This window comes from Cebidichthys violaceus, unplaced genomic scaffold (genome assembly GCF_023349555.1).
Source record: "Cebidichthys violaceus isolate CVI_PGR_0920_01 unplaced genomic scaffold, fCebVio1.0.p SCAF_12, whole genome shotgun sequence".
NCBI lineage: Eukaryota > Metazoa > Chordata > Actinopteri > Perciformes > Stichaeidae > Cebidichthys > Cebidichthys violaceus.
In genome coordinates this window covers 13,988,576-14,276,288 of record NW_027176285.1, presented here as the reverse complement: position 1 = coordinate 14,276,288, position 287,713 = coordinate 13,988,576, and the positions used below count along the sequence as shown (strand labels likewise).

Here is a 287,713-nt window from a genome sequence, read left to right as displayed (position 1 = left end):
TGCATACTACTCTAGGGATAGGTACCTCCCACTGAACAAGTGGCATACTACTCTAGGGATAGGTACCTACCACTGAACAAGTGGCATACTACTCTAGGGATAGGTACCTCCCACTGAACAAGTTGCATACTACTCTAGGGATAGGTACCTCCCACTGAACAAGTTGCATACTACTCTAGGGATAGGTACCTACCACTGAACAACTGTTGCATACTACTCTAGGGATAGGTACCTCCCACTGAACAAGTGGCATACTACTCTAGGGATAGGTACCGACCACTGAACATCAGTAGCATACCGTTTGAGGGATAGGTGCATACCGCTGAACAACTGTAGCATACTACTCTAGGGATAGGTACCTACCACTGAACTGTCTGAGGTTATCCTCATGAGTTCAGTTAAGCCGGTCATGAAAGATTTTATGATTTTATTTGTTTTCTTCTAAACATGCAGTACATTGTGAGTTATTTGACGTAATACAAATGCCCCTTTATTATTTGTCTTATTTGTCTTGTCTTAATTATATTGTGTCCAAAAAAGGTTATAGTATGGTATGTCGAAAGAGATCATAAGAAAGTCATTGTATAGCATGTCAAAAAAGTCATAGTATAGCATGTCAAAAAAGATCATAAAAAAGACATGGTATAGCATGTCGTAAAAGATCATAAAAACGTCATAGTATAGTATGTTGTAAAAGGTCAAAGTATGGTATGTTGAAAAATATGATAGAATATTGTGTCCAAAAAAAGTCATAGTATGGTATGTCGAAATAGATCATAAGAAAGTCAGTGTATTAGTATGTCAAAAAAGATCTTAAATTTATCTGAGAATATGTCCCATATGGTCTAGCGGTCAGGATTCCTGGTTTTCACCCAGGCGGCCTGGGTTCAACTCCCGGTATGGGAATGAGTTTTAATGTTTCAGTGATGCATGATGAAGGAGTCATGTCGAAACATAAAAAAAGTCATAGCATGTCGGAAAACATAAATAAGTCATGGTATAGCATGTCATTAAAAGTCATGGTATAGTATTTTGAAAAATATCATAAAAACGTCATAATATAGCATGTCAAAAAATATAAAAATGTCATAGTATAGTATGTCAAAAAAGTTCAAAAACGTAACGGTACAGTATGTCGAAAAAAATCCAAAATTTACAAAAAAATGTATGTCCCATATGGTCTAGCGGTCAGGATTCCTGGTTTTCACCCAGGCGGCCTGGGTTTGACTCCCAGTATGGGAATGAGTTTTAATGTTTCAGAGATGCATGATTAAAGAGTCATGTCGAAACATAAAAGTCATAGTATAGCATGTCGAAAAAGATTATAGTATTTAGAAAAATATCATAAAAACGTCATAGTATAGCATGTCGAAAAATAAAAAAAACGTCATAGTATAGCATGTTGAAAAATAAGGTCATAGTAAAGTATGTCTAAAAATATAAAAACATCATAGTATAGCATGTCAAAAAATAAGGTCATAGTATAGCATGTCAAAAAATATAAAAACGTCATAGTATAGCATGTCGCTAAAGGTCATGGTATAGTATTTTGAAAAATATCATAAAAACGTCATAATATAGCATGTCCAAAAATATAAAAACATCATAGTATAGCATGTCGAAAATAAAAAAACGTCATAGTATAGCATGTTGAAAAATAAGGTCATAGTAAAGTATGTCTAAAAATATAAAAACATCATAGTATAGCATGTCGAAAAAGGTCATAGTATAGTATGTCGAAAAATATAAAAACGTCATAGTATAGCATGTCGAAAAAGGTCATAGTATAGTATGTCGAAAAATATAAAAACGTCATAGTATAGCATGTCGAAAAATAAGGTCATAGTAAAGTATGTCTAAAAATATAAAAACATCATAGTATAGTATGTCGAAAAATAAAAAAGTCATAGTATAGCATGTCGAAAAATAAAAAAACGTCATAGTATAGCATGTCGAAAAATAAAAAAACGTCATAGTATAGCATGTCGCTAAAGGTCATAGTATAGTATGTCGAAAAACATAAAAACGTCATACTAGAGCATGTCGTTAAAGGTCATGGTATAGTATTTTGAAAAATATCATAAAAACGTCATAATATAGCATGTCAAAAAATATAAAAACGTCATAATATAGTATGTCGAAAAAAATCCAAAATGTACAGAAAAGTATATGTACCATATGGTCCAGTGGTCAGGATTCCTGGTTTTCACCCAGGCAACCCGGGTTCAACTCCTGGTATGGGAATGAGTTTTAATGTTTCAGTGATGCATGATGAAAAAGTCATGTCGAAAGTCATGTAAAACATAAAAAATTCATAGTATAGCATGTCGAAAAATAAAAAAAACATCATAATATAGCATGTCGAAAAAGGTCATAGTATTTTGAAAAAGGTCATAGTATAGCATGTCGAAAAGAATCCAAAATTTACAGAAAAGTACATGTCCCATATGGTCTAGCGGTCAGGATTCCTGGTTTTCACCCATGTGGCCTGGGTTCAACTCCCGGTATGGGAATGAGTTTTAATGTTTCAGTGATGCATGATGAAAAAGTCATGTTGAAACATAAAAAAAGTCATAGTATAGCATGTCGAAAAAGGTCATAGTATAGTACGTCGAAAAATAAGGTCATAGTATAGTATGTCGAAAAATAAAAAAAGTCATAGTATAGCATGTCGCTAAAGGTCATGGTATAGTATTTTGAAAAATATCATAAAAAGGTCATAGTATAGTATGTCGAAAAATATAAAAAAGGTCATAGTATAGCATGTCGAAAAATAAAAAAAGTCATAGTATAGCATGTCGAAAAATAAAAAAAGTCATAGTATAGCATGTCGAAAAATAAAAAAAGTCATAGTATAGCATGTCGAAAAATAAGGTCATAGTATAGTATGTCGAAAAATAAAAAAGTCATAGTATAGCATGTCGTTAAAGGTCATGGTATAGTATTTTGAAAAATATCATAAAAACGTCATAATATAGCATGTCGAAAAATATAAAAACGTCATAATATAGCATGTCGAAAAATATAAAAACGTCATAATATAGTATGTCGAAAAATATCATAAAAAACGTCATAGTATAATATGTCGAAAAATGTCCAAAATTTACAAAACAATATATGTCCCATATGGTCTAGCAGTCAGGATTCCTGGTTTTCACCCAGGTGGCCAGGGTTCGACTCCCAGTATGGGAATGAGTTTTAATGTTTCAGTGATGCGTGATGAAGGAGTCATGTCAAAACATAAAAAAAGTCATAGTATAGCATGTCGAAAAATAACAAAAACATCATAGTATAGCATATCAAAAAGGGTCATAGTATTTTGAAAAATATCATAAAAACATCATAGTATAGTATGTCGAAAAATATAAAAAGTCATAGTATAGCATGTCGAAAAATAAAAAAACGTCATAGTATAGCATGTCGCTAAAGGTCATAGTATAGTATGTCGAAAAACATAAAAACGTCATACTAGAGCATGTCGTTAAAGGTCATGGTATAGTATTTTGAAAAATATCATAAAAACGTCATAATATAGCATGTCAAAAAATATAAAAACGTCATAATATAGTATGTCGAAAAAAATCCAAAATGTACAAAAAAGTATATGTACCATATGGTCCAGCGGTCAGGATTCCTGGTTTTCACCCGGGTTCAACTCCTGGTATGGGAATGAGTTTTAATGTTTCAGTGATGCATGATGAAAAAGTCATGTCGAAAGTCATGTAAAACATAAAAAATTCATAGTATAGCATGTCGAAAAATAAAAAAAACATCATAATATAGCATGTCGAAAAAGGTCATAGTATTTTGAAAAAAGTCATAGTATAGCATGTCGAAAAGAATCCAAAATTTACAGAAAAGTACATGTCCCATATGGTCTAGCGGTCAGGATTCCTGGTTTTCACCCATGTGGCCCGGGTTCAACTCCCAGTATGGGAATGAGTTTTAATGTTTCAGTGATGCATGATGAAAAAGTCATGTCGAAACATAAAAAAAGTCATAGTATAGCGTGTCGAAAAAGGTCATAGTATAGTATGTCGAAAAATAAGGTCATAGTATAGTATGTCGAAAAATAAAAAAAGTCATAGTATAGCATGTCGCTAAAGGTCATGGTATAGTATTTTGAAAAATATCATAAAAAGGTCATAGTATAGTATGTCGAAAAATATAAAAAAGGTCATAGTATAGCATGTCGAAAAATAAAAAAAGTCATAGTATAGCATGTCGAAAAATAAGGTCATAGTATAGCATGTCGAAAAATAAGGTCATATTATAGTATGTCGAAAAATAAAAAGGTCATAGTATAGCATGTCGCTAAAGGTCATAGTATAGTATGTCGAAAAACATAAAAACGTCATACTAGAGCATGTCGTTAAAGGTCATGGTATAGTATTTTGAAAAATATCATAAAAACGTCATAATATAGCATGTCAAAAAATATAAAAACGTCATAATATAGTATGTCAAAAAAAATCCAAAATGTACAAAAAAGTATATGTACCATATGGTCCAGCGGTCAGGATTCCTGGTTTTCACCCAGGCAACCCGGGTTCAACTCCTGGTATGGGAATGAGTTTTAATGTTTCAGTGATGCATGATGAAAAAGTCATGTCGAAAAAGGTCATAGTATAGTATGTCGAAAAATAAGGTCATAGTATGGTATGTCGAAAAATAAAAAAAGTCATAGTATAGCATGTCGCTAAAGGTCATGGTATAGTATTTTGAAAAATATCATAAAAAGGTCATAGTATAGCATGTCGAAAAATAAAAAAAAGTCATAGTATAGCATGTCGAAAAATAAGGTCATAGTATAGTATGTCGAAAAATATCATAAAAAACGTCATAGTATAGTATGTCGAAAAATGTCCAAAATTTACAAAACAATATATGTCCCATATGGTCTAGCAGTCAGGATTCCTGGTTTTCACCCAGGTGGCCAGGGTTTGACTCCCAGTATGGGAATGAGTTTTAATGTTTCAGTGATGCGTGATGAAGGAGTCATGTCAAAACATAAAAAAGTCATAATATAGCATGTCGAAAAATAAAAAAAGTCATAGTATAGCATGTCGCTAAAGGTCATGGTATAGTATTTTGAAAAATATCATAAAAACGTCATAATATAGCATGTCCAAAAATATAAAAACATCATAGTATAGTATGTCGAAAAATAAAAAAACGTCATAGTATAGCATGTCGAAAAAGGTCATAGTATTTTGAAAAAAGTCATAGTATAGCATGTCGAAAAGAATCCAAAATTTACAGAAAAGTACATGTCCCATATGGTCTAGCGGTCAGGATTCCTGGTTTTCACCCAGGCGGCCCGGGTTCAACTCCCGGTATAGAAATGAGATATTAATGTTTCAGTGATGCATGATGAAGGAGTCATGTCGAAAGTAATGGCGAAACATAAAAAAAGTAATTGTATAGTAATTGTATAGAATGTCAAAAAAGTCATTTTATAGCGTTTTGAAAAAGGTCATAGTATAGTATGACGAAGAAAAAAAAGCTTGGGTTCGACTCCCTGTATGGGAATGAGATTTTATTATGTTTCAGAGATGCATGACAAAAAAGATCATGAGAAAGTCATAGTACGGTATGTCGAAAAAGAGTACATTGTGTCCTAAAAAGCCATTGTATAGAATGTCGAAAAAGATAATAATGTCATAGTATAGCATGTCGGAAAAAGATCTTAAATTTGTCAAAAAATATGTCCCATATGGCCTAGCGCAAAGGTCTTCAACAGGGTTTTTTTTTTTTTCACAAATTTAAATGTCTTTAAATAGACATTAACATGAATCCAACGAATAGATAAATGGAGGCAGAAGATTTTATCTTTCAGCCAGAAATGCACACATTCAGCGACACACAGGAGGTCTCTCAAACTGGGCACTGGTTCACTCACAACGCGAGACTAGTCTGGACCTGACCCTCCAAGCCTCCTGTACACAAAGAGGAGGACCCGCCCCTATCGCTGCTGTGCCAATCACGAGGCCGCATGTTACACGCTGGCTCTGTCAGGGTTCCCCGTGATTGACCGAGAGCCTATTCAGTCCCCAGCTGACTAAGATCCCAGACACAAGGACGCACGCTGCAATACTATTTGAAAAGAAGATACCTTACTCACTGCACCTTGCACATGTTTAAAATAAAAACATGAATATATGAACCCGTGTATTATTTGAATAGCTTAGTATTGAATGCATAATAACAAAGTATGTTTATACATGGCACTAGGCCCAGTTTAATATAAAACACCATTTTATAAAATATATATAGTAGGGGGTCCCTGCTCCATCTCTTTATCAGTTTGGGGGTCCTTGGCCTGTAAAACGTTGAAGACCCCTGATCTAGACTACTATGACATCTTCATGGCATGCTATATGCATGCACGATGAATGTAAACCTGAGGTGCTGGGCGACTTTTAGAAACATCTGACATCCAGCAATGCCACCTTCTTATGGCATAGATATCTTTTAATATTAGTACCAACTGCAGGAAAGAGGACAATACCAATTGGGAACCATGTTCTTAGCTGGATGGAAAATAAATTGTAACAACAAGAGACTCGCACCTAAAATGTCAACATTTTATTTATAATCAAACATTCATAAAAAACAATGAGTGCATTCATAAATTCAACAGCTTTATGACATTAGATGTGATCAAGAGTTGTGTCGAGCAGAATTTGAAAGAATGATGCGTCTAAGAGCATTAGTACAGTGACATTGCCACAAAGGCAGTTTGGCATTTGATTTCTCAGTTTAAAATACAAGCATTTGGTTGATTGTATATGAATTTGCTTCCCTTTCCCTTTTCTGTTCCCATAGCCAGCCTTTCAGTTGTTTTCAGATACCTTTGTACTCTTGGGGGCAGTAGCCGGTAAACAGTGGCTCAGCTGGGATCCCACGCCTTAGATAGGAAAAGATAGTTCAGATTATCAATACATTCATATTAAATTAGTAGCATTTAACAGGAGTGTGTCTGTTAGATGATCAGGCAGAGTCTGGTACTTATGGAATCAGATGGGTCTCCCTCGCAGAGACCAATTGCAGTCATCGATCCCCATGCTTTGGCGAGATGTTTTTTGTTTTTTTTCTTAAAGCAATTTTCATATGGAACCATTTTGTCTTTATTTCAGACACTTCCGGACATATAGGGCAGGACGCATAGCCAATATACTACTATTGGGGCGGGAAATATTCAAATTTACATTTTTCAGAAATGCACATTTAGCATTCGTCATGTTAACGCTGGTCAATTCACAGTTATCTGAAGTTAGTAGCGTTTGCTGAATCTGACGTGGCACACTCCAAAAAAGGAAGAGAAAGTTAAGATAACAATACGAAAATATTCTTGCATGAGGCCAAATGTGAGTTATGTTGATTTAACAGGTTACAACTCAAAGATGCGACAAGGTCTTTCAATGTATGGAAAAGGGCCTTAAAATGTATTAAGTTTAACCTCAGAATTCCTCCATATACCTCGTTGTCGTTCCTGGTAATTATTTTTCCGTCCCCAGTACAGCGTGACGCCCTTAAGTTAGAGTCCTGCAACCATATTGAGACCCACCTGAATCCATAGCTCCTGATGTAGATGTAAGTAGCACAGACAGACTATACTTACGCCACCATGCGACAGCGGTGCAAAGCCATTCTGTTGTAGGCATCATTGACGTCCGTCACATCCGCGGCGCTCCACAGACGCTCTGCCACAGCGCTGGCACGAGGCCTGGAAAGAACAGAAGACAAAAGATAATAAGTCATGGATCCCAATACATTTATTTTCTGAAAATATTTAATTACTAACACAACATACCAGAGTCTGGGTGTCAGGTTGGTGGCGTCCACATACTCCCCCCACAAACAAGCTTCTCCACCAATCACAAGCTTCTTTTGTTGTTCAGTTCCTGTTTTGAAACGTAATATTTAATGAGAACGGGCAGCCTGAGCAACATCCAGGGAATGTAAAACTCCACCGGACTAGAGAGTATAATTGTAATTAAATTAAGTATTTGATTTCATTTATCAGTGATGTTATTAATATTTTCCCTCTGTTCATTCAACAGGCTTACACATATTAGCACAGGAGTGACAAACAACTTCATGACATTTCAGATATGTGTCAAGAGTCCAAACAATACAAAATAATAAAATCTGAGTCAGACCAACAACAGAATAATAAAACAACCACGTGAGTATTAAAATACTGAAAGAAAAGCAATGTTGCATAAACAGCAAATTACCAGCCATAACGGGCGGGGGGGTAAAAGTCTTGCCAACTGAATCAACCATGCAGACACACACCCTTGAAATCCTGTGGGTCGGCCTTGTAATGGCCCTGCCAGTCTTGGCCGTAGGAGATACGGTTCAGGTACCAGGGAGTGGACAGCAGGGTCTGGAACCCTGATGATGTAACATTTGCCATCTCACTCTGGTATTGCTCCTTGTTTCCTTTCCAAACGTGGATAACTGTGTCTGGTTTCAGCTACAGAGCACACATGCATACAAGTATCAGTACCAGAAAGAAGATGAAGAAGAAAAACAGAGCGGAGGGACGAAGACGAAAATGTCCGAGCCTTGTATTATTTCAAGTCCATTTAAGACATTCTTGTCTTGGGATTTTACTTCCGTTTAAAGTATTTGCAGAACATGATGTCACATAATCTTTAAGTGTTTAGTTCAGTCCACTCTCGTCTTGGTCCCCGTCTGTTGGATTTGAACCCAGGACGCCGAAGACAAGGTGCGTACCTTCTCACCATGCCACATTGTTCACTCATTAGTTTACTGGGTCATCGTTCCAAATACATCAGGATTGTTCCTCCACAGCAGTGAACTACATCAACTAATGAAAGGAACAACATGTGAAACCGTCAACCACCTGCCCCATTATTCCCTTCATGTCTGTCTCTGACTCGCTCTCCTTGTCACAACTGTGCAGTTTTCAAGCGTAAGCCTGTTGAACGAAATCCACAATTCTTTTTTTTTTTTTTTTGCCTCAATTAACCATGTCAAAATGAAAGTCATCTTCGCAAAAGGAACTGACCGTTGAAGCTGAGCGGCTCAACCTTGTAGTACTTCTGCCAGTCCTGTCCGTAGCTAATGTAATCTAGGTACCACGGGGCGGAGAGGATGGTGGTGTACCCTGCTGCCGTGACCTTGCTCATCTCATCATTAACCCCGCGGCCGATCCACACATGCACAACCGTGTCTGGCTTTAACTGAAAATAGTTACAGACCAAGCTACCGTGATTAGGGTAGATAATACATGAATTGTTGGTTTTGGTTAAAGGAATAGTTTGACGTTTTTTGGAAATGCATTTATTCGCTTTTTTAGCTTAGTGTTCGATGATTAGATTGATGCCAGTCCCATGTCTGTATGCTAAATATGAAGCTACCATGAGAAGCTAGTTAGCTTAGCAATAAACAAATAAGCTTATTTCTCAAAATGAAAAAAACAAAAACACAAATGACCTACAAATGGTGATCAAGTATTTATCAGTCAAACCAAAATCTTGGTCTAGTCTGTAGAAACGCACTGATTCTTTTTTTTTTTTTCTTTTTTTTTTTTTAAAGTTGCCAATTCCATATTTTTTCCTTTCTAAGAACTATAATCGACAGGATGCAACATTTTTGGAATTTTTCTTTTGGGGGAAATTTAACCATGTGTTCATAAATATCAGCTAAGAACCAGATAACATGATTGTATACTGTGTATGTAGGCCTATAATAGAGAGTGAACTAGCCTATTTATAATCTAAAACATATATATATATATATATACACACACACACACACAAAACTATTCAGGAATCAGTCACCGGCCGATCGATCTGTGCGTCTCTACTAGATAGCATGTAAAAAGGCCTACATTATCATCTCCTTACCTTAACACCATTGTCAAACACCTCCTGCCAGATCATGTAGCCCTTCTTGGTAGTGCTGACGATATCCAAGAGTCTATGAGATCGAAAAAGGCACAAAATAAAGATTAAATGAAATTCTCTGTCATTTGAATAAGGAATGGAACTTTGCTAATGTGACATTCTCTGATAAGCAAAATGCTTCAGTATAAAAAGGAGCAACACACTTTTGAATATAGAACGATTCCAGTTTGCTGTAGTCTTGTCCGAAACCTTGCTGAACCATAAACTTCTGAATGTCCGGGTTGGACTTCCTGTACGACGATTAAAAAAAAAGAAAAAGAGCAGCCAAATATGAACTGCTGTCTAATCTTTGATGCTGACGAGAAGTTTTTTTTTGGCGTTGTACACTCAGTCTCACCAACAGCTGAAGTCCACCTCGTCTCCTCCCAGGTGGATGTAGGCGTCAGGGAACACGGTGCTGATCTCCTTGAAGAACTGGCTCATGAAGTCGTACGTGGTGTTCAGGATGGGGTTCACTGGTCCGAAGGTGCCAGTGGGTTTGGAGCCAGAGTAACAGGGTGTGAGCAGATCACTCTGGCCTGAGAGGAGAAAACAGTAGAGTTGATTTTTCAAGCTTTTAGATACATTTCTTTGCTGCTAGTTTTTTTTGATGAAAACATCCGACATCTTAAAAAGATGTAATAAAATGGTGGTGAACAGAACTCACCTTTTCCCCAAGAATGCGTGTGTCCTGGAGTGTCAAACTCCGGGACAACACGAATGCCTCGCAGACGGCCAAACTCAATCACCATCTTCACGTCAGCGGGTGTGTACACATGCGTGTACGAGTGGAAAGCTCCCTGTGAACATTTGTAATGAATTGTGAAAAATAGTATTTAAAAACTCGACTCGTCTTTGCTGAGATTTAACACCAATAAGCCGTCTTTCTGACCTGCTGGCTCAGCTGTGGGAACGTTCGGCTCAGGTACGGGAAGGATGGCTCATCCACGATGTGCCAGTGGAAAACATTGATTTTGTTCATTGCCATTGCTTCCTGTAAAAAAAAAAAAAAAAAAAGTATTTAAGCAGTGAATAAAATTCAAAAATGAGAAATAAAAATAAAAAGATCTTATCGACGTACCAGATTAGCCAAGAGGACTTTAATGGGCAGAAAATGCCGAGAGCTGTCCAGTAAGATGCCTCTGTGTGCAAATCTGGGGAAGTCACTGATTGTTGTTGAATTGATGCTTTTCTGAAAAAAAATGCAAAGTGGAAATCAGCCTTAAGAGTCCTAACCTGGCTCACATGCAGTTGACCCTTGATAGAAAATATTAAAAAAAAAAAAAAAAAAAAAAAAAAAAAAAAAAGGTGTATAACAGTCATATCGTCCTTCACTTACAGCTCCATATTCATCTTCATACACCAACTGGCTGAAAGTTTCCAGACCTAAAAGCAATGCCAAAAAAAACAAACACATTGTTTGTAATCATCAGTTTTTTTATGATACCATAAAATGTAGTTACTGTCATTTGATAACACACCTGTTACACACATGTGAGCAAACTTCCACAGTCACAAAAACACATCGTTATTTTATGTTGCAGGGAGTGACAGAATGTTGGAGATCCTGATACGCTGATTACTTGACACAGGAAATAGCTGTTGGTTTGCAGCCCTAATGCAGAGTTTGGTGCAATAACGGGCAAAAGAAATCCTACCGTGCAAAGCTCCCCAGACCTTCGGCGCTTTCAAGACAGCGTACGGCAGATCCACCGTCAGCTCATCTGTGGACGAAAACAGTTGTGTATTGCATTTGCATAGTCAGTGCCGTCAAAGCTGGGAAGGAGGTTATTGTGACGCTTACGTCAGGGTCTTAAATACTCAGGGGGGGGCTTTAAACATTTGGTCTACATTGACCGTGTTAATCCACTTACTCCACCGGTAAGTCATAAGTATACGCCCCGGTCTCTGGTTGTAAAATAGAGTACGAAGAATCAGACAGGCAAAGTATTCCGATCATTGACTTTAAGTAAAAGTACCAATACAAAAAAATACTCTGTTACAAGTAAAAGGTCTGCTTTCAATGAAGACTTAAACAGTTGTGAATTATTTTTGAGTTTAATCATTTATGAAGAACAGAAATGTGCAACAGATAAATATCATAATTCATTAGCGGAGGGCTGCAGATAACAGTATGCAACTTTCATTTCTGCAAAAGCATCGGTGGAGGAAGTATTCAGATCAAATAAAAAGTAGCAAAACTGGAATATAAAAATACTCCATCAAAAGTAAAACTACTGCTTTGAAAACAGCAGTTAAGTAAAAGTGTGTGAAGTATCAAACATTAAAGTACTTGTAAATGCAGAAGAATTGTCCGATGTGATATGTGATATCAATGAGGAAGAGAAGAGACTCACATGACTCGTCAGATGTCACACTGGGGTAACCGTCACATTCAGAGTCAGGTGACGTGATCCACACCTGCAGCTCCGGCAGCACAGCGGGGCCCGTTTGCCTGCTTTTACTCAGCTCCTGTCGTCTAGCGCTCCCAAACACATACTCGTAATACCTGTAGAGGGAGACGGCGAGTGGGGGGGACGGATTTTTTTTTAATTTTTTTTTTAAAATCATGTGGTTACGGGTCCCTGAACGCAACACGGCGCTTTATATACTTACTCACAGAGAAAGATAGAAATTGAAAACAGAGCTTGACGTAAACTTCTCACCTCCTGTACGCATTCTGCAGGAGCATGCAGCCCGGCCCGGCGGATGACCCTTTGGCGTCGGATATTCTGAAGCTGCCGCTGGATAACTTGAATGAAACATCTGAGACTTTCACTTTCTGCGGCAGGGGCCACAGGGACCCGTACTTTGACGCCCCAACAACGCGCTCGGTCTCGGCCTTGGGCTCTTCGTCGAATTCGTCAATGTAGTTGTGCTGCCGCCCCTGCGAGAAGCCAAGGGCCAGCAGCAACAGTGCAAGCTTCAGGGCAGCGCTCATGTTGGTAGTAGACAGCAGAGTCACGCGACTGACGATCACAACATTGTGGTATATGGAGGAGAGTGGGCGGGACTTATCGTGCGGAAGTACAGGATGTGCAAAGATTTAAAGGGGAAACACAAACCCCGACTGTCTTGGAAACTTTAAATATTTCCGCATTCATTATTGAAAATGAGGATGCAAGGCAACAACAAATACTACATCTTAAGTTATATATATATATATATATATATATATATATATATATATAGATATAGATATAGATATATATATATATATATATATATATATATATATATATATATATATATATATATAGATATATATATATATATATATATATGGAAGTAAAAAAATAAATGCTCTATTGGGCAATTCACGCATGAAATGCAACACAAAGGTGTGGAAGCCCATTTCTACCACTGTGATGAAAAAAATAAAGATCCTGTAAGTCATTATTATGAGAAACTTTTGTCAAAATAATGACAAAATAATCTATTTAGTATGAGATAGTAAGTCATAATTACTGACTATCTCATGATTATGACATGGTATCTCATAATAATGACTTACTATCTCATAATAATGACTGAGCATCTCATATGAGATAGTAAGTCATAATTATGAGAAAGTTTCTCATTATAATGACTTACAGGACTTTTATTTCTTTCATCACATTGACAGAAATGGGCTTTCGTACAAAGGGCTTTACATAAAAGCAAACATCAAAAAGGATACATAAATATATATATATATATATATATATATATATATATATATATATATATATATATATATATATATATATATATGTGGTAGATTAAAACATTGAAGACACAGAGAGAAAGCGACGTTGAACAGTTTAATGTCTTCCTTCTTCCGTACTCCAAAAAGTAGATTAGAATTCTGCTCGACCCGTTTCTCAAGGTGTAGAGAGGTATGTGGCTTACAGTATAAGCTCATGACAGCACAAACCAGAGAGAGAGAGAGAGAGAGAGAGAGAGGGAGAGAGAGAGAGAGAGAGAGAGAGAGAGAGAGAGAGAGAGAGAGAGGGAGCTGTTTGTGCCACCAGTAAACCTCAACCTTTACTTTAGTACAGCGTGTGTTTACTCACTCTTTATTGACTCACTCTTTATTGACTCATATTTGATTTGAGTTGACATGCGATGAATAAAAGCTGAAATAATAAACGGAGACAAACTTAACTTAACTTCAAACCTCAATACAATACATGCTAACGTACTCTCAATCTTACAAATACACATTCTCGTGATGCCTTTCCGGATCTGTTCACACTGTGACAATCAACTTCACTCCCAGGAATATTATTGTCCACTAGGTGTCGCTCGTGTCATATTTTTGGAGCATTTACTGCCCTAACCCTAAAGATGTTTTTCTGCACTCCACTATATCAATCATTTATCAACAGTCTGTAAAATAAATGTCGAATAAAAATAATTTCCCATCCCAAATGCAAAATGAGTCTATTTTAATTTATCTTATTAAAATTCTAAAAGTTTGTCCATAAGAGGTCTAACAGGGATTTAGACCAGAGGTCACATCTTTAGTCACACCACTATGTTGCATAACATACATTTCATTATATGTGAATTAACTTTTTATTTTATTAACGTAACATTGACAGAGTATGCTTTCAAGGCAATTGCTTTTTCACCATAGCAAGAGTGTTTGTTTGTGTTCCGGGTGATCTGCAGAAGAAGAACAGAACGTGCTGTTAGAGTGTCTTTAAAACACCCTTTGGTAGGCTGTGTCTTCGCTTACGGCCATACCACCCTGAACACGCCCGATCTCGTCTGATCTCGGAAGCTAAGCAGGGTCGGGCCTGGTCAGTACTTGGATGGGAGACCGCCTGGGAATACCAGGTGCTGTAAGCGTTTTTTTTCCACTCCTTTGTCACAAGCAGAGGGCGATGCTGCTTCTTCAGTGTATGGAGGACAGAATATGACTTAAGTATAAATACAAAAATAAATGTTTGAATACGGAAATAAATAAATACTGAAATAAATACATGCTGAAATGTATATTTAAAAAAACGTTTGATTACAGAAACAAATAAAATAATAATTAAATAAATAAATGCTGAAATAAATAAATAAATGAATGTATAGATAAATAAATAAAAGTTGATAATCAAACATGAATAAAGAAATACATATCATATATTTATTTCTACATTTCTGTTCACCTATATTTATTCATTTATGTGTATGTATGCTAATGAGGTGGGAGGTCCTAACCACACAGGACCACAGCGATCACACAGGAGTGTGATCGCTTCTGGTCTACTACTTCTGCCTTGCACAGTAATGTTGAAGTCGGCTAGCCCAGTGTTGCCAAATTGACGACTTTCTTGTTAAATCTGGCGACTTTCCAAATCCTCTTAGAAACGTTTTATTTTAAAAAAAAAAGCAGTTCTGGCTGCAGACTGTGGAAGCCATTAGTGCTGCTAGCTAGTTTTTTGACGTCATCTACAGGGATGATTTGCCAGGAATCGGTTGCTTCTGTCTTGCTCCCCTACTTGACCAATCCTGCTTAAGAATGAGGTTCGGACCGCCTCCCTCATTAACATACGGATACAGAAATACAGAAATAAATAAATGAAGGTGAACAGAAATGTAGAAATGGATTTATTTATTTATGTCCTGTTTATGTATCAACTTTTATTCATTCATTTCAGCATTTATTTATTCTTTTATTTATTTATTTCAGCATTTAAATATTTCTGTATTTATTTCAGCATTTATGTATTATTTTATTTAATCATTTCTGTATTTATACATTTATTTATGCATTTATTTATTTATTCCTGTATTTATTTATACATTTATTAATGCATTTATTTATTTATACTTAAGACATTTTTCGTCATACAAAATGGAAGTGGTCCTGGTCAATGGAATACAAATACTCTGTAAAGAGTACATCCTTACCTGGTACTTTTTGATATTGTTTATTTCAAAAATGACGATAAACTCACAAAAACAAGTTACACCTGTATTAAGGTTAGAAGAAGTATATATATATATATATATATATATAAAGCAAAGATTGATTTAGCAGATGTTATTTTTACACAGACTGGTCTGTGAGAGCCCAAACAACGAGGAAGTAAAGTCAATGTCAACCAGACATGACGGTTAATAATTTAATTAATTATTCACCCAGTTCCAGCTTTCAATCTTTAGAACTATTTGTCCCAGCACCATTGTGTCCACTAGATGTCTCTCCTGTCATATACCTAAACATTTGTTGCCACAATGAGTTTTTCTTCACAACTAAATACACTTAACACAATACACTCTAAGGAACAATGTGCTGTCATATATACTGAATATGAAGCAACAGTAATAGTGTAATTTCTGTCTTCATAAAAACATTTTATGGGAAAAGAAATCAGCTGTGAGTCTGTCACAGCTCTAATCACTGCAGCACAAACACATAAAAACAAACAAAATACTAACATCGCAGCCTCAAGGGTCCACTGAAAACTTTAGTCACAGCCAAAAGTCTCGTCAACAAGGACCGCAGATGTGACTCACACAAGATGTCCAGGGATATAATTGGACTTCCTGTTCCCAGCTACCCCAACCAAAAACCACAATGTCTTTATAATCCTATAGGATTTATACTGTGTGTATGGCATTCAGCGGTGAGTTTGATGTGACTCAGCCAAACTTTAGGGTCTTTTCTATACGGTATTGTTTTTAAATGTATCCCTGTAGTTAAAAATAAATAAATAAATCACAACACAAACAATGCATTTCATTTACTTCACAGTGACAGTGTAGTTTACCTTCAGCTCTTGTACAGTGGCAAAGAGTCCCTCCCATGTCTTTGCTTTAAAAAATCTACAAAACAATTTGAATTTAAAGTATCAAATGGAGCTTATACCTAAAGTTTCACTATGTTAGCTATACCCAGTACTATAGGTATTACTGTTATCCAAACTTAAACCATGGTATGATTGTGAACTGTAAACTGTATTAACTTACTCATCACTGTTTGTTACTGATTGTTACCGATACATGTGGATCCAATGAGTGTCGTATGAACATAGTTTTGTACAACGAACAATTAATCTGATCTCAAGGGGTTTTACAATCTGTGTAGCATATGGCAACCCTGTTGTCCTTTTAATCCTCGCTTAGGGAGAAGCTCTCCCCTCCCCGAAAAACTTTTAACGGGGAACGAAATGGAAGAGGGGCCCGAAACCGAACCACTACGGTAAACGCTTCTCACATCGTATCTGTCACATGTAGTGATATATCACTCACAAGGGGGACACTTCTCTGAGCAACAAGTACTTTTACTTTTGACAATTTTGTTGCCAATACTTCTAGGATTTTTGATGCAATGTAATGTTTTTTTTACATTGTTCTATTGGTACTTTTATTAGAAAGTACCATATCTCCCTCTGAAATATAGTGGAGTAGAAGTATGCAGTTAGTTTAAAATGGAAATACTAACAAAAATACCTCAGGATCTAAATCAGACAGTGATGCATTTGTACGTGTGTGTGGGAGGAAACTCCTGCCTTGGGAGACAAACTGTCCTCCACATCTTTTCGCATATTCCTCTCTCTCTCTCTCTCTCTCTCTCTCTCTCTCTCTCTCTCTCTCTCTCTCTCTCTCTCTCCCTCTCTCTATTCATTTCCTGCGCGCGGTGACGGTCCTCCCCCTCTCAGTGTAAACACACCCATTGATTTGAGTGAGAGAGAACTGGGAGCGCAAGAGGCGAACCGTCACACAGGAGCAGAGCAGGAGCGCATGAGCAACGCCTCCGAACAATCTCGTCCTTTTGTATCGAAGCCCGTTTATTTCGTGCGCGACTTTTACATACATGTGTTCAAATTTCCAGTTTGCAAACAACATAGTTTAGTGTTTAATCTGAAGAAGAAAAAAAACGGTCTCATCCTCACCGATTATCCGCCGGCATTTTCGGAAATATCCAAAGGAGAGTTGTTCCACTCCCCGAGCGCACAAGGCTTGCATCGTGGCTCTTTCAGAAGTGGCATGTTCGAGGGATACCGCGGACACCAATGAACTCCTGCTTTCACCCAAAGAGGTAAATTTCACAATACAATCACATCCATCCACTAAAGCGTATTAGCAGATCGTTATATTGTAACAGCATCCCATTCTGATCACCTGATGGCGAAGAACTCCAGTGTTGTGGCAGAGGAAGCGCAACGGATAACAGACTGATGGACAAAAGATGTGTTGTTGACATCCCTTGATTATGTCTATATAATGTTATTACCATCATTTACCGAGCGCATTGATGGCGCTCGCCTATATTTCTTTATTTCCACGAGATTCTCCTCTCAGTCCTTTGTGCTCTCCTCGGCGTCTTGTCCCTGCATACTCATGCATGCTCGAGATGTTGTTTTAAAAGGCGACATCAGGTGAGACACGCTATTCCTGGTGGTAAACACTATTTTGTGAAGTGGCAGGGATTTTTGTTTTAAACACACGTTGACCTCGCTCACATGTCTTTGGACGGTCTGGGGGTCAGACTATACATTTGAAATGAAGATTGATGCAGACGTGCAGATCAATAGGTGCTGGTGCATCCTCTTGTTTTGCATCTTGTTTCTATTTTCTTCTTCTTCTGTTCTCCCAAGTGGCAGATGTAAGGAACTGGCCCATATAAACCTGGAGTTTACTTTTGAAGTCTCTCCCACCAATCCCTCTTCCTGCGTCCATGGTTGACTGCGAACACCTGGCAATGATTTTAAACAGACTGCAGCCAGCCAGGCCTTAGATATGGTGTCCAGAGGCGGCGTGTGCATGCTTTTTTTACTATGTGCTTTGTGAGTGTGGCATGTATGCGCTTTCCTGCTTTGTGCCTGTGGGTCTGTTTTCTGTGAGGGGATGAGGATGACAACTCTCACAGCCATCCAGCCAAGCGCTCACTCTCACACTGCTGCCATATTTTTTTTTTTGCCCTCTCAGAGCACATTGGTGTTGAATGCACTGACTCTGTTACTGTGACAGAAAATAGCCCCGTGAGACCAAGGACAAGTTGCAATACCATGAGGATTAATTGTGGATAATAATGATAACAGTTAATGAATGGTGGTTGGTTTCCGGGTAGCAGCTCAATTTAATTAACAATTACAGTAGTGATTACTTTTGATTGTTAATTGTTTAGTCTAAAATGTCATGAAAAAAATGCCCAGTCGCCACTGCCCAGAGCGCCGATGACGTCTTCAAGCCTCCTGTTTTGTCTCACTGACGATCCAAAACCCTCAGTGCAGGCAGATTGCTATGATATGGGATAAAGAAAAGCAGCAAATCCTCATATTTGGGAAGCTGAGGTAGAAAATATGTAGTTTTGAAGGACTGAATAAGTTGTTGACTCGTTTTCTGTCGATCATCTACTTGATTAATGTTGGTTTATGCTGGAATATCTTTCCTCTGGCAAGATTACAAACTTCCAGTGGGGCTCAGGGACAACCTGATGATGACTTTTCAAAAGTTTCTTTAATGGTCCTCAAATATGTTCCACATTTTTTTGCATTTAATCACATTGTTTGATCTACAAAAAGCCAGAAAATATGTAAAAAAAAAAGTGTCCCTCACAATGTCCTCAAGTTGCTTGTTTTGTCCAAAATCCAAAAGATATTCGGTTTACATTCACAGACCAATACAAGCGGCAACGTTGAATGAACTCACAGTGTTGACTGTGAGCAACCAGATTAAGGTTATATGGGTTGCAGTAATCTGCTTTCCCAATAAGCCGTGTTTACGTGTGTCGGGTTAGTGTCCATAGGGATGTGTGGCAGTTTGCAGAAAACATGTTTACATTACGAGCAAATAGTCTAAATCAATGCTTGTGAATCAAGGAGAACTGGAATACGAAGTAAATACAATTAAAAAGTGAATGTGAGAATGTGAAACCGTCCACGTTCTTAATAGATTCTTTAGGTTTGGCGTACAATAATAAAATATCCTTCCTGGGTAGATGTTGAGGACAAGCAAACTCGTAACAAAGGACACATTTACATTTAAATTACAAATAGATGAACACAGGGTTTCCAGGACCTGCAGGTTTATCCAGGCTTTATCCTTAAATATGCAAATGGGATAAGTGTGTGGTTTACTGCTCTTCTTCTGTTTGTTCAACTCTAATGCACTCAACTGTATATATTAGTGAGCTTGTTCATCCGAGGACAACTTTGTGATGCAGAAGTGTTTTAAAATTCGTTTTTGATTATTGCATTTTCACTATTCCTAGTGTTCTTCTGCCTTCCAGCCATTGAGGGTTATTTACAAGTATTTGAATCAAATACTTGCTTCCAATTACAAAACATGAGCTGCAGTATCAGTCGTGTGCGTATTTGTTGGCGGTGTGCAGGTGTGGGAGCTAGGATAGGCAAGGATATTCTCATTATACCTGAGCCAGAGGCCACAAGATGACGGGTTGCCAGTTTTGTCAGTCCTGGAATGCAATAAATCCTGTTGAACCAAGGTTGCAGTTGGTTTTGTATTAAATCAAGTTGTGATTAGTATTCTTCCTGTTATTATTATTATTATGAAATATGAATGGTTCATATATAATCTAATACATAAGACTATGTAATACTAACGTCAGCATGCTAAAATGTTCCGAATGACAGTATTTTGTAACAGTGTTAAGTTTTCGATGTTTACCATCTTAGCTCAGCTCAGTTAGCATGCTAACTTTTTAAAATTAGCACTGAAGCAAAAGTACAACTGAGGGTGATGGGAATTGTGGTATTTGGTCATATACAAAAAAAAATGTAACAAATTGAAATTTTGACCCGATAAAGAAAATTCCGAGGATTATAATTGATCCCAAAGGGAACCAACAGTTGTCCTGACAGATCAGTCAAAACTACAAATGTGAACCTTGTGATGCCGCTGGAAAAGAAAGGCAGCGGATCACCAAAATGATGAGGGGTCGTCCTCTATGCACCATGAATGCCTGTACTAAAATTCATTATAATCCATGCAACATGTGTTGTGATATTTCCGTCTGGTGGGCCAAAGAGTTAAAGTGGCTAAAAACATGAAACTTGTGTTGTGATATTGGCTGCGCGGCACAAAGAACCTGCAAATAAATTTGTACACATTTCCTTTATGAATCAGTCACATATTTCATATCAATGCACCGCACATAGAATTGCAATAGGTTATCTTTTGGCTCCTGTTTTGAAGGCTTAGGTTGGAATGCAGTGAATGTAGTTTAAATACCTTATTGCTAACACAGGTTGTGTTTTCTCTATTGACAGCTGCACCTAAACACTAACCTGCGTGTCTGGGTTGCAGCTATTTTTGGAGTTAGTTTAACTGGAATTTAGTAATATCCCTGGAATTTGTAACATGGAACAATACAGTTCTGTTGAAGCCGAAGGTGTCAGTGACACCGCTCACGAGAAACGTGCAGGGTTCACACCCGATTGTCTATTCACGGGAACAGACTTCTAAGGTTTTTGGAGCACATGATGTCAACTTAAAGGTAAATGGAAACTGTCCTCTCATCTCCGCAGGCGGGTTGCAAAGGAATTTTCGTTTATGACACCTGGGAACTTTTGAGCGTTTGAAGTTCACCAAAACTCTTTCTTTCAAACGCGCAGCACATGTTTGTGAAACACGCTCTCGCTGACAGAGGAACAATGGCCACCGTGGTCAGCTGGACATTTACAGTGGATTTCAAATGTGACAAGATGTCATGATCTGTCATCTTATCCCTGCTAAAAGCTCTGAAGCTCTGCAGGAAGTCGGTTATTTTAGTTTTATGGAACTTTTCATAGTTGTTCTTGTCTTGAAGACATCATCACTGGAATCAAGTTTAACTGAGTTCAAGCTGATCACAGCTGTAGCTGTTTGCTGCCGGTATAATAACGAGCATGGTAAAGAGTATAATTGCGTATAATTGGTCTTGAGGTTTACTCTTAAGTTAAAGCAATCTCGATCGTTCCTTAAATCATTGGGAGAGACCTAGAAGAGAACTTGAAATGTCTGGAAGTCTGACAGCTGTGGATTTACTAGGTCAGACGGGGACTCTGGAAACAGTGTGCGGGAGGCACTTGATGTGTCTGGAAATTGGGTGGAATGAATGTGAGCTCTAAGCGAGGACAGGGCAAGGACAGTGATTATGGGAGCTGTGACTTTCTGGAGGGCAGAGTAAATTCTGCGCATTAGGCCTTATACTCAGAGGTTTAAAAGAGCTCTGCTGTCTTACTTGTAAATCATGGTCTCTCTAAAATAGGGGGATTAGTGCTGCTTTGGGTTTGAAATCAGAAAATCCTTGTGGTCTCTGCGAGAAGGCAATTGTTATCTACTTGACCTTCAGAACTCCCGAGCGTATGCTGTTTTGCAAGTTGTAATAACTGTATCTCCTGCTTAATGTCTTTATATCTCTGGGGACGGTTTGCCATATTCACCAAAAGTGCCCATCATTCATCCTGTTATGAATATTAGGGCTGAAACATTTGTTATTTCACCATCAATATCACTCTGTGCCTGTAAAGTAGACAGGCTGAGAATACAATTTAAAACTACAAACTCTAACACTTTATCTTCAGGGAATTTAGATTTATTGAATGATAGTAGATACATAGATATAGCACTCAAATGATCTAATTTATTACCCTTATTGTGTATTGACAGCAACAGACTCCCATATAATTAGTGAAAGCTCGCCTTCTCTTTACGGGAAACTCATTATTATGATGCGAAACTCTCGGACTCTTCTCTTGTTGTGCTACTGGCACATAAGAGTAAATTTAAAACATATTTTAAATTCTTTAGATGTTGAGGAAGGGGGGTGAGGCTGTTTGTTCGACTGTCTTTACTTTGAGTCATAGTGAGAGTGCCTCTTCCGACGGCTGTCTCAGCATTATTATGATAGCACCGTCAAGCAAAAAAGCTTTAAGATGATTGAGAATTCACGGACTGAAACACACCAAGAATCAAAAACCGCACACTAAAATCTACAACCTGCACTGCGACATCCATTTCCAAACATTCTAACACGTTGTGGAATGCACCTCAAATACGAAACGCATTAAAGAGAGATTTTTCTTGTCTTTTCTTTTTCAGGATTCAATGAAAATGTCCGTGTGCGTCCATGAGAACAGAAAATCCCGAGTCAGCACTGGCTCTATGAACATCTACCTGTTCCACAAGTCGTCCTACGCGGACAGTGTCCTCATGCACCTCAACTCGCTGCGGCAGCAACGGCTTTTCACAGACGTCCTGCTTCATGCAGGTAGCCGCTCCTTCCCCTGCCACCGCGCCGTGCTGGCCGCCTGCAGCCGCTACTTTGAGGCCATGTTCAGCGGTGGGCTGAGGGAGAGCCAGGCCAGCGAGGTCGACTTCCGTGGCTCCATCCACCCGGAGGTTTTAGAGCTCCTGCTTGATTACGCGTACTCGTCACGTGTGGTCATCAACGAGGAGAACGCAGAGTCACTATTGGAAGCTGGGGACATGCTAGAGTTTCAGGACATCCGGGATGCCTGTGCCGAATTCCTAGAGAGAAACCTTCACCCGTCTAATTGCCTTGGCATGCTCTTGCTGTCTGATGCCCACCAGTGCACCAAGCTGTCAGAGCTCTCCTGGGGCATGTGCCTCAGCAATTTCCCCGCCATTTGCAAGACAGAAGACTTCCTCCAACTGCCCAAAGATATGGTGGTGCAGCTTTTGTCACACGAGGAGCTAGAGACAGAAGATGAGAAACTGGTTTATGAAGCCGCCCTTAACTGGATCAACTATGACCTGGAAAAGAGGCACTGCCACCTTCCAGAGCTCCTGCGGACTGTCCGTCTGGCCCTGTTGCCTGCCATCTTTCTCATGGAGAATGTTTCGACAGAAGAGCTGATCAATTCCCAGCCCAAGAGCAAGGAGCTGGTGGATGAAGCTATCCGATGTAAGCTGAAGATCCTGCAGAATGATGGCGTCGTTAACAGCCCGTGTGCCCGACCAAGAAAGACCAGCCATGCCCTATTTCTTCTGGGAGGGCAGACTTTCATGTGTGACAAGTTGTACCTTGTGGACCAGAAAGCCAAAGAGATCATCCCCAAGGCTGACATTCCCAGCCCCAGGAAGGAGTTCAGTGCCTGCGCCATCGGCTGCAAGGTGTACATCACTGGTGGGAGAGGCTCAGAGAATGGTGTGTCCAAAGATGTGTGGGTCTACGACACCGTCCACGAGGAATGGTCGAAGGCGGCGCCCATGCTCATTGCCAGGTTTGGCCATGGCTCTGCAGAGCTGAAACACTGCCTCTACGTGGTAGGAGGTCACACGGCAGCAACTGGCTGCCTCCCAGCTTCCCCGTCTGTATCACTCAAACAGGTGGAGCAGTTTGACCCGGTGGCAAACAAGTGGACCATGGTGGCTCCTTTGAGAGAGGGTGTAAGCAATGCAGCAGTGGTCAGCGTCAAGCTCAAGCTCTTTGCCTTTGGAGGAACCAGCGTCACCCACGACAAGCTCCCCAAGGTGCAGTGCTACGATCCGCAGGAGAACCGATGGTCTGTGCCCGCGTCCTGCCCGCAGCCGTGGCGCTACACAGCCGCTGCCGTGCTGGGGAACCAGATCTTTGTCATGGGTGGGGACACAGAGTTCTCAGCATGCTCGGCTTATAAGTTCAGCAGTGAGAGCTACCAGTGGACTAAAGTGGGTGACGTGACGGCCAAGCGGATGAGCTGCCAGGCTGTGGCGTCGGGGAACAAACTGTATGTGGTGGGTGGGTACTTTGGCACACAGCGGTGTAAAACTCTGGACTGCTATGACCCCACGCTGGATGCTTGGAACAGCATCACCACTGTGCCATACTCGCTCATTCCCACTGCTTTCGTCAGCACCTGGAAACATCTGCCCGCATGAGCCCCAAACCATCTACCTACACTCCTTCCATGAGGTAAGTTTGACCCTTAGGGACTTAATTCATCAAAGCCCAATCAATGTGGTGGTTTTGAGGCAGAAACCAATATCAGTATTTTGACTGTAAAAAAAACAAAACTGTACATATATAGATATAGATATATATACAATAAATTGGCAGTTATTCCATTTCCCACTTCACATAAACAATCATTTTGGCAGTGATGCTTCCAATCTGGCAAAGATACAGAGATAAATAGGTCAAAGATATACAAAAATGGAACCCAGAAATGTACTGCAATTTCTATTTGCAAATCTGTTAATATATATATGTTCAATTCTGACAATCTGTGATACCCAGTATTGATCGGGTTCTGATATGCATTTGTCGGGTTGTTCAAGCGTTTGAAATTGTCTGAACTGCTGCCAGGATAAGTCGAGTCTTCTCAGAAGACGAGAGGACAGAGCACTAGAGGAGGGAGGAGGGGGGGGGGGGGGGGGGGGGGGTGGGGGGGGGGGGGGGGGGTGGACAGGGGCTTGTGTGCGTTAGTTAAGTGAGTTATGTGGCTGTGGGGACGGGCCGAAGGACAGAGAGGGTAATTGAAAGAGAATAGGATATTTTTATTGCTCCTGTGGGGGAAATCCCTCTAATAGGAAAAAGGGGGTCTGCCAATTAGACAAGCCACACACCAGCAGGCTACAACACCCCGGCGAGGCTAATCCACTATCGGTCGCCTTCCTTTGACGAGGTTATGGTCTTGACGCTGGGCGAGAGGGGAAGGCAGCCCGCGACTCACGCAGCGTCGGAAGCCATTTATCATGGGATGCAAGTGGAGGTGACTGAGAGAAGTGGCAGCAGGGAGAGTTATAGGGCTAGAGAGCAGTCGGGACACACGTCGTCCTTGATAGTCATGGTCTCACGCTTAAAAAGTCCTGCTGAACTCTACAGTCTCTTGTGACTCCACCTAAGTCTTCTTTACCGCATTCTAACCCTGCTCTCCATGCTCTGATGTTAAACAGGCCAGACGCATGTGTAACAAGGCTAGTCAGCTTAGCTGATCTCTCTCCATGCTGCAGGCTCACTATCGCATCACATCATACAATCGCTACGCCCTACACCGATGTCCCCACACATTCCCATGCAGGCAGTCTTTTTCATTTAGCTGTGCTTATTGAAAGGGCTGGGGGGGGGGGGGGGGGGGGGGCCTCGGCTCCTGAGAAAGCCAAGGAGAGAAGTAGAGTGACTCCCCAGCTGTCCAGCTCAGCACAGTTTCCCATTTGATAATGCCAGGAAGCAGCTCAGAGCAGCTTCACTGCTGCGATAATAGGATGTTCTTCCTCTCCACGGGATGAAATATTTGTTAAGACTTATTATTCCCTTTCTTTTCGGTGACTCATCTCTGAGAAGTAGAGACTAGACTGAAGGTTTTCACTATCTCTAAGCCAATGCAACACAGTGTTCAGCGAAGGATATAATCCTGCCACTAATTTGATACAGAATTTGGTTTTAGTGCGCCTGCCTGTCATGGCAACTGACAGTTTACTCACTGAACGCAGTGAAAAGACGAAATGTGCAGGAATGGAAAAGAAGACTGACTGTTTAGGAATGAAAGGGAAGGGAAGGAAGTATGTAAGACCTCACAGAAGGAGATTGTAGCTGTGAGAGAAAGAGGAAGTTCTCTCTCAGTTTTTCCCAGGGGAGCACTACAAAGTTTAACATTTAGATTCCCCCCCCCTAGAAAGCGTTCAGTAGGTACTGAGAAAATCAAATAACGCAGATATTTTTTACTGCCTTTCTTTATGCTGATATTGTAGCCATATTTCAGCATGACTGTTGATTTTAGATATTTAATAGTTACTTACACACAAAAAAAGGTAACCGAAACCAAAAGAATATATTCATATTAAATAACAAAATTGCCTAATAAATGACTAAAATAACTAATGTAACATCACAACAGACGAGTCACACTTTGGTCGAAAGTAACCCGATCAGCTTCATCTGGTTTCCAATTCCCACGGCGGTGTGGCAGTTTAAATGGGTTCCAGTTAAAAGACAGACGCGTATGGCATGTGCACAGCGTTACGGGAATCATTTGCCTTTTTGGGAAATACACATATTCAGTTTTTTTTTGCTGGAAAGATGGATAACACTCTTTTGTCTATATGCTAATTATGAAGCTACAGGCAACTGCACTCTGTAGCTTCATATTTCGTGTACTGACAGAGTGGTATAAATCTTCTCATCTAACTCTCAAGATAGAAAATAAGCACATGTCCCTGAATGTTTAACTATTCCTTGAAAATATATCTTTAGTTTTTGCATAGTGTAGGAGTGAGGGCATGGAGTTATGCACCAGTGGCGGTAAAGAATAATTGTGAGCCCGCCTCACCGTTAAAACTACTTTGATGAATAAATGTATTTCGCTAAATGCCAACTTGAAACAAACTAAATTCCAGTACAAGACATTTCTCTCCTACCCATATTGCTAGTGGGTAGAAAGCGCTCCTCAAGGTTTCAATATTCACTCATCACATGTACGTCCTCTGGCAACGACAGTAAGGGAAAGACCCGCGTCCAAACAGAGATAGCTGGTGCTATTAAATTCCCATCAGACACACAGAGGACTGCCAAGTCTGGTACCATCTGTGCCGTACAGATAAGTAGGCCTACATATCAAGTTAAAGCTTCAAAAATGGATAGGTCAAAGTGAAATTTTTTTCGTGAAAAACACACTCGGATGTGAAAAATGTAGAGATAAGAAGACGATGAAGGGCTGCGCTGAGGAAACAGAGTAGGTGGAGTCACTCGATCTAAGAGTCTAGCAGGAGATACAGAGCGGATACCTCAGCGATACTTTTACATTGTAACGTAAGAAAGCAGGAACTCAAATTTTGAGAAGGTTGTGAGGTGATCCAGGAGCTTTATGCCTGAGCCTGGTTTCCCAAGATGTGTATTGTTTTCTGTTTTTAGGCTTCCTTTGTACTTTGAATAATTAAAAATCCACCTTTAAACTGTTAAGCGTTGTTCGCTTTCTGGCATCTTATTTGCTCATTTAACAAGCTATTCTTTTTTTTTTTTTTTCCTCTCCTTCAGATTTCCCTTTTTTTTTTGCTTTATCTACTGGACTCCAACTGTGAAGAAGCACACGTCATCTTCCTCTGAGCAGTGATGTACAGACACCCGCATTCATCTCGACGTCGCAAAAGATGCAGAAACCGGACAGAAGCTGGACACTTTACTGGAATGATGTCGCCTCTCATTTCCGAGAAGGAAGCGGAGGCATACCGTGCAGTAGATCACGCAAAAAACAACAAAAAAATAAGATAAAAAATCAAACTGCTGCTTGTTATATGAGGCACAAACTCCAACCTTGTGTACATCTGGCGTATTAGGCTCGTGCTTTCATGCTGCCATATGAGGACTGCAAACGTATCACACAACCTGCATTTTTCCCAATTAGTCATGACAGGCTTGTGAGGATCTGTATTGATGTTTTTCTCTATGATAAAAAAAAAAAAAAAAAGAAGAAAAAAAAAAAATACTCTTTTTTTCATCGAGGCTGCAATGTATAGCATGATGGATGTTCTATTTAGCTTGATGGAGGGAGAATGCAATGATCGCTGTGCTAAAGAACAGAACTCAGTTTGACTGAATGTAGCTGATTTATAAAAGGACACAATGAAGGAGCAAATCTCCACCTTCTCTTCTCTAATAAGCTTTTTTTTTCGTTTGACCCCTCGTGACTATTTTCTTCTTCTTCTTTCAAAGACGTGCTTCTCACAGCTCTGACACGGAAACAAACATACGAGTGTTCCTCTTACGAAGGCTTTGGCAGTTTGCTGTCACCGCAAAGCCAACGAGATGTTGACGACCGACACCAGCTGAGGTTGGGGGGGGGGGGGGGGGGGTCACAACCTTACATGTTTGCTGTTTTGCAGCTATACGCATTAAACGCCCACCGAGCGCCGGTTAACTAACCCACTGTACACAGGGGCGGCTGTTCGGTGTTTGGATTCAGCGCTTCAGAAAGAACACATTCAGCTGTACACTTAATGCAGTAAAAGCCCGGCTGCGCTTCTGTTATTCTGATAAAAGCAGTCGCTCGCTCGCTGAGTCATAGCTGAACCCTTTCTAGAGCATGTCCACTCATCGTGATTCAGTAAAAACCGGCATGAACTCTTCTCTGTGGTCACAGAACTCTTGTCACCTTAATCTAAACTGAGAGCAAATCAGTTTCTTTTTAAACTTGCTGCAATGTAGTCTTAATTTATATGACAATGCTTACTCTGTTACGTTATTATGTTTAATCCTATTTATTTCTTCTCTGCCTGCATTCTTATGTGAGTGTATGTTTGGGTTATGTCATGCATGGCCAGGTGTTGTGCTTTATTTGATCTAAGTTGGGCTGCATTTTGCACAATTCAGTCTTTCCCAGGAGGAACTTTTAACTTCTTTCACAAGAGACGGAGGCCGACCTCTCGCAGAGTATGTATGAGAGAGGGAGAATTAATCGGATTACTGACGGTGTGAAGCAGTTTAGGCCACAGGGTCGCTGCCCAAGTGAGAAGGCTGAATGGGGTGAAAGACATTTTCATATTTTCTTCTTAAAGATACTCTTTAATCTCTATCCTGGGTCCAAACCTGTCTTAAATCCTCCCGTCGGGGCCCTAACTGTACCAACAAAACAAGAAGATTATCAACCATAAAACAAGATAACGCTGCTGGAACGGTGCAGTATGTGGCCCAGTAACTAACCCTGACATGGTTGAGAATGTGACGGTCTTTGCAGCTGTCCTTGGGACAGCTGGAGGACTTGTCACATGTGCAAACTTGGCTCTTCAGGGTGTTAACCCAGAGTCCTCTTCACCATTTGGTTGAGAAAGAGTTGAATCCAGTAAGCTGTGCATTGATAAGGGCAGACACCGCAGTGCTTTTCACCATAGTGTCAATGATGCACAAAAAAACTAAAAACAAAAACGTTGTGAGCTCCTAAAGACCAAAAAGAGAGATTGTCTTAAACACTTGCATATGAAATATTTGGTGAGTCTAATCAGTGTTTTGTCTCTATGTCTGTCTATGTGACCTGAACATTGACGTTTTACAATTGAATATTAATGAAACCATTGAATTTCAATGTAAGGGGTAATGTTTTAGTGGAATATGTATATATATATATATTTTTTCCCAAATGTCCTTCCCTGTGGATTCTTTAAACAAATACAATCTGTTGGGATAAACAGCTCTGTAAAGTCCTGCTCAGCTCCTTAAGCCACCCAAAGGTTCATCCTCTTATTGGCAATTTCAGGACCTCTGTGGAGACCCTTGGGGCGCCGTAATGTTGACCTCCTCCAACCACTGAACACAGACCCTTTGGCCCCACCAATCAGACAGGAGCATTTATTTCCCATAGAAAGCAAGTTTCCCCGGCAACAGCGAGCAATGAATGCCCCTTCAATTTGCACCTAATTGCCGAGTGGCATTTCCCACTTCTACTCTTGCCCTTTGCTTATCCTCCGTTTTATCTGGAAATCCAGCTGGCTCTGATTGGAGCGCAGTATCTTGCCTCGCATAATGATGTAAGTTAGACAGAAAACTGTCAATGTGCATCACTTTCATTTATCTTTTGTCATGTAAGAGTTTAATTTCTATTTTTTATGGCATTATTTTGTACATGTGATTTTTTTCACAATGTGAAATTCATGGCTAATAAACATAAGAGTTTTTTCCTCTTGACTGTAAAGCATTGCGTCTTTGTCTTCAGTGTGTGGCGATAACTTCAAGCTTCAGCACAGCACAGGGTTTCTTTCTCATTACGACATGTTTCGCATATTTTAGGCGGCTTTGGAGTGAACACAGGCAGCCAAAGTGTCCTGAGGTATTAAAGGCAGTATATCATGCGTACAGCTTTTGTTCTGTGGAGGAGGGACTGAAATCATCTTATCTGTGCCTCTGGCTTCTAAGCTTCCTGCAAAAGACACAGCCAGATACTTTCCCTTTCTCTGTCAAGTCACCTTGGCAACGGCAACCTTTATCTGCAAACTGTGGGGGCTGGAGGAGAACGTGAAATCTTAAAAAGCACCTCTCACTCTTCTCTCCCCCCCCCCTCCCTCCCTCCCTGACCTGCCTCCCCTCTCACTTCCTCTCACACTTTTTATCAGTGAAATGCATCGCAAAGTGGTTCGTTTGTCGCTCTCTGGCTTGTAACAAGTCTAACATCTCATTAGCGAGTGACTGCAGAGCACACGGCCACTTGCTGCATTCCTCCAGCTCTGAGGAGCCTGTTCAGTGTTTACATTCTTCGCCCTGACAAGACTGCTGACCGGCGTACTTGAGGTTGAGAAACACCAGTTTTACTGGATCCAGACCCCTCATGCATTCACAAACAAGATACACCCATACACAGCAGGAAGCTTGGGAAATAAGCAAAAATGAATTTCACTGTCACAACATTTGCTGACATGTTGTTATGAGCTGTATCTGTATCTGCATTATCTTAAGATAACTTAGTGACGAGATGAGTGTTCTCAAGCGTTCTCCTGCTGAGAACCAGGGTTGACGTGCAATGTGAAATGTGGGAGCTCTGTGTGTGGGAGGCCCCTCAGTGCCCCCTGTGTGATCCAACAGTCCCCCCCATTAATCAAGACAGGAAGTTGAATTTCCTGTCCGCCAGGAAGTAGGTCTTATCCACCCACCACCCCCCTCCCCGGAATATACACCAACGGCTCAACCCTTCAACACTGTGAATCCTTTGGGTGCTGTTAGCTTATGCAGAGCTTGGCTGAACAGACTAAAGTCTAGTATTTTGTGTGGGCAGTCTGTATGCGCGGCTGAGTGTGATGAAAAACAATGTACCTACATGTCACCGTCGCCTGGCAACACAGGCATTAGCCGCAACTCAGTCATGCAAGCGCACACACACTCACACACACACACACACACACACACACACACACACACACACACACACAAACACATACAGACAGAGACGATACATTTCAAATTAGTTGCAGATGTCCTTACACTACACCGTCAGCATGAGTATGGTTATCTATCATGTCTCGATGTAGGAGAAATAACAATATTCACTTAAAGAAAAGATACGATAAAAGCCGTCTAAGCATTACTCGCTATGTATGCTAAGATTTATCGTGTTATTCAACATATTTTATAATATTTATAACATATCCCTGAAAATTAGGATGAGTCTGGTGTAATGTTTTCACTTTAAAACGTAATGACATTCTTTCCCTGCCTGTGGCGCTCAGCACAGAGCCCATTGGTTCCTATGAGGATGTAAATCTTTAAAAACAACATACAGACTTTTTTTTAATAAAGATATTTGACTTTATTCTCAAAACCTGTGGCCATAATACTGTTTACTTGAACGATACACATACTTACTAGCAGGATCAGTTCATCTTTAGTTTTTGTCTTTTACGAGGTTTTGTTGACAAAAATATAGAACATCTTCAGACTGTTTCTTTAATAAATCAAAGTTATTATGTAGGCACTTGACGACTTTTGTTGAGCAAAAAGATTGCACAGTTTTTAAATGGTTTGTCATTAGATTGCATGTAAATACGATTACACAGATCCGGGAAGAAGAGACCATATCCCTGAGGATTTTCTGAGGATTTCATCAGCTGGGTGGAGGTGCAGGTACAAAGCTGAAGAAGCCTGGTGAGCTCCTGAGCTTTCGCCTGCCCACAAAATTTAAAAATAAAAAAAATCCTTCCATGCAGGGTGGAGCTGGTTTTCAACTGTTCCAGACACACACACACACACACACACACACACACACACACACACACACACACACGGACACCATGATCACGTCAGGGATGTTTTCGAAATGAGAGAGACGTCCAGTGGGCCGTGATCGCTCTGACCTCTGAGTTACATCAGCATTCAGGCGGGCAGCTGAGGACCACTCCGCCTCAGGCAAGGAGACCGAGTCAGGGGCCAGTGTGTCGCTGTCAGATGTCCTGAAATGGAAATTTAAAGTAAAGATCTTCTTCTTATGGCAAAGTTAACTTTACATTTTATTTCACTTGAAATGTCCCGTCCTGTTTTTGATGCTACCTCCACCTATCTCTATTTCTTCTCGGAGTAAATTTGAATGTTTTACCTGCTTTGAAATGCCTTATTTTAAAGACAGTTTCAAAAGCCCTACAGCCTGCTTATCTGGACCACAAGGCAGACTCAGGAGATAACACACTGAGGAAGAAATAGCATCTGCTGGACTGCTAAAGAAAGAGCCACATGAGGCACTGATACCTCCAGATTTTCAAAACCTTCCTTTATCGGAGCTACTTCTCTCCTGCAGTGGAATACAGAGATATGTCTGGCTGCAGAGACGTCCCTGAGGTTTGGAAGCTGGGATTCTTACTGTTGTTTCTTTCCAGTAGCTCAATATTCTGTTGTATCTCTTAGTGTTTTTAAATGTTTTGTTTTTTTTGTCCACGACTTCATTAGTCCTCTGTTTATCCTCCACAGCATGCGCCCTTCCCCCTGCGTTATCGTGAGAAGGCTGAAAGAAAATGGATGAGAGGTAATTAAGTCTAAGGAGGTCTGCTTGAGCGCACAATGGCTCCTCTCTTCTTTTTCCTTTCATTCTTTGCCCCCCTGCCTTTGTCTCTCACTTGTGTCATTACTTTAGCCTCCTCCCTGGATGATCCCGCTGACCCCATCCTTAAACTCCGTGGCCATCCCAGGAAAGATACCCTGCTGATTGGGTTGCTTTGCAGCCACAAGCTAATTTACTGCTTGAACATCACCTGAAGTGATTTCCCATCAGATGAGGACATTTAGAAAAGCTCTGTAATTAATTGAACACAAGGGAGCAACCAATACGTGACCGACCTTGACCGTTTTCCTCTTGACTACTTTGAGAAGAACTCCACAGACTTTTAAAGGCAACAAACTTAAACTTAAAGGAATAGTTTGATATTTTGGGAAACATGCTTATTAGCTTTCTCGCTCATAGAGTTAGATGAGAACATTATACACAGTATACATTCTCACTGTGAAGCTACAGACAACAGCTTAGCTTAGCATAAAGACTGGAGACAGAGGGAAACAGCTAACCTGACTCTGTTCGAAGTAACAAAATCGGCCTACAGCTCCTCTAAGGCACTAAAAAACAAATTATATCTTGTTTCTTGCAGGGCCAGGCTAGCTTTATCCCTCTGTTTCCAGTCTCTATGCTAAGCTAAACGGCTGCAGTTTGTTTAGCTTTATACTCATTATAAACTTCCTGTACTCTGTATGGTAGATATGAACTACAAACGTGTTAGACATGTGCTGGTAGGCGCCTTTTTCTACTGTTGGACAGAAAAGGCTAGGCTAACTGTTTCCCCTTGTTTTCAGTCTTTGTGCTCAGCTATGCTAACTGGCTGATGCTTAGTGTATTGTTCACCAACTTAGTTTAGCATGCTAGCATTTGCTAATTAGCACTAGACAAAGTTCCGGAGATTAGAATGTTGATGTGTTTTGTTAAACAGGTGGCTCAATACCTGCATGTTGCAACCATTCAGGAAACCTACTCTCATTTTTTTCTGACAGCTGCAGATTTATGAGTCTGTGAATCAAAACACCACTTCACCCTTTGGATATCCTGCAGCTTTATCAGGCTTTTATGTTGATAAGACGTGTTTGGGGGTCATTAGTACATACTTATTAACCGCTTAGGGATGCTTTTAAGGCCACTTAGCTTACCTCAGCGATCTCGAGCTTATCTCATTGCTGAAAACCGCAGGAAGATGAAACGCTGCGCGGCTGCATGAGGTAGATGTAATAACAGTTTGGAGTGAGTCACTGCAGGCGGTGTGCTCATAACATTGTTTACGTTCTCTTTGAAATGAGGTTGTTGGGTCTTTTAATCAGCGTGGCTCAAAGGCATTTGCCCTGCAATTTCTGCTGTTATATGGATTTTCACTCGGGTGTGGTTTGAGGTTGGGTAAGGAAAGGGGGGGAGGTGGGGGAGGGCTCCGCAGTTTAAGTGGAATGATGGGGTGAACTCACTTCACTTTAAAGAAGCATTGCTTCGAGTGAAGTCTGTTACACAGTGAACATTATTCACTCCTGACGCGAATGGGAAGCCAAAACAATCAATTAACTTCAGCCTTCTAATTATCTAAGGAAATCCACAGGAGAAGTGGCGAACGCAAGTGTGCATTGCTATCTTCTACCACTCCTTTTTCTTTCTTCAAGTAACAGTACAAATACAACAATCTAAGGTAGCATAATATTGCCAGCAAGTGTGTTTATAATCTAAAATATCAAAAAGTACTAAAGAATAGGGCCCCTGTGAGTGATGTGTCATTGAATACTACACTACGAGTCGTTTGGAGGAACTGCTAATAACTCATAGTTATCTGAAACATGACCCCCACTGCTTATTGTGTAACAGGTCACAAGCCAAAAAGGTTGAGAAACAATTAATGTTCTTTTGATGTAAAATATAATAACTGTAGTCTACTTCCCACCACTAAAAATAATAACTGTTGACCTCAAACTTTCCTGATGACCACAAAGACTGGAATGCTTCAATCTCCTCTGAGACCCTGCAGATAATGAGAATCTTTCAGGAGAGAGAGAGAGAGAGAGAGAGAGAGAGAGAGAGAGAGACCATCCTAACTCTTAATTACCCATCATACTCATCGGAGTCCTCCCCTGAAACTACCTGTCAGATAAAAGTCTGCCCTGCTTTCACTATGACAGGCATGTCTGTACAAACAACTCCAGGCTAAGACCTTAATCTGCAAACCAAAACATCACTGAGAAAACAATTTAGAAAAACCCCCCATAGCTGACGGTATGGAAAACCCGTGCTCACAATAAACCAACGTGTGCTGATGTGAGGTAGCCTAGCCGCGGCTAATGAATGAGCGCGAGAGGTGTGCAGAACTCCAATTTCTCAGGCATTTTTATGAGCACTTGTAGTCAGACTGCGGTTTGAAGTTGCATTTCTCGCTCCCTTTCATCAATTAGGAGAGCCTCCTTAAGTAAACGCCTGGCTTAAAGATGTAACAGAGTTGAGGCTGGGACAGCAGTAAGTGGAGGTGGGAGGGGGGGGGGGGGGGGGGGGGGGGGGGATCAGGAAGCCTACTGAGTTTGTAATTAGCAAAATAATGCAGGACGTCTGACAGCTGGTTAGGATTTTGACTGTTTTATCCTTTGCCTGCCTTCCCCCCGTGGCAGGTTGGTATCTGTGGCTTACAAAGATTTCATTGGTTTCCACTGACCCCCCCCCCCCCCCCCCCCAGTGGGGGCTCTGAAGCCACATCTCAGGCCCCGACAGCGGGGGACCCCTAAACTTTTAGTATTATTCACACAAAAGGATTCCTTGCCCGACTCCAATGCCAATGAGGCATGTGGTCCTCATTGGGGTCTCAGCAAGCATGAGTGAAGATGAAAGGCTGCCTCTCTTTCCTGCTCCCAATGTGTTGTGCACACGCCGACTCCGCTGATGAGTGTCCGCTTTTGTTCTGCAGCGGACCACACGCACACACACGAACATAAACACAGCAAACCACACATGAGCTTGAACACACTTCCAAAAAACGCCCACAGACACAGTCAGTTAGCCGCAGTCACTCAGACACCCCCGTCCTCAATGTGCTGTGAAGACTTTTCAAAAAAACACCCAAAGCGCTGCGTCAGAAATGATGAGAAGTGGCTGACATTTCAGAGGGAGCTTTATCACGCGGATTTGCTGATGGCTTTAGTGACCACATCAAACTCGGGTTCTCCTTACAGATGTTTTCCTCTCTCCTTTTTTTTTAGCTTCTTATGGACGAGTAAAGGAGATGGAGCTGGGGGGTTATAGCTGCGCTCTGAAAAAAAGGATTTACATGAAAGAGTCGTCTTTTCAAGTCGCTTTTAGATGCACGACACATTGCAGAAATTTAAACCATTCAAGTGATCCTGAGAGGATTTGAATTTTCCATTTTCATTACATTTCTTAATCTCACTTTTCAACACGACTGCTGGGAATATCCTAAAAATACATTACCGGTACTTTTAATGGCTCACACTGGGAAAGCAGATGTGATCCACATATGGTATATGTTGGAAGAAAATTACTGGTTAAGCACTGTAAACTACTCTTTGCAAACAACCTGCATCTGGAAGGACCACCACAACAATGCCAGAAGAGAGCGAACAGACCCACACTAAGGAAAACAATGTGAAATGTGCAACTTGATCAGTTAAAGCTGTTCTTTAACTTTTTCCTGAGGAAATATAACCCAGAGAAAAATCGCAGTCCAGTCAGGATCCTTAAATTGCACAGGGTTTGAATTACTGCTGCGTGTGCCTTTGCTGTCCATTTGGAATCAAAGTTATTCCCTATCTGCAAAGGTAGAACAAACGCAGCACTGCACCATGAGGTGTTAGCTAAATAACAGTCGGGGTAGCAGAGCAGATCCAAACACGAGCCCTCTAGCTTTAGCCACAGTCCACTTTTTTATTAGGGCAGTAATTATAATTGGCCTATGCCAGCTACCTCTCAATCCTCAGACCTTGTCATCCTAATCTCTGCTAATCCCCCTTTGTGTTTGCAGAAATTAGTTTGTGAAGTGGGCTCAAAATCTAGGTCAAGCCTTTGGGCACTTAGGAAAGAGCCTGATGGGGTGTGTGCATGTGTGTGCGTTTGAGTCCCCCCCCCCCCCCCCCCCCATGACAGATTTGATAGGAGGTTGCAGGGAGGAAGGACGAAGCAGGGGTGCAGTGGTGGGCACTGAGTTGGGCAAACACCTATTATCACCGTTTTAATTGGAGATTAGCAGGAGGATTTAGCTGCAGAGCCTGCAGGGACGCAGGCGGCAATGGGTGCTGGCACCGCTCTCCGTGGCCATGACTCTGCGTGCGCAAATATAAGGCTGCAAATCTTTCTATGCTCAACGCAGAGAAATAAAAGTCAAGAAAATAGTCTATTTCGGAGGGACTGCGGAGAAGGCTCTTCTTCTTCTTCTTTCTCCATCTCAAAATGTCGAAGATAAACTGAAATGACAGACAATTTGGTGCAAAATGAGTTTGCCCTTTGACAAAGTCACAGGCGATATTCTTTCAGTGGATTCCCGAGGCGGGTGACGGAAATGGGTCAGATCATGAGCAGGAAAATAAGACTGTATAAAAAAGCACGGCCAGAAGAGAGAGAGGTGAGAAGCATTTGTGACAATATCGGGGGGAGGGAGAGAGAAATACATCAATCTTTTGCATGATGCTCAGGTTTTTGACAGACCTGTCCAACGGCCAATGACACTGATTTAAGGAATAATCCGGCACATAACCACCCGTAATATCACAACATGTCACTTTTACACTAAAACCTTTTGTATGTATGAAACATGAGTAATATAATGTGTTATTATAGTGAATTTCAGAGGTGATGGCAGGCAGATTTTGCCATTTTAGCCAGGCTAGCTGTTTCCCTGTTTCCATGAATTTGTGCCAAGCTAACCGGCTGCTGGCAATATGTCATTTACAGTCAAGAGAGTATATCGATCAACTCATCTATCTATTAATAAGTATATAGTATTAATAATCTCAAGAATCATGCATGTGAGGTCAAACGTTTGTAAATTATAAAACTGCGCCGACAATCATTTCTCCAGTTTATATTCCGGCCAACAAACCAAAAATTAAGATTAAAGAAAAACTGAGCGGTTGATAGTGCGGCCTATCTGAGCTAAAGCACACACGGGCTGAATCAGCAGCCCCAGAGCAGGTGCTAATTGATAAGAGTTTTTTTTTTCTTCTTATTTCTGTTATCTCATAAGCACACCACCTTCGGGTGTTACCTTGTGACTACTGTCATATGGTTCCAAGGTGAAGAGTGGACTCTGTTTAATCTTGCGTGCTTAAATTGCTGGAAAGTGCACTGCCATAAAATGCAGAGATATAACCTTGGCCAGAGTGTGTTGGAGTGTGATAACACACATGCGCCTCAGTGCTAATGGCTAATAGGCATGAGAGCTGAGGGGGATTTAGCATGATATACGGTAGCTTAGCAGGGTTAATGTGCTCGAAAGAATGTCTTTTTATCTTGCTTATTTTGCTATTTTCCCACAACTGTCTCTTCTCCAGAGCTCTTTCCACCTCCCATGCTTCTCATTTCTCACTGTCCTCCCGACTTCCTGCTTCTCAACACTGTTACTTTCCCGATGGGAAGACATTGCTGGAAGGTAATCCAATGAATGCCCCCTCTGTTCAACAGATTTTCAACATTTCTTTAAATTTGTACAAGATGAGAAGATCAATAACACGCTCATATCTGTAATATAAAGCTACAGCCAGCAATCGATTAGCTTAGCTTAACTTAAAGATTGTAAATGAGGAAACAGCCCAGCTCTGTCCAAAGCTAACACAAGTGTGTGGATCTTCTTGTCTAACTCGTTAAGTAAGCAAATTTCCAAAAATGTCAAACTATTGCTTTAAATATTATGCTACCTGTGATGTTCCTTATAAGACAAAGCCTTAAAGGGACAGTTCACCCCAACATAAAACAATATATTTTCCCTCTTACCTGCTATTTATCACAAAACTATCTAGATTGATAAGTAGCTCTACAGGTAAGAGGGAAAATGTGTATATTTGATTTAGGGGTGAGCTGTCCCTTTAAGTTCACGGATTCCCTCTGGTAATAAAGGACATTGTCTTCACAGCCTCATGTGTAAATTGCAGAGGGAATGAGGCGAATGTAAGTATTTTATTGGCGGTATGAATAATCCCCAGGATAACACCTTACCCCCGCGGTTCTCCTTTTACCCAAAAAGCTTCACACCCATTAATCCACAGCAGTTAGAAACTAGAGCATCCTATATCACATGGTGAACAGCTGGGAGACAGCAGAATTTTAAAAAAAGCACAAGTGATCTCCTTAGTCGTTACTAAATACTCATTTGCAAATAATCTCGCTGACAATTTGCGGCTTGTTTTACATTTACATATAATTCTGCTGCACACTTCGCCTTCCTGCACTCACTGTTCAGCATTTCACGGATTGAACATAATAAGCATCCATTTTTACTCCGTTCATCTCGAACTCTGACATTTCTCTCTTTCTCGTTCTGACTTTCTGTCTATATTCCAAGGAATACTGACCCACTTTTCAACTTTCAACTCTTCTTGACTTTTGTGCGAGAGCAGCAGCTAGACATTCTCCATCCATCAGATCACATGCGGGGAGCACATACAACCCCACTCCTCCCTCATGACTAATCAGCTGGAACAGTTATTTCCTCGCAACAACTCTACTCTCCAGCCCCTCTCCCACAGACTGTGAACTCTTGACTTTACCTCACAGCAAGCCCACCATCTGGAATTGACCCGCGGAAATGTCCAATGTGCGAGAAGAACAAACTCTCACAACTGCGTCATCCAACTGTGAAAGAGTGCTCCACTGACATTAGCTTTACACTCCTACAACGCTGCCGGAGTCACGGGGGAATATGGAATCAAAAGGGTTCTGCTGCATTGGTTGCTTTATATTTGCGTTCTTCTTCCTTTTCAAATCCTGGCGCCTGCATTACCCACAATGCAACTCAACCGAGAAGAGTTCGGTCCGAGTTTCGAACATTTTAAGTCGGATATCTCTGGGTGTTGGGCAGACAAAACAAGCAATTCAAAGACATCACCTTGGAATTTATCAGCAAAACAGGAAGTTGTTTGTCTTTCCGATGAAGGCCGTAAGATGCGATTGACAGCTCCAGAAAAAGCTACTTCTGTAAGTAGACCTTGAGTTATGATTGTATATTGTTTTTGTGTGTCAAACTACTATTTCCATTTAGAATAATTAACTTTAATGCCGTCAAACTACTATTTCCATTTAGAATAATTAACTTTAATGCCAAAGGATTCATTAAGAAAGAGAGATCAAATAATCATCACAATACCTCTGTAGCAGTGTTTGTGACGACTCAGTTTAAGCTCTTCTCCTTGTTGACATTATTTTTCTTTCCCTTGTATATTTAGATATTTCCAAAAGATGATCTTCTTCCACAATACTTTAAGAGTCTTTCACTACACTCGATTGTTTTCCTCCTCTCCTCTACTCTCCATTAGCTTGCTCTCAGTAATGCTGACCTGCTGACAGAGTCACCGCTTTGGCTCCGGTCCAGTTCAAATGAGCCCACTTTGGCCCTCGTTCCGGCACACGGACGGCTCTGGCCCGGCGTCGGCCCATTTGAGATGCAGCGGGTTCACTACCTCGGAGATCCACTCAAGGTCACCGCTCAATACTCACATTTCTGTTTCCTGAGGCGGGTCATGTGGGTCTCTCTCTCTCTCTCTCTCTCTCTCTCTCTCTCTCTCTCTCTCTGTCTCTCTCTCTCTGACCATAAGGAGATATTTTACATCCTGGAGCTAAAGCCTGAAGGCTGACATTTCTTGTGGGTTTTATCTTCAGGTTGTGAAGTCAGTTTGATACGGTATATGGCTGTGTGTTGTGAGCATCTGTTATCCCAGAATGCCCCTGGGGCTCTCGGTCACTCTCTGTGAAATGACACTGGAATGTTAATTGACCTAGAAATCACTAGGTGTTTTTCTGTTCCGCTCCTGAGACTTACAGAGATATACAGACACACATACAGAATACTCCGTACCCAAACAATTGATTGCTTGCAGCTTTTTATCTACTAAAACATGGATCCAATAATTCAGTCATACAAACAACTGCACCTCCTCTTAATGTGGTAGTTTAACGTTTAGGCACAGGTATGTAAACATCTCACGCATATGTATTTAAATGAATTTGAGCTCAAATTGGGTTGATAAATGCCAGTTAAAAGATAAGTCTGGTCATATTCTATAATTTCGTTATTGTCAACAAATCCCATGAAAGGACCAAAACAAAGTCTGTCTCTTCATGATTTCCTGCTATAGCTTATCTGTGGCTCTCAGCCTTAAACACATTAATTGCTATTGTAAACGTACAGCTTTAAAAACGGGTCACAAATATATACTTTGTATCCTTTTTCACGTGGTGTCCATCTTATTTTGTCCACCCCTTTGCTTTGTTTGTTTGTTGGTCATTCCTGACACCATAAGACCTCTTACAGGAAGTGTGAGTCTTTTTTCTTCTTCTTGTGAATCCATCTTTGTGTCAAAGAGGTGTTTGATTCAATTGGTAGTCTTTGTTGCTGCAGTTTCTTCTAGCATTGATTGATTGTAGCGTGAGGAGTCAGACTGTATTTCCAACGAGGGATTCCTCCACAGCACACTTCACTCGTCTTCGTTAGCGCTCAACCACATCGGGTCTATTTGGTGAAACGCCTGAGAAATGCACCGCGGAGCACGGTGGATTCAAAGGACTGTTGGTGCATGACACTAGAATGGGAACTGACCCAAATATCAGTGGGTGTTCAGCGGTACTTACGTATGCGCACACCTGCCAATGTGCTCCAGACTACGGCGCCTCGTCCAATAGACGGAAAATCCAGCAGCCACTTCTCATGCAAATTCCGCCCGTGTAGCTGCTGCTGAGAGGGTCACAGCAGAACCACAGGTTACAGTTTAACCCCGCTTGTTAGAGCTGTCTCCCCCATCCACCCAGCCATCCACTCACCCACACACCCTGTGCTATATTTCAACACCAAAAGTCCTAACAAGCCTATTGTAATTCAGGAGAAGGCGTTTAATTTGCCCCGGAGCTAACATTTTTTTTTTTTTCCAGGATGTGTACGCCGTAATGAGATTTCCACTGCATTTCCCCGAGCTGTTAAACCATTCTCACCGCATTTGAATAGAGAGAAACTGCTGCAATTCCCCAGAAATAAAACTTTATGGTGAATAACAATAAGCACTGTTGGTTGTCTGTTAGTTTTGCATCATTCCACTGTGCCTGGGTCTGTAGCCTTCGAGAAAAAAGACTCGGTAACATAATGCCTTGTTTACTCATTACGGCTAGTCTTCCGCTGAGGAGAAATAATGGGATAAAATGACTCACACTGCAGCAGCACTGTGGGCAGGGCAGCTTATTGTCATTTGTTGTTTATTGGACTCTTTTGGTCTAGAAACTATTGCTAATTTCTGCTTGCAGTTAAAAGGGCATGTAAAATAAATGGAACAAATCAATCATCAGTCATGAAAGACAAACCAGACTGCAAAAAAACCCCATTAAATGGCATTATTATGAAAAGTGTGCAAATATACCTGAAGATAACGCAGCATCCGCCCATTCATCACACTGATGGCCAAAGGAAAGATGTGGCTGGTGGGTTAAAGCTCAGCATGAGAAGTGAAGACAAACACTCAATATTGCAGCAGAATGAGATCTAGAAGCTCATAGATGGTTATGGGATTGGTATTGCAAATATAAGAAAAGTCTATTTCTGTAGTTTACTTAACCTTTAAGCCACAATAGAACAAAAGTCAGAAATGATAACAGCTATTGAGCTTGCTTGTCAACAGATCTCCATTACATGCAAGCTGTGCTGAAGAAGACATTTGAAAACCCTGTAAAAAAACTAAAAAAACAAAGAATAACTTCAAAGTAGTATGAGCAATTCCCCAAAAACAAAACAATATCAGCATCTTACAAACTGCAAATTTGCACGGTTTCTTAAGATTTTGAATCGAGAATTGTTCCACACTGAAAGCAGTCAAATGACTGTGACCCCGTGGAGACGTAATAAAGCTCGAGTGTGGCCATTTAAACACGTTGGCCTTCAGCCTCGGTCACATTACAGCCAGTTCTCACTCCCACTGTGTCAAACACCGCAGCTTGGTCAGCGCTCCTCGGCGTACGACACAGATTTGTAATTTGTGGTAGTTGACGCATTGTGGTGAGAACGTGTTGAACATTATCATCACGAGTCACATGAATTCAAAATGTTGATTTTTAGTTAATTTTATCAAAGGAAGTAACCGTGTAACTTTTTATCTTTATATCAGCTGTAAGATTTGAATTCAAGTGTTTGAAAACCGTTGGATTTTACGGTTAATATTGAGACTACTTTAAAGACTCCCAGTCTCCTGCATGCATACCCAGATGAGTCAGAAAGCAAAGGATTGTATAGTGGGGGGGGGGGGGGGGGGGCAGCTGGAGAGAAAAGGTCTGATGTATTGTCAGAATAACCGACGCCCTGAGCTGGATTAGTCACACTAATACATCAATTAAAAAACATGGCCTCACATTAAAACCTGACGTTATGGCCCCCCCTTCCTCCAGCCCCTGTCCAGGGCCCCATCTGACAAAAATCACTCACATATGTTTTGGGAAAGAGCCTGGGGCCGTCCACTAAAAAAGGCACCCGAACGAGCCCTACCTCCCCTGATTAATCTTCCACAGAACACACTGCGCGATGCTCAACACACGCTCTGCCATTACACCCCTGATTGGCCTTAGACAGAGGCAAACAGACCCGCCACCCCCAGCCATATGGCTCATTCATAAAAAAAAAAAAAAATTAGCATGTGAGAAAATGCACTGTAATTGTGCAGACATATGTTGCTTTCTCAAAGGGATCATGTGTGAGAGGCTAAAAAGAACCGCTGACTTCCTACTTTGATGAGACTTTATCAATGAGAGGGACCTTCTGGCACCTATACTGCCTCTTAACCGGAAGAGGTTGAGTGTTTTGTTCACTGTGCTTTGTTGCTGCTGGTGTCACCCGCTGGGACAGACTGTCATCTACTTGTTAGCTCCCTACCGGGGCGTCCATTTGGGGGACTTGAGGGAACAGAACAGGGGGATGGTGTACTGGTATAGCTTTTCCAATTTAGGCTACACCCACACACACACACACACACACACACACACACACAATACGATTTCATTTTAAAACAGAGTTAAAACGAAAACGATCTCGGTGCACACGAGCGCTTTAGCACCGTAACTAATGTTATCCGTGTTGAATGATCCACTGGTAAGGTGTTGTTTAACGGTCACGTGATAGGGACGTGTGTGGCCAATTACTTTGTGACTAATAAGATCCAACAAGGATGCGAACGTTGGTGTCTGTGTTATCAGGTCTCCATTTCCACCGGTCCAGAAACAATCCCAAACTAAAAAGGGGCCAGCAGCATTTTAAAGACTCCGTCTTAAGGGTTTGAAAAGGCCGGGATAGTGTAGACACTAGGCGTAAACGCAGCAAAAGCAATGTAGCACAACGTGTCAGTGTGGATGTAGCCTTGGCAACCCTGTTGAGGTCGTTGAACACTTGTGTATTTAGACCACCTGTTTCTTCTTTCTCCGTTTGTGTCTGTAATGGGGTGGAACGTGGTGTAGGGCTATTGTTCTTCAATAGCTCTGTTAATCATCTTCATGCAGAAGAAGCCTTGGGTGAAATCCTGCCAGGCTGGTTTAATACAATGTCCACAGTGATTTCAAAAAGCCTTTTACGTATAGAAATTTTTCTATGCACCCCGGCTTTGGTTGCCAGAAGGTGCTAATCCTTATAAAAACAATCATTATTTATAGATTAACTGTTGTTTTAAGCTTGCCAACATTTTCTAGTTGGCACTAAACACAAATTACAGCTGACACTGATAGGAATGTCATTAGTTTCCAGATATGTTATTCATAATTAATTTGTATTTTAATTTTATCGCTCACTTCTGTTTTCTTTTTCAAATACGTTTGGCTGTAAAATGGTGGACAAAAAGGGTTTTTCTAGATAATTTGGATTAAAGTTATTATTACTGAGATAAATAATGGTTAAAATGACTTAAAACACCAGTTGTACTTAAATGATCAGTGGATCCACTACCCCATGGGTAGAAAGAAGCAGTTGTTCCTGACTTCTGCTCAGTGTTTTATCCCTTTTTACTGTATGTCATGATGGATTCTCAAGTGGAAGTGGGTGCAGAGTGAGACTACAGCTCTGATTAGCTAACCTGCCCATCCACCGCTGTGGGTGTGCATCAGCGGTTTTAAATGTATAGCCGCTGAAGAGTTTCAATTATTCACCAGACCGTACGTGTCAGAGTTCTGTTGTGCAGAAGGAGGAGTTGTGGGCGTTAATATTTGATGTCCTCCTTTCTCTCTCTGACCTGCTATGAAGCTGATGGATGACCCCCAATGTTTGTGTGTGTGTCAGTGTTATTGATCAAACTAATGTGGGAGAGAGAAAGAAAGAGACAGAGACTCATTCGGGCCATCTCGGGTCAGACAAGTTCTTCTTGCATTTTCTTCTACTTCGGCGGTCTGCCGAAGTAATCAATTGTTAACGGGCAGAGAAGTCATGAATAAGTTATTGTAAACCTTGCCTTTCACCTGTTAGGGTTTATCTGTCACTCAGAGCATGCAATCAGCTTGTAAGTGGAAACAATGAGACCAAAACAACAAATAATACATAAGATAAAACCTTAATGTTCCCATGGTGAAAGTGAGCGCGTAAACATTGTGAAGTTACCCTGCAGCAAATAAAGAATGTGTACGTTCAGGATCAGGGTTAATTTGGGCCCAGGATTTAATTTGCGCTATGAATCCACTGCATTAAGATGATCTACATTTGGTCCAACATTATAACGCAACAGCTCTGCTTAATTTACAAGCTCTGAATAATGTGTTCGTCCACACAGCTACAGGCCTGTAAAGTCTACCGTATCAGACGATATGAGGGTCGTATTTTTGTTCCGACTCGCATGAACTCCTGATATACTCTGTTGACCGAGGGCGGCTCTGGTCTATTAACCCAGTTTAGGTTTCCTCACATACGGTAATTTGTTCAGAATGTAGGGAAATCCTTTGTGGGACCTCTGCAGGAGAACTATTTTCTGGGAATAACAGCGTTGTACAAGATCTGTGTGAAATGAAATCATCATTTTCATGGCACCAGTAAAATTCCCAGTATGAAACGGTGTAAAAACACAGCAATTTGTCACATCACCTACACACAAGACATTTTCACACATTAGCTTGTGATCCACTGGTGTTGTAACACTGTCGAGTATCAATACATACCAGAGCTGAGGCTTATAAGGAAGTACAAAGCCCACAACACACACACAAACACACACACACACACACACACACACACACACATGTAAACAGTTGCTACCAGCTGTAAGCGCACACACCTTTTTCATTAAACTCTGGAGGCTGAAAAGTGTAGGTGACTGTTTCTACAAATACATATTGTTCATTCAGAGACTTTCTTCTGAATGGTGTCATGTCATACATTGGCCTTGAAGGTGCACAGGTAAAGCTGAATCAAACGAATCAAGGCAGCCCTGAAATAAGGTCACATACTTCTCCAAATAAGAGCGCTGCAAGCCAAAGTCATGAGGAAGCGGAGGAAGAAAGAAAAAAAAAATGCAGTTATGTGAGAGGTAACAGGCAAAACAGCCTGGGTGCAGCCATGGCCTGCTAATAATGCGAGTGTTAGACAAAGACTTCTGCTTCCTGCTTTGAGCTGGATGTGGTGTTTCTTGCAGAAAAGAAAATCTTCCCAGTTGGAGCCCAAAATCCCCCCCGACTGTCTGCCTGCCAAACAAATACATGAATGGAAAATCCTTATCACTCAGACCCCTGTGTTTCAGCTGTATACTGTCCGGCTGTGTGCCTGTGTACATATGATCCACAGTATGTTGTGTGCGCTTATATTTTACAGACTGTACAGCTGGTGATCTCACAGACCATGAACGATAACCGTGAAAATGTTCATTTTGTTTCATCCTGAAATGAAGGATGTGCACCAGGTGTGTCCTTTTGTCTTACGCAGCTCTTAGACAAATCCATCCGACGCTGTAGTGGCTGATCAAAACAAAGGCAAACATGAAATTATGACCCATTCGGTCTGTTGACAGCCATTACATTTTATACATTGACTTTCTTGCGCAGCAGAATTAGCATACTTGGACACGCCAGTCTTTCTTGTGCAAAGAGGGATTCTATTCTTGGATGTGCTCACTTTTGAATAAGTCGTTTAAATAATAAACCAAACTGGGCCGATTGTCTGCGCAGATCTCCATGAGGGAAATGTTAGTAAAAAAACAACAACATGACTGTCGCCAAAACAATGAAGACGGAGGTTTTAAAGTTATCACTTTCATTTAGTGCTCATGAAAATCCAAATCTCAAACCCACTACTGTCTGATTTACAGTACCTGCTGGAAGGCTCAGTTTGTCTCCAACATACTTGAAATAGAAAACAGCTTGCTGAGACTTACAGTACCGCTGCCTTGGCAAACGTAATCCATCATTGCAAATGAGACCATTATGGTAATTCTTCCAAACACAACACTATAACGCCACAATCACTGCAGTTGCAATCCTGACAACATCAGCTCTCCCAGAATTGAAGGAGAAGAGATTATAAATTATGTTAGCTTCTCCTGGGACCGAGCGTCCGCACCACCAGCAGGGTTGATATCGCATGATGATGGCAGATGTGAAAATATATTAATTAAATAAGGGGGAAATATTAGTATCATCTCTTTGAAATCATTGGATGACAGTAGTCCAATTGTTCTGTGAGCCTCTGCCTCTCAGTAGGTGAGGCCTATCTGCTGCACATCAGGCAGCAGGAGCCTCTGTCCGTGGTGAACACATCAGTGGGTTTGTGTTGTGCTACAGGGAAGTAATGTGACAGTTTTATCATTATTTACAAAGGCCTGCAGCAACGTTGAGCTTCCTACACCTTGTGTCTACTTTGTGTTGTTGTGTTCTCCCCAGGATTAGAGAATTAAAGCCTTGGAGGAAATTCTCTTTTGTTGCGGCTATTAAACAAAAGACAAAGAGCTACTTAAGTTGAACTATTTTATGGTAAGAAGAAACAAAGCAGCACTTATAAGATTTAGGGTTTCACAATTTGCATTCTTGTTGCTGACAACCACCCAACAGGCCTGTACAAATGGGAACAACATGCCAAGAAGAGTTAAACAGAGACAAAATTACAGAGTAAGCATTACGTCATAAAAAAAAAATAAAAAAAGGACAAAACTAAATAAAATTCTGACCCTTCGCAGTCAATGAGTTGGTTTTGTTTCAGAGAGAAAGAAAGAGAGAGAGCTCTTGCGTCTTGGCACTCTCATTTTCATGAAGCCCGTCTGAGATAGCGCATTCTAATTAAGCGCTGCTAATTCATCATCGGAGCCCAAACTCTCCCAGGATAAACAGTGGGATTCATTCTGGACTTGGAAGTTACGCTGCTCGAAAACCATTTATTTCCAAGCTGTTGTTGTGGTCCGTTAGATCAAAACCTCAGAAAGTTGATCACATCCGAGCAATTTGATTCCTAGATGTCCGTGACTCTACATGTTCCTAGATGCATGAGCAAACACACACGGCAACTAAAAGGTTTAACCTAAACCTTAAAAAGGTGCAAAGTGTAAGATCTAGCGCCAGTCTCCCCTCAGTGACGTACCTCCAGTTAGCAGTTAGCTCGAATTCAGCAGGTGCAAAGCCCCAGCACCGGAACCGCAAACTGTTCTGTTGCTGCCGTTACACAGCTTTAAACCCGGCAAAAAAAAAAAAAGAGGCTGCTGGGACTTTGGCCCTGTGGTTTGTGCCGGCTGAATTTGAGTGGCTGTGTGACCGCTCCACTCTCTGCGGGGTTGTCTCCGGGCTGCAAGGAGGACAAAATTAAGGTGCGGGTTTGTTCTCTAGTTTCAGCCACAAACAGCTCCTGGTTAGTGGCACAGTGTACACAGAGATGGCTAACAGAACCTATAGGCTGACGCGTTGGCTAAACGTTTCCGCATTAAAAGAAAAACATTGTGACAGAATATTACTAGGGAAAACAATTTAGTATGTAAAAAAAAGTGTATCTCAAAGAATATGTTTCACAGGAAAAAACTAACTCTGTGACGCAGTTCTTCTCATGAAAGATGAGATTCGACTGCCGTGCGGCTTGATCTTAATTCTGACTCATACAAGATTTCAGATATTATTTCAGTAGCCCGGGGTTTTTGTTGCCAAATGATGAATGCTGGAACACGGGAGCATTAAAACTGTATCAATCATCTGAATGCAATCAGTCACTGCAGATGAAGTCACCACTTACATGCAAAATTGTAAACTGGCGATGTTGGACTCATTTTGGTTGGTTCAAATGTTGATATGAAGCCAGACCACAGTCAAACCCCAGAGGGAAACGGCTCTCGGGGACCAGGAGTCCAGATGTTTCTCACTGTTTGATCAACCTGCAACATTAATCTGGCTTCCAAGGCTACATGGACGGTGACTATAGCAGCAAGCTCTGCAGCTGTATATGGCTTGACATATTGAGAGCAGCCCTCTCCAAGTGGCTCTCCCCTCATAACGTTCCCACCACCGCAACAAGCTCATCGAGGTCGGAGGTTGATCCATGCGCACGTGTACGCTGACGGCCTGCGTGTTTCTGGGTGAACTTCGCTGGTTTCTTTCATTGCATGTACAGGAAGGTGCAGAGGCTGGATCTGCCGCCGCCGCCGCCGCCGCCACTCTTTTGTTGGAGGACAGGGCAGCCCGGTGATTTAGTGGGCCCTTGCGGTGCTCGGGGGCTTTAGGGATTTGATTGGAGGGACCGAGGCCTCCTGGTGACACTTCATATATCAACCACATCCCCCTGACAGAAAATCACCTCGGTTTAGACTCTTCTCCAGACAAAAAGCTTAAAGGATGATCAACATTTTATGACGCTATGCGACGCTGTCCAGAGTATGAACCAAAGCTGAAAACTCTCCCATCAAGTGTCATCATTTGTTGCCATTCCCATTTAGATTATGCTTTATCGTTGTCCAGACATATTTATCTCAGATTTAAATATCAATAAAGAACATTAATACTGCAAGTCTATTATGAGATACTATGAGACGTGAGCTGCACGTTTTCAATAATTCACCATGGGTCTCTCATAGACAGCCTCAGTCAGAACCTGTTTATTGGTTACAGACAAGGGCTCTGAGCTCATATAGAAGGTGTTATGTCTCAGTGTTAACACATCCCAAGATTGAGAATGGAGAGGAGATAGAGGGAGAACACGTGATTTTTTTCAAACCACACAGGGATACATTACTGCCTCAGTGACTGTGTGCACATGAATTAAACACATCCAGTGCACCGACGAGAGAGAGAGAGAGAGAGAACATCCTCAAACAAATTCCTTTTCTACATTATGCATTTGAATTAAACAGATGGAAATCAAATACCTGCAGGTCTATGGAGCAAGGACAGCGACTCAAGATTGTGGCAGTTGAAAACACTTGCTAATACGTGTTAGCTAATGGTATGTTAACTTGCTATGACTGAACAGCATCAGTTAAAAGTTAACTTTAACCAAACCAAACTGACTTGCTCGCAGCCTGGGAGTTCCAGGTGAACTTGTGGAAGCCGCTGTCGTAGGTGTGTGGTCGCGCCAGAGGCTTCGGAGCAGATGGCGGTTCAGGAAGAGCGACATTCTCTCCTTAGAATGCAGATTATATGTAAATCAGGCTTTCCTTGCCCCCCTTCCTTCACACCTACCCCCCTCCACCTCACCGAATAAAGACTGACATGAGAAAAAGATATAAAAAATAAAGATACGATATGATAGTAAGTGCACGGTCAAAAAGTTAGATATTCATTCTTTTAAGCTTCGGTGGACAACTTTGGAGAAACCGGCTAGATTCTTAAAGTCAACCTAGTCTCACATCCAACTATCTGAGAAGCAAGTGCTTCAGAAAGCTTGAGTCTTGAGAAAAGAAGATCTGGCACCCTCGCTCACTTCTCAGCATCACAATATATTGATCATGCTAATGTTTCAGCACCTCTGGACCTTCATCAAGAGTATTTTAAATGAGTTTACGCACAAGAAGAAGAAGTTCCACGGGGACCAAACGTCAGTATGATCAACGAATTGCGACGCCGAGCAAGAGCAGTGTGCCGCATCTTCTTTTTCTCGAGACGAAAGTATCCCAGCCCCAAGCCGTTCTCCCAGCTGCTGCTGGAGGACGAATGCATCAAAATAAATTGCCCACCCAAGCTTTGCGTTTACAACGCCTAAAGTCACTTTCCTGGCTCCATACAAGCAGCGGACACCCAAATCTTGTCAATGGAACGCTTCCTAATCAAGCCCCTGAACGGCGATTGTCCAATCATAGCTCAGCAACTGTAACTACAGTCACTATCCAGTCTTTGGATTCTCCACATAAGCTACAAGAGAAAGACTTGGCACTTAAAGACTTTGAAGGGGTGTGTGTTTTTCTTTTGTATAGTGAAATGAAATAACTAAACTGTGGGGTTATCTTCTTTGTTTCACTCTTTGTATGTTTTTCTTGGATTTTATATTTCACTTATAGGTGACTTTTTTTTACACAGAAGATACTGTTACCCTCTCATTCTGAACAAAAGGGGTAAAATTAACTTCGAGAAGTGTAGCCTATTTGGTTGCACACTGCAGTGGCAGAAAAGAAAGTGACGTCTGGGGACCCTCCTCTCTTCCAATTAGCTCAGAGATCCCAAGACGTGCAGTCGACATTTGGAACCTTTTGGCTAATGAAAGACTATATGTTTGTGCATTCTTACCACACTGTCAGTGCTCCCTCTGTTTAAGCCCTGTGAGAGTACAGACATGGATGAGTGGATTACATGAGCTGAATCAAAGTGGAGGAGAGTGAGAGAGAGAGAGCGAGAGAGAGAGAGAGAGAGAGAGAAGACAAGGTGAGAGAGGAGGGATGGTGTGAAAAGTGGAGACTGGTGCGTGGTGACGGATAGAGAAGAGATGGAAATCTGGGGCGAGAGAGGGAGAAAGTGAGCCTACGTAATCCTTCAGCATGGGCGTTGCTGAGTTGTATTCTCCTTTGGCCGAGCGGTGGCATCCAAGAAGGATCGCGCCATAAAAATGATACAGAGTGGGGACTTTGGCCGCGGCCAGGGGAATATACATTATACATATCCCTGCTTTCATTAAGCCTCAGACTGCACCCTGCACACTGTCCTCTTCTCATTTACTTCTGCTTTATTGCCTCCGTTTCTCACACGGAGAATTCATTAGAAATTGACCGCGTGACAGAGCTTAAAGCGCTTAATGGATGCAGAGGATAATAGACGTCGCTCTTTCAGTGTGTGGAGACAGTTGGGAGTGTCCGTACATGCGTGCCCACAGCGCTGACTCTCTCCTATGGAACACTGATTATTCTAGTGTGTCTGACTTTTTTTTTCCATTAGCGTACATCAACATACACACCTGCCTGTAATGGAAATGTGGACAGATAAGAACTTTTTTCTCCCACACTCACAGACACAGTCTCCTTATCACGAAGCTGCCAGGCAACGGCGGCGTGTGTTTACCCGTCACACCAAATGCATGACACTCTCCTCGTGAGGTCTGCCGCTGTGGAAACACTGCTCTCTGGTTGCGGATTGCAAGCTTTGTTTGCGTTACACTTCCAGGTTTGAATGCAATGATTGCTGTGCGAGGGAAAAACTTTGCAGTCATGCACTGATTGCCATTAAAAGGGGCGGCGGCATTGGAAAGAACAGGATTACAACAGGAAACGAGGCAATGTGGAAAAAGGTTACAACTGAATGCTTTCCTGGCGGTAGACAGGGATCGTCTCACGAAACATTTCTTCTTATGAGAAACTGTGCGAAGTCGAGCGGGAAGATGACAATCAGATAGCTGGTGCTCGTACCTTTCACTGGAAAAAGCTCAAGATGAGTATCTCCTCACTTGAACAATGTCATGCTGCCGTGAGATAAAGTGTGAGACGGTTTTTCAAATGAACGCTATCGCTGGATGAAAATCAAGGCGATAGCGAAGGCGTTTGCGTGGTTTAAAGTACTGCAAACTGATTTCCACAGTGACACGCATTTACAAGATTCCTAGAAATTAATTAAGGGCGTGTTTTCAATTCATCCTCACCGATGCTCGGTTTCTGGATCGAAACTCTGCCCTTTTACAGACGCGCCCCTGTTAAATGCACATAATCAAAACACCAAGTTAAGTCAGACAACATATTTGCTCTTTGGCTGAAATAAAGAAAAAATGACAGAGCACAAATTTACCTTTGTTATTTGGTTTATGCTTCTATTAGTTTAACACTAACTAATCACACTAAGACATTTACACGAGAGTGTCTTAATCTTTATAGTCGAATTATGAGCGTGCGTGCAAACACGCTGAATACACTTTGTGCAAAAAAAACTTTATAGAAGTGTGTGTCGGGCTGGGAGGCTGAGACAAGCACCGTGAAAACAATGAGCCATCTGGAAGGTGAGATCACTCCTTAAAGACAGGGTGGAGCCGGCGATAGGGATTGCACATGGATTTAACCCAGACTGACACCGTTAGAACAATTTTGACACACTCTGGTAAGCCATAATTCACTCACACACACACACGCTCACTCACACACACACTCACACACACATAGAAGTGGTTAGCCAATCCTACTTGAATTGAGCGGGGGGCCTCTTTCAGAGATACTTATCTCTGAAAACTCCACATGCTAGTTAAACCTCCTCTCCCTGCAGTGCTCTTTCTTGTTAGAGTAACGGAGAGGAAGGGAGACGGTTGTGTTTTCGTAGGCAGGCCGCCCAGCCTGACCTCTGTTGGCATGCAGCCAGGGTGGAGACGCTTGACTTAATCCAACATGATGAAGCGCCGAGGCGACCCAGTCTTACTGGACCGCTACGCTGGGTGGTTCGCCAGGGACGACGGAACCAAAACAATCGCGAAACAATGATGTCTGCCTCTAAGGATCACCGGGGTCACCGACTCTTATTGGACAGGACGGGGGCGGGAGGGCGTGTCCACTCCTTGGCTTGACCTACAAAGTGACCACCGGAGAAAACAGATTGAGTCACTGTTTCTCATCCGTCATACCGCCTCCACATTCACACAGTTACAGATAGGAACTATATATCCTTGAGCTGCTATAGTGCCTTTCCATCTGGAATATCACAAATGTGCTCAGGGTTATAAGAGTTAATCACAACATCTCTGGATCAGATTTCACAAAGCATTTGTAGACAGTTGTAATAAGCTTTGGGAGAATAGAAACAGAGGGCCAAAATGGTAACAATACATTGATTAGATAGGACAAGCCCATGTTTGCAGGAGGGGAAGTAACTACAGTGTTATATAGAGGCTTTGCTACTACTAGATCTAAAGAAAAGCTTGACTCTTGCACACTAGCAACACGCAGACTTAAAGCAGAAACCCAGACTTTGCAATAAGCCATCAAGTCAGTTATGAATACGATAAGTAATGAATATTTCTCGTCTGGATGAAAGTGTTTTTCCAGATGGAAGGAGGTTCAAACAGTCCTGACTAATAACCAGCTGAAAAGACAAAGTAAGAGCAGAGCAGATCTGCCACCCAAACAGCTCCTTTACTAAAATAGATTATTACCGATTTAAAGCACTACTAAATGATTCATCAGCATTTATCGTTGGCCACTATTGACACTATTTAGAAGGCGAGCAGTGAGTCCAGTTTGAGTAACAGATTCATACGTTTGAAAGCTTATCGGATGCCAGATGACTAACACTCATACTACAAGATTCCACGTGTCCAACTGAGAAAAATGAGAAAAGTTATTTCTCATTTTTTTGTGTGTTCTCCTACGAATGTCCAGCAACGGGAGTGATCAGCGCGCCTGCAGTGCAGAGCCTGCAACAGGCAACAAAACCACTTGGTTTAAGATCCGGTTTGGGTTCAAATAAGTATGTTTGTTAAGTCAAATAATCACAGTAAGTTACGTTTGACTTCACACGCGACATGAGTCTCCCGTGTGAAAGTCCTTCTTACGCTGACTTTGTCGCTCTTCGTGCGACGTCACTCGACTTCCTTAGCGGCAGCCGATTTACGCGAGCTGTATAAGTATTACAATGCATTGCTTATGGTAAGAGTAAGTACGAGTATGAGAATTGCTTGTCGTGTTACAAAAATAAACTTACATGTATTTGATTGGCCACTGCAGTGTCTTGCCTTTTTTTTTTTTTTTTTGCCCGACGACCCTGGCATCACCAGACCGGCTTCATAAAAAAGAATAAGGGAGCTGAAGAAGGTCTGAACGTGGCCTTGGTATCAATTGCTCTCATGTTTTCAGAATGACATTTTGTGTTACAAATCTTTAGGCAAAGACAGAGATGAGTCAGCTCCCTCGGTGCTGGTTAGCTCATTTCCATTCCGGCCACGCTGTCGGCCCGTTCGACAATGTCTCCCTCTGTGTCCTATAGGGATTCTCATGGCCACACAAATGTTTTTTTTCCTCAGGAGAAATCTGCGATGATAGATGGTGAGACTTTCATCATGGTCATTATTAAAAGAGGTCAATTTTTTGTTTTTGTTTTAATTCCTCAGCAGCTTCCCGACAATGCGTGTCAGTGTGTGTTGCAGAGGTAATTACAGCTGTGAAGAAGAAAGCTGCGCGCTAAAAATCGATTTAACATCAACAAACGGCGTCACACGGTGTTTGTGATGAATCATCAAGCATACGAATGCAGGTGATCGCGCACCAAAACCTCCATTCCCATTCACCCACGCCACCACCAGCACACACAAACACATGGTCAACACTCTAGCACGAGCGCGATGTGATTTATGGGGCCGGTGATGGACGCTGCTCTGCAGGGTAATGCCGTAAGCTCTTATCTGCCTCTCCTGTAGAAGACGGGCCTCATATCATTCAGTCGACGCCCATAAACCATTGCCGCTAGAGATTCATACACCCACAGAGAGAGGAGAAGCACAACAAAAATACTCTTTTATTGATGGGAAGTCGGTTTGGCTGAGAACTGTAGGTGGGGATGTTTTTTGAAAAGTTTGTGAAATGTAGTGGGAGGTCAGGAAACAGAAGCTTAGCTGAAAAAACCCCAAAAACAATAGTTTTTGGAAGGAGATAAGATATGAAAGCTTATTGAAAATGAAAATGTAAAAACTGCCTTATCTGCACTGGGGAATCTTTAAAGGTTGTTTTTTGTGTCTTCAAAGGCCGCGGCAAAAACACAACCTGTTAAATCTGATTCAAACCAATGAGCTCGAACACAATCCTCTCAATTTGGTGTTCCCAGAGTGAGGTGTTGGCTGGATACTAAAGCACAGAGGTAGCTGAAAGGAGACACAATAATGTTCTCTGAAGCATTCTACAATCAGGGAACAAGCAGAGCTGTGCAGAGGACCTGGCATTTGGGTCAGGTGTTTGCAGGCTATATACAGAAAGTAAGAAGAGGTGTAGAGAAAAAGATGCACTTTCATGTCTGCAGCAGCTTCTTACAGTCTACACACTTGGGAGGAAACAAGAACACAGTTTGCTGCTGGTTCATTCACACCATTGAACCAACTGGTTCAATGAATTCATTTCCATGCCCTTCCTGACCATAGCAACATTACCAAGTAAAGGACAGGTTAACATTGTTTCAAGTCTATCTTAAGGTGGATCAGTAGCGATGAACCAACAGAGAATTACCACCTTAATCTGCAGCTCCTCTCAGCTTTGTGGCCAGTTCCAGCAGCTGGCACCTGTGTCCAATAAACCAGCTTTGATGAACCCACTGTGCACGATCTGACCAGCACCAAACCAGTTCACAGCTACTCGGTGAGCATGGCGAAGCATTTAGCGGCTGAAGAGGCAAATGTTTCCCTGAGAGTTGAGACCAGAAACAGAACTAAGAGAGAGTGAATATTGGATTTACATTCACCAGATGGCCAGAAATACAAGTCCAAATGAAGGACAATGTTCCTCTGTAACTGCTCGGTGTGTAAATTAGCAACTGTTTGCCAACAATATGTCAAATTTTGTGTTGTTTCCGCTGACACCAAGTGGCAAAAACACACTTCCATGCCCATTTATTTCATCATAAAGCAAGCTATAACCCCTCCACACAGCGGAGTATTACCATTTCTCATCAGTGTCAACATGTGTTTTCCAAAGTGATCCATATCCCTAAAATGATTCATGTGAATGCACTCACATGTGCCACCTCTATAGTGAAGGTTTGGTTAAGTTGAGGCAACTTGGTTAAGGTTAGGGATGGATCATGATCATGGTTTAACGAAAAACTCTTTGGTTAAGGTTATAAAAACATTGGGGTCATGAGAATAAGACACTAACGCTGACAGTTAGTAGAAGATTTTTCTTTATGTCAAAGTCACACGCTTTGTACATTTTAAGTGCTTGAACAAACAAATGCACACGCTGTCATCAAATAGCATATTGATCTCTTGATATCTGAAAATGTTTTAAATGTGGTGGTGTACGTACGTTTCCTCACCCAAAGTCAGGCGAATCAAATCTCCTCTTTTCCTCTCTCTCTCTCTCCGTCTTTGTGTGGCCGTGGTAAGTGAAGGGATCAGAGATAAATGGAGGCTTCCCACATTCATCTTTGTCAAGTTTATTCCCTCCTGCATTTCCTGCCTCACGTCTCCTCGACTCTCCCTCTCACCTCTTTTAGTGGTCACCAAAAAAAAGTATACGTATAGCAGCACACACACATTTCAGTTCATCCACATTCCACACAGAGATAAAATAAATATATGTATACCTCGAATTAGAGTCGTCTGAATTCCTGTGAATTCCTCTTATCTGTCCCTCAGGTAAGAGTATTGGTTGATATGGTTGATATGCTATTCGAGGGGCCCCGTAGGTTCGGACTCTCCTGACCCAATTGTGTTGGCTGGAAATGGAGCAGACGTCTCCAGATGGTTGACCGTATATATCTCCTCTCTAGCTGGGTAAACACAGAAAGAGCAGATGCACACTGGCCTCACGGAAGCAGTTCAAACACAAAATATAATTGAAGTGAATCCAGGCTGAGGCAATGCAGCCGACACATACGGAGTGGGCAAGATGGCACAGGAACTTATGTAGGTGGTGCAACATTTTACAAAAACGTTTTCCTTAATTCTAGAGAAATAAGCTGTCCTCTCTTTCTAGAGGTAAACCTGTCGAGGATTTTAAGACTGAATGAAGCAACACAAGGTAGTAATGTACTTTACCTGGACAAATGACAGAGACCAGGACATCACAGCGCAGGTAAACAAACAGCTTAAGGACAGCGAATGACCTCACAGGTTACTAATGGCAGAGCACACCATACTCTTCAGTCTGCAGATAGGTAATCTATCACTGTCAACAATTTGTTGTCCTTTTTTGTCCACAGTTGCAATCAGGCACCATTTAAAAAAAAAAAAAAAACCTCTCCTTGTTGGTGTGTTCAAGGACACTCCAACACCTGAGTTTTGCAATTCATGAGTTGTGTCCTCGAAAGCCCAGAAAAGAAACCCAGGATGCTGTGAAAAAGATAATTAGAAGTGGATAAAGTCACCTTATAGTAGAAGAGAAATTATCATACATATTTATATATACATCTTTGGTGTTTGACTTGGACTTATCTACGTATTTGGTCAAGCACCGTCTTGTTTGAATCAATGCTAACGTTAGCAAGCAATGCTAACTAAATATGTTTAAAAGAAGCTTTATCCTTTTTTTTTTTTTAAATGGAAAACAATACACAAAAGCGGTTTATATTTCCTTTCAAAAGGGAAAGATGATTGAAATGTCAGGTAGACTTTCAAGGTATAAATAAATAATATAAATAAAATAGTCGGTTGTACAGCTTTAACATGCAAATCCACCGGTACGGTCCTTAAAACGGCGCTTTGTTATCTAGTGTGTGCAGAGAAGCTTTCCCGTTAATGGCGGTATAGAATTAACTTTGAGCTAAAACCTCAACAGTGTCTCAATCAGGGAAATTCTTTAGGGCCCTACATTGTGATTTAAGCTGATGAGACACACATTATTCAGAATTAAGCACATTTCTTACACTGCGGCTTAAAGGCAGCATGCCCCCTTTTCTCTGCTAGCTCAGATGCCTAGAATGGCGTGCAGGGATTTAACCACCAGCCTTTAATGTCCGCATGCCCGTTGTGGTGACTCATGCTCACATGACTGAGCTATGCTCGGAATTTAGGTTTCATTTGTGTTTTTGTTTAGAGTCCCTTTCTTTCCCAGGTCCACCTGATTCACAGCTTGAGCGATTGAAGAAAGGCGTCTCACCATTCAGGAAAGAACACCTGCAGGCGTTTTTCCATCACTTGTGCCAAATATAATATTTTACACTCAGCACTACAGAGTCCTACTGACTTAAGTGTACATGCTCCATGTGGTTTAGCAGACTCACACCGTTGAAATTGGTGTGAGAACAGTTATTAAAGGGTCAGTTCACCTAAATCGCAAAAAGAAAATCACATAATCTAGGGGTATTTATCCAGGCTGGATTATCTAATGTCAACTATCATTTTTTAACACTTTGAGCCTGAATAGAGATTGACAACTTTAAAAATACACTACAAAGGTAAGACGGTAAGACGAATATTATGTCTTCTCGAAATTTAGGTCAACTGTCCTTCTAATAAAAGCATCACTACAGCCTACGACTGCACATGTCACACATGAGCGTAAACTGTATGTCTGTTAAACACCTAATTAATTCACAGTCGTGCACAACGCTGCGTGCCCACGTGCGTGTTCACACAAGGAAACACACAACAAAGCGAGTGTGTGTGACCCTTGCGCGGCGTCCTAGGAGCTCGGAGAGGTGATACTCCTGCAGCGCTAGAACTGATGAAATAAACATGAAGGACTCCCACAGGACACGCAAGGCAGTCTGAGGCAACAGCATCTGTTCTTCAGGCGAGCGCAGACACACACACACACACACACACACACACACACACACAGAAATGCATAAAAACAGACACACATATGAGACACCAACTTCTGTTTTTCACAATACTTCCCACGAATCTCTAACTCCAATATTGAGGGATTTCAGTAACTGTCACTGTGAATATCGCTCTCCGACCTCCTCTTCTATATAATAAGATGAGCTGCAGATGGGAGGAATGAGTGACACTGTTCCGCACAATACTTTAGAATAAGGAAAAGGAAAAGCACATGGCAAACTAATCAAATTCCTGTATATTTTGCCATGTTGAGGTTTTGTTGTGTCTGCTCGAGAGTTTAACGCTGTCGCTTCTAATGGGTCCCACGGGGAAACCGGAGAGACTCACTACTATCGCCTTACTATTGTCACACACTGGAATACAGTTTCAGACAGGCTGGTTTCAACAAAAGGTGTGCAGACGGATGCATTCGGCAAATGTTTAAATATTTAACCACAGACATTTACACATACAGATACAAACCTTCCACGACCCCGTTGCAGAGGGCAGGAGAAAAATACCATAACAACTCACGATAAAGGACACGGAGGTGCCTAAATCAGAGGCTGAAAGTCAATCTGGAGCATGTCAGCTAGAAAAGAAAACGTTTGGCAATCATTAGATTATCTGGCCTCTTCCAAAAAATAAAATTGCACATTTGCACCATTTACACATGAGTCTGAATGATATTTCATAGCAAGAGAAACCAATAGGTCCTCCAACATGTTCTAAAATGATTCATATGAGCGTCTCCTCACTTGCCACTGACCCTAAAACCACACAAGCCCCCTTGTCAGTGTTTCATTTAACAACCAATGTAGTTGTTTTTCTCCTTGAAACTTACAAAAGTAGAATTACTGCCTTGCGGTTGTACGTCCCTACAAACCAGGAAAGTTGCAGTTTACGTCCACATATGTCCAAAATGTCATCACTTCCTCATTTTAACCTGTTAGACATTTGTGGGAAAGCTTGAGTTATGGCCAAAATCGTGTTTTTCATGAAGTGTTCACTCTATTTTGTCCATCCCCTGTAGTTCTTTAATGAAGCCAGGCTCTCTTCTCCAATTGGTCACGTCTCACATTAATCAACTTTGTGTCTAGCTCATGACGCAGCCAACGTACATGACAGCCTCCAGAAGGTAATCGACAGCAGAGCGCTAACTGAGACGCCCTTCACAGCTGACGTGACAGGACCGTCTATGTGTGTGTTGCGCTCCTTCCCTGTGAACCGCTGAGCCTCGAGTGGGGGTCGCTCAGCTGGAATGGGGGTTTCGCCAGGACAAGGTTGCGAGTTCAAACGAGCACATCTCAAACGGTCGAGCGTTAAAGTGTTTCGGAGTGAAAGGCTGCACTGAAGACGGTGTTCAACGGAGGGGACTGCCTCCTTCAGCCTCTCTCAGTGGAAGAAGCACAAACCGCCTCGGCAGACGCACGACTCGAGCAGGTGGTCGAGGATGAAGAACCCCCAAAAAAACCCTGCAAGGACGAGGTGCAGGCCGCGCACGCCGCCGGCTGCCCTCACTGTAAACTCGCTCGGAGTGATACCGTCAATCTCTTGGTTTACTTTGTCGGCGAGGGGCGTCGGACCACTCTGTAGGCGGATTAGGCTGTGTTTGAACATAACTTGCCCTCGGGAGAACGGCAATGAAGTGGATTAGGTTAATGGGAATCTGTCCATCACCATATCTCAACTTGCTGTACATTCAATTACCGCGCTGTCTGCCTGGCTGCCTGTAATTATTTACTGATCTGGCCGACAGAGCTTTCAAGTTCAAATGTGTGTGTGTGTGTGTGTGTGTGTGTGTGTATGTGTGTGTGTAAGGGGGGTGGGGGGTAAGTATAGGGGTGGTGGTGGCGGTGGAGGTGGATGGGGGGGGGGGGCATCCCTAGAGTTTATTATTACAAGGGAGGACGGTCATGTGCCATTGGAGTTCGTCGTGCTGCAGTGCAGGCGTCTCTCTCCGACGACTTCGGCTCCGAGCGGCGAGAGGAACCGCGGTGATTAAGCAACGATGACGCGCCCGCAAATTGATTTGCCACAAAGAGAGTCATCGCCTTTGTTGGGCGAGGAAACACGCCGATGATTTAATTCCTCTTTGCTGGGTTTTTTTGGGGGGTTTTTTTTACGAGCGCTTCGCGTAAAACATCTGTCTCGGAAACCCTCAAGAAAATCCACAGTCATGTTTGTTTGCAGGACATTTGGCGGGTAGAAATGGGATTTAGAAGGCAGCGGGGCCTAAATGAAGACAGACACATTTGCCCACACAGTCACCACCCTCTAGTCAGGCTGTCCGCATCAATCAGTGTGCGTAATATTTTAATAGGCTGGGGTAATGTATAGCCACTAATCTAGAGGCCGCTGACATCCCGCTGGCGGGCGGCCAGGTGAGTTTCCCTCTCAAAGTCTGCCCCCTTTTTCTTTCGTCTCTCTCGCAGAGCGTCTCTTCTCCTTCTCCTGTATTCCGTCTCCCTCCCCCCCCTCTCCGTCTCTCATTTCAGCCTTATCGCAACTATTAATCTCACACAAGTACTTCACTCAGCAGGTCTTATTGTGAGAGCCACCTGTCCAGAAGTGGGGGGTAATGAATACTAAGATCGCTCCTTTCACATCGGCAACCACTGTTTTTCTACTTGTTGTTTTTTGTTTGCTATTTCCATCTCCTCTTGATTCATTTTGCTCTCGCATTTCTATAAAGCCTGCCGGGATCATTTTCACCCATTGACCCTAAAACCTGCGACATCGGAGCAGTTGATTGTGACGGCATGTCCGTGTTTCCATTAGAAGCACCATGATGGTATAGAGTTTGGACAGCTGACGTAACTCTACAATGTTTCTTGTCATAACAGTCCGTGCCCCGACAGCTGGGAGGGTGGCGAAACAGGATGCCTGCAGCCATTAAACATATATCCAAGACTTGCCCCCCCCCACCACCACCTCACATATCTGATTTCTGATAGTACTTTTGTAATCTGAACTCTGCATATTAGACAGAACTCCATGTTCCATCTCATTTCTCCGCACATGTCACGTCTACCTCTAAATTATGGTCTGACAATAACTCAGACAGAGCGGTGCCACTTGAATGTTGAGTGAGAACTCTCCAAAATTCTAACTTTTCAAGAGTAAAGAAAAGCTGTCTTGTTTTAAGCTTGACCACCGAGCATATTTTTTTGTAATTTCAACCAGTGGGATTTCAAAGGGTTTCATAAGAACCAAATGTGGTCGAGGTTTCTCAAGCCCCAGAGGAGCACTTAATTCTTCGATTGAAGTCAAAACATGAAAATCACCAAAATTGGAGTCCCATTTTCACTGGCACTCTTCATGTCTCTATCTGCAAATCGAATGCTTTTGTTGCAGAGAACAGCTTTTATTATTGCTCGCTGATGCTGGTACTGAATGCCCCTCTGCAGACCCGCTGATGCATACTGCATGTGATGCAGAGACAATCAGTAAGCAAAGTCCTGGTGGGTGTATGGATGAATCCAATACTAAGGAATGCAAAAACACGGTCCAGGAGAGCTTGTACGCGGACTGCACTCTGCACTCTCCAGGGGTAAAGCTTTTTTTGGGCATGAAGCGCTGACTGCTGACACAAAGAAAAAAAGCTCCTCTCCCACTCTTTGTTGCACTTTAGGGAGACGATATGGAGGCTGAAGGCACGTTAAAGCTGCATCAGTTCACTCTTGATAGTTTAGAAGGTGCTGTGTCAGATGAGGTCTGGATAACGCAACATCCCCTCCCTGTCGGAGGGCTATGAGCCAGCATGTTTCCCCGAATGTGTTCATATCGCCTGGATAACGCCGTTCACTCCCGTGCGCCTCAGAGATTCCACCAAGAACAGGTCTCTGCCCTCCTGCCAGTCCAGTGACCTCTCTCCAGTCTGTTGTTTAAAGTTCTTGTGAGGAACTTTGAACGGTTCATCAAACAGTCTCAATGCAACACTGATGCCTCTATATGATCGACACAAGTAAACAAGACCAGCGAGAAGATCGGCTATTTCTTCACAGTTTTTCTTATTGCTTGTCACTGGTGCCACCGGGTCGGAATCTACGCAAAATCAGACGAAGAAGAGAAGCTAACAGAAGGGACACCACACTGCTGGAGGTCCAGGCAGTGCAAGTGGGCCCCGCTGGAAGGAAGTGAGAACATGTGAGAACCACAACCAAGACCTGCACAGAGCAGACTGTCAGACCCCGCTGCAGTAAAATGAATGGTTTTCTAAAGGCACTCTGGTGCTCGTAAACAAATCCGCTTTTGTCCACAGGGACAAAATCAACAGCTTTAAGTTAGCACCCAGGTGAAATGGTGAACCCATTCACCTGCATCCTAAACGGTAAACCCATTTACCCATCACTAACTAATCATTCACACCCATTCGCACATCGATCGCAACAGCCTTCGGGAGCAATTTGGAGTTAAGCGTCTACCCCAAGGACACATCGACATGGACCGGAGGAAGCGAATCGAACCGCCGGCTCTTCCGATTGAGGGATGACCTCGCTCTGCCTTCTGAGCCACAGTCGCCCCACTTGCAAGACTGCACCAGCCCCAATTTCCTGCTCACTTGTAGTGACAGGAGTGAGCCACTTCCTGTGACACTTGCACCTTTGTCTCTATAACGTCGAGCAATACTCACCGTAATGGCTAATTATCAGACGTGTCACAATTCTGTGTGAGGTTGTGCTTCTGCTTGAAAGTCAGCTGAAGTCAGGATGTAAGTTGGAGCATCTGTTTGCGTCCAATAAACAGAAACACTGTAAAACTTGTTTATTAGCCTGACCTTTAAAAAAATGGCTTTGGGGAATGTTATCTGGAATCATTCATTTTTTTGTGAGTTTTTCAATATTTTCACCAGTTTTGATTACATCCCCCCCCCCCCCCCCCCCATCTTTGACATTTGCTCTTCGAATGCCATCCACTGACAACCTCCAGGGCAGAATGGAAACAAGATTTTATGCCTTATTGGAAAGTTTACTGCACTGAAACCAACCACCCTTTTAGTGATGTGTTTATTTCCCTGTGGAATAACATTTGCAGAACTTCATCTTAAACTTCAATTTGTCATTTTTCTGAAAAAAATAAATAAAAAAAAATGTATTGCCACCGCTGTGTGCCCACATATTGCACCTCCACATTTATCTGTGTTTGCACACTCATCCGCATGCTGTGCGCGTTTCTGCTTGTGTGACTTGAATCCAATGATAGACGTTTGAATCCGATCCTTGGACTGTTGTTGTCTGAACGCACTCCATGACCCCGTCCCCAGCCAGGCACCCCGTCGGTGGAACAAAGAGAGTGTTGTTTTATGAGGGGCTTTAGATGTGTAATTACCCCAATCTACTCTGCAGGGAGCTCCATAAACACACAACTACATACCTCCCTGCACCTGAGATTTACACTGACCAGGGGAACGGAGGAATTCTCCACACCAGGACATAAACAAGAGTGACAGCAAACACTAAGCAAACAATCTCTTTTCTTTCTGCTTCAGCTGCAGAGCGATAAAAATGAGTGAAATTAGATCTTAGCCGACAAAAACGGAGGATTTTTGTTTTACAGCTACATGAACATTATGCGCTTCATTAACTCTCAGCTTTGGTATATGAGAAGACCTGCTCTCATGAATCAAAAGAATTATCATCTGTTGGCACCACCACTCCCACTGAGGAATCTGACTCACTTAATTGCGTGCCAGCTGGCTGCAGGATCCTCACCTTGCACGCTAGCTGGATTCTCGCTGTGCATCAAGATCACGTGAGAATCGTGGGATAACGTGTCACACAGCCATCTTGTCAGGCTTCAAGTAGTGCGTTTGCGTCCGGTAAGCCAACGCTCGGACCAATCGGCATCCTCTGAGGAGCTACTGGCAGCTAGGGGCGTGGCTTCGGTGTGTGCCAGACGACGCGGAGATCAAGATTGACGGATGTTTCATCCAATCAGTATTTTTTTTTTGAGAGTGCCTGCCCTTTTCCAAAGAGTTTTGATTGACGCTTCTCAATTGGTTCTTTGTAACAAACCGTCCGCAGGGTCAGGTTAGCAGGATCCTGGTATTTGCCTTGAAATTTGCATATTGAGCATCGCATGAAAATGGGTGACCTTTTCCTTTTGAACCCCAGGGCGATCGCCTTACATTCCAAACTCGCATGCGAGAGGAAGGGGCATGCAGGTTGAGAGGGAGAAAGCGAGAGCAAGAAGGAAGATTAAGAAGCGGGGGATGTGCAGTTAAACTGTATAAATCACTGTCGTCCTGGAAATCATACTCGCAATTATGATGACCTGTGTGTTTTTTTGGGGTTTTTTTCTTCACACCGATGCAGAGGTTTATACATGAAGGTCGCAGTGCTCAAATGAAAGGAATAAGCCAGTTGTAAGTGTGGAAGAGGGTGAAACCAGCATTTACATAAAGACACTTCCTCTAAATGAGAGATTTGAAAAAGCCGGATCAACCAGTTGGTGCTGGCACCACATAAATCACCAAACTGCCGTACAACAAGAACAAAACAATAACCACAGTATCACACAGGTGTGCAGACACGGCCACACAGCCACACACACACACACACACACACACATATGAGGCATCTTAATTTGAAGGCATTCAAAGCCGGCAAAATTGAGGAAATGCGTGAAAGAGACACGACCTCCGGGGGGGATTTGCATTTTAAGAGAGATCAGGGTCTAAAGACACGGCCTGACATACAAGCATTGTCTAGGCTCTGAGCGCTCATCCTTCTCGAATCATTTCCTTCACACTCTGCTGTGTGTGTGGGCAGGTGCAATGTAAATTATGCGATGTGTTCTTTTACTGGTTTTAAAAACAGAGCTTAAGGAAGGAAGAGTACAGTTTTTGAGCTTATTATTGTTCAAGGGGGACAGCAGTGCCACTACTCCATGTATTTGATCATTTACCAATCAAGTATTCAGGAGCAGTACTACTGTGTTTAATTGCATGTTTAATTGCATTAAACACAGTAGGTTATTTTCAGAATTATTGTCTACAGGCATGCTGGCGGCTCTGAGAGGCTTTACATTGGCACAGTGGGGCTTTGAGCTGCATTCCAAAATGCTCACAATAACGACGACACGCTGATGTTTTGCAGGTATGTTCACCATCTTAGTTAAGTGCTTTAGCAGGCTAACATTTCCTAATTAGAGCTAAACACAAAGTACACATGTACACCATTGTGGCAAGGTCAGTGATTAAGCAAAAACAAGATTTTCAAGGGGGGGGGGGGGGGGGGGGGGGGGGGGGTTGAGTTACTCTTACCAGGAACCTCATCAAGAGTTTCCTTGAGAGTCACAGGACTACTTTTCGAGAAACTAAAAAGTTGCTTCAGCCCGTTGTTGCCAGCATTTCCATAGCAGTCTGAGGACCGATATGAAGATTATAGGCAAATTAGTCTGCTGATGAATGAAAAGGCAACGTGAGAGGAGAGCTGCTGGTGGTAGACACACTCGACAACAGGGGGCAGTTTAGTGTTCCCGCCATTTTCATCAAAAATAAATAATAAAATAAATAAAACAAAGCGAGTTTGTATCCGCAGTAAATCAATTTTTTATCATAAAAAAGTCATAATGGCACCCGAAAATAAAGAAAGGATATTTTAGTTTACAATTAACTTGATATGAATGGGTTTTTTTCCCCTTTTGTCACAGATTGTATTCACAAAAATGTAAAGTGCATTGAAAGCAGCATCGGAGTAGTCGTGCCAAAGTCTGCAGCTCTTGCTAGTTGAAGTAACATTCACATGATGAAATACATGCAGGTTTCAGGCAAGAATAATCACCGGGACTGGATGGAGAAATTGGATGTGTAAGCTTTTAATATGCACCTAACTGCAAAGTAAACCCGAGTGTAGGTTCGGTCTGCATTGCAGTTGGTGTTTTTTTTTTCGTTTTTTTTTCCATCGGTGAAATCAACCTAACAATCTGCGGTGAGACATTTCCCTGTGAACATTCCTGTGACACGCAATAATGAGAAGTTCAAAAAATAAAAATGAAAAGATGAAAGACATACTCATGCATAAAAAGGGAAGTATGTTTGGTATCGCATGTTTAATTGGATTACCGTGTGCGTCGTCTCACGGCAGCAAGTTACGCTGTGCCTAGAGACCAACGTCCCTTGAATTTCCTGTGATGATTGCCATTAAGAACATTATGAAGGTGTGTATTCATCAGTATAGATTAATTGATCAGCTGCCATAATTGAAAAAACACTTTGAGTGTGACGGGATTAATTTGTTCCTATTATGCCTGATTGATATTTCCATTTTCTTTCATCCCGTCTCTTTCCTTGTTCTATATATTAATTCTAACGGATAAATCACCACATCCCCCCCCCCCCCCCCCCCCCCCCCCCCCCCACACACACACACACACACACACACACACACACACACACACACACACACACTGCTGCATCGTTATTCCACTCGGCGCCTTTACAGCGCTGCCCTTTAACCTCTGAGAAGCCGTCATGTTGCAAGCGGAGTGTGACTGATCCTCCTGCAGCCTTTCCGTGCTGAAGACTGAAGCTGACAGGATCGGCCCGTCCTTCATGTCTTGATGCGGGAGCCTAACTTAGCGCCTCCTGTATTAGCATTCCTCCGGCCCGGACTTGACATGGCGTCACGCTTCCGAGCGCAAGTTCAACCGCGTCCACGGTGCTCGTTTTCACCCACAAGATAATTTTCCTTCATACGAAAAATACACACAGGCTGCATTCCTAAATATGAGGTTAGAATATGACACTCACTCAATACCACAAATGCTCTCACTGTATCAAATACTGTACAGTGTGTGCACCGAAATGATAGTGGCCGTAGGCTGTTTCTTCACTTATTTTAAATTAAGCGTTGCAAAACAGTTTGGTTGCTTTTGTTTTATTTAAAGAAGGATATTCTAGTTTGTACTAAAAAGTGATGAATTATGACTCATGTCTGTGGATGTGGGAATTTGCCAAGATGTTTACTATACAGCAAAGGTTCTCACTTCAGCGGGGGGGGGGGAGTTTATAACCTGCCAGCAGTCTCGCGGAAAGCGGAGACTCTGGGAAACGTAAACAAAGGAGAGGTGCAAATGTGCGACAGATAAACAGACGGGTCCTCTGGGAGAAAGAGAGGCGAGTGGGCAGAGCGGGTCGGCGAAGAGGAACGCACAGAGCCGGCGATTCCAGCGCGAGGTAGATACATGAGTGCTGACATTCAGGAGAGGTGGACGCCGCACAAGGCTCCACTGTTGGAGGGCAGGACGAGGGAAAGGAGCAGCTGTCTGGCCGGGGCGGGCAGCGATACGCCTGCCCCCCAGCTGTCAGGGCCTGGAGAGAGAGAAATGACCAATTCACATGCAGGGACATTGGGACAGTGTTCAAGGACTGATGGGACATCGAAACCCGCACCACATACACAGGAAGAGGCGTGTTCTTGACAACATGCAAACGCACACACACACACACACACACACACACACACACACAGGAACATTTAGGAGAAAACGTCTATACAAGCACGCTCATTATATCTAACACCTCAGGTTAAACAATTCATAAGCCAACGTGTTCGTGAACATCAAGCGTATCATGTGCCCTTATGAAAACAAAATACTGTTGGAAAAATATTTACACAGCAAGCATATATAACAGTATCAATAACCAACTCAAAGATAATTAAACTATCTCTCTCTACACACATATATATATATATATATATATATATATATATATGTAGAGAGAGAGAGAGAGAGAGAGAGAGAGAGAGAGAGATAATGACAAATAAAGAGAATAAATCAACATTAACAAGTGAAAGCTTAGTGAATTACACAGTATATGGCCAATATTTGGAAATGTTTTGGTTAAATTATGGATCTGTTATTGCAGGAATATCTAGACCATGGACTATGACAGATTGTTTTAATATATGTGAATGAAATCTACTGAGTAAGTTCACATGCACACGTGTCTCTTATCCTGGTTTTGATCATATTTGGTATTTTGGTGTTTACGTAGAACACAAGCAGCCGCCTTATTCATGTCCCTGAATACTTGGTTTTAAGACGTCCTTAATGGCTCATTCTTATATGTATTTACAACAGATTTCCACAATAGAAAGCGAGTGAAAGTAACTTAAGACCGTTTGACTGATGATCAATGGTCAAATACTGACCTACTTAATCCTACCAGAAACTCCTCAAACCTAATTTCTTGGTCCCTGACAGTTGTTAAGGCTCACACCCAGACATTTGTTCATCTTGACGGGAGGCATAGTGGGGATGTGAATGGTGACAGAGAGCAGAGGGCACGTTTGTCTACTGAGGAATTGCCGCTCAGTCCGGTCACGATTGAGCTCGATGTGGACGGCAGACATCCAGCAGAAGACGACGACCAGAAGCATGATATGCACTACAAGCGGTATTTTTTTTTTTTAAAAGAGGAGAAGATGGGTTGAGATGAGCGTCCTCGCCATTGCAATCATCACAGACGATGCTGAACGCAAACATGTGCACAGCGGAGGGAAATCAAATGGAACCCCGCGGAGAGAGCGCAGTGGTGAATGCAGAAATCTCCTCCACAGCCCTGACGCTGTTAAAGGGCCGTTTGATGATGAGGAGTTCAGGATGCAGAAACATACGGCTGAGATAGAACAGGAGGAAGCGGGGATTAAAAATGCCAGATAGCTTTTGATGAACCTCTGAAGAAAACCCTGTTCTGTTGATTTGCAAATCATTGAAAACAATCACATGGCAGCAGCCGAGGAATAAGGATTCGCACAGAAACCCTGAGCAAAAATTCTTAAAGACCGTAGTATCGAAAGGCTCCAACGTGACCAGTTCTTTTAACATTTTGGTGCAATTTATTATCACACTGCAGCATCTCCTCTGCTCTGTGTCTTGTTACTGTATGTGCAATAAAACCTCGGTGAGTAATAGGCCAATACTTTAGCAATAAACCTGTTCGCTAGCGTAAACATGTAGAAAAGCCATATTTCAATCGGATCCGTGCTCAGTCTCTCATCCACCGCTGCTGTGTTTCACACGACTAACAGAGAATTGTTACAAACAAGTCAAAACAACAGCTGTCTGTATGCAGTCCAACTGTTTGGCTTAGTTTGTGATGCATCTTCTAAATTCTTGAAAAGTGGATTTTTTTTTTCCACGTGGGTAAGGTCTGTTTTCAAAAAGCCAAGAATTTCTCAAATACAGAAGAAGATATGCAGGCAAAGCTGTTTATCGACTCAAAATATGTAGTTAATTTAAAACCATCTGAAATCACGCTAGAGTCAAATAAATGAATGAAAACCACACAATGTGCAGCATAAAGTATTATTTCCTCACTATAACTCAAAACAATCAGAAGCACATTCCTCCGCATGCAGCTACATCCCTCTTTTGTTCATCAATGCCCGCCACATGATGGACTTCTTCTATCCGCCACATTTGTCGTGTTTTATTTCGATTAAAGCGACATGTTATTTCCATCTTTAGCTATTGGTTATAAGAGGACGACTTGGCATCAACTTCACAATAATATCAACGACGTTAACGGTCCCCCCGCGTAATAGCAGATATGAAGATTAATGGCCGAGTGGCGATTGCGTAATGATTTTTCTGCAGTCATTCTTAGCTTTTTTCTGTTGTAAACAATACGACTGGGGGTCTGATCACTTTGAATGGAAAGCCGTGGGCAACCATGACGACAATAATGCAATATTTATTACATTAGATCTACGTATCTTCAATGTACAGAGTGAATATTGATTTGTTGAAAAGACATAACGCTGGTGTTTTGGGGTTGCTTTTTTCAGAATCAATTCGCTTTTTTAATAAGACTTCTGATCGGAACTGATGAGAAAAGAGGGTATAGTATGAAAAACATCTTAATTCAGTTGAGTAAATCCGAGCTACAGGTAAGAAACCACAGCTCACAGAATCCCCAGAAGAGGAAGCGAGTGAAACATCCAGCGTGGAGGAAAAAGAGAGGTCAGGCAAAGCATGGAAGGAAGAGCTCCGCTGGCAGGAACAAAAGAGATAAATGACTGTGGTTTGGGAGGAGAGAATGGAAATCGCCTGAACATTTTAAATGCCAGGCAAGCTTGGAAGGAACCGTGAAGCGGAGCACCGTGGAACATCTGTGCCTGCAGAGTACAAACGCTCGGCGAATAAAGTGGTATAGAGCTTCCTCCAAACCGAGACAACACACACAGACAGCAGGAGGAACTGGTGCAGAGGACAAGTAATGTCAAAAGGCTTTGGCACGAGGCGATAAAACTCTTCCTATCAAAGGAGTACGAGTTTGAAATAGAGACTGCATCTGGTCTGCTGCACATTAGACCTTTAATTGTGCACATAAAGTTGTTGTTTTTCTCCAGCCAATTCCACGTTTGAATTTTAATTCAAGGTCGGAAAGTAAAAAGACTCATCTGGGTAAATTAGGTGCAGACATGACGACATCTTAGTAGATCTGGAGATCACTGTTGACACCATTTTCTGTTTCTTGAGTCTCTGAAACATCCTAAAAAAGGTTTAGCGGAAAATCGAACGCTTTAGTGAATTAGAATCTCTCCGTTTAATGGGTTTGAAGTTGGATATGGAAGATGTTTTTATTTTCTTTGTAAATGCTTTTAAAGAGTTACATCAATCACATTTTTTTTTGTCAGAATATAATTGTGATTCTACATTTTTATCCAACGTTTTTTATTGATATTCCTCGATTGTAGCTCCTGCAGAGTGTTTATTTTACTGCATTATTGACTTACAGCCGTTTACTGCGGCATTTTAAAGTACACTTATGAAGTCCTCTCACCGCTTTTCAAACACTCAAACACTCAGTGAATAAGTCTGAGGTCATGCAAGTGGAAAAAAAAAAGTGTGTTTTTAAATGCCTGCCTAAAATGATGGTATGAGTGATTTAACACCTGTTTATGGGTGTGAGTCACAGACTGTTATCAAAACTGTGGAATTATCTCTTTCATAAGCTCTGCTGGACAATTTCCAGTGGCAAAAGCAGAACTTATTTCTGCGGGTTTCAAAACCAAAAACGTTTTAAAAGTTTTTGACAATCTTTGATCCTTATGGCAATAAATGACAGCACACCGCCAGTGTTTCTAGAGACTGAAAGTTGCCCAAACTGGTGGTTTCGGTTCTTGAGCTCTTTTTGGAGTACGCATTTGACTCCTGCATGCTCCTCTCCAGTGCACCGTGATGTGGTAAATAATGGACAACTGGAAGAGCCAACACTGACTGCCCAAGGCTGAATTCCAACATCAGGAGGTCTCAGGCTTGCAGGAGGCTCAAATCAGAGAGCATTTTATGCTTTCGGCTCCGACTCGCTGCTGATTCTGCTTTGTGGTTGTGATAAAACGCTTCCAGTCAGCCCGGCCCATAAAGGAACAGAACACTACAGTGATGTGAGCAGTCAAAGTTTTCCTTCCTTGAACTGTCCATCAACTTCACTGCATCGCTCATCACTTGCCTGCATTGCTGCACTATATAAATACTGCAGACTCTTTCTTTCAGTCGACTGTAGCTACACCCAGGACACCAAGCTGGAGACGTCTCCCTCGCAGCGGTGACAGGTCTTCCAAACTAAATTGGTACGTTGGTCTGAACCAGAGTCCTGATTTTCAAGACCTGAACAATCCGGCAATGCGAATGGTCGCCATCCCTGTAATCTCTGAGTTGCAGGCGATGTTGCAAATTATTAAAGGAAAAACTGCTTAATGGCAATATTGTATTTTCCAGAAGATTTAAAATATGCTAAATTTTAAAACAGCAAAATCCCATGATAGTTGGTCAAGTAATTAGCAAATAACACTGCTTTAATACTGCAAATAATGAAGTGAATATACATTGGTGTTGGTGTGTACAATGGTTGGACACGATGACATAGTGATGATTATAGTGGTCATTATAGGGCTGCATTACCGTCTATAGGTGCTCCTAAAATTCTATTAATTTCCCATGTGTGTGACGGTAGAAACTACTGTAAACACGACAACTGTATTGAGGGCTGCAGCGTTGGATTCCATAACGCATTGCAACGGGGGCCCATGCGATCGTGTCCACCCCCCTGCACTCTCTGTGCTGACATGTACACAGGTATTTGCAGCATACTTGCACACAGTTTGCATTATGGACAAAGAATTCAACAGATGTTTTTTTTTTTTTTCCAAATGCAAGACAAGGCAAGCTCCAATGAGCTTATCAGTTAAGCATGGAGGGAAATTCCCCTGTTACATGGTTACATTCCTGGTTCGGCATCGATGCGGATGTAGTCTTGCGAGCTTGTGTGTGTGTGTGTGTGTGCTGGTAAACAAACAACCAAATCTTTTCCTGATAACACATGAAAGAGAAAGGGCCCTGGCACCGGGACTGTGTGTGTGTGTGTGTGTGTGTGTGTGTGTGTGTGTGTGTGTGTGTGTGGGCAGACAGTATGAGCTCATACTTCTCTGCACTGCATTTGCTTCCTTATCTCCAATCAGCACATGAGAGGATTCCCGGCGAGCAGTCGTCCCTTTGAAATCCTCCCAGCGTGTTTGTTTATGTCAAGCACTCGCGTGTTTCGGGGATTACATCTTTTCTTTTCCTTTCCTGAAACCCCCCCCCCCCCCCCCCCTTGTTCGCCTCAAAGGAATTCAACAACGAGACCTCCACCACCTCCTGACAGACACACAGACACACACACACACACACACACTCTTGTTAAAATGCACAGTTCTGCCCTATGGCAAGGATTATGAAAGGTTATTAGAACAATTTCATGCAAAGCACTGAATGTAGTTTGGCATTGCAAAAAAACAAAACCAAAAGTCAACATGATAAAACACAGTCGAGATAATTCATTGAACTATAGGGTGAAATCTGAATACTTCCTTCTACTGAAAGTCTGCTTCAAACTACCTTCTTCTCCTTTGCCAGCACACAACACGTCTAATATTTGTTGCGCCGCGGTTTCCTCAATCATCCTTTGGGCTTAATGGTCAGGCTAATTAGGTCTTCAGAGAATACCGTTGTCAAACCAGTCAGAGTTGTCACTAGGGAGGAACCCAGAGAGACCATTAGAGCCTCGATTGATGTCCACTAGACAATCCCTGCAAGGGTTGTTCATTTTAGACTAAATGAGCCCCTGCAGCTATAACACCGTATACGGACTGAATGCCCGAGCCACTGCCGGTTCATTTCATATTTATTATTGGGCTGCAAGTTCCCTCATGGCCGAGCAACCCTGTGTCCTGCAATGAATGTTACAACTAATTTGCATCAGCAATATATCAGGAAGAAAATTAAATGCAAATCGGATTCCTCCCCCCCCCCCCCCCACAATATAATGTGAAAACATCGATATTGAAAAGTATCTTCAAACGTTACAACGTTCGTGTAATATGTGCCTTTTTAAATATTTTCAATAGTTCACTGTCAATATATTTATTTATATAATATACATTTGTTTTCTGTCTGAGATGCTCCACAGTGCCAGTGAGGTGGAGGTAATGTTCACCATCTTAGTTTAGCTTGTTGCAAAACTAAGATATTAGCACGCTAATATTTACTTATTACCACTAATCGCAAAGTACAGTGCAGCAGAAGCTGTTGGAAATCTAGTAATTCAAGCCAATATTAAAAAGGTGTTTAGTCATAAACTTAAAGTATTGGACAAAGGAACATGTTGAGACAGTGCCAGTAGGATTGATCCTCTGGGAGTCATGAATATTTGAACCAAACTTTATAGCAATCCATTTAACGGTCATGTTGATATTACACTTAAAACCTCAAATGTCAACCTTGGTGGTGCTAAAGGAAAAGTCAGAGCACCACCAAAGTCATTACCATACATTGTCTAGAAACCATAATTGTCTGTACAAACTTTACTATCGATCCATTCCATGGTTCAGTATGGACCCCAGCGGACCAACCGACTGACACTGCCGTCCCTAAAGCGGGGTCTTGATTAAATATTAGAAAGTCAACGCTGACTTGAAGCTTGGACAGGGCATGTTGACTTATATCATTTAATATAATATTTGAACAAAACCAAATAACCTTAACCACACATGGGACACAGGACATGAACAAAATCAAATTAGTAGGATGTAACCACATGTTGTAGGAGATAGGCTCTCTCAGCTTGGTCTTGCCAGTGAATAATGACTACTCTTTGATTTGACTTTTACATAATGTAGTCATTTCAGACAAGCTGCCCTTAACCGGGCTGAGGGAAGCTCGTCCAGGCAGAAATTCAAACAGTGAAGGCCGGTAATGCGCACAAGCAGGTACACAGACAATTACACAGCGAATGATTGTAAAAAGATATTAATTTCACGCACACAGCGGGTCTAAACAGAGAGCCTTATGCTGTAGTTTGCTAATTGATCTGTGAAATTATCAACATTTGGGAACAACCTTGATCATAGGATGAAATCTCTCCTCTGCCTGTCACTATTGGAGCTATGAATATGCATGAGGAATATATTACAGCCAATATTAAAAGACACAGAGCTAGCTGACCTTTCAAGGTGAAGCATTTGTAGACCTTCAGTTAGAACACAGGCAGTTTGGATCACCAGGTAAACACACGTAATAAGTAATTGTTTGATTTAACCGAAAAATAGCAAACACCATCACAACGTAATGCAACAATATAACGCAACAACCTAAAATAAAGAACATCAAGTAACAACGTAACTTCTGTAAATAAACGACTGTCCTTAGAGGACTTTATTACGTAATGCTACGTAACAAACGTGACGCAAAAAGCGGGAATTCAACGTTTATGTTGGTTTCACCCGGGACACAGACAGAGATCTCCTGGGTGAAGGTCCTGTGTTTGTTTGACCAATAAACTGACCCTCCCACCTGCCCTTAGTGGACTGTCTTGCTGTATTACTCGTTATTATACCACGTAACTTTCAATATCTGCCGCTCTTGCGCTGACCTAAGAAAAAAAAAAAAAAACGTCAACAACATTCAATGTACCTGTGCTTTGCAAAAACGTCCAATGCCAACATTTTTCCCCAGGTGACTGGGCTGTTATCATGATGACCGCATCAAAGATGTCCCCTTATGTCATGAGGCAAGGATGCCACTGATGTGTCGAGTCTCAACACGAGTGCGTCGAGCTGTGAAATCTCTCTTACTAAAGCGGGACGGCTTGAACACACAGTCTGGGTTACATCACACATGAGGCCAGGTTTGAACCGGCGCGGAAACAGTCAGATATAATTGATACAATATTCAACACTCTCAATATCTCCTCAGAGTCGAACCAATGAGCTGTTCTGCTAATGACTCACGCTGAGTCATGCAGCATGTGGTCAGAGACGTGGTGTTTGGGAGTTCTGAATTCCCTACTATACTGTAAAATATTTCATCTGTTTGCATTCTCTCCCGCCTACTGTTATACCGTAGATAATAACCCCGTCTAGGGTGATGAATGTTTTATGTCGATGTGTCGAATGGTTCAACATTTGGAAAACAAACTTTTTCCCGCCGACTCTCCGAGCTGCTGAAACGGAGAGAGTGAGCGTCTTCATCCATTTCTTGTATTTTATCTCTCTGCAGCACACAGACTAAACAATCACTTTATGGCAGTCTACCGAGACCGTTGTGGTTTCAGAGAACATAAAGATAACACACTCTTTTTGACTGTTCACACCAAACACAGAAACGCGATCGCGCAGCATGATTACACACAGACAACGGACAGACGCGAACGCTATCTATACCGAGTTCTACGACAGCACCCCGTATTTGTCCTTATGTAGTTATTTCGGCGTCCTTTTTTTATCCGTTTATTGCAATCATATCACACCAACATCTGTTTATTTTGGATCCACACCACAGTAGTAAACCAGCCGACGTGTGGCTTGTTAGATACAGTGAATACAGCTCGGCGAAATTCAGCGAGCGCCTATTATGGACCCAGACATGACGGGGGTCTGGTTCTTCCACACATATCTATATGGCTGCAACTGACATGCAAATAAACACAAATGACCCCGCGGCTGTTTTGACTAAGATCATATCGTGTTATGAGCTCGCTGTTTACGCGCGTTTCCTGCCCTAGAGCTACGCTAAGTTAACCGGCTGCTGGCTGTAGCTAACAGACAGATAGATAGATAGATATCATCTCATCTAACTCTCCACCTGCAAACTTTTTCTTTAGGTGTACACATGGCTGCATGCTACTTGTGTATCCCACTCAGGATATACACGTTTGCAAAAGTTATAAATGTGCACACATAATTTGTTTTCCTCCGAAGCAATCAAAAGTAAATATTTTATTTCTTTCTTCTCTTGACATTAAGTATGAGCTGCAGTGCTTCCAGCATATTTCCCTGCCTTATTTCCCTTTCTTTAATTCAGCGGAATTAGATGTTGAGGCTTCTGTAATGGCCCCCCGGAGGCATGAAATTATGAGAGTCAGAGAGAGCAAGGTAATTACCATCAAGACTTTGGGCCTCAACCAAAAGCACATTACCCACTTCAAACGCTGAGAGAGAAATGCAAACACAGGAGTAAGATAACTACTTTGCTGCATAACTGAACCCTCTGACCACCCATTTTCATCATGCAAGGGGGGGGGGGGTGTTTATGGAAAACATTGCTTTGAGAATGATTTCATTTTTTGTTGAAAGACACATTCATGTTGCTTGGATTTACAGTCTCAATATATTGTAATTTATTTAATCTCCACTATAAAAATGTAGCTGGCAGGTACTGTGTAAGGTGCTGTGAGCAAATACCAGCGCACTCAATGTCACCCCAGGTTTGTTCATTAATGGCGCCTACATCAATAAGAAACGTATAGCTTATTAGCAGCAGAGATATAGCTTTCGTCCTCAAAACAAGATGTCTACGCTGAAAGTATCATATGCAAATATATTCTCTGGAGCCGTACCGCGCATTGCACGCTATTTCCAACCAACAGTGTACTTAAAGGCGGGGTGCGGCTGGCCAGCCTGTGCACATTGTGGCGACCGAAGGCAAAACATGGCGCCTCTTTTTTTTATTTGCAAACCCACTTTTTCCTCGCTTGTGCAAACAAAGCAAATTCGAATTTTTTTCTACTGTATTTGGAGCGTACTTCCAGCGTTGAAAATGAAACGCCACTAATAGCGTACTCCGTCTACTTTCCGAGTGACTGTTTAATGGTTTATGTTTTATTCGTTTTTCTTAAACTATCTCAGTGCCTCATTTGTACAGTTCAGAGTCAGCATTGATCCAGTGATGCAACCATTATGCTCTCAACAATCAATAGTTCTCAAAAAGGCATTAACTAGATGCAGTATGTACAGAGATGATCTCAGTGAGCTCTCTGCAATGACTGAGGAAAAAAAAAATGAAAAAAAAATCTATATATAATACAAACATGCCCACGAATGATTATGTGAAGACTACTCAATCCTGACCCCAAAGGTAACCATTAAAAATGAAATAGTGCTTTGCTACTCTTAGTAAAACTGCTTTCGCCAGGGAGCAGAAATTGTAAATAAAATGGTGGTGAGAGCCTTGAGACTATACAGGCTGCTTATAAGTTGGTTTCCCAGAAGCGAGCTTTCCTCTGCCTCGCCAATAAGCGCAAGTCTGTCCGTGTGCACCGAGAAGCTCATTATTATCCGGAGCAGCTTCCGTATTTTAATACATGTAAATATGGGACTGTGAAGCCTGGAAATGGTCAAAAAGAGCAAAGCTATTCAGCCAATTGAAGGGAAAAATCTGCATTTTAAGCACTAAACAGACTGTAAAAATTATGTATAAAATTCACATAAATGGCTGCCGTGTGTTGTTAATTATGAATAATGAACCGGTCGTGCCCACAAGCAGCTCCTTATATTGCAACTAAATGGTATTTTGTAAGACACAGCAAAACCGGCTTTTATTACAGCTGGGAGCAGGATCTTTCCTCCGTCTTATCTCGTCTCTCAGGGTTTGGGAGCCGTTCTGCTCTGAAGATTTAATTTTCACTTGCATGAAATTGGACCTCCGCCCCCTCATACTCGCAGCAGTGGAGTGTCTTGACCTGCGGTTTTAGTTTGGTGTATCCAGCAACAACACAAATCTGAACCAGGGTCACCAAGGCCTGTCTGACCCAGAGAGCTCCTAAAGCAGCCAGCCATGTGACCCCAGTGACCCCAGTGAACCCAGGGGCCACTATTGGGATATTGATCTCTTTCTAATATACTTTATTTAAGATGTAAAGGGTCTTTTTCCAACTACCTTGCTCAAACATATTTGACCATCCAGATCATAAAGGAAGACCATTACAAAAATGAACCAATTGGAATAATTGGCTCCTGATTGTCCTGTATTGTAGGGAGCTGTTTATGTCACTAAAATATCTGTATTCATAGTTATATATAGTAGTAATATAGTTATATCTGTGTCATCTGCTTCTTTTTTTTTGTTTTAAATCATTTTCCACCATCTCTACTCCCCATACCAATACAAATATGTGGACGTTCTGCTCCAATGGCATCTGTTGATAGTGCATTATCTATCTTGTATTTGTGACACTCCCTATTACCAAGCATTTCTGAAAGAAGGTTACACAACCTGGAGATTTATAGCCTTGTGAATCACCGCAAAGCACCACACCTCTCTCAAGAAATTCCTGCCGATAGTTAGATAAAGATATTACCTAATGAATGGTATGTTAGCCAAAGTTACACGAGGGGGAAGTATTTCTAGACGTTAATGTGAAAGACAGAGTTTGATGAACCGTTTAAAACGATTCATTTAAAGACAGGAGAGCAGCTGCCAAATGACAAAGAAGAAATTAAGAGGTGAATGATTGGTTCTCTTACAAACTGCACCACGTATATCTTTACTGGACCTTTTTGTTTGTGCATTTTGCTTGAGAGAAACCTATACAGACCAGTGTTACCCAGATTTACTGGCTTGTAGTTGGGGTGTTACATAGTGAGAACGGCCTTAACACGTCAGTCTTATTATACACCCATAATGCCCAAAACATAAATATCTACACTCGGGATGTCACGATAAATCTGGATCCAAAACACCAAAACACGGACAACTCCCAGATCTGACAATGCCGTGGTAGCGTGGGGTTAGCTCCAAAGTTAGCTACAGCTTTGGCTCAGGTTAACTTAAGCCGGACCTTTAAGGTGGACCGGCATATTGTCTTGCAGGCCCCTGAATTGAATCAAAATCCTATCAAGGCAGACTGGGATTTCAGCAAATACCTTATTATTGTCATAAGAATCGATATATTCTATCGTGATGAAACTTGTGATTTACTCCCCTTATCTACACACACTTTCAATAGGATTTACATCACACACTTGGCATCTTATAGTGCTTAAATATCAAGACCACACTGAGTTATTCCTTCATTTATTTAAACTGCCTTTTGGCCATCATGGCCGCGGCATAATTTGTGGAGATCGCCTTTAAAATAACAGACATAGATTATCATAAATGAAGGCTCTAAGCCACCGCAGGTGTTTGCTAAATGATTGGGTTTTATTTGCAAAAATACACTCATCCTAAATTACCATCACGTTCAACACCAAATAAATTGCCTTTGCTGAACACAGCGATTAAACACTTTGAAACTCCTCGCAAGTCCTGAAAGTAATTGGCCCGAGGGAGCAAGAGCTCTTTGTTTTAATAAAAGCATGCTCCTAAATAATTTGCACTGATGGAGTTTTGCTTCTGAACATTATTAAACGTCTCGCTGCAGTGCTGCTGGACATTTCATGTTAGCCTGTAACACTAGGAGGTGAGTGTTTTTGCTTCAATCTTCAAACGCCATTCCTATTTCCCTTTAATAAACTACTTTAGCTGTTTCAATCCCCCGTTCACAGCAGTGAATCCAGATGTGGGAAGCGTGCTGAGATAAAACATTTTGAAAAAGAGTGCGGAGAAGTAGTCGGACATGTGCGTGGTGAGATAATTTATTTGTCCTCTGTCCCGCCACAGTTATAGAAACATGAAAGTAGGAAATGACAGGACCTCAACTCATTTCCACGGTGCTTAAAAGGGAAGATTATGAACTGAGATTTTCTGAGGGATCGTTTGAAAACACTTGCGGAGACTTTACTGGTGCAGCATGACACTCAGCTAAAGAGAGTGCGGTCGGGTTTTTCCCGAAGTAATATGAAAAGTGTCAATCAACGGTGAAACGGCAGCTAATATAGAGATACACGCAGGTTACTTTCCAAGGTCCTCAGAATCCTACACTGGATGTTACCAATATTTCATTCATGGAAAAAGAGGATAAACACTACTGTCTGGACAGAATTAGTGTATATAGATACTGTGGGATAAAGACTGGGCCTACGTTTGTTTCCCTGAGCACACACTGGTTCCATATGGGATGTTCGTGATGCTTTTAAATGATGTTGAGGAAAAATGGGCTCAAATTTCTCCAGCAGTAATCTCACATCAATAAACAGCTGCTAGAAGTGACCTGCACTGTTGGGAGGTCAGAGCGGGATCCTTGATTTTTGTTGTCTTTTCCACTTTGAGTTCCCACCCAGTGAAGAGCAACGTCTTCCCACATGTGCTTATCTGTGCCCGCCTACAGCTAATAAGGTGGGGGAACGTGAATGATAACATTGGAGTTGGACCACATTCGGATACACTGACACACATAATGAGTCTTTTTTTTTTACTAATATGATTTCATATAACTTCTCTTTGTTTGCCCGGAAGGATTATTTGCTATTCTATTCATTCGATGTCAGGTGATTGACAGTAAACAGAGCGTAACGTATTTGCGCTCAGTGACATGAATACAGTTCAGGTGCAAAGAAATAACAAGAAAACAGACGTAGGAAACCAAATTACGGCTTTGTGTTTTCTGTGAGGGATTAACTCGCTCTGTGGATGTTGTTTTTCTCAGTGTACAGCAGCAACCCATAAGCCATGTCCACACTAATGCACATACATTCGAAACAAGATTCTGCCCACACTTCTTAAAAGTTCAACATCCTCACTGAAATATCAACAGACAAAACAGTCAAATCTCTATTTCTGCAAACGGCAGCATCGCAAATCCGACACACGGCCTTATAATAAATTAAAGCTGCAGTCTTTGGCCTCTGACTCCCTCTGGGATCACACATTTTATTACAGCTGGAAACATAACATAGATGTAACTGTCACTCTGTCTCTCAGTTTTCCAAACGCCTCTACAAGCATTAAATAATAATTTGATTGAGGGTCGTAAATGCTTCCTGCTAACCGAGGCTAACAGTAACTCCTGGGCAACCGCACCCTCGATCGATGAACGTGTCACGCTCTGACAGCGTGAACGTAAAGATATGATAGAAAATGGGCTTTTTAATGTCGCCGCTACGCTGGGATATATTTGACAGCGTCTGTGAAGATTGGCAATCATAAGTCAGTGTTTTTGTGTGAGACCGGCGTTTTTTTTTTTTTTGTTTTAAACTGATCCGCTCTCGGGGTCAATTTCAAAAAGATTCCATCTCGGGGACGGAAAAACGCCGGCTTTGTGGGCACGAAAGGTCAGAAATGAAAAGAAAGAACACGTGTTTTTTCAAAACGATCTGCAATATTGTGGACATGACCACAGACCAATGGCACATATTCATAAAAACATGGGAATTATGTTTTAAACATGATCCGTTGCAGCCTTCAAACATAGACTTACGATCTCTGGTAATCACAAACCTCGCTACGAAGATGTCAATATGTGGAAAGCACATAAGTCATATGACTAGTTGCATTGAGTTGATTCCTTATTACTGGCACCCTCTAATTTACTATCTCATCCACCTTGCAGCTAATTCTCTCTCTGAGTAGAAGGGTATAAGATAGATCGAGTCTCTCGTTCTGCATATTGAGTCGTAAAACGTTGCTTGGCATTTGCAATTCAAACACAATGATGCTTCCCCCTCCATTTTATTTCTAAATCGATATTTCCTTTCAGCTGCATTTTTTTGCTGACAAGTCAGAGGGCTGATATAAGCTGAATAAGATGCTGGACCACAGCATCAAATGGTGATAAATATAACAGATTCATATCTGTGCATGTGTGTGTACAGATCAGTGTATCTGATTAGCATAAGTGTGTTGTCTCCTTTGACTTTTAACACAAATCAATTGGTCCCCCCCCTCCCCCCTCACAGTAACTGCAGGAGACAAAACCGAGTAGCTTCTTGCAAAACCAAATGTTTGTTCCTGTGGCAACAGCAGCTGAAACATCAGCCATGCTTGGTAGACAGATGATCAGAGTTTTCATCACTCCAACATAGACACTCCCATGTTTACATCGGGGGAAAATGTCACAGAACACGACTTAAGTAATGACAGGGAAGCCCGTTTATGGACCACAGCAACAGGCACGTTACGGAGAGCTGCGTTAAATGGTACGTGAAAATATATTTTTTTTTTTTTTTATGGTTTACTGGCACAAAGCAGAGCATGCCCGAGTAGTTGGGCCGACCACATTGCGTCTTGAATTAGTCAGTGAAAATGACCACAAGGGAGCATTTTCAAAAAGTACATTTTGTATACATTTCTATAGCAAAAGCAAACCAAAAAGAGACACCTCTACTCAGGTTCACGGTATTATTTACATTACATTACAGTCAGTCATTTAGCAGACGCTTTTATCCAAAGCGACTTACAATAAGTGCGTTCAACATTGGTAATCAAAAGAACTACTAGTCACCAGAAGTCATAAGTACATTTCCTTTTCCAAACAAGCATCTAAGAGCATGAAGCAGAGCATAACTCAGAGCCAAAGTACAGAAACAAGAAAAACAGTTAGTGCTCTAAGTAGTACAAATACAATAAGTGCAACAAGCTAGTATGAATACAATAAGTGCTAAGTGGAAGGCTCAGGGTAGCACTATTTAGACTTTTAAAAAATGGAGCTGTGTGTGTCTGTGTGTGAACGTCGAGGACAGACAACTCAAAGCAAAAAGAAGAGGCGTCGAACCTCAATGCACTACAGTTTTGAAGCCTTGAGTTCGGCATTTCGGCCGTCGTCTTCTTGGTATTTTGGTCCGCCGCCATCGTGTTAGCGCAACCGAATGCTGAAGATATTTGAAGGCCACGAAAATGTTACAATTGATTTTGTATGAATTGAAAACACACTAGTTGAAGTTCTAAGACAAAAACGCAGACAACACACAAGACCGGACAACGCCATGGTAGCGACCTGTCGATCAAAAGGTAGCCCCGCCCTAAAGCCTACCCTGCTTTTAATCTAAATGGGACAATACTTCCCTAAATGACCACCATGCTGTATTGAAGAAGACTTGAAATCTAAGTGATTGACACCATAAACTCATGTTTACTGAGGTAAAAATCAAGTGAGGAGTCGGGTAATTTCCTCATAGAGACTTCTTTTTGCATTCTTTCTAATGCCCCCCCCCCCCCCCCGCAGGCCACTGGAAAGAATGTAAGTGCATTGGCTTCACTTATCAGAACCAGAGGTTGCCTCTTGGTCAAATCCCACCAGTCTGAGACATTCCTGAGGACCAAACTGCGAGCGTGTGTGTCTGTGTGCGTTGGTATGTTTATACACATGTTCTTACAAGTGTCTGCGACTGTTTGTGTGAATCTCTTCTTTCAGTTTACCCCTGCGTTGAGGCATCCTGTTCTGTGTGTGTGTGTGTGTGTGTGTGTGTGTGTGTGTGTGTGTGTGTGTGTGTGTGTGTGTGTGCTCTGGGAAGAGACAGAGAAAGAGAGTGAATGGAGTGTGTTGTGTTTGTGTGTGTTGGCCAGTGTTTGTTGGTTAGACGGAGGTGTCGAACCACCCAAGTCAAACTGCGACACGCAGCTGTGGCAATCAGACACCTCTAAGGAATTCACAGGGTGGAGGAAGGATGAAGGAAGAGGAGACCATCATCAAAAAGCAGCTGGAGAGATGCTCCTGGGTGTTTTGTGTTCACTTCCTTTTGAGCCACTCTGCAAGTCTGTGGGCGTTTGTGCCTCCGTCTGTGAGATGCTCTGGATCATTATCGTGTGCCTCCAACTCGTTTCAAGATGAAGTTAAGGAATTTAGAACCAGGGTGTGTTATTTATCCCGGCTGTGTGAAACCAGCACAAAGTGATTCCCGTAACAGCTATGAGACGGTGTCTTTGATTGAACAGGGCTGGTGGCATGTCTGGACATTTCATGATATGTTCAAAAATAAGGAGTTTGAAAATGTAAACATGTCTTTAGTGCCCATAGCACAATAAAAAGATTTAAGACTCAAGAATTTGGGATGAGAACACCTTTGGCAAAATACTTGATCTGATTAAACCCTAACTAAACTAACCTTAAAGTTGAGATGAAATTAAAAACAAAACTTTGAACCATAGATCAAATCCCCGGTCATGTTGTGCACCTTTTTAACAGCACAGAACTATTACATTACTATTTGTATTTTTGTAATCAGTAAGCTAATTTTAACCAATTAATAATATGACATCCATTCATCAATCCATCTGCAACTTTTAGCGACAAGGGAGGTGTGTCTGTGGAGCTACAGTTCCCTGCAGCTTTGAATCTGGTTATATTATAAGCCCGCCCACTTTTTAGCGGTCCAATCAAATGCAAAGATTTTTATATAACTCCCTCGTTTAACTGCACACGCAAATAATCCGTTTCACTGAGGAATCCATCACAGTACGAAGCTAAAGAAGCTCTAACTTTGGTTAGATATCGACTGTTTAAAGGAACAGTCGATATATCTTTCCCGCAGAGAGTTACAGTAGAGTGATACCAATCGCATGTCTGTAATAATAAAGCAAGGACATGATTAGCTTAGCCTAGCATAAACACCTGATAGAGGGGGAAACAGCTAGCCAAAGTAAAAAAAAAAACATGGCGACTAAAACACGTTTGTTTAATTCCCACAAATACAGAAATGTAAAGTGTTTTGGAGTTACGGCGTTACGCGCTGTAACCGTTTCTCGCCATACGAGAAGTCAGGCTGATGTTAAGGCTTCAAGAAGTCACATGCACCCGGCACGAAACTCCCCCTCAAATCCCAAAATGTGATTTTTACATTTCCGTTTGTGTACAAATCAAACAAATGAGATACAACAGGTTAACGTTCTTCCTTGCGTCCACCATTTTACACACAAATACTTCTGAGATTTGATGTTTTGGTCGCCATTTCAACCGCATTTTTAGCGTAAGCAGCAGCACAGAAGACAACATAAGAACGATAGTGTGCATGCGGCTGTCTTTCCATATGTGTTAGAGTGTGCATAGCAGTGAGAGATTGATCGCAAGTAAATCAGGAGGCATTCTTGCCTTGACACCGTAATGACATAAAACTAACTGAAATGTACCTCTTCAAGGGAGAACACAGCCACGGGCACATTTGCGTGTGGTCAATGATGGATTAGTGCGTGTGATTGGAAGAGTCTGCAAGCAAACAAGAGAAAGATTTTTTTTTTTACACCGAGCTGCGAAGAGGTTAAGAGCATAATTAAAGTGCGTACAGAATTAACTCGAAGGTCAGGCTTGAACATGAAAGCGTAATGTGTCTTTAGAAAAAAGGTTAATGACAGATTACCAGCCCCGGAGTCTTCAGATGTGGCGTAAACGGGTCCCTCATGAGTCATCTTTGTGTTGGGAAACATGGGTCTTTACTGGAGAAAGGGTATTAGTGTCTTCTAACCGCATCTGTAGTGAAACCACCTCCCTCTCTCATTTTTCCTCATTTGTTTTGTTTTATTTTCCAATCACAATAACCGATTGACATAAGAACAATTACCACTGGCCAGGCTACCTCCCAAGCAGCCTCTGTGCCGCGGGCCGCACTAATGAATGTAATTTAAGTGTTCTATAGAGGACGGGGTCTCATATTGGTGATGGATGATGGTGTTTGGAGGCCTATTTTGTGTTGTGGTGGAGGTGTATTAATCATTATTAAAGACGGCTTAAATGCTTTCCCTATATGCCCAGGTGATTTAGACTCCTGGGTGGACAGCGTGCGTAACACTGAGGGACCCGCTGCTGCTGGTATTCATAATGAAGCAGTTACTCAACCGGCTGCCAGGAGACTGCGAGGTCACGGTAAACTGTTATGGTCAGGGTGAGGCAGTTTACGGGCACGCTCAAGGGCAAAGACAAATATACATGCGGCTACATGCACATGCAAAGACATATGACAACTCTGATACGGCAATGCGTCATATACTGTAAAAATAAACATTCGAAACGTTCTATTCTCACTCTCTAAAAAATATCTGGCAAGTATGGTTAGAGCAAAAGATTGATATTTCGGGAAATAGTCTGATTTGCTTTTTGGCAGAGAGTTTGATGAGGAAAATCTGATAGCACTGGCTACAGAGGAGACGGCTAGCGTAGCATATATATATATATATATATATATATATATATATATATATACTATACATATACACACACACACACAACAAGGAACAACAACATCCAATATATCTATAGGTCAAACTGCTTCTGTAAATTGGAAACAATAATACAGCAGGGCAATGGTGCAGAGTGCAAAAGTGCAGCAATAAATATTGAATGATTCACAGATTGTTATGTGGGTGGATATTATGCACGTATACATGTCAAAAACGGTGTACACTTAAACGCCAAAACAATAAAATAAAATTGAACTAAAGGGAAATGTAGTCATCTGAAACTCTTCAGTGATTCCTGCCGTCGCCTCTGTTTGCTCCTCGTTGCTACACAGCAGCCGAGAACGAGAACTTCTTCTGGTCTTTAGCTTGAACGAACACAAACTCTATTCACTTGATATCTTCAGTGCTACACTTAAACCCTCCTGTGCTGCAAAGGGTCTCTCATGTCCGCTCACACACTCCCTCTACGCCCACACACCACAGCTCCCGCACTGCTCTTCGACGCCACAACAACCAGTCGGTATTTGGCTCTCTGCAGTTTCTGGTGGGCATCATGTCGGCAACACCGCTGCGTTTCTACTCTCACCTGATAAGCACTGTGAATTGTATCCCCGTCCGTAACATCCTCTGCACTCACTGGACATCCACATAAAAAAAGGGATTATGTTTTAGATTATTTCTTGGTTCTGAGCAGTTGCCAGAAGCCACTGCACCCCCCCCCCCCCCCCCCCCCCCAAGAAAAAATCGGGTACATAACTCACCATAAAACGGCTAATTGACCTTTTTACTTACTTTTTGCTAATTGGTGAGCTTTAGAAGTGCTGGTAGACAGAGCCAGACTAGCGGTTTTCCCCCTGTTTTCAGTCTTTGTGCTAAGCTAAGCTAAGCTAACCGTCTGCTGGCTGAGTGAGGGTGATACAGTATCAATCTTCTCCTCTAACTCTGTGCCATAAAGACAAATATTTCCCAAACTGTTGAACTATTCTTCCAAGGTTAGGTAAAGATTGTGATTATGGAAATACACCACAGTTAAGTTATGGTTAGCGTTAGTTAGTTGGTGTTAAGACAACAAAAACACTTGTTGCAGTTACGGTTAATAGAGAGGCATGAATTGCTGTGTGAACCTAATTCCGAGATACCGGGCTGGAATCAAATAAGTCTGTTTTGTTCTTGACGAGTAAATATGTACGACGCTGACAAGACGCACAGATTGCTGTTGTTTTCATGTGTTGTGCTTATTTTTTGACATGAGGATTACAGAGAAACGCACACAAATACTTCATATTCTCTGCGTTCGGCAACTCACAGATGGCACATATGCAGAAATAGAGATACATATACAGGATGCAGCTCTCATGATGAGAAGATAGCGGAGTCTTGAAAGTATAGCGTTCATACAGAATGTCACTTTATTAGCTTCGCTCACGTCGACGAGGCGCTCGTTTTAACGCCCAAAGACACAAGCAGCGAACCCAAACGCAGCCAGGAGCATCATGAAAGCCTGTTTGATTTGAACCAAAATCGACAGACACGTCAGCGACTTCCTCTATGCTTAGCGAGAACACGGTGTGTTTGTCGAAAAAATGTAATTACCTCAACTTGAAAAGCAACTGTCCTCTTTAGCGGTCCTCTAGAGCAGCACAAGTTTGGTTTGAAATGCCAAAAACACTGCAGCAGCTCTCCAAAATATCTGTCATTTCTACTTCTCACACAGACGCCACAAAAGAATGATGAAAAAAGGAGAGAAGTGATTTATAGTTTGGCAATTAAATGAATGCAACAACGACAACTTTGCTTGGGGTTTAATGGTTAGATTAAAGGGTCCTATCAACAGTGTAATACTATGCTGCATAATTAAAGTCATGAAGCGCTCTCTCTTGCGTTCATGTGGGTGTGTTGCGCGGCATAAAAGGGTTGTTCTTCCATGTTCTGACCTTTTCGAGTGTAGCCTACGGCCCGTTTGCCCTTTTCCAAAGCAGGAACGGTTCCAGGAACCCATTGAAATATAGCGGCAACGTGTAAAAGGGATTATTAGTTCCTAATTTTAGTTCACGGGGCGCCTCACAATTTGAGACTATTTTGTTGGGAAATAGTCCCAGGGTAAAACCGCAGGCCGCTTCATGCTGCTATGAAGATGGAGGACAAATGGGAGACAATTTTCACAGTGAAGTATCATCACACAAGCCAAAGGAAAAAAAATATTCTTCACATCTTTGTATCTCTCAACGACATTAAATAGTCATGGTTAAACAACCCCCAAAAAAGGTTGCAAACATCTTTATGTATTATTTATTAAGAGATGAACACAGAAAAAAAAGTTAGTTTAGTTTGGTTTATTTACATCAGGGTCCATGTACAGAAATATATTAATCTCATTCTAAGAGATGTTTTGTATCAGATTTAGCTACTAGCTAATTTCCATCTGTAGTCCCTGGGCAGTCCCTACACACACACACACACACACGCACACACACACACACACACACACACACACCATAGGAATAAACATAAAACAGAATACAGGCATGCTTAGTGCATTGAGCCAGAATAGACAGGATTTAATGTAAATAAGAGCCACTACTGTGTGTTCAATGTTCAATCGGCCTCCTTCATGGAAACCTATTACATCAGTTTTTGTGCACTGAGCTCAAACTTTTCTCCAAAAGTGAAGAAAAAGCACAAGTTCTGTGGACGTTCTGTTGGAGTCGTGGTGTGAGGGTTGAGCAGCAGTGCTGAACAGCTGCAATACTGCCTTTTTTTTTGTAGGCTTATATTGATTTGATCTTCCTCTGGGGCAGTTTCATAAATTCAGCACGATCGATATTAAAAACTTTTTTTAAAATGTGGTTCTCCAAAATCTCACACACCTAAAACTTCAAAACTGCAACAAGAGATAATAATCAAATGATTATTAACAGCGTGTCAGAGTGAGACCTATGAGGTCCATCTGTTCTTTTATGTACTGTATATACCAAGGCTGCTGCCCTGTCAGCATCCCTGTGGCTCTCCATCCATCAGGCCCAATAAGCTGCCTCTCCCCCACACAGCGCACCACCGTCTGCCTCCTGACATGAATTACATTTCCGGCTAAACAAAGAGTCCCTGCGTTGAGGGTGGAAACAGCGTGTGAGTGCATAGCAACAGGGGTGAGGAGGGAGACTGATGAATAGCTGTTGCACGTACAACCACTTTTCGGTAACCCCCGGAGGTCAGGAGGGCGAGACCCTAATTAACGTCGACTGCATTCGGAACTGTAACACTGTGGAGTGTCTTCCTTTTTTTTTTTTTAGATGGAAGGAAATGGATTCTGAGGGCTGATTGAAATGGGAGGAAAGATACTCAAAACAGAAATCAGAACAGCATGTTGCATTGGCAGTTTCCAACTTTGTTCACGTCAACATAAAAGTTGTAATTACATCCTGAAAACTCTAAAACTGATACATCCAAGCTGGCGCTAAATAATCTCTACAAATATGTAGCATCTGGAGGCAACGGGACAAGATTTTTGGCATCTTCATCTCTCATCACATCAGAGGAGTGATCATTTCTTACATCGTTATTCTCATTTTCATTGAAAAATATATGAAAATGACGAAGATGTGATATATTGTGAACAAAGATGTTTTCTTAAGTCTGTATGGTTCAGTGATATGATTTTTGTTTGCAATCATATTGCTCAGAATTAGATGACTAATGTCATTAATTCCATGTTCAACGGCACATGTAGCCTACATTTTTCCTCCAAAGGAAAAACATCAGCATCAGTCGTTACAGCAAAATACCAAAACGCACAACATCTGTTTTCATTCAAGTGGCAAAGTGCTCCGGAGGCCATTGGGATTATGAAGAAGTGAGACGTCGTCACATTGAATGGAATGAATTTATCAAAAGTGTACTAATGTTATATAGAAAAATAACCATTACCATATTATCCATTAATAAAAACCAAAATAGTGCTTATAAACCTTTTATGAAAGGGTCGATTTTTAGAAAGTGGTACACAGTTATGTGTGTGATGCCGGAGGGCAACAAGAAACAGTGTGTGCCATCTTGGGTTTGATGACATGAGCCGACACAAGTGATAAACATGTAAATATTTCCCTTTATTACCTTCTGTTTTGATGCTTTTAATGGTTTTATGTGAAGCACTTTGCATTACCTTGTCGTTGAAATGTGCTATGAAAATAAACTTTCCTTGCCTTCTGTTCCATTATGTAATCAGACCAGACAATGTGTATTAATCTATGAAATTTGAGAGAATAACAGGGAAAAACTTCAATAGGAAATTAGATTTTAGTTTTGAAACTGTTTGAAAAGCGTCTCCTCGTGCCCCTTTGTGCAGCGAGATGTTGTCATCTCAGGTCCTTTAAGCCTCGCCGCCACAAACCTTTAACGTTCGAGTGGAAAGGTTTCTCCAGCGCATGCATTTATTCATCTCGCCTGTCAAACAAAGAAAGGGGAAAAAAAGACCTGCTCTGCTCCGACTGAACCAACCTAGACAATGAAGCGACAGACAAAAAAAAATAAAATAGATAAACGGAGATAAATACTGCACAGCGGGAAGTGAATTCAGAACCAGCTGACTCCTTCGCTCCCCCTCTGGACGTCGGCTCTGAAAAAGGTTATCGTCTTTCTGTGTGTCGCACCGCCTGAGCTGCCTTATCTTGGGGGGGGGGGGGGGGGGGGGGGGGGGGGGGTCTCGCTCCTCTCCCTCCTCTCGCCTTGTGAATGACAATCCATTACGCTCCTCTCTGTGTTCTTATTAAAACCGGCTCGACCCCTGACCCCTGGATTTCACAAGTTCCCCCGACACTGAAGGCCGTGGCCACTGTTGCGGAAAAATGCTGTCATCCATCCATATTTCAGACGAGTTTCTGAGAAGTCAAAGTGTGAAATAAGCTCAGAGCATGATTCATTTACTGATGCAGCCTCGACTACTGGCAGACTTCAGTGAGTCAGATCTGGTGGGATCATGAGTTTGACCCCGTCATTTCAAACTCTACGGCGCTAGCGCAGGCAGTGTGTGACAGTCTCATGGGGTGCCGGTACCGTTATTAATTCAGCAGCAAATAAAATGCATATTGCAGCAAATTGCCTCACTGCGCCGTCCACCGTTATTGCTGGAATCTTGATAATGAGGTCATGGGTTAGATCAGTTTTAGGGAGTGTGACCGTAAAGAGAAAAACATTACATCATCAATTAAAGGGTTTGTGTTTCTTATTATACACATTTTCCATATTAATGCGTTTGCCTAGCCTCTGGCATATACAGCGGACACGACCGCAGTAACACCAAAGTTGACTTGTGTTATGGAATTGCAACCCGAATTTCTAATTAAGACTCAAAGGATGAAAACTGGGTTGTTTAAACCATTTCTTAAAGCTGTAAATGCGGCGGTTGGGAGAATTTATATATGTTATTTCAGCAGAGCTTAATTCGGGCAGTTTCATAGCACTCATTTTGAAATATATTCCTCGTGTGAACTGCACGCAAGCCGTTTTATTAGCGAAACCAGTGACAACCATGATAAATAAAAGAAACCACAGTGCAGACCGCTGCGTGTGGAACAACCTTCAGAGGAGAATGAGAGGATCATTTCTCGTGCTTCCTGAGACCTCTGGCCAGATGGCAGAATAGAGTTGTCAGGAGCTAATACAAAAGTAGAATTAAATAGATAAATCTCTCCTCTCATGCCGTTACCGATAGTCCGAGATGCTCCAAGCTGTGCTGTGGAGGTCGATAATAGCTTGAACTGCTGCGATACCTCTGCTCTGTAGTGATTTTTGTCGCTCAAAAAGCCACAGCGGTAGGTTCTCTGAAAACTCCTGTGATGTTTGTGAATGCATCATTTGTCCATTTAACCTCCCTCTGGTCCTCTAAGCCCCTCATATGCAGCACAATGCATATAGTCCTTTGCTTTCTTTCTCAGACAATTCATAAAAAACAAAGCAAACGTATGTATTTTCTCTCTTCCTCTCTGTCTGTCATTGTAGCTACAGTGAGTGCAGACATATGTGTGGGTGGTTATTGCTGTTTGATGGAGCTAATTTAAATATGCGGCTGCTGTTTGTGCCTTTTGGATTTATTCTCCAAACAATAACGGGGGCATTTGTTTCTTTCTATGCCAGAATGACATTATCCAATTCATTTTATTATTATTTTTTTTGACACAGCAGATAATGCACATTCAAGCTCTAAAGAATAACAAAACCTGTTTCTGCTGAATGCCAACTAATTATCTGCTCTACCTTCCTTCCTGTCACTCACATCTTTCTTTTGTGTGGCGTGGAGAGGTTGCAGAAGTATTGTATGTTGTAGGGTGTAACAACACGCTCTATTGTGCATCCCGTTTAATACATGTGAGAAATTCAACAACTCTGTGTGCTCGTTGATTCAAACCCTGTTGAACAATGCGGTGACTCGGCTGTTACATTGTGAAGCGCTGCTTTTCCTTTGTGTCATACATCCTGCTGAGAAACTACTCTGAATAGCTGAGGGAGAACTTGTTTCATGTCTCAGTCGCATATATTATTCTGTTATGAAGTGAAATGTCATAACCCTGCATTATTGGAGCCTTTGAATATCATTGCATTGCGGGGTCGTTATCATAAAGTAGTGCACTGTACAGTTAATAGGGAGTGATGTCCCGACGCAGCCATTGCATGCACTTGCTGACATGAACACTCTGTATTGCGCTGTCCAGTTATCTATATATATATATATATATAATATATATATATATCTATATATCTGTATATATATATATATATATATATACAGATATATAGATATAGAACAGATGGGCACAAGTGGGATTTTATGCTGTGTTCACCTACATGGCTGCTTGTAATAGAAATATGAATTGCCTCAGGAGATGTCACTCAGTTGTCGATGGTCGGAGGATTCGTTAGAGGACTCTGTCTGTACTTATCGCACTAGGGTTACGATATCGTAACCTCCCTCAGGTACATTCCTCTGGCCTCTGGCCTGCAGTCACCATCTGTCTGCCAGCCCAACAGGTTTGACTTTGCTTTCAGCATTTCCTACCATGGAAAGCGCTGCAGAAGTGAGTAAAGTAAAGCAGCACACAGTCCAGTTTCTAGTGTAACATTCCTGAGAGTCATCGGCCTGCAGGCTTAATAAGAAAGCCTTTTATGTTTTATTCAAAAGTGCTGTGGTGTTACAAAACTCGAAGAAGAAAAGAGAGTATTATAGTAAATCACTGGGAGCTGTTTTGCTATTTGATATATCGAGTAAAGCCGTGCTCTCTTCTCAAGCACGGGGTTTACATGATCAGTTGCAGATCAGCAGAGCTCCAGTGAGCTTAGTGCAATTGTTATACAGACCAAATCTGGCTTCCTGTGTATTGACTCCTGACCTCAGACTTGTACTAGTGTGGATTTTAAATGCCGCCTGTGTATTGTTTAGCTGCGTTTATAAAGATCATAAATGGTTTTGATGCCACTATTGTTCATAGTGCAGCATGCAAAAACAAAAAGGCAGATGAGCCAAACCCAGGTACACTGTGGGAGTGTGTGTGTGTGTGTGTGTGTGTGTGTGTGTGCGTGCGTGTGCGTGTCTGTGCCAGTATCGATGTCAGTGAATGTGTGTCAGCAACGTGCGCCGCTTTGCACATAAGTATGCTGCTGCAGTCACATGTCCAGGCTAAATGAGCGAATGGTGCCTTGCGATTTCATTGCCCTCTGACCTGTAGCAGCGAGAGTGTAGTACAGTTAATGAATGTATCACACAGCGTAGGCACCTCGAGAGGAGTCTCTGAAGATGTATGGGGTTAGAATGAGCGGTGAACTATCTCCTAAAACAACAAAGCTTCATATTCATCCTCCACAGTGAACATTAACGTATAGAAGATAAAGACCCTCTCTGCCACACACACACACACACACACACACACACACTCAAGAGTGAAGGTTAGCGAAGGACTGGAAGATATCTGATGCTGCGCTGTGATTTTTCTAACCTCCTTGTTGATTTACAGCAGCTGAAGTGGGCGCAAACACTCCGCCGCGAAGCAACGCGATAAACTTATGACCATATCTCATCGCGTTGCCAGGGCTCAGCAAATGAAATGGATTTATCTCTAAATCAGTGACTTCTACTTTTAATGCATCATTGTATCCAGCCGAGGCAAAGTATCGCCATCCCATCCCTCATGCATTTATGCAACATCCCCAGAAGGGCAATGCTGTGAGAGAAAGGTTACGCAGGATAACAACGCCGACGAGATTTGTCTCGTCGGTTTTAAACTTTTAAAAAGGGGGATGGTTTGACATTTTGGGAAATGCGCTCATTCTCGTGTTTAATGAGAAGATTGAGGTCACTCTCATGTCAGTGCCACACAGCTGGAGCTTAGTGTAGCAAAGGAGTTACCGTTACTTAGCACACAACAGGAGATCGTCTGCTTGGTTTAGGCGAGGGCTGGCACCTGTTTACTGGGTAGAGTGTGCGGTGGGCAAGAAATGACGCGGATTACACCGCAGTCACGTTCCCGGCTTCACAAGCTGGTCTTTTGCCGTTTCTTGAATTTGTCTGACGATTTTGTCGTGGGCCCTAATCAACCTAAGTTCCTGAATCTCGTTTGCGTCTTCGTTGTAAATGCCCCTTCTTCTTAACCCTCGGATGTTTGTTGTCTTCCGGTTTTGTCGCAGCCACGATATAGAAACATCCTCAACACGCCCCACTCGCCGTGAATGCTACGAATGAAGGCCTCTATTCACACATGAGCTAAATCGGACTTTGCAGGGACATTGTACTTGGGAGCTGCCAGGGTAAAGTTGATTTAATGTCCGGTTCAACTGATTCGTATATCTATCTATGTTCTAACAAACAGATCCCCGGAAATGTCTAGATAATTTCAAGGTTGCAGTACATACAGGCGCTTTTGAGACTGGAAAAAACGGGGTAAAAAGCTACCTAGCTTCACTTCAAAGCTAAAAAAAATGATGGCTACCAGCACCTCTAAAGCTCACCGATTAATACGCCGTCTCTCGCACACAGCTGTTTAAACGAATGAGATGGGTGTTAATTGCTTAGAGATATTGGTGGGCATATTATTGACTCATTGTTGAATCTTCTCATCTAACTCTCAGGTAAAATATATGTTTCATTCCCAGAAAGTGGCTATAAATGTATGCCAGAATGGCGCAAAAACAAAGTATTACCGTATAAGAAATACAATCTAAATCATCAGACAGGAAATAGAAGTTTCATATTGGCCTTTTTTATAGAAAAAAAACAAGGCAGACAGCCAAACTATACTTTAACTGGCAAAAGTTTAAGACCTTTTCCCTTATTGACTTGCCCTTCAGAAGTTTCAGCAGAATAAGAAAAACAGAAAGACTTCCTCTAAAAAAACAGTAAATTCCAAAATACGAAACCATTCGACTCTGTCCACAGTGATTGGTTCAGAGATTTTTTTTTTTTTTTATCTTCATAAATTCATAATAGAAAGTCTTTTTTTTTTGTCTGGCGGAGTGCAGCTTTTTATACAGCAAAAATACGTTCCACATTTTCGAATCTGAATTGCCTCTAATCAAGACAAGACTACAGCAAATGAAACAGGAGAGGTCTTTTCTATGCCTGCGCATGTGTGACAGCTCGACCCCCCCCCCCCCCCCCCCTCCAGTGCTGGAGGGGCAGTTCTGTTTCTGCAGGACTAAATTGGCTGTCAAAGCTGCCACAGACGACCCTTCAAACAAGCAGCCCTCTCATATTTCTCCTGTAATATGAACTGGGGGGAGAGAAAATGCAATTACCGCTCGCCTTTCGTATGTCATCTCTGTCATGTATGAAGGTAAAAAAAAAAAAAACCACAGAGCCGCTCTTGTAATGATGACTCCCCCAAAACTCATTTTCCACAGGTGTGTGGGATCCTATTACCTCAACCAGGATCGTCAACACTGTTCCACATTATATGCCATTACTCTTCATTCTCCCTCCATTTTGATAAAAGCTCTTTATTAAACCGCAGAGGTTGAATTACATTACATCCTCTTGTCCTTACCGGCCCAAGGCCTTTTTTTTCTTTTCTTTTTTCAGTAATGCTAATTGTCCTTTGCTCGGCTTTAATGGAGTCACACAAAGCCACACCACTCCCCTGACATCCTCATTCAAATAATTAAACCCAATTTGGAATGACAGAAGAAAAAAAAAGACGTCTGTAGACACAAATTGACCATCAAGGGTCCAAAATGACTCGTATTTTTAATGCAAATGACCATAATGTGAGCTATTATAGTAAAACTGTGAAGCCTGTCTACAGCTCGTCATCACACAAACATTTTTTTTTGGAAAACAAATTCCATGAAAAGTCAAAAAGTGAAGTTAGGAATTGATTCGTCCTCGTTTCCAAAGCCTGATGTAGTTTATTCCTCCGTCACAGAGATCAATTGTTGTCCAAAAATGAATTTAAAACACATGAATAAGCTAAATAGTTGCAATGAGTGACATTTTCCTCCATTTTTCCAACATTGGGCGCTGTAGTTCATTTTCAGTTTATCGCAAATACGCCCCAGAGCAGTGGTTCTCCACCAGAAACATCAGGCTCCACGATGGGATTGCTATAACTGATACATGTAAAGAAGGAATGATTTCTTAGTGATGACAATTCTGTTGAGTTTTAACACCTAGTTGTTGCCCAACGTGCTCCAGACACTGGATTTGACTTTTTTGTCTTCCGCTGATCAATCGGAAAAAAAACCCGTCAGAAACTCATGTGCATTCTGAGAAGAATGGTACAGACAATGTAATGTAAAAAAAACAAAAACATCCCCCAGCCTGAAATATGATATTCCCCCCCCCCCCCCCCCCCCCCCAGCTGGAAATTGCTCCTGTTTGAGTACAAAAAACTGTAGTTCACAGCTATTTGTGATCAGTGTTTGAAGATTTACATTTTCAGAACAAAACAAAGGGGCTTGGTGCTGAACACAACAGATACGATTGTGTAAGAATACCAAAATTATTTGAAAATATAGTATTTATTTTCATAGTTTGGGGCAATTTTTCCTACTGGTTGTGATGACGCTAACAGCCCGTTTTCATACCCTGTGTGATCTTCTCCTGTCGTACTTCATTGTATAAATGCTGAAATTACATTTTAACCAAAACTGTGAAAATAAGTTTGTAATAAAAAGGAATTATCCTTCAATGAACTAAATTCACTAACCAGTCATGGTCAGATGGTCACAGTAATCAGCCACGGTCACGGTCACTCCGCTCCATCAGCAGAGTGTTGCACGGTCACGGCACACAGATCAAATTCCATCTAAAGTCTGATTGTCTGATTAGGACTCTGTGTATCTGCTTTGATTTAAGAAACAAATGCACTTGGCGAGACCGATTGTGTTCTCTTTGCATCACACTAGATAGCCCCGAACGAGAGTGTCTGCTAAATGCTTTTGATTTTGAAATGGATTGAGAGACGCCCACGGTGACAGACTGCCGTCTCCGCTCCTTGTCTGTCCAGATTTCCTCATTAAATGTGCCGCTATGAGACAGCAGAGGTGATCGATCAGAGGCGGCGCTCTCTCATCCTCGTGTGCTCCTGACATGATTTATCATTCACTCCCCCATCTCCACAGCAACACCTCCTCCTCCTCCTCCTCCTCCTCCATCTCACGTGCGTACGCACTGAGGTGCAGGTCACAATCAAAGTGTGGGGGATGCGCATTGTTAATAAATTGTCTGAGGCAAACCCAAGTTTAAGGAGTGTGGGGTAAACATCTCCGGAGAGCGGAAGGCCACAACTGAGGACATTCCCCAGACGTGACGCCCCCCCCCCCTATTGCAGTGACTCACTCTCGTGTTGTTCCTGAGCTCCATCTGACATCCTGACTCAGAAAGACATTCCCACCAGCTGATAGATCGCAGGCATTGTACGCTCTCTCGCTCACAAATTAAATGGGAGTGCATTTCATCCGTTGCTTCTCCTTCTCCCTCGACACGAGACGAGGTGATTCACCATCTCAACGGAGGCCGCGATAGGGACTGATGACTTGCGTGACACATGAACTTCTCACACTCTCATTACCCCTGATCCATCAGCACCCAGCCGGCCTGTTCTCTTATAGCGGCGGCGCGGAGCCTCAGCTGACGAGTGACCACCAGATGAATCACAATTAAACACTTCTCCACTCTCCTCTGTCGCCACCGCCACAGCTATATCACCGAGGTTATCAGCGCGAGACAGCGCGGCGTGTAAATTAAAACGCAGACAGAGACGGGAGCTGTCAGTCAGCCCGGTTCAGAGTGAGCGCATCCATCTGTGTCTCAACCTCCGAGCCGCCGAGGCACCAAGGACACGCGGCAGCCCATCGCCATTCAGGAATAGTTCCCATTTCCAACCTCCTCTCCTCTCTACTGTAAGATTATTATGTTCTTCATGAATAAATTTGGTTTTCATTGCACCACTGTGCTGCACACTCCTGCCCTGGGTACAAGACAAAAAAAAAAGAGAAAAGAAACAGACAGTAATAGGGCCACAGGAACGCAGGGCACTCACACAGGAAATGCTTCTCTGTGCTGGCAAACAACTGTCTGTTTGTTGTTTTTCTTAACAACCCCAAACAGCAGAAATATGCAATGTGTGCCAAGTGTGTATGTGCATGTACTGTACACACACACACACACATAAACGTCCTGAGAGGCACAACTGCGATTGGATTTCCATACCTTCTTTCTGTATAATGAATTGCAGATGCTCTTTTGTGCTCCAGACAGCACAGCTTGTCTCCGCTTCCTGGCATGCAATCACAGGATTACCATGTACTGCGTCGTGATGCCGGCTGAGTTGTTTGAGTTGAGAGACGACACGTTGGTTGGTGGGTTGGTTTGTGGAATACCGGTTTGAACCTTCGAGTTTGGCATTTTGGCCATCAAGTGACACAAGTGGGTGGAGCTCAGCACAACCGAACGCTGATTAAGACATTTTTTAATGTTAAGACATTCTTTCATGAACTGAAAAGACACTGTGAAAGGGTTAATGTTTTAAGACGAATACCGGGGCAACACCCAGACCAGACAATGCCGTGGTAGCGACCTGTCAATCATAAGGTAGCCCCGCCCTTCAGCATATCCTGCTTTATGGTCTATGTGACTCTAAATGGATCATAATTTACTAAATGAACATCATGCTGTATTGAATACAGACAAAATAGCGATTGATACCATAAATTCATGTTTGCATTGTTTAATGACATCATAAATCAAGTAGGGTCATTTTTATACAACTGGACTTCTTGCAGCAGGAGGAGTCGCCCCCTGCTGGCCATTAGAAAGATTGCAACTTTAAGACACTTCTGCAATGGCTTCACTTTTCTGAACCGGAGGTTGCTGCCTGCTCATGATAATACATTTCGGAGAATTTCAATTTTAATGGTCACTTCAGACAAATAACAAAATATAGATTTGTTCCATCATCTATCACTACTTATTTCTATTCCTTTCCTTTTTATTTATTTTTTCAGATCTCTTAAAAAGTTGCCCAAACAGCCAGATGCAAGTCACCCATGACTAAGCGGGTGTCCATTTGTTATTCAATGAGAATCCTTGTGCAAGAAAACTTTTAATAGCCCACAACTTTGTACATCAAAGTGTCTTTTATGGTATTTTAAGGAGATCCAGTGAGTGTTAAATGCTTTCCCCTCATTAAATGTCACTAACTCCAGCGTATCCATGAGTCACGCTGGGAGGGGTTTCATCATGTGGGAGCTAAAGTGTTTGAGGCCTACTCGTGGTAAACACATGTATTTAGAGTCTTACCTCATTGCCATTAAAATTCATTAAACAAGGAACAGATACCAATGGAGAAAAAGATTTTACTGTATCACACAGTCGGATTAATTATCCGAAGAGAGTCTACAACGAGCTCTTTGACCTTTGTCACACGTCTTCTTGTTAGCAAAAAGAAGAACTAATGGGAGACTCTTCCGCCGCTCTTTCTGACGCTAATTGGGCCCCTGAAACCGCCACCAGGCTGGTAATTGTGGCATTGTGTCTGAATTTGCACTACACTGCTTTACCCTCCTGTGATTAAAATTCATACGGGGGCCCAGGGGTTAGTCGTGTTCCATGCTGTCTATGGGTGGGTGGATTGGGGAAGAAGCGTTGAGGGGATTGTGGTTCTGATGTAAATAGCTCTTAGTTTGCTTCCTCTCTGTCTTTTCACTCTTAGAAATAATTGATGGTGAGTTTATGTAGAACGCAAGCAACAGATAATATTATAAAATAAGAACATTTATGTATTATAACCACAAGTGAGCCTCGTACCTTTTTCCACCAAAATGAACGTGTTTTTAAACGGGAAAACCCCCCAAATGACAGGCAGAAGACTCCTTTCTCATTGCCAGGAGTAAGTATGCTTTTCTATTCTGTTTTTTTCTCTGGAGTTTCGCATTATGACTGATTGGTAAGTACGTATTTAGTCTCTCTGTCTAACCCAAACCAGAGTTGGTGATTTTTGGATCAGTGGAAAGACTAACAAATACGTTTTTTATGAGTTTCATTTTGTTGCATCGCGCCAAAGGAGTAAAAACTAGCGTGTCCATCCGGGTGTCTTATTCTGATTACTTACCGATGGAATTTGTCCACACAAGATGGACTTAATATCTTGCGTTAGTACCGTTTGACTGGTTAATGGTAAACGGACGGCATTAATATAGCACTAATTATTGACGACAGATTCAACACTGCCAGCTTGCTCGCTCTCTTTAGGTTTCAGTGAAGCTGATAACACCCACTACTTTCCCACATAACCACCCACTGTTTGTCTACAGGGACCCTGAGCAGGATTCTCACAGTTCTGCTCATATACTGTTAGCTGTTAATCTACTTCTGAAGCCAAACTCTCAGGTTGCCTGTGTATTTTGGCATCCCACTTGTTGGCAAATAAAGCCAGGCATTGTAAACTCTCTTCCATTCACTGTCTCAACTGATTCTTTCTTTGCTCTACTGTTGCAGGATTTGCCAGCGTATGATTCACACGCCTCTAACACAACATTTTGTTTTGATTACGGACAACGTTTTCCATCAAATTGCTTTAGGCGTGAACCGAATTGGCCTCGCTCATTGGAACATTGTGTTCGTGTGTGTGTGTGTGTTGTTAACACAGGTACTCACACAGGATCATTATTCCACTGACCTACAACATCCACTGTGAGGTATACATGTAGCTTACTGAAAGTTCCTTTTCACTTTTACAGTATTCATTAGAACATTTGGCATTTTAAATCACTTTACTACTGCTCAACCGACACGTTTGTGACCAGTATTACTATATATATAATAAGTCAATATAAAAAGTATTTGAACATTTTAAATTCCAGTTATTTTAAAGAAAATTAAGCTTTTCAATCAAACCTCCTGTAAATAGGTTATAGAGCAAACAGAGCAATGTGATTTCATCCCTACTCGTCACATTTTGCCTCTTAGAAGTGGGAGCAGGCTGGTAGAAGTGCAGGTTTCGAGGACTGATGCATCCAAGGGATAAAAACAGAACCAAACATTAAATCATTTTCAATAACCCTGTGTTAAAAACCTGGAAGTATGCATTAACTGAAATGCATGTAGATCTGCAATATGATGTATTCTAACCCTAGACAATAAAACTAAATCATTGATGTCAGTCAGTAAAACCGCTACTAGCAGACCAATGTATCAATGCGTTTAAAATACTCGTTCCTGTGCTACAAAGCTCTGAGATGTGTTTTTAATTTTAAACATTTGATCATTGCCTCACAGCGCAACACTGCTAGATCAATCACAAACAGCAGTGCGAACAACAACCGAACATGGAGCCTGGTTGAGCTGAGGGGAGGGGAAAGCTAACACAGGAAGAGGCTGCGATTTTGAAGCAATTGTTCTGTGATTGAAGCGCTCCGCTCCCCAGCCCCAGGCTATCAAATAAAGTCTGATCCCCCCCCACCCCAAAAAAAAATCTTTTAATGAGACCAAATCCTTTTAGCTCATACTCTAACTGCCAGAGTTATGAATATAACTGTGTATGTCTTTGCCAGTGTATATAGAGGCGAGCTCAGAGCAGTTTTCCCCTTCTGTTGGGGTGGAACAGGAAGAGCATCAGTTTCCTCAAGAGGAGGAATCACATCAAAGACATCAAAAGGCTGAAAACATACAGCGTCAATATCAGACCCAATGAGTATCATCTCACAAGACCAACCGGAGTCTGTGAGCTGCGGCTGGCATTACACGCAGATACTTCCTCAGAGATTATTAGAGCTGAACTGCAGCTGAACTATAAATGAAGAAATCGTCGGGCCCAATATATTGCACCTGACAGACTTTTAACTTTTACTGCTGCAAGCAATGGCTCGAGTCCCTAATGTAAAACTTTGCCCACACGATGACCAGGATATAAAATTTAAATTAGTTTTAAATTCACATTTTATATGCCGCGTTTCCAGGATGGTAATCTTCTTTAATTACAGGCTATTTAATTTCACCTGCGAAGGTAAAATGAGTGCCGAAAAAACAAAATAATTTATCAGAAGAGAAAATGTCCAAAATGATCTGATAGGCATCTGTTAGCCTTAATGTGACCACACACACAAACAAACACACACACACACACACACACACACACACACCAAGTACCTCAAAGAGCTGCTAATATAGATGTTTTTTCATGCTTACCCCCCCCTTGTGTGAAACCCCCAACTATCCTATAATAAGTCAAACATAATTAATCAACTCAGTTTTCAAAGTCATCCACGGTTCAGGCATCCTCAGCATGAGAGACAGCAGGAAAGAGAGAGAGAGATGTAGGACGAAAGCCATTTGCCTGAATACAGAGCGTTACATCACTCCACTCGCTTTGCAATACAAATAATACGCGAGCTATCTGTTTAGCATTGGCTGCCTAACCTCAAGTGACAGCATAATGTTGCTGAAAATCAAAATGAAAAGACAGGGACTTCTCCGCTCGCTCTTTTACCATCCCGAAGCTTTTAATCTAACATTCGTCACCAGGGAGATGCATTGTTTACCTTGCCCTCCTGCTATTAGTCTTCTGTCTGGCACTGATGTAATGCATGGAACAGTGGCTGAAGGTGATGCATTGTGATCCAAGCATGAGACGCACATAAAGTGTGTGTAGGCATAACTCTAACCCATACATGGGGCAGGAATGTTGGGTTTTGTATATGACTACACCCTATGTGTTATAGGTGGAGATAAAAAGAGTACTATCATTTTATTTATGTTTTAACTCAAACAGTACTGTTCATTTTAAGAAAGTTTACAGGATGGTAAAGGGAAAAAAAATGACTATGATGATGTGATAGACTTATTAAATCAAAGAAGGCATTAGGCAATTTCAAAATAAAACACATTAACATAAACCTACACCAACAATATGCTATTCCTTTATAGGCACTTTGCAGCCTTGCAGTGCATGCAGCTTTAATCAGTGCAGCCTTAGAATTAACCAAAAAAACAGCACCATAACTTAAAAAATACCAACAAATAATAACAAAGACACCGTGGCGGGTGCAAGCCATCTTAATTAAGGCTACAGAAATGAAACAACCTGCCACTTCTCATAGAATCAACAGCAGAACAAAACGTCACCAAGGCAGACGCAACACGGAGAGGCGTGTCTATCGGTAATATGACCTCAACAGTGGCTGCAGCAACCAGCAACCAGCAACCAGCAACCACACACACACACACTCCTGTCAAGTGAATTATAGCTCCAACAATGAGTTTGCTGTCGGACTCACCTGTCTGAACCTCGGTTTCTGCGAGCTTCGAGCACACCGCGAAGTCCTCCGCGATCTGCTCGAAAGTTCAACTTCTGTGCGCGTTCATTGTCAAAACGCAGGACGAGCAGTCCGCTCCGTGTCTCTGTCCCACTGCGCTCCTCGGAGTTTACGAACCTTTCCGCGCTGAGTGAAGTGAGGCTCTGCAGCCGCAACCGGGACAGAGATGAACAGCGAGGCCTCGAACGCCTCACCGGCGTTTACCTGGCAAGTTAGGTAGACCAGTGCGCCAAAACATGGGGCTGTTTAATTTGTGTCACGTAGTGGGCTCACGTGGTGCACTAAATCCCGCTCGATTAAGGATGCAACCTGTTGTTCCCCCCCCCTCCCAGGTAGCCTAATATAATACATCCCTTAACGCCATTCTTTATTATCTATTATTGCTGTACTGTTCACTGGCATCACTAAAGCCTCATTTGTTACAATGATGGGAGTACATATAATTCTTTACTGCTTCTGTGAGCGGTATAAACAGGATGTTTAATATTGACAGATAAAATAGATGACCTTTGCATAAATCTCTAAAGTCCTGTCTTCTGTCTCTTCTCTGCAGCGTCAAAGTGAACGGTGCATCAAGGGAAATGCACGACGATGTCTAACCTGTTAAATCTGCTCTGGCCTAAATATCCGGTGTACAGAGAGCATCACTAACTCACACAGGACAGAGGTTCGGGCAGATGTGCCCGTGACTGAAAGCTGCAAAATGCCGGTTTCCTCTTTGTGCACGGGCGGACAGAGGTGCGGACTGACCTTGTTTTCACCTGTTTTAATGACCGAGCGTTCATCCAGGAGGGCCAGCTCTACTTGTTAACTGCGGCTTCGTCTGATGTTCGGGAAGGACATCGCCAAAGGGAAGCAGAGAGAGAGAGACATTAAAGAGCTCTCGGTCCGACGAACAGACGGGGATACTCATTAAGAGACAGAAGAAAACTGCATGGAGGCTGACAAATATGCATTCAGATGAACAAACATGAAGGATATCTGCTGTTTAATTCAACCTGGGCCTTATTTGTTGTGGGTTATATTTGTATTGAATAGTTCCAACTCAAAACTAAACTCGAGTTTTCAAATCTGGTCGGCCTCACTGCGTACGGACATACTGACATTGTGTTGCTCCATCCAGTGACCACAGGCTAAATTACAACTAATCCTGTATCTCAAAACCCTCACAGCACCCTACCTATCCATTATCCATTACCCCATACTTACACTGTCTCCTGCTAGCACACACACACACACACACCACACACACACACACACACACCACACACGGACACCTGACAGTCCTCTATGATTTAGGAGGACAAAGGAGGAAAATGAGGGTCCCATTGAGAAGCAGGTGGGTGGGTTGAACTAATGAGTGAGCCTATTGTTGAGGATAACCAAGGCGTCACGGTGCAGGATCACAGTGAACCGCTCATCCATCGGGCTCTCACGAACGGCATCAGTTGCGTGTCACACACTCCTCGAGCGCTGACAGGTAAGGGCCCTTGGCGTGTATCAGGACGCCTGGAAGACCGCTCCCCTCCCCCCCCCCCCCCCCCCCCCCCCAGTGCAAAACCACTAAGGCTGCAATTAAAGGAGGCATTTAAAAATGGCCGCACTCTGTCAAGTCACAATTAGAAAAAAAAAGACATTTTCTCTCTTTCTCTTCCTTTGTGAATTTTTTTTTTTTTAAAGCCCGCAGACAGATGATGCTCTAATGTTGCCATGCTTCCATGACCAAACCACACACACACACACACACACACACACACACACACACACACATGATTAAACACATTTTTCTTTGACAGGCTAACACACACACACACACACACACACACACACATACACACATGCTCCTGTAATGCTGTTGTGCCAACACCATCACAGGAACAACTGATGACACTGACGACAGAAAGAATGGAGCAGCGCTGACAGGACAGCAGGCGGTGAACACACTTTATGAAAAATGATACGCCGTTCAAGGCGGCGATGCCTCCAACATGTGGTGAGACAGATGCTGCATGCGGTATCTTCAAACTTCTTTGTCATTATTAAAAAAGATAAATCACGAAAAAAAAAAATGTAAAAAGCGCAGCGTTTATAGGATTATCATATATGTGGCAAGCCAACAGAAATAGACACAAACAAGTGTAGACAAGAGGAGGAAGAAAAATAGAGGATGGATATGGATCTTTTTTGTATTGATTTGTCTGGCAATGGGAGATGTTTGGAAGCTATTAGAAGTCCGTGAATTATCAATTTCAGCCCTTTTTGACATACCCTAACATCAATATGAAATATTTCTTCACCCACAGGAGAAACGGCTTGCTTGTGATTGTGTTATAGAGCGTGTTATAGAATGTGTCGTATCATCTTTCTCCATCTGTAGCAACGCCTCCAACCTCCGTCTGGTTAAAGTAGATTCAGACGCGCCTCAGATGTGGCCGATATATGCGCCTCGTCAGCATTTCTGGGAATTTCCAAGATAATTAGTAACATTACCATATAGGTTAGACGATGCATATGCGTGGGACGTCTTTGTGTAGATCAGTGGTAGTTCTAATGAAATATAGTATCATAATGAGCTGACACCGCCAGCACTGCTAAGTAACTTAAAGCTGCAGGTTTGATATAACACATTTCTTTGCCTACACTGGAAGAACTACAAGAATACGTTAAAAACAAACAATGAATAAAATGAGCCTGTAATAAGTAAAAGAAAAGATTTCGAGAATGTAATATTTAGTCCTTTCAAGATAAAAAGAGATCTTGAATATATCTTTTTTGTTATATATCACTAGTAGGAATGTGCAGGATTTGGTGGCATCTAGCAGCGAGGTTGCAGATTGCAACCAACTAAAACGTCTCCCGTTGTGCAGAGCGAGGAGGTGAACGACGACGGCCGATGCAAAAAGTGAAATGCAAAAAATCCCTCTCAGGCCAGAGGTTTGGTTTGGTCTACTGTAGGAAACCTGGCAGCCGGCTCCGTGAAGAGAACACGCTCAATGTGAAAGATATACACAGCTCCTTCTAAGGTAACTGAAACACAACGATTCTTATTCTCAGGTGAAGAAAACACACTTTTAAATATTTGAGGATAATATTCTTTTTTTCTGTCATCCCCTAAATGCTACACACTTTGACAAGTTATGAGATGCATTGTCTAGAAACAAGTCCCCATATCTCACTGAAATATTACTTGTTAGGTGATTGTGTGTTATATTAAGTGTGATTTTGACGAGTAATGAGACAAATATACCTACAGATTTTTGCGCGTTTGCTGTGTAAAGCTAATGGGAGACGTGTTTCTATGTGATTGTGTTTTACAGTGATTCAGATGTGGCCTCGTCAGTATTTCTGTTCATATTTTAGATAATTATTAACATTACCCTGGAGGTCGGACGATATACATTTATGATATGTGTATGAAGTTGTTTACTTGGTGTTCAGTGGTGGTCCTGGAAAAATGAAGGGGGGGTGAAAAAAAAACTGCTGAATGAACTTTTATGTCCTATACTTATATAGGCGACTAGAAATTTGCAAAGATCCCATAATAATGTTGGCAAGCTTATGAATGCTGCGTTCACGTCACACGGAAGGATACAATTTGCCATTTTCCAGCTTATAAAACCAACATCCAAGTCGTAACCCTGACCAGCTGAGGGATGTGTTTTTCCCAAGGTTCTGATATACACAACTTGCTTTCCCATAATATGGAAATGCTGTGCAGAAAACAAACATGGACGGCTTGCATCAACCAAAGTCAGCCATTTCAAGGCAAATAAATCTAATTTCTGGAAAACTATTCATTTCTGTTTCTAGGTAATCTTCGCCACTGTCGCCTCCGGTGCCTATCTGACCCGCATACCGTTGCTTCGTGGCTGTGACATTGATGTTCGGAGTGCTATAATTAGTATTTATTTTGGGGTAAACTGCGTTGCACTTGGCTTTGACACAGCTGCAGGAGATGACGGGGACTTTAAAGGGACGCGATGAGTGAAACGCCAATTAAATCCAAGGTCAAAAGCAAAGATCAGAGGGCGTGTCACTTAAAATGCCATTTCAAAAGTAACTCTGGATTCTTTGCGAAGGCTGCAAATACACGTTATAAGGATTGTTAAAGTTGCACTGACATATTTAACGCCACAAAATATACTATTAGAGGAAAAAAAAAGTATTAAAAGTCAAACAAATTTACAGTAAGTTGTTACAGTTGTCGTAGATTTTCTCCTCTAGCTGCGGTTTTGAACAGTCTGTATATATATTGTATCTGGCATTTCACTATATTTCACCCCCAGAGAAATCTAATAACCTGTATATATATGCTGTATATTGTTCAGGTTTCTCATAAAAGCATTCCTCACTAGGATAAGCTTTAATGGTTGTTATTTATATTTGGGCCGGGCAGGTTTATTCAGTGCGCCTACAGAAATCATTACACTTCCCCTTGGGAAAGGCTTTAGCAACGCGTGTTTCACCCTGGCAGATGACTCAGCGATAATATGTTTCCCCTTTATCGGTTTTTTCCTTTGGCGTTATTGGTTACCTTCCACAGGGGTCATTAAAAAACAACTAGGGGAGACAGACAGAGGCCACATACAGTACTAGGTTTCTTTATGTATAATGAGGAAGGAACTACTTCTGATTGCTGAGTCCACACGGACTGAAGGAGGGAGAGAAACACTAAAGAGCTGCGAAGTATTCGACACTATTTCAATCGCAATGTTGGCCGTGCATGGTTCACCGAAAGAAAAATTCACTTCAGGATATTTACACTTTTTGCTCCGCTGTCGACAGAGTGGAAATAGATCTTAATCACTAACTTTGTAACATTATCAGGAAATGAAAAGCCTTTGTAATGTTATCAGGGACTGAACTGGAAATACCCAGATGGCTGATTGGCATTGACACGACAGTACGAGCGCATGTGCCTGTATGTCCATAACATCCGTCAAACACAAAAACAAAGCGTATACACACACAGGCACGCTCCGTGACATGCATTATGAAAAGCTTGTGTTTCCTTCCTGTCCATCTTTGTTACAAACATTACCTCCACAAACAGCTGTTTGCTGCATTTGACAGGTTTCCTTCAACCAGAGCTAAAAACAAAAAAAAAAAGAAAGACACAGAGGCACATAAAGGAACAAGCACACTTTGATTATACTCAACTGGACGGTCCATAAAATCATGGTAAAGGCTGCTGCTCACTGACGCATACACAGTGTGTCAAAGGTGATTAGGTGAGGGCTTAAAAAGAGGTTTCGGTGTAATGTTAGCGAAAAGTATGGATCCTGTGGGGCTACCTGAGGATCAAACAGAGGTCTGACCACATCAGAGAGAGAAAGCATGCAAAGTGCTCATATAAGGAATGGAAATACATTAAAACATAGACAATATAAAATAAAAAATAGAATATTAGCCAAAGGAATGGAAGTTGTATTGTGGTTACAGTACAAAAATAGCCCCAAACTCAAGAGCGTAAACAGAAAAACATTGATTTAGAAGAGGTTAGATTTAGAGCAGACCTCAGATCTCCCAGAGGTTTGTTCCAGAGAGAGGCACAAACAAACTGCTTCACTATATTTTGTTTTAACCCTCGGAAGTAAAACAGTCCCAGATGACCCGAGAGGCCCGGAGGCCTGGTGAAACAGATCAAAGAGGTATTTTGGGCCTTAAGTATTTAAAAAATCAATACGTTACGATACAAAGAAGAAGAAGTCACAGGGAAACAACAAAGAAGGTGTGAATAATATCGAAGAAAATGTACAGCCTTTGTTTGCATATTTCACATAATTTAATGCGGATGCAAACGCAAGGTTACTTAGTAAGTAACTGACTGAGCTGGAGATGTCAGATCACTGTCAAGGCTGGAAAAGCATTAAAGTAGTAACCCACGAATCAATAGCTCCTCATACAACAGTTCATATGATATCCTACAAAAAGGTTCAGTCAAAGTTCTGGACATGAACAGCGACCTTCTGGGTGAACGTCCGGTGTGTTTTCGCTCTTTGTGCCACGTCACCCGTCCTGGCTCGCAATTACGTGGATCATAGACAAGATGACAACGTGGGTTATATACCAAGTGTACTGCATTACTTTTCATGGGTCTAGCTACCAACAGTGCATGAGAACAGCCTGCACAGATTTAGTGTTCTCCATCGTTTGAGGCGGTAATAGATTTGAGAGAATGAACACAATAGGCCCAGAAACTGACCCCTGAGGAACTCCACACTGTTGTTCACGCGAGCGGCGTGTATGAGAGCGATTTAATAAAGGAGAAAGATATGGAAGAGACACTAGATACTATCCAAATGACATTTGCTTGTGCTAGTTTATTAGAGCGGCTTATCCACCACCGCTCTAGTTCATTAGACCGAAGTTAAATAAGAATAAGGTAATCCAGTTTGAGTAAAATTATTAAAAACAATACGTGGTAATTAGAGCATGAGTTACACTGGACGTCCCTGCAAATGACATTTAATAAAGCACAATCTAATAATCTAGAGAACTGTCAGTGCAGCTGATAAGGAATGGAGTGGGAGTCTGTATGCGGCGCCTCTGTGAAATAATAAGGTGCATGTTGGAGGTAGAGCAGGGGGAACCGTGTTCATCTCAAGCATCTGCTCTTCTGTCTGAAAGGGGAAGAGCAACAGAGACACAGGTGGAGCATATGAAATACATTACTGCTGTCAGGGAACGCCAGGAAGCTCCAAATTGAGCTATCTCTGTTTTTATTTTTTATTTTTTATTTTTAGCCTCTACTTGAGAGACGGGCTGTGATTAGTGGGGAATCTTCACACCTGTAAAAGTCTTAGTGTTTTCAGAAATTTAAAGAATTAAATAACCCCCGCCCAAGAAAAAATTGGTGACACGGTCGATTGTTGCTGCCCAACAATATTGCGTCCATTCCATAGTTGGATGGATTTTGTGATTGCAAATTCAGGAGGTGCAGTCTGACAGGAAATCATTGTCATTCATGCACCTGGTCTACCACCTGCCACCGTTGGCAACTGAGCACACGTCTGTTAACACAGTTGGAGGCGCTTCGCACTCAGACCGGGGCCATAAAAGCTGAAGCGATACTTGTACCCAAGCTGAATATTGTGTTTGTGCTTCAACCAGCTCGCTTTTTTTTTTCTTTTTCTTTTTATTGTATTCACAGGTTCACTTAGCACCATTTTATAGCCTAAAGAAAAAACAAAGCACCATGTCAAGATCAATAAAAGTCATTTTTATCAATAAGGACACGTCTGAGCACACAAGACGAACGAACGGACACACACACACACACACACCTGCTCATCTGCTCACACAGGTAAACTACTATGTACAACACAACCCTTCACAAAGCACTGTAAAACTGTAATAAATAAAAATAGTAGCACAAACATATATATATACATGGTACTAAAATCACATCAAAATACTGCCACTGCCTTATTGTCCCATTAAGAAACGACAACAGTAATTAGACAGTAAACAGTAAAAACCATCAAGGGACACCTAAAGCATTGGCACAGGGACCTCTTTACATATAAAAATGCTCAAGAGGGATAATAAGTACATATACTAAATATTCAAGTGTAATAGTTTAGCGTTAAGTATGATAGTATCAATAAAGCAACCGTCTTATTTTTTTTCTGGGTGCTTACGAAGGTAATTTCAGGACATCTTCCACCCTTTACAGCTTATATGTGTGTGTGTGTGTGTGTGTGTGTGTGTGTGTGTGTGTGTGTGTGTGTGTGTGTGTGTGTGTGTGTGTGTGTGTGTGTGTGTGTGTGTGTGTGTAGAAATGTTTTGGGATCACCAAAATTGTTGCTAGTGTGGCTAAACACGACAAACACAATAAATAAATACAAATATGGTCAGACATTTGTGATGAGAATTGCTGTAAAATAATTACAAGAGTACTTAAAAGGGGTTTTCCATCTTTTTCGCCACAACTTCCTGTTGATTTTCACAGGAACAGTCGGGCTTAAAACCAGCTTTCCCAGGCGTTTGCAGTTGAATGTACACTCTGAAACTGACATATTAGCACAGCTGCAACATCTCTCTTAAAAACCGCATCAGCGCTTATTTCTCTTAACAAGAAAAACGTGCCTCAGATAAAGAGAAATAAATGATGGCAACAGGCAGCGGGTCTGGAAAATGTGGGACTGACTGCGTCGCACCTCATCATTCAATCCTGATGTTTTGGGCTTCACGTTACGCTCGGCTCTGATAAATGAAAGAGGGGGCCGTCTGCTCCATGGCGAGACAATCACCCGCTAGAGAGACACAGCCTGACGTTGGCCGGTATCGGGTGTACGCTTCTTCTCCTCTTTTGTGGTAAATTTAATAAACGTAGCGCTCAAGGGGGGGCGAGATATGTGGGGCCTGAGAAAGGAAGGCGGGGGGGGAAGGCGGGTGGGGTGTAGCTGCAGGGACTCAGTCAATAACACGCACAAACAAATTAAAATAAAGAGACATTGAACACCCAGTGGTGCCTGGAGCTAAGGTGCATGACACATGTGCGATTGAGTCTGAAACAACCTTCTTTATCTTTTTTTTTGTAACTTTACACACACGCATACATAAAAAGATCACAAAACTATCCTTTCAAATATAAAAATAAAGCATGACGAAAGAATGTTAAAGAGAGAAATGCTTTCTGAAGTCACACTCGACCCGGTCCTGGTGCTTTCACCAAATGTCTGAAGTGCTGGGTTGGCTGCTGAAGAGTCTACAATGCATCACCATTCAGAGGTACACAATGGTTTCTTCGCTGCCCTCCTCCCCACCGCTGTCAGTCTCCAAGGAAACCAGTGCGCTGAGGTCCAGCTGAGGGTCACCGGGATGAGGCAGCGCAGGATACGAGTCAGTTCCGCTTGCCGTTGACGACCAGGTCTCCCCGATGTAGCCGTGACTGTTCAGATCTGAGAGAGAGAGCACACACACACACACACACACACACACACAATAAAACACTATTTGTAGAAAACAATGCAGCTACTGATGCTGGTAATCCATTGACTAAATCACTCACTTACTAACCGCTGACACATAATCACCAGGATGGGACCGGCACCACTTGTTTAATGAGCTCAGTCTAATTGTTTGGTCCTCTCATGTAAATCGCTAACTGCATATAGATCAACCACAGCTGCTGCGGCTCAGCCTCACGTGCTTCTCTCCTGCACCGGAGCATGAGACAAAAAAGACCCTTCAAGCTATCAATCACCCCCCCCCTCACACACACACACACACACACACACACACACACACACACTTCTACTTAGAGGTGCCACTTTTATTATTATCTTTGTCAACATAATCCATCGTCATGGTCGGGATTCGATGACACCCGCCTCCACACACACTCGACGGTTAACAAGAGGAGACGAGGAAACGAGGCGCACCGGAAACGAGGAGGGATGAACGGAGATCTTAGCGAGAGCAGCCTCAAGGCAGATAACGAGGATTCAAACCCTGGAGTTGGCAGACATATGGGCCGGCGAAGCGGTTTTTTATTTATTTATTTTTTTAGCTAAATATTACATCCCCGGCTTCACGCCCCGATCCCTTCATGGATCAATAGCATTATTATTCAATTAAAAAGAGATTCTGGAAGAGTTGTTTTTATGGGTGGCATCTAGTCGAGGATGTGTGCGCGGTTACATTTTGCGTGCATGGTGGGTGCCGTCTAGCATTAGGGCAGGTGTGCTGTCATGGTAACAGATGGCGTGAACTATAAATTGCCTTATTGTGTCCCCCGTAGGAAAAGTGTCTCCGTTTGATTAATTATATAAGAGTCTGTTAGAGTGGATCTGTTAGCCACCATATAGGCCCGGCCTCTGATAGATGAGACATCAGCGTGCAGCCGGATGACAAAAAAACACTCAATCTCTGCCTTTAACCATCAAGTGACGCCATTTCAGCATAATTAATGTGTTACAACGCAGACGGCGAAATGTGTGCTATCTAAAGAAAGGAAAAATACGAATTTGTCAGGGCTGCTTGAACATTTGGAGAACATCTCAGTCTAGTACGGTAAAGCCAGCGGTGGCAAACAGAAACCAGTTGGCTCGGGTTGTTAGAACTACCTGAATAATTGTGGGTTGCCAGAATCGGTAGATGCAACGTGAAATACTGCTTTACCCAGGAAAACTGTGTCTATGACAGTCAAAGCCGCTTGAGAACATGGCTGGTAAATACAAATCTATATCAGGGATTCTTCCGTGCGATCAATATAATGAACTATCTAATTATTTATATTCTGTCTATTGCTTTTACCGTGTCTTGATTGGTGAGACAAAGAGAAATTCCATGCTCTGGTGGGACGAGACGATCTATTTCACGCTAATATATTCTAGCTGTGATCTCAGTATTGAGCAAAAATAATCAATAGTATCGTTTAACCACCGCTGTGCAGCCCGACGCTTTGTCAGACGGCCACAGATCAGGTTTGTGCATCACGCAGCACATTATATAAGGTGTGAATGAATCTACATACTGTAAAGAGCGCCGGCTTCATCTCTCTTTTCTCCCTCGGCCGACTCGCCATGCTCTCGTCCTTTGTGTGAAAAGGTGAGCGACGAAAAAACCCCAGACACGACTCACCAGATGAGGCGTCATTTCACAAAATTCCATCCAACTGGTTCCCCGAGATTACATTGTGCAGGAACAAATTATGGAAATCTCGACACACTGAATGAAAAAAGGGTGTGTATTGGTGTGTTTGTGTTTGTGTGTGTGTGTGTGTGTGTGTGTGTGTGTGTGTGTGCATGAGAGGAAATCTTCACATGCTCAGGTGAGAATGAGAAGTGAGATCATGTTTTGTTCCATGTGACTGGCGGAACAATGGGGAATTTGCATCTGAAAGAGATTCCTTTCCTTTTCCCACGATAAACAGAGATACTAGGTTCCTCCTCGTAAGCAGGCGGCAGGTGATCCAGCATGAGGAGGTCTTAAAATCTGAGCCTGCATACAAAAACACTTAAGGACTTCTTATAGAGCTATAAACCTGAAGAGGAATCATGCGAAGATTGGCCAATATTATTCCATCTCTTTCGGAGTATTTCATCGCAGGCAACGAGGAATGCATTGTGGGTAGCTGCGAGCTGGAACGCACCCCGCGTTGTAGATTGCAGCCACGTATATATATATATATATATATATATATATATATATATATATATATATATATATATATATACACACACCCCCGGCTTGTTAACAAGTGACTCCGGTTCCACCGGGGCTCATGTGTGCTCAATAACGAGGAAAAGGTTAATAAGCGGATCAATGAGGAGGAGGAGGTTGCGTTGCCTGTCACTGCTGGTAAACAACACCAGAAACTCTTAGCACTGACCTCATTTATTTAAGGGCCTGAAAAATCAAGACGCAATGTAACCTGTTAATCCCCGCCCCGAATATTAGAACGAGCTTGTGCATGAATAGATGAGGAACGGGGACGGGCGAACGCGAGGAGTGTAGCAGACGCCTCACGAGCGAAACGCAGATTAACATGTGTCCGCATCTCTCATTTCCCTGCCTGCAACCCCCCCCCCCCCCCCCTCCTCTCCCCCGCCATCTCTTGATGCGATGACAAGTCATGCTGTAATGAGTTTTGTAAAGATTTTTTTTAGATCGATGTCCCAATCAGGCCGCCATCGCCTGTGAACTGTGATTCACACGCTGTTGTCTGCGCTGCCAGTCGATAGATAGAGGAACCATTGATTTTCTCTTCCTTTGGCAGGCGGGGGGGAGGGGGAGAGGGGGGGGGGGGGGGGGGGGGGGGGGGGGGGGCTCGTTGCAGGTGGAGGTGGCGGGGAGGAAGGGCGGTTTCTTTTGTCAGGAGACACTGATTAACTGGGAGGAAGGACGGACAAGGCCTCGCCGGGGATAGAGTGTGTGTACAGTACGCTCTCACGTACTCGGGTGAAACCACCGCAGGCGGAGGGTTTGTTTACATTCTCACAGGAAGCAGATTTTCTCATTCATGTAGAGCAGCAGAGACGCGGTATGATGACCGCACACGGCTGTGCCATACAAGAGGCACTTGAGCTGTGAAATGTCTCGCTATTAGCGCTGAGATACAGGATATTAAACATAGGCAGTAATGAAAGTGATTAATTGAGCTACTTGATGCATTCATTAGTGGGGTTTTTTTTTTTTTTTTTCTACGTCCCTTCCCAGACGGCATCCGAAAGTTATAAAAGAAAATCTTTTTCAAAAATCTCGTTAATACGGAAATGAATGCAGTTACGTGCTCAACAATCTAATAACGGACAATTAATTTTCTCAGCAGCTTTCTATCTTCTATGGCTCTAAAAGTTATGGGTCAATTTTGAGATTTCGGACTATTTTGCTTCCTCTCTCAGACTAGTGGAAAGTTTATTTAACTGCTTATTGGCATCTGTAGATTTCTAAATTCACCAAAAGTTAGCGTTAGATAATGGCTCATTTGCATATTTAAACATAGACTTTCAGAAAACTTGTCTGAATGCAAGTTATCCACAATTTATTTGATCCTATTGAACTGTAGCATCTTAAAAATGTAGTGAATTTTACAACCAATATCTTTAAAGGCCGTCTTCTAAAAATGATTTTTTTTTTCCCCACATACTCAGCCAGAAATCTCCACTTCAGTATCACTTACATACACCAACTTTCCTTCCTATCTATATTCTGAAGTTTCTTACAGAGAGGGTTGTTCATATATTATTAAATCCTGATTTATAGAACATTTTATTGCTAAAAACATAGCAGAAATAGAGTTCAGGAGATATATAGATAGATAGATAGATAGATACTTTATTCATCCCCAGGAGGACATTTGTAGAATGCTTACTGGAATAAGTAAAAAGAAGAAAACTAACTCCTGATTTAAATCAAAACCTGTAGACAATAGTATATTTCAGGGGGTCACAAGCCAAAAAGGCTTGGAGACACAGTCTTACATGATAATAAACTGAATGTCTTTCGGTGTTGGACTGTTTCTTGGACAAATCAAGATAATTGAAAATGGCACCTTGGCCTTCAGGAAATCGTAACGGGCATTTTTCACCATTGCCTGACATTTTATTGACCGAAGGATTAACAGCAGGTGAACTGATAATAACCGTTAGTTACAGCCCTAGTTTACACACCAGACAGACCAGAACACAGGCGAAACCACCCTACATAACATGCATTAGGTAACAGGAGACAAGAGGAATTAAAATAGGAGTCCTAATGAGCCCCTTGGCAAAAAGCGATTTGTGTTTCGCTTTAAACCTCCACTATAACAGATGGTAGAACTTCTCACCACTGGGCGTGTGCTGCAGCTCCAGCCGTCCTGCGGGGCTGTAGAGGTATCCTGTCCCCATCATCCATCCCTGGGAGTCTGAGTGTGGACTGTGGGGAGTCTTAGCTACGGGGGTCTGTCTGCTGTTGGATCTCGCCAGCAGGGTGTTGAGACAATTGTGCGCGATGGGGTCATTTCTTTTGTGGTGGACGTGACGGTTGTTGACGCTGGTGCCGGCGAACGCGGCTTCATTCACAAACACGGAGCCGTTACCGGCGAGGTCTCTGGACTGAGTTGGTGCCGAGTCCTGGGGGACAGAGAGAGAGAGAGAGAGAGCATCCATCGTCACGGCCATGTTGAACTCAAGAACTCTGTGAAAAGACTTTCAGATGGAGCTCGAGTTCTTGACGTTCTAGACTCTTCTTTGAAATGCGCCGATGCATTCACATGGAGGATCAGGAAATCTATTTTAGAAGTGATACCGCAATGAAAGGTTCTGCTAATAGTGCTTTCAGATCATTTTCTCTAAAACTGTATGTTAGAAGAAGGGCAAAGCGCAGCTCAATCAAATAGAATTTAACGTGTATGGCTCACAGCATAGACAAAATACCAAGTCTGGATAATATACACAGACTTAACTGTGACTTATGAAAACTGTTAACTGTGTGTTTTTGTGAATTCTCTCGAGTAATGGAGTCCGTTTCTAAAAAAGACATTTAGCTGCGGATTTTTTGAGCCTCACAAACAAACCACCATTGTGTTTGTGGAGAGGCAAAGCTCTCAGTGTAGGATATCTCAAATCCTGGACAAATAAAACAAACAAAAAAATAGCTCCAGCCCCTAACATCCTCTCTCTCTCTCTCTCTCTCTCCTGTCCCATCTTCACATCAACATGGCCTCCTTTCCTCCGCAGAGCGGAGGCAGCACAGCTAATTAGAAATGACCTGAGAGCTGGTGTGTGTGTGTGTGTGTGTGTGTGTGTGTGTGTGTGTGTGCGTGCATGCGTGCGTGAGCGAGTGTGTCATTCGATCCGTCTCTGACCCTGTGAACTGCCGCCTCTGGCTAAAACATTAGCAGGGGAACATTAGGACCTCCACTGCTTCCGCACGCCTTTGTCAGACCGCTGCCGTTAATGCAGCCTCGACTAAAATGGATAAATGGAAATAAATAAGTGCGCAAAAGAAAAAGAAAAGCCCACGGAGGTGTGTAAATTAATGAGGGAGAGAGGGACTATTGTAACCAGCCTGCTCATTTGTCTGTCCATTCGAGTGCTCTCTCTCTCTGTGTGCGTCTTCTGAACTGTCACACCTGCTGAACCGAGCAGCGCAAAGCGGCACCCGGCAGAGGCTCGCATGGAAGCACGAGCTATATTAGTTTCACCACCGCTGCTTGTCCTTGTGAGGTACATTGAGACTTAAAGGGCGGGGGGAACAGTGCACCCTTTATCCTCCATGCCTTCCAGCTGCGGGGGGGGGGGGGGGGACATTTTCACTGCGGTGCTGTTCAAACAAAGTGTCGATAATTTAAGTCCTTTCGGACGCGATTGATTGGTTTCTTCAGCTGCGTGCCTCTGGTTTTAATTATTTTGTCGGGGGCTTTTATTTGCAATGGTTTAATTATCATCAATCATTAAGATGTTTATTGGTGAGCGGAGCTGCTGGAGCACTAAGACAAATGATGCTGAAATTGCTCTCATTATCGCAGGTCGTATATCAAGAGGGGATTGTGCTGCTGTGTGTGAATGAGTGAACCAGCGTAACTCAGGCCGATAGCTGTCTGGGAAAAGCTTCTCATTAACGACTTCAACTGAGAAATACTCCATAAACACTGCATATCTACCTCGCACTCATGTCAGGGTCAAGGGCTTTAGTCAGAGGCGCTATTGAGCCTTCGATTAAGGCCTCGGAATGAACATCAGAAGTTACTTCAGAATCCATAGACAGCAGAAACAGTTGTCCGTTGTGTTGCCATACCTGCTGCCCATCTAGAGGGATGACCATGTGAGGAATCACAGTTGGCAGACTCCTCTGCCGGCTGTGCCTCCAGGTCTGGAGCAGCTTTTGCTGGTTCTCCAGACGCTCGCGCTCCCTCTCCACGTTCCTCTGGCCCTCCCTGAGCCGCTCCAGGCTCTGCTGGTACTCCTCCAGCTGCTCGTCCAACTCTTCCCTCTCTCGCCTCAGCCTCTCCGTCTCCAGGTGGCACTGCCTCTCCCTCTCCTCCAGCCTGCTCTCCTGCTCCCCCTGCTGGCTCTCCCTGGCCTGGCACTCCCTCTCCCAGCGCTCCTTCTCTTGGCGCAGTCGGTCCTGGAGCCGCTGGGCCGCCGCCACCTCCTCCTTCCGCTTCTCCAGGTTACGCTGCTTCTCCTGCTCTTGTAGGGTGTTGCCCCGGATGCTCGGAAGGTGCGACCGCTGGGCGCGGGGGGAAGGGCGGCCAGTCTCTTGGAGGAGGAGCCTCTGGACCTCATAGCAGCTGTCCTGGATGGCGACGGTGGCCTGCAACCGACAGGTCAAAGCAGAGATGAGTTTCATGAAAATGCAAAAGGCCACTTTAACCACATGTGCATCCTTAACAACAGGGTAATATGAGAAGGCGATTTGAATGGGGAAAAGATTTGATCAGACCCTGCCCTGACTTTTAAGACAACAGAACTCCACGCGGTGAAATGAGCCCACCTCCGCTGGTAGAACTGCGGCTTTCAGGTTCATATGCAATAATGCATTCAGAACTTTGAATACGAAAATATCATTGAAATCAAAACCTCAAACTCACATAGACGGGCAAGAGTGCGCACACACATCCCCTCATGCAAATACACACACACACACACAACCTCTCTGCACAAATTTACATCTTATACTTAGCACCAGTGTGTGTGTGTGTGTGTGTGTGTGTGTGTGTGTGTGTGTGTGTGTGTAGTGAAACAAAAGACTCTTGTACGTCTCCCAGCAGTAAAAAGATCAGTAGGATTCCAGCTCCTGTTGCTCGCTGCCTTTGGCTTCAAACAGCTGAGCGTTTGGCTTCTCTGTTTACTGGAGCTGGAGTGTGCCGGCACATTAAAGCCGTTATCTTTGACTGCGCATGGCACTGACAAAGCGTATAGTATGTTCTCAGCAAAAAAATAAATAAATAGAAGAGGTTTGATTGTTTGCTGGCTTTCCGATTGGATAGTAATAGAGATGAGGACTGCAGTAGCAGGTGGTTAGCCGTATAGTGAATAATCACTCACCTGCAGACTGTAGAGTAACTGGGTCAAGCTTTGCACACTTTGAGCGACCTGTTAACGGACACAAACACAGCATGCAGATTAACAAGCCCGCTGTGATTTTGATGCAAGACATTTTTTCTGCTAAACGACGAGTTACACTTTAAAAAAAATCTACTCACAGGAGAGTCGAAATATTTTTCAAAATTGGAAGTCGCATTCGTGCAACATTTGCGCCCCCTTGAGGGCGCATTGTGTCCTGCCACACTGTTTCGGGTCAAATTCACGACCACACGCTGCAGTGGATAATAAAATGATTCCCTCTTATCGGAGTCATTTACCTCACAGGTCACAAAAAAACGGGAGCACAACTGTGGCATGGTAATTGGAATAAGTCTCCATATCCATTTTTAATGGCGCAATACTGTTGGTAACAAAATGGACTTCTTCCTTTATTATGAGCTTATCAATGATTCATCACATTAAGACTGAAATGTAATTCTAATAGACTGCGCTGAATTATTAAAACAACTGTTGGCAATCTTGAATCTGTGAAGAAATGGAAAGCGCTGAGGTTCAGATGCAGGCAGTAAGAGACTATAATGACCTATAATGCCTCTGAAAAGGCAGCCGTACCTCCCCCATCGCAACTACACTGAACATTGCATCATACTTCTGCATCAATATTTAACTGAAAAACACCTATCCAATTCACAACCTTTATTCACACCGCGAGGTCATACGAGAGAGGCTATAAAATACGCACATTTTATAGAGCAGAAACCGCGCTGTACCTTGAAGTCAATGTCATTCCTGTCTGGTTGTTGCAGGAGAGATGAGGCCTGAAGCACAAGGGTCTCAGTCCAGCTCCCCTCACTGGCCTCCGGGTTTTCGGGTGAGGCCTCAGAGTCTGAGGGGGGCTGTAAAGGCGTAGCAGGGCTGACGGGAAACACAGAGTCCGTGTCAGAGTCCGGGCTGTGAGTCGATGGAGAACAGGCCTGAGATGACAGCGTGGCTTTCAGGTTCTCAGCTGGGGAAACGAAAAAACAACAGCAGAGTGTGAAACTTAGTGTGCTGCTCTATCACTTCACACCTGTTTAATATGAGACCGAGAGTTCTGCCTGGAAGAACAAAGACAACATTTTGTGATTAAAAAAAAAAATCCCACAAAAGGAGTTCTCAGGGACAAAAAGAATGCTTATCCCGCTTTTAGTCCCTTAAATGTGTTCATGCTGACCAAAAAAAAGCAATAATGAAAAAATAACATCTATTTAAAGGCTGCAATGAAATAAACCTGACCTTAATCTTATATATGCCTAAGAAAAAATATTAATTAATAAAAAATTATACATTAGACTGCATTTCTTTAAATTCCCACACTTAATGCCCCACTTTAGACTTCATAAGCAGTACATTTAATGAATGATTTATAACACACTATGATGTAGCTGTAATTGTGTGTCTATTCATGTATTTGTCAGCAACTTATTACTGAGGATAGGCATAAGTGGATGCTGTTGTTTAAACAGCATAATGAATGTATAGTATTTAAAAAAAAAACAGTTGTAAAAATATAAAATATGTCTTCATACTGTAGAGGTTTTAATTGTTAACAAATACTGTACATGAATAAACAAAAATGTCCAGATATCTGCTTTCAATGACATCATACAAACCGTTTATTTATAGCTTTCTTACTTTCTTGTTTGTCTGTTTGTCTGTGTTTGTTCCTGCAGGGTGCAGTACATGTAAAGCAGCTCACCCTCTTGCAGAGCGGCAGACAGCAGCATTGTAGCCTGGGGCAGCTCCTCCGAGTGCGGCTGGACGAGCAGCCGCGGTTCGACCGGCGCCGCGTCCGTCCTCCCGCTCAGGGCGGCGAGCCCCGCGTAGACCTGCAGCTTCTCCTCCAGGCTGGAGCAGATCCGCTGGTCCTGGCTCATCAGACTCTCTGATACGCAAGTTCATCGGGTTTCACAGATGGAGCATTGTGAAACGTTAACTCGGGAGGGGGGGGGGGGGGGCAAAGAATATTCAAGAAAACAAATAAAGTGATGCCGCGGGTTTCAAAATACCTTGTAATTTATGGATCTTCTGAATACGAGCCTCGGCAGCTCGCCTCTCCTCTTCGGACTCACTCGTGGATTCTTCTTCTTCCTCCGGACAGCTGAGCAGAGCAATAAATCACTGCGGGTTAGACTTTTTGCAAATGGTCCTCCTCCTCCTTAACACACACACACACACACACACACACACACACACACACACAGATAATACAGAGACCTATACACACACCTCTCCACTGCCTCTCTAATGAGCCTCATCCAGGTGTTTCGCTCCTCTTTGGATGACGTGTGGACCTCGTACATTTCTGGCCCGGCGGCTGACGCGCTGATCAAAAACATCCCCCGCTCTTCGTTTGCTACTTCTCGCACTATTAACTTCTGCAGCGCGATGACTGGAGGCTTCTGATCCTGAGGCACATTACAAGCGGGGGGGGGGGGGGGGGGACTTAATTTATTTTGACATGATGTGATAACGGCCCGAGATAAAAACACCGAACAGGTAATAGGGTGGAACATCGTAACAGACGCACAAGATTGTCAGCGTCAAAATCAATTTTGTGCGCGTACCACTGCGGCAAACGTATACTTCTGGTCTTTTTCTTGCAGGAAAATGAGTGTATCTGTGAGAAGCAGTGCCAGGACATCTACGGAAGAGAGGATAAGCAGGACAAAACATGTCACGGAACTGATCACTTATTCACATTTTGGACATGCGTTCAACAAAAAGGATGCAAAAACAGCAGATCGATCGCACAACAACAAACTCGGGCCTCACCTTTAAGTCGACCGGTGGCGGTCTTCCACAGAAGCAGGCCCTGGTGTTTGAGCGTTTGCCCCGGCCCCATCATGTCCTGCTTGCGGAAAGCATGGCCGTTCTTCAGCTTGGCCGCGCTGCGGTTCTCCATGCGGTTCCACACTTCCTGTAACCTCTGGCGCCGCTCGTATTCGCTGACGCTCAGGTCCACGGCTGCAATCACCTCTCGGATCTGAGCCAGTGCTTTGGAAAGGTCGGCATGCTCCACTGTGTCCTCTGAGGGATCAGGAGGGAGAAACGCATGAGGGCTTGAACGTATACTTTTAAAGCATCGTTATTGACGATACAAACATGTAGCCAGTAGAGGGCGGTATACGACCTACCTTGAGTATATTGTAAGATCCTCTCCAGCAGCACTGGGTACTTTGTAATCCTTTGGGTTACCAGCAAGATGCACTCTGGGATCTCCTTCCGTTTCACCAAATAATTATTACCTTGTTGCTTGTAAAAGTAACATAAACAATTATCTTCCTGATCAGAAGGGTCATTTTGCTTTCATTTTAGAATTAGTAAAATAAAAAAAGTACCTTAATGAAAATCTGAAATCTCTTGTTATGCTGCTGGAGCTCTTTGAAGCAGTTGACCGCTTCGTTGTGACGGCTGCAGAATTCACCGTACACCTGCTTCATCTTCTGACTATTCTCATCTGAAAACTGCAGAAAAAAAAAAGAAGAAAAAGAGTGATTCGCACCGTCGCTGGTTTCCCTCCATCACACATAAGAGAGAGAGAGAGGCCGCCCCAGAGGACCGGCTGACCTGTTGGAGCAGGACGTCTCCTATTCGCCGGATGAGGTAGTTGCCGTGGCCCTGGGGCTGGGCTGAGCTGTGTCGCCGCTCCTTCATGGTGGCAAAGAAGGCGTGGTGGGAGAGAAGCAGCTGGTCCAGACAGGGGAAGACCCGCTCCAACGCCTCCGGCTCGAGCTGCACTTCCTCCTTCATGCCTCGCCGGAAAACCTCGGCCATGATGTGTAGCGTCTGTAGGTGGTGGAGCTCGGTCTGCATCAGCTCTGAGGTTCAACATTGTCAACATTCAACGCGTGTGTCGCATGAAAACAAGCGTTACGTTACGTCGCATAGCTTTATCTCTCCCTCAATCATATTAATGGCAGAAAGTGACACACTCCAGTGGGTTTCTTTCACAACTCATCTGCTCACCGTAGATCACATCCTGCCTCTTGACAGCTCGCTTGTCCTGCTTCTTGCAGAACTTGTGCTCCACAGTAAGACTCCACGACTCAGCCTCGTAGTCCGCGGCGTCGGCCGAGATGTCACTGTGGACACACGCATCCACGCAGTCTACGGAGGCAAAGAAGTACAAAATCACTGTCAATCAAAAATCCAGGATTCAGTTTGAACAGTTGCTGGAGAGAGATGTGGCTCTTTACCTCCACTCATCTCAATTCATTTATTCATCCCTTGGGCTATTTGGACGGGGAGTAATTTGTCTCAATACTGGTCATCACATGTTTCCACAAATTAAAAAAAAAAGTTGAATTATTTGGGAGTAATTTAAGGTGTTGATAAATGCATTTTTCCCATTCAACAAACAAATACCAACAGAGTTATTATCTGAACTCAAACGTAATAAGCAGTGGAACATATTGTTGAACATTGAAACGAAATAAAAACAATATCATTTAAGAAAAACTGAAACAACATTGCATAGTTAAAAAAATAATTAAACTAACAGTTTTTAGTGTTATATAGTAGTTTAGTTTGTCGGCTGTAATATATCACCAACCAATTTGAACCAACCCAACTTGAATACAATATTAGTACTTTAAATAGATAATGCTAACTGTATCTCCTACATATTTCTAAACTACAACTAATGATGAAATGTGTTTTGCCAGATCACCTGACCTGTTACGTTTGATCCACAAATGCATGTTTGTGTGTTTTTTTCACTGCATTCATGTGGAATTTCAAAGAAGGAAAGGAGTTTTTTCCTTAAACATATAAAAGCTTGTCACCCTTTGATGGGATGAAGTTGTATCTAAATAGTACTTTAAAGTATTTTTACTTGGAACATTCCGGAGTCATATGGATTTAATTTCCAACACATCGTCAAACACATTTGGAACCAAAAGAACAATTTATCACCAGACATTTACGTTTGTTTTTAATAACTATAAAAAGAATGAGGTTGAAATCTTACAAAAGAAAAACGATCAGGGTGAATACAATCTGGGTGAAAATGGCATTTTTTAAATATATAATATCTGTTTTTCAATGATTTCCAACCGGAGAGGCAACAACATCTGGGAGCCTGAATTGAATGTAAAAATGAGAAACACATCTGCTTCTTTATAGGTTTGTCCAAATCTATAAACACTGAAAACAACGAGCAAATATGGCATCATACCTTCTCCGAAGGATGAGTCGGTGGAGGTGGAGGACCCTGGAGTCGGCAGGAGCTCTTCTGATCGGCCGTTGATCTTCCAGGCGTCAGACTCCGTCTCTGAACTCTCACTGAGCCGACTGTTACCCAAATACAAAAAAAAAAGCATGAACAACCAGTACAACCCACAAAATGTTTACCAATATCCTCAACTCATATCATGTGATTGATAGAGGGCTCTATGACCTGTCACTGTTTGGGAACGTCCCAGAGAGCAGGCATGGCTGGGTCGCAGTGTCTTTCATGACAGGCAGAGAGGTGGAGACGGGGAGGACGCACTGAGGAGGACTGTCTCTCACTGTGAAATCTGCAGGGGTGAAAGCACAGAGAATCAACAATAATCATTCCCAGAATCAAACGTTACAAACAGGAAATGCCACGCACAATATGGTTACCAGAGCTGTTGGTGACTGGGAACCTTTGTGTTGTGAACTCACTCTGTGGGAGGGATGCTGTCCTGCTCTTCACCAGGGTAACGGCATATTTGTCCTGAAGTTTCTGAGTAATACAAATAAGAGAGGCTGGTCACACACAAGGACAGGGCTCCAGTGGGGATGTTTTTTTATTCTTACATTAAAAAAACCGATACTCACCTTCAGACATGGGGGGACAGATTCCTTACAGCCCTTATGGACGATTGCAGTGCAACCTGGGAAAGAAAGATTTTTTTGTAAATGCACTTTTTTTGTAAATAAATAATAAAGTTTCAAAATTACGCCATTGCTTACCGGAGCAATGCAGCAGGTCCTTTCCAGATGCCGGTTTATCGCACACCACGCACATGGTGGGGCCCAAACAGGACCCTGTGTTGAACCGATGTCCATTCAGCGGCCTCTCCTTGGCCTCTCTGTCCTTCCCCTTCCCCTTGGAAAGCCATGCCGGAGACATGAGCGCCAACAAAGAGGCCATGCAGGCTAAACGTGAAACCGCTACAGCTAAGCGCTCTGAGCAAAGCGGGGCCTCAATTCATGTTTTCACAAACCAGAGTGAGTTTCTAATTGCGGAGTGAACTCTCCCCACAAGTGAGTAGATATACGAGCCTGGAAGGAATCCCCGCCTTTTCTTTTTTTTTTTTTTTTTTACAATCTATAAGTCCACCGACAAGGAAATGGAGCGTAGCATAAACAACAGATGCAGGTCATGGAGCGCTTCCACGCTCTGTGCTGACTCAACAACAGGGGATTAATCATTAAAAGGAAAGAGGTTGGACCCCATGTTTGGTCCGTCACTCTGACCTTCAGTCATTACCAGAAACGTTTCCTGGTTGTGTTTCTCAGAGAGTCACGTATTCCATAGTCTAGACCGGGGGATACTGGCCTTCACAAAAGTTCTATCGTGTTTAGCAGCATGAACACTTAAATATACTTAGTTATAAATAATACAATGTAATCAGCCAGTACATACACACAATTACTGGTATTCTTAAGCTAATAAACTAGGCTGAGAGTGTAATGTGCCGTGTTTAAATTGGGTTTACCTTGGTTTTGTTGCGTGTGCTGGACATCCGGCTCTTGAGAAAGCTGAAGGTGCGGATGACTTTGTACTTCTCGGACTCCACCTTTGTCGGGATGTTGTACTTATCCAACTCCTCCTCTTCGATTCTTAAGAAACATGAAAACAATCTCAGTGGGACTTGTTGTATACCTTAAAAACAAGTCAAGTTTCTTTGCAGACATGTGTTAGTTGGTAAAGTCACGCCGTCCTGGTTGTCTTCTTGCTGAGTCTACAGGACAACAAAAGCAAGCCTGACGGGTTAGTGAAGGTGCAGGCAGGAGGTTCTCTGCAACTCTTAGCTGTGAAAGTAAAATTAGTAAAATTGTTAGAGGCTGGATACATGCAAAACGACAATGACAGTCTTCTGGTGCATATTGTTAAAAGACAATAACAACTTCATTATTGTTCTGCTGTTAAAGGAGCTGAGAGGAGATGAAACAAGGAGAGTGGGAGGAGGAGAGGATAGGAAAGGAGAGATGAGGTGTTGAGGTGAAGAGCAGAGGAGAAGAGAAGAGACGAGACGAGACAAGGAGAGGAGATGAAACAATGAGAGGCGAGGAGGGGTTAGGATACGAGGAGGAGAGGAGAGGAGAGGTTTGTCAACAAGGAGAGGAGATGAAACAATGAGAGGCGAGGAGGGGTTAGGATACGAGGAGGAGAGGAGAGGAGAGGAGAGGAGAGGAGAGGTTTGTCAACAAGGAGAGGAGATGAAACCAGGAGAGTACATAAAACAAGGAGATGAGAGGAGACAAAACAAGGAGAGGAGAGGAGGGGAGATGAATGAAGGTGATGGGAGGAGACAAGATAAGAGGAGATGAATGAAGGAGAGGAGCGGTTAGATGAAATGAGTTGAGTATATGAAACAAGGAGAGGAGAGGAAGGGAGAGTAAACAAGGTGATGAGAGGAGGGGAGATGAAACAAGAAAAGGAGAGAAGAGTGGACAAAAGGAACAAGGAGAGAAGAGGAGATGAAACATGGAAAGGAGAGTAGAGGATATGAAACAGGGAGAGGAAATGAGAGGAGACGAAACAAGGAGAGGAGCAGAAACGCATAAAGGAGATGAGAGGAAACACGGAGTGGACATGAAACGAGGGGAGGAGAGGAGGTCGGTGGTTTGTTGTCAATCGATGCGTACATGCTATCGGTCTTGGTCAGAGTTAGTGGGAACTGGAGGGTTAAAGGACGCTACAACAGTGGATCAGGGCTCGACCCCCACATACTCTTTGAGGAACTCAGACAGGGTGAGATGTTGGAGGGACTCTGCCAGCTCCATGCTGCCCTCATCGTCAGCAGACTGGGCTCGCTGACGGAACCTAATCTCCCTGTAAAGAACAGCGCACACACACACAGACACACACACACACACACACACACACAGACACACACAGACACACACAGACACACAGACACACACACACACACACACACACACACACACACACGGGGACCCACTGACGTTTTAACACTGATGATTAAAGATGCAAATCTGTCTGTTCAATTCACACACGGAATAGGCACACAAAGGGCTCCATCAATGGGATGAAATGCTGAGTGTTAGAAGCTTTTATACTATCATTTTGTCCTGATTATGTCTGGTATCTTCCACTAGGGGGAGCTACTGAAGTGTGGCAGTTCAATAAGGGTATTTATACATAAGAGGGGAAAGGAAATATCAGCTGGCACCAGTGAAAATAGGCAGAGTGGAACAGGAAGAGGAAAGGAAATCCTCTTTTTGATCAGTGCCACATCTCTTAGAGCTGACAGAGACCATATGAAGCAGCACTGTCACTTTCCATTATTTGATACCGTTTTTCAAATCATAAACCATCATTTTGCCACACAGCATTGTAAACTACAGTACATCTGGGGCGAGATGACACTCTTAGCCATGGATGGAAAAATAACAAGGAGCATTGTGCGTTTCAGAAACAGGTTTCTGTGGGTAGCTCAGGGTCACACTGGTATCTGTATGTCACTAGGACAAAAAAACACCTGTAACGCACAATAAACCAGCTGTGCTTTAAATAAACAAAAGAGCTTCATGAAAGACGGCAGCACACTGCCCGCTGTCACCAAGCAACCTGGATGTCATGGTTATCCACATACGTTGCTCCCGGCGCTGGGATTACATATTTGATGTAACGTACGTCTTTTTAATTCATTGCGAAAGCCCAAATGAGCGAGGCCGAAAGTGAAAGGCAAGAGACACAAGACAATGTAATCCAAATAAGACTTGTAAGGAAATATAAATGAAATCATAAATACCTTTTTTCATGAGACTGCTCTGATATACTGGAGGCTCTTTGCTCTGTGTACATAAAGAAGGAGGAGTTGTAAAACTAATTGATCAAGAACAATCAAGACAACACGTTGAAAATGTGTTATAGAGTGAATAAAACAGATGATCAGCACCGATTCGTAAACAAGACAGAACGAAACATATGAAAGCTTAAGCACAGGCAGACACAAAGGGCTGACCCCTCAGACACACACCATCACCACCACCATCATCATCATCACCATCATCATCATCATCTCTTACCAGGCTGCAAAGCAATCGGCCGTCTTTTCATTTCATCGCTGCAAATGTGAATTACTCTTGCACACTCACTGCCATTCTGATCACAATAAGGCTGCGTCACGATGAAGGAAGCAACACACACACACACACACACACGCAAACATAGGCTGACGCCAAGGTTATTACACTTTAGTGGCTCTAATTTACCTTTTACTTCAACAATAATGATTCAAATACCCTTTCTAATTCCATCTGGTGTTTACTCGTATTTTTGTTTTCCACAGTTTTGTACTTCAGCGTGAGTATTCAAGTATTCACAGATTTTACATTTAAGATGATTAAAGTTCATTAAAGATCATGTTCAGCAGGGAAAATCTTTTGTATTTTCAAATGATGTTGGATAAATGCTCCTAAATTTGGAAAGCAACTGGCAGTCATGATATCTCCATGCACAAGATTACTTCAGAATCATGTTTTTGTTGCCGCCTGATGAATGTAAGCATTGCATTCACTCTCATTTTAGCTCTGTTTTGGTCTCAACCAAAGAAAATATCTGGCATTTTAGCTTCTAAATGCGCTCCACTGTGTTCACCGGCTAGTTGCTGACTTTGTCTTTCTGCTGCTGCTGCTGCTGGACAGGCGGCATGAACATACAGTTGGTTTATCTGTGTTTTTTGGGGTGAAAACAGCTGCCATCGCTTTGGAAACCATTTGGTAGGCCGTAAAACCAAAACAAAGAGCTAACACATGTTACAAATCTCTGTAGAGCTGAGGGGAACTGCCAAGTCAGGTGTTTCTGTTTTTGAGTCAAATATTTAAAAACTTAAATATTCAGCCGTTGTAGAATCGGTTTACAGTAATAACCTTGACTACCACACACATAAGCACTGACACTGACAGCGGCGTGCTGGCTATGCTGCGCAGTGTGACGGCTGCAGGTGTCCAGTACTTACTACCAGGGTGGAGAAGAGACAGAGATTTAGACAGAGAGAGGGCCTGAAGGAGAGATCGGCTGTGGCTGACACTGTGGAGCACGCCATCTACAGGGCACAGTGGACAGAGGGCGGCTCACACATCAGCTACAGAGCGTGGAAACTATCACCACGGACGGTACAGTCAACTCCGGCCTGAGAGCTCTTTAATTCAGATTTCTTGCAGTGGAGCAGGCTCAATTGAGAATATTTGAAAAAAAAAAACAAATCTAGAATCCTTTTCTATTGGAAGAAAACTGTTAAAGTAATAGTTTTGGGAAACATGCATATTTGCTTTCTTACCAAGAGTTGAAGACCACTCTCATGTCTGTCTGTTGTGGTTTTTCCAGGCTCAAACCTTGAAGGAGTCACTGCTCCGAGCCAAGAAACAGTGCAGCAAATAACACCCCATAAAACCTAAACTTTTTTTACGAATTGAAAGTTTTAACTTGTTATGAAACAGTCTCAACCTAATACTGATGCCTCTATATGACTCGCATAAGTAAATGAGAAGAGTGGCTATTTCTACATATCTATTCTGAATGCTTGTGATCGGTGCCACCGGGTTGGATCCGAGGAAAACAGATGCAGGTTCACCAGAAACTTGGTGGAGAGCTCTGCACCCCCCGCAGCAGTGGCGCCTCCACCGGCCAGGAGCAGAGCCTTGCCTCACTGCTCTGAAGGTCCCTGCTGGGAGTCAACGACGACACCACGCTGCTGGAGGCCCAGGCCGTATCGCCGGGCCCGCTGGAGGGAAGGGAGGCACCGGACAACCAGAACCAGGACCGAGCGGAGCAGACCGTCACCCTGCTGACGGCTGGGAATCTGGTGCTTGGAAACACTAAATACGACGAGTTCCTAGATGTCCAGGAACTTGTTAATTAGTGAGCTACCAGGCGCTAAGCTACGCTACCCGTCCTCTCACTGTAGCTTCATATTCACAGACAGACAAGAGAGTGACATTGATCTTCTCATCTAACTGTTGGCAAGAACAAAAATAGATGTATTTCCCATAATGACGAACTATCGCTTTAAGCACATTCATTTGTTGGGAGTTGACCGCACTTAATACATCAGTAGTGAGACTATCTTTAGTTGACAGTTGGATTAAGAAAAAAACTGAATGTAGACCATTAGTGACACACCAAACAAGTGAAGTTAGTTCACTGACACATTGTTAGTTGTGTGTTAGACATCTGTACATTTCTAACTATGTGAGGGAGTAAATGGTCCCGGCGCTACTGACCAGGGCTGATATCTGAAGTGTGGTTGTCCCGGGCAAAACGAGCAGGACGCAAGCTGATTTTGGGGGAAGAGTAGGAGTAGGAACGCAGTCGAATCCCCAGGTCACCCATTTCCTAGAAAAAACATTTGAATACAAAAAACATCAAGTCTTCAAACGTGTCGTGATAGAAGGAGAAGTGGAATTATCTGAACCTGAGATGGTATTTTACTTTTGTGGCGGGTTCACATGCTGAGGAGGCAGATTGACTGCGAGTGCATGTGAGGTCAGGGGAGGGACGAAAGGTTTCCCTTTTGTCTTCACTTTTCTCAACGTCTGACAAGAGCGGGGAAAGCGGAGACTTTGGCTCAGCGCTGTCTTCTTCACTGTCCACTTCCAGAGCCACTAAACTGGGACTGGTGAGCAACACATGACCAGTTACACACAGAGAAACCGGAAAACACTGCGTTCAGAGACAGGAGAAGACGTTCTACCGTGTTTAGTACCTGAGGTCACAAGTGTCCATGGGCGGACTTTCTCTGGGATTGGTCGGCTCAGAGGACACGAGACGGTGCAGCCTGGCGAGGGCCCGGTCGGCGGGTGAGAGTGGGGGAGAGCAGGGTAGAGAGGGAAGGTAGAAATCCTCTGAGTAGGGTGGAGGTGTGTCAGTAGCTGGCAGGAAATCTTCTGAGTCCACCGCGTCCCACATCCCGCTGTCCGTCCCTGTGCTGTCCCTGGTCACTCCACTGACAATATCCTTTATTTCGGCATCTTCCTCCTACGGTAAAAACATACGACGGGAAAAAAAAAAATAAAAAAGTGCAAAAAAGAGAAGCAGTATATGTTTTAAAAAGTAGCAAATCAGGAGAGACGACATGATGAATCTGGGTTTAAAGAGAGAGGGTGATGTATGACCTGTGTGTGATGGGGGGCGGTCTGATCGCCGCTGTCCATCATGGAGAGCAGAGGGTCTGTAGCATGCTGGACGAACTGCTTCTGGACGGGATGCCCGTTTACTGTGATAAACATATAGTACAATCTTCAGCAAAGTTTACAATCAATCAAATAGACTACTTCTCTGTGTCTCCACTCTGTTTTCCCAGTGAGGATCAACTGCTCTAGAGTACTGTGCGAGATGTCTATGAGGAATTTGTTTTTATGCTGCTGAATGATTTACTGTCACAGAACAAAGTGAGAAGCCACTTTTCGGTACCGTTATTCATCAGTTCGATGTCTGGTTGAATACAGACAGCAGCTCACAGAGTAACGTGGATTAACGTAACCAGACAACAGAAACGCATCTACAATCACTTAAACAGGAAAGCCACCAGCCAAAAAAAGAGATAATAAATGACCAAACATGTCATTATATTGGACGGTTAAGTCATATCTTCTTCAGTGAGCCTTCTGTTCTGAATCATTGATTTGTGCCATAATTTATTGATCTTTCATTGCATAAATGTGAAGGCTGAGAGTAAAGAGAGGAAAATGTGATGACACTGCATACCTACTCCCCGTTTGACCTTTAAAAGGTTTGTTTTCATAGAAACTTCCACATATCAACTTCACCGGCAGGCTGTCTATTGTCTGGCATTATTGACTCGAGTCTTGCTCTCTTATATTTAAAACAGGAGACGCTTTGTTCACCCTGAAAAAAAAACAAAAGCTGTTTTTGAGAGGCTGGAGATGCTCGCAAAGTAACACAAGTTTGCCAAGCATTAGAAGTGCTGACATCTGAAATCTGATTTGGTTCATGTGCTTGGGTGTGGCAGTGGGGCTTCACAATTTCAACAAAGTAGCCTGCGTGACAATATTCATGTGCACTCTCTCTTTGTGCTAGTCATAAATTTAATAAAACAATCAAGATTTCAACAGCTGCATTTGGTTTTGTCTTTTTAAAGGCTGTGTTTGAAGTCCTCTTGCATGCATATAGTAGCTCCATCATCAGGACAAAGTTTGTGCAATACTTGTTGGTTTATGACCAAATACCAGCAAAATGGCATTTCCATCAGCCTCAGCTGTACTTTGTGTTTAGCGCTGACTAATGCTAGCATGCTAATATGCTAAACTAAGACCGTGAACATTGTAAACAATACTTGCTTAACATCATGTAAGTATTGTTACTGTGAGCATGTTAGCATGCTGATGTTAGTTAGCATGCTGATGTTAGCATTCAGCTCAAAGCACAGCTTTGCCTCCATTAAGGCAATGGAGGCAGTACAATACAGTACAGTTTTTTTACTTATGCATCAACATTAAAACAACAGCAGGGTCAAAGTGGAGCTCATTTTAACGCCTTTAGTTGCTAGATATTCCCATAGGAATGCATCATAAATGATTACATGTTTTGCATTGAAAATCTTGAACGTAAAGTGGCTATCTGCTTTCAAATGGAAATAGTGCATTTAAAACTTATTTGCACAAAGCAGCACAAAGTAAAGTTAAAGCAAATATGTGTTCAAGGACAGTGCCTGAGTAAAGTATGTGTGTACAGTATGTAGAGCTATAAGTGCCACTGGTGGATGGTGTTTCTACGATAACAATGTGGAAAATAGCCGCTCTCCGATGGAAAGCCATTTTCATAACTCTCTTGCTGGGCACTTTCCACTCAGACTTTGATGTCTGGACCAGCCATGCCTGCACTAATGTAAGGGAAATCCTGGGCATCACTGAGGCATTTCCTCTCTGCTGCTCCCACACAGTGAAGACATTAGCATGGAGCTCAAACATACAAGGCAGACCTCTTATGTCAATTCATTGTATTTATCTTGTTTTTCTCTGTCTGTCTATTAGCTCAAATCAAACTGTCTGTATGAAGCTTTCCACTAGGACACAAACGCCGTCATCTTAATTTAAAGCATGGTGACTGATTGAAGGAGCAGTTGGCTAATTGTCACACCGACTAGCTCCAACAACAAACCAGTGAAACCACAGAAGCCCTTTGCAATCATTTCAACAGATCTGGATAAAAAAAAAACAATAACTCTGGATGACAAGTTTGCACCACAGCGACCTCGAGGTGCTGTCAGTGAGCTCGATGACTTGTGCAATTGAAAAGAATCTGCAGTCCCGCTCGAGGGAGAAACATTGGGATCAATGCCCCTGTGTTGTCACTCATCACTACTTCACGTTATCATACACACACACACACACACACACACACACACACACACACACACACACACACACACACACGCACACACACACACACACTTCAGTTTATGGTCACGGAGTTTATGGGCTCCATTCAGCAGTCTCTCTCGCGTCCACAACAGACTCTTCATTCTTCCACGGCAACACACAGGAAATTAGCATTCGCGGTAACCGTGGCAACACCTGAAACATTTGAGCATCCTCCTCAAAAGTCTTTACAAGCCAGTGAGTGTTTGCGCTCGCTCAGCTTATACCTGGTGTGCACATGTGCGTGTTTAAAGAGAAGTCAAGGTTAATGCATGTGGCTCACCGAAAATGTCAGCTTTGGTAAACCTACGACATCTGAGCTCGTTAATTCACGTACTGTACAGAGCTCCACTGTCCGATCCAGAGGAGTCGGGGGAGGGGATGGCAAGTGCGACAAGGCCGGGGGGGGGGGGGGGGGGGCGGCATAGTTTGAGTGGGACACGCCTGACCCCATTCCTGCCTTTGTCCCAGTGACAGGGCAGATTCCTGGACTGAGTCATTGGGGAAGCCGGCGGGTAAAGAGACCCAACCCGCAGCGCCCGAAGCCAGACTCCAGGAGGATAATACATCCGTTTAATCAAAGGAAACTGCTCATCAACCTTAGACAGAAGTGAATCCCTGTCTGTGTCTGTGAAGCAGTTAGCGTATTGATTTCCAATGATGTGATTGAAAACAGGGCTCTGCATATTGTGCCAGCGCCACAAGAGAAAGGCTTCCAGTCTGGGCTTCTCAAACAGCTAATTATGCGCTGTTCCCACACCCTGTTCAGCACAGCCAGAAATATGTATTTGTGTTTGGTTTTTTTTTATGAATTACCCATTCATTATTTAGGCCACATGAAGCTCCTTGCTCATGCCTGTGCAAAACAAAAATATTTAAACAGAGGTTGATGCATGAAATACTAGAACAGTCCTACTCCTCCTCCTCCTCGTACTCTTCCTCCCAGGAAAAGCAGTAGTAGCACAACATCAAGTCTTCTGGATATAACTCTAAATATTCAGGAATTGAAACCAGATGCCAGAGTATTATTGCCATGATATTAAAATGGAAACAGTATTTTGGATCGGATAAGTTGCTCTTGTGTTTGCCAAATCTGTGAGGTCGATAAATCGAGAGAGAAGAGAAGAGAAGAGAAGAGAAGAGGAGAGGAGAGGAGAGGAGAGGAGAAACGAGGAGAAACGAGACAAGAGGAGAACAGAAGAGAAGAAATGAGAAGAGAAAAGAAGAAAAGAGAAGAGAAGAGAATAGAATAATTACCAGATAATGAGGATGGGTATTCTTCTTCATCGTTGTCATCATCATCATCCAAAGAAAGAACAAGCTGTTCTTCAAATACCTTCAAACAAACCAGAGAGCACACACAGAGGAAGCACGGCTTTTAGGAACATTCAAGTTGTTTTTACTGGAAAACAACACAGATAAAAATCACAGTTGCGTGCAACAAACTTCTGTAAACATTTACAGCTCCACAGACTCACACGTATATATATATATCTGTATGTAAACTCACGTTGTCCACCAGCGCTTGCTCTTCCACTCGGAGCTCCTTGCTAACGCCTGTGTAAAATAAAAATATTTAGCCAGAAGTTGATGCATGACACACGAACACTTCTCCTCCCAAGAAGGAGGACGCGTGGACGGCACGACATCAGGTCCTACTATGTGACTCTACTATCGAGGAATGGAAGACTGCCAATGAGATGTTGTGCTCGTGCGAAGCAGCAGGTCCAGAGGAAGAGCACATACTCCCTGCTGTGGGGCTGTTATTTCGAGAGGATTAATGGACGGCTGCTAAGGTTAAGGTCAATACCGAGGTACGCTTCCTTCTTCCCTTTATGAGTCGATACAGTGGCCACAGGTTAAGTGAGAGGCAGACATCAAATAAAAAAGAGGCAGTGGCAGCATGGGAGATCTGGAAGGTTCTCCCTCTGTGTGTGTGTGTGTGTGTGTGTGTGTGTGGTTACCAAAGGAGAGAAAAAAAACAATCTGCCCCCTAAGGTTTCCCCGTACTGCCTGAGGAAGCGCAAACACACGTGCCAAGGAAAGAGTGTGCCTTCATGCTGTCTGTTGGAAGTGTTTTCTTAGTCTCTTTTTTCGGCTGTAAGCGATGGATGTCTGACCATACAAATGTGTGCTCAACTGATTCTGTGGTGGTTCGTTTTCCTCAGCTGCACAGACAGATATTTAGCATATAAGAGCTGTTTCTGCAGGCCAGAGGCCACTGTGATGGCAATACCAATGATTATACTTCATCATTGAGTAATCTGTTAATCATCATTTTTGATGAATCATTTAAACATTTAGTCTAAATAGTAAGAACAAAAAAGTTTAAAATGTCCATCACAATTTCACAGAGCCCAAGGATTTATTTTAGAAATATTTTATTTAAATCATTTATTTAATAAAATAATTAGAATATTAATTGGTTATCCAAGCTAGTTTTCTGTCATTTAACATATCGACTGATGAAGACACAGATCCATCCGTGAGTCTTATGTCACTGCGTATGTGTGCTCGTCTGTGACGTTTGTTGTTTGTCGGAGCACATGTCACACAGCTGGTACATCCATGTGACTGCTGACGTGTTGCACATGAGGGAAAACACAACGCACAGGCACAGGTGGCCGGACTGACTTCACCTGTCTCAGGTACGACTATCGTGGGTAAACAGACACTTGCTAACAATTAGTGTAATCGGGCACTGATTCAATAAGACCTTTTTGTCTAAAATCACAAATTCTTGATGTAGCATTGCACTTAACTACTTTCTCTTAGTAGTCTGAAGCTACTACACGGCCACTGCGGACAGGAATTCAAGACTTCATACAGAACAGCGTTTAATCTAATAAGTCGCCTTACCTTCATCACTAGGGAGAAAGTCCTCTTTGCCTCTCTTGTCTACCTCAGTATCAGCTTTGAGCACATTGATCTGGAACAAAAGCACATCTTATGTGAACACATTCACCACTGTAAATATACAAAAAAAAAAATCACCAAATATGAGCTAAAGGCAAAAGATGATGCTATTATACAGTTTATGGTTATACTGGTGTAATATTGTCAAAGCCAAACCCTGCAGAATGACTCATGTGATTACATATTTCAAAACATCGTCTAAGTTCACGCCGCACAAGCTACTAACGCTGCATGCCCTCGGGTTTATGAGCTGCGGTGTTTTGTTTACCGTTACTTGCTCAACTCTTGTCAAAATGTCTGATCGCAAATTTAAAGGGTGTGGGAGTCAAGGGCTTTTTGTTTAAACAAGTCCAAACAAAACCTATGCAAATGGCCTTATCTCGACAGCGACAACACATTACGCCATGCGCAGAGCCGCATGGGAATATTTATCAGCGGTGACTGCACTATTTGATGTAGTTTATGGGATTACGATGAGGATTTTAAATAAAGGCGTTCCCGCTGGTTCCTTCTCACCAGTTTGAGGACGCCGTCGTCTCCCAGTCTGTCTCGGAGGATCCCAATACTGTCCCGAGGGCAGCGGCCGGGCGCCTGCCGCACAGTCAGGGTCAGGGAGTCCGTCCCGGGACAGAACCTCAGCATGCGGGAGCTGTCGGACCACACGCACCACACACCTGGAACAGGGCCTACTGCTGGACCCGGAGGACTGATGAGGAGAAGGAAAGATTACAGGATGTGAGGTTGTTAGACTAGAAAGGAGCCTCCCTTATGAATCAGCCTTATCAGAAGTCTTTCATTAGTCCTCATGTGTCAAAAATAAGACAACGCATAAAATCATAGCCTTACGCTGCCAGCACCCTAAACATGGCGTGCTGTCCGTCCTTCTGAGCCAACTGGAGGGGTGTGTCTCCCTCCTGATTTGGTGAGGTCAATGCCCTTTGACCTCTCGGTTGGTGGATTAAGAAGCGCGAGAGATGGACCAAACCCAGGCGCACTGCGAGGTGAAGGAGGGTTTCTTTGGGCTGAAGCTCAGTAGCTAAAGAAAGAGACAGAGGAGGGAATGATATGGAGGCAGACACATCATGTACAATGCTGTTTTATTCTGAAATTAAATCTTAAGTCATCATCAGTTTGCTCAGTTTGGCTTGACCGCTTTTCCAACACGGCGGACGGGTCAGAACCGTTCTCATTTTACAGCTAAACGGTGCACGAGGGCAGAAAGAGGCAACATAATCTGCATCAGCTGCAGAACTCCAGTATCACTCACGCTACGCTTAACTTACGTAAAGTCAACTTTTCCTCCAACCTTCAACTTTATGAAGGTGTGGCATCTTGCACATGCTCTCTCGACTCTGTGCGCGACGTACAGAACATCTGCTGCATATGTACGGAATGCATGGCGGCGATACATGAAGGAGTGAAGAACTCAGGGGTTAGGCAAAGTGAGCAATATATCAATAACATTATTACCTAGAAAAACTGGATGTTTCACCAACACCTGCTGTGAGACAGTTGCTGCCCGTTGCCTCGCGTAGGGTGGAGCATCAGGGAGTGTAAACAAGACGTGTAAGGGTATAATGTATGAACAGTCCTGAAAGATGCTCCGGCATGCACTATCTGGGATAATATCACGCGGCAAGCACATGGTGGCAACGGCTTGGCACATTTCCGCCAATTCCTTGCTCAGCACAAATCCTCCATATATATACACCCTTGTTGTTTTGTAAGCACTGGGTGAGAGACTGTTTGCAGAGAGGAGCAGAGGTACTTCATCTTCCTTTTAAGTGTGGGTGAGAGCTGAAGGTTGCCATGGCTCTGTCTCCCCTACCCAGGAACAACGCGCGGGAGAATTCAGAACTCTTTATTTCCTCTTTTCCCTCCAATTTGCTGCAGGAGCCCCGCGATGAACCGAAACCCTCCGTCACCTCCACAATGGCGCCGTTAATTGTGACCCAGTTTTTTTGGGGTTTTTTTCGACCGACTGAGAGGAGTGAATACTGAACATGCTCTTCGTGCAAAAGTTCAACAAACAAGAATGTCATTGTCAAACAGGCCAGTAAATAGTGCGCAGAGGGACTTGGGAGCAACAGCTACTTTGCATTTGCACCTCGCCTGTGTTTTGCATGGGGATTTGCTTTCTTTTCTTCCAAGCCAGCCATGTACATGTACTATACTGCTGTCTCGGACACTCTAAGACTGCATGCAGCCTTCAACACAGGGCTGAACAGGACATGAACATTTGTTGAGGGATGTCATTTCCTTTTTCCATACTAAAAAAATTGAATTTTAAAAAAAGCCAGCAATATACTTTTCCATAATGGGCTATGTAATCTCTTGAAATGCACCCCTGAGCAATATATAGTATTACTTTGGCCTGCTGAGTGTGTTTCGCCCTCATTTCCTTAAAAAAAAAAAAAAAAAAAAAAGGTGAGGTGAGATTTCACTGCTTTGAAATAATGAAACATCATGAATCAAAGAAATCCGAGGCCAGACGCCAGAAACAACTCAGACACAGCTGCGGTGCAAAGAAGTGTGTGTGTGTGGGGGGGGGGGGGGGGGCGGTGCAGAGGAGGATTGTGGGAGTTGATTTAATAGACGCAGAGAGGTCTGCGAGACAACTCTAATCTGGCTGAAGAGGAATAATGGCAGTAATTGCTCCGTCTTTGGAGCACACCGGCCTCTGCCCCGGCTGGCTGGCTGGTCCTGCACATCATGTGATGGAGGACTTGGGTTGTACACAGTCAGATCTTATGTTGCGTTTCAAACACGAGAACACCGCCGCAATGATTTTAACCTGAAGGACTAGCAGTGTCTGTTCAATAAAGGGTAATAAAAATATATATATTTCTTTTATTCAAAACCTGTTCCAACGAGAGCAGAACTGTGGCTAGATACCGTTAAGAGTTAAGTTACAAAAGTTGTGTTTCTGAACTCGGGTGAACCAGCCCTTAGCAACATCTCCAGGATGTGCATTACAGCAACAGCAGCACAAACAAAGAAGTCATTTGGGAGTTGAACCGTTGAGTGTCCTCAGATACGAGGACACTCAGGGAAATCCCTGATATTTGACCCCTGTAAATGATCCAGGAAGTATAGCGGAGCACCGACGAGGAGGTGAGTGGATGAGGCCTCGAGGGTTTGTGGCAAAAAAAATCCTTCACTCTTTTCTAAGAGAGAGAAATGAATCCACACAGATATAGGCCTCCTGGATATGCTTTGTTTTTGAAGTTTAAAGGATTCACAATACGCAGACCCAAATAAAAGCCTACAAGATCGCAGCGTGTGACTTTTAACTCCCACTTCCCATTTCATTACCTTCTCTCGGCTGACTGTCAGTGTTTTTCCACTGCTGAGGGTAATCCATATAAGCCAGAGCTTGTGTGATCTTCTCATCCAGCTGCCTGAGACCAGCTTCATCACCTGAACTCCGCCTGAGCCGCACGTCCTCCTCGTCTAAACCCGCAGCGGAGAGCTCCTCGTCGGCCGCCTGCGCCCACGCGGAAAACCTCTTCAGGACCTCCAGGTAGCTCTGGGGGCCGAGCCGGTCCCTGTTTGCGCTCAGGTACTCTGCCGCTTCCTGGGCAACGTCCCCGAGGTATTCGAGAGATGTTTCACCCTCGCACGGCTCGACTTGGCCCTCTGCGTAAAAGTAGGACGTGACAGAGACAACTTCCACAAGGGCATGACCTGAGGGAGAGGAAGGAAAGCATGTCAGCAGGGGGGTGAGACACTGACGGGCAGAGAGAGAGAAACGGGAGTGTTTTGAGAGGCTGACTGAAGGACATACCAGGAACTGTGAAGCAAAGGGTCAGCCCATCGTCTCCTCTTTTTGCTGCAGTCACATGCGTAAGCTCGGAACCTTGTAAAGCAACATAAAACTCTGCGTCTTCAGGAGCGTCGGCTTGTAACCTGACATGGGCCTCCACCTGTCCCTGAGAGGAGAAAGAGAAAACCCATTTAATTGCCTTTTCACAACAACCAACATATAAGAATCGTCCCATCCTTACGTGCAAAGCAAATGTTTTTGTCCTCTATACAAACACAGATTACCAAACACGGAAACCACAAGATGTACTTCACCTACTTCAGTGTTATTTTTCCTCCAGAGACTGACCTTCTCAAGAGGGTTAGCTCAGAGTGTATCGTTCAAGTTTAAGAGGGACGGCATACTTGTTCCATGCTTGTGCAATATCCTTATCTTGTGTTTTCTTGTGCTCAGCTTTGGGAGTTTTATCTTGGGATTTATGGGGTCATCCTTTATACATCCTTATTGTTAGTAAGGCATCCATCATGTTGAAATGTATTTTTAGGGCCTCCATCAGCTTGACGCACCACTGAGTCTAGAGTCTTATCTGATCATATTTTTTTGAGGGAGAGCAGCAAAAAAACAGGGGACTGAAGCGTTGACATTACAGCTCAGATTGTGTACGGATTAAATATAATTAAAATTGTTGTGTGTAAACAAGACTCAGGAGTCTGTGAGGCGTCACTTAGGCACAACGGTGTTTTGAGCTAAACGCTAACGTTAGCGTACTGAAACGCTCACAAAGACAATGCTCATTAGCTGATGTTTAGCAGGAATACTGTCCACTATGTGGTTTGGTGTGGTGACATGCTATCATTTGCTAATCCGCACAACACAAAGCACAGCTGAGGCTGATGGGAATATCCTTAGCTTTACAGGTATTTGGTCTTAAACGAGATAGTGAGCTGCCTGATAAAGTTCTACATAATTATGGTATTTTCAAAAAGGCATTTCCTTAAAGTATTACAGGTATCTCCATAATCCTCATAAAGGATCGTGAAGGGAACCTGGCTAACCAACCAATTATAGAGTTGGTACAATTCTGACTGAGCCGTGAAACTGATATCAGTGTTCCTTATATTTGTATTTGCCCCCGAAACTGTTGGGGCTTTCCAGAGTTGCTATCCGAGTCCAGCCGATAGTGTTTCAGAGGCAGAAATGGAGCCGACCTCTTGCGTTAGCCGGCTGTTGGCTCGGACTGATAATAGAGGTCTGACTCAGGCTGCAGTTCGCTCAGCTTGCTGTGAGCACTAAGTGGTTAGCTGTAGCACCACTCAGCGCACACCTGCCGCTGTTAATGTTATCGTGGATTGTTTTTCCCACCTTACAAAAAGATAAGATGTCCGCCTGCGGTTTGTGCAGCCTTCCTGGTTTCTCACCAGGCTAGCTAGGCCCACGGCAGCTACAGTTATTCTGCAATTTATACATTTTTAAAGTAGAATTTCATTCATTTTCTTTCAAGGTTCCCAAAGAATTTTATTAAACTTTTACAAAGGTTGTCCAAAGTTTGGACAAAAGGTCATTCTCACACCTATTTAAGGTCACTTGACGAGGAATATTCTGATATACCGTAATGACAACAAAGAGATTTATCAATTCTCTATCTTTACTTTATTTTATTTTTTGGGAAATTGTCCTCCAGCTGCAAGTATCATTATTATATATGAAAGACACAGAAACATATGTGAGCGCTTATCTTTTGATTTGGTTTTCACTCCTCCAATGGAGGCTGTAGTTCCCACTTTATAGTCCCACCAATCTGCAGCAGCCTCAGATAATATTGGTTCACACTAGCAGGATTTGATCAGACAGATCCTAACTGTATCTGCTGTGCCTTGGGGGGGGGGGAAGGAACGAGGATGTTTGGCTGGTGATAAAGACTGACTGATGTGATCTATGGCCTTTTCTCCCGGGCTTTATCGTGACACAACCTGATCCAGTAACAATGAAACATTCAACACCTTGTAGTTTCACCTCATGCCTCCTTCATGGGCAGTTCTCAGGTCAGGCATAATGTGTTAATTATGGAACATGAGGAGGCCTATCGCATATGCAAAAGGAGCTTGATACAACTCTAAAAAAGGCAAAGTGCGCTCTGATAGATTACCTCAATATGGACAACGACATGGGGAGATTATAAGACTGCTGCATATTAATATTTGTTTTCATTAGGACACCAACACCAAGGTAGCACCAGTGACACGGTTGTATAATCTCCACATGTTGTTGTCCATTCGGTGGGGAAAACTGCCCGTGGTCTCCAGGAAACCAGCAGTCATCAGCTTTAGAGCTCTTTGCTATGATCTCCTGAGTGCAACACGTAGGTGACGTCAGGGGAGCAGCGTCGCTGCCACTGCAACAACAAAAACAGCTCCAATAACAGTCAGTTCCCTGAGTGAGAAGACAGCCTGACGTCACCGGGAACAGATTCGCTTTTCTGTTTTTCTTTTTTTTAATATTAACAATTCTTCACAATATAGTATTTCAGTTATAGGAAACCAACACAAATGACATTCTGCCTCATTAAGAAGAAAAATGACGTGTGCTGAAATCCTCACACAGTCGCTATAAACCATAATAACTTAATGGTTTTGGCTTTGCGAGCCACACAGTGCCACCGCAGTGACATGTAGACATGCGAGTTAAAAGAAAGTCAGCGGACCAGAATCTCATTGGAGTCTTGAGGGTGACAGCTAGAACTGTACCGCAAGCCTTTTTCTCATACTCAGCTTGAGACACATACCTCTGATTTAATCTGCTGTGCAAATGAGATACTAATAACTAGTCCACATGTCAGAAGATGCTGTCAGTAGAGCTGGCGTGGTGCTGCAAACATTTCATTTCAAAGAACAGGGCTACCAAGTATGGACTCCTTACATAATACCAAGAAGCACCCGGAAAAATGCTTCCTGTAATTAAAAATGATTACCACTATTTTTGGCGTGCAATATTTGAGAAAACCGCCACAATAAGAGCACATATATCTTTTTGTTAAGGTGAAAGAGCTTTTTTCTTTCTTCCTTTGCGAATGATAGCTTATCGTCAATAAACGAATGGCAGCGTGAGGTTTTGTTAGACATGTCAAAAGCATGGCAAACACAATCACCACAGCACTAAAAGGGAAACAAAATCATAAACCATAACACAGGGGAAACCTGTGTTCAAAGAGCACTGTGATAACGTTCTCTATCGCACCATACGGGCAACTGAACAAACACGACATGACAAGCATGTAGCTAATCTATGTCCACTCGTTAGCATAGCTGCTATAAAGACGCTTCTACAGCCTGCTAGCTGCTCTGTGAGACCGAATTTAGAAACGGCAGGGATTAAAGCTAAATGCTAACATGCTAACATGCTCGTGGTAACCGCCAACATGTTGATGCTTAGCAGTTGTAATATTGATTATAACTGATTGACATTGTTACCACAGACATGACTATATATTTTGTCAAGTGTGTTAGAATTCTAAGATAGATAAGATGCTCAAGAGACCATGAACGTTTGTTCAAAATGTCAACCGGAAGTGTCAACCTTGTGGTGGCACTGGAGGAAAAGTCAGTGCATTACCAAAATCAGTAGGACTCATCCTCTGGGGATCATGAATGCCCTTGCAAAACAGCATGGTAATCAATTAGTTTGTTGTTGATGTAATGCAGTCTGAACCAAAGTGGTGGAACCACTAACAGGCTGACACTGATAATAACAGCTAGGACAATTACATCACTGCAATGCAGCCTTTAAAACCAAGACAACAACACTTACGCCATTTTACGACGTCCAAAGTTGAAGACAACATCTTGCCTCACAGCACAATATCAATGTAATATTGATATATTGCCCAGCCCTATCTAGAGCGTACTTGAGTTTGGCTAAAAATTGAGAAGCATATGTGTTTTTTGGTACTTCTCACATTTCAGCAACACGAGAACACAGTATTCTAGGATGGAGATCAATTTTACTCACACACACACACACACACACACACACACACACACACACACACACACACACACACACACACACACACACACACACGCACACACACACACACACACACACACGCACACACACACGCACACGCACACATGGACAAACAAAATCACTTTGTCCTGTACTGGAGCTCAATAAAACCTCCTCGGACACAGGAAATGCCACACTTTCTGCCTGCAACTCAATGCAACCATTTATCCATTGATCGGGCGCCAACAGTATCTGCTCCGGACACTATGTTGTATGTGTGGAAGGTGCACCGTAACACTTTACTGAAGGCCGTTACAATAACAGCCTTTATAGCACAGCGGTGCGCCGCGGCTATGCCGACACAAAGCCCGGCATTGAAATCTGGATCTCATTCGGCAGTGAGAGGTCGCTCCTGTTGAGCTGTGACCTTCGAGGGTGGAGACGCCACTTCCTCTTAATGGAGACGTGCACGTGAAAGCGGTAGAGCCCGTAATGATTCACATGCCCGGGTTTCAGACGGGTCCTCAATCAGCCTCTATGAGAGAGCGGGGGGGGCAAAGATTCCCCACCTCTCTAAAACTGGTGACACTGCAAAACAAGCAGACACTCTGCTTACCAGAAATCTGGCAACGCTTCAGTGACTGGCCCACCCAGGCTTCCTCACACACACACATACACACTGGAGAACAAGGGCGAGAGAGAGAGAGAGAGAGAGAGAGAGAGAGAGAGAGAGAGAGAGAGAGAGAGAGAGAGAGAGAGAGAGAGAGAGAGAAAAATGGCGGATACGGAGGATTGACCGAGAAAAGGAAGACAGATGGAAGAAATTAAAGTAGCACAGAGAAACAGACCTCTACTATGTCAAAAACATAAAATAAGTCAAACACACCTGCACTCTAACATGCTCCCTAATGTAAAATGTGTATTTATTCAATTTAAAAAAACAGGTCGGTGTTCTCCTTTCAGGAAAAAGCCGAGAAACAAATATGGTACATTCCCTCCGAAAGTTCACAGTGGAAGCCATGCTTTTCAGAGGCTTGCCATTTCGGTGAGCGGGCCTGAGTAAGGCCTGGCTTCCCCGGGGACTGAAACCCTCCTGGCTTGGGTTTCAAGTGCGACACAAGGCTCGCCAGTCAACCGCCGCGCATGAGGGAGAGTCCGGACTGAGGGAGAGCAAAAAAAAAAAAGGGGACGGCAGGAGGGAAAGACTAGAGCGCTCTAACTCCGCTGAGGAAACACAGAATCGGGGGGGCCTCAGAGTATTCACCCAACCACACCCAATGAAGACCCCTCTACGAGACCACCAACGCATCACGCACTCATAGACACGGAGCAAAAACATTTAGGCACTTACATATAGAGGCACCTCTCTTCTGTTCACCTCCATCGTCTCTCCATCCACCAGATGCCTAGGGAGGAAATAGTCACGTTATACTACAATGTCAGGATAATAACAACCCAAACTGTTGATCTGTCACTCATTACATTGTTTTCATTAAAATTGTTTCCCATAGGCAGAAACAGGAGGAAGAAATTGAGATGCTCAAGTGGTGATTGAGGACTATAAAGAGGAAATACTGGTGAGAGATGTGAACACTCCTACTTTATGGTGCTTTATGATGCAGCCTTTACGTGACTAACCCTAACCTGCATGGAAGAAGCTAGAATAACTGCAGCACAGTGTCCGACTCTTCAGGCAGCACGCAGCAGGGTGACCGTGTCGTCAGCACACACCGGATCCGCTGTGACTTCACTCTCAGCTGTGAATAGTGCATGACTTCCAAGCTTGCACAGTGGTGTCAGCTCTGCAGGCTGCACTTTGCCTAGACACTCATTTGCATGAGCTGGTGCCACTCAGACAAAGCCACAACAGTTTGGGGTTTGTTGGGTTTTTTTTGCACACATTGCATCATTTCTGCAAAAATAATGTTCTCTCCTCTTTCAGGTCCCAATAAGGTCTCACAGCCCAGCATGATGCTCTTGGAATGTGTTGTTTCATCTGACCAACCGTCCGTAATCCAAATATATATTACATTTACAATCATATCAAACAGAGGAAAAAGCATAACATCCTCACAGTGGAAAAGCTGGAAGAAGAGAAGTACTTTAACAATTAATCATCATTTCAGATCTAATCCCAATATTCTCAATACAAACCCCTAATTCCACAAATTCAAATTAAATAAAACATCCATGTATGTAAAGTCAGTTCACTTTTAAAAAAAAAATCCTCATAAAATAATGGCAGGAAGCACTATCCTCTGAATCTATGTTAAACCCAAGATTACTTTATGCTATTTTATGACAATAAAACTGTAAATTAAATGACACAGCAGAGCAACATCAACAAACAGCATCCAGTGTCTTAACAACGGGTCGAGTCACATTATACTGTCAGACACAGGGTTTATCTCGCAATGATATCACTATCTCTGTAATATGGTGTGCAAAGGACATCTTATCAATAGAAGAGCAATGCCAAAGGCCTGGGCGGCTATCGCTCTTCTCTGTTAATCCTACTCGTGTCAATGGAGCGTCACTATTGTAACGTGGAACTGGAGAAGGTTTGCGTGTCATATTGTAGAACAAACATTGTCCCAGGTCGGCAGGTTGCGCCCCATAACGTCAACACACGTGAATATTCCGGTACGCTTGTGTTTACGGAAGGTTTCAAAGACTTAATCTGAATCCACACATCTAGGAGGATCAACTTGATTTGAGCTTCTTGGGCTCAATGACAACTTTTTTTTTTTTTGAATCGTTTAGATGTCCAGTTGTTCTAGTCTGCACAGAATGACTTCAGCCCCCTGACATGTTCAATGTGAATAAGAAACCTGACCTGGCTGGTGGCCACGCACTCCAGAACAGAGCGTGAGAAAAAGAGATTACACGCAACAAGAGAACCAACGGCGTCACAAAGCATTCGGGGGAAACTCATTCTGACATCTTTATATGTGACGCAAATATATTTTTTTTTCAGACGCGAGCAAGTTGATCCTGTTGTCCTTGACATTTTTGTTTCAGGGGATGCATGACTGAATCATGTAATTCCTCTCACATGCAATCAGTTACAGGCCGTTTGAAGAAAAAAAAGAAAGAAAAAAAAGGTGTGCGTCTGCTTTTCAGCCCTTTGACGTGCTTACATGGAAATGAACACAGACGCCGCAATAGGGATCATACTCATCACACTCAGCCGTGTCACCGTGGCTTCATGTGATGAAAAGGTGTGTAACACTATCACTGGTCATTAATGAACCCACCTTAAAGATAAGGATTCTATCTCACTCAATTAGTGCAAACATTAAACTACAGACAACCTTTTTCTGCGACCCTATAATAAGAAATAATGGAAAACAGCCTCAATGCTAAGCCACTGATAAGCTCTGACACAAAGAAGTGAAAACTACTACCCACGTTATCAGCACTCAAACCTCTCCTTCGGGAACAATACGTGACCTCTACTGCTTTCACCGGGAAGTGAAACTCCCGCAGTGGAACACAGTCAGTAAATGCATCAGTGCAAGACCACAACAAGGAACGTGAGAGATTCTGCAACATTAGGCTCTGAGTGCAGGCAGTCAAAGTCGCCACGTCTTTTTCTGTTTTTTTTTTCCTTCCTTTTACCTGTGAACGCACCAGCGTTTGACCGTCTGTAAATCAATAAAACCACAGATGCCCCCCAAAAAAAGAGTTTTTGTTTTGTTTCATAAAAAGATATTTCAAGCAGAAGTTGCTCAACTGAGGATGAATCGGATTGCCATTACCTGCAGCGGTTTCTCAGCTCTTGGTCCGATTTCGACTCAAATCGCACGACTTTGAAGTCTTTAAATGAACTATTTTTTTCTCCCCGTTGCTTGCTTCTCCGGTTAATAAACACCTTTTGCGCAAACGTATTCCGCCTTAACGTGCGCCTCCGCTTCATCCGCTCTCTGCGTGGCGGGAGTGAAAGTGGGTTATTACTTTGTTTGCAGGTGTCGCCGAGTTTGTTTCTCCACTCTGCAGCCTGGCTGCTGGCTTCTCGTCTGGCCCCGCCCCCTCACACACACCGGGCTGCAGGGCTGAAGCAGAAACATGAATAAGTTATAACTTCATATTATCCCAATACGTTTAAAGCCACCTGTATGTAATGAGTCTACAGTGATATGACAGGCTTTATATGATATTTACAGATAAACTTGCTGCACTGTATGGTGCGCATGTGTGGTGGCTCTGCTTGTAAACAAAGAAGAAACAACGCTGGTGGAAAGTAACTAAGTACATTTACTCAAGTATTGTGCTTAAGTACAAATTTGAGGCACTTGTACTTTACTTTCATACTACTTTATACATTTTAGCAGATTCCGCTACATGTATTTTACAGCTTTAGAGTTTACACACAAAATATCTGAATAATAAATTAAAGATAATGCATGAACAATATAAATTGGCACCTATACTGCTAATGCTGCTAATACATTAATGCATCAATAATAATAATAATAATAATAATAATCCAATAGTCCTGCATATATAATAATACAACAGTCTGAAAGGGATGATTCTGCTTAACTTTTGATAATCCATTTTGTTGATCAAATTGAACTCAAGCTGAATTCAATGCAGGACTTATACTTGTAAGTATTTTTACACCATAAGAAACATATCCAAGTACCTCTTCCACCACCACATTTTGATATTTCTGAGATATTAATGTATGAAACATATAGTCTATCTCAGAAGTGTTTGGGTACTGTGTGTTATTATTATTATTATCTCCTGCTGTGTATTCATGTCTCAGTTTCTGTCACAGCAAACACATGTAGTCACTGCTTCCTGTCCCGGACTACAAGACAATAATATTTGCTCGAGTCAGGTGTGATGTGTTTATTAACGGGGTATTCCAGCAATTTAGTGTTGCACTTCCATAAAGTTAAGGAACTTTCAAAAGACGTGGTTTTTTCTTTTTCTAAATGGTCACAATCGGAGCAGCAGTAGAACAAAAAAAAATCCTATTTTCACGCCAGACTATAAGACTTTTGAATAAAGAGTTAACACATTATGTCCCTTACAAATTAATACATTCTTCACCAATAAAAGACACTATTAATTCAATACATTCAGGGGTTTTCTGCTACAGGCTTACTAGGTCTACTATGACCAGTAGTTTAAATAGATATGTTCACTGTTTTAGCATTTACCTTTATCACATATAGGCTCACTTTATGTGTAGCCTTTCAAGTATGCAGCTACCACTGAGCATTACTAAGCTGTTGCAATTAGCAACAGTCATTTAGTGACCTTATAGTATTTATATTTCATGACAGAAATCTCAGTCCAGCTCTCGGTTGGATTGTTATGATCCCACACAGACGTGTGACAGGAAGCGAGAGGAAGACTCTCCCACCCTTCCTGCTCCCAGACTAATCCCACTGACTGATAACGAGCAACAGATTAAACGTGTTTAAAGAGGTCACGGCTGTAAAACAACACAGTCTGAGCGAATGTTACGGTTTCAAACAGCACAGTGTTGTCTTGCTTAATTGGGGGAGATGGGAGGATTGTGTTTTGGAAGAAGAAATAAAGTCCGTCATACTTGTAGTGCTGCAAGTGAGACTGTGGCGCCATCTGTTGGCCAAAATATAGCAGTGAAGAAAAAGTGAATGAAGTGACAATACTGCCATCATGTGGAGGTTTTCTAGACTAACATACATGCATCATTAGTGTCACTTGTTTTTTTAGAAATATGTCGCAAAATGCACCACAACGTGATCTCCTCACAGTAAGAGATATATTAATAACAACTAAAAAAATAAAACAGTGATTTTATTGCTTTGTAAAGCTCTTAGGTGACCGTGGGCTCCTCGGTATCATCCCAGTGGCAAATAAAAAGCCCCACACGGTACTGAAGGATCAGAATAGACACAGTTACTCAGTGAATAAAAAAAAAGCCTTTGCAGCAATTAAAAGCGATAAATTTAGGATTTATGAATTGTGCAATCTTTGCATAATGAATGCAGTGATTGAAGTCTACTTTAGTTTATATCTACTCATGTCTACTGTCTTTCTATTCATTATTTTAAATCTAGAATCAACAACAACACAAATGAAAGTGCTGACAGGTTTCATTCTTGTGGATCTTGTATGTATGCTCTGGTGTGACGCGTATCATCACAGAGCATCACACACACATCACGGATTCATGGAAACACCTATTGTAAACACACACAAGTCCAAACTATTTACATTCAAACTATTTGTTATGAAATAAAATCAGAGGGGGCGTGGCCACATACTAGTGACGACATCGACAAACTGACCTTTCTGAGTTGCACTTGAACTTAACAAGTTTACCTGTGGTACCCAGAAAATTGAGCTCTTGGAGATCTGATCGACTTGATAACAACTTCTGGATAACAACCGGTTGGAGGACTGAGTTGAATACCTACAGTGAACCCTACCTGCTGGGAATAATGGCTTCCAGTGGACCCCCTGTGGAGCACCTGCTGAGCAGAGTCAGACGGACTGTCATTACCTTTGCAGGTATGACATTTTTTTTATTTTTTATTTCATGCCAAATGTGTTTATTAATGTTCCTTGACTCCATAAAAGGTTATGTCAGTACAACATTTTGCGATTAATTACCTTAAATTGTTGAATTTTAAGCTAACGAATGTAAAGAATTTAAGCTAGCAAATTCTAAAAACTCTGATTTTGAGGCCACTCAACATTTTGTCTGTAAAACAATATTTATATGTTAAGACTGGACTTTTTTTTCGGGCGAGGTGTGGAATGTGTTAACACTTGTGTAGGGACTTGAAAACACTTTTTTTTTTTTTTTTTAAATCTTCGAGTTTTGTGTTGAAAATGTAGGAAACAAAATGGGTTTTTTTTCAAAATTCATGTGGTTTTATCTTTAAAGTGGTTTGTCATGCAGTGGACTAAATAAAATAAATTAGTTTAACTTGCCAAAACGCACATATGTCGGTGTGGATATTTTGGAGAAACCATGTTGTTAATAGCGCGTGAATTAACGGCAGGGACCCACGTTATGGCTGCGTAACTGCGCACGCGGGTCTCTGCGCATCCTTTTGGCTTCCTCTCAGTGTTTTTCACAGTTTATTGGAAACTATAGATATAATTGGAGGCAGCGTCGTCTCTCACTGAATAGAGTCAGAATCACCACAAGGTCCAAACTATGATGCAACACGCTTTGTTCTGACTTATTATATAGCAGTGTGACTTTTATTACGGCTGTACAACGTGAACAGGGTTGTTGTGTAGAACTGTGTTGTGCAAACAAGGGTTAAACTGATGCAGTCTCTCCTCACCAAGTAGAGACAGAAGTACTGTATGCCAAATAAGTAAATCTGACTGAATACAACTCAACGTCACTGTGTTAGCGGTGGCTTTGTGTTAGTTGGCGGCTTGTGGATGTGACTTTTTTTTTTTCAATAAATTATTTTTCTTCCTACCTCAGCCCGCCCCTTTCGACGCCTGTTTGCTGACCGCCCAGATGCCGAGAGGCCTCCTGACAACCTGGTCCTTCCTGATTACGAGGAGGACGAGGAGGACGAGGAGGAAGAGGTCGGCGTTGTTGGTGCGGATCATGTGGACGGGCTTCAGGAGGCTGAGCCTCACGCAAGGGTCGGTGAGCAGTTCCTACCTCCACACTTTGTGATGGGGGGACAACAACAAGGCTCTGTTCCTCTTCCTGTTCCCTACCCTGGTCCCTACGCTGTTCCCTACCCTGTTCCCTACCCTGTTCCCTACGCTGTTCCCTACCCTGTTCCCTACGCTGTTCCTGTCGCTGCTCCTTATGCTTTTGCTGCTCCTTATCCTCACGCTGACCCTTACGCTGACCCTGACTTCCCTCACGCTAACCCTCTTGATGTTGATGCTTATAATGCTGCTCTTGAGCATATTTTTGACATGTACAGGTATGGGCTACCTGAAAGGGAGGAGGACCCTGAGATCGATGTCGTCGGACTTGGGGAGGAGGATGACCCTGAGATCGATGTCGTTGGACTTGGGGAGGAGGATGACCCTGAGATCGATGTCGTCGGACTTGGGGAGGAGGATGACCCTGAGATCGATGTCGTCGGACTTGAATACGAGGACTTCGATGGCGAGCTGGCGGTTGAGATCCCTGTTCTGGATGTTGAAGACATCGGGCCACTCTCCTTGGAAGTTTCTTCCGAGGAGCTCGCGGATGCAACGGTTGCTGGATCTCCCTCAACTTTTGGCCTCGTCTCCTCCACAAGACGACGCAGGGAAGAGAGCGACGACGACGAGGAGGAGGAGGAGGCTGCGAAGAGGCCGAGGTGGTCCGAAGAGAGTGACGAGGAAACGTAGCCTTTGCTTCTGGCATGTAGCCATGTAGCGTCTTGCACTGGGGCTTCTGTTTTGCGAAAGTGGCCTAGAATAAAGTCATAGTCTGTAACATACCTACAAACTGTCTGCTACGTCTGTTCGTTCATCAATCATCTCTTATTTGGTCATTCAAAGATCATTTGTCCGTCTTACTTAGGATTATTTATTGTTCCCTTTCTTGCTAATAATTATCTAAGGTAATAATTAAAATGATAAAATGATTTATAATGTAAAGACAAAGTTAGAAATAGGTTAATGTATTATGTTAACCTGTTTATGCATTTAGTGTCTTTATTCTATGATTGAAATATTGTCTAACTAACCATTCTGTCATTCTTTACTTTGACCACTGTTACCTTTCACTGTGGACTAAAAGATGAGTATGAGTATATATATATATATATATACTTATATAAATACAGTTGTGGTCAAAAGTTTACATACACTTGTAAAGAACATAATGTCATGGCTCGCTTGAGTTTCCCCGTTATTTCTACAACTCTGATTTTTCTCTGATAGAGTGATTGGAACAGATACTTCTTTGTCACAAAAAACATTCATGAAGTTTGGTTCTTTCATGACTTTATTATGAGTTAACAGAAAAAGTGATCAAATCTGCTGGGTCAAAAATATACATACAGCAGTGCTAATATTTGGTTACATGTCCCTTGGCCATTTTCACTTCAATTAGGCGCTTTTGGTAGCCATCCACAAGCTTCTCGTTGAATCTTTGACCACTCCTCTTGACAGAATTGGTGCAGTTCAGTTAAAGTTGATGGCTTTCTGACATGGACTTGTTTCTTCAGCATTGTCCACATGTTCTCAATGGGATTTAAGTCAGGACTTTGGGAAGGCCATTCTAAAACCCTAATTCTAGCCTGATTTAGCCATTCCATTACCACTTTTGATGTGTGTTTGGGGTCATTGTCCTGTTGGAACACCCAACCGCGCCCAAGACCCAACCTTCGGGCTGATGATTTTAGGTTATCTTGAAGAATTTGAAGGTAATCCTCCTTCTTCATTATCCCATTTACTCTCTGTAAAGCACCAGTTCCATTGGCAGCAAAACAGCCCCACAGCATAATACTACCACCACCGTGCTTGACGGTAGGCATGGTGTTCTTGGGGTTAAAGGCCTCACCTTTTCTCCTCCAAACATATTGCTGGGCATTGTGGCCAAACAGCTCGATTTTTGTTTCGTCTGACCACAGAACTTTCCTCCAGAAGGTCTTATCTTTGTCCATGTGATCAGCAGCAAACTTCAGTCGAGCCTTAAGGTGCCGCTTTTGGAGCAAGGGCTTCCTTCTTGCACGGCAGCCTCTCAGTCCATGGAGATGCAAAACACGCTTGACTGTGGACACTGACACCTGTGTTCCAGCAGCTTCTAATTCTTGGCAGATCTGCTTTTTGGTGGTTCTCGGTTGACTCTTCACCCTCCTGACCAATTTTCTCTCAGCAGCAGGTGATAGCTTGCGTTTTCTTCCTGATCGTGGCAGTGACAAAACAGTGCCATGCACTTTACACTTACAAACAATTGTTTGCACCGTTGCTCTTGGGACCTGCAGCTGCTTTGAAATGACTCCAAGTGACTTTCCTGACTTGTTCAAGTCAATGATTCGCTTTTTCAGATCCATGCTGAGCTCCTTTGACTTTCCCATTGTAGCGTTTGTGGCCGTTTGTATCCAATGAGCCCTATTTAAATGGCCTCAGAGAAGTCACCAGCTGTAGTCACTCATAATCACTCACAAGAAGTTAAGAGGCCATGCTATGAAGCTCATTTCATTGACACAACTTTCTAAGTCACCAAAATTGCTAATTCATGTTGCTGTATGTATATCTTTGACCCAGCAGATTTGATCACTTTTTCTGTTAACCCATAATAAAGTCATGAAAGAACCAAACTTCATGAATGTTTTTTGTGACAAAGAAGTATCTGTTCCAATCACTCTATCAGAGAAAAATCAGAGTTGTAGAAATAACTGGAAACTCAAGAGAGCCATGACATTATGTTCTTTACAAGTGTATGTAAACTTTTGACCACAACTGTATGTGTAAACTAGCTACATATGCACCTATTTATCCTTCTGGTATCACTAATTCAATAACTCAAAGTACTTGTGATGTTCTTCTTCACACAGGTGTATTCTGCTGCACCAGACAGAAACACTGACATAATTAATAACATTTCTTTATTTACAGATATTTCCTGATTATGTGAACGGCTCCGACTCATTTCTCAACTTCACTGCTTTGCTGTTGCATTCAATAAAAACACTCAGACCATCTAAAGTGACACTTCTGTGTTGTGAGATTCTTTTTGGTTCAACTTCAGTTCATGTGAAGCTTCTTAAAATAGCGACTCGGTTGTAGGTGTCAGAACATGTGTCAGTGGCTTAAATGATCCTAAAACAGCGTTGCGTCTTTCAACAAGCAGCTACACCGAGTCATGAGGAGTGCTTTGTAGAACACAGAGCTTTAAATCGGTCCACACACACACACACACACACACACACACACACACACACACACACACACACACACACACACACACAGATTAAAGCGTTGCCACATAGCCAACAGCTCTGAGAAACCATCAGAGGTCAGGGAAGTAAGACGATGAAGACGTGAGATGGATAATAAACACTAAACTAATAATAATTAAGATGGGTTTGACAGAGAAAAAACGTCTTTCTCCACACACACAAAAGGCTTTGCTGGTAAAGATGTGATGATCATTAAAACAAAAAATATTTGAAGGATGAAAAATGGAAAAGTGAAGTTTTGCCTGAAGGTGGAGCCAGAGGTACCACCATGCTTTTCTTTTTTAAAAAACAGTTTATCAGCTCTAGGTGGCAATTTAATCTCACGCTCACTCATCAGTCCAGTCTTAGTTCGCCAAAACTCAAGGGAGACAAGAAGACATTTACGGGGGACAACAGGATGCTCAAGAGTCCCATGATGACAACAACACAGCAGCTTAATTAAAGAAAGAAGCAGGAGGACATTCTACCACCCTAGTCTGTTCCACAAACAGGATTTCTTTATTTATCTAAGCTCCTGCAGGACTCGCGTCTGCACAACCGGATCTACTTCCACACATCAGAACACATGTAATCCTGCAGGTTTAGGGACATGTTTACATGCAGCAGCATGAACTCATTACAGTGGGATAATTGGTGGTGTAACCCTAATGTAACCGCTGCTGTACTGGACACAATGCAGCCTTGATACACATGCAGTATGAACTGTGTTTGAAGAGAGAGAAGCCCAGAGGATGAAATGAAGACAGGAGGATTTCTTTTTTTTTTTTTTTGCTAAAGAGCATTAGTTTATTTTCCACAGGTTACTTCAGAAACAGGTAATTATGTACAAAATCTGGAATGTTGGATAAATGCATATCAATCATCATCTCACTGTGGCCATTTCCAGAGCAACCTTAGAAATACTAGCTATACATTAAAACGAGTGCCTCTGCATTGCAATTTATTGCTGGTTTTACAATCGCAAGTCACTAATGCCGTTAATTCTTTTCTCAAATTTTCTTTTTTTTTTTTTTTTGAAGAGTATTTACAATTTGATTAGTACTCGGTCTAAAAACCACAGAAGACTGCTAAATAAATAAGAACAATACCGGAGCATAAGAAAGCAACCCACGTGAGTTTCATCTCCCTAGATTGTCTACCATGTCCGACTGCACTGTTTGTTTGTTTTTGCCATGAATATAAAGTGACCATTATCGCAGAAATGTTTCCCCCCTAATCTCAGAAAGTCAACTGAACTCTCCAACAAAATGAAAACAAATAACATAAACGACAATTCATCCGTGTAAAATACTCATTTCTGTGAGAAATTTGGGAAATGCACATTATTAAAACGTCATTGGCCTGTGAATAAAATGTACCAATTTTAGATTCAGATTAAAAATGAAAGGGTACAGCTTCACTTTAAACACTACTATTTCTATTTTAATTTTTGTTAATTACCACAGTGTTCTTATTTTGGTTAGACAGTGCCACAAGAATAAAATATGGGTCATTCGTAATTACATATGGGAACAGCAGATGACACCATCTGCTGTAAACAAGTTGAGGAATGCCATTTTCTGAAACGCTAGGTTAAAATTATATATTGTACAATTAATTCAGTGGTTTACAAATCTACTGTTGGAATTTATGGGGCCATTGCTTTGTGAATCGGATCATTTCCATTCATGTTTTGTTTTTTGGAAACGCGTCTCACTGAAGAGTTAACAGAGAATGTGAAGTTTAAAAACACATTTTTCCTTCTGACAGTCCTTTGACAAACATTAGGAATGTTCTGAGATGCAGCTTTGACTGGATTATTTTTAAAATTGATTATTTTTTGCAAAAAAAAAAAAAAAAAATGGTAATTTAAGCAAACAAACAGTTAAATAGTGACACAAACATTCACTTTTACACAATGCAGAGAAATCTTCGTTGTTGTTTTTAAGCACTGTCGTATATACTTCCTGTGCTATTTCATCACAAGAAAAAAAAGATTCTTTTCACAATATAAAAATCATGTAAAATCATCAGTGACTATTAGAAGATTGTGTTGTTAAAAAAATGCTGTCTGATGTCTTTCGAATGAAAATAAAGGCTTTACGTATTGCTCTGAAGCCATTGTATGGACGCTGCACATGTACTCAGAAGGTTGTGGGTATTGCTTGGGTTCCTGTTCAAACAGTTCAAGGTCTATGGCACTTGACAACTTGTTTCTCCCGACTCTACTCTCCGTACAGCGAAGACTAAAACAACAAAAAAAAAACACGACTGAGAAACGTCTCCAAAGTGATGAGAACAAAGCATGACGAAACATGTTTACAGACACAAAAGGCAAACTGTGGTCTTCTCCCGTGTAAAAAGATAGAAACGGACAGATGTTGAAACCAAAGCAATCCCTCGTCTCACCAACGGCTCTGCCTGAAACACGAAGCCCTTTAAAAAGAATGAAACACAAAAGTGAAACGTTGACCTGTTCTTTCTCAAGTTGTCTCCTGCTTCTTTTTTTTTTTTTTTTTTTTACCTTCCGTCCACAATTTCCAAACCTGCTTTGGTTAAACTAGCACAACCGCCAAAATCTGTCTCTGCCTAAAAAAAAAAGTAAAGGAAGGTTCTGACATTTTGGGAAACACGCGCATATATGCGTATTTTACAAAATGTTAAAACTTTAAACTATATCTTATGCCTGGCTAAACAGATTAAGGCTGAGCAAAACACATGCTACACCTCTCCTCTCCCATTCCCCCTCCTCCCCCCGATATTTGAATTTCCATTCCATGTTTCCATCCTCGTGAAATGATCACGTGCAGAGTGCATTTCCTCAAGCTGCGATTCATTCATATTACGAAGGACTGTTTCCACACGGCACAGGTAGCGGTCCGGCGAGGTGATACGCACTGGGGACAGACGTGTTTGTGCGCTGGAGGGCGTTCACGGGTTTATGGAGGCAGGGCTGGATGACTTCCTCTTCTCAACTCTTCGATCTCGCGAGAGAAATAATAATAAAAAAATCTGAATAAAAAAAAAAAATCAAAAAACACCTCCTTGATCTACATTCGTCTCCACATGAACAGCACGTAACATTGTCCTCCACATAAGACCGCGCGGCAGATCAGAAAATGGTTTCAACATCTCAAATTAGAAGTAAAAAAAAAAAAAAAAAAAAAGGCAAATTAGATGACAGAGGAGAGGGAATTCTGCCCCCAAGTGGTCAATTCATGTCAATCTGCAGAAATAAAACCCTATTTATGATAAAGGATGACAAAAAAAAAAGAAAAAGATGATCTGTACAGAGACCACAGTAATTACTTGCATCAGAGCAGGTCACATCTTCAGCTTCTTTTGTATAAAAATATATATACCACAGTGATGGCCTTTTGAGGACTCGTACTTGCAGAGGTTCGCCTGCTTCTCACTTTAATCCACTACATTCAGTGGTTCTCCCCCGTTTAGTCAAGGCTATGAAGATCTCTACTATAAATAGTCCCGACAGGTCAGTCTCCTCTGCGTATAAAAATATGAGAGTCAACATAAATTTCTCTGTTCCGTCTCGTGTACGTCAGCTTCGCTTGAGTCTATGCTTGCGCTTCTCTTATGATAATCATATCCACAGTGTTTGGAAACGTCTTCAGGAGGGACACTGCATGCAGGTGATCGATATTCACAAAGCTATATCCATTCGCCTGGGAGAAGAGACAGAAGTTTTGGGTTAATATATGGAGTAAAAAAAAAAAAAAAAAAAAAAAAAAAAATCACACAAACAAACACATTTAATTGACGTTTGGCTTTGTGAGATTTTGTACCTGTAGGATTTTATCTCCAGGCTGAAGAATCATGGATGCCGGTCCTTCAGGTTGAACCCTTGTCACAAATATACCCTGAAATCATACATGATAAATGATTGAAATATATTAATTACACATATTAAGATCCGCTAAATTGTACAGAGTATTTTCCTATATAGTAACTACTAATATAAATATAAACTTACGTTGTCATCCGGTCGAAAGGGATTTCCCCGGCCGCCCACTCCTCCTGATATACTGAAACCCAGCTCTGGATTCTTCTCCACTTTCACACGGATCTGAAACACACCCACAGACTTTCATTAGCCATTAATTCACAGTCGTTCGCTGTTAATTACACAATTTTCCAACAATCCACAGCAGGAGGTTAGGGATCAGATTCTTACGACCTAAGATTCAAAGACTTAAATGTTCCTTAAAAGGCATAGTTCAACTTTTGGCAATAAAGTAAATCATTTGTCTGTTAAATATGAAGCTACAGCTACAGCAGGTGGTTAGCTTAGCTTAGCATAAACACTGGAAACAAGGGGGCCTGGCTCTGTACAAAGTTAACAAAATCCACCTGCTAGCTGATTAAAGCTCACGAATTGACTTTAAATGATGTGGTTTCCAGTCTATATGCTAAGCTAACCAGTCTATATGCTAAGCTAACCAGCGCCTAGCTGTAGCGTCACAGATAAGGGAGATTATCGATCTCCTCGTCAAACGCTCCTCGGCGAGAGAGCAAACAAACGTTTGCCCCAAAAATGTCCCAACCCTTCACCTCTTGCTGCAGTGTGTCCTGCGGGACGCGCGGCGGCGGCGGCCCCGGGGGCTGATGGGAGACTTTGAGCATCAGGTAGTCGATGAGCTGCTCCCTGGAAGGGTGGCGGGCCATGGGCGCCTGGCTCACCTGAGGGCGAACAGAAGGGCCCATCTGACCGTTCATCAAAGGCACCTGGGAAACAAGGAAAGCCACGCAGTGATGAGCACAACAACTCCCTCCATTGATGCTCTGCAGCCGACAGTCGGTCTGTGTCAAAACCTACTTTTCTGTGGTGATCCATGGTGTAGCTCTGCTGCCCTTGGGGAAACACATCATCCTGAAAAAGGTGGAGGAAGTGACGATCATTAACACTGTGCCAAAAAAAAAAAAAAACCTCACTCCACTGAACCTCATTAACGAAGGATCATAGACTAAACGAGCCAATGAGATACTGACAGGGACATTCCTCATGTCTGGTCATGGTATTAGGCAGTGATGTGCTGCTTTAGAAGGAGGTGAAAGGGACACATCCGATTGAAACGATGATGAACTGCGCTTCTATTTGACAGCATGTAATTCTGAATATTAGCTTGCTGGAGATGAAGTGAATCTTAAATGATAAGTAGGGAAGTGGTTACGCAACATCTCTCAAGACATCTCTAGAGGCACAAGCCACTTTCTTCTCCTCCTCGACAGATTCTAATATCTACTTTCTAATCACTTAAGACAAACACTTACCTTTTGCAAACACAGTTTTCATCCCACCCACCCACCCCCACACACACACACACACACACACACACACACACACACACACACACACACACACACACACACACACACACACACACACAGTGAGAGGATGTGAAGTGATCGAAAGTTGAAGTGAAGATGATGAATGAGCAAAATGCAGATTTAACGTGCAGTTAAAAAGGAGAAGAAATGCATTGCAGTCACGGGGTGCGAGTGTGAAATTGGGAGGGCTGATGGTTATGATGTTAAAGCACCTGGCAGGTTTAAAAGGGGGGGGGGGGGGGTTGTACCATACATATTACATACGTGATTTTTAACTTTGACTCAAATTAAGGTAGGTTTTCTTTATGACGAGATTGGCCTCAGAAAGCTCAATGTCCTCAAAAAAATAAAGAATATCTCTTTGTCAAATTCCATCATGGGGGCAGTAAAGCCGTTACGCAAAGTGGACGATGGTACAGAAACAAGTAATCCCCTTTTAAACAAGTCAAACTGCATTACCACTAAGAGGAGCTACAGAACAAATTAAGAGTCCATTAGAGAAGACAGTCACATGTACTAGAAAGGGACTGAGGTCGTGGGAAATCACACATAAGGAGAGACATTATACTTTCACTTGCCAATTAAAAAAAAAACCAAACAGACAAGTGAAAGGATCGGAGGGTCAGTGATCACTTCTCAACTTCGAGAAGAGAAGGAAACAGACAGTTCTCATCTTCTAAAGGATGTGAAACTAGCAGAAAGTGGAAGCCCCGGCTCGGCGTGAGCTGCGGCAGCTAAACTTCAGGTTCAACACGGTACTCACACAGAGGCCCAGAGCTCCGTAGGGCTGTCCGTCCCTGGCACTAAACACCAGAGACCCTTGGCTGGCATGCATATCCCTACAGCTGCCGTAGTGAGACCAGCTCAGCGGAGCGTTATTGGAATTATAGGAGCGAGACAGCGCATTCTGAACGGGAGGGACGACATGGAACAACCAGTGCCGCGCGACCATGCAATCCACCACATGAGTGATGACAAAAAAAAAAAAGACACAACAGAGAGGTTTACGGCATATACAGACAAGCATGCAGTGAATCAGAAATATAGGGCATACAGCTGGGTTAGTAGGCTTCGGTAAACTCCATATTAAAAAGGGTCAATGCACCTCATAGGACTTTATATGAAACGATATCCTTGTGCTGCCTTGAAAGGATGATGGTGTTCATACTGTTGGTCTTTAAAGTGTGATCAAGGTTAACCTTTATTATTATTATTTTTTTACCTTTTCCATTTTCTTGGCCTCGATGTGCCGCATCACCTGGTCCCTCCAATCAGGTGGCACCCTTCCCGGCCCGACTCCTCCCGGCACCAGTCCGGGCCCGTCCAGCAGCGAGTGCTCGGACTTCACCCTGGCGTTGGGCCTCTTGCTCGGGCTGCCGTGCTGGTAGTTGAAGTCGCTGACAGACATGGTCCTCTCCGAGAGCTCGTGGGGCTGCGGCCTGGAGCCGACGGGCCGCGAGGCTCCGGGGACGTCGATGCTGTAGGTGCGGGCCGACAGGGGCCTCTGCATGGCGTGGCTCATTGCCAGCGGGCCCCTGGCGAGGGTGTGAATGTCCCTGTACGTCATGTAGTCCCCTTCGGGCAGCTGTATGCGCCTCGGGTCGCCCATGGAGGTTATAGAAGCCGTGGAGGCCGTGCTGCTTTGCCTCTGCAGAGTGCTGCTTCTAGCCTGGCCTCCAGTAGAATGAAGTCTCTCCTTAGTCCACATGTCCCCAGAAGGTTTGGGAGCCATGGGAGGCCCCCTTTGCTGGGGCTGTAGAGGGTACGGAGGTGCTTGATTACGGTTGGAGTAGTTGGTGTTGGCTAGTGAGTGTGGAGGAGGTGGAGGGAGGTAACCTTGGTGCTCTGGGGGCATGGGTGTCCTCTGGGACCAGAGGCCCTCTTTAGGCATGCCACTGCTGGCATACTGTATATTGTACTGAGGAGGGGGGATGCCCATGGCCATGCTGGAGGAGACTGGATATCTGCTGGTGCTGGCAGGGGGCTGAGAGGAGGAGAGCAGGTCTGAGGAGGACGTAGAGGAGCCGGGGTAGATCTGGAGAGTCTGGTCGTTGAGTAACTGGCTGGCGGACTTGCTCCGGACGATGCTCTGGCCCTGAGCCCCCGGGCCGGCCCCTGCCATCCGAGTCATCCCCGCTGCGTTGCAGGAGTCATCATCCCCGTCGAAGGAGTACAGCTTCAGGCCTCCCGCTTCTATGTCGCTGACGCTGTGGGACTTCGTCACCTGCGGGGGATGGCACCTTTTCTCCGGAGACAGTTCCTCTGTGCTGCGAGACAGAGACATGTCACTGCTGGCTGTCACGCCTGTCGAGGCCACATGGGCAGTCTCGACTCTCATCGCTTGGCTTTTGTTCCCCAGACTATTGACGCAGTCGCCGGCCTGCTGGTTTCCATTCAGAAAATGCTCCTCCATGTTGTCGTTGCCAAAAGCCTGCTTGCCGTCCAAGTCCTGGGTTACCGAACCGTTCTTGGTTTTGTCCACCTCGTCCAGCTGAACCATGTTGTCCGTCGGCAACTTGGACACGTTCATATTGATCTGGTCCCACTTGGTGTAGGACTCTCCCATGCCGTTGTTCAATCTCTTCTCAATGAAGGCCATCCTGGCTTCCAGTGACAGTTCGTAGTCCCCCATTTTATCTGGCGGAGTCTGCTGGGTTTTCAAAAGGGCCTGGAGGGACGTCTCAGAGCCGTTACCGTTATGGAGGAGAGGGGTGCTGTCTTTGGGCTGGTTCATATTCTCATCCTCTTGCCTTAAACGAAGAAGGAGGTACATCAGGTTTTGTAACAACACGAGGAGGACTCTACGTTAGAACAGGTTCAGGAATCATACAAACCGGCTTTTTGGGAGGAAGGGCATCTTTGCCTCTCTCTCAGGGGTGCACAGGGAGTTGTCCTGACTGCTGTCTGTGGTCAGAGACACCGAGTCAGACATGCGCGACGGCGACGAACAGTTGCTGTTGTTCTGGTTGCTGTTGGCCACCGTGTCATCCAGCAAGGAGTCGGCGTCGTCTGTTAATCAGAAACATCACCGTTAGCTCATTGTACATAAACACCGTCACTTCAGATATTGTATTTTAGTCGTTTACCTTTTTTGTCCTTGCTTAAAGTCACCACTTTCGGCTGGTTGATGGAGATCTCAATAAGAGGGGGTCTCATCTCTGCAATTTTCATCTCCTCCTCTTCATCAGACAGCTCGTCAGAATCCTGAAGGCAAAAGCAATAACTCTTCCATTCTTAAAGTGGCCTTTTTTTCCCCAGTTCAAAACTTGCACAATGTGCTTTCTGTTTGTGTCGTTTGTGAAATCGTGAGGACTAAATAGTCACCAGTGTGTCCTCATGGTTCATCATAGAGCCCCCCGAGGGTTTGAGAGGGACTTTCTGAGCGCTGTAAGACTCGGACGTGTCTTTCGATTCTGTTGCCGAGGGGTTGTGGGAAAATGTGTTGTGGGTGGATATTTGGGACTCCAAGTCTGATGCCGTGCCATTAGGATAGGGAGCCTCTATCACCTGCACAAGAAAAACAGTACAGATGTTTGCTTGTAGAATATGCAGTTTGTGAAGCAGGAACTAAAAGGGGAACCAAGATTTAAAATAAGTGATACGTAAGATATGATATGACCTTAACTCCCACGTCCTGCACTCCAATGTGGTTCCTCTCAACAGGTTTTGCATCCTTCCCCGACTCGTCACTCGACTCGTCCTCCTTAAGCCTGTGAGCCACAGACTGGGCCGTCTTCACCATGTTCTTCAGCTCGTCTGGGTATGGCGTCGGGTAGCGCTTCAGGTTTCCCTCCTGGAACGGGACAAATACCCACAAACTTACCGCTAAAATCATCCAGTAGCAGTTTCAGAAGTAGGACTAGGGGCAGGTGGAAATATCAGTGTTGAATGGGAAGTACATGGAGAATGAGGTGCATTCAATACACACATTTCCCATGGACACAAAAGGCACTGATGTTGCGTCTGTTAGGCAACTTCCTTAATCTTTAGGAACGATTTCTTGACATTAACGTAGAAAAAATGGACGAAAACAGCCACATCCAAGTGAAGATGCAAAAGTAATATTTGTGATCGCACAATGGTTTCACAGTCTGGTATAACATGTCCCCACGGTCATTTCTTATTCTTCTTTTCCCACTTATGTGAACAACTGCTGGACACTAACCCTCGGGGGTGTCTCTCTCTCGTCCTTGTCCTCGTCACACTCGAAGGCCACCTGGGCTCGCTGCTTGCGCTGCTCCTCCCAGAGAGCCGGGTTGAAGCTCTCGGAGTCAGAGTTGGGGATGTCTGAAATAAAAGACAAGACACCAGGAAGAGGAGGATTCGTTAAGTTTAGCCGGTCACCCACATTGTGCCCAATTCACACAAGTCTGACTTTGACCACAAGATGGCGCAAAGTCTACATGAGCCATGCCAATGAATTGAAAGAGATGTGGAGGAACTTGAAATTTAGGAGTTAACCCCTTCCTCAAACCGAACCAAGCATAAAGAATTCATGCTACTTGGAATTGTGACTATAATAAACTGATTTGACTGTACTTTTTATGTCAGTGTGCAAATATATCCCACCCTGTTATTGTGGTACTAAACAACTCGATGGTGTCATTTCAGTGTGACGTGTGAAAGGTGTGAATCAGTCTGTGTGGTTTCCTGTGTTAAAAAGCTCTTGAGCGATACATAGATACTCGGCGTACACAACAGACGATTATATTTATACATTTGATTACAAGTCGACAGATGTGACCCACAATAAGTTGAGAGGAGACCATATCAAGACCTGTTGTCTACTATATAACACACCATACCAGAGTCCGTCAACGCAGAGGGGATAACACGAGTCACCTGGTGTGTGTGTGTGTGTGTGTGTGTGTGTGTGTGTGTGTGTGTGTGTGTGTGTGTGTGTGTGTGTGTGTGTGTGTGTGTGTGGCCTTCGTAAAGCATAATTATTGCAGTAAGGCCATGACTTATTCCAGCTCCTCAGGAAAGACACGAGGAAACGAATAAAGCTCTTTTGGAAAAACTCCCAGCAGATAACTGTGGAAAACGGCATGAAGCGGATAGCTGGGAGATATGGAATGGAGGACAGGACATACAGTGACTTGTATGTCAACACAGAAATCGAGCAGCTGATTCAATACCAGTTAGTTGGTTTAGGCGCGCGGATCTTGAACCACTAATTACTCTAAAGCTAAGATGCAACAGGGTCAGCGCAAGCCGTCTGGTGTAACAGGAGACCGAGCCAAAACGAACAGATGCTTGACAAGAAGAAGAGGACGACGACTAGTGTTTCTTCTGCAGCTTTTGTCTCCGATAACAAGGTCCCCTCATAAAACATGAACGCGGGAATCCTTGCAGGCCAATCTGTTAAGACCGCGGCGGTAAAGATGGTAAGTGTTAGAGACTTTTACATGAGAATACGTGTGATCATACTAGTCATGCGAGTTCTAGGAATTCTAAGATTATCTGGTGGTACTTCCTGATTGATGGGCTTAAATCTTTGATGTACAGCCCCTGCTGCTGCTGCTGAGAACTAATTATTCCCGTTGAGCGCACAGTACTCACAGTCCTCGGTCCTGGTTTGCTGGGGGAACATGTAGTTGGTCAGCACAGTCTTGTGCGTCTCTGGGTCCTCCTCTTTCTGGAGAGGGATCAGGGGCTTTGACTGTGGGAGACAAAGAAAATAAAAGAAGGTTTGAGTGAGCTATCTGCAATCAACAGCGTCCTGGTGTTCCCTGTGCCTCGCTTTGGCATCTATACTTGCGACAAACCCCCAAGTTGCACCAGTAATTTCCCAGAGTTCTTTACGCCTGAGTTTCTCCCTCTAATCTAAACAATCCTCTGACCTCACTTTGACTGAGACACTTCCTGTCAACCGTTCCTTGAGGAAGCTGGTTTAAGCTTCATCAATGTCCCCTAGGGCCTAGGACCCATCGCCACCTGCCCAACAGTACATACTGTGTATCTGTGACTGTGCTGCACTCCTGATTATGAGTGAGACATTCGTATCTATGATCGGATTTATACACGCGGCGCCTTCATTAGTGTCACAAAGTGTTTTACAAGTCAATAAAGACTCCAGAACTCCAGTAAAAGACAAGTCTACATTGACAGACCTCGTGTCTACAGGAGAGCCTGGAGGTTAAACCTCAGTCCCCCTTGGTCCACAGAGCTCTGGTCATAGGACCATGGAGTCCTGACTAATACATCGGCCAGGTTTGATACAACAAGTGATATTAGTCAGCATATAACTGATGAGAAAGTGAGTTCTAGAATTTTTTTTTGAAACAGTGTCACCGTTCTGTAGTTTCTCTCAAATATCAACATTGGTTCTGATTTAAAAACCCTGCATCTGTCTGGCTGTGTCCAGTAATTCGCACGTTAAAAATCAAGTCTGTTGGGCAGACAAAGGACGTCCTGGAGCAACGTTTGCTCAGCTCGTCTCTCTGAGAACTTAAGATCCAGACGTTCAGGAGAATATGAAGATATCCGCAGAAGTCTCCTCGTCTCCAAAACAAGTGAACCCGGTGATCAAAACCAGTAAAAAAAAACAACAACTGAATGAAGCAGTTTCACACTAAAAAGCTTTGTTCCTCCGACGCTGTTCAGCAAACACAGGACGTCCCGGATGGGGCTGCGAGCCGAGTCACCGTTAACGTTTGCTCAGCTTGTTTTTCTGATGACTCTAGATCCAGACATCCGATGACTAAAAACCCTTCATCTGGTAAAATATAGAGTTAAAAACACAGAAGAGCTAAAAAGCTGTACAAATGTGGCTTAAAACTCGATCAAGAGTCAGTTTATGACAACCTCAACACTGACGCACGTCACGGTGATACGCTGACATTATACGCGACCAAATGAAACTGCAGTGACAGTCAACAGACTGGATCAATGCTCCTGCAGCATCTCCGACATCACTTTGCATACATTAAAGACTCAAGTCCAAGAACTCCTCTCCCGTACAAAGCCACACTTCTAAGACAAAGTGGGACTCAAAGCCACTTCCTGCCACACGAGCCGAGCAGACTCAAACGTTTCCACCTCTGACAGGCTTATCTTGTGTTCCGTCGAGGGACAACTTAGCCGAGGCAGACGTCCAAACCTCAAGCGACGCGACGCGTCCGCTAACCTCGATCTCTCCACATCTGCTTTACTTCAGGCTATTTGCACAAACTGTCCGTCACTCAGATCCGAGTCATTCCGCTTTTCAGGGTTTTTCCACTGGCTTGTCTAGATTACCATATTGTTAGTATATAGTATTGATGCAAGTATAACATTTTCTGACAATCATTGGGATCCTTCTACGCTTAAGAAGTTTACGGTATCACTGTCTGACCTGCACTGCCATTTGGCATGCTTAGATCGAATGTCCTGGAAGTGGTTGACTAAATTTTGAATGCGTTTTCCTGTCGGCACTTTGACCTCGCTGGATTCATTTACTGCCGACTGCTGTGTGCGAGTCACGCAACCCCCGCTGCCATTACGACACCCATAGAACGCATCACACGGCTGACAGATCGGAACTCAGCGGCACCTTTTGTAAAAAAAAAACCCCCTTATGCATGCGATATATATATATATATATATATACACACACAATACATGTGACCGTACCTGGTTTTCAGACAGCCACATTGCGGTCATCTGGTTCAGTTTAGTGAAGCTGTAGGGGAGATTCCTCAACCTGCAGAGGAACAAAACGAAAACAAAACGCACAGGTCTGTAAAAAAGGTACAAAACGTCCCTTAAATTCATTTTGGAAGGTGAGTCTAACGTGTGAGGGTCCGCTGTAAAGTGTTGCTCAAGCCATCCGTCGGTGTTTTTGGGTCGTGGCCAAAGTTAGTCAGTGTAAGAGCAGACACCGGGAGTGGAAAACCCCTGATTAAAACCTCAATCAGGCCTCAGCATCTACAACGGCCCATTTTCATTCTGACCAGAATCAAGACTCTAAATCGATCATGATGCTGCAGGACAGCAGGATATATAGATATAAATATATTTGTTATTCATTTTTGTATTGATTAATTGATTTGTCAATGAAAACAGATTTCATTTCCAATGATAACAGAGGAAAAGGGTCAGAGCATGATTGGACTTTTCTGCTTTTTCTATGTTGCAATAATTCAAAAATACACGGAGAAAAAACAATGACTGTGGTCCTTAAACTCGACGCTTATCCTGAGTGAACACTGTCGGTCTTGACTCACTTGTTGTTGCTGAGATTGATGACTTTGAGCTTCTGCATGTCGCCCATCTCCTCAGGCAAAGACTCCAGCTTGTTGGAATGTAGGAAAAGCACAGTTGCGTTCTTCCAGTTGCCCATCTGTGAAGTGGCGGAAACCAAGAGCCATGAGCCAACACGGCCTAGCTGTTACAGATGAGCAGACTGGCTTGCCACACCATTTAACACACACACACACACACACACACACACACACACACACACACACACACACACACACACACACACACACACACACACACACACAACTCTGTGTGGACACACTCACCTCGGGGGGAAGCAGGGTGAGGAAGTTGTGATCTGCAGCGAAGGTGCGGATGCTGACACACTGGCCGATGGTAGAGGGCAAGGCTTCGATCTCATTAAAACTGCAGTCCAGCTCATCCAGAGAGGCCAGCCTGATGCAGAGAGGGGGGGGGGGATAGGAGGCCTTTAATCATGTGGAACTTCAGTGATTTCAGTGGTGTACTTCCAGAGGGTTGGGAGTCGAAAGAGATGGATAAAAAAAAAAAGAAAAAAAAAAAGAAAAAAAAAAAAGAAAAAAAAAAAGAAAAAAAAAAAGATCAAAGTCGCAGCATTTGAGCCCACGATATCCCGACCTTTAATTCCTAGTATGGGTCAAGTAGCCGACGCGCCAGATGGTTTGATACACCGACCGCCGCTGCAGCGGCCGGTTGCTCCTCGCGGGAGGATTGAATGGTTTGGACACAAACGCAGCCCTTGAAGCTGCCGCGCAAAGGTAAGGGGTCAAGTGCCACTAATCCATAACGCCACTCAACAGCATCTTCTTTTATTAAACTCTCCCCCCCATCTGGGAAACGGCCACATCTGTCAAACTCCACATGCTCAGCTTGTTTTCTGCTAAGTCTCCGCATCCATGCCAAGTTAAACAACATTTGAACAAACTTTGAAAAGCTCCATCACAGACTTGTTAGGACAAATAAACTGAATTTGGTGAGTAAACATCGGTGGAATGTCCGTTTAATCCTGCTACAGAAGACTTTGTCTGGTAGAAAAAGGACTAAATATTCTGTCAAACCAGGTGTCATTACTGGGCAGCATGAGACTGTGAAATGCTTCCTAATTGCTCTGCAAAAAGACAATTTTATTTATTTATTTATCCCCAAACCCTCAAATATACAAAGACAAGGAACGGTCTTCAAACGTCTTTAAACAAGAACTAAGATCGACTCTTATTCGCACCATCTTACTGTAACAATATGTCACGGTTAGAGCGGAACACTTTTACAACACCGATGCGCCTTAAAGGCTTCATGGGACACGATCTAAAAAAGGAGCGACATTTCAAACCCAACGACCACGCTGACACAGAAGTGCCCGAGCAGCTGGGGCTTTCTGCTGAATGAAAAATGCAAATGCACTCTGGGGATTCAGATGAATGCAAAACGAGTCCGACTCGCCGGAGAGAGCTACTGCGAACGCTCAAACTCCAAAAACACAGGATTTGACCCCTCTCTGTTGAATACAAAACAGGGACGGAACAACGCCGGACTGAATAAAATCAGGAAAAAACAAAACAAATCAGCTTGCTTAAAATAAAATCCTTGCATGGGATTATGGTAAACCACAGGCTTTGTCGCATAATCTGTGTTAAACTACACAAGGAGAAACATTCTACATATGGGACCATTGACAGCGCTTCTCCGCTTGGAAACAACGGATGAAGAACAGCTGCAGGAGTAATAGTCGATGTAGATTCGTCTCCCTAATGGACGGATTAAAGAAGCCCCGTCTTTGTGATGCAACACGATGATTGAGCGCCAGGATGTGCAGCAGCTGATGGACTGCTGGCTTCACCTGTCTGCTGCAGACAACGGCAGCCCGAGTACGGCTATGGCTGATTTAATCAGCGCTGTATTCGGAGGGTCATCTGGCTGAGATTACAATCGACCGCTCCACGGCGAGGCAAAAAACCTCGAGCCATGAATCAGCGCGGCGGACTCAGAGCCGTGACATTCAATTATTAGCATTCGTACTTCATAATCGCGGCCGTAATCGAGTTGCTCGACATCATCAGCATCGGACCAAAACAAATAAAAGCATCGGAGCACATTATGTTTAATGGGAATATCTGATTCATCCAGACAGACGTTTTTTATGCGATCAGGGGTCGGCAGATGAAAACAGCCCGATAATCCACTGATCTGAGGGTTTTATTCTGCCGATAGTAAAGCTATTGCTGCTACACTCACCCTCCGACCGAGTCCGGCAAGTAGATCAGCTGGTTCTCATCCACCTTCAGTGCAGTCAGTTTCTTCAGTGAGCCTATAGTAAAAGAGGAAACGACAGGGAGGGAATGAGAGGGATGCAAACAACAACAACAACAGCAACAGCAGCAGCAGCAGCAGCTCGGGGGAGTATTGATCATAACTTGCTGTTGCACCACATAGAGGAGTATCCGTTACATCAGTTCATACTGTCACCGATACTATAATCAGTTTAGTAGTAATCAACCCCGACTGTGTGTGTGTGCTGCATTCTTTACCGATGGAGCCTGGCAGCTGTGTGAGGGCATTGTTGGAGAGCAGCAGGTCCTGCAGACTCTCGCAGCCGCAGATCTGCTCGTCGACCATCTCCAGGTTGTTCTTGGACACGTCCAGGTACACCAGCTGTTTTAGCATCCCCAGCATCTGGATTAATACAAATAAAAAATAAAAAGGGACACACAATGAATACACAGACTGGATCTTATTATCCAGGGATTAGGCAGTTGTGTTGGTGGAACAGAGACACGGTGGATTAAAACAATCCACAAAACATCCTCAGCAGTGAGGCTAAGTAAGTAAGTAAGGAGAATCCCAGACCCGATATTACCTCACAGTCGGTTGAATTATTACATTTGATATGTATAAAAACAGTTGTTTGGTTCATATTCCCGACAGACGTCGCTGCATAAAAAAAAAAAAGGCCAGACTGTGATTACAGCTGATGCTGGCAGACGAAATAATGTTTTAATTATGACCCAGTTACAAACAAGCTGGTCATTCCGATGGAAAAAAAAAAAAAATCTTATGCAACACATTCTGACTATCAAAAGACATTATGAATGAGTTGTGTTCAAGGGAGAGAATGACTTCACAGCTGCAGATTTCTGTGATTATTATTGTGACCGTCTCGTGTTCACCGGGCAACAGAATCGTTTCTAAACTGCGGCTCCGTCGCTGCTGCATTTTCAAAGAGCTCAAGGTCTGATGCAAACCGACTGCAGTTTATTTTGATGCAGATTTAAGCCGACGCGGAGACTGAAAATCAAGAGGAATAATCTCTAGGTGATGTTCTGGGGCACAGCAGCCTCTCAAAATGTGTCCAGGATTGACTGTAAATTATACCCCAGGTAAGAACGTCAGTCTGTTCCCGTCTATCCACAGCTCCTTGATTCCAGTCAGCTGCTCCAACACCTCAGGCTGCAGATGCAAAGAGGAGAAAGGAGGTTAAAGGTTATGGATGTGTGTATACGAGTGTGTGTGTGTGTGTGTGTGTGTGTGTGTGACACAGGATGAAGAGCTTAACTCGTAAACAAGCTCAAAATAAAATCGTAAGGCCAGTTATTCATTCAGCTGTGATTACTACGTATTAATGAACGCCATCTTCCAGCGATACAAAAACAGGGCTTCGATTTCAAAAAATTAAAGGGGAAAGGAAAGGGAAGAGACTAAGGAAGGAGGAGGCGAGGTCACCGCCAGAAAAGGTGGAGAGCCCTGGGCGTCGACAGGCCGACTGACAGATACTCACCACTTCAGTGAACTCATTACTCCCCAGGTCCAGCCTCTCCAGCTGCGTGAGCTTCTGCATGCTTCTGTAGACACACGGGACAGACAGAACTTAAAAATCAAACGGGAAAATCAGCCAGGATTATGAGTAATGTGGGTCATGTACCCTTAAAAAAAAAAAAAAAAAAAGGAAGCCAAAAGAAAATCTGTCAATTTCCAGGTTGTGTTTTGGATAGCATGCATGCTCTGCCTTTGCTCTTTTCACTAAATAATGCCACGAGAAAATAAATACCTTTAACGGCTCAGGCGTGACAATGAAATATGCTTTAAATAATGGAAAATGTGACGTATGCTAGCCCTAAGCCTCTCTCTCTCTCTCTCTCTCTCTCTCTCTCTCTCTCTCTCTCTCTCTCTCTCTCTCTCTCTCTCTCTCTCTCTCTCTCTGCATTCAGGTCACAGTCTCACATTCTCTGCTACGCCGTAAACACGCAGATAAAAACCAGGACCGTTCTACTGCTTAAGCACTTCACTGTATTTAGCTGATTACCAGCGACAGAAAATTAGGGGAGAAATATTCTTATTAAAAAAAGGTTGATTTCGCACATTCTGCGTAAGTATCGCTCCATTTCACAAAACACTGACAACACGCCTTGGAGCGCATTTCAACTTTAACGGCAGCAGCAGCAGTAGAGTAGCAATCACAGAATGGACTTATTTTAAACTGAGCCTCAAGAAGAGAGACTAAGTACGAACACACAGTTCAGTTTTATGGTCCTTTATGGAAGCCAACTCCTATGAGCTATTCATGAAACACACGCGGGTCAGTAGCTTCAAATGCATAATTCTGGCACGGTGAAGAATTGCGATCCGCATATCAACCTGAGGCAAGAAAAAAGGACGACAAAGAGCGGTTTACAATTCCTGAGAGCGAATCACAAAAGCCAAAAAAGCAAGACACCATGACTGGAGATGAAATGGAGATGTACAGCGTTCTGTTTGGGAACAGACACAATGATCCGTTCACAACAGGGATGAACTGTGTTTCCTTAAAGTGAGACCCGGCGCAGGAATGGAGAGCGGAGGCCCTGCCCGGTCTACAGCGGACCGGAGTCTGTTTTCTCTCCAGGTGCTCCTCGTAAAAAAAACATGACGACGCAAGACAGACGGCAGAAATTATAACGATGATTTAAGCGGCGTCGCGATTTTTCTAATACTTGGTGCAATATGAAAACATTAATCATGTTTATGGACTTCGGCATTTGCCAGCTTTATCCCATTCTCACATCAAAAGTTGGCAAGAACACCAGAGAACCCCCCCCCCCCTCCTCATGCGAGCTGAAAAGGGGGTAAGAGTGAGCTGTGCTGGCTCATCTAGAGAGTGATAGAAATAAAACACATTTATGGCCCCCGAGTTGTGAGGAACACAGCATCGTTCTTTAGAATGCAGGGAATCATTTGGTTAATGCATGTGCTCGGTGTGAGAGAAAAAAAAAAAAAGAGGCTGCACAGTCTATGCAGGAGCTTTGCAAAGACTTCGACTGCGCCGCCCTTTGTGCACGCACACATTTGTTTACATCTCTGAAATGCTTGCGCGTCGCTCTGGCAACGTTCCCGATCATTAGTCCCTTCCTTTTGTCAGGGCTCCAGCCTTTAACAGGTCTGGCCTCCGTCACGTAAACACGGCGAGCGGAGAGGATCCGCTCCGAGCCGCAGCGCTGCACTTTGTGCACCGGCTGGCCCGTCAGTTGGGTCGGCGAAGGAAAGGAAAAGTGAGCGAGATAACAAAGGAAGCTCGGCCGGATGGAGGAAGGATGTATAAAAAATTTTTTTTTTAAAAAGAGGGGGGGGGGGGGGGGGAATAGGGAAATACAGGTTTTCTAAGAAATTGGGAAGGGCGTGAAATGAAATGATACGGCGAGTGACGCACGAGAGGAGACAGAATGAGAGAGTAACTTCCCATCACAATCACCTGGAGCTTTCTTCAATATCCGTGGGACATTTAGTCTCCCCGCGGCACGGTAACCTTCTCAAAACGGTGAAATAACCCTCACCACTGTCTCAGTGGAGGATTATAAAACCTGCCGCAGCAAGCAGCCAAGCAAAAAGGGGGGCTCTTATGTAACGCCGTGGAATTCAATGCTACCGTCGGAGGTGTGGGTAGCGACTCTTCGGTTGGGAACGGAGGCGGAACGGAGGACGCAGCAGAGGAAGGAGACAGTGAGGAAGGACCTTGAAACACGTCATGACACAGCGACACTGCTCCACATATTTAGTCAATGAAATGAACACGAAATATTTGATGTTTGGCAAAAAAAAAAAAAAAGACTTACTTTGGCAACATCTTTAACTGGTTCTCCCTCAGCTCCAAGATCTGTAGTTTAGTCAACCTGCAACGAAGTAAAGAGCCAATGATCGTTAAAGTACTGCAATACTTTTTTAAATGACACCGTCTAACGTCTTCATGCCGCAGTAAAGAGTTTGTTTAGAGTTACGTAGTACTAAACTAGGCTGATCATACAGAAAGCAAAAGTACGTTCAAGAGGAAAAGTGTTTTTTTAAAAAAAAAAAAAAAAAAAAGGAAAGCAGCATCAGTGAGAGGAAATATTGAGCAACTTGCACCACATGTTTAGTGTAATCAGAAAGCTCAACACTGTGTAAACTACAAACAAAGGAATAAGTCATATCACTGAGGATCGGATTAGTCACTAAATGCTGAATTAAGTAAACCAAGACAACAACTTGAGATGAGAAACGGGTCCTATTTTAAATCTCAGGTGTTCTTCTCACAGCCAAGACGTTTCTTGGCCACTTTGGGGACGGCCGAGACAACACTGACATCACCTTTTAAAGTTGTTGGCGAACAGAACGGCTGCTTATTTACACCTCTAGCAGTTACTTAGCAACATAATCATTAATGTGGAGTTTCTGGTGATCAACGCTCCCTCTCTTTTAGCTCAGATTTTGGTCTCTACCACCTCCCGAGGGAAACGTCTGTCTCTTTAACTGCCAGAGACTCCATTATGTTCACCGGTTATTCGCTAGTCACGTCTGTCTGTCTGTCGCAGGGAGCGTACAGTGGGATAGCGATAGCGATGCTATGAGAGCTATACCACGGATAGCTAAACTCCGCAGTGTCCGAACTACGAGCATCCCTTCACGTCGTCGCATTGTTTTCATCATTTCATACGCAAAGCATACAGTTGATACCGCAGTCAGCAGCCTGAGTGTTCGGTTTGTGTTTGAGTCCCCCCCCCCCCCCCCCTCTTCAGATCCGGTTGATCCGGATCCAATCCGTGAGAACATACTGACCTGCCAAAACTGGCTGGTAAGAACTCCAGAAAGGCATCGTTCAGGTAGAGCTGCGTCAGACTCAGGAGCTGGGTGAAACCGTCTGGGAGCCTGACAAAGAACACACGGGAACAAGGAATCACATCACTCACACGAAGCTGCTGCGGTGCCAGAGCATACTCGACGTGAAACCACAATGGGAGTTAATGAAGGCTGTAGCACTCACTTGGATATGGGATTCACACTGGCTTCTACAATAGTTAGGACTTTGCAATTCTTGATGTTTTCCGGAAACTCCTGAATACCTAGAGAGAAACGGCAAAGCAATGAACACCATTAGAGGTTTAAAAAAAAAAAAAAAGGCACGACAACCGCCAACAATTCGACATCTGCATTTTATTACCACTGACACCAAACAAATGACTCCAGTCAAAAAAAAATGAGGGATTTCTCTCGTCGAGTAGGAGAAGCTTTGTGAGTGTCAAACACAGGTGGATTGTGAGCAGGAAGGCTCTCTGTCTGAATTGTAGGGCGCTGAGGATACATTAAGAGCGGCTCTGCACCTTTCCTCTCTCTAAACAACCACAGAGACAGGCGCTCGAGGTGACACAATGAAAGAGCGGGACAGGAAGACGAAGAAGAAGAAGAGAGATCACCGAGCGACAGTCTGCGAGTTCTCACAAAACCATCCAGCGAGTGTGAACTGCGAGAAAAGGGGCCGTGACCCAGTCTAAAGGATTATTTCAACCCACTTTGTTTTGTGTCCACAACACTTAGCACAGAGTGCTTCGTGAGGAAGGTTAAGCTACTTTTAATGTCAACACGGCACACGCGGCTCTGGTTCGTGAAACCACCACCACATCCTTCAGCCTTTGTTTAAGCTTGTCTGTCTACGCACTCCATTCATTTCTGTTGGAACTACCTTTTTAACCGTTTGCGTTCTCTGTTCTCGTCATCTTCAAGACTATACGGTAGATGATGATCGACCATCTTGTGCAGTGACCTGCAGTGAGCTTAACATCGATCGTATCAGACGGTGATGCTAATGCTAAAATACGGACACGTTTGAAGGAAAAACACGAAAAACTACTGAAGTCAAACCGATTGATTTCATGTGCGTCTGAGGCATTAGAACGGAGTAACGTCAAGCCTCCAGACACTTTAGTCTGCAGTCGTTCCTTCTTCTAAATAAGTGACATTGACAGCGGAAAGCGTTCATCAAACAGGCGGAGTTGAAAGGACATTGAGTACAAAGCGCCACCTCATATTCAACAGCGTGAGAGTTTATCTTCAAAAGGAGGTAAACGTCGCACTTTGCAACTGTTGTCACTTCCCCACTCTGCAAAACCACCGGCGAGATACTTTGAGTCGAGCGCCTGGTGCAGATATTCTCAGTTAAGGAGCTTCATCTAGCCACGTTCGGTTCCCTGCTACTACCTGCGCTGTGAAGACAGCGTCTAGCATACTGCAGGTCTGGGCTCGTCCACTTCCTGTATCGATCCCTAAAGAGGGTTTCGAGCCACGTAGTCCGGTGACGTAACACGGTTATTGAAACATGATGTGGCGTTTTACCTCAGAATATCTCGGTATCGTTTGCGCAACGGGTTCCTCTTGTTCGCTGATCGATGTCAGTCGTAGGACAGTTAGACATTTGAACCTCGCAAGGTCGCTGAACCCCCGCGGCTGTGGTCCGTTTTCAGAAACCTGATCTGATGCCACAGGTTTACAGGACTCCCTTAAAACCTGCCAATCAGAACATACGTCCAACCTAAAAGACATACGGGGAGGTGGTTTTGCTTACTGTTTTTGCTGACGTCAAGCTCCCTGAGATTGATGAGGTTTGCGATGGCTGCCGGCAACACCGTCACGTCATTATCTGGCATGCTCAGTCGGTGGAGTAACTGGCAGTTAAACAGTTGCTGGTGGAGAGAGAGAGAGAGAGAGAGAGAGCGAGAGAGAGAAGAGATAACATCTTGTTTATCAAAAAGCACATGGTTCTTACACAGTACATTAGATGTTCAAATGTCCCGATTGTCTTAAACTGCGTCACTCAAAGTTGTTAATGTCTAAACGAATATGAATGACGTTAAGCGACCACAATGCAAGCTTTTCATAAGAGATGAGCTATTTATGCACGCAGCAAGTCAACATTCGGTGACCTCATGGGTAATGCTGTGCAGTTAAAAAGGGTTTCATCAGTTGTAGACGGCGTTCACAGAGAGACTCATAAAGTTTCTATACATCGGTGCGAGCGCCTTACTTTAGGCAGCTCCTCGATCTGGTTGGCATCGAGGTAGAGTTCCTGCAGGGTCTTCTCAAAGCTAAAGATCTCCTTAGGAACCGTCTCCAGGCTGCAGTGGGAGTAGTCCAGCGATGTCACCGCCTCCTCCTCACCCCGCAAGCAGCGGCATGGCACCAGGCGAACAAACAAGCTCCGCTTGGACATCCTCAGGCACTAGAGAGGGGAAACAGAGAGATATGTAAAGGGAGGACAGGAGGAGGAGGAGGAGGAGGAGCGGTCGGCATTCGTCAAGGGCCGCTTTTAAAACTTCAGCTTTCAGTCTCCAGATTGATTTTCCGACCTTCCCATGTTGCACATATGTGACATTTTAAGTGCAGTGTAAACACATGCTGAGCCGAACCATGAACATTCGACTGCCGATTTCATTTTCCAGAGCAGAACTTATACGGTGTTTCGTGTTCTCCTTTCACAGAACAGCTGCCCAAGCTTTTGATGAGGAAGAAATTATGAGATTACAAATTCCTCCAGTCAATCTAAACTACATGGGGATGGAATCTTCACTGATTCATGCCAAAACCATGCACCGTTAGTCCACCTTTTATTCTCGCACCGTATACTTTCTGCTACTTTTGTACGTACTTTGCACACTTGCCGTTTGCCATTTCTCCCACGTTTTGTTTGTATGCTGCAGCACAATGGGAATATGAAGTCATATTGTATCGAGTTAAAGTGACGCTTTGCATGTCATCTCTTCTAATAATCGGACACAAATACTTGAAATGGGGATCTGATCTGGTTGGTGTGAACACATCCACAAAAACCTCAGATTCTTCTTTAAAAAAAAAAGGAAATTCCGGTATTTCTCAACCTGGGTCATAATCTCCTATTCTGGTCTATTACTTGTGACACAATTTCACGTTCACGCTTTATCGCAGAGATACTCGGCGGGATTTTGTGACACAGACTCTGAGAAGTGACTCGTTACTCTACAACACCGTCCCGCTGGTTTCAACAGTTACTGTACAGGGACTTCCTTGGGACTACTTTCTGTGTTTAATTTTGGTGTTCAAGGGTGTTGATTTCTCATAAATTTAAATTGGCTTTCCAATAGTACGTGTAATACACGGTCTGCAGAAGGACCTTCCAACACACACGTTGAATGCATCATACACACTCCATCCTATTCCTCCCTCCAAAGAATTGTGCTTCCAATGTGTTCACAAATCTGCATATAGATTACAATAATACAATAATAATAAATAACACTCATACGAAATGTACTTCCTTATTTTTCAAAAAGGTTCCACTATAAAGAAATGACACCGGAGAGAAGCCCGACGCGTTGGAAGTTTTTTTTTTAAGTTTCTCATTTCTGTTTTTCTTGTTATGAAATTTTTTTTCGACAAAACGAGAAGCTGCCCGTTATGGTGGCTGTGCTGTATCCTCATTCGTGTTGAAGCAGAGGACAGTCATCTTCGTCAGAAATCCTTGTCCTCGACTGGTTTCATACAAAACTCTGTCAACTGCAAAAATAAAGACGTATGAAAATCCTTCCAGCCATCAATCTTGTTGGGACTTTAAGGGGTTGAGGGGTTGAGATTTGTCCTTTCAACTTGCTACGGGGACGTGCGTTTGTATTTTTATAGCCAGAGGGTTTTTTCAGGAGTTCAGTACACACCACGGAATGTGTTCTGGTCAAAAGGGGGCTTTGTTCCTCGGAGCATGTAGAGAATGTGACTGTTGCTCCCCCTCGTCTTAATCTGAGTGCCGCCGCAGCACATAATCTCAGAGTCGCTCGCCGTGTATCCCGACTGTCTGACTGAGCTGTAAAATTGTGATAGCCTCGACCTACACTGTGCCGACTCTGTCTGTGTGTGTGTGTGTGTGTGTGTGTGTGTGTGTGTGTGTGTGTGTGTGTGTGTGTGTGTGTGTGTGTGTGTGTGTGACCACATGTTTGTGTTAGAGGTTGCTACAAGGCATTATGCAAGTCAGTATGTTCTCTGACATTTGGTTAACTGATTGTTATCGGACATACAAATGTTTGCATGTGTGCGCAGACAGTGCAAAGACAAAATTTGGAGCTACTCAAAATATCCAATGGCCCACCTTGGCATTAGTTATGACATTATGCACTGAAGAATTCGTGCTTTCATCATATGGAGCAAGGTTTTCCCAAGAGGAACTTTCAAATCCGTCCAAAGTTTTGTGAAAAGGAGCACCGGTCAGCCATCCCAACATTCCCAACTCATTAAAAAATGGGTGCATGTGTGCACACGCCCACACTCCCATGAGGCACGCACTACCGAGAGGCCGTCAAGCCTCCCACACACATTTTGCTACAGCAGCAGGCAGCTCATGTATAAATACTCTGAGTAATCTGGTCTATCACCAGAGGGGATGACAGAGGGCTTGGCTCCATTCACCCCCCCCCCCCCCCCCGAGAAACATAGCGCTGAGCATATGGGTGACGCATGCTGGAGTGGGAGGAGAGGGAGGAAAAAAAAGGGAGTGTGATGTGGGTTAACGGGGAATAAAAAAGGGGGGGGGGGGGGGGGGGGGGTATTGAGAGTTATGCAAGAAAAAGGAGCAGATAAAGTGTCATGAGAAAAGTTAAGAGCGAGAGCTTGTTGAGGAAGGGGAGACTGGATGTGGTGAACATGTTAAAGCCGGTTAGTTAATCTGCCTTTAAGGATGGGTTCTAAACGACTTCATCTAATAATGTTAAATGACCAGAAAATCGAACCGTTGGCAGAGAAAGACGCGAGAGTCTCCAGACGCACTGGCAGTTATGTTCATTTAGCATGCAACCGTTTGCAATTGGCACTAAACACAAAGCGCAGCTGAGACCGACGGAAAATGTGACGCAAGTCGCTCACGGACGTCACGTTTATTTGAGATATTTGGTCATTAACCGGTATTGTATCGGTTGCCAGGTTTTGTAACTTAAATGATGACTCTGGTGATACTGTATTGTTCTTATCGTCAACACATCTAAAAAGACCCAAACCGACAATGAGGCAATCCGACAAACAAGCACAGTCTCAGAACCTCAACTCTGATTTCCTCCGTGCCATAGGGCTCCATTGTTTTCCCCCCCAAAAAAAATGAGCCGATCGATGAGTCACACTCTTGCTTTGGGTGACACATCTTCATCACCATGAGCACTGTAGTTATTGTGAGTCGATAGAAGCTCACTAGGAGCACCAAGTGTGCGTTACTCACTCCCTTTATCTATTAGTACAGAGCCCAGCTGTTTGAGGAAGTGATTTGAGTCAGGAACTATTGAAAGACGATCTAAAACATTCTTTTGCTCTTTTTTTTTTTTTTTTTTTTCTCCCCCGGGGCCTTTGTTAGTAACAAAAACAGAAACACAGAACCTCGCGCGCCTCGTTCTTCATGAACACAACTATCTTGCACAACGTCGTCTGCTGTGCCAAGTGAAACAGCCCGACTGCTGAACGACGGGAGACTTCGAACGACGACCTCGGGAGTCAGGTAAAACCATCTTCACGGGAGGAAGTGAAACGACACCGGTCGGGTTCGTCACGTAGCCGGACATGCAAAGCCGCAGACGTGTAGAAACCTTGTTTTCTAAACGACGCACAATGCCTCGTTTGAACATTTGCATGACGCGCGACGCGCCGTCGATGCAGGAGCGCGTTCACAGCTGCAGCCGAAGCTCCCGGAAGCTGCACCGATGCCGTCGAACGGCTCACTCCTTAATGATGCTGAACCCTTTTGTGTTTGTATTTTAGAATAAAGAGAATGTGAAATGGGCTGGATAACTGTGCCCCCCCCCCCCAGAGTAATCTGGAAGGCAGCACACTAATGAGACTCGCACAGCCTTCAACATAGATAGGCTTATCCACTGACCTACATGTTATTGGAATGATGACTGCCTTCATTCACCCAGCTTTAGTCCATCAAGAGCATTTGACTTTTGTTCGAAAAAAAAGTTCCAAGAGACATGCAATAGAGATTTCCAGACATGTTTAAGCTCTTGGCTGAGACTTTCTCTCTTAGCCGACTTATTTAAGCGGCACATTAACTTAAACCAGTGTTGCTAGTAACAGCTTGGCCTGACTGCCGTGAAATTGTGGGGAGAAAAAAAAGCCTAAAAAAAAAAGAAGAAGAAAAAGCTGTATGTATTCAGACATTTTCTAAATGTGTGAACGGTGGACATGTGATTCAGATCCTTGTGGCTCCCTCTGTGCAGCGGTGAATGAAAAGAGTCCGGAGGGCAGGCCGGGCACAGATTCCCACTTTGCCCCCCCCCCTTCAGAGCCAGGAAACCACTTCTCTGTCACAACCCCTCTCTCCCGGTAACGTAAGTGCCTCCTGGGTCATTGCTGTTGTTATAGAGACCGCGAGGTCAAGAGTGGGCGCAGCTCTCCGAAGCCCCAGAGTCATGCACAGAGCAGCTGAGCCTGCTCAAAAACGTCCACGTAGAAACACACGATCCACTGATGAACCACAGGAGGGGCGGAGCAGAGCGCTCTGCGAGAGGCGGTCAGGTGGGCTAAGAGAGAGCACGCTCTGAAAGAGACGGGCGGAGAGGTGCGTCCTGAAGGTTCACCAAGTCCTCAGTGGCCTACTTCTAGTCATTGTCAAAGACCGGGACGAGACCCACAGGTGGTTTATATTGTTCAGATAATTGCAGCCTACTTATGATATTGAATCCAATATGAAAGTTTAGCGTAACTGAGAGGAAACGATCAGAATGAAACTCTGCTTAAATGCATTCATTTAGTCGCATTTATAAAGTATTTAACATACTGATGCATTAAACAAAGTTGTTATTTGGGGATATGCATTTAAAATGGGCTCGTTAGGTATTGTTGAACCCTGTTGTGTCTGTGTGGAGGTCTGTGTGTGTCTGTGTGTGTCTGTGTGTGCGTGTGTGTCTGTGTCTGTGTCTGTGTGTGCATGTGCAACGGGTTAAGCGGAAGCAAAAGTGCAGCATTTGACAGAAGCGAGCAGCTTGTGTTATTTATAGCGAATAGCACTGGTCTGGTTGGCAGAATGTGATTAGTGAGGGCTAGCTCTCGCCTTATGAAAGGAGCTTTTGATCCAGATTGCAGTGGACTGTTACGGGATTGCTGGGCCACAGCTTGAAATTTTATATTAGAGATTATAGCAACAAAAACAATGCAGGGGAAGAAAGAAAAAAACAAAAAAAACAACAGCAGCAGCAGCACATAGCAGAGCATGCAGAGCCTGTGGGATACACTTGAGTTGCCTCCGTCTGTGAAGGAAGAGGAAAGAAACAAGTCACTTCCTCAATGCGGCGCCGAGTGCCAGCGGGCTCCGGGGCTCGCTCTCAAGCTTCCTATAAAGCAGCTTTAACTCTTCTCACATGGGATCACGTCCTTTACCACGGAGATGTGCTAAATTATTCACAACCCGGTGCAGAAAAAGGAAACTTTCATCCCAGTAGGACTCTCGCTTTCTGGGTTAACGCGTCATCCAAATGTTAAAAGTTACGCAATCTTTAAGCGGCACATTATACAATACGATGGTCTGTACGTTGTAATCGCCGCGACATCTGTATACTCAGCCATGTTTGGGGACTACGTCTTGTTTATTTACAGTGCAGAATGGATAAGCAGGTGGTCGATGGTGACTCATTATATATCCTACAGAGAGAAGACGGGTTATGTAATGCTTCAACAACCTGCTCAAACACTGAATAGTATCCCTAAACTGTAGCTACTGAAGTTGTATGTATTTACAATGAAATATCTTGAACTTCAATTACAGTTGATGTGGTGGTGGTGGTGGTGGTGGTGGGGGGGTAACAACGGTCCCTCGTGAGGTCCTTCCTCTGGGCGCCTCATTAAACGGAATCACATTCAACTGCAACCGGCACAACAGGAGATCTGCTGCTTCTCAATAATGCAGCGGCATATTGAGTTAAGGGGACAACAGTTGAACCACTGACTCTGTCACACACACACACACACACACACACACACACACACACACACACACACACACACACACACACACACACACACACACACACACACACACACACACACACACACACACACACAGACAGACAGACAGACGTGTCTCCAGTCTCCATACTCTCAAACTGCAAGCGTCCGATATGATATTCAGACCACGAACGTTTGACGCGTCTCCATAATCTGCCTCTACAGGGAGATCGGTGCTATATAGTTCTATATAGTTCTATATAGTCGCAGGTCTCTGGCTCTACAGTAACGGAGGGCTGCTGCTAAATGATAAGCGCAGCAGCTACGCACAAAAAAATAAAAAAATAAAAAATATACCAAAAATGCAATTAGGCCCCTATCTCTACTGTAAGCAGGAGCGAGCGCTGCAGCGGCTCTTTAAACGCTACTTTGTTTATCAGCGACCTTTAATTTGCCATGTAGTTAAACACATTCCTAATTGGGAAAGTAACGGATACATATTAAAAGAAACTTTCAACAAAGTGTTTGATTAGAGAAGGAGACTGTAGAGCTATATTAGTCTTGTTTGGTTGCACGGTTCAGGAACTTAAATCTTAGAATAAAGAATCACAACAAGATCCTGCCTGACAATAACCGTGATATTTTCCCCCACATTAACATGCTGACATTACCCCCAAAAGCAGGACTCGATAACTAAACACAGGAAGCGATCCATGCATAATAAAAACCCCAAAGCAACAGAAAGCCGACGGCTGGTGTTACGGCTGAAATAGAAAGCCGGCCGTGTTGTCGGTATCTGTCACGGGGGATACGCAGCTCAGTGGAACCTGAAGTTCCAGTTTCACCGTCCCTCTGGTTTTGGTTCTCACCAGAGCGCTTAGGTCTCAGTGGTCTTGCGTGACTCCAGAAAACAAAACCACGATTGTTTTCTTTGAATTGCTTGTGAAATGAGGGTCAGTAATCTGATCCGGGACAAAAAGACAGAGTGCCCTTTTACAGCATCTGCCCAATTTTCTGCTGTGAGCACACTGAACGCACCATGACAACAAGATTCGGATCCATTTAAAACGCAACCTAAAACACATTCATTTATATCACAATGTTTCAGCAGGACTTCCCTATTCATCTCTTTTCAAGATGTTTTAGTTTCTTTATCTTTGGGACACTTGCAGTACGATACAACGAGCAGATCAGGAAGCACAACATATTGCTGCGCAGGAGGAAATGCTCAAAATGAAACAAAGACTTCAAATTCTCAGTATTCAGAGAGGAAGAAAAATATGTGCTCAGTGAAGCCAGCGTTTGTTTCACCATCAGCCTCAAAACCCTGCGTTGACCGTAAACACACCGTTTATGGATGCAGTCCACACACACACACACACACACACACACACACACACACACACACACACACACACACACACACACACACACACACACACACACACACACACACACACACACACACACACACACACGCGCACACACGCCCTCTGTCCCTTAATTAAAAGGACAGCAGTACAAGATGGAATATCAGTAAACAACTATATAGCAATAAAATGTACTTGGGTGAATGTTTAAGCTGACACAGTGTAACATTAATGTTATTTAAAAAGAGGTTATGAAAGAAAGTAGCACAAGCTATTAAAACGCCACTGATGATGTTCCCAAATGAAATGGAAATAGTCCAGCCTTTCATTTAGCCATCACACCTAATTGACGCCAACTTGCGCCGTAATGGGATGCATTTTATTCCCCCTCTTACTTTCTGCACACTCAGCCGGGCCTCGCGCTGCAGAGGATCGCAGATATTCGGAATCCACGCGATTCCCCTTTGAGAGGACTTCATCATAATTACCCTAATGAATAATTCCCACGTTATTTCTTGAGATGGGGGGGAGGGGGGGCCTTCGGGCCAAACGTATGCAGTCCTATTACCACTTACGTTTGTTCTGGTCTCCACAAACTCTCGGGTTAAGGAGGAGTCACGGATCCCCCCCCCCCGGAGAGGGACAGAGGAGGCGCAAGAGCGGCCCACTTCCAAAAAGGTTAAGTCCTCTCCAAGGTGATTAATACGCATGATCGTCTTCTGAGCCTTCATGCACACTGGTGACAGTGAAATGTCAATATGTCGAAAATATGGAGAGCAACCCTGGCATTTCTGCACTACATAGTCAGATTAATGCCTTCGAACAGAATCTATCTATCTATCTATCTATCTATCTATCTATCTATCTATCTATCTATCTATCTATCTATCTATCTATCTATCTATCTATCTATCTATCTAGAGAGATAGAGAGAGACAGAGAGAGAGACAGAGAGAGAGACAGAGAGAGAGACAGAGAGAGAGACAGAGACAGACAGACAGACAGACAGACAGACAGACAGACAGACAGACAGACAGACAGACACACACACACTTGTTTTAGAATAACACCAGAAATAGAGCAAGAATGAATAAAACACTTTCAGCATAATCTCTCCATGCAGTGCGTCTGCTACTGAAGATTATAATCCTCCAGTATTGATTTAATTATAGGACCTAAGTGTGACTGTGGAGCAAGGGAGACTAATTAGCGGTTTGTAACAGCCACAGAAAAGGTTATTAAATAAGTTAAAGGTTATAAAAAGGTAAGCAAGCTTTGGTGTTTTTGTATCACAATTCACTGCCAACGCTATGAACGCATCGCAACAACTAAATATTTAACGACAAACAAGATGTTTTGTGACGACCAGCTCCAAATATTACATTCGGTTTCATGATCAGAACTACAACCGCAGCCTTCTACGGACTACCTCGCTGCGTCTCTGAAAGCCACTTCCTGGCAACATGAAGACCGACGACAATTCTGCTGAGACGTGCGAAAACAGGGTATCCTGTGAGACGAGCTCGCCGCCGGCTGTCAAATGACGCCGACTGTCAATTCCACCGTCGGTTTCAAAGAAGGTGACACACACTTTCGTCCCGGAAACGACATGTTCAGGTGAGGTTCTCTCTGCAGGTAAAGTCACAGTTCAAATATGTGTGAGGAAAGTTGCCAAGAGAAGCCCAATAAATGTGTGTGGCATTGTGAAATGAATGTGGAGGAAGGCTAATTGGATCGTTTCACCTGCTTGGTGTTGCATGTGAAACCGAGGTAGAGCGGATATTAGTCGTGTGACGCTTCAAAGAGTGCAGCGCCACCATGATGAATGAACTAGCTGCTCTATCAACGATGAGCTAGAGTCTCTCTCTCTCTCTCTCTCTCTCTCTCTCTCTCTCTCTCTCTCCCCCCCCCCCCCCCCCCCCCCCCCCCCCCCCCCCAATGTTTGGGACTCTTTATGGACCCAGAGAGTGCTACAAACCCACAGCAAAGATATTGTGAAAAGTCAAAGTGACAAGCTGCAACAAGATGAACAGGTCTACTGCATAACCTCTTCTTAGCTTTCCCCTCTCCTCTAAAGGCGCAGAGTGGATTTGTTCAAATAGTGAGCTTCAAGCAAACCCTGTAGATTAGCTTTAAACGCTTGAAACACATCTAAATGATGTTTTCAGCTATGGTTTGTGTCCATGGCATTTAAAAAAAAAAGAAACTTCAATCAATACAATTAGGTCAGACGTCTTTCAGAGGAAAGTCTGGATTATTGGAGAGCAGTTTCCTTCCTCATTAAAAGCTAACCAGGGCAAAGGAGGAGAGAGCCCTGCTGGTTATAAATAGCAGTCCAACAAAAAAAAAAAAACCCTGCCGGTAAGATCTTAATTAAATATGAGATCCAGTTAAATCAGAGCCCATGAGATTAATTTCTGCAAAGAGGAGACCGGATCAATGACGTTAGCCCTTATTAACGATGACACAATAACTATAAGAGTCTATGTCGCAGCTTTCAGGTTATGTTGAAAGTTAAAAACTAATCAAGAAAAAAAAGGTAGAAAAGCTGCCGGCTTGATGTCACACGAAGAAGGCTGCCCAAGCAGAAAACAAATATTTGGACACTCTTTTATAAAAAAAAAAAAAAAAAAAAAAAAAAAAAAAAAAAAGTACAGTACAGCACCATTGGTGGGTTAAAGTCTAACCCACTGCTGACCATAAGCCACCGCACTAATGCTACGTCAGCAGCCAGTAACAGCTCCTTGCAACTTGCAAAAACAACAGAACGTCCTTCCAGTCATGATGCATATTATTACGACGGAGTAAACTATGACACGGCACAAATCAACAACATCCATCCGTTGCAATCAAATATCCACAGAAAGGACATTTTAGTGACTTTTTGCACGACCGCCATTGCTATATGTCCTTAATGCACCGTTATTCATTAAACAGCAGAAAGGCAGAACTTCATTCATTGTACACTAAAATCACTCCCAGGTATGCAGTTACTGTATTTTACTGGTGTGTTCAAGTGCTACAGAACAACGTTGCCGGTCTCGTTTCCAACTCGCAGAGCTCTAGAGGACCTGGAGGGCTATCTGCTCATGATCTAGGCTGCTCACACAGATGGCCAAGAATGGAAAAAAATTAAATCAGAGGAATAGATAGTAAAGCAAGCCAGACATAAAAAGAAATATAAAATCTATACAGCACACAGCGACAGTAAATATCTTACTTTTGCTTTGCGTGGTACTCAATAACAGACCGGTCTTCTGAAATGTATTTGCTTTAGCATACATGTACATAGCTTTATACACAAACATACGTACTTAATAACCTCTGTCAGTGATAGCTGTGGTTCAGACGATGATGCTTCTCTGGTAGAAAGAGACGCAGACTCTGCATCAGCTACAGTCGCTTGTCTCTTTGTCTGTTTGTCCATGTGAGCGAGGAAGACAGAGGGAGTGAGACGCTTGTTTTGCCGAGTCTCAATAAGCAGGTCAGACACATTCGGGTCAGAGACATGAATCCATGCAGACAACTGCCACATTTTCCATGTTTGCCTCCTGGAGAATATGGAAATGGAGAACATTTCCCCAAATGTCTTGTTAAAGTCATACAGTCTGCTCATTAAATACCGTTTTAAAACAATGAAAAAAGCACAAAGCAATATGGGTAAAAATATGGCATAACCTTTCCTCTTCTCAAACATAACCTCTCTCTCTCATATACATATGAAGATATATCTACATCTCTATCTCTAGATCTATTTGTATTCATCTAAAATGAATAAATACATTCAGATTAAAACTGCTCCCCAGTATAAGGAACCAATTTATGATAAATTAGTTTTCACTAAAGAGTTCCTCCTCTGGAAGCACATTTCAAAGTCAACGCCATTTTTGAAAGAAGTAATCTTTCTCTGAAAAGATATGTTAAAAGAGAGAAATGGAGGAATCTCAACTTTAGAGAAAGATCTCAAATGCAACGGCAGTGCTGTGACTATTTAAAAAAAAAAAAAAAAAAAAAAACGCTAAACGCTGCTGGACGCTCAGAGACCGGCCTTGAAAAGGTAAAAGCGTTGCTCCTTGAAAACAGTTAAATCAGGAACAGTACGGCACGGAACAAATTACAAATTGTCCTCGTCTAAGAATGAAAATAAAAAAAGTCACAGTTCATCATTTTCAATGTTTGTGTGATTCTAGCACGGTGTGGATGAAAAGCAGATTTCCAATGAGACATTACCCTCCGTAAACTGGTGTCACACTCACACACAATCCAGTAACCTGGTAAACTAGGCCCCGTTCACTAGTGACGGGCGATATGACCTCCAATGTATCCCTCCATTAACTGTGACCGCCTATCCTATTCAGCACTCAGCAGAAACTCTACTGAACTCAACGGTGAATACATTCACACCTACGGGCAACTTAGAGTCAGCAATTAACCCGACACGCATGTCTGTGGACTGTGGGAGGACGCCGGAGAACCCGGGGACACTCAGGGAACCTGTTGTTTTTGCGGAGACCGTATTATATCACTGCAACACAAAAATAAAAAAAGGCGTACTTTACTTAAAACACAGCTCTACCAATGTCAACTCTCATGGTAAGGGAAGATATTAACAATAGATTCATCTAAAAACAGATGTGTTCATTGGCTATAAATACAAATGAGGTGTGTAGACCTACAGTACATGTGACGTAGTTCATCATTAAATCTACTTCGTCTGCGCCAACCTAAAATGTCCACATTCACTAAACCAAAACGTACATACGTGTGTGTGTGTGTGTGTGTGTGTGTGTGTGTGTGTGTGTGTGTGTGTGTGTGTGTGTGTGCATCTATCACTGTAATTGCAAAATCCATGCCGCCAAATGTGACACTAGTGACGGTGATAGAACCGGTATCCCGCCCCTCCCTACTGGCTCGTGTGTGAATGAATGAATGGTCGTCTGTATCGGTCCTTAAACTGCATTGATCGCAGCGCTGACAGTCTGTTTACATAGTGGAGCCTCGTAATCATCACGCAGCAGCACGTCAATAGTTTCCTGCCCATGTAATTTGGTGTTGGCTTATTAAAAAGAAGAAAAATAAAATTGATATTACGGACAAAAGAAAAGAAAAAGATTGTGGAAATTAGAGACTAGTATCGAATGTACTTGATGCAAAGCCTCCAGCGGTGTGAAAGTTATGCAAACAGAGCAGCTATGAGCTACAGGAGAAGCCAAGTAGTCAAACAAGTAAATGTGGAGGCAAACAGACAAAGACAAATCCTCAAGCTTTTAAAGACAAACCTGTTCCTGTCAGTAGTACCACAGAGAATGTGGTATCTGGAGGCCTGCCCTGTACAGTAGAAGTACAGTACTGCAAGTACAGCAACATCGGTCTCAATCCTCCTCGTCTGCCGTTCCACAACAAATGTGCTAAAGATATTTTTCGGTCTATTAAACGTTTGTTGGGGGTTAAAGGACGCCATTTTGTATCAAATCGCCATTGAGTTTTTAACCCCATTGTCCTCTTTTGTCAACGGGGCACGGTCTGAAATAACTATGACGCTTCGGGAGGTATTTCTTCTTCACCCTGTTAAGATGAAATCGGATGCTGATCGCACACGGAGCTAGTTTGGCAGGTGGATCACGTCCCTAGGCCTCCAGGAGAACAGGGCGGGGCCCTCCTGTTGTTTCTTGTTCCACATACGTCACTTCCGGGAGACCAAAATTGGTATAAGAGAAGGAAAATGAAATCTAAAGAAACAGATTTAGCCTTCATCGCCTCATTGTTGACAACAGGACATTGCGTGACATTAGAGCGCTGCTTTACATACCTTGTCATTTAGGACTCAAGCGCCTGGATCCCAGTGGGCGGCTGATGATAGATCCAACCGCGACAATTTGCTTATCTAATGAAAAAGGACAAAAAAAAGACAAAAGACGCATAAAGGAAACGGTACAAACAACAAACCGGTTTGAAAATCATAAAGTCCTCTTGCACCTCAACTAGCAGAATATATTGTGGAATAACTTATTATAAGCTAATACCAGCAGAGTTTAATAGATGGCAACTTTTGCAATTCATCTTCGATGGCGTTATATTTTCAGGTTTCCCTTCATCGGTGAGGAATAGAGCTGTGCATTGCATGCTAACCTACAACAACACACAACCACAACACCGTACATTGCCCACGGAAATTGGAAACACTTTCTTATTTTCACAAAAGTGGTGATCAAACCAATTAACTGTATTGTGAAATGCCTTTAGACTTAAATTTAAAACAGCCGTAAAACATAACCAGACAAATATGAGAAGTTCCAAAGAGATAGTCGGTGCAGAGGACTGTATGGTTTATTGCAGCACATAGTGTATTGGTCATTTGTCTGATCCCTTGAGTGGTGATGGAGGACCGACTAATGGGATTAGATTAAGCTACTGGAAGATATTTCTTTACATGTTCCATGGCGCACGTTAATTAGCGCTCTAGGTTTAGGTCAAAAGAAGCTCCTTCTCTCTCTCTTCGTGGTGAGTTCTGCTCGTTAGTGGTTCGGCTTTGCAGCTGATGTTCAGTGTGTTCAACCAAAGAAAAAAAAAAAAAAAAAAAGTGATTTGTCAGCGAACGCTTCCTTAACTACAAAGAGCTCTTGGATGCGGGTGGAATTTATCAAGTTTAGCAGATACTGAAATAGCGAAGCTCCGCCTATGTGCCAAGTTAGTGCTGCCTGAGGGGACGGACACACACACACACACACACACACACACACACACACACACACACACACACACACACACACACACACACACCATTTTGAATAAAATAATGATCACGCTGTTTTTCATGTTGCTACTAAAGACTGTACTGCTGCAGCATTAGAGCAACATGCATTTCATGAAGGTGATCCAGCTCGTCTACAGAAACAAGAACCCGGAGCAGACTCTGAAATGCGGCATAAGCTCGCCTCTCCGGTCAGAGCGCAACACAATGCCGGGTATTGTCCGCGCATGTCTGCAACAGTATTAGCTTTGCCAGTTGATCTGAGACAAACAGAGCCAGCTACAGAAGATGGGATCACCTCTCCACCATCCTCGCCGAGCACAATGGAGCCACAGAGCAGGGAAGAGGGGAGGGATGAAGAACAGGGCAAGAGAAAGGAGGGGAGGAGAAAGACAAGAGAGAGCGAAAGAGAAAATTTTGACTTATTCATCGGGTCTTCCAATCAGCTGCAAACACATTGGACTGCACTGACGCCCATTAGTTTCTGCTCCACTTCCCGTCGGGCCGCCTTTATCCTTCGTCTCCTCTATTTGGGAAGCTGAATTTTGGCGAACAAAAAGTTCCCTCCGCCACACGCTGGAAGAGTGCAGGAGAAGAAGCGTCGATTTTCAAATTGGGGATGTGGGCAGTGGGGGGGGGGGAAGGGGCGCTGCAGTTACCGTGCAGCTTCTCGCCTTCTATTCAGAGCGTCGCTGTGACACAACAGGAGATGGGAGAAGGAAATCACCTGCAGCGTGTTTACATGAGCTGCATCAACGAGGAAGTGACTCTGTGCTTCTGCTTCAGGAACTCAATGAATCATAAAATCAATAACATTTAAAAAGGTGTAGCTAATTTGTATTTTGATGCAATGTGACATCCAGCATCTAATCTAACTCACTGGGGTGAGAAAACTGTTATAAGCTACAAATAATAACCAACATGCTAATGAGACACGCGCATGTTTGGCAGACAAATAGTGATCAGTGGCTGTGTTTTTATACGTAATCCTCAGTTATACATAAATATACATAAACACGTTTCGCTGCCAACTCATGCATTGACTGAGAAACTTGACTTTTTTGAGAATTAAATGGGAAAAAGAACTCTTTATATATATTGTAGCACATAAAAAAAAAAGTGATGTTTACAGTCTCATAAAATCTTTTGAAGCGGTGGATAGTAGTGGATGTTTGAAGTGGCGAGAAAGGTGCAAAAGGTGCATGAATTTTTAACGATTAGGGGAAGAAAAAAAAAAGGGTATTTTAAGTATTTTAAATCCGCCGTATGTTCTGTAGAACCTTATAAAGAAAGACATCGAACAACGGCGGACATTGTAAAACCGATATAATAACTTTACGTCTCATATGGAGTCAACGTTCATCGAAATATATTACAGGTACACGTTGACTTCATGTGCAAACCGGCGTGTGATTGGTGGACGCCGTCGGCAGAGCAAAGGACGCTTCATTTGTTTTGTTTGCTCTGGTAATAACGTCACTAGTTTCCATCAGTGGACCAATTGCGTATCAGGAATACCAGTTTCTCTGTTCCTCGTCCGGGCCAGTCCGCTCTGTTGTAGAACACTGTGAACTTAAATCAGATTGGCTCCGTCTCAGAACGCTGTCAAAACACTAAGACTAGTCCTCGCAGTTAAAAAAAAGGTGTGTTCGCTTAAAGACATCAGCGCTGAAAGCAGATACTCGTGGAGCCAGGTGGGAGCGGGTCAGACTCCAGCGCTGGATATAAACACATGTAAACAGAGCTACACTCAAAGCGCTGTCGGGGTCACATGACGTCAGAAGCGGGCAGCGGTGCGTCGGAGCCGGTGAACAAGGATGGCGACCAGCCGGTTTGAATCACGGCGCGCTGAGAGCCAAATATGGAGATCCTTTAGGGGGCCCCAAAACCCACCAATTAGCCCGTGAACACGAGCCAGGCTTGATATTTCAGTTAGAGCGCCGGCCTAAGCTAACAGTAAGCTGCTCACATTCAGCACTGGAAAAAAAAGAAGAAAAAAAAAAAAAAAAAAAAAAAAGCAGCAGCTTGTGTGATCCTTTTACAAATGAACACAGGTGTGATTTCACCCAAAACACAATGACTCAGCAAATTGGAGGTAGTCCATATGTGGTCAAACACATCATGGACCGCACTGGAGGGACACTTAGTCCATCCTGTAGGACGTGGAAGCAGATGTCAACGCCATCTTTGTGTGCCAGACGATGGCAAAAGACTTGCTTTTGGTCAACCGTGACAAACCTAAAAAAATAAATAAAAAAATACCTTCCTTTCTTTTTTTTGGCTGCATGTTCCTCTGCAGCGAATATGAATGAACATGAATATGGAAGAACCAGGTGGCTCTGAGCCCAAAAATCACTGTCCCAAAGCGTATAAAAGCTTCTCGGCGCTTTGAAGTTCATCAGATATTTAAAAGTTAGTTACGATTTCTGCTTCTGCCACCATGTTGTTCCCGACAGTGAGGATACCTGGCAGAGGAGCGCCACACTGATCCAGGGTATTATACGCCTCTTCTTTACGAGTTATAGAAGATACATGCCGGTGTATCCGCTGAGGTATTGTTCGAAGCCTGTGCGGAGTTAAGCTCAGACCACTTATCGTGCGCCGGCGGCCTGAAGTCGATGCATTCATTGCCCGGCCTTCAGCTCGTGCGATCAGCATGAAAGAGATATGACGCATATCTGTAGCCGACGTTACAACAGACCACTTCTTGCACTTTTCTTTCCTCTTTGGCAATTCAAAAGACTTTCAAAATTCTTCCATTACATAAATTCTCCTGCAAAGAATGTCTCGTTTCGATAACGGTATTTCTATTTTTCCGCGCGTTGCTTGAGGGGAGACCGGAGCCGTTAACGTCACGCTCCTCTGTGGCGTCTTAATCAACCTGGAGACACCAGGAGGATTTGGCTTTATGAACATATACATACATACATACATACATACATACATACATACATATATATCTGCTGATAAACAGGGAGACGGAATGAGGCAGAGACAGATGTTCTCCTAACTGGGTCAACAGGAGCAGGCGAATCATTAGGGAGAATCTGGATGCACAGACGTACGTTAAAACTGATAGAGCAGCATCGCAAAAATACTACGCAAATGTACATCCCCCCGACAAATACTGCGTCGAAATGCAGCCTCGCGAAGCACTCCACGGCCCCTCAGTCTAGTGCATGAAAAGCTGCACTCGATAAGACGCATTCATTCAATATTGATATCTACAGCTGTGGAGATAATGTACCTGCTATTTGTTAAGCCAGCTTTAATAGCAAGTGGGCAACAGACCAAGAAAGAAAGAAATCCATAAACACGGGCTTAAAATCGTCGACTGATTTATCATAATGAAAAACAAAGCGGTAGTTAAATATTGCCACAGACCTTCGCCAGGTCGTAAATCAAAAATCACCGCAACACAAGTGCGTTAAGTACAATATAATAGAATGTAAATCAATCAAGCTCTAAAAGTAGCTGAGGTAGTTGAGGAGAAGTTGGAGTATCGTAAGAAAGAAAATGGTGGAATAGAACCACACAAACACTTCATGCAGCTTCAAGAACAAACCGGTCTCGTTAAAGGCCGACACGTTTGGTGTGGAGGTGTGTGTGGAGGTGTGTGTGTGTGTGTGTGTGTGTGTGTGTGTGTGTGTGTGTGTGTGTGTGTGTGTGTGTGTGTGTGTGTCCGTGCTTTTTATACAGCCTGAGGAAGGTCAGTGGGACTGCAACGCGGCTATGAATTATAAATATCAGCTCGGGACATCCCGGGTCTGAATATAGCCTGCTCCAGATCAAGTTAGACCGCGCAGCCGAGTGTGATCCCATGCAATCATCAAGGAGGCACACATACAGAAAAACAAACATCTTCACGAAAAAGACGACCAAAACCAAAAATGCTCTTCCTCCTCCGGTGGCCGTCTAAACCCGTGACCTTGCTTCAACACATGACCGAAACTCTAAGTCACCGCCTGCAATCAGATCATCCATTGTTTTGCACTCAAGGAGCGGGACAAACACACACACACACACACACACACACACACACACACACACACACACACACACACACACACACACACACACACACACACACACACACACACACACACACACACACACACACACCTATCAGCAGCAGCCTCTGCACAGACTCAGAGGGGTCATGGAAAAGCCACGAGAAGCCTCAAAAGAAAAAGAAACCCCTTGCACCCAAACCGGTCAGAGAGCACGCACGCACGCACGCACGCACGCAGGCACGCAGGCACACACACACACACACACACGGCGTTTTACCTAATAGCTCAAACAAAAAAGATGTCGCGCCAGATCAAACAGTGACACTGTGTGCAGAGCGCTAGCCTGTCACAGAAGTTGGGCTTAAAATGTCAGCGGCGTGTTAAACCCTCGCTCCCGTCTTCCTCTCGGTAACTCAGAAAGCAGGACCGTATCGCTGCGTGGACGAGAGGAAGGGCCGGTCGCATTCACCACACGGAGGCACAGGACACTATCTTTAGCAATGAGGCGATAACATTTCCATGGACCATTACACTGTGGAGCAGCGGTGTCAAACATGCAGCCCGAGGGCCAGACCGGCCCGCGCAAAAAGGGCCCGATCCGGCCCACTGGAGGACTACTCCTGCTAGTTCACTGGGGGTCCCATGCTAGATACGCTGTTATAGATCCTCCACGATTACGTAGAGGCTTCATGACACAACGTTGTCCAGCGTAAGCTTCTGTTCATGCAGGAGCCGCCCGTGGAAAATGTCTTTGTCCATGTCCACTTCACTGGAGGAGTAAAGTGGACACGGACCGCTGACTCGTCCAAGAAAAATGGACCTGTTCATATGTCTTCACAGAAGAAAAAAGGAGACCGGCGAACTTGGGGCGTTCACAGTACATTTCAGTACCAAAGGAATATAATATTATGAGACTCAAAAATGGAGAAAATGGAAAGAACTTGCGAGGACAACTGAGAACAGAGAAGATAAATAAATAGTAGACGGGTTTGAGGAAACGGACATCTGTTTTTTGTCGTAGCCGAGAGACCAGCGAGACATCTCATGAATGGGATGGTTCATTAATTCTTAATGTTTTCAAAATGAACTAAAGAAAAACATTCGGAGGAGATTTGGAGAAGTTATAAAACAATGGTTTTACTAGTCTGGCCCACTCAAGATCAAACTGGGCTCTATGTGGCCCACGAACTAGTTCTGCACCACTGCTGCAGAGGTTTCTGGGGAGTTTGAAATGACAACAAAAAGGAGCCGCCGATGCCAAGAACTTTAAATAATTGAAATGAATTACTTGGGTGGACCTCCAACTGACATCATCTGAGTTATGTTGAAATTGGGCTTGTTTAATAAACAGATATGAGGCTAATAGGTTTGTGACACTGTTTCCAGTAGAGCACACATGTCCCCAATCTCTACGATGACGCATCGCTCCACATGTTGGGGATTTATTGGTGATGTGGTGTTAATAGAAAACAAAAACGCCCCGTTACAACTCGCTGTTACAATACATCCTCAAACTGTACGGGCGATGGAGGAGCTTACAATGAGTGTTGGTGATCTTTATTATCCTCATTTAGAAAAACAGACTCATTCCTTCAGCTCTTTAAGGATCATTAGCATAGAATATATATAAAAGTGAAATAAACTCATGCAACAGCTCGCTCTGTGTGCACCTGCTAAGAGCTGCTCACACACACACACACACACACACACACACACACACACACACACACACACACACACACACACACACACACACAACAAAACCCAAGTCACACAACTTGTCTTTTAAAAAAAAAAACAAAGAAACGCCGACCCATTCATCCATTCCAGAGCACCGACTGAATACATCGATCGGAAGTTTGCTTCTGACGACGGCTCAACTGTGCCGTGTGTGTGTGTGTGTGTGTGTGTGTGTGTGTGTGTGTGTGTGTGTGTGTGTGTGTGTGTGTACTGGCTCAACATTTTCTCACAGGCCTCCTTCACCATCTACACGCCAACAACTGCACCAAGTCAACAACGTCACATGAGCGTTTAGTGTTAACCCCACGTGTTCTTTATTCCACGTCAACAGCTTCATTGTTGACACATTGCTCTCGAGAGCGTTTCTCTTTCTTTCTTTCTTTCTTTCTTTCTTACCACAACTGTGAATTCAAGGCTAGACTTGCTGAACTCGGGAGAGGAAATGTGCACTTATATGGTCACACAAGACAGACAAAAAAAGAAAGAAAAAAGCTTCCCTATCGGATATAAAATGTCAAACACACACACACACACACACACACACACACACACACACACACACACACACACACACACACACACACACACACACACTACATTTGCTCACAGCACTGTGTTCAGCACCAACACCGGGGATAAAAAAGGAAATTTGATACCTTTTTTTTTTTTTTTTTTTTTTAAAAAGAATGAATTCCACCCCTCTGACTGCCTTATGAAATCAAACAGCCCCAACTCTGATACCCCATTGGCTCACAGTTCAGCTCAGTGTTGCCACCGAGGAAAACCAGGCTGACTTTAGAGCCGTCTGAGGCTTGTTCAGGAAGACATGCTTTTAACCTGGGTGACCATTACAATGCCTAATCCTTCAAGAGTTTTATTTCTCAGACTCAAAAGAATGATTCAGAGATATGGTGGGGGAGGAAAACAAACATCTCCCACGAAAGCATTATGGGCTTTGGATTAACCATTATGGAGCCAGGGCAACATTTTTTTTTTTGTTGTGTAATGGAGATAAGGAAACATGGCTTCGCCGCTTTTGTTGAAGGTCTATTTCCATCTCCGAGTGGCACAACAAACTGTGTCTGTAACAAGAACATTTTGGCACTAGTGTGAGAAAAAGAGCAGTGCGGAAGAAGGGCTTTTGTTGGAGTGAGCCTTATCTTCCAGTCTAGATAAGGTGTGTTGTAAATGATCATACGAGGAACTTGATAAATTCAACGGAAAACGGAAACGCACCGCTGTGACTGTGTGCATGCGTCTGTGATTTACACAGTGTAGAATATAGAAGATCGGTCTCGCATATAACCAGCGGAGAGGAGGGCAGAAGAACTGCGTCGTACTCATTGAAGACTTTACCCCCCCACCCGAAACTCTGGAGGCCCAGAAGATAATCATCTACAAACATGAGGCCATCAGATTGTGAGCCCACAACACCGTCAGCTGATATGACCCCAGTCTTTGTTGACACTTTACAACAGCAGGGATGGTCTTTTGATGGCTTATCAGAGACCGGATCTGCTTTACTAGGATGACAAACGTCAGAGTTTTAACGCAGCAGAAGCAGTCTCGGCATTTCATCAAGCAGACCAGAGGATAATCATCTACCTAATGTATAAAATACCTGCAGAGTTTGTGTCTGAAGCGGGGCCTCCACTTCCTGTATTGTCATGTCAGATAATCAACCCTGATGCCTAAATGTGTCTGACTGTGTTTACGGTCTGGGTGGTTTCGGTCCATAATGTCATGCTGTCATTGGTTGGGTTTAAAAACCACGAAGCATCCAGGGATATACTTCATAACCTGCAGGCTTGTTGTTATCGTCACCTGAACGTTATAATAACTCCATGACTTCCTGCATTCCCACAGTACCGTCCAGTAAAATAAAAAAATACATAAATAAATAAATAAATAAATAAATAAAGTGGAGGACCTGCTGGAATTCCCCGAAATCAAACCAAGAGATTAACTCCGCATCCATCACAAATCTTAACAGGATTAAATTACATTGGAGTTAAGTGTGTGTGTGTGTGTGTGTGTGTGTGTGTGTGTGTGTGTGTGTGTGTGTGTGTGTGAGTGAAGGGGGGGGGGGTCGTAATCTGATTAGTGAAGTGGTGAGAAAACGAAAACGCCGATATGTTGACCGTACAGAGGACTAATCCCTCGTCCGTCGATGCGCTGCTGAAGGTGCTCCGCAACAAAAGATGCTGCTGCTGTTGTTGTTGCAGTGCAGCTGTTACATTAATGATAAAATGGGAATTCGCAATAAAATATCCACATGTTATTGGCTGATTTAAAAAAAAAAAAATTGTACTAGGCTGCGGTATACGGGATATTCTAAAAAAAAGACTCCGAATCGACAAGGAGGCAGTCATGAACATTGGAAACGGGCAGCCATGTACCGTACAGCTGTTGACCGAAACACACAGACAGCTGCTTTAAACCTCTGGTGAAGGTTCAATGTGGACACGACACTTAACAACACGGATACAGTGCAGGAAAAAAAAGTCTTAACATTTATGTTAATAAAAAATAAAAAATAAATCACTGAATTAATGCGAGACTCAAGTCGGGACAGCGTCAGAATGGGACCTCAGCGCTACGCAGCTAGCATCGATGCTAGCATGCTGTGTGGGGCCCCGCAGACAGCAGCAGTAAGTTGCGCAAACAAAGAGACTTACCTGAGTTAATGTCGAGTCAGCGTCTCATTCAGTGGTGTCCAGGTAGTGGGGCGGGGTGCTACTATCCCCGAAATATATATGTATGTGTGTCGAGAAGTGGGCATTAGCTTCACAGCTTTTGCGTGAGTTCAGTGCGGGTTCGCTTGTGTGTTAGCAGCGAAGCTAACGTTGCCCCCTTAAAGAGCAACTCGAAGCTGGCCCATATTACGCACAATTCTCCTCCTCAGCACACCGTCCTCGAGCTGTTCAACGTCCGTCGTCCCCCCACGGATAAAAAGTAGTTACTTTACTCAAACCAACCGACAGCGAGAGGGGAGGGGAGGGGGGGAACGGTCCTTAATTTGGTTAAGACTTAATGACACAAAGCATTAAAAAAAAAAAAAAATCCAAAATGTCCACGACATTCACAGCAAGGAAATACAAAAGGCAGAAAAATGCGAACGACCTCCGGCAGAGCGAAACCTTTTCATCTAAAAAGTGTGCCGCACCCAGGTGTTTTCAGTCATAATTTCCTTTTTTTCTGTCTCTCTCTTTTTTTCTTTTTCTTTTTTTCAGGAGTCGTCCGACGCTACATCGAGGCTGTCTGAGAGCAACACGGAGCGGTGGGCTTCTTCCCTCTGCGACCTCTGCGCCTGCATGGAGGAGTAGGCTGGCCACCAGAAGTCGCCTTCTTCTCTCGCTTCCCAGCGAGCCTCCCGAGAAGATGATGCGCTCAGTAGTCTCCGCACAAGAACACTTCAAAAGTATCGCCCCTCAATCGATTTCCTTTCTCTGTGATTAGGTCACGGATAGGTATGTTCACACAGACTGGAAGTAAGGCGAAGATAAGACATTTTATTAAATCAATCTACGTGTATACATTAAAAAAAGGCGTTTTCATCATTTACAAACAGTGTGCGGCTTCATGGCAGCCAAAGGTACATGGTTTTAATGAATAGGATATAGTCATTTTACAGCATACAAGGCGTTACGCCAACGATAACACATTTTTCTGTCTTATGTTAAAACTCACATACCAACATTTGCTATCATGTGGCGCCCCCTGGTGTATAGGATGTAACTATTCCTTGCATGGGAATTTTAGTTCCCCCAAAATACAATGTTTTCTTAATCCAGTTCTGGAGATATTTCCTCACAATAGACTAATAGGAACTAACACAGATGTATTTCAGGCATTCTCAGTGAGGCTTTGGAAGCCATCTTGCCGTATAACATTTATAAGATCCTCCGGCATGTAACACTTTGTGCTTTTTACATTTTCAAAAATGTCTGTAGCTTTGACCTAGCTTCCAATCTCTACACGTCTACATCTGTAAATATATAGACATTAACATTTTTAGTAACAGGAATACAAATGTAGTGTATCGTCTCCCTCGGTCGTTACACAACAGGACAACAGAGCTCCAAAAATGACAACTTTTGTTTGCGTATCCATCCCCAGCTTTGGTAATCTTTGAAAATACTATATCACTTTAAAAAAAAAAAAAGAAAAGAAAAAGGCATTTGTACATTGCAGATAACTTGCAGCTGATCATTCACAACCAGGCCTTTTTCCACAGGGAGACATTTTCACCAAGTGAAAGTGTGAATAATTAAATTCATGCTGGCTGAATTCCATTTAGCTGCTTGGTTCTCAGGGTCACAGTATTGTGCATGCCGTCTTCACGGCTTACTGGGACACTTGAACAGAATAAATCAGTTTTTTTTAATGTTATAATAAGAACCACCTGTGCGTTTGTCACTGTGACCCGTTAAATCTGAATAAGGTAAATAATACATATCATCAGGAGGACCCTTCATGATCTACCACTCGTTTGAACATACGTCGCCAGGTAGAAATCAGGTAGAAGAACTTAAACAGAGTAATAATACACTTTCTCTACTGATGTGGACAATAAAAAAACAATCCATTGCTTTGACAAAAAGACTCTTAAAGAACATAAAATTACAGCGTCTGTGTTTTCTGAGACTTAATCAGTCCTTTGCACTGAAAGAAGGCATCCTGACAGGGGCCACGTCCGAGGAAGGTCTTCAGCATGTCCATGCCATCCACAGAGCCCCCGGCCTCCAGAATCACCCTTCTGTACTCCTTTCCAACCTGATAAAAGACATTTTACATAAACAATGAGACGTATGCTTCCACGTTTATGGGTATAATGTATACATATGGTGTATAATAATAATAATAATAATAATAATAATAATAATAATAATAATCACTCCCACCTTTGGATTCATAATGCCTTCCTTTTTAAAACGACTGAAAAAGATGTCCATGGAGTAGACTTCACTCCACAGGTAGCTGTAGTACTGAGCATCATATCCTCCAACCAAGTGGCTGAAACTGGCGGTCATGTTGGTTCCTGCAGAAAGAAGTTCTCTGTCATCAAAATTAACACGTTCCACGATACAAAAAAATAGGAAAAAAAAGTCCTCTGCATGCGTTTCGTAGAGGAAATGAATTAAGACGATTAAATAAATAAATAAATAAATACTCTCAATTCTCGTCACTAATACTAATGTTACAACCCACCCGGTGTAGCAGGAACACCCAGGATGTCCCGGTAGTGCTTCGCAAACACCTCCGCTGTGTCGGCCCGCCGGCTGGTGTGCAGCGACTGGTCCACTTTACCGAGGACTACCTGACGCAGGTTCATCAGTCCTGCAGAGGATAAACAAGTCAGCGCTCTTGACTTCTGTATATATATTCTATGGTTAGATGTTTGGATGTTTTTTTTTTTTTTGTCTGACCAGTGTTGGCAACTCTGGATGCGATCAGTTTGTCGAGCAGATCGTCCGGGATCGGGGTGCCGTCCTTGTAGTGGCGAGACATTCTCCTCAGAGGCTCCTTCTCCCAAACCCAGTTCTCAAGCATCTGAGAAGGCACCTCCACAAAGTCGGTCTCCACCAGGGTTCCGCTGAATTCTGAGAAAGTGGTCTGACACAAACAGGCTCCATGGTTTTAATCCAATGTACGCACACGCGATATTGCAAATGCGATGAAACAGCCGATGGCCTACCTTGGAACAGAGCTCGTGCATAACGTGACCGAACTCGTGAAAGTAAGTCTCTACTTCATGGTGCTGGAGGAGAGATGGATAACCTTTTCTGGGCTTGGTAAAGTTAGCCACCATAGCCGCCACTGGAAGCCGGCGTTTTCCATCGGGTCCTCTGCAGCCGGGCTGCAGCCCGAAGCAGGCAGCGTGGCCGTACTTTCCCTTCCTGGTGGAAGATAAGCTCGCAAATGTCACACGGCAAGGCACTAATGAAATCACGCTGCAAAGATCAAGGACTGATGGCGCCAATCTTTTTTTATGGCTCGTTTGCATATGTAAACATAACATTTAAAAAAAAAATTCTTAATGTAAGGAATGAACTGGGGATATCCTGGCACTATCTATTAGTTACATCCCCCCCCCCCCATTTTTCAGTAGTGTTTTGCAAAATGTATGTAATTTTACAATACATATCTTTAAATGGGTTTTTTTCCCCCGGACATTTTATTCCTAAAAACATGGTGAAAGTATATATATTTTTTTAATCGATATTGACATATTTTCTAATTTTGGGAGAAATAAAAAAGAAACCACTTTGAGACACTTTGACTCTGATATGTCAACACAATGAAACAAGATTCATTTTGAACCTGGCTGAATGCAATGTTCAGATTTCTGTTCTGGAAATGTATGTAAATGATCAGATATTTGATAAGAGAATGCATCATTTGCATATCTTAAACATACATTCCCCATTAGTGCCGCCACTTAATTGACAAAAAGAACAAAAATCTGCATCTGGAGCAAACATTCCTTAGTTCCAGCTTTACAAAGGGTTTTGGGATTTGCTGCTTATTTTGTCCTCAGAGACAGTGAATGGAATATCTTTGGATTTTTAACTGTTGGTCAGAGAAAAAAAAAAACAAGACATCTAAACATTACCTTGGCCTCTGGGAAACTGCAATTGCCATTTTTTATGACATTCTATAGACGTAATAATCAAAGAACAGAAAAGTGACCAATGAAAATAATTGTTCGTTGCAGCCCTAAAGTGACACGCTCTCTACCTGGGATGCAGGTCCATGTAGAACTGGCCGATCTCCTCTCCCGTCTCAGTGTCCTGGGCTGAATAAAGCGTGACATCTTCATGCCACACAGGAGCGCGCTCCACCTGCGTGTACGTGAGACCCAGCAGCTCCTGGTAGATGCCAAACAGTCCTTCTGTCACCACGTCCAGCGGGAAATACTCGATCAGTTTGTCCTTGTTCACAGCGAACTTGCACTGCTCCACTTGATTCATGTAGTAGGGCAAGTCCCAGGCATTGATCTGTCCGTCAAACGGGTAGCCCTTCATCAGGCACTCCCGCTTCTTCAGCGCGAGAATGTATTTCCTCTCCTTGATTCCAACGGGCTTCAGCGTTTCATAGAATGTGTCTGTAAAGTGGGGGAAAAAAAGAAGTCTTCATAGCCAAAGAGACACAGCTCAGATATGTAGTAGTTTCATTTTAAAGCACAAAGTCTCACTCCCTTCTCACAAATCAAAGTGAAATATTTTTAAATCTAAAACAATAAAGCAGGATTTTTTTTTTACTACAGCACATTACTGTATGTACACTACATACGAGAGGAATGTAGTGCAACATTCACCACATGCATGCGGTGTAGCATTTCTCTCCTATAGTTATTTTTTCCTTCATCTCAAATTACACACGCGTTGCATGTATGTGGCCGCGTGTGTGTGGGCGTGTGTGTGTGTGTGTGTGTGTGTCTCTCTCTCTCTCTCTCTCAGAGTGGAGACATGTCAAAGGTGTCATACCTAGAAAGTCAGACACTTTGCTTGCATTCTGGGCCATGTTAATCTCCAGCACATAGTTCGCGTGGCAAGTGTAACCAAGTAAGTCTGCGGCCTTTGATTTCAGTTGAATCAACTCTTCAAGGATTGCTGTGTTTACCTGAAAAAAAAAAAAAGAAGAAAGAAATAAGATCAACACACCAGCTAATGTATGCAACGTGAACATTTTACACAGTATATCATTTTGCTCATAAAATGGATAATATAGCGAGAAAATGCTACGGAAAAAAGTGCTTCCTTTCTTCTCTCCTTTAGCATAGGGAACACTGGACCATCCTTTAATGGAAGGAAAGGAGATAATATCCACCGTCCCAGTCGGATTCTCTGAGCGCCGCGGTTGTCCTTTGCGAATTCTCCGTCGTTTCTTTCCTTGACCTCGTGACATTTTCCATCGAGGTCGAGGAAAAGCGGTAAGGAAAAGACGTAGGACGTCATTTAATTGGCTATTTGACAGCGGGCCAGGATTTCTGACGGCAACAAACACTGTTGAGCAGCTACCTTTTAGGATCACAAGAGCTGCTGGCGAATCTGTTTACAGTGCAGCCACTGACTGAGCTCTTATAATAAAGAAGTCAGTCAATAATTGACCTCCCCCCCCCCCCACCATTCTGTGGGCCACTCCGCCTCTTTCTTGTTCCGTTACTCCCCGCAATAGTTAAGTGATCCACTGTAGCAAAAAAATAAATAAATAGATAAATAAAAACCCTGACCAATCGCGGTCAGCTCTTACCACTTGGTCAAATAGATCGTTTCCTGCTTCACAATAAAAGCCACCTCCCGTTTGACCAGTTGAATAATGCTTTTAATGTGCCAGCAGCAGCAGCAGCAGCAGCAGCAGGAGAGTGGTTTGCATTAGCAGTTTATTACAGCTCTGATACAGCTGTATGAAAGTGAACGGTAAACAGTGAAGCTCATATCAATGAGATCAAATTACAAACAGTAACGCTGGATTACGTGCATACATCATTTCCTATGATAGCCTTGTGTGTAAGTAGGCAATTTAAACCCCAACGCGGGACTCCACATAGTCATCACGACCATATAGAGATGTAGTTACTGAATGCAAATACATTGAATGGCTACAATCAAAAAGCGGTTTTGAATTCGTGAAAATCTTAAGGATTACAACTTTAAGCATAAGTAGCATAAGTAACAGTATTCCTCCAGATAAAGCTGCAGGTGCACATGCGTCAGCTGGAGTTAAAAACAGACGGATCCCGCTGCGTTCGGGGAAGTGTCGGACCCACGGATGAATGATCAGACTCCAGTTACCTCTTTACACCTGCTGTGAAAAGCGGTTTCCATCTTCCTCCTGGTCTCCGGGATGTGACACCTCTTCATTAGGGGGTAGTAATGGGGATATTCAAGGGTCACTTTATACCGCCCATCTGTCGCCTTGTCCAGTCCATTGAGATAGCTGTCAGCTAGCCCACCTTAACAGAAGAGGGCAACGGCATCGGTCAAAAGCATATTATGTACTATAATACCAGACTGAGTTTTATGCAGAATAAGCTTACCCAATTCATGCTCAGACAAAACAAGAAAGGTATTGTCCTCATTCAGATTCTTGTTAAACTCGATGGAGAGTTCACTGATAAGCTTGTAGGTTCGTTTTATTTCCTTGGGGGAGAGAAAAAAAAAAAAAAAAAAAAAGAGTTAGGAACATTAAAATAGTTTTCCAGGATGTGAAATGATTATTGTAAAATTACAGTTTGTGGTCCAAATGTAAAAATAAGAGTAGCCCAATAATCGAACTTCAAAATAAAAAGACTGGCCTTTGCTACGACTTTTAAAAAAATGGTCAAAAGTAAAAGTAGCGTTCATAATCAGATTACCTCTTGTATATCTGTAGACAGGTGCAGTCCTTTCCGCTTGCCTAATGTAACAAGTCTGTCTAAGAATCGCTTTTCTTCAGGTGAAAGGTTGTCTGGGAGCTTTTTCTGTTAAAAAAACAAACAATAAATCAAACAAACAACCACACTTATTTCATTACAGCCACTTACTGTTTGGAATAATATTTGGCATTGGTTAACTTTTGAATAGATCAGATTCAATTTCTTTAAGAACCGGGAGTGAGGTCATCATGGCATAAACTCTTCAGTCCGTGCAAGGACCTATCTGGTTGACATCATTGGCATAGCTACTGTGAGAAATGTTTCAAATCCACATCTTTCACCATAAAAACTTACTTTAACATTTGAAGGACAGTTTTCATATCAACCTTGCGACATAGTAAGGCGTACCTGCAAGGCTGTGATTCGCTTGAACACGTCTGCCCTCATACTGATCTCCACGTCGAACTCAGACAGCTTCTTGTCTGCCTCTGTGCTCGCGGTCCGAACCTCTTTGGAAGGACAAACGTACTGCGGGAAATCAAGCACATGGAGCGATGCTACGGGAACAGAAATAGAAAACAAACAAAAAAGGCAATAAAATTTATTGCCAACAAATCTAAAGCCTGGGCACTTAAGTTTTTAGCAACTTTAACCCAAACAGGTGAAAACTATGTGTCTGTTGGGGACTATTTTCAGCTGCGGAAGAATACACATTTGGTGCTGTAGTTAAAAAGGAAAATATCCCACCTTTTATGTCGACGCCCAATCAGTGCTGAAGGTAAATGTAGTCAATGGACGTAATAAAATCCTCAATGCGTGCTCTGGCTCAAATAAATAGGGGCTTATTATCAGACATGACATCGAGGCTTTGGCTATAGACGTTATGCATTAGAAGCATCAATTTATTGTTGACAAGAAGAAGAAAAAAATGCAGACTATCGCCAGACTTCTGTAACACTTACATGCATAATCCAGCTTGGCGTGAGCCAAGGCTTTCAGGGTGTTTTCAACAGACACATGTTCTATCTGTAGAGATCCAATGTCATCATAGGCCGCCTTCACTCTGTTTATCAGGCCGTCTGTCCTGGTGCGGATGTCATCTGGGGTCAGGTCCCATCGCAGTGCGTTTATCTTATTCCCTGCCTGGCTGCAGTCCCTGGCAGATATCGCACACCCATTCTGGATAGTCATTCTCAGGAGAGGCTTGGAGACGCTGTGAAGAAGCAGAGACGGGACACCCCCGGTTAACCTCACCGTTTAAAAAGGCAGTGCTGCAGCCTCAGATTGAACGTAACAGGTGGCACTACTGTAGGCAACACATTCTTCAAGGGCACACTTGAAACGTGCCCAGCATTTCTTCCATGCTGAGTGAGTGGTGACCTTTTTTACACTTAGTGTAGAGTTTCATGGCATGGCAAGCCTTTAGAAACAAGAACATAAAAGCATGGAATCATTTGGAAGACAGCTGCTGCAAACCGCTGCCAAAACATATAAACATATCAGTGATTTATTTAGTTTAAGTGCAAGTGGGGGCAAAAGGCTAGCATTTCAATATACCTTTTTTTATGATTAGGAGGTACTAAATAAAACAAACAGGAAATAATAAAATGAAGATACAATGTAACGAGGCGCACTAAACATGCTTAAACAAGGCAGAAATGCACTCATCCTGAAGCGTACCTGCAAAGCGCGCGGCAGACTACAACTCTCAGCGCACACATGTCAGCGGTTTCAAGCGGTTTTTGCACAAAAAGCCAACAACAACTCTTCCTTCTCCTCTTACTGTGTGGCTCAGTCCGAAACAGCACAGCCACGAGCAGCGGTCTCCCCCCGCAGAATTGTGGAAAAACCGCTTCTTATTTCCGCTTTTAAGGCGCAGGCGCAGAGGAAGATCGAATCCGACACAAGTCCTCATGACGCCGTAGCAGCAGACAGCTGGAAAAGAGCTCAGGTAGGTGGGCGGGGGGACACTGAATAGCATCCTTTGACACAATGTTATTTATAAATTAGCTTGCAGGTTGGGTGGGGTGGTGGTGTGTGGAGGGGGGGGGGGATATGAGGTCGACCTCTCTTTCCTCTCCTCGCGCCTGTTTTGCAGCCGCGTTGACAGAGGGGTTGTGATGGTTTTAGCCAGCATCACACAAGCTGCACAGCGCGCGAGCCTTGTTTTTCCAGACAAGCTTTTTAATATATGACACACTCCTGCCAGCCGCATTGGTGGTATTTCCTGGAATGCATTGTACATATATACATATTTTTATTATAATGCCTGTATGATGAATACATATACACATCGTCTCCCATTATGGTATTACATCACAGCTTCTGCATCACTGCGTTTACGCGTGTCAACACACACGGAGGGAGGAGTGGCTGTGGTGGCCGGACCCAAAATGAACGCAACCTACGAAAGGCGTCATCAGCACGTGATGGTTATTTAAGGCGGTGTTTGTGTCTGTAAATCATGTTCCCCATATCAATCCAATGTGGTGGCCTTATGTGCCCCTGCTGATACAAAGATTATGTCTGGAGCTGCTGGATGTTGCAACACAGATCGCAACATGGAGTATATGTTTTTTTTTCTTGGTACAAACAAGAATCATTTTGCTTTCATCCTCCTGTGAGTTGTCTTGGAAACAAGAACCAGATGCTCACCAGCATCCTTTCTAGTAGTATTTGTTGGCTGTAATAGAATAATAACATGGCTGGATTAATGTGTTAAGGGGCCTCCTGTGAAAAAAAATATGATGTTGAGCTCATGTTGTGGTAATTTGTCTTCTATAATAAGAGCCCATAAAATAAGCTTAAACTGCAGCGTCAATATATCAGTTATTATATATAATGCAAATTCCTGAACTAACCAAAAAACATTTGTGAGCATTTGTCCGATTGATAGTCCAGCCCTGGTTAATAACTAGATAATAACTTGACTATGGTTGATTTCAATTTAACAAGTCATCAAAACCTCCATGTAACCATATGCATCATAAATAATTTAACCATTTATAATAAGAGTACAAAACAGGTGCTTGACTGATGAATAATGACCGATGATAATTGAATGCATGACTTTAAATGCCCTGGGAACATGTTTTCTTGATCACCATCTTGCTGTGAGTAACTGTGTTCTGCAGTCCTGATGAAGCAGATCAACAGGGTTTTAACAGTTAATGAATAAATATACTAATAATAATAATCAGTACCAAAATATTTTTTCTACACTTTGATTTCTTCTCATCCACGCAAACCCATTAAGTGCAAACTAATCACAAAAGACTTGACCATTTTTTGATAGCAGCCACTCATAAAACTGTTGCTGTCATGTATTAGCGATGCATAACTTGAGATATGGCTTTTACACCCTTATATAAAGTGTCGCCCTATGATTAATACAGTCATTTCTTTTGTGTGGGTGCCTTTTCTGTTTCGCTCCAAACGACGTCCTGTGTGTGTGTGTGTGTGTGTGTGTGTGTGTGTGTGTGTGTGTGTGTGTGTGTGTGTGTGCAGCAGATTCGAGGTAAAAATGGCAGTGGAGAAGCGTCTGGCATTCTCTATTGTGCAGTTCCTACGAGATCAAACACATTGCGGCTCTTTGAATTCTGACGAGCAGGAGAGCCTCGAAGGTAGGTCAACTCACCGAGCGCGTGTGCTTTACAAATGTAGGACACTTGTCCTGTCCAAGTCAGCCGATAACATGCATATGTTCTCATCTCGCTACACTGACGAAGAGAGAATAAACAGCAGCGGGTTTTATCATCAGAAAGAAGCACAGTGCAGTGTGTGTGCGGCGGTCGTGTTTCATTCTATACGAACAGGACTTTGATTTCTCACTCTGGATGTGCAGCCAAGCTCTGACTCACCATAATAACACTGTTGTTTGGCTGCTACCTTTAAAAATCGATCGAATGTAATTTACATCGCCGACGTCATCCTGTCACTGCAGTTGCCGTACAGTGTTTGGAGACAACCTTTAAGATCAGCTCCAGTGACTGCCATCTCGCCGTGCCACAGCCTCTGACGGAGATATTCCTCAATTCCCTGCTGAAGGTGGGTACTGCGCGATCCACCGGGGGGGGGGGGGGGGGGGGGTCCCTGCTTTAACGTTCTACCATCGTGTACGGCTCACGTGAGCTGATTAACTCAGCTTGTACGGCATCAGGAGGACGATACACTGTTCCTTCTGTCAGGTCAAAATGTCCACCATCACAACGAGCCTTTGTTTACAACACAGCCACTGATCATTTCCCTTCACAGTGGTGATTCTTCTATTTTGCATTTACTTAGAATGACAACATTACCGTACCAGAGACCTCCCCGTCCCCGGAAGACACCGAACGAGCAGAGCAACTAAAGAATGAAGGTGACGTTCAAACTCTTTAATTCTAACTCTAGTATCACGAAAGTCTGATACCTGTTACCTCCCTCTGTAACATCCCTTGTAGCACCATGAAGTGCTTGTACTCAGACTGTTGAATTCAAATCTATCTGAACAGGCAGCTCAGATAAAAAATCAGGATAAGCTTGTTTTTTAGAGGAGACCTAAAAGAACACACTGACTCAGACCAAAGAACAATATCCTTGGGGCCCTGATCGCAAAAGCTCCGCCCCCTTTAGTTTCTACTAACGAAGTAAACTACGCAGAAGGTTCATCAGTGATTTAAAAGTTCTAAAATAAGGTCTGGAGTCAGGTCATGAAGTGCCTTGAAGGTGATCAATAAGAGAAGAGAAGTAATGGATAAGAAAACAAACAAGGAGCCAATGTAAAGAGGTTCAGGAATAAGACATGTTTACATGTATTTTTAGGGAACAATCACATGAAGGAGGAGAACTACAGATGTGCAGTGGAGTGCTACACAAAGGCCATTGACCTGGACCTGAGAAACGCCGTGTACTACTGTAACAGGTATTTACAACAGCAAGCAGCGCATTTCACACCGTCGAGCTATACGGCGGGATGCCACGTCGACATGATTTAATGTCAGCCGGCGATAACGGCACGCACGAGGTCTGACTTTAACACTCTGCAGGGCTGCGGCTCACAGTAAACTGGGGAACTACACAGAGGCAACCGGTGACTGCGAAAGAGCCATTGGGATCGATCCCACCTACAGCAAAGCGTACGGCAGGATGGGGTGAGCTTTGTCCGGGGTTTTTTTTTCTTCTTTCAAACAGAAATCTCAGAATATTTCAAGGTGTGTCAAAAAATGACGTGTGTCCTTTCAATGTGGGGCTCCAGTTTGGCTTTGACGGCCATGAACAAGTATCCGGAGGCAATTACCTACTTCAAGAAAGCTTTGGTGCTAGACCCCGAGAACGAGACCTACAAATCCAACCTGAAGATCGCAGAGCAGAAGCAGAAAGAAGCCACCAGCCCAGTAAGTCAAAAGCAAACTGTATTCTCCTCATTATGTGATGTATTAATATATTTAATATCCTATTAAAGCTCACATATATTACAGAGCAGTATCTATTTTGACCTTTGTCGGTGAATGTGTGCCACAGATTGCCGCTGGATTGGGATTCGACATGGCTAGTTTAATCAACAACCCCGCCTTCATCAGCATGGTAGGCATGAGTCCTAATATATATATATGTGCATATATATATATATATATATGCACTGTACATAAAGAGCCTGGCTGTGTCATAAAGGTTACCGCTGACAGACAGCTGTCGTGTGCTTGTGTTGCCGCTGCTAAGGTTAGACCAGATACTTTCCCTAATTAGTCCCACGAGTGACAGTTAGCCCGTTAATCAACCCAGTTATTGTCTAGTGGAAAGGGCCGCGTCTGCCCCCCCCCCCGAGAGTCCTGACTCGTTAAACGACTGACACACGGGAACGTCTGCCGAGCCCAGAACGCTCCTGCAAGCGTGCCTAAAATCACCATTTACACATCTAAAATCAGATAGCTGTGTTTGTATGTGCGGCGCAAGATGATGCCAGATTTGTTTTTCCTCACAAAATTGCCGTCATGATCAGAAATGAATTGTCCTTTTCGTGTGAGGGACACGGTGGATTAAAGCTTGGGATTTGTTTATTTACAGGCCGCCAGCGTGATGCAGAACCAACAAGTTCAACAGCTGTGAGTGTTAAAAGGAACTGACTGCATTAAGAGTGAAGTGTACGTTTTAAAAAAGAAACATTCTTTGACTCACCGTCACCGTGTCTCTGTGTGGGGTCAGTATGTCAGGAATGATGTCCAATGCAGTCGGGGGTTCTGCAGCAGGAGTGGGTGGACTGTCAGACATTTCCAGCTTAATTGAAGCGTAAGTACACTCAACTCTTAAATGAAATGGATTAAAGAGAGTTTCATACGAGCTGTGCATGTTTAAATGTATAATATTAAGGGAGTAATTCAACATTTTGGGAAATGTATAGTGATCAGGTGTGTGGAAGGGGACAGTCCCTCTTGTCCTATTCACCCCAGCAGGCGTTTTATTTATTTTACCGCTTCTTAGAAACTGAACGTTTTCTCATGTGAGCTTTTGTAAACACAGCTGTTTCATCTCTCTCTCTCTGTCAGGGGACAACAGTTTGCCCAGCAGATCCAGCAGCAGAACCCAGAGCTCATCGAGCAGCTGAGGAACCACATCCGGAGCCGCTCTTTCAGCGGCAGCGCCGAGGAGCACTCATGATCTACTAAGGTATTTTTTTTTTTTTTTTTAATTTAAAACCAAAAAAAGCCCTATCTGATGTTAAAAGAATACATTTGCTTCATTAACATGCATTGTTTTTTTATTTCAGTCCCTCGTTTTTTGTTTTTTTTTTCCCCTCAAGGGAGGGCAACCATGCGGCGCGATTACAATCTCTACACCCATTTCTTGAAATCAAATCCCCGGCATAGCTGGAATGAAGAGACAAGGATGGGGTTGAAGGCACTTTACTGTGACGAAAGACTCTGGGGGTCGGAAGAGGTGAAGGCCAAGAAACCGGACCATGAAATGAAGCATCCCACACACGTAGGGCAAAAACACATTGTAAACACCTAATCGTAAAAAGAGCCAAGAACTCGTTCCGCCCACTTGAGGGAACACGAGTACATTATTTCTTCAGCGCTTTTACATTTCCGCAGAGATCGTGTTTTATATGTGCTGAAAATACTCTCTTCATGTTTCGAGTTAAGGGTCCTTCTGTCCAGTCACGACGCGTGAGAGGGTTAGGGAGGAATGTACTTTTACAGCCTTGCAGGGAACATCTCAGCTTTGTCTGATACAATAACCGGAACACATCAGATTTATATCGCATCCTGTTCAATATTATTTTTGTAGACAGAATACGCGTGTTATAATACTCGTTTATTGGGAGCTTCCCATCACTGCTTTTCATCGAGCACTGCTCAACTTTTGATTAAGACAACTATGTCGTTGTATAGCAGTGTTTGCGGCCTGCATTATGTTGTTATTGCACTTTAGAAAAAAAATAAATATCTCCCCTTTAAGCATATTTAATTGTTGATTAACTAGAGTATACAGATTGTTCATTTTGCATGCTCTTAAATCTGGTATTTGAGATCAGACGCTTTATGGAAACAATATGCTAGGGCAGCACAATGTTTTGTCTAAAACTTGTGAATAAATATCTTGAAATTGTCACACTCATGCTTTTGATTTGTTCTTTTCTGTCGTTATTATATGAAAGCAGCGTGACGTCCTTTGTGTTAAATAACGATCAGTTTGATTCCAAGATCTACATTACATCCAAGAACATCACTTCAGCAGGCTCACACGTTATTAATTTAATACTTCCCCCGATACCCCTGATGATGTCATGGTGATGTCATGTCACCTCATCTCGGGGTTTGGAGGCTGATAGTTTAGAACAGAAAACCTGCGTGACAAACTAGGCGTAGATTTTGACAGATGAGGGATTTTTACGAGTCAAGAAGGGTTTTAAAAGGTGCTGAATTCCAAATTTGTAATGTAAAGAAAAAAAAAAAAAAAAAAAAAAAAAAAAAATATATATATATATATATATATATATATATATATATATAAGTATAGTTGAGTATTGCTACCTGAGCAGAAGTCACTCTCCCTCAGTGCATGCTGTAATCCAAGCTTCTCTGTGATTTGTTGACATAGCTTGGCAGGCCGAGCATGCATTTCAGAGCGTGTTAGTCACTGATATCCCGACCATGATCCCGACCCACAGCATCGCCACGGAAGAGCAGCACCCACCCCCGTGGTTTAACATCTCATACGACACTTGTAACAAAACTAATTATTAAAAACCCAGCCTTGAAACGGAGCCTTTTTTCCAACTGTATGTCACGTATCTCACGCGATACGTGAAGATGAAAATGGTAAAATCTAATGATGTTTATTAAATATTTTTGCTTTTTTTAAAGCAGCCATTTCAACCATTTCCCACAAGCCCCAGACTTCAGCAGGCTGAACGTCACAGATCGAGAAGAGAGATCAGTCCACGCTGCTGAAGCATCTTCAACATGAGTACTTCACCGACAAAATGACCATTTGTATATCAATTACCCAAACACATGCACGCTGAAACATGCTATACAAAACACCTCCGCAACAGCAGAAGACTGTTTCTGCAGAAGTGTTTTGGATAGTCAGGTTTTACAGAGGCTGCATGTGTTTGGGAAGCAGTGAGCATACGACTGGATAAACGAGCCTGGTTGTTTGTTGGGTCTAGTTTTCTTCAAGAATCCAAGGTAACATGGGCTGAGCAATCAATATACAAATCATCATTTTGGGGGTGAAGTATTCCTTTGAGTGGAAACACAGTACGGCCAGTGATACGGTTTAAATTTGGTTTAAAACTTCAGAGAGCCCTGTCTACTTATCAGAGGAACATGTGTTTAGGGCAGTCTACACAAGTTCCATTAAACAACACAATGTAAAGTCTTCACAATAAAATGAAGATTTGTATGTGTATGTCATTTTAAATGACAAAACCCAGCATGGACACCCTGATGATCAAAGATCACAGAGTTTTTATTAACATGTATGCACATTTACATCATTATTTCCAGAAGAAAGTGATTTATATTATTCACAATTCATTTTAAAATGTACAGTGTTATCCCCTCAGGTTGCAAAAAAAAAAAAAAGAGTGAAATGTCAAGAGTTATGTGCAGAATTCCACTGTTGGTCCATTCATGTGTGCCAAAATGCCACAAAAAAAAAAGAAAGAAGAAGAACAGCTACATAAAATTCCTAGCACTCATTGCTGGTGTAAGGGCAGACCACACACACTTGAGCGATGTCGTCATATTCGTACGTCCTCTTCAGAAATGTGTCCGTGAGTCTCAATCCGGAGATGCTCTGAAACGAGGACGTGAAGAATATCGGTGAGGAAGATCAGCGCGAGGATATGAATTTATTTATGATTCTGAAGGTCTCGACCATTACCTGCAGACCCTGGACGGATGAGAGGAGCATGAGGGGCAGAGAGAGGAAGGCGGCTGGACTGAGCTTCCCCAGCTGACGCCCCGACACGCCGCACCAGTGGATGGACCTGGTGTTACACATCTCCAGCACCAGGTCCATGGTTCTTTCGCTACAACACGGGACCGTCACAAAGAATAAAAAATGGTTACTGGGTCATGCCTGTAATTCAGGCATTTTATCGTAAGTTGTTGTTTTTTTTTACCTGCAGTTGGTGATTTTACAGATAATGTCAAAAGGTTCTTCAAGGTTGACCGTGTCAGGAATCATCTCCAACGACAGCCTGATGTCTCCATACCCTGGAGCCTGGAAGACAAAAAATGAAATTAGGAAGAATAACCAGATTCTTTTTCTCTTGGCAGTAGCTTAAGAGAAGCATCCTGATACCATTCTTTGCAGCTGACTGGTCTGCAGCCTCCCTCTCTCCCCGAGATTGGTCTTCCACACGATGTCGAGCTTCCCTATCACCGTCACACCCTTGATGACGCCGGCCTTCTCCGCGTACTCTGGCTTCGGCTTGAGGCAGTACAGGTACTGCCGCGTGTCCATGGGCTGCAGGTAGGACATTTTGCCAAATGTGGACTCTCTGGCATGTGAAAAAAAGTTACGAATGAGAAGAAGAAGAAAGAAAGAAAGGAAGGAAAAAAAAAAAAAAAGCTGACGGCAAATACATTAAACGAGAAACTAAAATAAAAAAAAGAAGTGCTTTTACCCGTCGTCTCCGCTCGCGACCGTGTTGAGCTCTGTGACGTTATACATCATGGAGGGCTCCAGAGAGACCTTCTCCATGAACATCGGTGAGGTGGTGATGTTCTGGATCTGAGCCTCCAGGAACACTTCATCCGTCTGGATGCGGAGAAGCCGGAGGTCACCGATAAAAAAATATGCTTTTGCTCACAATCTAGCGCAGTCACAGAATCTCCAAGGCGAACTGAGCAACACACCGGCTTCATCGCTAGGTATTATGTGCAAAATCCTACGGCCTTTAAAGGGGAGGTTCACATCGGTCCTCTTCACGTGTCCATATGAGCGATTCAAGAGTCCGGTTGCTGCGATTCCCCTCCTGTCCATACTGCCTGTGAAGCGACACCTTTCTGACAACATCGTAAGAGACGGGGGGGACAAAACCCACAGTCCTAAACAAATACCTTCTAGAGTTTGACCAGAGCCGATATGATGCATATGCAGGTATGAACTTTAAAAGTGAGACTGTGGGTTTCGTGCCCCATCGCTTCCACTGGAGACGGATCCTCTTCAGGCCGGCATGAACAGGAGGGACGACCGCACACGACCGGAACTCTCTTGATGCACATATGAGCAGGCGAGCAATGCTTTGAGGTGAGATGTGAACATATCCTTTATTCTACTTTTAAAGTGCTGTGAGAGTCACGTGGAAAATAAAGACTCAGAAGACAAAACAAAATGAATAACATTGAAGCGTTAACGTCACATCAGTTGGATTCTATGAAGTTTGCTCAGTGTACCTCTGAGGACATTGTTAGTGCAGGTGCTGACCAGCGGAGTATACAGTAGGGGTTGCACACTGACAGATCCACACTTCCTTCAAAGGGATCTCTCAAACATCAACTAGTTGTGTTTTCATTCATTCGACGCTTTGTAGAGGAATAACTGTCTACGCTGTCTATGACGCCCGTGTCTATAACACATCGTAAACATACATGTATGCATTACAACTTCCTGATAATAACTACAGTTATAAGCACTCATCATAACACATTATAAAGCACTTAATAAGTACTTTTTAGGTCAAGTATCACAATAACTCATGACGTTTTATATGCAAGGATCATAGTGTATTATCCCATAGTTGTAATCCATTACAATCACTGTTATAAAGCATGATGTGATTATAAGTTACTCTAAGTTATCATTGTGTGCTTAAAAATGTGTGTGTGTGTGTGTGTGTGTGTGTGTGTGTGTGTGATAAATGTAAATACAGGAGCAGCACGCTGCGTTGTTTATAATAATATTGATAAGAGCTTATAACTATAATTATACAGTCCTGTATAGCAGTGTTTCTATTGCATTATAGACATGAGCATCACAGAGTGTTAATGAATAAATGACTGTTCTGCTCTGCAGTCACGTTTATCAGCTTGTTGTGGAATAAACGGATTAACAAATGACTTATTGAAATACTATACTATACTATACACTACCTATGAATATGACAAATATGTCCTATATCCGAAAATACTTTAACTTCCACCAACAAATGAGTGATAATCATACCCAAACCTGACGTGTTTATCAGTTCTTAACATTTAAAAGTAAAGTAACTTACAGCAATAATAAACAATGCTACAATAAAAGAAACTTAAACTATATATATATATATATATATATATATATATATATATATATATATATATATATATATATATATATATATATATATATATATGACTGTAGGCAACTAGTTGATGCTCTAGAAAAGTTACTCTCAGTGGTCGACACAACTGTCACAGCTGGAGTGCAACCTCTACTATACAGTAAGAAACAATGAGAGAGAAGCAGAGATTAGTCCATGCCTTGCAATTCATAACATAAGAACTGACCATGAGCCGTTATTGTTAAATCACACAGCTCAGCATCTCTGTTCCATGCAAAGCCATTCCAACCAATCCCCTGAAAACCACACATTTTGTCACGTATAATATATATAATACAAATATGTATGTCACCCAATGGTAAATGGTTGGAACAAGAAAGTAATCTGGGTTTTATAATCACTGATAATTAGAACTTCATTGGCTGCATCGCACCTTCAACCCAGGAAGACAAAAGCATCTGTGCACATTGATTCACGTCTGCAATGTTAACGTTTGGGAATAATCATCGGTGCATAATTTGATGATGAACTGCATAATCAATGCAACTCCCGCCCACCGCAATCTAAACACCACACACTTCAATTAAAAAAGTCCAAGCCCTGTGTAGGATATGAGTTTGCAAGAAAGCATGAGCGTCCAAAGAAAGGGCAAAAGAAAAATAATGGAAGGTTCATATCGAGGTGTGAAATCAAATATTATGTCTTTGACTATCTAAAGGGCATTTTCGTGATTCATATGTACTCCTTTCCATTCTTCTACTTTGCACCTTTCTATTGGGCCCAGAAAGATGAAGAGAAGCTAACGTTCAGCAATGAGAACAGAAGGAACAATTACCACAGAACTGAGGTCACTCTAATGGAGAAAATAAAATACAAAGACAGAATAAACAAATGAAGTTACATGCCAAAGATGATGACAATGAATATTTGCACACACGGCTAATATATAAAAAGCTACTGGTAAAATGAGACAAAAAAAAAAAAAAAAAAAAAAAAGGAAAAAAGCTTGTCGCCTCTGTGAGGAAAACGCTTGATCTCCAAACTCATGAAACAATCTTTTGTTTTACTGGAGGTACAAGGGTTTTCCAAGGAGACCATTCTTACACTAATGGCCCCTATTAGCATATGGAAACGTTCCTAACTATGAAATATGAAGTATGATATGAAGCATGTCGTACAATACTGGCCGTTTCTGCATAACGACGTGGTCAGAGGTCGCGGCGCAGACAGTCTGCATGACCGCGGTGACGGTATTTGAGAGACTTACCTCTGCGTTGTAGAACTTTGTCTTCACATCCAGCGGCTTCAAGACCTGATTGAGAATAGATTGCAAAATGAACGCTGTTGTTTTCTCACACTGTACCTCCATTCGGGCAGAACAAACAGATTTTATTTCCACGAGAAAAAAAACGACCGTAAATCTTCAGCTGAGGGGAAAAAGGAAGAATCTGAGGGATGAAGCTGCTGATGCTGCTGAAGGGAAGGAGGGTTACTGTTGGTCCCCGAAACTGAGAGCCGAAGACTGAAACGCGCCGAATCCACAGCTGGGATGGTAATTGCGTTTCGCTCTGTTGTGGACCTGTGACATTTCTCAGGTCTCCTCCCAAGCTCACACAGGGGTTGACCGTCGTCTAATGAGAAAACGCTTAAAAATACGACTCACCTGGAATTTGAAGAACTTCCGAAAATAGAGCTTCTCCCCGTACTGAGTGGTGTAACTGACCGCACACACTAAGCTGGAAATCGGAAGGAAAGAAACATTTAGAATAGCAGAAACACATGAAATAGGTTTTAATCTGTGTAGAGATCGCAAGGGAGTGTAAATACGCTCACATGTGTGTTCCAATTTCTTTGACTTCGTGGTGGATAACGTCATCGATGCAGCATTCAGATTTGAGTTCTGCTACTGCGGAGTTTGACGCCGAGAGGTTGAGCCTCTGGGAGCTGGTCTGTAGGTCAGCCTGTGCACACGAGACGGTAGTTGTGGGTAAAAAAACGGGAGAGGAAAAGAGTGTAACAAGTGTTGGGAGAGAGCTCTTCTTTTACAGCACCTTCACCAGAACGTCCTTCACCACTTGGCTGCTGTCGTTGTGCACACTGATGTAACTGGAGAAGGTCTCGCCGAGGAAAATATTCCTGTGGGAAAAGTCAAAGTCGTTAAACTTTTAAAAACAAAAGTTTCCTCCGTTAAAAAAAAAAGTACGAAGCGCTCATTGGTCGATGCTCCAACAGCCGATTGGCGTTAAGTACCCAAAGTTCTGCGGTAATGTGAGCATCTCTCCCAGCATTAACGCCTCTGCTCCTTTGATGGTGGAGGGGTCCTCCCTCATAAGTTGATCAAACAAATCCCCTGTAGAGGAAAAAAAAACACACAAAAAACTGAGAGCGGGAGCTCACACAAGACTTAGAATAACCAGCTGTAGCAAAGACAGACGTGATTCAACCAACAAACCAAACGAGTTACTGCTGTAATAACAATTACATTACATTACAGTCATTTAGCAGACGCTTTTATCCAAAGCGACTTACAATTTAGTATCTATCTACACACCGTAGGCACAGCTACGGGAGACATTTTGGGGTTAAGTGTCTTGCTCAAGGACATGAGACTAGTAGAGCAATAGCCAGGGATTGAACCGATGACCCTCTGATTGAAAGGCAGCCCTGCTCTCCACTTAGCCACGGTCACCCACCTCAAACTGTATAAAGGAAGTAAAGTCTCTTCTGTTATACACACACAACCTTAAGATCTCAAGTCGGTCCCACACCTGTCCCATTCCGGTGTTTTTAATGCATATTCACATAAGTTGTTGCAAATTTTGGAACTAATATCAATGAATTGAATGTGTTGCCATCAGCTGACACAGTCCCGGTCCGCCTGTGGACTGCGTAGATGGATAAGATGTAGAGACAGTTGGGTGTTGTATAAGTGTTTGAGTATTCTGTTCACTGCACACAGACAGAAATACAGGAGCTTTGAAGATCGGGTTTAAAAGCAATCTGAACCAGAAGGGTTTTCATTGGGTTCTAACTTCTGTCTGAATATTATGATTGTCACTCATACATCTGGCTCTATTAGATCAATCAGAAAACATGTGATCCAACAAGCCATTCGGCTTTGGCTCCCCTTTCCTGTGTCACATGCAGGTTCATTAGAATACGCCGCCCACCATACGAGCAGCTCCACGCACGGCTGCAGGACTACCTTCGCGAAGGTGCGCCACGGTGAACTTTAAGATAAGCCGTCAGCTCGTTGCTCCTCTTGTAAAAATAGTGATCCTTCTGAGAAGTGTCATTGTGATTCATGGTTCGTTAGGAGCTCAGTTACCAGAGCGGCGTTCGCATTTCTCTGTCGCGTAATTCATCAGAGGGGGAAACAAACACTGAACTGCTCAGCAGGAGACGGTTCTGAGAGTGTAAATATATAATACAGATGTGCACTGGCTCAGTACAGTTCAAAACGTATATGATATTGAATATTTTCATTACATTTTGATCTGTTTACCAAACGGCGACTAGACTATACAGTACGTGTTTGCAGGAAAAGAGTAAAAGCATGACTGCACTTTTTTGTATACGTGTTGACCCCTTTAACCCCTTTAATAAAGTTTTATGACATTAAGACATGCGCCATTGTTCCCTCAAGTGAATATCTCAAACATGTCTGTTGTCTTGAGTGAGATGTTTGTGAAATCCTAACGCAACCACAGACAATGTCAGCTATTGGTTGAAAGCTTAATTTGGAGAACAGGAAAAGCAGAAGCGACGCTCTCAGAGACGCCAAAAGAAGAACTAAGACATCCATTGAAGCCTGGTGTCAGTCCTGATGTTGCTTTCCATTGTGCACATGATTATGAAATGTTGATAGAAACTCCTCATTTGTGTTCTGAAGCCTGTGCTGCCTCTCAATCACAGTCGTGGATTTAATAGACTGGAATAGAATAAGAGTGTTGAGTCTGAGAAGTCTGGCAAAAAAAAACCCTCATGTATTGTAAAACTACTAGGAGACACTAAATGAGCCGTTAGCTAACGCAGGTGTCACACCTCCTTGCTGTCCGTACATGGTGGTGGCCCTGCAAAACAGCAATAACTCTAAGCAGGCTTACCTGGCAGATCTCGATCTTCACACGTCACTGGCAGGTTTGTGAAGAGCGTCGGTTTTGTTAACCGCATCACTGCAAAGCAAAGTGACAGCGGTCAGCGGTTGGACACACAAGTTGGTTAGTAATTGCTGTGAGCATATCCTAGAGTCAGTAATGTCAGAACTAGGTAGAAATCACCCTGTCATGTGACGAGAGGCAGGCTTCAGTCCAACATAAGACTACGACAAACAGGTCATCGTCTAGTGTAGTCTTTTGCTGTCATGCATTAACAGCCTATGTTGTATTGCAATACATCTATCTATCTATCTATCTATCTATCTATCTATCTATCTGTCTGTCTGTCTGTCTCTGACAGGGTGAATGGTTAGTCTGACTGATTAGGCTTTTGATATGAACTCAGCTTTTTAGTAATGGTTTAACGTTAACAGGAACATTCTAGCAGCTTGTCAGCTTTCAACAAAAACGTGTGTGCACTGGATCCATATTCTCAAAGCAAGATCTGGAGCTTTGACTTATTGCATCTTAGAAATACACACTATGTGTACAACTTTTATTGGCTACACATTCATCAGAAGCATGTATTTTAATGGCTCAGTAGCTGACTGACACATAATTTGAGTCAGCTGTTGTGGAGCATCTTTGCTTATGCAGTGACAAGAGCATAACAGACACAGCTTAACATAGATAACAAAGCTAGTGAGTTTAATTCACTAATTTCTTAGCTAAATTAGCTAACAACACAACAGCGTTAGCTAGCTGGTTATATGGCCTATTTATTGCTCTATTATTGGTTAACAGCGTCATTCAATCTCAGCTTTGAGGTCAAATATTAACAAGAAAATGATTATTTAAAGCTAAACCTGTCACAAAAATATCCTTGGTTGTATAGTATCGAATGTAAGAGTTTAATAGCGTCTCAGCTAGCGCTATTAGCAGCTAAAAGACACAACAGATGACACAACTACGCGTCTGTTTCACCCCTAAACCATCATCTAGAATCAGATCATTAAGTCTATTGAAAGGAAATTAACTACCTTTTAATGCAAGTAGGTGTTCCTGTTTCGCTTGATTTACTTCCATTTTGACAGGGGGGAATTGTCTTTTCGGGGTAATGTTACTATGCTACTATGCTAGCTGGTTGTTGTGACAGGCTAGCTTGTGTCTTTCTTCTTCGTCTGTTAATATGGGGACGCTCTTGAGATACTCTGCTGCCTCTCACAGCCTGGGGCGGGTACTACCAGAGCCGTATAAAGAGAGGACACAGAAAGTACTTCCTAACGTCTTGCCCTATCCACTTTTCCTTGACCTCCATGAGCCGCCATTGCTGTAAAAGAAAAGGGCTATTAATTGGAATGAACGGAGATGACGTGACTCTCATTAAACGGCTCTAGTGTGCAGTAATCGTGGCTGTAATAGCCACACCTTGCATTAATTCCACAGTAAACATCTGAATACTGCATTATATTGTGAAATGTCACAGTTAATTGTGAACATGTTAGTATGCTAAGGTTTGCATTTCGCTATTAAAGAAAACAAAACATGCACAAGTGCTAAAATTCTGCAGTACCAATGATCACACCTTGCCCCAGTAGGGTGATCCACTTTTATATTCATACTTTAAAATGCTGAAAACAAGTATGATTCTGCTAACTGTTCCCTGTTTATTGATTATTGAATGATGTGAGGCTCTACAGTTTACCAGAAGGCCATGAATATTTTAAGTGGGGATGTGTGCAAAGCGTTTCTGTGAGATTTTCCTCTGGGTTAACTGTGTTTCTTCACATTGTATGTAGAAGCCTTCTCATGTTATCTGCAGATGATCGGCCCTGAACTAAACCTACTCGGTCTGGGTTTGTGATTGTCGTAAAAGTGTTTGATAATATTTTGGCGAGTATTTTGCCATTCACGTTTCCGAATGAAATGGGTCTATAGCTAAAACACTACTGTGGAAATCGGCCGTTTTTGTGGATTATTTTGAACAAGCTTTTTGTCATACTTGCAGACATCAGGCTCTTTCCCGGTGCAAAGTGTGCAAAGTCTAGGGGCAATATCACTGAATTTTTTAATAAAAATCAGATGAGTGGCCATCCCCTCCGGGAGCCCGACCTGATCTAAGGCCTCTTTATTGCATCCTTGACCTCCTGCAGTGAAATCTCTTTTTCCAGTAAGTCCATATTGGACTGGGTAACACAGGGCATCTCTAGAGTCAAGAGAATTCATATATTTAGTCTGGTTCTTCATCTTGTATCTTCATTTGTAGCCTATATGAATCCCCTTGAACTAAAATATTCAACTTACTGAGAGGGAGAAGTGAGGGTGAGGGCTCTCTTAACAGAGTGGCATGCAGCCCGTCTTCTGACGAGAGAGGGTAGACATATCAGAACACGTCCCTGGTACTTCTTTTGGTGTTGTCTGGAGCCCCCATGCCTCCATGTTAAGGCACTAAGTGTTGAAGGGGATGCTGTGAAAGTAATACTTTTAGTCAATTTAAAAAAAATATGTTACCCCATGTTTGAAAACTTTTATATATTTTTTGGAAATACAAAGGAATTATGGTTTGAAACTATTAATCAAATGATGGGTACAGAAAATATTCCCATGCATCCACGACGGGATATAAATTAAACCATAGGGCATGTATGAAGTAAAACAAAATGACAGTTCAGTCTGTAAAATAATTTAATTATTTTTGTAAATATAATTACAATTTTTAAATATATTAATATATATTAAAAAAATAGTATTTAATATAATACATTTTTAAAATATAATTAAATTTCATTACATTTTGAATGCCTGTAATAAAAAATGAAATATGTATGTATTATATATATTGTACTCAGCAAAGTCAGTAGATTCCCCAGCTGCATTACTGTTTTTTTCCCCTGTATAATATCGTATTAAGTCTATCACAGACTGAAACTGTAGTGCATGATAATTTCCATCCACTAGATGGCAGCACACCACAGAAACGCGTTTGATCTGCATTGAACGTCAAAAAGAAGAAGTTCGCATTACATTCAGTACGCTGCTGCCTCTCAGCGTACAGATCAGTTCACAGTGGACCAGCTTGTTCATAACATTCATGTTTTTTTCTTTAATTAACGTAAATGCTGTTAGTCGGTTCCGCCACATTAATAGTTATTTCGGATTCGTCTCGAGGACCGCGTACGGGAGCCCGAAAAGAACCGAGGACGTGCGAGACTTGGGAGTTTTTAGCAAACAATCCCTTCGGTCTGCCTTCACTCTCTGCCTGTTAGCTGTTTGCCAAGAGAGTGATATTTTTCTACACTCCAAGAAGGAAACATGAGTTTTCTTTTGTGAGTAATATTTCTGTCATGGGTGCTTATTTTTGCCTTGCCATGTAGCTTTGTATTCGGGGAAATATTAATGGAGTTAGCGTTACACAGCCAGCTAGCTAGCTAGCGATAGCAATCATTCGGGCTACGACTACTTGCTGGACTAACCTCCGAATGTCTTGTGTGCTATCTCTAGATTTGAATGATTATTAACGTCGACATCGATTGTAGATTGTTTGTACAGGTATTATGTTCTGCCCTGAAACTTTAAGCTATGATATATTGACCCCCAGAGCAATTTTTTTAACATAGAGGGGTTCTCAGTCCCGGCTGGCCTGAATATTTGCTGGTGTGAACACTTTGTTAAAATCGAGCTAACCCAGCTCCGATGTAACAGGACACTAATCAGTCTCTGACCCATTTGTTTAAAGTAACACGACAATGTTGTTGATATTTAGCTAGCTACTCTAAAAGCTCTTGTGTGAATGAAATCAGAGGGGAACATGAAAGTGCCCTCTGGTGAGGATGTGAGTGTGTTTAGGTGAATGGAAGAAGATGAGGTTTAACCACTGCTCTTTTTTTTTTCTTTTCTTACCCCATTGAAATATAATTTAGTTCATATTTTAATACAATTATCTAGGGTATTGGTTTTAATAGCTGTTAATGCTTTAATTAAAGGAGAATCCGTTTTTAGTGTGCAACCTTCCATGTTGTGATGACTCAAATTCTTGTTTAATGGGCCAGTGAGGAGGGTTGAATACAGTACCTCCCCAAATGGCCTCATTACACACACACACACACACACACACACACACACACACACACACACACACACACACACACACACAGAGACACACTGTTCTGATCCGCCACTCTGATTCTGGCAAACACATCAAGTCAACAACAGCTCAACTCTTTTCTCAAAACTTTTTTCCGTCAGTAAGAAGTACCTCACTCATTGAGGCGCTGTGATTGCATGATTTGTCATCATATCCGACTACCTCCCTGTTTGTCACACTGTTTGTTCTTCCTCTTTTGAAATGTGACTCACAGTGGAAACCGTTCATCCAAGACGTTCAAGCCCAAGAAGAATATCCCGGAGGGTTCTCACCAGTACGAGCTGTTGAAACATGCAGAGGCTACACTGGGAAGTGGAAACCTGCGCATGGCAGTCATGTTGCCAGAGGGTGAAGACTTAAATGAGTGGGTCGCAGTCAACAGTAAGCGCCAGTTTCACCTTTTTCTTTCTCCCTCCCGTCCTTAAAACACCTTTTTAAGTTCCGCTTCCTGGCAGGACAGCACCTTCACATGCCTTTTTAATCTCTTTATCTGTCTCTTTATTGTTTTCTTTATTTTTATTTGCATGCTTCTCAAGGTAGTCCTGTTCCTGAACTCGCAATTAGTCCACATCGAGAATCAGTTTGAGAGTGAGCTATCGGGGTGTAAGATCCTGGCATTGCCCCCGGAAGGCCGTGTTGCATTCGTGCTGGAAGAACCGCCATGAATGTTAAATAGACTCGATTGTCTGTGCTGTGAGAGCCTTGTTTACATTCCTCTCAATCGAGACAAATTGCTGGTCAGCAGCAGCTTAACTTCCTCTCGCGTCAGAGTGCCTTTGGGGGTTGAGATGTTCAGAGTCTCAGCGTGTTAACGGATGAATTGGCCTTTTTTTTTTTTATTTAAAGTACTTTTCATGCAGTGTAACGTAAAGTGATCAGGAATTCGATGCTGCTGTGCTGTCATTTGAGTGTGTTGAAGTTATTTGGATTTGTAGCACAAGAAAACGTGAAAACTGAAGCTGGGTGACAGTATTACTTCTCTATTTTTACACGGTGTTAACAGAGAGTCTTCTGCATCGAGTTCACACATTCTGTAGCTGTGTCAAGTGTGCCGGTGAGACGGCTCGGCTACATCATTGCAATACTACTTTCATAAGAGGGTTGGTGGAAAGGAATGGCTGCTAGATGTTTTAACTTGCACAATAAAGGGAAGTGTTGCCTCTTGTGATCTCTGTTCACAAGAGGCTTGTAATGGACAGTGACAGTAGAGGAAGAGAGGAGGTTAGGATCTACAGTAAAGGTCTCTGTTTATTCTGTATCACCGAAGCATCTCTGATGTTCTGCAGCTGTCTCTTTGCATCTCGACGCCCGCCTACGCCCACGGAAAGTCTGTCATGGTGACGATGACGTCGGCACCCGTCATGGCAAAGTGAACATGTTGATTGGTTGATAGCATGGCCGAAGCGGCGGACCTGATTTATGTTGTTCCCTGTGGTTGTGTGTCGTGATTCAGCCGACGTTTTACTTTAAAACTGTAAAATGCACGGAGAATAAAATGTTCAAACGGTAGATAAGCCGGGTATTGCCTTGAGATATGTATCTAATGCTGGTCTGCCTCCCTGGTTTATGAGCAAGCGGTACGTCTAACTTCAACTGCTTCAGCGGTAGAAACAGTGTGAAGGGCTTTCAGCTTTTGACCAGAACCATGTTGAACGTACTAAAATCAGCAGTGTCAATGACGCAATTTCAAAAGCTATTAATACAAAAAAATATCTTAATTGGAGACTGAGGAAACGGGACCTCTCACATCGCACATCAGCTGTTCAATATGTACTTTTATTTCTGGGAGATTAGCAAATGGAGCGCCAACGCTGCCAGCACTCTAAATGGATCTCTCTGACTGATGGAAAGCCAAAGTTGGCTCTCCGCCGCTGGGAATGAGCGATAACACAATTTGTTCCAGATAACTGGAGTGTGCGCCGGTTTACAGTTTGGACTGGGCCGGCTGTTTGTGCTGGCAACACAAGGTATTCGGTCTCATGCACACTTGATTTGAATACGTTTCTTTTCTCTCTTTTTTTTTTTTTCAGCTGTGGATTTTTTCAACCAGATCAACATGCTGTATGGCACCATCACAGATTTTTGCACAGAGGAAAGCTGTCCAGTCATGTCTGCTGGTCCTCGGTAAGTTCATCACTTTCCACCCGTAAGTGTTCCAAAAGCAGCCCACGGGCTTTGCACTGCCGAGTTCTCAACAGGGTGTGGGGGATGGAGGTGTTGTCGAAATAACTGGGATCCGTTTTGGCAGCAAATGTGACCATAAATTCCAGGTTAAGATTCAAAGGATCCATATGAGAATTTATGTGTTGAAGGAGTGTGGATGGAATCCACGAACGGTTTCATAATCTGATGTCCGTCGTCCACGTTTCACGTAGGTACGAGTACCATTGGGCGGATGGAACCAACATCAAGAAGCCCATCAAATGCTCCGCTCCCAAGTACATTGATTACCTCATGACCTGGGTGCAGGACCAGCTCGACGATGAGACACTTTTCCCTTCAAAGATCGGTACGCCTCCCTTCCCCTTTACTCCATCCTGTCAAAGCCGTCTTTTGGTTGTGTGTGTGTGTGTGTGTGTGTGTGTGTGTGTGTGTGTGTGTGTGTGTGTGTGTGTGTGTGTGTGTGTGTGTGTGTGTGTGTGTGTGTGTGTGTGTGTGTGTTTGAAGTGTTGCTCAGTAAAATGGTTCTGCAAACACTGTTTTTTTTTTTTTTAATGTGGAATTTACCACAACTGTCCAGTGACTGAACATGTTCAGAAGCTTCTCTCCTTCACAACGTAGCAGACTTCTCATGCATACCGACGCGGCTCTCCACCTCCCAACTAGCAGAGGCTTGTGCCGTCGGGGGTGCAGCCTCAATCGGGTTGGGTGGCAGCCAGCGCAAGTAAATATCTGCTGTGTTCGGTTCATCTCGGTGGAAAGAGCCAATGGCTAAAGGTGTGAACCGCTAAAGTGTTCCACAATTGCAAGATCTATCACTGGTATCCATTTCATAGTCGCTCACCGTCTTTAACAAAACAGCCCCGGGTGGGAGCTTTTTCATCCAGAGCTCCTTGTCCCGTCAGTCACCCGCTCCGTTTTTAAATAACTGATGTTGGGTTGTCCTGTAGCTCTGTGCACGCTGCAGGAGGAGCTGTACGGAGCAGTGCTGTTTGTAACGGCCTCGTCGTTTTCCTCACCACAGATGGCAGCGACGTTGGCGTGAGGCGGCTCTGCGTTGCACTCGTGACCGTTTGCACTTCCCTTAAATCGTTAAAAGACATTTGCCATCCAGAGAACGACGTATAGCTGCCTCTGCCTTCATTCCTCTGAGCTTTTTGGGGATTTGTAGGAATAGATTATAGAAGTATTTTGAAACTCCCCTTTACCTGCGTCAGGTAGTTAGCCCTTTCTGGTCGTACTATCTATGGCTTTGGTTTCCATGTTTTTGTGGATCACAGCTTTTCTCTGTCTCTCGCCCCACCAGGTGTCCCCTTTAAGAGAAACTTTATGTCGGTGGCGAAGACCATTCTGAAGCGCCTGTTCAGGGTCTACGCTCATATCTACCACCAGCACTTTGACTCTGTGATGCAGCTGCAGGAGGAGGCCCACCTCAACACGTCGTTCAAACACTTCATCTTTTTCGTTCAGGTAGAGAAGCCCTGACGTTCGAATATTGACGTCGCTGTATATTAGCAAAAGGATCCAGCGGCTTATGTTATTTATGTTTTTTGTCTTTCAGGAGTTCAACCTCATCGACAGGAAAGAGCTGGTCCCACTCCAGGAGCTCATTGAAAAACTGACAACCAAGGACAGATAAACGGCGATGTAATCCTTATTTTTTTTTTATTTTATTTTTTGGTCTTCTAATTTTTGCACAGATACCCTCCCCGCCCTGGCTGTATGTATGCAGTAAATACTATATTTCCATTCGGGGGAAATTTTTTTAAGAAGGCCAGGAAGAAGGAAGGATCTTGATAGGTTTAAGGCACCGGGACTAATGCTATCAGGGATTACACACTCAATTGAACAAAACCACAGATTAACATATTGGACAAAATGGTTTTAGCTGTACGGAAAGAATCCCCAGGTATTCAGTCACGGCTTACTCTAAGGATAATACAGACATATCTTCATTAGTTCTCTATTTTACTGCACAGAGTCTTTTCTCTTTCCTTTTGGATTTCTGAAAACACAAGGCGCTTTTCACGCTCTTAGATTCCCATTTGAGTGCGGAAGCAGAGTCGCTGGATCATAACTTTAGGGCTTTGTTGGTGTTGAAGCCAGCCTCTTAAGCCCACTTCACCACACTAAGCTAGTTATCTTATCCATCGGTCTACATGGAAGGATCTGGGTTGCGGTCGGTTACTTTTCACATCTGTAAGAGCCCCACATCTGTCAATACAAAATAATCCTAAGTGCCTAGCACGGCTCATAATTGCCCTATATCGACAGTGAGAGCTGTAAGAAGATAAAGGCCATAGACATCAAAAGCTCCTCCTTTTTTAAGTTTCTGTGATTCTTAATTCCCTCGTATCTGTACTCTAACTTGGTTTGAAGATATTTTTTTTAAAACCACACTCCTCTCCAACCTTTTCCTTATTTAGCGAGAGCGTCTCTTTACACAGTGTTCTGTGCAGGCGATGATAAATGAATGTGTTAAAGGACGTAGAAGTGAGGCTAGGATATCGTCGCGTCGTAGCAGGGGTTCAAAATCGGCTTAAACTTTTAGCGTTTTCTAGTGACATGTTCCCGTGTTCCAGTTGTTTCCATCTCAAAACTTGAAGTAGAAACACATTTTTAGGAAAAGTCTTCAAGGGATCTAAAACCTTAAATTGTAAATAAATGTCCTATTAGAAGTAGAGACCTGTGTTTAAAGTCAAAACCTCCACAGTTACAAAAACAATAGAAGCATTTTTTTTAGAATTGGATTATGCTGCTGCGTCCCTTGTTATCTCACGAGCCATAAAGCACTTTGAACAATTTTCCTGACCTCTTTTGCCTGAATGTTTATTCTGCATAGACTGTGCTTTGTGAGACGCTGTACCATGTGACTGATCATACTTTATTTCCTCCCAAATGAATGTCGAATTGCTGAAATTGGCTCCAAGGCACAAGTGAGATTTCTTCTGCTTTTTTTCTTTATTTCTTCTCTAATGGTCTGGAGTCGTTTGTTGCCGTGCTTCAAACAGCAGATGCATGAACCCTTCCCGAGCTCAAAGTGTAGTTTACTATGCAATAATTGACACAACACTAAAAAAAAGAGGGTTACCAGTTCCTACTTTATCTAATGTTACGGTTCCTTTTATTGTGCGTAAATTCTGGTGTGTGACGGAAATAGAATTCTCTTTCAGGTTTTGGTTTAAAAAGGACAAACCCGGTGAGATGAGCATTTTATATATCTTTACATATAATTTGTCAGAGGTGTAATACTTCAATGCACACATGTAAATACTGAGGGTTAGACCTGTCTTAAAGAGGATTTTTTTTTTTTTTCAGCGAGCATGGAGTGGTTGCTTTTTGGTTTAAAGAATGCATCGAGTCTTTTTAGAGGCTGCTCCCCCCCCCCCCAAATTTGGATATTAAAATCTTGTTTGTTTTTATTGTGGAGTATCTTTTTCCACGTCCTTAGTTAACTATTATGAATGTTACTGCTCACCAGATATCTGAGAAATGTAATAATAGAACATCTGTCATCCTGGAAGCATCTCATCCTCCATGAAATGCCGTAACATAGCGCCTGTTGCCTCCAGTGTGTTCCTCCTCGACTGGTCACTGATGACATGTCTGTATATAATGGCTTGGTAGAGGGTTTTCAATGCTACTGAATTGATTTATGCTGTTTACAAGGAAAATAAAGGTGGTCTTGACTCTTTGAGTGAATCGTATCTTTGCCATGTAGCGTAACGGTGGAAAGCAAGTACATTTACTGGAGACTTGAGAGCTTTTTTTGAGGTTTTTGTAGTTCTTCCGTTCGTCTTACTGCTTCTCCGATGAATTTCAAAGGGAGTTATTGCACTTTTTAGATTAAGATTTTACAAACAAAACATAGTTTATAAAGTATGACTCATTGTTATAGATTCAACCAACCCAAAGTATTTAAAGTTACAATTAGATCCACTTCAACTAACTACAATAACAAAGTGCTGCATTAATGTTTATGCAGCAATATGAACACGAGTCTGACGCAGAGAATTCTGGATGAGTACTTTCACTTTTGTTATTGCCAATACTCTTGTACTTTTACTTCAGTAACATCTACAATACATGACCTTACTTGTGGAGTATTTATAATTTGTGGGATTGGTTCTTTTGATTTACGTAAATGCATTTACCCACTACGTTTCAGAGGGAAATATTGTACTTTTTTCCCCCCACTACATTTAATTAACAGCTGTTCTAGTTACTTTTCGGATAAATATTTGATATAGCTGCAAAACATACGTAATAACACTGACCATTCTGCAGAATTAATCATTTTAAAACTCAGTACATGTTGTTGCTTCTAATATACGTTTACTTTCTATACTGGATGCAGGACTTGTACTTGCAACTGCGTGTTTTAACAGTGCGGTAATGCACCACTAACTTTAGTGCAACAACACTCAAACAGAGCAGCCCCGGAGCCGGAGACACGTGAGCGACGAGCAGCTGCTTCCTGGTGGCGGAAACACAGCTGTGCAAAACCCCGCCTTTTCCGGTCTTCGGTTGCTGCCGCCAAGCTTTAAACAACAAGGAGCTTCTTCTTCCTGCAGCTGCTGCAACACCCGCTTTAAGAAATACGCTTATTTATTAGCATTAAAAAAAAACATGTCTTTTACTTCGAAGAGGCCGTGTCCCGATGCGATGAACGTTTCGCTGGACTACTCCATGGAGAAACGGATACACCGGATATCGATCGAGGGAAACATTGGTGAGCGCGATTTAGCTCCATAAGCGCACAGCAAAAGCGACATTTCACTAAACAAGCTTAAAAAAACCCCTTCACGGCGGAGTAACAGTTGACACGTTACAGTAACGTGACGTTCACTGTCGCTGGACTTGGATTTCAGACTTTTATTGTTGTAACATGAAGCGTTTACCGCCATTAACCAGACTACTATTTCTCCTTTTACTACCCAGCGGCCAATACGCGCGCTTTATGTGTTGCGACATGTTGTTTTTTTTAAATTCTCAACGCTGAACTTAAATGTCTGCATTATTCCTCGCATGCGCAGCGGCGGGCAAGTCCACCTTTGTGCGCCTTCTGGAGCAGGAGAGCGGGGACTGGGAGGTGGTACCGGAGCCGATCGCCAGATGGTGCAACGTGCAAACAAAAGGCAGTGACTTTGAGGTACTGCACGGTCCTAGTTCAGTGCGCCCAGCTGACGCCCACATGCAGACACTTTATGATGTGTTGTTGTTTTTTTTTTATTATGCACTGTCCTACAATCCTTTCACAACCACTGATTGAACGTGATGCGCTGTAGAGATGACTGCAGGAGTCTTCGTCTGTGTTTAGAGTGCAGCTGCCCTCTGTCCACATATCTGCACTGGTCACTCACCGCCTCCACACACCCACAGGAACAGATGAGCATGCCGTCACACCTCTGACCTCCCACAGGGCTGCAGGCCGAGCCCCACCCTCACACCCCTTTTCATATATATATATATATATATATATATATATATATATACACCAAGAATATTTGCTCATGCATAGACTCAATATTTGGGATTAGTCATTGCTCTTATGGAGGGCTGGAATTACCGATTTTTTTATTTGTATTAATCTTCAACCTGTCGTTTATTCCCTTGATTTAATTGCTCCGTCCCTAAATCACTAGAAAATAGCAGAACATCTCTGTCACAATATTGCAGAGCACAAAGGGAAGTGTGCTTCATGTTTCTTTTGTCTTCAGTCTAAAGCACAGAGATAATCGGTTTACTCTCATAGAAAACAGAAAAGCTGCAAATTTGGCAGATGTGTCATCATGTCAGCTCTACTCGTGTGGTATTTATATTGTTTTTGGTTATTAAAAATGATACAAATTGTTTCTAGAACTCCAACTTGACCAGTTTGAAGACGGCAACATTTTGTTGAAAAATGTAGTTTTATTTTTTTACATTAAAATGCTGAAACAAACGATATACTGTAAGTGTAAAGTTAAAGCCAAGTAACCAAAAATACATTTTTTTTTGTTAGTACAATTGTAATTCGTGCAAAATGGTTGTGCACCGCACACTGTGGAGTACAGTGTAAAGTGATAGGACAGGGATATTCTCAGTATTTACAACTGTCAGCAGTCCTCTCAACGGTGCCACGACTCTGTATGATAAATCTTGTGACCTCTCCGCTCACGGAGCAGAGTTGTGAATAGTTCACCGGATTCACCCATGAAGCCTTCTCTAAATGTAATCTACTTTAATACATCTCATTGCTGCATTCATAGAACTGTACAGCATGGTCAGGATATTAAATAATACTAGCACTAATATCATACAAGGAATTTGGAGCTGATTAGATTTGTGTGTTGTTTTTTTTACTTCATGCACACGTTTAAATTCGCCCTCTTCCTGATGTCCCAGGAGCTGACCACGTCTCAGAGGAGTGGGGGGAACGTGTTGCAGATGATGTACGAGAAGCCGGAGAGGTGGGCCTACACCTTCCAGAGCTACGCCTGCATCAGCCGGGTGAGAGCGCAGATCCGGTCGGCCAACGGGAAGCTCCGCGAGGCCGAGAACCCGGTGCAGTTCTTCGAGCGGTCCATCTACAGCGACAGGTAGCGGTGACAGAACGGAAGAATGTCTACATTCAAGAATGGAAATAATTCCATATATTTATGGTGTTTTGTATGTTTAAGACTATTTCACACGTACAAATATAAAAATCATTTTATACAGATTTAAAGTAAAAAAAAATATATATATATATTTTTGGTCAAAACAGTGTTAGAAAAGTATTGCTTTAATGTTAAAACAGTTTGAAAGTTAATAGATAGACATTCTGATGATCATTTAAGTCTTTTATCGAGGAAAAGATCATTCCCAGCTTCTTTCTTGTGGTGATTTGTTGCTTTTTTGCATTTTTGTATTATTGGAAATTGAATACTTTTGGGTTTTTGTTTGACAAAACAAGCAATTCTGAAATGAAGCCATGGGCTCTGGTCAGTAGTAATCGTCATTTTCACCATTTTCTGATATTGTATAACATACCTGCAAACTTGTTGCTTTTCGGCGAAATTCACCGTTTTGAATGTAAATATGTCGTCCACGTGAATCGAGTAGATCTGTAGAGTTTTTTTATTATTATTATTTTTTTATTATTTTTTTCAGAAAGCCCGCAAGCTACTTTGCACAGTGAGGACGTATTGAGAGTGTACCGTTTCACCGTAATCCGTTTCTTAAAGGCAGCCTCCTGGTGAGAGGCGCAGCTCTGGCCGTCGTTAAAGTTCTAGAAATTGTATTATAATAATATATTATTATATTACAAGGGTCTTCCAAATGCTTTTAGTCACGTATTCTTTGCAACAATGTTACATACAGTCAAGGAAATAATGATTTGACCCCAATGCCGATTTTGTAAGTGCCCACTATTGGAGATTACGAATTCATTTGTCCTTTGGTTGAATACTTGAATCAAATATAACATTTGTACTTTTATTGTCATAGCAATACATATATGGATTGTACGGATATGTGTCTTGGTGTGTACAGAAGAGAATTGTGAGAATTAGTTTTCTGTAACTACGAAGACCAATACCCTTTTATTCATCAACTGTAGCTGTGATTCAACTCAATTATCTCCCAGGGGAGAACCCCCCCCCCACTAAACACTGACATGTTCCTTTTTTTCTGTTCTAAGTTGAAACTCCTTGTCCTTCGTGTCCTAGGTACATCTTTGCAGCCAACCTCTATGAGAGCGAGTGCCTGAACGAGACCGAATGGTCCATCTACCAGGACTGGCACGGCTGGCTGCACAGCCAGTTTGGGAAGCACATCGAGCTGGACGGCATCATCTACCTCAGAGCTGCACCGGAGGTACCGCTGCTTCTTTCACTACAGCGTTCACACACCAGAAGCGGAGCGATTGCTATGGAAAATGGAGATGTTTTCACCTTTTTAGAATTAAAACCGACGTACTTGTTTCCCTTTTTTTGTTGTGCGCGTGTAGAGGTGTATGGAGCGGTTGCACCTGAGAGGCAGAGAAGAAGAGCAAGACATCCCTCTGGAGTATCTGGAGAAACTCCACTTCAAGCACGAGAGCTGGCTGCAGCACAAGACCATGACGTGAGCACACACACACACACACACACACACACACACACACACACACACACACACACACACACACACACACACACACACACACACACCAGTCTGTGTACAAGATGTGTTTTAGGAAGATGAACAAAGCTTCATCACTTTAAGGAACGTCCTTTTCCACTAACCGTCATTCCCATGTTGCTTATGGTCCTCAGCATGGACTTTAAGTACCTCAGTGACGTGCCCGTCCTGACCATAGACGTGGATGAAGACTTTAAGGGGAACAAAATCAAGAGCGGCGACATGATTGAGAAGGTGAGTGACGGTTACGCCCCGTTAAAGGTTTGACTTGATCGAATGATGCTTTTCGGATTTGTCTCCGTCCAAATACTCCGACAAGACTTTGAGGTGAAACATCCTGTTGGAACACTATGGGGCTTTATATTATTATTAATAATAATAATAATAATAATAATAAACTTTATTTCTACAGCTCCTCTCATAACATAAAGTGCAGCTCAAAGTGCAAAAAGAAAATGGGACAAAAGGAGCAAAAAAACTATAAATTCTTAAAAATCCTAAAGAGATACAAAATAGGAGTAATACTAGTCGGGTTATAATGGTATAAACCATCTACCGTTCTTGTTAATGCATCAGAGATAATAATCTAATAACATATGAAATTGAACAATGCCAGCTTTACAAAAGAAATCTCCAATTTAAGTATTGGTCTATTATTGAGCCCTAAAGGTTGTTTTTAAATGAGATTTTTGCTGATAACACCGATGTACTTTTACTTAAAGGTTTAAGTGCAGAACTTGTAACCGAACATTTTAATATTGTGGTATATTCTGAGTACTTGATATCTGTGTTTTCTGTACAGTTTTGAAGAAGTTGTCATTGTTGGTACTGGAGGAAAATGAAATGTCACCTGTTGCAGCCGACACATTTGCACAGCCTGTGGGACCTCTTTAAAAAAAGCATAAACAGGCTGAGATGAAGTATTTAAACCGGTTTTTGAGGATTAAGTTATGCGCACAGATCTCTCTGATACCGAGATACACGCTCGGGTTTCACAGGCGGAAACGAGGCCTGAAGAGCAGCTTACGTAGCGTTCACAGACGGCGTTAACAGGAACAATCACAGTCCTCTGCACGGACGACACAAAGCAACGTGTTTTTCAAGTTGGAACCAAACAAAGAAAAGGAAAGCTGTGTTTGTCGCTGAGCGTGACTGTTGTGGTTCTGTTTCAGGTGAAGGAGTTCTTGAGCACGCTGTGAAGATCGCTCTGCGATTTGGAAAAATCTGATCGGCTTCACAGAGGAGGAACCGCTGGAGTGTGAATTTTATAACCATGAAATGCCTCACTGGTGGCTGTTTTTCTATAAAGTACAATCGTCACATGATCTGACCTGCAGCATATTTTAAAAAAACAAAACTTTTATGAACTTTTTCTTACATCTGTTGTGTGTTTATATAATGCTTTGTGTGGAAATGAGAATGCATGTCTGTTGGTATTCACGAGCGACAATAAACTTGAAATGCTTGTTTAATGTTCGTGGTCGTCTAATATTTACCATGAAAGCTGCTGTAAATATAAGTTATTGAGTATTATTGAGTCTGCTGGTGTTCCAACTCTTCCAGAAGATGTCGCCAGTCTCCTGAACAACTGTCCACTCGGCTATTTTGTGACTGCTGAGCTTCCCTTCACCTGGCAGCTCCAATGGGATTTGATTACCTGAAATAGATGCCTTCATTTTCACTTATAGAGCCTTTATAATAGAATATATATAAATATATATATATATATATATATATATATAAAATGTGTTTAGTTTCTCCTCCTGTTTAATATTCATCTTTTGTTTGAGTGAATCTTTGTTGGATTTATATATTTATATATATGAGAGAGATCAGCATGTGTTGCTAAATTAAACCCTTCGACTTGAAAAGAGGTTTAAAATCAGCACTGACTTGTTAAGTCTTATTTAAAATGTGTAACAAAAGTACGAAATAAATCCAAATCAAATATTAAATTATAAACAAGCTTCTGATTGTAAAGTGTAATCTTTGTAGAAGTGATTCCGTGAAATCCTCCATTCCAAAAAAAAGTGCTTAAAACTTCAATGTTGTGATTATTGAATGAATCTGGTGACGTATAATGCGCCTCCAGTAGATATAAAGTAATAATAGAGCCATTGTGAATGTTCGGTGCGCGACGCAGAGTAACTTTCTGCCCCCCCCCCCCTCCCCCGGTGGCGTCACGGCAGGAGGAGGGATGCCACTTTAAATATGGAAACAGACACGCTGCGCTCACAGAGTGTCTCCGCACGCTTTTCCAGAACCAGCGAGACAACAACACGAGCCTCTCTCTCTCTTTAAGATGACACCTGGACACATGAACAAGTCCCGCGCGACATGAGGAGCGTTTGTTACAAGTTTAACTCGATTTGTAGAGTCGGAGAAATCATTCCAGCGAGATAGCTCCGCGCTCCTCGACTTCTTTCTTACTTTTTTTGTTTGTTTTTGGTTTGTATCCACGTGAAAAGTGCGACGTCTAGAGTAGGTGAAGATTCTCCAACGCTGCCTCCAAGAACGCCCGGGCTGATCAGCTTTAAAAGGCGAAGTGTGCCACCATGAGTTCCGACAAGAAGTAAGTGTTTGCTCTTTGTTACGTTACAGTGCTGGGAACGTTTACCTTTTCCAGTCCATAGGCGTTGTTCAGCGCATTTCCTGGCCAGGTGTGAAAGTGTAGTTTTAGGTATCAGGTGAGTATGATTCACCAGCTAATAAGTCCCAGAGTCATTTGGCGACCCTGTGCGTAAATCGTTCAGTGGCTCATCTGGGTTGAGTTAGCCACAGCTGCCTTAGCTCTAGTAAAACGTCAATATGCTGTCGATTGTGCAACTTGAGTTTTTTCTTTTTCTTCAATGAGACTAGTTACACCCCTTGGTTGGATAAGCCACTGTTCCCGCACCGCTGCGGCTGTGAACCGGTTGGCCTAATCTATTCTTCCAAGAACCTTGTCGCTCTCAATTAGAGAGACGCGGGGAGCGCAGGCCAAGTGGCGGAGAGTTGTCTCCGGTGCAACTTTTGTGATTAAAGCTGTGTGTGTGTGTGTGTGTGTGTGTGTGTGTGTGTGTGTGTGTGTGTGTGTGTGTGTGTGTGTGTGTGTGTGTGTGTGTGTGTGTGTGTGTGTGTGTGTGCGCGCGCGCGCGCCTCTCTCATAACATGTGGTCTATGAGCTGACACCCCTCAGAAATCGGCTTTCGGCGCGGGGCCAGCGTGTGTGCGTCCACGTTGCGCAATGACGCAACAAATCGTGACGGTTATATTTGCCAGACGCACCTGTCTGCAGGAACCTTTTTATATTCTGACATGATTCTGCAATGTGAGCGAGACTAAATGAGTAGCACGAAGTGAAACAGCGTGTGTGTGTGTGTGTGTGTGTGTGTGTGTGTGTGTGTGTGTGTGTGTGTGTGTGTGTGTGTGTGTGTGTGTGTGTGTGTGTGCGCGCAGACACTGTGGCCATCACAAGAGGATTCCTCATTGTTCTGCGTCAGATTGTGAAATCTTTTGCAATGGAAGAAATGTTCTCTTTACTTTGTTCCGTCCGTTTGTTTTCGTGACTCTTCCTCCCGCAGCAGTGAATGCTCTTTTGTGCTCCGCTGAGTGATGCTCTGTGTCCAAATGAAGGGACGTCCATTTCCTCGTCCCTTCTAGTGTTGCTCACAGGACATTCCAAAAGTCCAGACAGACCTGAGACAGCAGGGAGTGGACGACACTTCCACGATCACCTGAGCACAGGTGTGTCCTATAAAGTGTGACTCTAGTTTCTAGTGAATCTATAAACTACCGCCACATCCTTTATTGACATTCCATAAAAGTTCACTCATCGCAGCTTCTCCGATGTGGAGATTTCTTTTAATAAATGTTGCACAGTTCTGGTTCGTTGGCCGGACAGAACAAGACTAAAGACCTCAAGGAATCACTTTGGACTCTTGGGAAGCTAGACATAGATGCTCAGGAAAATTGTTATTAGTTGCAGCCCTGAAATAAGAAATCAGTCAGTGATCGCTCACTTATTCGCCATGACAACAGTGAGCGCTTTCCTCAAGTGCGCTGGCTTGCGCTGGGGCCACCCACCCTGCAGGTGAACCTGGCCACGGTGGGATTGGGTGCGTCACTCTGTAAAGAGATGGGGGATGATCCCTGATCCCGAGCAGCTGATCCCCCGGCTCCTCACGCACCGACGGGTTTATCCAGCCCGCATGAGGTCACAGAGAACGGGAGCGAAGTGAGAAGTCGCGAGATCAGTGCAGCCGGTTGCCCCGACCCTCAGCTTTTGATAATTTATTTATTTGTTAAGCAGGCAGAGGAAGTCACGGCAGGAAATGAAAAAGAAGATTTCCTGTTTACGACGTGAATGAGGTGACTCGGGCTCTTTTATCTGCGTTGTGTTATTTCATACACAAACACACAAAGTTTTGATATTAAGTCATTTAGACTTAAGTTCCCGACCATCACCTCCTTCTTTCTCCTCCATTTCGTTCCACTTAACACACCCGGTGTGTTGGCTTCCGCTCTCAATTTGAAAACAGTAATCTTCTCCTGCATCCTGTGTGTCTGCGCGCCGCCTGTGGCATGTTTCTCATCATCAGGGTCTCCCTGTCTGAGGCCTCGGCGTGGAGGAGTGATTAACGTGGCTCCGTGGGCTAAAGCTCGCAGTAAACCTGCAACATGAGCTTCCTTTGTTGCTCTCCTGTGTGGCCAACGGTTTTCACTGTGTTACATGACCCCTCCTCCGTGCACACACACACATGCACACACACATGCACACACACGCACACCGCAGCCGCCGACTACCTGTTGCAAATGCTGCAGGGCCGAGCTGTGTTCCTGGAAAGATCCCGTGTATGTAAAGTGTTTAGCTCCAGCCGTTTGTTTTTATACTTATGAATGTGTCTCATCTCCGTTTACTGATCACATTCTTAAATATAAGGCTGTATTAACATAACTGGTGTTGCATATTGTTCCTCCTACCCATAGCGCCGTTTATTCCAACCCAGATTGTTTTGGAGATTTATTGTAGAGACCATGTTGTGAGCAGTTTTTATGAATCGTTGAAAGAAAATAGTTCCTACATGAAGCTGCTCACAACAAGATCTGTGAATTGTCTTGAGTCACCAGGTCATTATTCCTGGAAAGAGACATTGCTGTTGAGTTTTTATATGAATTTTGTATTCATTTGTTGTCCTTTTTGAGCACCACAAGCTGACATAGAAGGCAGACATCTCCTACATGTAAACAACTTGACCTTTTCCTTTTTTTGGGGTACAAACGGAGGCTGCAGAGGCCAATCACTACTAGCACAGCTTGTAAACTTGGCGGCGAGTCCGGCCGCCCCTCCTCTTCATCACTCGTTTGATCTCGGGAGCCGGTGGCTCAACATTACGTCTGCTACCAGCGTTGCGCTTGTATCTCTCTCTTGAACAGATACCATATCCCCAGGGGAAATCCAGAAGAGCTCGCGGTGCACTCCGAGGAACACGTTGCATCCTTCCTGACTTTGTTTATTTAGCGGCTTATGTACACTGCTCCCATCCTCTCCATTTTGTTGAATTATATCATCCCAGATGGGGACTTCTCAGTGGAAGCTGTTCACGTGTTTATTGACATGCTTGATGCGCATCTGAAATTACATTTGTTGTTGTTTAACAAAACCGTTTTCATAAAGCGGTTGGTCAGATTAGCCACAGCGGATGAGTTCCTAATTTGCCACTGACACGCTTATGGAGTCCCTGAACGGTTTGAAGGAATGGATGAGCCCTCAATGCAGACTTCTAGCACAATCATAAATGGCCTCCTTTTTGTTTTTACTTTATTGTAGTCGTGTATCCTGAGGTTTGGGTTTTGCTTAAACCACCTTTAGTTACCTTGAAGAGTCCACACGGTGCCCAACTGGAGGAGCCACATTCCTTCCAACCTTCCAGGAAGGTTTACAATTTGATGATCAAAGAAAATTCAAAGTCACGTAGCCTAAGATGACGTCGTCCCGCGTGCGCTGTAAGGTCCGGTGTGACTGTCATTATGCGGCACAGTCTTACTGTGATAAAAGAGGGGGAAAATGTGCAGATCCTCATGTTGTGGGCAGCGCTGTGGGCGAATGGGAAGGCGACATTTTGGTCACATGTGATTACAACAGCATCACGAAAGCTGCATAAACGGTTCTTAAAATGAATATAAATATCTGGTTATCATTGTCTTTAAGTGCATTTCAGTGCTTCAATGATGGTGAAGATCGACTATAATTGAGGCAGGATGTTTTGCGTGCGTCTACATGCCGTCCTGTGTGGCGATCCATACTGAATAACCTTTCTTTTGTTTGCCTTTTTGTAGAGTGGAGGACGAGGCCGTCTTGGACAGAGGAGCTTCCTTTGTCAAACACGTCTGCGACGAAGGGGAAGTGGAAGGTAAGATCAGTGATGAATATCTGTAGCTGTCAGACAGGTCATCCGTGTCTTTCCACACATACTGTATACAGAACTGTGCAGGTGAAAGCCATACTTGTCCCTGTTGTACCAGCACATGAACATGACATTTAAGATGAGAAAAACCTCCACTTTTAGCTTGATGTTCCTGAACAGGAAGATGTTTCTTCAAGTGCTCTGATCCCGCCCGGTGCTGGCCGTCTGCTGAAGCCACATTGAGAATTTACGAGACGCCCACGGGCTTTTACTGAGACGTTCACTTAAGGGTGCACACAAAGAGAACATCGTCATAGTTTTTTTTTTTTTTTTTTTTGGCATTATGTCAAGCTGTTTTTGTGTGGGTGTAGTTGCAAGATCCTGTCGCTTCCTCTGCATGGGAATGTGGCGGAAGTGCGTTGTTTGGAAGTGCACCTCAGGTGGTCTTTTGGCTTCTGCGAGGAAGCGAGAGCGACCACGTGACGGCGGGGGAAAGACATCATTCAAAACGCTGCGAGACCCGTCTTTATGGAATGCATGGTTGACTGTCAGTTAATCTGTGAGAGTTGTCTCTTTCCCTCTCTGGATGTTTCTCTGATTACTTCCTGGAGGCCTACAGTCATCATTTCCTGTATGAGCTGCTGTGTAGGAAGTAGTTGGCATTTATTTGGTTCCACAGTTTTGACTATCTCTTCCTGATTGCGAAATGAGCAACAACCCTCAGCACAAGCGCCCTGAAAAAAAAAAAATCAAAAAATAAAGGGTCAAAGTAGCCTTGTGATAAGACAACATTTCACACCACTGTGATTTCCCTGTGATTGTGAGTGTAATCTGACCTGCGTTCCCTCTCTATTGTGTTGTTGTTGGCGGCAGGTCACCACACTGTGTACATTGGCGTGCACGTCCCCAAGAGCTACCACCGGAGGAGACGCCACAGACGCAAGTCCAGCCACAAGGAGAAGCGGGAACGAGCCGAGCACGGCGCGGAGGGATACAAGTCGGACGGCGACTACGCAGACGAATCGGCCGCAAACATCCTCAAACCTCTCAGTGAGTTGTGATCAAAAGCGGCCCAGTGTGCAGATTGTAAGACGCATATTTTAGTCATGGTTACAACCCTCTTGAGATTGTTGGCTGAGGTCCAGCGGAACAAAAGAACAGAACGGAGCAGATCGCAGCCAGGTTAAAGGAGAATTAGTAGAGCGCGGGGCTGGGAACGCGTCGGGTGCTAATCTGAAAATGACACTGGGTTGGCTTAAAGTGTGTAAAGTAAATACAACAGGGGTATTATCCGTCACCTTGATGATTACCACTGTACTTTGTGGGATTTGCAAGCAGGGATACTCGGAAGATAACAAATCAGCTCGATGAGGAACAAAGAAGTAGAAGGAAGAAAAAAGAAATTCCAATGTTGCACAAGCTTGATTTCAACAACAAGTGATCCTGATACAACCACAGGAATAGGTGGAACAAGTAAGGATCGCATTGTCAAATAGCGGTGAACTGAAGTGGTGAAGCGGGATCTCCCAAAGGCATTAAATGAATGCAAAATGGACATTTATTTTTGTTGTCAGTCTCAGGAGTCTTCCTCCTGCTGTAGGAAAACACACCAGATGTCTCTCCTTGTATAGAAGCTTAGGATGCGTCCATTAATCCCGAGATCGCTTTCTAGAACAGGAGGAGTTATAATATCGAAAGGGTCTTTTAGATACAGGTCAGTTTTAACCCGTATGTCTCCGGAAGAAGGAGACTTTTTGTTTCAGAGGTGGGAAAGCAGTAAATGAGCCATTTAATTGTACGGGGATCTCTGTGCCGCCACACAAACCTTATGGGTGGGTAATTAAATAAGTCGGCAACATTACAATCAGGTTAAAAGCCTTTTGCAAGACGTACAATTATCACAATGCTGGAATTTGCCTGCAAATGGCCCAGCCTGGAAACTGGCATTGTGGGAGAGTGTTTGCTCTCTGCTTTACTGCTGGTGGAGGTAACCATTAAGGTCTCTAGATGTGTTTTTGAGATGGAGGGGGGGGAAAAAGGCAGGGATTTGCCTCCCAACTCTTCGGGGCATGTGCGGACAACGACCACATACCTGAACGAAGGTATACAAATGCGAGTTTGAGCTGGTAATTACAACGATAAAGGCCTGTCATGAGAACTCACTTTGTTGGACTTAACATGTAAGTACACCCTTTTTAAAAAAAAATAAATAAATGAGAAATCAACTTTTAATTCTTAAGTGAGTTCAAACATTGGATTTTGAATGTTAAAAAAAAAAAAAAAAAGAAGCTTTAAATATCTTAAATAAATAAAACATACGTAAATAAAATGGACTCTCTGGCTTGTACAAACATGATTGAGATCATGTCCATATATTGTATGATAAATCCATATATATATATATATATATATATATATATATATATATATATATATATATATATATATATATATATATATATATATATAATATTGTGACAGACCTCATCTGAAATGGATAAAGCTTGATCAAGTTAAATCTGGTAAAGTGGCAACACAACCACAGCAGCTGCTTCACACGTGGCGTTCAAAGACACCATAAAGAAGCTTTAGCTTTTCTAGCAACTTGTGCAGACAAGCTGCGGTTATGCAACAGGCTCTCTCTGTGGAAGCACTCAAGAGAATCCCTACGGTGGGGTTTTTTTTTTTTTTTTTTTGCAGCAGCAGCAGCAACACCCTTTTCAGCACAAGTGTACACAAGTACACAGAAAAGCATATAAAAAATATAGTTTTTGGGGCGAACCGAGGACAGTGGTGGAGCGGAAGAGACGCAGAGAAAGAATCTCTTGGCTGCAGCAGTTGTGTGAGGGAAAACAACCTTTGAGGAGAACTGGTTGCTTCTCAATGTATTTGAGTGATGAGACTGTTCATTCGTCATCAGGGCTTTCATGAGGAATCTACACCTGTTGTTGTTTCTTTTCTACACAGCAGCTGTTACTGTCTGGTGATTGTTCACTCAGCATTTATTCAGTTGCACGTAGGTCTGTTGTTTTTCTTCTTCTTCTTCTTCTTCTCACAAACAGGATGCTGAGGCCTCAGCATGGAACAGATTAGCATCAGCCACACAAGAAGAACACCCCCCCCCCCCCCCCCCCCCCCCCCCCTTCTCATTTCATCCTCAGCACCCTTTTGAATGCGCTCTCGATCACGCCCGTTCACAGGCTCACTTCGCACAGCAGGCGAGCGCTTGAGTAATCCTCTCACGGCGCCAGCAGCTCTGACGCTGTAATCCTCCGTCGTTGCACCTCGTGCTCAGGTGCAAACCGGCCTGTGTGCTTAGTCACCCGGAGGAGCCGTGATACGACAAGAGTGTTGCTCACATTAATCTCAGCCTACATGTCGTAGCCCTGTCTGATTACTCAGACAGGGAGTCTGAATGGTGCTTTTTCACCAATTACAGCCTTTTTTCAATTATTACAGACCAGTAGGCAATTAGTGTTTTTTTTGGATAACCACTTCACAGCTTAAGTGTTACGAGTGTCTTTAAAACTCAGACCAGTGGTAAGAATCTTGTGCTGACGTGAATGTCGGCAGCAGTCAACGTCACAGATCTGGTTTGTTCCTTGAAGACCATTTCCAAAATCTATGTGGTCTTAAATGAATGGCCGCAATTTACCCTGTAGCATTTTTTTTATTTTTTTTATTTGTGTTTGGTTGAAACATGGCAGCTTTCATTATAAATGCGACAGGTGTTGATGGTTCATCCATAGAATCAGACTGGCAGGCGCGGGTTTTTGAACTGAGCCGAGATTCACTATAAGTGCCCCCCCCCCCCTTCACACACACAGACAGACAGACAGACAGACAGACAGACAGACAGACAGACAGACAGACAGACTCTGGCTTCTTTCTCATCCAACTGTATCTCTGCAGAAGATCTGAAGTGTAAACAGTCTTGTATGGTTGAGTGAGAGGACAGACTCTGCTGCATGATGAGGCTAGAGCCACCGTTTGCGATAAATATTGTTTCTCCTGTAGAGCAGAAATCCACTCCAGTGACAAAAATTTACATATTAGATGTTTGCCATTTATTGCTAACTTGCCTTCATCCTTCCACTGTCCCTGTGAACTCTTCTGCTTCCAGCACACACTGGAGCACGTAGCTACAGGCGTAGCGGTGAGGGCGTCTCAGAGATGATGGCGTTCAACACGTACACACTGCTAGACAGTGCATACGGAGCCCTCCGCTTGTTGGATTTTTTTTTTTTTTTTTTTGTTTTGCCCTCCATCTAAATCCCCATAATCCTGTTGACTCTGGCAAAAGCCCGTGGAGCTGTCCACTTTAAAAGTTGTGTGTAACCGCAACAAAGGCTTGGTTTTCATTGATAACACCGGTTGCGAGACTTAAGAGGTGAGCGGTGTTGTGTACACCGTGTGGCGTCGCTAAGTGTCGCGTCAAAGGTCCGCCGCTGTAAGTCGGCCAGGTGGCAGAAAAAGGCCATGTGGACGACTGAAAGATGCGTTGGTCTGTCGGTGCATGACGTCGGTGTGCTTCACACAATAATGCCGATGTTCAAGATGAGGAGACGCCGTTTCCAAAGACCTTGATCTTGACCTTCGTGTAGCTTAACGTTGGACTTCCTCGCTACAGTGCAGGAGTTTCCAACTGTACTATTTTTAAAAACAACCATCCTAAGTTAAGCTTGGTGAGGCTGTGCGAGGATTAAAAGGTTACAGGCGCTGTTACGTTGTCGAGGTATCCGCCTGTGGTCCGACCAGTAGCTGGAGAGAAAGCTGCATGAAATAGCCTCTTGTGATTTTACCACTTCTACTTTTTGTTTCATCACTTTACACAACTTTCAAGAAGAACAAGACACAGTTCTTCTGAAAATACACAAGCCTTTTATATACAGGATACACAACATCAGGGATCTCCTCATTGTTGCATAATTGAGACTTTACAGCTATCGCTTTGTGTCGAGAACGTCTGACGGGGAGGATAGGCATTTACTGCAAATGACAAATCCATCAAGTCAGGTTTTGTTTTGACACATATCTTAGCGCGCCTTCTCAGAAGGAAGTAAAAGGGAAAGTTCTTCGTAATGTGGGCGTGTTGTCAAGCATTTCCTCTCTGCTTAAATATCTGTGCTTTTTTATTTGTCATGCTCTATAGAGGCAGTTTTTTAAATATTTCTTTCTTAACTTAGAATAATGTGGCCAGAAACAGACATGCATGACCAGATTCATGCACTTCCTTTTTTAAAACTTTACATCCCTGTTTGCTCAAAACACGCCTTCTCCTTTTTTATTTACAGACTAATGACTCATATTCACTATTTGATTAAATGATCTATTTATTTATATTTCAGCATGACATGGTTTCCATGGACCTCGGTTGATCATTGTTGAAGATATAATTCCTTGAGACTGTACAGTTCATTGCTGTTAGTCTGCCTGCGCTGTGCGAGTATTTGACTTCTTTTCAGAGGCCATTAAACTAAAGTGAACTGTAGCAGCGTGATGCCAGAATAAATCTTATCTGCTACATTTTTGCATGTGTTTGTCTTTTGTTTGATTCCGACAAATATGTTTCTGAGCAAATGGATCATCAGGGAGTGACTTCATGAGCAACTGTTTCAAGATGTTATCCATATTTGTATCTGACTGCATGGCACAGCCGCTTTGAAGGTGCTTAATACTTGCTACATCATTTTGAATCAAGCCTTGGCTCTAGCAAACACATTTTTAGAGGGGCTAGAATCTGTGGCGATAGTTTGGGTTTCTTGGACATCAAAAAAAAAAGTCAGAACAGACCCGTTTGTTGGTTCCTAACCTGCCTCCTTCCTTCCCGCAGTTTCTCCAGCCGAGAGGATCAGGTTCATCCTGGGAGAGGAGGACGATGGTCCCCCGCCGCCTCAGCTCTTCACCGAGCTGGACGAACTACTGTCCGTGGACGGGCAGGAGATGGAGTGGAAGGAGACGGCCAGGTGAGCCGAAATGTCTTCAACCCCCAACATTCACAGCCATGGGCAGCGTAGTCACAAATGTCCTGCTTCACAATCGCTTATGAATAATCGTGTTTTTGTGCGTGTAGGGAAGTAGGCCGAACTCCGGTGAACTTCCAGTCTGCTGTTATCTGAATGAGATCTGTAGTACCTGCCCCTATGAGACCAGGAAAAGGCAGAAACTCCCACATGGCCAGAACAAGGCGTAATGTTTCAGTTGGCTCTGGAGCTCGTGACATTTTGGCATCGAAAAGTGGATACTGTTAATTTGTTCCCTATTCTAATGCTTTAACATAGTCCTGTGAAGTCGCAGGTGTTCTCTTTTTACCCAGTAATGCTGCAGAAAGGCTCACAAGAAGGGCAAAAGCCCCAATCTTGCCATATTTCTGGGAAGGGAAAGCAGGGGTTGCACGAAGGGGAAGATAAATGAAGTCCTTGGGCTCGACGGCTCCTCTCCCAGTAAGACGGCTGGTTTAAAGCGTGTGGACCAAAGCCAGAGGGGACACTCTATCCCCAGAGGAAACCCCATCCTCAGGCCTCAGGAGAATGGCTCTTTTGTAGCGCTGACATGTGAGGCGTCATTATTAAAAAGAATCCTTATCCTTAGTCCTACCTTCGAGGCTAAGCTCATTTAAAAACGTCTGTCGCCGTCCCAGCTTGCCATGTATTTCCTCAAGTCTAGTGATTTATTTTGTCTTCCTACGCCGTGCTGCGTCTCCTATTCTTGTGTGACCAATTCAAAACACCGTGGGGTTGTTTAGTAAAGAAAAGAGAGCCCTTCTTGTCTCGTATTCGTTTGTCACCCGTACTACTTCATAAACTTATAAAGTCGCACTTTTTTTATTTATTTATGATGTGCAGTGACCTTTACTTTCAGTTTGTGTATTATGGCTTGTATTGGTTGTGCTAAAAGGAACAGCTGGCGAGGTCGAACACAGTGCAGTGCAAGTCCACTACTGTGAATACACCTCAACATGTCTGTGTCTCTCTCCCGTCCCCCGTCCCCCACTCTTCAGATGGATCAAGTTTGAGGAGAAGGTGGAGAAGGGCGGAGAGCGCTGGAGTAAGCCCCATGTGGCCACGCTGTCCTTGCACAGCTTGATGGAGCTCAAAACGTGCATCGAGAAGGGCACCATCATGCTGGACCTGGAGGCCTCCACGCTGCCGCAGGTTGTCGGTAAGTGAGGGGTGTGTGTGTGTGTGTGTGTGTGTGTGTGTGTGTGTGTGTGTGTGTGTGTGTGTGTGTGTGTGTGTGCGTGTGTCCTAATGTTGTTCCTCAACATGTCCACTCCCACAGAGCTGATCACCGAGGCGGGTCAGTTGAAGGCGGATCTGAAGGAGAAGGTCACGTACACGCTGCTGCGCAAGCATCGCCACCAGACCAAGAAGTCCAACCTGCGCTCCCTTGCTGACATCGGCAAGAGTGTTTCCAGTGCAAGTAGGCTGTTTAACCACCAGGAGAATGGTAATGCACCCGCTGCCCTGTTGTCTTATCCCTCTTAACCCAATCAATTCCACTTTTATTCTCTTTCTGATGTGACATCCTACACTAACTGCTGTTGCAGATATTTCTTTTCCTAATCTTTTCCTTCTTGTCTTTTCTCTGCCTTTCCTTCCCAACCTTGTTTTCCTTGTCTTTTTTTTCCCCCCTCTTTGGGACTGTGCTGTCTCCGACTTCCTGCTTCTGGGGTAATGTAGCACGCAACTCCGTTGAGCACCCTGTGCCTTGTTTAAACCCCCAACGCCCAGAGGACCCATGTGAGGTCACGAGGAGCTCCAGCATGGGATACCTCTGTAAGTGAGGTCACGGCGCTCGCGCTGAAAGCAACACGTAGAACTAGAGATTCCCAGCTGAGCTCTCCTTCAGTGCATGAAGCCGGATGTGTGTGTATTCAGCAAATCGGCGCAGAGACACACGGAGATAGAATAGCTCCACTCATTAACTCACAATCCACTTAACTAAATATTTATTTGGCAAGGAAAAAGCTAAAATGCCTGCCGACTCTGTTCTCTGACGTCGCCAGTAAGTGGACCGTATCACACGGAGTTCCAAAGTTTACATTCTCGCTGTTTTGCCAATAGTTGCCTAAGCTCGTTTGCCGCCGATGCGCAGAAGCAGGCGGCTCTGCTCTCCCTGGAGCGCCTGAATGATTGACCATCTGGCATTAGTCCTAAAGCTTAAGCTTCGCCGCATTTAGCTAGGTCCTGACTTTTCTGGCTCTCTTCATGTACTTTCCCTGTGCCTTTTTTTTTCTTTTTTTTCTTTTCTGGGACTCGTCTTCCTCCTCTGCCAAAAATGTCTCCCGTGAAAAGCTGTGCAGCCTCACCCGGCCTCTTTTTTTTTTTTTTTTTTTTTAAATTGATCCCAAATGATCTCACCTCTCTGCAGGTAGTCCCACTACTGCCCACAGAAACCTCACCTCCAACAGCCTGAGTGACTTCTCTGACAAACCGGAGAAGGATCAGGTAATCCGTTTGTGTCTCCTTTTTTTTTTTTTTTTTGTATTGTTGCGCAGACATGTGCAACTATTATGCAACAATAATAGATGATACTTAAGGTCTCCATTCACAAAGCACAGCACTGTGTGTGTGTGTGTGTGTGTGTGTGTGTGTGTGTGTGTGTGTGTGTGTGTGTGTGAGAGAGCTTGTGAGCCTCACATTCTGATAGATAAGACCGCTCTGTGCAACAACAACAGCCCACTGTCTCCCCTCTTTGTGTCCTGTGAGTTTCTGTCGTCCACGCATGCAGTTTCTCTCACTGCCGTGACTCATGATGGAGTAATGACTTTTGGCTGTGTGGTCTGTAGATGTACCGCACATGGACAAAAGGCCCAGTTGAACTGTAACGGCTGGATTTACGCAGCATGTCCGCATTTGCCGCAACACCAAAGCTGCAGTTAATCATTTCCCTGCAACACAGAGTTTTTTTTTTTCTTTCATCCACAACTTGCGTGTGTATGTTCTTTGTGTACTTTGCAAGTCAGTTTTGTGCAACACTGTGTGTACAGTTTCCTACACTGTTCACCGGGTGGCATAAAGTCAAGCTGCCGCTCGGCACATAATTCTAGGAAAGGGCGGGCACCACCTGTCCCAGTGAAATCACAACGCCTGTCTTGTTGCAATCGCTTTTTAATCACCACAATTACTTAAAGCGCCACGTCCGTCTTTGATTGTACTGCGTGTGACAGATGGAGGGAGTGTGCGTGTGTCCCTACCTTGTCACGATACCCTCTTGTTCGCTGACTTTTTTTTTTTCTTCTTCCTGCTCTCCCTGTTGTCCAGCTGAAGAACAAGTTCATGAAAAAACTGCCCCGCGACGCAGAGGCGTCGAACGTCCTGATTGGAGAGGTAGACTTCCTGGAGACTCCCTTCGTGGCGTTTGTTCGTCTGCAGCAGGCCGTCATGCTGGGGTCTCTGACCGAGGTCCCCGTGCCCACAAGGTAGAGCACCCGGCAGCCGCGTCAGGCGCACATTTTATCGCCGCCATGAGCGAATAATCTTGACTTTTTGTCAAATGTGCCCTAACGCCCCATTGTCTTGTTGCTTAGGTTTCTCTTTGTCCTGCTGGGCCCCAAAGGTAAAGCCAAGTCCTACCATGAAATTGGAAGAGCCATTGCCACCCTGATGTCAGATGAGGTAATTTACTACGATGCAAATTTTGATATTTCTGTACTTGTACTGTTAACATTCACTCTCTTATACAAATTAAAAAAATTTGGTTAGATCAGAACCTGTGGGGAACGTCTCCACCAAATGTCATGACAATCCATCCAATAGTTTTCGACTCAAAACCCCAAATGTGCGCTGTCCCTACCAAATAAACCAATAAGTAATTAGAGGAAAAGTAGGATTACTCCTCCTACAGCACTTGCCAAATCTCTCCGCTCTCTGGGTTTTGCCGTGTTAATCATCACAGGCCACCCCTGTTGGCAGTGAACTACCTCTACCTTCATTGTTAAGCAGTGCGTTGACGTTGTGGCAGGCCAATTTGTTTTGGTTGTCTGCAGAATAAGCGCAATGCAACACGTAGAACACAGGCGTTTTCCAAAATTCGCTGAGCTCTGTCTGCTTCGTATCTCCCCCGACTTAACCCCTCCGCGTTGTCAGGAATGTCAGCAGACGACTCGTGACGTTCTGAACCCTGAGAGCACCTTGTCCGCCAATTCCCACAGGCCTCCTCTCTTCCCCGGCATATCTCGCATGTCGACGCGGCGGGATAGGAAGTGTTTTTTCCAGGATTTCCTCAGGTTAAACTTTACCCTCTCTCCCCCGTGGCGGCGGTGTCACAAGCTTATCAGAGGTTTGTGTTTTGGAGTCGTCGGCCCTGTGGTACCCTCTACCTCCTTGTCCAATGTGACCCCCGGGGTGCACACGGACTATGACTCATTCTTTCTACTGTGAAAGAGTTCGTAGTGGTTGTCAATGTTATATTTGCATTCCAATGACATGCTGCACTCTGTCCCAGTAATCATAAGCGAGTAGGCAGTGTTCTTCAGTGAGCCCTCGTAGTCGCACATTTTGTATTATTTGTTTGTGTAAATAATTTAATGACATTTTATGTTCATTGGATCGGCTGATCGCTGACAGGTTGGTTGTGTTTGGTCGCCGACAGGTGTTCCATGATATTGCCTATAAAGCGAAGGACAGGCAGGACCTGCTGGCCGGCATCGAGGAGTTCCTGGACGAGGTCATCGTCCTGCCCCCCGGGGAGTGGGACCCGAACATCAGGATCGAGCCACCCAAGTCTCTGCCCTCCTCAGACAAGAGGTCCGCTCTAATCCCCAAGACCTAATCCTGAATGAATGAAGCCCCCCTGCACATGAATCTATTACAAATCCATCTCATGCGTGATATGACAAAACTTTTACTTTGGTTACCAAGGTTATATGAAAAATAATTGCTGGAAGATGTGGAATGCAAGTGTAGAAGAGTCTGAAAGTCAGAGAATGGAGTTGTTTGTTTTCAGCAATATTTCCCTAATGTTTGCAAACATAACCTAAGCTAACATTAGCCACCATAAGCTACTTGTCCTACCAGACCAAGTACAGCTGTAGCAGCAAAACCCCGGAGTGTAGCAAGCTTTTTATTCATGAGAATGACATTCTACTCTCCAAAAGTTACATAATCTCATATCGGGTAATTGATGATTTACATATTAACGTAATACTCTAAACACTGGTGTTACACAGTATTTTTTTGTTTGTGTGAACAGAAAGACAGAATGCTTTTGAGTGTATTGAAGGTTTGCAGAATGTGACCGTTTTTCTGTTTTCTTTTGTAAAGGAAGAACATGTATGTCGGATTGGAGGCGCCTCAGATGAACGGCGACACTCCCCACGATGAGGGACACGGAGGAGGAGGAGGAGGGGGACACGAGGTCGGAGAGGAGCTTCAGCGCACTAGAAAGTAATTAGGATTCCACTCTGTCAAAATGAAATCAATGTGGATCGTTGAGTAAAGACGAGATCTTAATCGCAGTGGAACGTTGCCACGATTTTCATGCCACCAGGTCGCTGCGTGATCCCTGTATATGAGGGCAATGCCCTGATTATAATCTCGATGACATGTTGACAGCGAGGATATGCATCGTTAAGTAAAAGTCATAACTTGGAAATAATTTGCCCATGAGGAAATATCCCACACATGACTAAACAACAGTTCTAGTGTTTCACTATTGCATAACATTTGTTGTTTTTCCTTCATTTGGAACAGGTTTCCCTTTCTTTGTAAACTATGACTAAGATATTTCATGCACATGATGTGTAATTTACTGCCTATAAACCAAGTTATGCTATGAAACGGTGTTGCACCTACTGACTCGAGTGGCTCTCCCTCTTCTTTAAGGTTTTGTGGAGGTCTTGTCCTGGATATCAAGAGGAAGCTGCCATTTTTTGCCAGCGACTTCTGTGACGCACTGCATATCCAGTCTCTGTCTGCGATCTTGTTCATCTACCTGGGCACAGTCACCAATGCGATCACATTCGGAGGCCTACTTGGTGACGCTACGGAAAACATGCAGGTAAGGTTGTTGGTTGTTTTTGTCCGTACGGGTGAGGTTTGTGTCTGCAGAGATGTGGTGGTGCGCATGCAGAGGGAAGCTCCTCACTGCAGACAAAACAAGTCTCCTGTTCTCCTTGAACACGTTTAACTTGGTGCCTAAAAGATGAACTCTGACCTAGATAGAACCACTCCACTTTGGACTGACTCTTACCACAGTAGTTGACTGGATATGTCTAGGTGACACCTTTTTTATCTTTAAATTTTACTTTACAGTTGTCGACAAATGCAGGCGATATGGTTCTATATAAATGTCACATGGGGCATAACCTATAAAAAATGAATTAAGGGGTGTACTCCAGCAATTAGTATTCCCCTTTTTATAAAGTTGGGGCACTCGCAAAAGACGGGGTTTAAAAAGAAATGATAAAAATCAAAGCAGCAGGGGCTGAGATATAAGATGGAACTTTATTAATGCTTCTGTCAAAAAATTACAACAACATCAGAATAAAACACAATGGAGTAATACTTATAAATTGAATAAGAAGAAATACTCTTAACAAAAAAGGAAGATACATTTAGCAAAATAAGTAAACAAATATTGCACATTATATTGTATATAAAGTAATATTGCCCGGCTTTTATATCCTGACCTTTTGTCCCTAGTACAGGTCAAGCTCAAGCCTACATTTCCCATAATGCAGCTGGGTAGTGTCTGTCGTTAGACCTTCCCTGACGTCTAAATGTTGGATTTCTTTCAAAGCCCACACCCTCAGGTTGTTACACAAGCTTCCTTTTTTAAAGTTTTCTGCGTTAAGCACAAGTCAGGATGAACCCGGTGACTCAAAACTCAAATTGAAACGCCCCCCCGAGCCACAGAAGACATTATGTAACTGTTCATGTGTAAATATTAACACAAGGTACCGAGTTAAATTGAAGCGTGTCATTTCATCATTTCACATTCTGAGGTGAAGCCTCAGTAGTAGAAAATGGCTCAAAAGTTTCCTATGTACGCTTAAAGGTATGTGATTGAATCTGTTTTGGGATGACAGAGCTGTTCTGTGTTAAGTCTCACACACACACACACACACACACACACACACACACACACACACACACTGATGAACAACAAAAAAAAAAAACTTCAGTTGGTAAGCCATGCTAATTTGGAGCTCAAGGGCTCATACTGCATCCATCTGTTGTACCTGCTGTTGGCAGGCCTGCGTGTGGGAGAGTTGGATAATAGGCATGAACTGCTGCATCCATCGCGGCGCCCCTGATGGCTGAGCGCACATCGGGTTTGTCCCTGGCTCTGCCCGCGCTCGTGGCAAGGAGCTGCATTGCACCGGCCTCACGGATTTACCCGGGCTGTAAATATCCACAGATCCAGATTACTCAGCCGCTGTAGCCTTGTCATGCCCCCCCCCCCCCCCCTCTCAACCACCACCACCACCATGTCCTCAATCCCGTGTCACTCCCACTTCTCCACTCCGAGCACAGCAGAGGGAATCCCTGCCCTAACGTGACCCCTCTCAGCGCAGGTCCTCAGAAATGCGGCCAATTTGTCGATTACTCATCAATCTACCGCGTCGACGTAGCATGAGGCCAAGCAGCTGACTCGACTGGAATTAAACAGGCCCGTCCTGATGGGCCAGCCTTACAGATGCGTGGCGTGTGTGTGTGTGTGTGTGTACAGGGAAAACAAAGCTTCCAGCTGTGTAAGCAGAATTATGGTATTGATGTTTTGCATAAAAAAATATGCTAAATGTAAAAGAATGTGTCTGTTGAGCAATGTATTTTTCCACGATTTGTTAATGCGGAGCAATGCTCAGCGCCCTGGCTCATCTCTACTGTATATTTGCTTGGCCAAACCTGCTGCATTAGCTGTGTGTGTGAGTGTGTGTGTGTGTGTGTGAGTGTGTGTGTTTGAAGTCGGTATGTGCTTTTTTTTTTTCCATGTGTGCAGGGAGTGTTGGAAAGTTTCCTGGGGACGGCGCTGACGGGAACAGTGTTCTGTCTGCTGGCCGGTCAGCCCCTGACGATTCTCAGCAGCACAGGCCCGGTGCTCGTGTTTGAAAGACTCCTTTTCAGCTTCAGCAAGTGAGTAGCTGGCGATCATTGAAATGAAAGAATATCAGCGAAGGGTGAAATAGAGTTGGGTGAAATAGAGTTGGAGAAACAGCTGCAGTGTTCTGGCAGATATTTATAGTTTGTCGTCGATCCCCAAAGGACGGATGCTGTGTTGACAGAGACGTTATCCATGTTCCCCTTTTTTTTAATATGAAAAAATAAATGCAAATAGAATATTCGCATTTACAGTAGGATGGCAACTTTGCTTAATTGTTCTGACTGACTGGAACATTTCTGAGCTTACTGTAAATCTGTTGCCAGCTGATTGTGAAGTGTTTTTGCCTTCTACTTCCTGTCCTGAATAACACGCCCTTCTGTAAAAACAGATGTAGGAGAAAGTGTAATAAAGTGCATTCGACAAAAGGCATTGCCTCCTGGAATGGCAGTTTTTAGGGTGGGAAAACAGAAATTGTATTCTGTGACATTCTGAAATTAAGTATTTTCACAATACCTGATGGGTATTAATAAAGGTGGTTCCCCCCCCCCCCCCCCCCCCCCCCCCGACAGAGAGAGTCTTCTAGCATTACCAAACTCCACCCTGATTCTGTTCCATTATTAATAATTCACTCTCATTTCATTTTACACTGTGTGTGAAGAATGTTGCGGCCTCTGTGTCCCCCCCCAAATGTTTCCATGTCTCAAGTCAACGGTTGGTGAGTCAGTGGCAGCTGTTGGCCTGTGTACAGCTGTTGGATACGTAGAGCACAGGCGCATCGTTTCCATATAGAGAGAAGCCTGACAACTGTGGTCGCAAGTGTCAACGTTGTTTTATTTTGAAGGGCTCTAGAGCAAAACTAATATTCACAAACCTTTTTTTTTTTTTAAAAAACACTTAAAAGGACTTGAAAGTACGGTGAAATCTCGGAGGGATTACAACTGCTTGGAATTAAAATGTGAAGGTGTAGGGATACACTTGTACACAATTAACCACTCCACCAAATCTGTCCTCCTCAGAGACAACGAGCTGGACTACCTTGAGTTCCGGCTGTGGATCGGCCTGTGGTCGGCTATATTCTGCCTGGTGCTGGTCGCCACAGACGCCAGCTTCCTGGTGCAGTACTTCACGCGATTCACCGAGGAAGGCTTCTCCGCGCTCATCAGCTTCATCTTCATCTACGACGCGTTCAAGAAGATGATAAAGCTGTCCCACCACAACCTGATTCACTCGTATTACGATCCCAACCTCGTCACCCGCTACGACTGCAGCTGCACGCCCGGTACGTCTCTTAATTTGCCGCAACAAATTAAGAGAAGTTGCTGGAATGGCAGCGTTTTTTAAAGATGGGTTTCACTGGATCCAGTAACATAGGCTGTATCTGATGCCGCCACTCCAGCCGCCTAGAAACTCCTCACTGTTTGCCGCCGTCAGAATCTCGGTATCACCAGTGATACCAGAGGGTGAAAGCTGAAGAGTCGTATTTGGTCCCATTTGGCGGTGACGTTCCTCTCGTGTGTTAAACAAAGTTTGCAGCTCATTCCGCCGTGTTTACAGTGGAGATAACGCATGATCCTCGTGCGAGTCGGCCTCCAGATACCGCTGTTGACTTTCTCAACAGCCCTATCTGACGGGATTGTTTGGGAGAAAGATGTTGATACTAAGTGTGATATCGTATGTGATGGAAGTATTCTCACGTTGGTGATTATTGTTTCTCTTTGCTAGGCAACTCGTCTGAACTTTTTGATGTCGCCATGCTGTCAAACCGCACTGATCTGGTATGTTGTTTTCCTTGAAATTGTGACATTTAGCAGCATGCCTCGAGAATTAAAAAATGTTTTGCCGTTTCTCTCCGCGAACCGTTGCCTAAAGGAACCTCTTTGTCCTCGTCTCTCCAGTCAGTGAATGCCACCTGGGCGACCCTGACGAAGCAGCAGTGTCTGGAGTTCGAAGGGCAGCTGGACGGAGAGGCCTGTGGCTACGTGCCTGACATCACCCTGATGTCCCTCATCTTGTTCTTTGGGACCTACACCTGCTCCATGGCTCTGAAGAAGTTCAAGACGAGCCGCTTCTTCCCCACCACGGTGAGTGACGGCACCCGTCAGTGGATGTGTAGCAGCTTCTTTTTCCTTTTAGTTTCGGGCCCTGTGCCTAAATCTCAGTTTCGTCGAAGGAACTCGAGTGTCGGCGCGAGTCAATGTGGGAAGGTCAGATTTCACACTATTTATAGAGTTTGAGGCAAGGAAGGCATGAAAGCTCCAGCTCAGATCCGAAAATTATTGCTACTTAATTCAGATTTTATTCCAGTTTAATAGCGCCTGTCTGGTAAATAACCAAACTATATGACGATCAACTAGACCAAGAGTCAAGGTGCCATGTTAGTGGTGTGAAGCTGTACTTAAATGAAGACTTCACCCACAAAATGACCATTTCTGTCTGCGTTGCCCACCTTGGATTCTTTGAGAAGACTTAGTTTTTCTTGCATGCCTCCAAGGTGAACGAAGAATAAAAAAAAAACTGAGAAAAGTATTATTTAAAACACGAGGCATGCGAGAAAACATATTGACTTAACATGCATGTTAATTTGCATAATTATCCATTTCCATTTTTTTTCGGCTCAGGTTAGATTGGTTTCAAAAGGATTGGACACAAAAGCACACACTCAGCAAGTTAATGTTTATCTTTAACATACAGTGTTAGATGTTTATCTTTAAACATCTAACACTGTAGTTTAACAGGATGTAGGTCTTAGTCAGACAAAAACCATCACTTGAGGCGCTAGTTCATATGCTACAAGAAAGAAAGGGGGGGGAAAAAAAAAGTCACACTTGCTGTAAATGTTTCCTCTTTCTAGGTGAGGAAGCTCATCAGTGACTTTGCGATCATCCTGACCATCTTGCTCTTCTGCGGCGTGGACGCCTTTGTCGGAGTGAACACTCCGAAGCTCATTGTGCCAAGTGAATTCAAGGTACATGCTACACATGGAGGAAGTACTTAGTAATAGAAAAGCAACGTACATTCACATAAAAACAAAATAGCCATCATATCCTTTTGTGTTTGGAATAATAACTGAATTATTTTCAGCCATGTGCAGTTTCCTCTAATAACACAGATGATGAGCCACGTTTCTGCTCGAGAGCCTCTGAAAGCCTGTAAAGTCCCAGCATAGTGCTGTCTTTGTAGTTTGGCCCAGTAAGCGATACATGAAACTATAAGGCACATTCAGTCTCGGATATTGCAGAGCTCAGATGTTCCTCAGCTGGTGTTAAGACCACCCCGCCTTGACACGGAGGAAGGGAATGATGGGGTAGACGGGCGGGCAACTGAGTCAAGTAACAACATGATTATAGGTGATGTGAGAACACAGACGATCGTATTGGTTGCAAGTACAAAGCCAGCTTTGTTTAACCACAGAGTCTTGATTCACGGTTTTCTGTCACGCAACAATGCACCAGTCATCTCTTCACTCACTTCAGGGATAAGACTCTCTGAAAGTGTAATGGAGTAATCACCAGGAATTAGGTTTTTTGTCTTCTGTTCTATTGAAGATGATACTCATGTTTAGGCCCGTGTTGACTATGATGATACACTAGTCGGGTGTCTCTGTCACTTTTAACAATCCCGTTCTTCCTTTTTTTTTTTTTTCCGTCCAGCCCACGAGTCCAAAGAGAGGCTGGTTCATTCCTCCGTTTGGAGGGAACCCTTGGTGGGTGTACCTGGCAGCCACCCTCCCCGCTCTGCTGGTCACCATTCTGATATTTATGGACCAGCAGATCACTGCCGTGATTGTCAACAGGAAGGAGCACAAACTCAAGGTTGGTGCGCCACCTCAAAGTTTTGTTCAGTTTTGAAAAATTCTGGGATAAAAATGCACAAATTGATCAAGGGTAAAACTGTACAGAACACTCTTGAAAATAAAGGGTTGTAGCCAGGATGAGAAGGGTGTAATGAGGTAACACAGGTAACACCTGTGCTGATTTTAGACCCCTGACACTACTACTACCACGAGCCACTCCCACCCATCTCTCCCCTGCAGCTGAGCCCGAAGCACACCTCACTAACGCCATAGTGTAGAATGTAAACGCCTTCCTATTAAGCTCATTAAGAGTCCAAACGAACACATGAGGACATGACCTCAGTGTCCTTAGGGGTGGTGCAGAGGCTAGAAAGACGTGTTAAATTGGTGTAGATTATAAATTGGCGAGATTAGTGCCCTTAATTGTTACTGGAAATTAGGTTACAGTAACTATTGCATGCCTCATAATAACATGATTTCCCTGTTAACGTGTCTCCATCTGTTTTTTTTGGAGTAACATACAGTAATGTGCTTTCATTGTTTATTGCACTGCAGCAGCCTGTTTTTAAAGTGATCATATACCGAACTAATAAATGCTAATATGTATGCTGATAGATAACGGAGTGATTCCTTTAATATCAGAGTTCTAAGCAGACTGTATGGCATGCGGCCGATGATGAACGCTCATTAAGACCATAAGAGACTTGAGATTTGACTTGCAAAAAGTGACTTGTGAGGACCTCTGCTGTGCAAAGATTATGTCGATGTCTGGAGACTTGTTGCATGTTCTTCATCTGTGTACTTGGGTTCACCCTCTCAGAAAGGTGCGGGGTATCACTTGGATTTGTTCTGGGTGGCCGTCCTGATGATCATCTGCTCTTTCATGGGCCTGCCGTGGTACGTGGCCGCCACCGTCATCTCCATCGCCCACATCGACTCTCTGAAAATGGAGACCCAGACGTCAGCCCCCGGGGAGATGCCCAAATTCCTGGGTGTCAGGTGAGTAAACGCAGCTGCTGGAGACGGTGTCGAGCGCCGTTGAATAACTCTATTGTATTGTCGGCTTTCGACGGTGACGGGTACTTAATTTAATTTACTTTGGATTCCCAAGTGAAAATGCATATTAGCATATTTATGTATTCATAGTTTGAGACGTTCCTTGCACAAAGACAAAGTTTACAGTGTGTATGTGAATATAGATGCAGTAGTGACTTTGGATCTATGGATTAACTGTCATTATAGAAACACGGTGTGATCTGCTCTACTGTGTTCAGATCTACTGCCTTTTTATGCTTTCGTGCTTGCAAGGTTTACTGATTTTAATTGATTTGTTTTTCCCTTTCTTTTTCTTTTGGTCCAGAGAGCAAAGAGTCACCGGTATCTTTGTGTTCCTCCTGACGGGACTCTCTGTCTTTATGGCCCCTATCCTCAAGGTAGTGCTCCAACTTCTTAATTCTTCCATGAAAACAAGGATTACTGTCCGCCTCTTTCAGGACAAAGTCACTCTCAGCTTAATAATAATTTCAAGTCTTTTATTCCTCTCATTAGGGACTCCCTTTGTTGAAGTAATTTGATGTGAAATAAGCATGCTCATCCCGGCTTAAGCTCAGTTTGCAGCTGAATGCCTTCTCAAGTTTCCATTCCCACATGAAACTGCCGAACAAAACAAAAAAACCAAAGAGTGACGTTCCTGATTGTTGGGGCTGGTGCTCCCTCTTGTGGACATTGCGGATATTGTACTTATGATCCTGTGAATACATTTTTCCTTTTTCTAGTCATCTATTGTACTAAAGTGAATTTGGGAAAGATGCAAGACGTTTTAGTATAAATTGAGACATGTGCCGTTTCTAATGTCTTTTCATCCGTCTTGCTGAATCTACTTCTGGTTTGCTTGGCACATTTCTGCATTAGCTTACTGCTTTAAAGCTCTATGGGTAATACCGTGCAACTAGTTGCCAAACCTGCACTAATGGGCAGCTAAGTGCCTTGTCACACTACTAAAAATAGCCTAAGAAAAGCTGCTTGAGGGCTGTTTTCAAACCAAGCAAGGATGCTAACAATAAACACTCATGACCTGTCACATCTTTAGCATCTCTTTTAAACTTTTCATGTCTTTTTAGAATGGCTCTAGTTAGGTGAAATACAGTCACATATTCCATATTAATAACGTGTTTCTCTGTGCTCCGTGTTCTTCAGTTCATTCCCATGCCGGTGCTCTACGGCGTGTTCCTCTACATGGGCGTGGCGTCACTCAACGGTGTCCAGGTGAGTGAGTCTGACCTGCTAACCAGTGCTAGCCGCCAACCAGTGTTAGCCGCTACCCATTACGTTTCACTGGTTGAATGGGTGATTTGCATTTCTTAACAAACTGCAAGAACAGGCTCAACAAGCAGCCGGCTGGGAAGTATTTACTCAGTCAGCGTTCAGCTCCAGGGACAGCAAGCACGCCTCCATTTCTGAACCAAACCTACCTGAATGTAGGCTAACCAATCAAATGCAAGCAAAGCTAACGGTGGCTAGCTAGCAGCTGAGGCACAACATGTAAATATGCTTTAGCTAGCGTGTTTGTCCTCTGTTTGTATTGCGCTGTAATTACTGAATTTAAAATTGCAATGCTTTTTTTCGGGAAAAAGTAACTACATTGAAAAGCATTACTAACTTGTAACTTAACAAATGAGACGATACCCATTAAAGTCTGTCGAAGCGTTTCACTCACTCCGATGAAAGAGGTTAATGAGCTCACGTGAGACAGAAGATGCATCTTGCATATACTTCGCAAATATTAAAAAACGTCTGACTGCAGCTTGTCCATTCTCGTGACCTGACCGACCTGCTTGTGCGTTTTTTGCTTTGCGTCAGTTCATGGACCGGCTGCAGCTGCTCCTGATGCCCGCCAAGCACCAGCCGGACCTGATCTACCTGCGGCACGTCCCCCAGAGACGCATCCACCTCTTCACCTTCATCCAGGGCCTGTGCTTGGCCCTCCTCTGGGTGCTCAAGTCTACCGTGGCGGCCATCGTCTTCCCCGTCATGGTGAGGAACGGCTGCAATCGGCGACGCGTAGCCGAACGCGATTACACAGAGTTCGACCCGGGAGCGAGAGCCAATCGCGCTTTTTCCTCTGTCCGCAGATCCTGGCGTTGGTTGCCGTCCGTAAGGCGATGGACTACGTGTTCTCCCAGCACGACCTCAGCTACCTGGACGACGTCATCCCGGAGAAAGACAAGAAGAAGAAAGAGGACGAGAAGAAAAAGAAACCCAAGAAGAAGGGAAGCATAGACAGCGAAATCGAATTTGTAAGTCCTTTTTATATTATATTTAAATGTAGATACCAAAATCCGTTGTTGTCATGTGGTCGTCTAAAGTCTCCTGTAGTTCCTCACCTTTTTCAAAGTCCAGAAGTGTTAATGTTCTCCCTCCGTCCTCCCACAGTCTGACTACCCCTACAGTGAAAATGTACCCAGTATAAAAATCTCTATGGATATGATGGAGAAGGAGCCCATGTTGGGTGATAAATCTATGGATAGTGAGTACAAGCCAGGGACCGCTTTGCTTCTAAAGGCTTCTTGTGCAGATTTTGCCCTGTCAAACTACAGCCTTCTTGTATGCGCTGACAAATGTAATGCCTTAATAGATCAATATGCTTTTTATGACTATGCTGTAACGCCGCTCTAACCTGACAATTTGAACAGTTTTAAAAAAAGAATTCTATCACTAAATGCAGCTTTGCAGCAATTGCCTCCTTTTCCTTTTCTCATGTTTTCTGATGATCCATTTGACATTTCAGTGTTTGAGAAGTATATATTTTAAGTTGTTTTCTTTTCCCCCCCCAGGAGATCCATCCCAGACTCTCCTTAACCCGCATTCGTCGTGCTGAGCACTACTTTGAGTCTCCCACTGTGGCCGAGTGAGTGAGTACAGGCTGGCGTTTCGCTTCCCATACTTTCTGTGAAGGCAAAGTGCTGACGTAATTAATTCTGTTCTCATACAGCGCACACTATTATATTACTCTCTATGTCTTCCTCTTCCAGCCTTGAAAGAGGTTCATACGCGAAAGGTTCGCCTCAGATTCGAATAGGCAGGGACTCTGAAGAAAACGCTTTCTTCTGGAGGAAAGGCTCCGAAACGGATCTGTGAATGAAATATCCAAAGAAGCAGCAGAACCAGCATAAGATGGCAAACATCTATTTTTTTTTTTTTTTTTTTTTTTGTACGATAGTACCACATTGTAACAGTGTTTTAAAAAAATATATATATTATTGTTATTCCCTGTGTGAGGATTTAAATCAAAAGGGCTGGAAGTATTTGTGTTCAAACTGAAACACTTTGGTGGTACTGAGTTCTAATGAGGGCTGACACAGGATACGGTCGCATTCTTCATCCTCCATCCTCTTGAGTTCCAGCAGAAAACAAAAGGGCTTCTCAAGTTCATACAGGTTTTATGGGACATTAATATCTTATGAATGTGTAGGCTAATAAAAGATTATTTTTTTTATTATCAATTTATTCAAAATAACACCAAACAAAACTAGCCTCTCTTCTTATAGTACTGTTTTTATAAAGTAGTCTAGTTATTTGAAATGTTCCTTGTTGGGAGTTTAAATCATAACTCCTGGAATCTAAAGAATCGAACAGGGTGGAGGTACCTACATGTGGAGGTGAGCAAAGGGGATACACATAAAAAAAAAATTAAAAAAATCCTCTTTTACTTGTAGCGAACAAAAAGGCTACAGAAGGTCAACCTGTGCACACGCATGAGCGGACATTAATTTTGTATTTATGGGCATATCGATTATTTATCAAGCGTCCAGCTTAGGCTGCATATTCATAAAACACATCCAAGAGTTCATGTAAGAATACCATGTTTGTTTCAGTGGTGTAGGAAGTGAATGGTTGAACACCATCCAGACTGGAATTTCAGTTTTTGTCTAACTTTCCTTACCCCCCCTTTTTTCTATATTTATTATATTTAAACTCTCGGCAGATGAATTTGCTGTTTGAACCTAAAGTATGGCTTTACCCATTTGTGCAAATTTGAAGATATTCTCTCTGTGGTCTGTATCCACTCGGCTGTCTTCTCCCTGTTTTAGGGAGATATAGATGTATGTAGCTCTACCTCTTATGTTTCTGTAGGTGCCAGGCATTATATATATTAAACATCTGTTGTGCAATTATTTGTGATCAAACACTGATTATTATTATTATTATTTTTTTCCACTGGCACTGCATAGGATCTCTGAATATTTCCTTTGAGTTCCTTTTTGCTGTGTGACACTTAAGATATTGTATTTTTGTTTGTCAATATGAAATGATTATGTATGAGTTTTGCCATTTTTTAAAGGGTAATTCCACCAGAATTATATTTTTCATCCCAAAAACAAAGATTATTATTTTTTTTTTTATGATCTACGTACTGAAGTTGGGGTAAGAAATGATTGCCTGTAATGTTCTCACACACTTGACTGTGAACTCGACCCTAAAAAGCCTATTGAGATAAAAAAAAAAAATTCCTTTTTAAATGTGATCATATTTAAACTGTGTTAATGTGATACATTTTTCAATCTTTTGAGGACATTTTTTGTTTTTAAATTATGTAATGTGTGTGTGTTTTTATTTTATGCAAATCAACAAACAATCACTGTGAGGCAATGCATCGTTGTGACTTCCAGTCCTGGAAGAACTACTGCTTTAAAAGCTTACGGGGTAAAAGTTGTCTGTAAAACGGCTTCACTTTAAAATCCAAATTTTCGCTGAGTCATGTATCGCAATCTAAATTCCATTTAGTGACAGTGTGATGTCTTAAATTTCCTTATGCAAATTGCTTAATCATGCTTCTGTTGCTCATTGAAGTACACACTATAACTTGAACTGATTTTAGGATATTAATGCATATATATGTGAATGTGTAATACATCTCAATCGCTTGAAATACTGAAGAAAAGGATCACGCACAATCAGCGCTGCTTCTGATCTGATTTGTAGAGCAAATGAGGGCTTTAGCTATATCTATGATCAAGATGTGAAGCACAAGACTGTTACAGTTGCTTTGAACCAAAAATCCAAAACCACACGGTCTTCCACTTTGTTGTATGATCTGTACATCTTGACTTTTTGACTTCCTGGTTCTGATTCCGCAATTAATATAATAGTTTTGAACCAATTTTATACAAACCATCGTATGTGCTCAATAACCATCGGTTACTCTGAAAGAAGAAGAAGAAGAAGCAGCTGACTGTCTTTTTATTGAGTAGTGTTTTGAATGAGCACAATAAACGTTCAGATGATTCTTAAATACCTGCTTGTGTGTTTTTCTTTTTAGTCATACGAGTTTTGTACCATGCATCTCCCAAAGGATGGGTTTTCAAATGGAGCTTTGTACAGACGGTGTGTGTGTGTGTGTGTGTGTGTGTGTGTGTGTGTGTGTGTGTGTGTGTGTGTGTGTGTGTGTGTGTGTGTGTGTGTGTGTGTGTGTGTGTGTGTGTGTGTGTGTGTGTGTGTGTGTGTGTGTGTGTGTGTGTGTGTGTGTGTGTTTTTTAAGGGGATGAACTGGTTTGGATTCAAGCTCCGAGCTAAGCCGTGCCCGGTCTCACAGCAAAGATGAGAAGGGATGGCCGCATAGTTTCCACGATCACAGGACTTTGGTCGGCTTGTAATGACACTAATTGGCTCATTACTATGAGTCACTGTGTTCTTGTCGATGCCAAGAGGAGGAGAAAAAAAAAAAAGAATGTATTGGCTCATCTGGTGTGGGAGAGAACATCTGGGGTTTTTTTTCCCCCTGACGTCCACTCAGGTTAATGTCGCTGGATTTTACATGTGTTGCCCGAGTGATGGTGTGAGAGTCAAAGCTCAGGAGGGGATTACCTCGCAGGAAAACATCCTGAACCTCTGCATCCGTTCGTCACACAACAGTAGAAGGTTCTGGCAAGTGTGTTAAATCCAATAAACAAAAGTAGATGCATCTTAAATGCAAATATGTGCATTGGTTTCACACCAAGCTGCGTTATACAGTATATCTTGACTTAAGGGGGCTTGTTTTGTTCCTTTTTCTGTGGTGCGATCAGGTGATTGTCTTGAAGATGTGAAAACTAAGTAAGTTTGAAGAAACAACCAACTTTTTCTGCCCAGCAGCATCTTCCTGTAACTGCTTTAACACTCCTAATAACCTCACTGGCTCGTGACGCACTCTCTCACCTGTACATCCCCTCCCATGACACGCTCTCCAAGGTTCATAACAACGGCGGTTGTCTGCAACTCTGCAAATTGTGTCGTTTCTAAGTCGCAGCGAGCAATTAGTGCGTTTCCCTCTGGGTGTTCCACAAGAACATGTCAGATTTCTCTTTTTCTAAATAAAAAAATCTTTCTCTTGCAGCCGAAGCGATCGCAGATTTGTTATTAGCGCTGTCACAGTTAATAAAACCAGTCTATATTCATGAGCTAATTTGGTTGCCTTCTGACACTTATTCTACACGACATGGGGGTTCTGTGTCTCTTAATTAATAAAGCTCTGTTCTAACTCTCACGCAAGGAACGAGTGTGAAAAGAGAGGTGTTGCAGGACGGATGTTTGACAGCACTGTGATGACTTTTCACGCATCATTGCAGTGTGTAAAAGTAAGAAAAAAAAAATTAAAAATCATTGCCATATGTATACATGTGCAGTCCAAATAAAGCAAAGCGAATGGAGGTTGAAAATTGTGTTTCAATTACGAGGTGTGGGATCTTTGGGAGACAATTTAATATTGAGGTAAACGGAGCAGAACACCACGATGCAATAACTTCTGTGAAGTCACGACGCCTGTAGTTATTGTTCTATTTAAACTCTGAAGTCGTGTTGTTAAGCCATATTATCACAGTGAGCTTTTAGTTAGTGTGTCGGGTTCCACCTCCTTAATTGAGCCTCAAAATGAGGTCATTATTTTCACTGTGATTGTAACACTGTTTTTGTTGTTTAATGTGATTACTGTGAAAATGAAAATGCTTACAATGAGTAGAAAAGTTCACTCTTTAATAATTATTCTAATTATGCCATTTTTTTTTTTTATATTTCTGGCAGTAAAGGGTCTCCATAAAAAAAGAAAAGTGGACACTTGTGTCAATGTAGCTCATTAGGCCCTTTGTTCAAATGTTCAAATGCATTCATTTGCAAAACACATATACTATATGCATGCATTTTCTGTTTCACGTACACCAAGTTCTAGTTCTTTTCTGCTATTGGCTATAGTCTATAAGCTATGATGTAATACCAATAGTTGTCATTCCCCCTTCAAAGCAGCAGACAATAGCTGTCTGCACATGGTTCAGGTTCTTGACAAGCGGAGCAAAACTGCTGTCTTTTATCTCTGAAGTAAAGAGAAGGTCAAACCTTTCTCTCCCCAGATGCCACTGAAAGGCTAATGCATGTTTTTTATTTTGTTTTCCATCAGCAGCCGGGTGATGAATTCCTTTTTCATTTCTGTGCATTGACAGTAGCTTAGCGATGACTTTTTCCAAACGCTGCTGTGAAAGTTTTTCGCAGTAACCAGACGGAGAGAATGCTAATTACTTGTGTTTTTGAAATCCCCTGATATCCTCCTGAGAGTTTTGGAATTCATTCAGACTTTGCGTCTCTAGTCTTCTCCCTGACAGAAGGTTAAGATGAAGAGCACACAGAACACATGTGCTGTGATGAATTAGACTTGCACTCAGACATGCTTTTTTGTAGATTATCGAATGGCATGGGATTCAACCCTATGAATTATTTGAGGAAAGTTGTCTGTTATCTGCAGGGCAATGCTAATGTCACGCTTGACTGAAAATCTGGTTATCATCATATAACCTTAAGCCTAACCAACGCAGAGATAAGACAGGTGAAATGTGTGTGTCTGTGTGTGTGTGTGTGTGTGTGTGTGTGTGTGTGTTAATGTGTTGCAAACGACACATGAGACATCAGCATTTTTTTAACCGAAGGTTGTAGGGCACAAAGCAGAAATGTAGCCTGGAGGAATGAGTGCAGGCAGCCATGGAGGGAAAAGAGCAAAAAGATGGTGAACATGGTGAACATTACTTCCTATAAACATCAGCATGTTAGCATTTTGAGGATGTTAGCATGCTGGTGTTAGCATTTAGCTTGCGCGGCGTCGGAGAGCTGTAGGCGCTTAGTCCTGTTTAGCATCGCTGTAGCCTGAAGACAAAGAGACACAAAACGACAAAGAGACACAAAAGGACCACAAAACCACAAAGAGATGCACAACAAGACGCAACGCAAGATGCTAAACAGCTAAAAAGAGACTCACGATATCTATGCAGTGGGGGAAAACAACCACAAACAGACACAGAGCGACAACAAAAGAGACACAAAAATGACTAAAAAAAGAATTACAAAAAGACCAGAACGATTACAAAGAGGCACACAACAACAACAAAAAGAGGATAGACAACTCTAAAGTCTGTTCGTCTTGCTCCTGTAGCTTGCTCCTGGTGGGCCATTTTGCATGTCTGCGCCCTGGGGCCCATTGTCTCATAATCCGCCAGTGATTAATTCTACTTATTTATGTTCAAGCCTAATTAATCAAACCAACCACGAGCCTAAACAATGCATGGGAAAGGTTACTGGGAGAATGTTGAGAAGAGAGCTTCCTATTGCTTTTGCTTGAAGTTAATTGACACACACACACACACACACACACACACACACACACACACACACACACACACACACACACACACACACACCGTGTTTCCATGTATTGCTTTCAACCAAACTATCATAATTTAATTGGGCAGCCATTACAAAGTTCAGGACGCGCTGAAGGCTCTATTTCTAAAGCCCACCAAACTTCCTCCATTCTCTAGCTGACAGTGTATTTCCTCCCCCCTCACTGCTCTCTAAGGTGAGAATCCCCACAGTATTTGTGCTAACGGCATTTTAACTTGAATTAATTAAGCACTCTGCAGCGACTGCAATTTAGCTTAAAGGCTTTTTTTCCTCTGAGAGCACTCAGAGCAATGAACTGTTTGCGTGGCAACCACGTGAGTCTCCTTGTTGTTTCTTCTCAAGTCAAGAATCATCCGTCTGCACCGAGGAGGTCTGGTAGGTTGATCCGAGATGAGCAATGATATTCCTCAACACCCTCACTTATTTTGCCGGATGCAAAAGAAGAAGTCCTATGCTCCTCCGGGACATGTACATTTCCCAGCACCTGCACCGCCCAGCGCATCTCACCTCTGTGAATCTCAGCTCCTCCCTGTCATCTATAAGCGCTAGAGCAGGCAGGCTCTGGCTGGCAGGCGGACTGAGCAGATGCACAGGGTCTCACATGGAGACGAGAGTGTGCAGCTTTTTGCTCTGAATGAATAGAATTTCTGGATACAGCATCCAGACGGAAGAAAGGAATACGACTTGGAGACAGGCTGCCCGTAAGGTAAGAAAATAAGTGCGTATTGTAGAATTATTTGGGAAAGAATTTTTAGCCTAAATAATTTACATCTGGAAGAAATTGTCACTTATCCCTCCCACCTCCTGGGCTAATTAATGATACAGATACTGTATGATCTACTGTTGTTAGATAAGTGTGATGATACTAAGGCTCTATGACTACAGAAGAAAAAAAGACTTCTGTCAGAAAAATTATAAAACTTTTTCCTTCAGTTGTGTAAAGACTGAAGGAAACACCCACCAGACGTATTCTTTTGAAAGCATATTAAGTCAAATAACCTAAAGTAACTAAGAGTGGTGCAACTGATTTCTCTGTATCTCATAGGCAAATTGAATCTTAGTTAACCAGGAAATGATTTTTGATGTATTTAAGGAATCAAGCTCGAACATCTTGTCACCTCTGAAATTGTTACAAGAGCTTCAAGGAGAACAATCTGTAATTTTCCCCAAAGCTCTGCTGATTTAAACGATGAACACACTCTGACCTCTCTGAGAGTTTGAATTCCAGGTTTTTGCTCGACTTAGATGATTACATTCAGTTCCCATTGGTACGCATATAATCAGCCGCACAATGCATATGATTGTATGAGCAAAGAACTATCTATAATCAAATATTCTCCTTTACTCGGATTATCTTTTTTGAAGACTGCCAGGTAGAGCGGTGAATCTTACAGTGGCACAGGGTTTGTTTACAGTTAACTAACAACAGTATATATATAATGTATATACAGTATAGTATATATGTATATAAATAGTATATTTATTTAATATATATATATATATATATATATAAAAAAAGTATATTTATTTATTTTATATATATATATATATATATATATACTATATATAATTATATATATATATATATATAAAAAGTACATTTATTTATTTTATATATATATATATACAGTATATACTGTTCCATTTATTTATTTTTAATATGCAATTAAGTGTGGAAATTAAATTTGACTTAGACTGATGCAATTACTACACAAATAAAATGTATTATGATTTTTTTCATTTAAACTGTAATTATTGATTCATCCCATGACGTCAATGAAATATTCATCACTTCGTCACCCTGGCCTACTTTAGGTGCACAGTCGATGTTGAGCTGCAAGAAGTGAATACATGGAACAGCAAACTGGAAGACTTGAATTCAAGTCATCCTTCTGGCACGAGCTTAATCTCGCGCCGGATTTTAGACAGAGAGTTTTCCCAAATCCATCAAGATGTGTAAAGTTTCGCAGAGTCAATAATAACCTCATTCCATCCCAGACTGCTGGATGCGGATGATTGATGTAACCAATTGGCAAGCTATCAGCCACTCTCTCCCACTGCTCTCAGAACAGATTGGTCATTTTGGTCAGCATGTTGTTATTAGAGAGTGTGAGAGAGCATACACTTGACTGAATCAACCCGCCCACTATAAAAAAAACAACACAAGAATTGGACTATTGATTTCTGGATGGGTTCTATAGTTTTATGTGATTACCAATTGATTCCTTCTTCTGGTCTGCAGGAATGCACTCCAACTGGAATGCGTTCATCTTTAGCTTAGTTCACGGATATTGGATATTTAACCCAAAATGTGCCAAGCACATAAACGGTTTTCCATGTATAATACCTCTGCCCTGTCTCTCTCTCACACCCAGACCTCACCATGACCCAGAATCTCAACACCACTTGGGGGGGCTTGAACCCTTCCAATTCCTCGAGATGGCTGGAAAACCCTTTGACCCACCAGAACATCACCTATGTTGATTTCTACCTCCACAAGCCCTCTGTGGCTGCGGTCTTCACCGTCTCCTACCTGCTCATCTTCCTGGTGTGCATGGTGGGCAACGGGGTGGTGTGTTTCATCGTGCTGCGCAGCAAGAACATGCGCACGGTCACCAACCTGTTCATCCTCAACCTCGCCATCAGTGACCTGCTGGTTGGCATCTTTTGCATGCCAACCACACTGGTGGACAACATCATCACAGGTCAGGATTTTTGTTGTTGTAGTTCAACTTGATTTCTCTTTAATATTATGCCTGAATCAAAGCTGGGCTATGCAAGGAGGAGCGTTTTTATTGTTTGATTTTCTTTATGGTTTTACCCTTTTTCTCTCTTCTCTTTTCTGCAGGATGGCCGTTTGGTAGCGTGGTGTGTAAGCTAAGCGGCATGGTTCAAGGGATATCCGTGTCAGCATCTGTGTTCACTCTGGTGGCAATAGCTGTTGACAGGTAAGGGCTGTAACAGCATTGCTGGCTATTATGTGTTTACAAAAGTCTTATTTTCCCTCATGCATTTCCTCCGATTCCCCTTCGTGTCAGGTTCCGCTGCATTGTCTACCCTTTCAAGCAGAAGCTGACCATCGCCACCTCAAAGCTAATTATTGTCGTCATATGGGTCCTCGCTGTATCCATCATGTGTCCCTCCGGGGTCATGCTGCAGGTCACAAAGGAACAGAGGGTGCGAATAGTAACTGGCAGCAACAACGACACCCGGCCGTTCTACTGGTGCCGGGAAAATTGGCCCAATCAGGAGATGCGTAAAATCTACACCACCGTCCTCTTTACTAACATCTACCTCGCCCCTCTCAGCCTTATCGTCATCATGTACGCCCGCATCGGCATCACCCTCTTCAAGACCGCAGTTCCTCAGACGAGGGGTACTGGGAGCATATCCGAGGAGGGCGGTGGCAACAACAAACCTTGCGTAGAGGGTCGTCAATCGATTTCCAAGAAGAAGAATCGGGTGATAATGATGCTGCTGATTGTGGCTCTGCTTTTCATCTTATCCTGGCTTCCTTTGTGGACGCTGATGATGCTGAGCGACTACGCCAGCTTGACGGAGCACCAGTATCGTGTCATTAACATCTATGTGTATCCCTTAGCTCACTGGTTGGCCTTCTTCAACAGCAGCGTCAACCCCATCATCTATGGGTTCTTCAACGAGAACTTTCGCAGAGGCTTTCAGGCCGCTTTCAAATTCCAGCTGTGCTCTGAGGGCATTTGGCGCCAGAGGACCTTCTCCAATCGGATCCGAGGGAACGCTGTGCTCCCACTCCAGCCTGCTGTCCTCAGTAGACAGAGCTCAGGAGTCGGGTCAGTGTTAGTGGAGAATGGGAAGTGTTCATGTAAGGAAGAAGGGAGCCAGGCTACTAGAAGTCATATCAAAGAGCAGGTCCTGATCCTGGAGGATCTGGAAAAGGTGTCCCATATTTAGACACACTGAAACTGTACAGCACATGGACACTTTCAAATGATCTGAGGCTCCTGGAGAATCATGTATTGCGTTTCAAGAACAGTGAAAATTAGGACTCAGACATACATGATTGAAGTCCATGTACAGGCTATCTGTGAAGTGAACGTACTCGCAAGGTCTGCAACATTTGTCGTCATGAATCTTTCATAAGCTATCGTGAACGTTTAGTGTGGTGCATAAAGCAAAGAACCAGATTATCAAAAAGTAATTTTGGCTTAAAAGCTTAAATATTCTAAATCAGCAACAATCAAAGTTAAAGTTGGGGAAATACATCGTCATTGGTAAAATTGTTGCAGCTACTTTGTCTGAAATACACCAGGAAAGAGAAAGTGGTGTATCTGTTTACAACGCAGCTAAACAAATTCACATTAGTTTAGTAGAGCCGTCAGTGATCTGTTTTCATGCAGCACACAGTGCCAGCATCTAAACAAAAACAGGGCACAGTGACGATAGTTACATTGCTGTAGAGTTAGAGGTGTGCAGCCTGTTGTTTTTGTAGTTGCATTTTTAACGAATGAAAATGGTATAGCACTAACCTTGGAGACAAACGCATTGTTTCCCTTGTGACTGCTTCACAGAAGAAGAAACCTTGTGTTTGGCCAGTTGGAGGATTGAAGCAGCAGCAGAAGGTGGCATGGGATTGTATGCGTTGATTGCTTGGATTGTGGTTTTGTTGTTCACACGCCGTAAACCTATCATACTGTGTTACCTCCAATTACAATGTCCCTTTGCAGGTGATACAATACCTGTGAGATTCAAAGAATGGCGGAGTGGCGCAGTTCGATGAGGCTTTTATTCAGAAGTGCCCTGAACATAACTCAAACTCAGGAAAAGTTTTTAACGTTTCAGGAAGAATGGAAGGCCCGAGGAATCGCTCAGCAATTTTGGCAATTTAAGAGACAGTGAAAGGAAGAGCACACCTCTCAAGGGTGAAGTGCATGACAGTGTGCTGAGAATTGTGTCAGACTCCTCCAGTCAAACAAGCGCATGTTCTAGTGCCTCGAGGCAATAGCGCCGAACCGATGGCTGAGACAAGCAGCAGCAGGGGAAGAGGATCACAGGCTCATTTGGAAAGCCTCCTTGTGCCCTCCTGTTCCCTGCTTCCTCGCGAGGCACCGTGAAATTTGAACTTTTAAAACAATGCCGTGTCAAAGAGATGAAAAGTTACAATTATACAAGCATACTAGCTACTCGTATATTAGCATTTATTAGTTGGAATCTGCAAAAGAAGAAGTGTGTGAAGTAGAACCTCACCTGAAAGCAGAGCAGATAAGATGATTATGGGATATCCTATATTATGCTTAATTATAGGGTGTTTAAATCAATATTAGAAAACCTTCAGGTCTCAACCAACCCTATATGTGAACCATACAGTATGTTCTGTACAGTAGCTACAGTGGCTGTGAGCAGACCTCATAATGATATTGTTACTTTCACATTACCATACCTATTAAAAAGGTACTATCCGTGTCAACAATGTACAGCATCGTTATTTCTGGTTAATGGGGATTGTGCCCTTTTTCCACATGCAATTATTTTTCAGATGTCATAGTTACCTCAACATGTTATTAAGCAGTGCTGATGCTGATACTGGAGCAGGATAACGTGTACAGCTTATATCTTAGAGTATAAAATATATATATTACTTATGATTGTAAAATATAGAATTTCGTGGAAATTATTGTATTAAGTCATTATCTGTACAGTACATGATGTGTTTTTGTGCCAAAATCTTAAAGGCATCTTGTTGAGTTTTGGACTAGTGATGCTATGGAGCATGCAAAAGAAGACAAACATGATTATTTAAAATATATTTAAAAAATGAATGTGTTTCCAAGCAGCAAGAGTAGCAAAAACAAAAAAACCCAGATGTTTAAAAAAAGATACACATACACAAGGAGGAAGGGAGAAAATGAATGTTTCCATCATCTAAAAATGACGATAAAAGTATTATAATAAAATCATAAAAGATTAAAAACAGTTGTTAGTTATGGGCAAAAAAAGATGCATTTGTGTTGTCATTGAGTCAGCAAGTCTAATATTTAAAGAGTGTTTCATATTTTTAGTCGTGACAGTTAATAAAGTAGCATCCACAAAGGTTTTTGTGGTAATCTTGGGAAAACTTAAAAGAGCAGCTGTGGAGGATCTTAGGGATTGTGAAGGATCATACAACGAGAGGGGGTCTGTGGTAAAAAAGGAGATGAGGCCTTTTAGTGCCTTAAAAACTATAAGGAGGACTTTGAAATGAATGAATGAATGAATTGAAAAGCCAGTGTAGGTTGCGTAAAACAGGAGTTACATACAGTTACATTACAGTAGCATTCTGAATGGTCTGTAGCTTTGCAGTGGCTGCTTTTGGTGGGCCAGTATACAATTCAGAATACGACAAAATATGAATATCGCTATATTGCACAAAGGGCAGTTTTGGACAATAAATTAAAATGAGCTTTAAAATTAAATTCAGAATCTAAAATGACGCTGCGTCTGCAAGGCCAAATGTCCCGGTTTATCAAGATCAGGATCCCTCTCATTTCTTGGGCCAGCTAGGAGGATCTCAGTCGTATCTTCACTTAGCTTTAGGAAGTTCCTGCTCATCCACTCAGTGATGGCTGACACACAGTCAGTTAGTATTTGGGTCATCTGGCCTCAGAGACACATACAGCGGAGTGTCGTCTGCATAGCTGTGAAGCCGGCGCACGCAGGCAGGAAATGACGTGAACGCGGCCTGTGAGTCCTGCGCGAAGATGGTCGCGGCGCTTGGTCGTGCTCCTCTAAATTTTTGTAACTTAGCGCACGCAAATAGTTTACTGATGAAAGAACTACATTTACATATCTAGGGATTATACAAAGGCCAATTTGTTTTTAGATGCTTTAGACACAGGAAATCTTCATTTGAGTATATATTTTTGCCAATCAAATTGTTTACAGGATATTCACCCTTTGTTTCTTTATAATGCATTTAATACTTAACTTGTTTCTGTACAGGGCTTGTACAAAGGAAATAAAGTAGTCCATGAATGTGAGATACGAGTTAAACAAAGTGGCAGCGTGTAGATCGAGAACAGCAAAGGTCCTCGGACACTGCCTTGGGCCACACCATAGTCCATGTTTGCTGTTTCCAGTATGATAATGATACATGTAGGGCCTAAGCCTTACTTTCTCCAACAACCTGCTGCTAAATAAGTATTATGTTATGAAGTGTGTTATGTTAATGAAGGTGCCAGTCATGTACTAGTAGTCACTTTGTTGTACGCTGCTGTGGTACTTGCGCATGCTTCCCCTTGATGACTTTGTGTTCGTGAAGAGTCTGCTCCATGTTTCTCCCAACAACTCAAATTCTTTAAACAGCAACACATTTTGTCAAATTCAACATGTGTGACGGTTATGAAAGCACTCTCGATGACACTACTAAGAGCAGCCTGATAACCAGCCTCAGGGGTAGAACCAAAAGGAGAATAGCTCAATGATAGAGCCATGAGGTGTATGCAGTGTAATCAATACTGGATCTATATTTTTCAGATTATTTTTGATTGGCTGTGCTTTTACTTTTCGTTCTTAGCTTATCTCCAGATAGATTGCACTGGACAGGCTTTTATATCGCCATAAGAAGGATGTATGGAAATATAAAAGAAGATTAAACTGAAAGTGCATGAATGATCTGTCTTTATACACATGAATATATGTTTATAATATGTCAAATAGATTTCACCCCCCCCCCCCCCTTTTGCCTTATTAAGTACTTTGATATTTGTGTAAAAATATGGTTAGACATATTGTACTGCCAATGTTCTTTGCTGCTTGTTTGCAAAAATGGAAACAGCCATTTTACAGTTTGCTAATGAAAAATAAAAATGAGCAGTTCCAAGACATAATGTTGTTGCTGTTGATTATTATTCTTACATCACAGTAGCAAGGCTACAGGGAACGAGTAAAGGTCGTGTGAGAGAAAAAGTGTCAGAAAATATATGTATTTACGATATTTGTTGCATTTGAGCCTCGAGTGAGGCTGTCTTCATTACCAGAACATGACTTTGGGATTGGTTTCAAAAGTGATTTAGCAATGTAGAGCTTACTGTAAAGTCTCTTTTTTTCTATTTTCTATTTTCTAGTGGTTCACATTTATGGTTTAGTCTCCTCTGTCTTAATGGGTAAGGTTTCATGTAGTGATATTTCCTATTGTCAATTGTCAAAAGGCTTCAAACATGTCATGTAAGATAAGCGTGGTCTTCAATTCATTTCAGTTGCACCTTAAGATGATGAGCCTGAGTGAACTATGCTATATGCCTTATAGATATAGTTCTAAGTCAAGGAGTACGAGGAATCCTTTTGGGTCACAGATCACAGCGAGCATTCCATAAAACAAAGACTTAAGCTTCGTAGCCCGGCTCAAGGTTGGAGACCACATTTGAGACGTATGTTTAATTTGACATAACTTAAAGGGAAATTAATGTAAATGCAAACTAAATACAATAAATCAAACAAGGTGGAATCCATTTGAAGCCACACGTGAGTTAAAAAAAGAACAACAAATTCAGTTTCTGCAGCACACCTCAAACAACTGCACTGGGTCAATAGCACCTACCAATCAAAAAGTTCCCTCCGTAGACTACAGAATGTATTGTCTCCAACAAGACCAGCTGTCAGAAATATGACAAAGTGCATATGTGCACTGTATGTAGTCAGTGAAGCAGAGGAAATACAATAATTGAATGATTGATATTTACATTCTGGTCGTTATTTCTCAAGCTGCTGCATCCAATAATGGTAGACTTCTCTTGATACTGTATTTCTGTCTCTCTAATTGTATGTGTACTGTGACAGAATACAACTGATGACATTTAATGTATAAAATGTCTCCTTCGACAGAGAAATCTTTTTTTCTTTTTTTAAAAAATAAATAGCTGGCAGTCATCCTCAGGGAAGGACTATTTGAAAAAGCATATCACACAAATGATGAGCAATTCAAAATGACCCACCTTGTCTGGCAAATGAAGCATAAAATCAAAGATAAGTGTTTTAAATGACATTTTCCTGACGGAGACTGACAGCGAAAAAGCAATGAGGTCAAATGTGATCAACTAATATTAAAGGTGATTAGCGAGGGCCACCATGAACTGTCTATTAAGTTTGTGTCCTATGGGTAAAGAGAAAATGGATTGTCTCCTCAACAGATTAGAGTCACCTTCTGGGCACACTAATCTCCAAAAGCCATTAGTGCGTCTACCATCAGCAATATCTCTATCCTCGCTCCTCCATTAGGTTTACGTGTCATTGTATGTGCGATTTTCATCAAGACATACGTGCCACTTTGTTTCCCAGAGCTATTTACTGTAAGAGCCCACGCCTTTTAGCCGCCCCACACTAAGCACTTTGTTAATCTCTAAACATCTGTGAGGAGCTTTTTACTTCTGACACTCTGCATTTCATAATTACTGTAAATTGAATTCATTTAGTTCTCTTATTCTACTCGAGGAAAACTGCAGACGTTGACAAAACAAGATAAGACACTATGTTAGGTCTGTAACATTGGGGTGTGTTGATGAGCAACCTAATATTCTCATGAGCTTTTAAGCAATTGATGTGGGATTGGAACATACTGTAGATATACAGAGAACAACTGGGTACCAATTGAGAAAATACTATTATCACTGAAGAAAACAAAGACTCTTTTTTATTGTGTATTTGGGTAATCATTGTAAAGAAAGCATTTCAATGTTTGGTCCATCTCACGCTCATCTGACAGAATATATATTATATATAATAGAATACCTGCTAAGCATCCGCATGTTAGCAATGTCTTTGTGAACATCATATATATATATATATATATATATATATATATATATATATATATATATATATATATATATATATGTATGTATATATATATATTTAAAATGATTGTTTGCTGGTTGGTCTAATAACTTGACTTTTGAATTTCAGCAATTGAAAATGAACTCATCATACTTTTTGCTTTTTGTATCCAGTGAAACCATTACCAGTCCAGCTAAAAAAGGGGAATAAGGAGGGAAGAAGCAGAAACACCATGGCCAAGAGGCTCCACAGTGATTTAGACAGTGATGAGGATCTAGAGGACAACACCACAAAAGATGAAGGTTGAACCGAAGGGCCCTCGCTTTTTGTTTTTTTTTGTATTCTGGTTCATGTATATTCTCCACCGCTCCCCTTTACATTGGTTTCGTCATTTTCTCATCGGTTTCTTCAAAGGAAAACAAGACCGGAAGGACCCCTCAAAGACAGCCACGTATGGAACAATGCATCTTTCTTTTACATGACTCACACCGCTCAAAAATGCTTTTTGCTGCACATAGTGCTGTTCTTTTTTCATTTAGCTGGTCTTTTTTTTATGATTTCCCTTTTATCTGCCTTAGTCTTTGTGGTTGCGTCTGCAAATATGATGTAAAAAAAAACTGTTTTCTCTGACTGTTTTTAACCAATATATTTGATTGTCTAAAAATGCCTCCATAGGTGTTGGATCATGATACGTAAATCCCTCCTGAAGCTGGCTCGACGACAAATTGACGAATTGACGAATTGACGAAATTGACGAATACCAGTTATTATACTTTTGTGTCTATTTCTGATTCTGGATGGAATAATCTTGGATCTAATCAAGGGTACTCCAGTCGAACATTTGTATCCCTTGTGCTACAGTATATCCACATATTGTACAGTTTGTGTGAAAATTAATGAAAAAAAATAAAAATAATTTCTATATATATATATATATATATATATATATATATATATATATATATATATATATATATATATATATATATATATATATATATATATATATATATATATGATGTTCACAAAGACATTGCTAACATGCGGATGCTTAGCAGGTCTAATGGTCATCATGTTCACCACCTTAGTTTAGCATGTTAGCAAGCTAACTTATGCCTATTATTAGAGATATTGACTCGAGCTACACAACAAATTTGATGACTTTAGACTCGATTTGACAAAAGACTTGCAAGTCCACTTGGACATAAACACCAATGCCTTCACTTGGACTTGAGCCTTTTGAATATTAAATACCTCCCCACAAGGTCAAAGCTTAAAAAAACATGACTTAGAAGGCATTACATTTGGTGGTAAGCACATTATGACTTGTTTAGGACCTGGAATTCAAAGATTAGGACTTTGGACATGTCAGTCTTGACTTGGGACTTGATTTGGGACTTGAGGGAAAAGACTTGAGACTTACTACTTACTGCAAAACAATAACTTTGTCCCACCTCTGCTAATTAGCACTAAACACAAACGGAAGTTATGTTACAAATAGCTAAATGTTTGGGTTAAAATAACTACGGAAATGATGTTACTTAAGTATGGAAGTACACAAGAAATAAGTCAAAGTTGACCTGTAAAACATTTTAAGTTCCAGGATCCTACAATTACACAACTTGCAGGTTTATCATTTTTTTTATTAGCATTTGTTTTTCTCTATAATGAACCCTCAAGTCTTTGCAAAAGTAAGTTCCCTAAAATGTAGCACCAGCTGCTCACCCCTACTAACAGATGCCTTACGTTGTCTCTGCATGTTGATGTTTGACAGTGTCTTATATATATATATATATATATATAGTTTAAAGCTCCAGTAAGATATATTGTTTCCATATTCAGACAGACCAAATAACTCCCTGAAGAGTAAAAGGTTTGCATTAACAGGGAATCCCACAGAGAGTCAGCTCAGGAGAAGAGATCCAAATGTTTTTTTGTCAGGAGCTTGCTCACCAAACCAGACCTTAATTGCTATGAATAAGCTAGATCAGATCCGTTAGATACATTTTTCCCTCACTCAATAATGATAAAGTGGAAACCGAATTTTAGAAAGTTTAGCAAATGTATTTATTTAGAAGTTATTCTACGAGAGCACAATGGCCTCAATAATTCTTAGACGAAAGAAGTTTGGAACAAAACAGCCAAACTGACCCCAGACTTGGGCCGAAGGTTCAATGACTCTAATCGTAGCACAAGACAAGCAAGGCTTAGGGATAACTCAGCCAGAGCCCGGACTTGAACCCAATCAAACGGCTCTGGAGAGACCGGAAAATGGTTGTCCACTGACGGCCCCCATCCACAGAGCTTGAAAGTCTCCAGAGAAAGGCAGAAAATCCCCAAATCCAGGTGAATAATGCTTGTTACACCCAAGAAGACCCTGTGATCACTGTCAACTGTGTGATCCCCGGGTCACACAGTGGTGGGGATCAAAAATACAAATTTGGTGGGTTTTTTGTGTGCGCATAATCTTTCTGAAAGATCTGTTTGAGTTACAACCCAGAGCTTAGTGTGAGCTTTAATCCGCAAGTGCTGAAAACATATTCTAATCAATTACTGCATTTTAC

At 42.9% G+C, this 287,713-nt stretch overlaps 11 protein-coding genes and 6 non-coding genes across 30 annotated transcripts; 12 read left to right on the top strand and 5 right to left on the bottom strand.

The window, feature by feature from the left end:
* The first annotated feature begins 834 nt into the window (after window positions 1-834).
* Window positions 835-906, top strand: trnae-uuc (transfer RNA glutamic acid (anticodon UUC)). Its single transcript has one exon. It is a non-coding gene; the product is annotated as a tRNA-Glu (tRNA).
* A 264-nt stretch (window positions 907-1,170) lies between these two features.
* Window positions 1,171-1,242, top strand: trnae-uuc (transfer RNA glutamic acid (anticodon UUC)). The gene has a single exon. It is a non-coding gene; the product is annotated as a tRNA-Glu (tRNA).
* A 1,199-nt stretch (window positions 1,243-2,441) lies between these two features.
* Window positions 2,442-2,513, top strand: trnae-uuc (transfer RNA glutamic acid (anticodon UUC)). Its single transcript has one exon. It is a non-coding gene; the product is annotated as a tRNA-Glu (tRNA).
* Window positions 2,514-3,867: 1,354 nt separating this feature from the next.
* trnae-uuc (transfer RNA glutamic acid (anticodon UUC)) lies at window positions 3,868-3,939 on the top strand. Its single transcript has one exon. It is a non-coding gene; the product is annotated as a tRNA-Glu (tRNA).
* A 1,334-nt stretch (window positions 3,940-5,273) lies between these two features.
* trnae-uuc (transfer RNA glutamic acid (anticodon UUC)) lies at window positions 5,274-5,345 on the top strand. The gene has a single exon. It is a non-coding gene; the product is annotated as a tRNA-Glu (tRNA).
* Window positions 5,346-6,573: 1,228 nt separating this feature from the next.
* On the bottom strand, window positions 6,574-12,914 carry hexb (hexosaminidase B (beta polypeptide)). 2 transcript variants are annotated; one of them, XM_068706609.1, is made up of 14 exons: window positions 12,590-12,914; window positions 12,281-12,432; window positions 11,582-11,647; window positions 11,263-11,309; window positions 11,005-11,115; window positions 10,816-10,917; window positions 10,591-10,723; window positions 10,282-10,462; window positions 10,088-10,174; window positions 9,885-9,957; window positions 8,305-8,485; window positions 7,817-7,907; window positions 7,625-7,729; window positions 6,574-6,910 (listed from the first exon to the last, which is right to left on the bottom strand). In XM_068706609.1, exons 1-14 carry the CDS (start codon window positions 12,862-12,864, stop codon window positions 6,847-6,849), a joined length of 1,668 nt encoding a protein of 555 aa, XP_068562710.1. In that variant the 5' UTR covers window positions 12,865-12,914; the 3' UTR covers window positions 6,574-6,846. The 2 variants fall into 2 exon arrangements, with proteins under 2 accessions (XP_068562710.1, XP_068562711.1); XM_068706610.1 differs by lacking the exon at window positions 8,305-8,485 and adding an exon at window positions 9,044-9,218 and having other exon boundaries at window positions 12,590-12,911.
* Window positions 12,915-14,640: 1,726 nt separating this feature from the next.
* On the top strand, window positions 14,641-14,759 carry LOC137869419 (5S ribosomal RNA). The gene has a single exon (XR_011102276.1). It is a non-coding gene; the product is annotated as a 5S ribosomal RNA (ribosomal RNA).
* A 3,108-nt stretch (window positions 14,760-17,867) lies between these two features.
* Window positions 17,868-30,478, top strand: enc1 (ectodermal-neural cortex 1). Its single transcript, XM_068706608.1, has 3 exons — window positions 17,868-17,949; window positions 22,956-24,771; window positions 27,832-30,478. The coding sequence occupies exon 2, from the start codon at window positions 22,962-22,964 to the stop codon at window positions 24,735-24,737; it is 1,776 nt and encodes a 591-aa protein (XP_068562709.1). The 5' UTR covers window positions 17,868-17,949; window positions 22,956-22,961; the 3' UTR covers window positions 24,738-24,771; window positions 27,832-30,478.
* An 83,150-nt stretch (window positions 30,479-113,628) lies between these two features.
* On the bottom strand, window positions 113,629-152,202 carry arhgef28a (Rho guanine nucleotide exchange factor (GEF) 28a). Of its 4 annotated transcripts, none has more exons than XM_068706604.1 (36): window positions 152,000-152,202; window positions 149,590-149,644; window positions 144,258-144,402; window positions 143,786-144,157; window positions 141,317-141,506; window positions 140,987-141,176; window positions 140,414-140,483; window positions 139,065-139,111; window positions 138,812-138,890; window positions 135,290-135,390; window positions 134,881-135,152; window positions 134,607-134,790; window positions 134,399-134,510; window positions 133,135-133,221; window positions 131,926-131,968; window positions 130,881-130,982; window positions 129,643-129,766; window positions 128,894-129,029; window positions 128,759-128,814; window positions 128,561-128,663; window positions 128,352-128,472; window positions 128,130-128,245; window positions 126,920-127,060; window positions 126,521-126,771; window positions 126,292-126,417; window positions 126,088-126,205; window positions 125,726-125,980; window positions 125,518-125,594; window positions 125,180-125,358; window positions 124,960-125,051; window positions 124,650-124,835; window positions 123,682-123,917; window positions 122,912-122,959; window positions 121,659-122,177; window positions 119,707-119,992; window positions 113,629-115,333 (listed from the first exon to the last, which is right to left on the bottom strand). In XM_068706604.1, exons 1-36 carry the CDS (start codon window positions 152,155-152,157, stop codon window positions 115,158-115,160), a joined length of 5,553 nt encoding a protein of 1,850 aa, XP_068562705.1. In that variant the 5' UTR covers window positions 152,158-152,202; the 3' UTR covers window positions 113,629-115,157. The 4 variants fall into 4 exon arrangements, with proteins under 4 accessions (XP_068562705.1, XP_068562706.1, XP_068562707.1 ...); XM_068706605.1 differs by having other exon boundaries at window positions 128,603-128,663; XM_068706606.1 differs by lacking the exon at window positions 130,881-130,982 and having other exon boundaries at window positions 152,000-152,201.
* Window positions 152,203-159,878: 7,676 nt separating this feature from the next.
* erbin (erbb2 interacting protein) lies at window positions 159,879-195,150 on the bottom strand. The gene is made up of 26 exons (XM_068706595.1): window positions 195,074-195,150; window positions 181,974-182,168; window positions 181,515-181,632; window positions 179,940-180,018; window positions 179,735-179,824; window positions 178,756-178,812; window positions 176,448-176,511; window positions 176,045-176,119; window positions 175,201-175,345; window positions 174,908-174,980; window positions 172,963-173,092; window positions 172,660-172,775; window positions 172,067-172,136; window positions 170,015-170,114; window positions 168,618-168,739; window positions 168,072-168,245; window positions 167,777-167,959; window positions 167,539-167,656; window positions 167,287-167,461; window positions 165,675-167,202; window positions 165,216-165,359; window positions 163,941-163,994; window positions 163,676-163,849; window positions 163,098-163,190; window positions 162,910-162,984; window positions 159,879-162,789 (listed from the first exon to the last, which is right to left on the bottom strand). Exons 2-26 carry the CDS (start codon window positions 182,157-182,159, stop codon window positions 162,682-162,684), a joined length of 4,251 nt encoding a protein of 1,416 aa, XP_068562696.1. The 5' UTR covers window positions 182,160-182,168; window positions 195,074-195,150; the 3' UTR covers window positions 159,879-162,681.
* Window positions 195,151-206,388: 11,238 nt separating this feature from the next.
* Window positions 206,389-212,973, bottom strand: nln (neurolysin (metallopeptidase M3 family)). 5 transcript variants are annotated; one of them, XM_068706596.1, is made up of 13 exons: window positions 212,810-212,973; window positions 212,092-212,342; window positions 211,538-211,686; window positions 211,130-211,234; window positions 210,812-210,914; window positions 210,567-210,727; window positions 209,259-209,394; window positions 208,510-208,876; window positions 207,467-207,668; window positions 207,198-207,384; window positions 206,980-207,108; window positions 206,673-206,809; window positions 206,389-206,544 (listed from the first exon to the last, which is right to left on the bottom strand). In XM_068706596.1, the coding sequence occupies exons 1-13, from the start codon at window positions 212,848-212,850 to the stop codon at window positions 206,392-206,394; spliced, it is 2,121 nt and encodes a 706-aa protein (XP_068562697.1). In that variant the 5' UTR covers window positions 212,851-212,973; the 3' UTR covers window positions 206,389-206,391. The 5 variants fall into 5 exon arrangements, with proteins under 5 accessions (XP_068562697.1, XP_068562698.1, XP_068562701.1 ...); XM_068706597.1 differs by having other exon boundaries at window positions 212,913-212,958; XM_068706600.1 differs by lacking the exon at window positions 212,810-212,973 and adding an exon at window positions 211,877-211,950 and having other exon boundaries at window positions 212,092-212,180.
* Window positions 212,974-212,989: 16 nt separating this feature from the next.
* On the top strand, window positions 212,990-218,737 carry sgtb (small glutamine rich tetratricopeptide repeat co-chaperone beta). 3 transcript variants are annotated; one of them, XM_068706603.1, is made up of 12 exons: window positions 212,990-213,080; window positions 214,637-214,752; window positions 215,073-215,176; window positions 215,414-215,489; window positions 215,933-216,032; window positions 216,157-216,261; window positions 216,366-216,504; window positions 216,632-216,694; window positions 217,175-217,212; window positions 217,313-217,396; window positions 217,654-217,774; window positions 217,908-218,737. In XM_068706603.1, the coding sequence occupies exons 2-11, from the start codon at window positions 214,653-214,655 to the stop codon at window positions 217,763-217,765; spliced, it is 921 nt and encodes a 306-aa protein (XP_068562704.1). In that variant the 5' UTR covers window positions 212,990-213,080; window positions 214,637-214,652; the 3' UTR covers window positions 217,766-217,774; window positions 217,908-218,737. The 3 variants fall into 3 exon arrangements, with proteins under 3 accessions (XP_068562704.1, XP_068562702.1, XP_068562703.1); XM_068706601.1 differs by having other exon boundaries at window positions 217,875-218,737; XM_068706602.1 differs by having other exon boundaries at window positions 212,995-213,080; window positions 214,640-214,752; window positions 217,875-218,737.
* Window positions 218,738-220,063: 1,326 nt separating this feature from the next.
* trappc13 (trafficking protein particle complex subunit 13) lies at window positions 220,064-228,174 on the bottom strand. 2 transcript variants are annotated; one of them, XM_068706593.1, is made up of 13 exons: window positions 228,031-228,174; window positions 227,000-227,068; window positions 225,144-225,243; window positions 224,945-225,029; window positions 224,727-224,854; window positions 224,557-224,629; window positions 224,161-224,205; window positions 223,729-223,746; window positions 221,253-221,386; window positions 220,928-221,126; window positions 220,746-220,846; window positions 220,505-220,652; window positions 220,064-220,417 (listed from the first exon to the last, which is right to left on the bottom strand). In XM_068706593.1, exons 1-13 carry the CDS (start codon window positions 228,074-228,076, stop codon window positions 220,310-220,312), a joined length of 1,254 nt encoding a protein of 417 aa, XP_068562694.1. In that variant the 5' UTR covers window positions 228,077-228,174; the 3' UTR covers window positions 220,064-220,309. The 2 variants fall into 2 exon arrangements, with proteins under 2 accessions (XP_068562694.1, XP_068562695.1); XM_068706594.1 differs by lacking the exon at window positions 223,729-223,746.
* Window positions 228,175-230,031: 1,857 nt separating this feature from the next.
* LOC137869285 (MOB kinase activator 1B) lies at window positions 230,032-236,991 on the top strand. Its single transcript, XM_068706592.1, has 6 exons — window positions 230,032-230,316; window positions 231,349-231,515; window positions 233,165-233,258; window positions 233,510-233,643; window positions 234,601-234,764; window positions 234,856-236,991. Exons 1-6 carry the CDS (start codon window positions 230,303-230,305, stop codon window positions 234,931-234,933), a joined length of 651 nt encoding a protein of 216 aa, XP_068562693.1. The 5' UTR covers window positions 230,032-230,302; the 3' UTR covers window positions 234,934-236,991.
* Window positions 236,992-237,829: 838 nt separating this feature from the next.
* Window positions 237,830-242,911, top strand: dck (deoxycytidine kinase). The gene is made up of 7 exons (XM_068705594.1): window positions 237,830-238,026; window positions 238,331-238,446; window positions 239,682-239,875; window positions 240,986-241,133; window positions 241,267-241,382; window positions 241,574-241,673; window positions 242,612-242,911. The coding sequence occupies exons 1-7, from the start codon at window positions 237,924-237,926 to the stop codon at window positions 242,636-242,638; spliced, it is 804 nt and encodes a 267-aa protein (XP_068561695.1). The 5' UTR covers window positions 237,830-237,923; the 3' UTR covers window positions 242,639-242,911.
* A 763-nt stretch (window positions 242,912-243,674) lies between these two features.
* Window positions 243,675-269,790, top strand: LOC137869284 (electrogenic sodium bicarbonate cotransporter 1-like). 3 transcript variants are annotated; one of them, XM_068706591.1, is made up of 26 exons: window positions 243,675-244,011; window positions 247,758-247,831; window positions 248,699-248,875; window positions 253,659-253,791; window positions 254,826-254,986; window positions 255,107-255,274; window positions 256,199-256,275; window positions 257,092-257,249; window positions 257,358-257,445; window positions 258,422-258,576; window positions 259,093-259,215; window positions 259,654-259,828; window positions 261,773-261,906; window positions 262,891-263,153; window positions 263,597-263,649; window positions 263,770-263,955; window positions 264,726-264,839; window positions 265,525-265,686; window positions 266,488-266,666; window positions 267,028-267,100; window positions 267,864-267,932; window positions 268,527-268,700; window positions 268,799-268,963; window positions 269,100-269,193; window positions 269,504-269,578; window positions 269,699-269,790. In XM_068706591.1, exons 1-25 carry the CDS (start codon window positions 243,995-243,997, stop codon window positions 269,542-269,544), a joined length of 3,213 nt encoding a protein of 1,070 aa, XP_068562692.1. In that variant the 5' UTR covers window positions 243,675-243,994; the 3' UTR covers window positions 269,545-269,578; window positions 269,699-269,790. The 3 variants fall into 3 exon arrangements, with proteins under 3 accessions (XP_068562692.1, XP_068562690.1, XP_068562691.1); XM_068706589.1 differs by having other exon boundaries at window positions 269,501-269,578; XM_068706590.1 differs by having other exon boundaries at window positions 269,501-269,574; window positions 269,699-269,789.
* A 7,956-nt stretch (window positions 269,791-277,746) lies between these two features.
* LOC137868698 (neuropeptide FF receptor 2-like) lies at window positions 277,747-279,296 on the top strand. Its single transcript, XM_068705593.1, has 3 exons — window positions 277,747-278,068; window positions 278,212-278,311; window positions 278,402-279,296. Exons 1-3 carry the CDS (start codon window positions 277,747-277,749, stop codon window positions 279,294-279,296), a joined length of 1,317 nt encoding a protein of 438 aa, XP_068561694.1.
* The last annotated feature ends 8,417 nt before the right edge of the window (window positions 279,297-287,713 follow it).

What these genes read in the sequence shown, in the direction of transcription:
- nln (XM_068706596.1), bottom strand. Translation starts at nt 212,850, where the DNA reads ATGTGTGCGCTGAGAGTTGTAGTCTGCCGCGCGCTTTGCAG. An exon ending in GTCTGCCGCGCGCTTTGCAG is followed by an intron (nt 212,343 to 212,809) that starts GTACGCTTCAGG and finishes GCTTCTTCACAG; the next exon opens with CGTCTCCAAGCCTCTCCTGA. An exon ending in CGCCAAGCTGGATTATGCAT is followed by an intron (nt 211,687 to 212,091) that starts GTAAGTGTTACA and finishes CTGTTCCCGTAG; the next exon opens with CATCGCTCCATGTGCTTGAT.
- LOC137868698 (XM_068705593.1), top strand. Translation starts at nt 277,747, where the DNA reads ATGACCCAGAATCTCAACACCACTTGGGGGGGCTTGAACCCTTCCAAT. An exon ending in GGTGGACAACATCATCACAG is followed by an intron (nt 278,069 to 278,211) that starts GTCAGGATTTTT and finishes TCTTTTCTGCAG; the next exon opens with GATGGCCGTTTGGTAGCGTG. An exon ending in GTGGCAATAGCTGTTGACAG is followed by an intron (nt 278,312 to 278,401) that starts GTAAGGGCTGTA and finishes CCTTCGTGTCAG; the next exon opens with GTTCCGCTGCATTGTCTACC.
- trappc13 (XM_068706593.1), bottom strand. Translation starts at nt 228,076, where the DNA reads ATGGAAGTAAATCAAGCGAAACAGGAACACCTACTTGCATTAAAAG. An exon ending in CCAGTCAGCTGCAAAGAATG is followed by an intron (nt 220,847 to 220,927) that starts GTATCAGGATGC and finishes TTTGTCTTCCAG; the next exon opens with GCTCCAGGGTATGGAGACAT. An exon ending in CATCCGTCCAGGGTCTGCAG is followed by an intron (nt 220,418 to 220,504) that starts GTAATGGTCGAG and finishes TCCTCGTTTCAG; the next exon opens with AGCATCTCCGGATTGAGACT.
- LOC137869284 (XM_068706589.1), top strand. An exon ending in AAACATCCTCAAACCTCTCA is followed by an intron (nt 248,876 to 253,658) that starts GTGAGTTGTGAT and finishes TCCTTCCCGCAG; the next exon opens with TTTCTCCAGCCGAGAGGATC. An exon ending in CCCAAATTCCTGGGTGTCAG is followed by an intron (nt 266,667 to 267,027) that starts GTGAGTAAACGC and finishes CTTTTGGTCCAG; the next exon opens with AGAGCAAAGAGTCACCGGTA.
- enc1 (XM_068706608.1), top strand. Translation starts at nt 22,962, where the DNA reads ATGAAAATGTCCGTGTGCGTCCATGAGAACAGAAAATCCCGAGTCAGC.
- erbin (XM_068706595.1), bottom strand. Translation starts at nt 182,159, where the DNA reads ATGTCCAAGCGGAGCTTGTTTGTTCGCCTGGTGCCATGCCGCTGCTTG. An exon ending in AGTGTGAATCCCATATCCAA is followed by an intron (nt 179,825 to 179,939) that starts GTGAGTGCTACA and finishes GTTCTTTGTCAG; the next exon opens with GCTCCCAGACGGTTTCACCC. An exon ending in TGCAGGACGTGGGAGTTAAG is followed by an intron (nt 167,960 to 168,071) that starts GTCATATCATAT and finishes TTTCTTGTGCAG; the next exon opens with GTGATAGAGGCTCCCTATCC.
- dck (XM_068705594.1), top strand. Translation starts at nt 237,924, where the DNA reads ATGTCTTTTACTTCGAAGAGGCCGTGTCCCGATGCGATGAACGTTTCG. An exon ending in ATCGATCGAGGGAAACATTG is followed by an intron (nt 238,027 to 238,330) that starts GTGAGCGCGATT and finishes TCGCATGCGCAG; the next exon opens with CGGCGGGCAAGTCCACCTTT. An exon ending in ACCTCAGAGCTGCACCGGAG is followed by an intron (nt 241,134 to 241,266) that starts GTACCGCTGCTT and finishes GTGCGCGTGTAG; the next exon opens with AGGTGTATGGAGCGGTTGCA.
- hexb (XM_068706609.1), bottom strand. Translation starts at nt 12,864, where the DNA reads ATGAGCGCTGCCCTGAAGCTTGCACTGTTGCTGCTGGCCCTTGGCTTC. An exon ending in AAGTCCTCTTGGCTAATCTG is followed by an intron (nt 10,918 to 11,004) that starts GTACGTCGATAA and finishes TTTTTTTTACAG; the next exon opens with GAAGCAATGGCAATGAACAA. An exon ending in GAATCGTTCTATATTCAAAA is followed by an intron (nt 9,958 to 10,087) that starts GTGTGTTGCTCC and finishes TCGATCTCATAG; the next exon opens with ACTCTTGGATATCGTCAGCA.
- LOC137869285 (XM_068706592.1), top strand. An exon ending in TGAGTGGGTCGCAGTCAACA is followed by an intron (nt 231,516 to 233,164) that starts GTAAGCGCCAGT and finishes TTTTTTTTTCAG; the next exon opens with CTGTGGATTTTTTCAACCAG. An exon ending in ACTTCATCTTTTTCGTTCAG is followed by an intron (nt 234,765 to 234,855) that starts GTAGAGAAGCCC and finishes TTTGTCTTTCAG; the next exon opens with GAGTTCAACCTCATCGACAG.
- sgtb (XM_068706603.1), top strand. Translation starts at nt 214,653, where the DNA reads ATGGCAGTGGAGAAGCGTCTGGCATTCTCTATTGTGCAGTTCCTACGA. An exon ending in AAAGCGTACGGCAGGATGGG is followed by an intron (nt 216,262 to 216,365) that starts GTGAGCTTTGTC and finishes GTGGGGCTCCAG; the next exon opens with TTTGGCTTTGACGGCCATGA. An exon ending in AGAAAGAAGCCACCAGCCCA is followed by an intron (nt 216,505 to 216,631) that starts GTAAGTCAAAAG and finishes TGTGTGCCACAG; the next exon opens with ATTGCCGCTGGATTGGGATT.
- arhgef28a (XM_068706604.1), bottom strand. Translation starts at nt 152,157, where the DNA reads ATGAAGCGGAGGCGCACGTTAAGGCGGAATACGTTTGCGCAAAAGGTG. An exon ending in GAGCAGTCTCATGAAAAAAG is followed by an intron (nt 130,983 to 131,925) that starts GTATTTATGATT and finishes TGTTCTTTACAG; the next exon opens with GGAGATTAGGTTCCGTCAGC. An exon ending in AGTATACGTTTGCCGCAGTG is followed by an intron (nt 125,359 to 125,517) that starts GTACGCGCACAA and finishes AATGTGCCTCAG; the next exon opens with GATCAGAAGCCTCCAGTCAT.